Here is a 257,043-nt window from a genome sequence, read left to right as displayed (position 1 = left end):
TTTCCAAAACATAAAATGTTGGTAAATAAAATGAGAGGGATTGGGCTGGGGGAAATGTGTGGAAGTGGGTAAGTAACTGTCTCAGTGATAAGAAACAGAGGGTGGTTAATAATGGTACTTATTCTGATTGGGTGACTGTTACTAGTGGGGTACCACAGGGGTCCGTCTTGGGTCCTGTTCTATTTAATATATTCATTAATGACCTTGCAGAGGGGTTGAATAGTAAAGTAGCAATCTTTGCAGATGATACTAAACTCTGTAAAGCGGTAAACACAATAGAGGACAGTGCACTATTACAAATGTATCTGCATAGGTTGGAGGTTTGGGCTGGGAAGTGGCAGATGAGGTTCAACACTGATAAATTTAAGGTTATGCACATGGGGAAGAAAAATTCAGGCTGGGATTATGTATTAAATGGGAGCACACTTGGGACGACTGATGTGGAAAAGGACTTGGGAGCCTTAGTTAACAGTAAATTTAACTGTAGTGACCAGTGTCGGGCAGCTGCTGCCAAGGCTAATAAAATAATGGGGTGCATTCTATTAGAGTATTTTGAAGGACCTTCCTAGGTCACATGTGTGGTCACATGTCTAGACCATAATTCCCTATAAAGTGAATGACAGATGGTATGGACCAATGAGCTCAAGGCCAGCCCCTGCCCATATAAGGGAGCTGCTAGCCAATCCTCGCTCTCTTGCTCCTGAGCTGCAAAGCAAGCAGCGTTATCTCTTGGGTTCCGAACTAGCAGAGAGAGTAGATCCATGCAACTTACAAAGACAAGACCAGGCCGAAGCCTGATAATACTAAACCGTGAGTTATCAAACAACTCCCTGCTAAAGCTAGCGTGACTGCTGGACCTAAACTCAATCCCCTAAATCCAGCGGAACAGCGCATATAAATCTCCTGAGCTTAAAATTTACAAGGTCCCAACCAACTGTCAGGATCCTCATAGACTCTGATTGTACAAAGACTGTTCCTGTTTAATGTTGCATAAAACCTGCAGTAAAAGTTCCAACAGTTTTCTGAAAACCCTCCGGTTGTGGATATTCATTTATTATACCTCCCTATAGCTCTTGGGAGGGGTGGCATCACGAGTAATAAGGGTTAAACAAGCACCCTTTAGTTACCGCACAGCTACATCCCATATACCCTACACCCCCAAGCTACCACAGACTCATTAGGGTTATAGGTTGAACTTGATGGGCTCTGGTCTTTTTTCAACCTTATGAACTATGTTACTATGTTACGGTTAAGTATTGATACTGAAAGTATAACTGGAAATTGCATAACACATCATTATACTAAGAATTTGTTAAGCTCTCAATATCCCTTTAATATCCTTATAATATTCCATTCCTCTATGCATCATAAATGTATAGTGCTGGCAGCTGCAATGTAATGCCTACTGCAGTGGTGTATCCTCTTCTATAACACTGTGAGGATACAAACACATCAGCAACAGGGCCAAAATCCTTACTCCCTGGGAAGATCTGATATGTAGCAGTTGTGGCAATAGCAAAGGGAGAAAACTCTCTGTCTTACCATCAGATTTTCCTCTGTAGAGTTTTATTGTGGAATTGATTTTAAAAATTAAATTAGGAAAAAAGTGTATAAAAAATGTGCAACTGCACTTAGATAACAACTACAGCATAGAAAAGTCAGCAAAACTGCCGAGTTATTGTGGATTTTGACTTTCCAATTGAAGTGAACGGGGAAAATCTGCAATAATGGGAGAAATAAATTTAAATGAAGTAATAAATATACTTTAATGAAGTAAATGTAAATAAAAGTGCCAGAAGCTCCAGCACTTCTGATTAGTGATCACTGCTAAGTTTTCTATGGATGTTTATGTGGTGAGGGTATGATGAGGGCAGCTGGAATTACCCTAGGGGCAGATGGCATTAACCCCTTCTGTTTGTGATGCCTGAGCGTGGTTTTACCTCTACACCACCCAGAGGTATATCGCTGGATCCTGGGCTAGGCACAGGGGTAAATAATTACTCCGCTGCCAAGTTATGGAACAACGGCAGCTTAACTGAGTCAGACAGGTGTAACAGTCTATACAGCTTGGCTAGGCCCAAGGAGGTGACCAGTGGCTTCAGAGACACAGGGCTTGCTGGGATTTATAGTGGACCTGGACAATTTGATGCAGGACTACGCTGACTTGAGACAGACTTGACTTGGACTGACTTTACTAAGACTGACTATGACTGACTTCACCCCGTTTGTAGCTTACCAGGCTTTGACTTGGACTTGGAGGGTAGTGGACTTGTGGATCCGTGGCTGTGTGGTAGACTTTAGGCCTCTTGAGGACACTAGACACTCTTTACAGACTTTACCTCACTGCAACTCAGCACTAAAGTGAAAGAGATTGAGGAAGCTCCACCCAGGGCTTATATGGGGGAGACTCAGGAGGGGTCCCATAGGTCACCCTGTAGGTCACATGGTCACTGTACAGTCCCTGGTTGCAATCAGATGACAACCACACTTAAAGGTATATAACATTATATGTACATTACACCATATAACATAGGCACTTAGGGGAATACATAAGACACAAGTACATAGTTATAGGAAACAGAGGGTGGTTATTAATGGTACTTATTCTGATTGGGTGACTGTTACTAGTGGGGTACCACAGGGGTCTGTGTTGGGTCCTGTCCTATTTAATATATTCATTAATGAGCCTTGAAGAGGGGTTGAATAGTAAAGTAGCAATCTTTGCAGATGATACTAAACTCTGTAAAGCGGTAAACACAATAGAGGACAGTGAACTGTTACAATTGGATCTGGATAGGTTGGAGGTTTGGGCTGGGAAGTGGCAGATGAGATTCAACACTGATAAATGTAAGGTAATGCACATGGGGAGGAAAAATCCGGGCTGGGATTATGTATTAAATGGGAGAACACTTGGGACGACTGACGTGGAAAAGTACTTGGGAGTCTTGGTTAACAGTAAATTTAGCTGTAGTGACCAGTGTTGGGCAGCTGCTGCCAAGGCAAATAAAATAACGTGGTGCATCAATAGGGGCATAGATGCCCACGACAAGGAAATAATTCTACCACTGTACAAATCACTAGTCAGACCCCACATACTGTGTACAGTTCTGGGCACCAGTGTACAAGAATGATATAGTGGAGCTGGAGAGGGTTCAAAGACGGGCAACCAGAGTAATAAGGGGAATGGGAGGACTACAGTACCCAGAAAGATTATCAGAAATAGGGTTATTTAGTTTATAAAAAAAGGAGGCTTAGGGGAGACCTAATAACTATGTATAAATATATCGGGAGACATTACAGAGATCTCCCCCATGATCTATTAATACTCAGGACTGTATCTATAACAAAGGGGCATCCTCTATGTTTAGAGGAAAGAAGGTTTCTACAACAGCACAGAAGGGGGTTCTTTACTGTAAGAGCAGTGAGACTGTGGAAGTGGTCATGGTGAACTCTGTAATAGAGTTCAAAAAGGGTCTGGATGCATTTTTGGAGAATAATAACATTGCTGGTTATGTATACTAGATTTATAGGGACGGAACCTTGATCCAGGGATTTATTCTGATGCCATATTTGGAGTCGGGAAGGAATTTTTACCTCTAGGTTTTTTTTCCCTTCCTATGGATCAACTCAGTAGGGACTCATTAGGGTAATAGGTTGAACCTGATAGACTCTGGTCTTTTTTCAACCTTATGAACTATGTTACAGGGGGGGAGGCTGGGACCACGGAATGGAGTCTGCTGGACAGGGCATCAAAGGTACAGGGGTGCAACTCCTGTAGTTGGCCATTACAAACTCCCCTTCTTAACAACAGCCATTCTCTGCGCCCAGTCCTGGAGGGCGGACGACATGATGTGGCCATTGAGGGCCACCACATTCATGACTGACTCCTTACTTTATCACTGAATCCATTATATGGTTTTGTTCTCTCTAGTTAAAATTACTCCAGAGGAGCACATGAGAAGACTGGTCTATGGTAAACAGCTTCTCTCTTCATCCCTCAACAAGATGGAGGTGAAGCTCAGACGAGATTTTTCCAAAGGAAATATAAAAAGGAGCTAAGACCACTCATGGAAGAAAGGGAACAGCAAGCAAGAGCAAAGCTAAAGAGAGCGCTGTGCAGAAGAGGATGAAAAAGAGGAAGAAACATAGGCCAGTGAAGAGGGGAGCAAGAAGAAAAAACAGGAAAGAAGAGGCAAGAGAAGGGGGTCAATTGCCATCAAGAAGGCACATGAGGCAGAGGACCATCCAACATCAGATCACCCAGTATAAGATTGAGGAGGACCATGATTTGGACAGTCGTGATAAAAAAAACTCTGCTACATCACAAATTACAATACTGGAAGGTCTTTATAAGCTATAACACTAATATTTGCTAGAATAGTAGTAACATATGAAAGTTTACTACTGTATCCAGGGTTTTTTGCCTGTTCTGGATCAACTGTAGGGCAAAACTGCAGATAATATACTACAAATAAATAATATTTGATAAACTTTAACTTGTGTGTAGTATTTTTCTATAGAGGAAACACACTTACATTTTAACACATTTATATATTCACTTATCCTCTACCTTCAGGGAAATTATTGTTTGAGATCTTAGTTAAATTGTGAGGAGAAGTACTGGCTGCATTGATAATGTGTGCCTCAACAGATCATATACAATAACTCCCATAAGTGATTTCACCCCTTATATTTAAAAAATAATAATTTCATATATTTTTTATGTGACAGAATTGAAAAAAATCACACTCTGCTACAAAAAGTAGTGAGTGTACAGCCTGTATAACAGTGTTTAATGTTGTATCCCCTTAAAATAACTCAACAGCCAATAATGTCTAGACCTTGGCAACAAAAGTGAGTACACTCCTAAGTGGAAATATCCAATTAGCTATTATTCCTTCCCTATGTCATTGACTTTTTAGTAATACAAGGTCTCAAGTGTGAAAGGGGAGTAGGTGTCTTAAATTTGGTGTTATCACACTTACACTCTCTAATATTGGTCAAAAAAATCTGGAAAAAAAATGAATTTTTGCTATACATGAAAATGGCCTAGGCTCTAAGAAGATAGACAAGATCTTGATACTAAGCTGCAGCACAGCAGGACCATACAGCAGTTACACAAGACAGGTTCCAATGAGAAAAGGCCTCACCACAGTTGACTAAAGAAGTTGAATGTACATCCAGAGGTTGTCTTTGGGTAATAGATGTATGAGTGCTGCCAGCATTGCTGCAGAGGTTGAAGGGGTGGGGTCAGCCTGTCAGTGCTCAGACCATACACCGCACACTTCATCAAATTGGTCTGCATGGCTGTTGTCTCATAAGGAAGCCTCTTCTAAAGAGGATGTAAAAGTAAACCTCCAAACAGTTTGCTGAAGACAAGCAGATTAAGGACATGGATTACTGGAACCATGTTTTGTAATCTGATAAATGTAATTGGTTCAAATGGTGTCAAGCGTGTGTGGTGGCAACCACGTGTGGAGTACAAAGATAAGTGTGTCTTGCCTACAGTCAAGCATAGTGGTGGGAGTGTCACAAGGACTGAGCCCTTTTTCACCTTAACCCCTTAAGGACTCAGGTTTTTTTCCGTTTTTGCACTTTCGTTTTTTCCTCCTTACCTTTTAAAAATCATAACCCTCTCAATTTTCCACCTAAAAATCCATATTATGGCTTATTTTTTGCGTCCCCAATTATACTTTGCAGCGACATTAGTCATTTTACCCAAAAATGCACGGCGAAACGGAAAAAAAAATCATTGTGCGACAAAATCGAAAAAAAAAACGCCATTTTGTAACTTTTGGGGGCTTCCGTTTCTACACAGTGCATATTTCGGTAAAAATTACACCTTATCATTATTCTGTAGGTCCATACGGTTAAAATGATACCCTATTTATATAGGTTTGATTTGTCGCACTTCTGGAAAAAATCATAACTACATGCAGGAAAATTTATACGTTTAAAAATGTCATCTTCTGACCCCTATAACTTTTTTACACGTACAGGGCGGTATGAGGACTCATTTTTTGCGCCGTGATCTGAAGTTTTTATCGGTATGATTTTTGTTTTGATCTGACTTTTTGATCACTTTTTATAAATTTTTTAATGGTATAAAAAGTGACCAAAATACGCTTTTTTGGACTTTGGAATTTTTTTGCGCGTACGCCATTGACCGTACGGCTTGATTAATGATATATTTTTATAGTTCGGACATTTACGCACGCGGCGATACCACATATGTTTATTTTTTTTACACTGTTTTATTTTTTTTATGGTAAAATGGGGGTGATTCAAACTTTTATTAAGGAAGGGGTTAAATGACCTTTATTAACACTTTTTTTTTACTTTTTTTTTGCAGTGTTATAGGTCCCATAGGGACCTATAACACTGCACACACTGATCTCTTACAGAGATCACAGGCGTGTATTAACACGCCTGTGATCAGTGTTATCGGCGCTTGACTGCTCCTGCCTGGATCTCGGAGGCACGGAGCAGTCATTCGCCGATCGGACACCGGGGAGGCAGGTAAGGGCCCTCCCGGTGTCCGGTTAGCTGTTCGGGACGCCGCGATTTCACCGCGGCGGTCCCGAACAGCCCGACTGAGCAGCCGAGTCCCTTTCAGTTTCACTTTAGAAGCGGCGGTCAGCTTTGACCGCCGCTTCTAAAGGGTTAATACCGCACATCGCCACGATCGGCGATGTGTGGTATTAGCCACGGGTCCCGGCCGTTGATTAGCGCCGGGACCGACGCGATATGATGCGGGATTGGGGCGCGATCCCGCTTCATATCACGGGAGCCGGCGCAGGACGTAAATATACATCCAGCGTCGTTAAGGGGTTAAGGACTCAGCCCTTTTTTGCAATTCTGACCACTGTCACTTTATGCAGTAATAACTCTGGGATGCTTTTACCGATTATTCTGATTCCAAGATTGTTTTTTCGTGACATCTACTTTATGATAGTGGCAATTTTTAATCGCTATTTGCATCCTTTCTTGGTGAAAAATACACAAATTTTATGAAAATTTTGAAAATGTTGCATTTTGCTAACTTTGAAACTCTCTGCTTGTAAGGAAAATGGATATTGCAAATAAATTATATATTGATTCACATATACAATGTCTGCTTTATATTTGCATCATGAAGTTGACATGTTTTTACTTTTGGAAGACATCAGAGGGCTTCAAAGTTCAGCAGCAATTTTCCAAAAAATTTTCAAAATCAGAATTTTTCAGGGACCAGTTCAGTTTTGAAGTGGATTCGAGGGGTCTTCTTATTGGATATACCCCATAAATGACCCCATTATAAAAACTGCACCCCCCAAAGTATTCAAAATGACATTCAGAAAGTGTGTTAACCCTTTAGGTGTTTCACAGGAATAGCAGCAACGTAAAGGAGAAAATTCTAAATTTTCATTTTTTACACTCGCATGTTCTTGTAGACCCAGTTTTTGAAATTTTACAAGGGGTATGAGGACAAAATTTGTAACCCAATTTCCCTCGAGTAAGGAAATACCTCATATGTGGATGTCAAGTGCTCTGTGGGTGCACTACAAGGCTCAGAAGGGAAGGAGCGACAATGGGATTTTGGAGAGTGAGTTTTTCTGAAATGGTTTTTGGGGGGGCATGTCACATTTAGGACACCCCTATGGTGCCAGAACAGCAGAAAAACCCCCATATGGCATACTATTTTGGAAACTACACCCCCCAAGGAACGTAACAAGGGGTCCCCTGAGCCTTTACACCCCACAGGTGTTTGACAACTTTTCGTTAAAGTCGGATGTGTAAATGAAATTTTTTTTTTCACTAAAATGCTGGTTTCCCCAAAATTTTACATTTTTACAAGGGGTTATAGGAGAAAATGCCCCCCAAAATTTGTAACCCCATCTCTTCTGAGTATGGAAATACCCCATGTGTGGACGTCAAGTGCTCTGCTGGTGCACAACAATGCTCAGAAGAGTCACACTTGGCTTTTGGAAAGCAAATTTTGCTGAAATTGTTTTTGGGGGGCATGTCGCATTTAGGAAGCCCCTATGGTGCCAGAACAGCAAAAAAAAAAAAACACATGGCATACTATTTTGGAAACTACACCCCTCAAGGGACGTAACAATGTGTACAGTGGGCATTAATACCCCACAGGTGTTTGACAAAGTTTCACTAGAATGCTAATGTTACCCCAAATTTTTCATTTTCACAAGGGGTAATTGAAGAAAAAGCCTCCCAAAATTTGTAACACCATTTCTGCTCAGTATGGAAATACTCCATATGTGGATGTAAAGTGCTCTGTGGGCGAACTACAATGCTCAGAAGAGGAGGAGCGCCATTGAGTGTTTGGTGAGAGAATTTGGTTGGAATAGAAGTGGGAGGCCATGTGTGTTTACAAAGCCCCCCCCGTGGTGCCAGAACAGTGGACCCCCACACATGTGACCCCATTTTGGAAACTACACTCCTCACAGAATTTAATAAGGGGTGCAGTGAACAATTACACCCCACTGGCATTTGACAGATCTTTGGAACAGTGGGCTGTGCAAATGAAAAATAAAATTTTTCATTTTCACAGACCACTGTTCCAAAAATCTGTCAGACACCTGTGGAGTGTAAATGCTCACTGCACCCCTTATTACATTACGTGAGCGGTGTAGTTTCCAAAATGGGGTCACATGTGGGGGGGGGGTCCACTGTTCTGGCACTATGGGGGCTTTGTAAACACACATGGTCTTCAATTTCAGATACCTTCTCTTGCCAAAAGCCCAATCACGCTCCTTCTCTTCTGAGCATTGTAGTGCACCCGCAGTGCACTTTACATCCACATATGGGGTATGTTCTTACTCAGAAGAAATGGGGTTACAAATTTTGGGGGGGCTTTTTTCCTATTCTCCCTTGCGAAAATGAAAAATGTAGGGTAACACCAGCATTTTAGTGACATTTTTAAGGCGTTAAGGCTCACTACATCCCCATATCCCATTTCCCGTGTAGTTTCCAAAATGGGGTCACATGTGGGAAAATTTGCCGCATCTCAAACTTGCAGAAGAACTCGCTGTTAACCCGCCCGTGTGAATGTACCCTGTACATTCACATGGGGGGGGGGCAAACCTCCAGCTGTTGCAAAACTACAACTCCAAGCATGCACTGACAGACCATACATGCTGGGAGTTGTAGTTATGCAACAGCTGGAGGCACATTGGTTGCGAAACACTGACAGTTTGTTACTTAACTCAGTGTTTCGCAGCTAGTGTGCCTCCAGCTGTTGCAAAACTTGAACTCCCAGCATGTACAGTCTCTCTGTGCATGCTAGGAGTTGTATTTTTGCAACAACTGGAGGCACACTGATTGCAAAGCACTGAGTTAGGTAACAAACTCTGTTTCACAACCAATGTGTCTCCATCTGTTGCAATACTGCAACAATCAGCATGCATTGACAGCCAAAGGGCATGCTGAGAGTTGTAGTTTTGCAACAGCTGGAGGCACACTGCTACAACTCCCAGCATACCCTTTGCCCTTTGGTAGTCTGTGCATGCTGGGAGTTGTAGTTATGCAACAGCTGGCTGCACACTTTTTCATAGAAAAAAAAGTGCCTCCAGCTGTTGCATAACTACAACCCCCAGCATGCACAGATTAGCAAAGGGCATGCTGGGAGTTGTAGTTGTAACTCCAGCAGTTGCAAAACTACAACTCCCAGCAAGCCCTTTGGCTTTTGCATGCCGAGAGTTGTTGCTAAGCAGCTGCAGGAAGTGAAGAGGCCTTACCTCCTGCTGTATCCTGCCCCGGAATGCCGCCGCTACAGCTACAGACGATTCTGCTACAGCTACAGCCGATCCTGATGCTCCTGTCGACGCCACCGCACCAGAGGGGACCCCCGCCGGACCAGGGCAAGGTAGGAGACCCCCTCCGGCGCCGATCTCCGCTACGATCGCCGTCCCCAGCAGGTCAGTGACTGATCGGTCGTTCCGACCGATCAATCATGTGATCGCAAGGCGCCACCCATGCCACCTCACTCCTGCTGAGTAAGGGTGAATGGGGCTGTCTCGGACAGCCCCATTCACTCTTTTTTTCCGAGTCACCGGGTCACCAAAGACCTGATTGACCCGGAATAACAGCAAATCGCACGTCTGAATTGACGCGCGATTTTCGGCAATCGCCGAGGACCTCCCTGGGCGATATGCCGGGATGCCTGCTGAACGATATCAGCAGGCATCCCGGTCCGGTCCCTGCCCGGTGAGCGGCAGGGACCGGAAGAACGCCAGGCGTATCCATACGCCTTGAGTCCTTAAGGACTCGGAAACGGGGGCGTATGCATACGCCCTGCGTCCTTAAGGGGTTAAGGCAGCCATGAATGCCAACACGTACTGTGACATACTGAAGTAGAGCATGATCCCCTCCCTTTGGAGACTGGGACATAGGGCAGTATTCCAACATAATAACGACCCTAAACACACATCAAAGACGACCACTGCCTTGCTAAACAAGCTCAGGAAAAAGGAGATGGACTTGCCAGGCATGTCTCCAGACCTAAACCCTAATGAGCATCTGTGGGGCATCCTTAACCCCTTAACGACGCAGGACGCATATTTACGTCCTGCGCCGGCTCCTGCGATATGAAGCGGGATCGCGCCGCGATCCCGCATCATATCCCGTGGGTCCCGGCGCTAATCAACGGCCGGGACCCGCGGCTAATACCACACATCGCCGATCGCGGCGATGTACGGTATTAACCCTTTAGAAGCGGCGGTCAAAGCTGACCGCCGCTTCTAAAGTGAAACTGAAAGTATCCCGGCTGCTCAGTCGGGCTGTTCGGGACCGCCGCGGTGAAATCGCGGCGTCTCGAACAGCTGATCGGACACCGGGAGGGCTCTTACCTGCCTCCCTGGTGTCCGATCGACGAATGACTGCTCCGTGCCTGAGATCCAGGCAGGAGCAGTCAAGCGTCGATAATGCTGATCACAGGCGTGTTAATACACGCCTGTGATCAGGATGAAAGATCAGTGTGTGCAGTGTTATAGGTCCCTATGGGACCTATAACACTGCAAAAAAAAAGTAAAAAAAAAGTGTTAATAAAGGTCATTTAACCCCTTCCCTAATAAAAGTTTGAATCACCCCCCTTTTCCCATAAAAAAAATAAAACAGTGTAAAAAAAAATAAAAATAAACATATGTGGTATCACCGCGTGCGTAAATGTCCGAACTATAAAAATATATCATTAATTAAGCCGTACGGTCAATGGCGTACGCGCAAAAAAATACCAAATTCCAAAAAAGCGTATTTTGGTAACTTTTTATAACATTAAAAAATGAATAAAAAGTGATCAAAAAGTCAGATCAAAACAAAAATCATACCAATAAAAACTTCAGATCACGGCGCAAAAAATGAGTCCTCATACCGCCCCGTACGTGGAAAAATAAAAAAGTTATAGGGGTCAGAAGATGACATTTTTAAACGTATAAATTTTCCTGCATGTAGTTATGATTTTTTCCAGAAGTGCGACAAAATCAAACCTATATAAGTAGGGTATCATTTTAACCGTATGGACCTACAGAATAATGATAAGGTGTAATTTTAACCGAAATATGCACTGCGTAGAAACGGAAGCCCCCAAAAGTTACAAAATGGCGTTTTTTTTTCCGTTTCGCCGTGCAAATTGGCGACGCAAAAAATAAGCCATAATATGGATTTTTAGGTGGAAAATTGAAAGGGTTATGATTTTTAAAAGGTAAGGAGGAAAAAACGAAAGTGCAAAAACGGAAAAACCCTGAGTCCTTAAGGGTTAAATAGGTGGGGGAGTGTAAGGAGTCTAACATCCACCATCTCTGTGATGTCAAGTGGAAGAGGACTCCAGTGGCAACCTGTAAAGCACTGGTAAACTCCATGCCCAATAAGCTTTAGGTAGTGCTGGAAAATAATGGTGGTCACAGAAAATATTGACACTTTGGGCCCAATTTGGACATTTTCAGTTAGGGGTGTACTCACTTTTGTTGTCAAGGTGTAGACATTATTGGCTGTGTGTTGAGTTATTTTGAGTGGACACAACATTACACACTGTTAGGCTGGGTCTCCACTGAGTTTTTTGCAGTGGTTTTTTTTTTTGTCCAAAAAAATGCCAGAAAAAACTCCAGAAAAACTGCCCTGCTTTCTTGGCTTTTTTTCTGGCGTTTTTTCTTGTGTTTGAGGCTTTATGTGGAAATAGCTTTTTTTTTGCACTTTGGCGTTTTTTTGGTACCCTTTGTTGGGTACCAAAAAAATAAAATAAAGGATGCTCTAGGGATGTAAAAAAAAGGATGTTTTCAATAATGTGTTTAATAAAGTGTATTTGTGTTTTTTTTTTACTTTTTAACCTTTATTTTTTACATTTTTCAGGTAGTACTACTACTCCCATCATGGAACACACTGTCCCATGATAGGAGTAGTAGTACTTTGACTCACTGTCAGATCGCCCGGCTGTCACATTTGTCAGCCACGGCGATCCTCCTGTATACTGTATAGGCTGGCCGCTCTCCTCTGGTCCCCTGTACTGCCGTATATTTACTAATATTCACATTTCCCGCTGAGATGTGATTGGCCAGAGGGTTCTAGCCAGTCACAAATGTCTGGGAAATATGAATATTAGGACATATACGGCAGGGACCTTAGAAGAGCGGCCGGCCGGCTGCATCTATACTTTATACAGGATGATCACAGCTGATGTCTAGAGTGACATCAGCTGTGATCATTTCTACTACTACTCCCAACATGGAGCACACTGTGCTCCATGATGGGAGTTGTAGTACTTTTACAGATCGCAACAGGTGTCAGAGGTGACGCTTGTTGTGATCTATTAATGCAGGTACTACAGCTCCCATCATGGAGCAGTGTGTGCTCCATGTTGGGGGTAGTAGTAGAAATGATCACAGCTGATGTCACTCTAGACATCAGCTGCGATCATCCTGTTTAAAGTATAGATCCGGCCGGCCGCTCTTCTAAGGTCCCTGCTGTATATGTCCTAATATTCATATTTCCCAGACATTTGTGATTGGCTAGAACCCTCTGGCCAATCACATCTCAGCGGGAAATATGAATATTAGTAAATATACGGCAGTACAGGGGACCAGAGGAGAGCGGCCAGCCTATACAGTATACTGGAGGATCGCCGCAGCTGACAAATGTGACATCCGGGCGATCTGACAGTGAGTCAAAGTACTACTACTCCTATCATGGAACAGTGATAGTACTACCTAAAAATTAATAAAAAAAGACTCACATACACTATATTTTTATAATTGTCCGATACATTTTAGTGCCCTGCCCGCCCACATAAATTGCTTACTGTTTAAAAATTAAATAAAATTTCTTTATAAAAAAATATACATTTCGGTAGATTTTTTTTACACTAATGTATATTTTTTATAATTTTTTTATGTTACCCTATGAAATTTAAATAAAAAAGGTATCTCCCTCACTTTTTTGGAGCGCTAAAGTCCAAAAAAGATTAAAAACCGCCTGCAAAAACACCAAAGTTAAAACCCACATAGCATTTTTATTTGTGTTTTTTCACTCCCACAGACTTCTATGGAGGAAAGAACGCAACGTTTTTGCGAAAAAAAACGCCAGACCCTCAGCAAGCAGAAGTTTTTGAAATCCAGCATTTTAGACCAAAATTACTAAAAAAACGCCAAAAGGATTAAAAAAACGCCAAACTCAAAAACGCCAAGTGGATAAGGGTTTCTGCAGTTTCCTATAGACTTACAGCTAACATCTGGCCGCAGCATTTTTACGGAAAAAAAAATGCCATGCGGCAAAATGGGCGTTTTTAACAGCGTTTTTGCGAAAAATTACTCAGTGGAGACCCGGCCTTATACAGGCTGTGCACTCTCTACTTTACATTGCAGCAGAGGGTCATTTCTCCAGTGATGTCACATGAAAAGATAGAATAAAATATTTACCAAAATGTGAGGGGTGGACTTACCAAGTTTCAAAACCTGTTTTTATAGCACAAACGTTAGTAGGCAGCCATGTCCAGCTATATGGTCAGCAGTTGCATACATTTTCACCATACACCTAGGTTTATATGTGTTAGAAAGAAATAGACTGTATGTCCCATCACACAATATCAATAAAGTAATTATGCTCTTTTGTTCAATCATATAGTGCATTCTGATTTATTATGACTATGAACAGACCTTGAAACTGTGGCTTTTGTGACAGTATGAATAGAGCTGAAGGCTATGATCATACTTGTTAAGTAGACTATGTTCAGGGTATACATCAGCAGAAAGGTATGCCAATATCTTCCCCCATGTACTTAAAGGTATATACACACACATACATAGATTCACTTGCTCATATATATACACACATACATAGATTCACTTGCTCATATATATACACACATACATAGATTCACTTGCTCATATATATATATACACATACACACATACATACACACATACATAGATTCACTTGCTCATATATATACACACACATACATACATACCCACATACATAGATTCACTTGCTCATTTATATATATACACACACACATACATACATACATAGATTCACTTGCTCATATATATATATACACACACACATACATACATACACACATACATAGATTCACTTGCTCATATATACCGGTATATACACACACATACATACATACACACATACACAGATTCACTTGCTCATATATATATATACACACACACATACATACATACACAAACACATACATAGATTCATTTGCTCATATATATACACACACACACATACATACATACATAGATTCACTTGCTCATATATATATACACACACACATACATACATACATACATACACACATACATAGATTCACTTGCTCATATATACCGGTATATACACACACATACATACATACACACATACATAGATTCACTTGCTCATTTATATATACACACACACACACACATACATACATACATAGATTCACTTGCTCATATATATACACACACACACACACATACATACATACATACATACACACATACATAGATTCACTTGCTCATATATACCGGTATATACACACACATACATACATACACACATACATAGATTCACTTGCTCATATATATATATATATATATACACACACATACATACATACATACATATACATAGATTAACTTGCTCACATATATAGGCACATACATAGAGATAGACACACACACAAACACACACACACACACACACACACATATATATATATATATATATATATATATATATATATATATATATTTATATATATATATATACATCATACAGACACACTGACATACAATCACTCATATATACACACTCACAGTCACTTACACTAAGGCCCCAGCCATCCCTCTCTGCACAGGCACATACATAGATATACACACACACACATATATACATACACACACACTGACATACAATCACTCACATATATACACAGTCACTTACACTAAGGCCCCAGCCATCCCTCTCTGCACAGGCACATACATAGAGATACACACACACACACACACACACACACATATATACATACATTCACACACACACATACACACACACACACTGACATACAATCACTCACATATATTTACAGTTACTTACAGTAAGGGCTGCATAGACTGAAGTTTGTGGCTGGGCAGACTGTGGGCGGGGCTTCTCTCTGCCTCCTCTGCTCCTGTCTCCTCCGTGTGGAGAGAAGCAGATAATGACAGGGTAAGTGGCGCCCCCCTGCTGCAGGGACAGCACAGCACCCTCCATTAAACCACATACAAATCTCCCCAGCAATGGATCCTTTTTACTTCACCTGTCACCCTGAGTCTGCAGCTCCTTTTGTGAGGGCACTAGAGGGGCAGGTGAGGAAAAGGGCAGGGGCTCCAGCCCCCTTTCACTCCTATGTGTGCACGTCCCTGGCAGAGGCCTTGTTAAAAATGAAAGAAGCGATCTGGGTGTACTTGTAGATCACAGACTACAGAATAGCATGCAATGTCAGGCTGCTGCTTCCAAAGCCAGCAGGATATTGTCATGTATCAAAAGAGGCATGGACTCAAGGGACAGGGACATAATACTCCCCCTTTATAAAGCATTGGCACGGCCTCACCTGGAATATGCTGTTCAGTTTTGGTCACCAGTCCATAAAAGAGACACTGCAGAGTTGGAAAGGGTGCAGAGACGCGCGACTAAACTAATATGGGGCATGGAACATCTTAGCTATGAGGAGCGATTAAAGGAGTTACAATTGTTTAGTCTTGAGAAGAGACGTTTACGGGGGGATATGATAAACGTATATAAGTATATTAATGGCCCATACAAAAAATATGTAGAAAAACTGTTCCAGGTTAAACCCCCCCAAAGGACGAGGGGGCACTCCCTCCGTCTGGAGAAGAAAAAGTTTAGTCTCAAGGGGCGACACGCCTTCTTTACCATGAGAACTGTGAACTTATTGAACAGTCTACCTCAGGAACTGGTCACAGCAGGGAAAATTAACAGCTTTAAAACAGGATTAGATACATTCCTGGAACAAAATAACATTAATGCTTATGAAGAAATATAAAATCCCATCCCTTCCCCAATATCGCGCCACACCCCTACCCTTCAATTCCCTGGTTGAACTTGATGGACATATGTCTTTTTTCGACCGTACTAACTATGTAACTATGATCTGATTGGTTGCTATGTGCAACTGGGCAACTTTTCCTCGGGACAGGTTTTGATAAATCTCCCCAATGAACCTAAGATAGATTACTAGTGACTAAGTTTAGTCTATTCTAAGGATATACTATAATTTTGTGGACTCCAAAGAAGAGAAGGCTGTACTTTTCAGTCCCTTTTGTATTTTAAGTATGAAAAGACTCTAAAATTATCACTTTTGTTCAAATTCTTCAAATTAGATATTACAATTTTGGAAACAGGCACAGCTCTCCAATTATCAGGCTTATGAGGTTACTGTGATCTTCTGAGTAAATGCTGTTTTTTAAAGAAGCACTCCAGTTATTATAATTTTTTTTTGCCCATATCATGCACATTCACCATCACTAGCACTGCAGAGCCATCTGTTTTATTCCAGCACAGCTGCATCCATGCATGCATTCTTTTGGTTGCATCATAGAAGAGAAAATCCCAGTGTTTAATATGTCAGTGGTCAGTTCTGGGTCAAGTGACTTCCTGTGAACTACAGGAGGAGATCATCATCTACTAGATGCCTTCTGACAGTTCACGGACCCCTCCCCATCCACCTCTTTCTACCCAGCAATATACTGCAGCTATCTCTGTGGGCTGAGGCTGTGTTCACACATTGCACTTTTGCTGCATTTTCCTGTGATTTTCCCCAAATTGTGGTAAAATAAAACTATTTTACCACAACTCATAACCTTTACAGAGAAAACCAGCAAAAAACATGGCCAACATTTGTGTGATTGTAGGTCAAATCACTCAAGCCTTATGGCAATAGTTCTCTATAAAACACTTTGAATAAGAAAATGCATCCAAACTGCACACAATGTGAACTGACCCAAACTCACTTGTAAGTCTCAGCAGCTTTTATCATTGCATAAATTATCACTGACATATCAGCAAAATCTTCTGCATAAAATCTGTAGCATAATATCTACAGCATATCTCTGTGAAAATACCCTAAAAGTCAGTGATTAAAACCTTTTACTTAATAAAAGATGGATAAACTAAAGGCTAGAGTTAAACAGTTACACTTTGATCTTTTTTATTATTATAGCTACTATTATAGTTATTTGTCACAGCCGAAGGGGCAGATTATGTGTTCTACAATATAAATAACACCTTAATATTTGTAGTCCAACATGCTCTAGGGATGTATTGGTCACGTGACAATACATATCATCATGGTGTGCGACTCTTTATACAATGTGACTTGCTGCCTTTCCAGTTCTCTATCAGCAGGCATATTGTCTGAGGAAACTGCTATGACCTAGAAGATCATTGATCACACTATCTCCACTATTAGTATCACTATCCCATGACCCAGCGATTTTTTTTTTAAAGAACTCACTTTATTGTTTTAAATGCAAGGACAAGCGTTTTGTATTGTGATATTGGACCTTATAAAGTAATAAGTTCATGATGCAAAACACCTCCTTAGACCTAATGAAATAAAGTGAGTCTTTTTCTAAGAGGGCTACACGCATATAAAACTTAAATTTAATAGAAAATATGAAAAAGAACCTTACAACAAATAATCAAATGACCAATCAAGACACCTCTAGAAGTGGATACAAAAACAGCTGATATCCATATTGGAGTACAGAAAAGCCAAGAAGGAGCAGCACTCCAAAAATAAAGGGTGACACAGGTGCTATAGTAGTGGGGTCCCGGTCCCAGGACCTCTTGTAGGTACAGAAAGCAAAGAATCACCATAACACGCACAAATGCAGTGATGAGAAGTAGCTTTATTCAAGAGCAGTCAGGCGATGTTTTCGTCACACCATTATGACCTTTTTCAAGCCATATTGGAGTACAGGTATGCAAGTAGGACTAAAAAATCAGATCATATGTTGTAGCACCAGCTCACCTCTGTTGAACAACAATAGCAATACAGAACGAGAGAGTAAAGACAAAAGTGAGGACCAGAAAAGGTTTATTGCAATGTTCTCACAGGTATAACAACCCTAGTAAACCCTAATGGGCAAAGTATGGTGTAACTACCCCTGCTCCCTCAAAAAGGGCGACCTTCTTCCCCAGACTACCCCTTTGTTTCACCATAGAATTCCCTATAATAGTTCACACCTATGATATGGAAAACCTAATGTGTTTCCACCACATACAGTGAGTTCCTCATGGGTTGAATTACAGTAGGCATATGACTACATTGTGAAATCAGGGAAATTAGATGACAAACAACAGATGTAGTGAGATGAACTATACACAGCAGTTCAGGTTGCAAGTATAGCAAGCACTAATAATAAAATAGTGTACCCGCAGGTCCAGTCAGCTGACCAACAATGCCCATTTGTGTACACACAGGTTATAACACAGGACCAGTCAAACCAAAGTAATAAGGCTTAGCCCACAGTGTTGATCAGTGGCATTGCATCTTGATCAAACTATAAAAGCCCATCTGCCACTTCACAGTCACCTAAATGGTGCTGCACTGTATGGGAAACATAGGTCCATCCACCCTAATGATGTTAGACCAAAAGCCCTGGCTCTGGGCCATGCAACCCCACAGACACATATCCACAGCAACAACGGCTGCCACGCAGGGCCAGTGTAAACAGATCGCTAATCTCTCCTTACCATGTGCTTCTTGCCAGAAGACTGGTAGGAGCTAGGTATTAACCTTTATACAGTCTCCTGGCATTTTAGCTAAATGGGTGTAGCACTGGAACCAGGGAAAAATTATTTTGCCCTGGAGCCCACAGGTGGTTGGGGGTCTCAGCGGTCGGGCACCTGCCATAGGTATCCCCTATCCTGCTAAGTTGCAGTTGTGGAAGATCACCTTTAACGTTTATATGCGATCCCAGTCAGCTGAGTGGTGTCAGAGAAAATTTCAAGGGGACTTCAGTGCAATGTCACACAGTTTCTAATTAATATAGGCCCCTTGCATTCCTTCGAGAAAAATCCTATCTCAGGTTGCTAACAAATGTATTCCATTATGGCTGAAAAATAACATCATGGCGTCTTGAACCAACTTTTTTCTCTCACAAATCCCCCCATTAGAAGCTTGGAAAATGGCAGCAGGGTTTATATTGAAGGTAGTTCAGAGGCTCTAGACCGCCGTCTGCCGGTTTTGGATTACATGCTTCGATGCTTCACCAGATTCCCGCCACTGTTCCATTTTCCTTTAGCTTCTGTAATATAAAAGATAAGTGAAAGCATTATTTGAAATACAACGGTAGGCATCTTACTTGATGTTAATCCTACAATAGACCCATATATTAAAATAAAAAATAATATAGTCATGGGACCAAACAGGAAACGGTACACAACTATGGAGTGGGGGCTCAACCTAGTATCTAAAGTGAAATTGGGTGCTACTCAGTGAAAAAAATGCAAACACATTCCATAGAAAAAAAGCTACACTGAAATATAGCAGCACACACACAAAAAAAAGGAAATATTGATAAACAGATAGGCCCACATTTATCATTGTCTTTAGACTGTTTTTTGTGTCTACAAAAGGGGCAAACAAGGCGCAAGCAGCGTTTTTTGCGCCTTTTTTTGCCCCTTTTTGTTTATACATTTCTGCTGACTTTGAGTTGCAATCCACTGATTTTGGCAATAGACATGATATGGAAGGGATTTATTATTGCCCCTTTTTGTAAAAAGGAGCAAAAAAAGGTGCAAAGCCACTGAAAAGTCTCTAAAACTACACCAGCCCAGACATGGTGTAGCTTTTTGGTGTATGTGTAGACAAAAATTTCAGAAAATGTGGACCTGCACAAAATTTATCAAAGCTCTTTTACCTTTTAATAAATTTGGTGCTCCTACACATTATCAGCACACAAAAAAAAGGTGTAAAAAAATGCTTCACTTGCACTGCAATGATAAATGTGGGCCATAATCTTTATTGCACAATTATTGACATGTGGTGTCCCGGTACCGGATTGCATCCGTTACCTTGTGGTGAGGTCCCCAAAGTCAGAGTCCCTAGGTACCAGTGGGATCCTCATCTATAGTTAGCCCCTAGTCACCCCTTTAATAATTAAAATTATTCAAATTCTAATTGTCTATATGTATATAAAGTGTACTTCCCTTGTTGTTAGTGTTGCAGGACCTGCGGGTCACGTGATGCGTTCCAGAACTCTATGGTTTTTACTCAAGGACCTTTGGAGGTGATCACCCACCATGCTTTGTAACGTGACAGCTGACATCGACCAATCCAAAACGGCCCTGCCCCTGCCCATATAAGGGAGCGGCGGCCATTAATCTCTCTCTTTCCTCGTGGGCTGCTGATGAGGACGGATCTGCGCAGCTGTCATCGGCAACCACTAGGCCAAAGCCTTGCGGCAACGGCCATCATTCCAAAACTGTGAGTTACTTCAATTCCCTATTACTCCGCAAGATCACTGGACCTAAACAGACCCCTAAATCCAGCGGATCTCTGCAAAACCTAATTCTACTAATCTCAGGATAACTTATCGGTCCTAAGCAACTGTCAGTCACTGCCATGCTGATAATAGACTCTGTTATTAAGACTGTTACTGTTACTGAATGTACCGCAATTCATCAGTAAAGTTCCTGCAAGTTCAAGTTCAGCACTGCCGTGGACAATCATTTACTTCTGCACGCACCTACCGTTTCTGGGAAGGGTGGCGATAGGCCTAGCAACTACCTCAGCGTATTAACCCTCACCCTGGCGTCACGAGTGACAAGGGTTAAATTAACCCCTCATATTCCAACACAGCAACACCCCAACTATACTATACCCCCCGAGGGCTACCAAACACATACATAAAAAATAACAGACACAGAGGGTGTTTCTAAAAACAATTAAAACTAACCCAAAATAAGCCAAAGCACAACTAAGGAGAGGGGCCATGAACCCCCTCCCCTAAGGATAAGCACCCGTCCCAGAGGTGTAAAATTGTGTAAACCTAGAACATTCCAGTCAAAATGTAGGACTGACCAAGTAATTGAATTGATAGAAGATACAGGAATAACAAATTGTATATACTGCTAATAGAGATAGAATAAAAAGGTACAGTATTCACATCTTAGTAACATGTCTTAGTATATGTCAATACATAAGTATCCCAATACAGCTCAATACATGCATGTATGCAGAATATCAAACAACAGTTCCTATTGGTAAATACAAAGTGAAAGCTATAATACTGAAAAGCAATATATCACAAATGGTCATTGGTCTAATAATAGTATATACTAAACCCTAGACAAGGCATGCCTCCCAGACTGGAGGATTCCATTGTGGTAGTAGGGAAGGGGCCACAGAGGACCCCACGCATTCCATCGCCACCTGGCAACTTCCACAGGGGTGCTTGCGAATCACGGCCTGTGGTTTACCTCCTGCTGCCCAGATCTCTGCTTCCCCGTGCGCACGCCCCGCCTCCTAAGGTGCGCGCAGCGCCTTTTCTAGATTTAAAGGGCCAGCGCACCACTGATTGGTGTCTGGCCCATTCCATATGGTATTTATGCCAGCTCCTCCCTCACTTCCCAGCCTGATCTTCAGTGCTCCTATCCTGAGATTAAGCGTTCCTTTTGCCTGTTTGCCTCTTCCCGTGTATCCAGACATTCCTGCTACATTATTTGACTATTCACCTATCCCGCCTGCCCTGACCTCTTGCTAAGTTTGACTATGGTTCTGCCTCATCCTCTGGTACCTCGTCTTGCCCAGCTACCTGTGTGGTCGACCCGTGTCGGGGTAGCGACCTGGGTGTCACCTACCCCAGCAAGCCCATCCTGCTTTGCGGCGGGCTCTGGTGAAGACCAGTGGCACCTTAGACTCCGCACCTCAATTCGGTCCGAGTCATCACCACACAGGTTAGTAGGATCCACATCCAGCATCGTAACAGCAAGATCTGGCCATGGATCCTGCTGGGGTTCCTCTGCCAGAAAATCCGGATCTCGCTTCTATCGTGTTGCTCCAGTCAAAGCAGGCACAGCAGTTGAGCCAGTTATCCGCCATGATGCAGCAGTTGCTAACTGCTCAACAACAGCTACAACAGCCTCAGACTCTTCCTGCTCCAGTGCTGCCTCCTGCTCCTGCAGTCTCTTCCAGAACGAAACTCCGCTTGTCTCTTCCAGAGAAATATGAGTGGGATCCCAAGTCCTGTCATGGTTTCAGGACTCAGAGCTCCATGCACAAGCGAGTAAAGGTGGCCTTCGTCATCAGTCTCCTTACTGGAAGGGCTTTGGCCTGGGCAACTCCGCTTTGGGACCACAGTGATGCTCTCACAACCAATCTCCAGGCTCTCCTGATGGAATTTCATGGTTTCATGGTCGTTGAAGAACCAGCCCGAGCCTTCTCTGCTGAGATGGCACTTCTCAGTCCTTTGCAGGGCAACTCTTCTGTGGGCGAGTACGTCATTCAATTTCGTACCCTGGCATCAGAATTACCTATGAACAATGAAGCTCTATGTGCCACTTTCAAGAGAGGACTTTTAAGCCATATCAAGGATGTCCTTGCCGCCCGGGAATTGCCCGCTACCCTGAATGAACTCATACAGTTGGCGTCTCGGATAGATATCTGTTTCTCTGAACAATGTGAGGAACTTCGCCAAGAAAGGGTGTCTGCGACCTCTGCGCTTTCCTCGTCTGGCACCAGTCTTCCAGCAACCACCGCAACCTTCTATGATGCCTCCCGCTGTGGAGGCTATGCAGGTGCATCGGCCTCGCCTGACCAGGTGAGAACCTCTGCCTACACTGCGCCAGTGCAGATCATCTCCTCAGAGATTGTCCTCTGCGTCCACAGTCACAGGGAAACACTCGCACCTAGGGTTTGTAGGAGAGGCATCCCTAGGTGTGAAGACCTCCTCTCCACGCTTGTCTCTACCTTCCAAAGAGACTATCTTGATTCTGGCCTTCCTGGACACTGGTTCTGCGGGGAACTTTATCGATGCCTCATTAATGCATAGGTATCGTTTGCCAGTAACCCGCCTTCTGAAGCCTTTGTACATCTCCTTGGTCAACGGAGAAAATCTGGACTGTACTTTCTTATTCCCCACAGTACCCTTGTCTATGCAAATTGGAGTTTTGCATAAGGAAAAATTTTCCTTCTATGTACTTCCACATTGTACATCCACTCTTCTACTAGGCCTTCCCTGGTTACAACTACATGCCCCGCATATTGACTGGAAGACTGGAGAAGTACTTTGTTGGGGAACTTACTGCTATAATAACTATTTCCATACCCTTCCGTCCAAGTTGGTGTCTCCTTCCACCCCTCTGTCCGGTCTGCCGTCTTTCCTTCTGGATGTTGCTGACATCTTCAGCGAGAAACAAGCTGAAGTTTTACCTCCACATCGTCCTAACGATTGTCCTATCAACTTATTGCCTGAAACCACACATCCTCGGGGCAGAATTTACCCCTTGTCTGAGGCCATGTCTAACTATATGCAAGAAAATCTAAAAGAAAGGTTTTATTAGAAAGTCATCCTCTCCTGCTGGAGCCGGATTCTTCTTTGTGGAGAAAAAAAGACGGATTCTTGCGACCTTGCATCGACTACCGCGGCCTGAATAAGATTACTGTAAAAAAAACGCTATCCACTTCCATTGATCTCTGAGTTATTTGATCGTCTACGTGGTGATAGGATCTATACTAGGCTTATAATTTGATTCGCATCCGTGAAGGGGATAAATGGAAGACTGCGTTCAATACTCGTGATTTAAATTTCGAGTATCTTGTCATGCCATTCGGGCTTTGTAATGCTCCAGCAGTCTTCCAGGAGTTTGTCAATTGCTTTTTTCATGACCTTCTTTACTCCTGTGCCGTTGTCTACTTCGACGACGTACTAATCTATTCGCCCAATGTGCAGACTCATCGCCTTCACCTCCACCAAGTATTACAGCGTCTCCGAGAAAACCATCTCTATGCTAAACTTGAGAAGTGTACCTTTGAAAATACCAGCCTTCCATTGCTGGGGTATATTGTCACCAGTCAAGGTCTTCAAATGAACCCCAACAAGTTGTCACAGTGCTGGATTGGCCATGCCCGACTGGTTTTAAAAAACTATTCAGTGCTTTATAGGCTTTGCTAATTACTATCGACAGTTTATTCTTCACTACTCCACCTTGGTTGCTCCGATCGTCTTGCTTACCAAGAAGAATGCTAATCCTAGGGTCAGGAATCCAGAGGCTGAAGAAGCTTTCAAACAGTTAAAGTCCGCCTTCACTTCTGCTCCTGTTTTATCTAGACCTGATCCCAGCAAACCATTTATCTTAGAAGTAGATGCCTCTTCGGTTGGAGCAGGTGCAGTCTTAATGCAAAAATATACTAAAGGAAGGCTCGTTGGTCTCTGTTCTTCTCCAGATTTGATTTCTTTATCCACTTTTGCCCTACTGAGAAGAATCTTCGTGCTGACGCTCTGTCCAGATCCTCAGATGTACAAGACCAGGAGTCCCATCCTCAACATATTATTCCTCCTGATCATCTCATCTCTGCAGCGCCAGCATGTCTTCAGCACTTGCCTCCTGGGAATACTTACGTACCTCCTCCTTTAAGTCTCCGAGACCTGAAATGGGGTCATTCCTCTCTTCTAGCTGGTCATGCTGGAATACGTAAATCCTTACAGCTCATCTCCCGACAGTACTGATGGCCAACTTTAAGGGTGCATTCCAACAGGGCGTATACGCAGCGTATTTCACGCTGCGCAAAATTTACAGCAGCAGCGGGAAGTACGCTGCATATTCCTTGCTCACTATACACACAGTGCTTTCCGGTGGCAGCCCTATGCGTGTAGTGAGTTTTGGAGGGGGAGCCACGCGTCACAGTCACGCCGACACACGGCCCTGCCTCCAAAACTCACTACACACATAGGGCTGCCGCCGAAAGCCCTGTGTGTATAATGAGCAAGGAATACGCAGCGTATTTCCCGCTGCTGCCGTAAATTTTGCACAGCGTGAAATACGCTGCGTATACGCCCTGTGGGAACGCACCCTAAAGCAGGATGTCATTGATTTTGTCCATGCTTGTTCAATTTGAGCCCGGGACAAGACCCCCCATTCCAAGCCTACTGTTCTACTGCAGCCTTTGCCAGTGCCACAGCAGCCTTGGACCAATATTGCTGTGGACTTTATTACAGACCTTCCTTCTTCTGGCGGCAATACGGTCATTTGGGTTTTAGTGGACCGATTCTCTAAAATGGCTAATTTTGTGCCTCTACCAGGTCTCTCGAATTTCAGTCTCTCGATGTGCAAAACTGACATACCCCAAGCGACTTACAGCTGTAAACGCAGCAAAAGGTGGCGCTACAAAGTATCAACTTAAGGGGGCTGAATAATTTTGCATGCCCAATTTTTAAGTTTTTTATTTGTTAAAAAAGTTTGAAATATCCAATACATTTCATTACACTTCATGATTGTGTCCCACTTGTTGTTGATTCTTCACAAAAAATTACAGTTCTATATCTTTATGTTTGAAGCCTGAAATGTGTCAAAAGGTCGAAAAGTTCTAGGGGGCCGAATGCTTTCATTATGCACTGTATCCAGACCTTCCTGCTACGTTATTTGACTATGCACCTTTGCCGTCTGCCCTTACCTCCTGCTAAGTTTGAATGTGCTTCTGCCTCAACCTCTGGTACCTCGTCTTGCCCAGCTACCTGGTGGTCGAGCCGTGTTGGGGGTAGCGACCTGGGTGCCACCTGCCGCAGCAGTTTGGCATCTTTTAACAAATTATGCAATTTAGATAAGTTGTAGATATATGTAGGTAATTCAGTAAAGGAGGGAAGAAATGTGTTAAGAAGTATAAGCAAGCATATCTCATTTTCAAACAAGAAAGTCTAATTTTCCCAATGCAATACATGAACACCTGATATGCACCCTGAGAAGGGAGCAGTAAGATTAAGGGGTATTAGAGTTTCATTATCATTACTGACCAAACACACTTGTCGAGGACCTACCTCAATAAAATGATTTCCCACAGTGATCGCAGTTCTGTAGAACTTACATATGTTACTTTCATTTTGTAACAGACAAGGTTCATATACCTCAGTTCCTTCACCACAAACGTTACCCTTATTAGCATCATTGCACAAGGCAAACTTGTGTGTCTTGTTCTGTCCATCCAAATATTTACCAAGAATTTCAGGATACCAGAATTCTGGAGGATTGTCTACTGTAGTGAGAAGTAGAGGTATGGTAATCAATCAATCAATCTATACATTAAAGTTGTTTTTCCAGGCTTACTTGGTAGGCCTCAAAATGTAATGCACACCACCTATCTTCACATTTGACATTTTTACCATGTGTTTCATGATGTTTATAATTGCATTGCCCCAGTCTTCTTTCTTACAACAGTTTATCAAGTCCATTAGTTGCACAATTATCCTATAACATTACACAGGGTTCTCAATTGTACAGTATTCTTTACTGTATCTATGATTAGGAAATCAGTACAGTCAGACAAGGATATACTTATGTTGATCCACCTCAGGCAGTAAGATGAAGTCCACTTATAGTCTCTAAAACAGGTACGATGGTCATGGGGTGTCAGACAGATACCTTTTATTGTTTTAACCAGGTCCTAACAGATGCAAATAACGGAAGCATGTGCAAACCTTTTCTGCAGTAAACAAACAGGAGAAAATGCGGGCGGCGGCGCCACTGTGGAGATACCTGGATACACACAGCTAGGACTTAACTGCTCACTGACCCAGGTCCTGATGTGGCGTGCGGATGCAAAGAACCGACCTAGAATATACACGTAGAGAAGAAAGATAACGCACTCACCAATCTAGAGAACATGAGCAGCTTTATTCTGGAACATGCACGGAGACAGACATCATGCAGGTAACATTCCAATTCAGCGTAGGGTCAGGGGAGCGGGCTAGTGGAGCACAGGTGTGGGGCATGTGCATTATGGCAAGAAATAGTTTCACATCATAGATGATGCTTCATTCGGCCTCTCTGAGGGGGACGTGCCCTGGGTTTTTATACATGTGCAAACAGTGGGAGAAAACCCTTAGCAACAGCAAAAAACAAATTGTGTATAAAATATGCAAGAAAGCAAGATATAATTTCAATACATAATTAAAAACAGCAAGAGCAGGGATAGTACCAAAATCAGACATGCAATAAAAACATTTTTTTTAATAGGAACTGGGAGAGATCGCTGCGCTCGTTTAGCCCAAGAGCATTAGTGGCATCCAACCGGATGATCCACTTGGCCTCCTGTTGTAGCAAACGAGTGTTGCGATCCATCCCAGCCTTAGAATAAACTCTTTCAAGACCCATAAATTTTAACTCAGCAGGACTACTGCTATGACTTTCCTTAATATAGGAAATGAAACGGGTTGCTCCCTACTCTGTCCTAAGAGAATAAAAATGCTCTCAAATGCGATAAAAAAAAGGGATCTTTTTGTTTATCTCACATAGAATCTGCCACATGAACAATAAATGCAGTAGACTATGTGGGTACTTCTACATCTACAAGTAATGAACTGATTCACTTGGACCTCATATCCTCCTTCTTGAAAAGTCCTTTTGCCTAAGTTATGCTGACAAAAAGAGCAGCTTTTGCAAGGAAAGTTACCCAGAGGGATCGTTTCGTGTAACCAATTCGTACATTTTTAACGGACTATTTTTTCTTCTTCCTTTTAATATAATCTCCTATAGTGCCTGTTCTTTTAACCACTTAGGGACCCACAGGGGACCAGACCAGGGTGCCTGCTGCAATCATTTAGCAGACATCCCGTGACAATGCCCAGGGGCATCCTGAGACCCCCCATGTCTGCGATTCTGGGTCATAAGGGTCTCCGGTGACCCGGAAAATAAGGGGGATCGGGGCTGTCAAAGACACTCACAATCCCTCTGAAGGGATAGGAGTGAGGTAGCAGGGGTGCCACCCCTCCTATCCCTGCTTTTGGTCGGTCAGAAGCGACCGACCAATAGCAGATCGGGGGCGGGAGGCTAAAGTTCGGTTCCCCCATTTTGCCCACCCACAGTAGTCCGGGCAGAACGGGGGAATTGTCCTGTGACTGGCGCCGGAGTCCATTTACCATCGGTGGAGGCAGCGGGCCGGTGAGTTGCCTAGCAACATCTGGAGGGCTACAGTTTGGAGACCACTATACAGTGGTCTCTAAACTGTAGCCCTCCAGATGTTGAAAAACTACAACTCCCAGCATGCCCAGACAGCTGTTTGGGCATGCTGCGATTTGTAGTTTTGCAACAACTGGAGGGCTACAGTTTGGAGATCACTGTGCAGTGGTCTCTAAACTGTGGCCCTCTAGATGTTGCAAAACTACAACTCCCAGCATGCCCACACATCAGTTTGCTGTCTGGGCATGCTGGGATTTGTAGTTTTGCAACATCTGGAGGGCCACGGTTTGGAGATCACTGTGCCGTGGCCCTCTAAATCTTGCAAAACTACAACTCCCAGCATGCACGAGCATCAAACGACTGCCTTGCCATGCTCGGAGTTGTAGTTGCGTACCTCCAGCTGTTGCATAACTACATCTCCCAGCATGCCCTTCGGCGATCAGTACATTCTGGGAGTTGTAGTTTTGCAACAGTTGGAGGCACACTGGTTGGAAAAGTTAGATAACAGAACTTAACTGAAGGTTTTCCAACCAGTGTGCCTCCAGCTGTTACAAAAGTACAATTCCCAGCATGCACAGTCTTTCAGTACATGCTGGGAGTTGTAGTTTTGCAACAGCTGGAGGTTCCCCCCCCCCCCATGTTAATGTATAGGGTACATTCACACGGGCGGCTTTACAGTAGGTTTCCTGCTTCAAGTTTGAGCTGTGGCAAATTTTCTGCTGCAACTCAAACTCCCAGCGGGAAACTCGCCGTAAACCCCCGCCTGTGTGAATGTACTCTAAAAACACTACACTACACTAACACATAATAAAGGGTAAAACACTACATATACACCCCCTTACACTTCCCCCCCCCCCAATAAAAATGAAAAACGTATTATATGGCAGTGTTTCCAAAATGGAGCCTTTAGCTGTGGCAAAACAACAACTCCCAGCATTTCCGGAAAACCAATGACTGTCCAGGCATGCTGGGAGTTTAGCAACAGCTGGAGGCCCCCAGTTTGGGAATCACTGGCGTAGAATACCCCTATGTCCACCCCTATGCAATCCCTAATTTAGTCCTCAAATGCGCATGGCACTCTCTCACTTCGGTGCCCTGTCGTATTTCAAGGAAACAGTTTAGGGCCACATATGGGGTATTTCCGTACTCGGGAGAAATTGTAATACAACTTTTGGGGGGCTTTTTCTCCTTGTACCCCTTATGAAAAGGAAAAGTTGGGGTCTACACCAGCCTGTTAGTGTAAAAAATAAACATTTTTACACTAACATGCTGGTGTTGCCCGATACTTTTATTTTCACAAGAGGTAAAAGAAAAAAAAAGACCCCCAAAATTAGTAACGCAATTTCTCCTGAGAATGAAAATACCTCATATGTAGGCGTAAAATGCTCTGCGGGCGCACAGTAAGGCTCAGGAGTGAGAGCGCACTATGTACATTTGAGGCCTAAATTGGTGATTTGCACAGGGGTGGCTGATTTTACAGCGGTTCTGGCATAACCCCCCCAAAAAAATACCCACATGTGACCCTATTTTGGAAACTACACCCCTCAACGTGGAATGTAACAAGGGGTATAGTGAGCCTTAACACCCCACAGGTGTTTAACAATTTTTTGTTAAAGTTGGATGGGAAAATGAAAAAAAAATTTTTTTTTACCAAAATGCTGGTGTTACGTTACATTTTTCATTTTTCAAGGGAAAATAGAAAAAAAGAAAAATAGAAAAAAAGCCCCCCAAAATTTGTAACCCCATTTCTTCTGAGTAAGATCATACCCCATATGTGGATGTAAAGTGCTATGCGGGTGAACTACAATGCTCAGAAGAGAGGGAGCCCCATTGGGCTTTTGGAGAGAAAATTTGTCCGGAATTGAAGGCAACATGTGTTTACAAAGCCCCATAGTGCAAAAACAATGGACCCCCCCCCCCCCACACACACACATGTGAACCCATTTTGGAGACTACACCCCTCATGGAATGTAATAAGGGGTACGGTGAGCATTTATGACCCACAGGTGTCTGACAGATTTTTGGAACAGTGGTCCATGAAAAATTTAATTTTTCATTTGCTCAGCCCACTGTTCCAAAGATCTGTCATAAGCCAGTGGGGTAAAAATGCTCACTGCACCCCTTATTAAATTCTGTGAGGGGGGTAGTTTCCAAAATGGGGTTACATGTGGGGAGTCCACTGTTCTGGCACCACGGGGGGGGGCTTTGTAAATGCACAAGGCCCCCGATTTCTATTCCAACCAAATTCTCTCTCCATAAGCTCAATGGCGCTCCTCCTCAATGGCACTCCTCCTCCTCCTCTTGGAATTCGCCAGCAGAGCACTTGATGTCCACACATGGGGTATTTCCAAAATCAGAAGAAATGGGGTTACAACTTTTGTTGGGCATTTTCTCCTATTACCCTTTATATATTTATTTTTCCCTTGGCCATCTTCTTCTTCTTCTTCTTTTGTTACTCCTATAATACAATCAGACAATTAAAAGGGTTATTCAGGAAAAAACTTTTTTTTATATATCAACTGGCTCCAGAAAGTTAAACAGATTTGTAAATTACTTCTATTAAAAAATCTTAATCCTTTCAGTACTTATGAGCTGCTGAAGTTGAGTTGTTCTTTTCTGTCTAAGTGCTCTCTGAAGACACCCAGTTTAGAAGCAAATCCCCATAGCAAACCTCTTCTACTCTGAGCAGTTCCCGAGACAAGCAGAGATGTCAGCAGAGTGCACTGTTGCCAGACAGAAAACGACAACTCAACTTCAGCAGCTGATAATTATTGAAAGGATTAAGATTTTTTAATAGAAGTAATTTACAAATCTGTTTAACTTTCTGGAGCCAGTTAATGTAAAAAAAAAAAGTTTTCCCCTGGAATGCCCCTTTAATTGAATCTTCTCATACACTGCATGCACTTTGGCTTCCATCTTGTGCAACTGTGAAAACAAAACTTATTTGAAAATTATTACAATATCATCAAATAGGTCCAATTAATTTCTTTTGTTCTTTCCTAGTTTAAGTCGAACCAGTTTAAGTTTGCAACACAAACAACTTACTCAAACAGCTTCATAAAGAAAATATTTACAGTTCATGTATTCCTTATTCATTAATACCTAATTACATACACAAAATCTAAGTATTAGCCATATATCACACAGCTTTCCCAGAGACCTACCACGCCCTCTGCATTCCATAGTGCTCAACACTCAACAATCATTTTCACTAATTTTTGCCCCACCATTGGGAAAAAAAAAACATTTACCCTCATTTAAACATCTGGAAGTTATCTTCTCAACCCTGAAACAAAGGCTCTCTTCATTTGACTCACACTGTTGTATATCAATACTGTTTATAACACTGCTGTATATGAATACTGTATATAACACTGCTGTATATGAATATTTATGTCCATCACCCATCAGTATATTTCATACTTTCAACTGCCTTAATATCCATAGTCCATTCTTCGCTCACCACATGCTTTTCCATCAAAACCTTGAGTCTCCATTTTCTATTGTCTAGTATTTTAACCACACCATATCAAGCTGCTAACAAAATCTGTTCCTTTTCTACTTGTCTTATCACTTGAATATATCATTATCTTTTGGACCAACTTATCAGCTTTCTCAAAAACACAATACATATAAAACCACTAAGGAGGAGTCATCAGGACAATTGGGCATCATACTCAGCAACTTAGGTTATAACTCCCATCATACCTTCTATTCATCCCTTCACACACGCACACACATCCACATGTATCCATGCCTTGACTTTCTACATTGATTTTTTAAGTGCCCTGGTTTGTTACAATAATGGCACTTAAAGTTATGCCTAGGTTGAGCTCCGGTGCCGGCTCCGGTATTCTGACTAGTAAACAATACTTCCTTTGTGCCATTCTTTATCATTTTTGTATTCTGTTCCAACCCACTTGCTGCACTGAGCAAGTCCATTGGAGAAGCAGATCTCCATTCGGGCTTGCAATCCTGCAGTCTTCCATTTATGGTGGGCTGCAGTCCCTCCACAAAAGCCATTGTGAGCAATGTTTGTATTTGCCCTGGTACAGAAGTCTCTTTCCGTAGTACAGGATAAATTCCCACTCCACAGTTGAGTCAAGAATTCCTCCAGTCTGGTTTCTGTTGGTCACAGACTGCACAGATCTATCCTTGGGGGTGATACTGAACGCTTTGTGCAGAGGAAGTATGTCCTGAGGCTGTCTGAGTCTTGTAAGGAGGAGGCTGTTTACTCCCTTCTTTGGGGACTGCATAGTAACCTACATGCTTCCCCTTTCTGACTTCATATCTTTCTTCCTCTACATCCTTAATTACATCTTCCTATACTATTGACATATCTGTTAAGCCTTTTTCTTTTAACCATCCCCCAACCATCACATCCCACTCTCCTTTCCTTTCCTATACTATCTGGTTGGCTGTCTTCCACTGAACTGGTATCTTTTTGCTGAAGAAGTTACCCATTTTCTTCTGCTTCTATCCTGCTTACTTCACTGTCTCTTGTATTCCTGACTGCACTAGTGCAAATTCCGCCCTGTGAGTCTTAATATTCCTGACTTGACCCAAATTCCCGAGTAAGTCTAATTCCTTTACCAGAGATCAGTTAGGGGGTTCAGGGGTTTAGTTTCCCTATTTCTAGCTCTCTGTGCTATTTTCCAGATATGGTAAACCATAAACAGACAGAACAAACCCAGACAGACACAGCAAGTTACAATGTCTAGCTCATATGACATGGCTCTTTCTCGTTGTGTGTTCTTACAGGCCAGAAGCATATATGTATCAAGAAGGCATGCACACACCTACCCATCTGGACAGAAAGCAAAGGCTACTTCGAGAAACACAGATAACATTGTTAAGATAAGGTCTTAACATGACATGCGCTTGTTCCTTTAGATCTGTGGTTCCGGGGGTCTCCTGCTTTCCGCTCGGTCTGGGGGGATGACATGCGCTTGTTCCTTTGGATCTGTGGTTCCGGGGGTCTCCTGCTTTCCGCTCGGTCTGGGGGGAGCTCTGCTCCTGATGTCATCTTCTGGCCAAACGTTGGGTGCCAGGTTGTCGTTGAAGTCTTCAAGGGGACTTCAATGCGATGTCACAGAGTTTCTAATTAATATACACGAGCACTCGGAGAAATGACTGAACAAAACTCAAGCAGTGTTCATAATCAGTTCTATTGATGGGGAGAAAGACCCCTCCTTATATATGTTACAAGCAGAAAAACAAGTAAGGTGATGTCATACATATGGTACAATACTTAATTCATACAAGATATCTTTCCACACGTGATGAGGCCCTCTTCATACATCCTATTAGGAAAAAAAAAAAAACCTGTGGGGCCCCTTGCATTCCTTTCACAAAAATGCTGTCTCAGGTTTCTAACAAATGTATTCAATTATGGCTGAAAATAAACATCATGGTGTATTGAACCAATATTCTCTCTCAATGATGATAGGTTAAAGGGGTATTCAAGGATTTTTTATTTGACTATGCTACAGGGGCTGTAAAGTTAGTGTAGTTCATAATATAGTGTCTGTACCTGTGTGTGACGGTTTTCTCACAATTCTTCTGTGATTTTCACCCCAATATTTATTTTTATCAGCATACAAAATGACTGTTGTCTCAGATTTTTCCTAGCTTGCAATGCGGCAGAGACCGGACATCACTAGTCAGCTGATGACAGGGAGCCTGTCTGCTTCAATGGGTGGAGCGATCACTTGGTGGGAGAGAGATCAATCTGCAACAGCTGTAGGCACCGTGATTGAAACCCATACTGATTTGAATGGATGCAGCTCATTTATGTTTCAATGGGTGGGTGGCTGATGTGTGGGAGGGAGGAAGATGGAATTGTGAGATTTGTAGTAAAAAAAAGAAAACTCAAACATGAAATACCAGTTCACAAAAAGCTAGCCACAATGTTATGGTAATCTCACAACATAGCCATTTAGCCCCAAGACAAGTGCAGATCCTTCCTAAGCATGTCCATTACTGTCTGCCAGGTACGTACTAAAATCACCTTATGGTGGAGAACCCCTTTAATTTGATCTCCCTATCTCTCTCTATCTCCCCATAAACAAACCTTTTGGCTTGTCTGAATGTTTGTGTGTTCTGAATGGAGAGAAGAGAGATGGAGAGAGGATTATCTCTCCCAGAACAAAAATCAAATATACCCCATCCATCTCTCCCCAGATAGAGTTGGGAGGGCCCATACACATTAGACATTCAATGAGGGTAATTGGCAAAGTCATCCTTTCTACCTTCAACAGCACAGACACCCATCCTGCACACTCCTGCTACATACTCACCATCTTTAGCAGTAGGCAGACGTTGGCAGTGTCTCCTGGGCATCCATAGTCAGCAGCATGCCTTATCCTAGGGCCACATGACATGGAGAGCGCAATGTCACCTGCTGCATCACATCTAATAATTGTCAATAAAAGGAAGAAACCTGTTGGATAAATGGTTGCACACAACTTTTCCAGCAGTGACCTCAATGAGGATCATATGTAACTGCAACATCCTTGCGACCTCTCTATCCATACTGTGCTGTTTTTAATACTCATTAGGAGCTTTGCAGCAGAGACACAGATGCCTAAAGGCTGTCCGGGCATGCTGGGAGTTGTAGTGTTGCAACAGCTGCAGGCACCCTAGTTTTCCCAACACTGGCCTAGACAGTGCACAGGGCTCCGCTGCTGGAGGTGTTCAGTCAGTATCAGGTGGGTAGAGCATCTACTAAATTGTAATGTTAAAGCCTATGTATGATTTTTCATTTATACCTAGAGATATGCTTTAATTCCAAGTATTCAGGCAGAGCTTCACTTTCATTTCATTTCCCCCATCGTCACATATAGTTTTCTGTTCATGTGTTGAGGTCAGTCAGTTCTTGACCCAGAGTTCAGTGTTGCAGTTAGGCATCACTTCACCCGAGGAAAAGATTGAGTTGGCTGCTCCATTTCCGTATCTTAATGACTTGACTAAGGCAGAATAGCTTGTTGGCATCCCCTCTGGCACCTAGAACATGGGGCATATGCCCTTCCAGGCCTATCTAGCTATGACACTGCAGGGCGGACTGGCTGCAGTAATCATAAATGAAACCTTTTATACATGACCTACTAAAAAAGAGAAAATGCCCAAACACAAGTGCCCTAAAGAACAAAACCAGACACACGAGCATGATTCATTACAACTAAAAAGAGGATCAAGGAATAATTGCAAAGAATATTCAGGGATAAGTATAATGATGATAATTGGAAAATGTTACTAGAATACAGAATAAGAGAAACTTCCACATGGGGAAGCAGGAAGGAGAAAAACAAACAACACTATTGTCATCATCACTGAGTATAATGATGAGGTTCTACTTTACTCATCATTTGTTGCCCCCTAGTGGAATGTTCACATACTGCAGCGTAGAAATTAAAATGAACCTTTTTACTGTCATTTTAACAACCCAAACCACCGGCATACCTTCTTTAAGTAACTTGCAGTGTTTTCATACATGCCCTTGTTTGAGCACAAAACAGCGTAAAATGTTACCAAAGAGGAGTCATCTGGACTACTGACTGGTGGTGATGTGCTTGGAAACATTGGGGAAGACTTATTGCAATGCGCAATGTCAATTTTGTCATTGTGACCCAGATTTATCAAAGAATGTCTACGGAAGAGCTATTTTAATACATTTATTTGGGTGGTGGGTTTGACTAGCGTGCATCTTATTTATCAAGAAGGTGCAGCAGGATGATGAATTTTGCGCAGCTCTGCTGTGGTGGGAAAAGCTCTACCACATAGACTTTTTCTAGACGCTTGTGAGGGAGGGAAGTAGACACTTTCCCAGGTCCTGAATTTGGAGAGTTAGGTGTTTTTGCTTACTTTCACAGAGCTGCCGGCACAGTTTTACTTGCATTTTAGACGCAACAATCAAATTTGATTGCGGTGTCTAAGGGGTTAAAGCCGGGCATCACTGGGATCGGTGATGTCTGGCTTTAGAGCTGGGTCCTGGTGGCAGATAGCTGCCAGGACCACCCAGCTTTGACCCGGGCTCAGCTCCTGAGCATGTGTCATAGAAGGGGAGTGAGATGCTGTCATCCACAAGGGGTTAAAGGTTGAATTGTGGAAGGTAGAAATTATTCTCACGCATACTGGTAGGCGGTGAAGCTTTGCACCTAAAAAAAGTACCTTAGCACACAAAATAGCGACTTTTGACAAAAGTCGCAAATGATAAATACCTGACCACTACATGAGCAAAAATAAAGAGTTCTACGGGTAGGTAAAAAGAGTAAAACTGTCTATATCAAAAGGCACATAAAAGTCTCAAAATATGCTGCTTGTGCCTGAACTGCGCCTAAACATAGACCAAAAAAATGCTCTAAGAGCAATGATGAATCTCCCCCTATATCTTTACCATCCCTGGGGGCAAAAACATCCCGGGAAGGTGAGGATAAAGATTTTACAAATGCGTTGTCAAGCGTATTATATATGGTAAAATCTAATGCTTGGTTTCCTTTAACCCCTTGGGGACGGAGCCCATTATGACCCTAAGGACGGGAGCATTTTTTGCAAATCTGACCACTGTCACTTTAAGCATTAATAACTCTGGAATGCTTTTACTTATAAATTTGATTCCGAGATTGTTTTTTCGTGACATATTCTACTTTATGTTAGTGGTAAATTTTCGGCAATACTTGCATCCTTTCTAGGTGAAAAATTCAAAAATTTCATGAAAAATTTGAAAATTTAGCATTTTTCTAACTTTGAAGCTCTCTACTTATAAGGAATATGGATATTCCAAATAAATTATATATTGATTCACATATAAAATATATCTACTTTATGTTTGCATCATAAAATTGATGAGTTTTTACTTTTGGAAGACACCGGAGGGCTTCAAAGTTCAGCAGCAATTTTCCAATTTTTCGCAAAATTTTCAAAATCGAAATTTTTCAGGGACCAGTTCAGGTTTGAAGTGGATTTGAAGGGTCTTCTGGTTAGAAATACCCCATAAATGACCCCATTATAAAAACTGCACCACTCAAAGTATTCAAAATGACATTCAGTAAGTGTGTTAACCCTTTAGGTGTTTCACAGGAATAGCAGCAAAGTGAAGGAGAAAATTCAAAATCTTCATTTTTTACACTGGCATGTTCTTGTAGACCCAGTTTTTGAATTTTTACAAGGGGTAAAAGGAAAAAAATCCTCTCAAAATTTGTAACCCAATTTCTCTTGAGTAAGAAAATACCTCATATGTGTATGTCAAGTGTTCGGCGGGTGCACTAGAGGGCTCAGAAGGGAAGGAGCAACAATGGGATTTAGGAGAGTGAGTTTTTCTGAAATGGTTTTTGGGGTCATGTCCCATTTAGGAAGCCCCTATGGTGCCAGGAGAGCAAAAACCCCCACATCGCGCACTATTATGGAAACGACACCCCTCAAGGAATGTAACAAGGGGTACGGTGAGCCTTAACACCCCACAGGTGTTTGACAACTTTTTGTTAAAGTCGGATGTGTAAATGAAAAAAAAAATTTCCACTAAAATGCAGGTTTTTCCCCAAATTTTACTTTTTTACAAAGGTTAATTGGAGAAAATGCCCCCCAAAATTTGTAACCCCATTTCTTCTGAGTATGGAAATACCCCATATGTGGACGTCAAGTGCACTGCGAACGAACTACAATGCTCAGAAGAGAAGGAGCGCTATTGAGCTTTTATAGAGATAATTTGTTTGGAATGGAAGTCGGGGGCCATGTGCATTTACAAAGCCCCCCGTGGTGCCAGAACAGTGGACCACCCCACATGTGACCCCATTTTGGAAACTACACCCCTCACAGAATGTAATAAGGGGTGCAGTGAGCATTTACACCCCACTGGCGTTTGACAGATCTTTGGAACAGTGGGCTGTGCAAACAAAAAAATTTAATTTTTCATTTTCACGTACCACTGTTCCAAAAATCTGTCAGACCCCTGTGGGTCGTAAATGCTCACTGTACCCCTTCTTACATTCCGTGAGGGGTGTAGTTTCCAAAATGGGGTCACATGTGGGTATTTATTATTTAGCATTTTTGTCAGAACCGCTGTAAAATCAGCCACCATTGTGCAAATCACCAATTTCGGCCTCAAATTTACATAGTGTGCTCTCACTCCTGAGCCTTGTGCGCCCGCAGAGCATTTTACGCCCACATATGGGGTATTTCCGTACTCAGGAGAAATTGCGTTACAAATTTTGAGGGTCTTTTTTTCCTTTTACCTCTTGTGAAAATAAAAAGTAAAGGGCAACACCAGCATGTTAGTGTAAAATTTTTTTTTTTTTGACACTAACAGGCTGGTGTAGCCCCCAACTTTTCTTTTTCATAAGGGGTAAAAGGAGAAAAAGCCCCCCAAAATTTGTAGTGCAATTTCTCCCGAGTACGGAAATACCCCATATGTGGCCCTAAACTGTTTCCTTGAAATACGACAGGGCTCCAAAGTGAGAGAGCACCATGCGCATTTGAGGACTAAATTAGGGATTGCATAGGGGTGGACATAGGGGTATTCTACGCCAGTGATTCCCAAACAGGGTGCCTCCAGCTGTTGCTAAACTCCCAGCATGCCTGGACAGTCAGTGGCCGTCCGGGAATGCTGGGGGGGAGATGTTTTGCAACAGCTGGAGGCTCCGTTTTGGAAACACTGCTGTACAATAAGTTTTTCATTTTTATTGGGGGGGGGGGGGCAGTGTAAGGGGGTGTATATGTAGTGTTTTACTCTTTATTAGGTGTTAGTGTAGTGTAGTGTAGTGTTTTTAGGGTACATTCACACTGGCGGGTTACGGTGAGTTTCCCGCTAGGAATTTGCCGCAGCTCATACTTGAAGCAGGAAACTTGCTGTAAACCCGCCCGTGTGAATGTACCCTGTACGTTCACATGGGGGGGGGGGGGGGGGCAAACCTCCAGCTGCTTCAAAACTACAACCCCCAGCATGCACGGTCTGTCAGTACATGCTGGGAGTTGTAGTTTTGCAACAGCTGGAGGCACACTGGTTGGAAAACCTTCAGTTAGGTTCTGTTACCTAACTCAGTATTTTCCAACCAGTGAGCCTCCAGCTGTTGCAAAACTACAACTCCCAGCATGCACGGTCTGTCAGTACTTGCTGGGAGTTGTAGTTTTGAAACAGCTGGAGGCACACTGGTTGGAAAATACTGAGTTGGGTTCTGTTACCTAACTCAGTATTTTCCAACCAGTGAGCCTCCAGCTGTTGCAAAACTACAACTCCCAGCATGCACGGTCTGTCAGTACATGCTGGGAGTTGTCGTTTTGAAACAGCTGGAGGCACACTGCTTGGAAAATACTGAGTTGGGTTCTGTTACCTAACTCAGTATTTTCCAACCAGTGAGACTCCAGCTGTTGCAAAACTACAACTCCCAGCATGCACGGTCTGTCAGTACATGCTGGGAGTTGTAGTTTTGAAACAGCTGGAGGCACACTGGTTGGAAAATACTGAGTTGGGTTCTGTTACCTAACTCAGTATTTTCCAACCAGTGTGCCACCAGCTGTTGCAAAACTACAATTCCCAGCATGTCTGATCACAGAAGGGCATGCTGGGAGATGTAGTTATGCAACAGCTGGAGGTACGCAACTACAACTCCCAGCATGCCGAGACAGCTGTTTGCTGTGTGGGCATGCTGGAATTTGTAGTTTTGCAACATCTGGAGTGCTACAATTTAGAGACCACTGAACAGTGATCTCCAAACTGTGGACCTCCAGATGTTGCAAAACTACAACTCCCAGCATGCCCAGACAGCAAACAGCTGTGTGGGCATGCTAGGAGTTGTAGTTTTGCAAGATCTAGAGGGCAGTATAGAGATCACTGTGCAGTGGTCTCTAAACTGCAGCCCTCCAGCTGTTGCAAAACTACAAATTCCAGCATGCCCACACAGCAAACAGCTGTCTGGGCATGCTGGGAGTTGTAGTTTTGCAACATCTGGAGGGCTACAGTCTAGAGACCACTATAGTGGTCTCAGACTGTAGCCCTCTAGATGTTGCTATGCAACTACTCACCGGCTTCCGTCGCATCCGGGAGCCGTCCTCTTCTGCCGCACGCCTCCGCAGATCTCCGTCGCCGACCGCCGATCCCCGTCGCTCTGCTGCCTCCGGAGGGGTAAGTGGACTCCGGCGCCGCTCCTCTTCGTTTTCCCCGTTCTGCCCCGCCTATTGTGGGAGGGCAAGACGGGGAAAACGAAAGTAAACCCCTCCGCCCCAGATCTGCTATTGGTGGTCGCGTCTAGACCACCAATAGCAGAGATAGGAGGGGTGGCAACTCTGCCACCTCACTCCTATCGCTTTAGGGGGATCGTGGGTGTCTTAGACACCCGCGATCCCCTTCTTTTCCGGGTCACCGGGTCACCATAGACCCGTAATGACCTGGAATCGTCGCAAATCGCAAGTGTGAATTCACTTGCGATTTGTGCCGATCGCCGACATGGGGGGGTCTAATGACCCGCCTGGGCATTTGCACGATAGATATCAGCAGTCACCCCGGCCCGGTCCCCGCCCTTCGTCCCCAACAGGTTAAAGGGAAACTGTCACCCTGATCACCCACACTAAACCCAAATAGTTAGTTTGTTTATAGTGTGGGTGACCAGGAGTCCAAAGAGGGGTCATTTACTAGAATCAGTGCCGTGGTTCCTGAGATATTGGCCAGCGACGCTCACCTTCGGAATTCAGGTAATTGCGCACAAGAGGCGGGGCTCCGCTGGCTGGCCACCCCTGCTTCTATCCGTCTTCTATTAGCATATTCATATTCTGCGACTTCAGATCCTAGTCGCATGTCACATGAGCACTGCGCAGCGGGCCTGGAACGCCTCCTGCGCGCAACAGCAGCTGATAAGTGCTGGAAGGATTAACATTTTTAAATAGAAGTTATTCACAAAAATGTTTAACTTTCTGGTACCAGTTGATTAAAAAAATAATAATAATAATAATGTTTTCCACTGGAGTACCCCTTTAAGGCAGTGCTGGAAAATAATAGTCGTCACACAAAATATCAACACTTTGGGCCCAATTTGGACATTTCCACTTAGGGGTGTACTCACTTTTGTTGCCAAGGTTTAGACATTGATGTCTGTGTGTTGAGTTATTTTGAGGGGACACAACATTAAACACTGTTATACAGGTTGTGCACTCACTACTTTACATTGTAGCATTTCTTCAGTGTTGTCACATGAAAAGATATAATAAAATATTTCCAAAAATGTGAGGTATGTTCTCTCTTATAAGATATAAGTATGTATGTTCCCCTGCTATGGACATTACTTTTGGACTATGCATGGAATCTATCCCAAGGCCAACAAACATGTTGCTATAGCAGCTCTATACTCTCCTGAGGACTGGAATGTTCTGGGAATCTGCACATTTCCATCCTCAGTCTTATCCGTTATTGCTTTTTCCATTGTGGAAAACAGTGTGTCTTCGATTGTTGCAGAACTACAACTCCCAGCATGCCCAGACAGTCAAAGACTGTCCAGCCATGCTGAATGTTGTAGTTTTGCAACAATCGAAGACACACTGTTTGGAAAACACTGCGTTGCTGCTTTTGAGTGTATATACCTTTAAATTCACCAATTTTTGGGATCTGTTCCTAATGTGCTGACATTTTGGCATGATCTCATTTAATGTATGCTACAACTAAGAACATAGGGGGAAATATATCAAAACCTGTCCAGAGGAAAAGTTGCTGAGTTGCCCATAGCAACCAATCAGATCGCTTCTTTCATTTTTTTTAAAAGGCCTCAGAGAAATGAAAGAAGCGATCTGATTGGTTGCTATGGGCAACTCAGCAACTTTTCCTCTGGTCAGGTTTTGATAAATCTCCCCCATGAAGTTATAAAGTCTCCCCCTCCATCCCACAAGTAGTACTCTGAGCGGGGAGCTTTACTCACCTGGTCCCGTCGCTCTGGCTGTAGTAACACCCCTTGGCGTGATTGCCAACCCGTGTCTTTGCTTACCTTTGCCAACCTTAAAAACACTACACTACATTACACTAACACATAATAAAGGGTAGAACACTACATATACACCCCCCTTACACTGTCCCCCCCCCCCAATAAAAATAAAAAACATTGCACGGCAGTGTTCCCAAAATGGAGCCTCCAGCTGTTGCAAAACAACAACTCCCAGCATTTCTGGACGGCCACTGACTGGCCAGGCATGCTGGGAGTTTAGCAAAAGCTGGAGGCACCCTGTTTGGGAATCACTGGCGTAGAATACCCCTATGTCTACCCCTATGCAATCCCTATTTTAGTCCTCAAATGCGCTTGGCGCTCTCTCACTTCAGAGCCCTGTCGTATTTCAAGGAAACAGTTTAGGGACACATATGGGGTATCTCCATACTCGGGAGAAATTGCACTGCAAATTTTTTATTTTTTTGGGGGGGGGGGGGATTTTTCTCCTTTTACCCTTTATGAAAAGGAAAGGTTGGGGTCTACATCAGCCGGTTAGTGTAAAAATTATTAACATGCTGGTGTTGCCCCATAACATGCTGGTGTTGCCCCATACTTTTTATTTTCACAAGAGGTAAAAGGAAAAAAAGACCCCCAAAATTTGTAACGCAATTTCTCCTGAGTACAGAAACACCCCATGTGTGGGCGTAAAATGCTCTGCGGGCGCACAACAAGGCTCAGGAGTGAGAGCGCACTATGTACATTTGAGGCCTAAATTGGTGATTTGCACAGGGGTGGCTGATTTTACAACGGTTCTGACATAAACGCAAATAAATAAATACCCACATGTGACCCCATTTTGGAAACTACACCCCTCATGGAACGTAACAAGGGGTATAGTGAGCTTTAACACCCCACAGGTGTTTGACAAATTTTCGTAAAATTTTGATGGGAAAATGAAAAAAAAATATTTCTTTACAAAAATGCTGGTGTTACCCAAAATTTTTCATTTTCACAAGGGAAAAAAGGAAAAAATCCCCCCCAAAATGTGTAACTCCATTTCTTCTGAGTATGGAAATACTCCATATGTGGATGTAAAATGCTCTGCGGGCCAACTACAATGCTCAGAAGAGAAGGAGTGCCATTGGGATTTTGAAGAGAAAATTTGTCTGGAATTGAAGGCCACGTGTCTTTACAAATCCCCCATAGTGCCAGAACAATGGACCCCCCCACATGTGACCCCATTTTGGAAACTACACCCCTCACGGAATGTAATAAGGGGTGCAGTGAGCATTTACGTCCCACAGGTGTCTGACAGATTTTTGGAACAGTCATCCGTGAAAATGAAAAATGTAATTTTTCATTTGCACAGCCCACTGTTCCAAAGATTTGTCAAACGCCAGTGGGGTGTAAATACTCACTGCACCCCTTATTAAATTCCGTGAGGGGTGTAGTTTCCAAAATGGGGTCACATGTGGGGGGGTCCACTGTTCTGACACCACGGGGGACTTCTATTCCAACCAAATTCTCTCTCCATAATCTCAATGGCGCTCCTTCTCTTCTGAGCATTGTAGTGAGCCAGCAGAGTACTTGACGTCCACACATGGGGTATTTCCATACTCAGAAAAAATGGGGTTACAATTTTTTGGGGGCATTTTCTCCTATTAACCCTTTTAGAAATGTAAAATTTAGTGAAAAAAAAATTCATTTACACATCCAACTTTAACTAAAAGTCATCAAACACCTGTGGGGTGTTAAGGCTCATTGTACCCCTTGTTACGTTCTTTGAGGGGTGTAGTTTCCAAAATAGTATGCCATGTGTTTTTTTTTTTTTTTTTTTTGCTGTTCTGGCACCATAGGGGCTTCCTAAATGTGACATGCCCCCAAAAACCATTTCAGCAAAATTTGCTTTCCAAAAGCCAAATGTGACTCCTTCTCTTCTGAGCATTGTAATGTGCCCGCAGTGCACTTGACGTCCACACATGGGGTATTTCCATACTCAGAAGGGATGGGGTTAATCATTTTGGGCCATTTTCTCCTATTACTCCTTGTAAAAATGTAAAATTTTGGGGGAAGAAAAGCATTTTAGTGAAAAAAATGTTTTTAATTTACATGTCCAACTTTAACGAAAAGTCGTCAAACACCTGTGGAGTGATAAGGCTCACTGTACCCCTTGTTACATTCCCTGAGGGGTGTAGTTTCCAAAATAGTATTCGGATATTTTCTTGCTGTTCTGGCACCATAGGGGCTTCCTAAATGTGACATGCCCCCCAAAAACCATTTCAGAAAAACTCACTCTCCAAAATCCCATTGTCGCTCCTTCCCTTCTGAGCCCTCTAGTGCACCTGCCGACCACTTCACATACACATATGAGGTAATTCCTTTCTCAAGAGAAATTGGGTTACAAATTTTAGGAAGATTTTTCTCCTGTTACCCCTTGTAAAAATTCTAAAACTGGGTCTACAAGAACATGCGAGTGTAAAAAATGAAGATTTTGAATTTTCTCCTTCACTTTGCTGCTATTCCTGTGAAACACCTAAAGGGTTAACACACTTACTGAATGTCATTTTGAATACTTTGAGGGGTGCAGTTTTTATAATGGGGTCATTTGTGGGGTATTTCTAATATGAAGGTCCCTTAAATCCATTTCAAAACTGAACTGGTCCCTGAAAAATTCAGACTTTGAAAATGTTGTGAAAAATATGAGGGCTAATTTTTTGCGCCGTGATCTGAAATTTTTAGCGGTACCATTTTTGTATTCATTGGACCTATTAATCGCTTTTTATTCATTTTTTCATGATATAAAAAGTGACCAAAAATACACTATTTTGGACTTTTTTATTTTTTGCGCGTACACCATTGACCGTGTGGTTTAATTAATGATATCTTTTTATAATTTGGACATTTCTGCACGCGGCAATATCACATATGTTTATTTACACAGTTTTTTTTTTTAAATGGGAAAAGGGGGGTGATTCAAACTTTTATTAGGGAAGGGGTTAAATGATCTTTTTTTTCCACTTTTTTTTTTTTTTGCAATGTTATAGCTCCCATAGGGGGCTATAACACTGCACACACTGATCTTTTACATTGTTCAATGGTTTCTCATAGGAAACCGCTTTGATTCTGCCGCTTGACTGCTCATGCCTGGATCTCAGGCACTGAGCAGTCATTCGGCGATCGGACACCAGGAGGCAAGGTAAGGGACCCTCCTGCTGTGTCACAGCTGTTCAAGATGCCCCGATTTCGCCGCAGACATCTCAAATAGCCCCCTGAGCTAACCGGCAATGATTTACTTTCACTTTAGATGTGTCGTTCAAAGTTGAATGCCGCATCTAAAGGGTTAATAGCGCACGACACCGTGATCAGTGCCGCGCGCTATTAGCCACGGGTCCTGCCCATTGTTAGAGGCCGAGAACGAGCATTATAGAACGGGAGTGGACTCATGATGTACCGGTACATCATGGGTCCTGTAGGGGTTAATGACCTTGTAGAGGGGTTGAATAGTAAAGTAGCAATCTTTGCCGATGATACTAAACTCTGTAAAGTGGTAAACACAATAGAGGACAGTGCACTATTACAAATGGATCTGGATAGGTTGGAGGTTTGGGCTGGGAAGTGGCAGATGAGGTTCAGCACTGATAAATGTAAGGTTATGCACATGGGAAGAAAAATCCGGGCTGGGGTTATGTATTGAATGGGAAATGCCCTATGAACTTTAAAAACTTAGTATTAGATTCTGTACATACCTGAATATCTTTATACAGGTTCTTTGTTAAAGAACTAAAAACGTTTTGGATGGAAGCAATTTATAACATACATGTATTGTTAGGGTACGTTTACACATGAGTATTTTGCTGCAGATGTTCTGCTGTAGATTTATTAATTCAACTCCAAATTTCACTAACTGATCAGTCGGCATCTGCTGTACAAGAAATGTCTGAGCATAAAATAAACTGTAGTGTGAACCCAACCTTACTCTTTGAGGCTAATAGCAGGGATGGTGTTATAGCAACATCTCCTTCCTATTCATGATATCGTCAAGTGGTTGAGATAAGTAAAAATAGAATAACTGTAACTATAGCATATCCATTTATATGAATGTGTAAGAAATGACAGGGATGAATAAAAAATTTGAATGCCCCTTTTTTCCTGGTTCTGTTGTCTTCTGTAACCACCAAAGAACTAACAGTATATTGTTTGCTCAAGCATTGTTTCATGTGATGAAATGCGCTGCATTGCCTGAGAGTACTGTATTGACCGGTATTGACTGCTGGCCTTGATACATTTCCACACCAGATGCCTTCAGCGGCATACACTACCATTAATCTATTTTACCCAGTACATGCCATTTAGTTCTACAATACTCTATGTCAACATTGCAAAGAAAGAGAATAGGCTTGTCATGTAAATGTATTCTCAACAGCTTCCAAGTTTCAAAGGAACCTGTCAAATGAAAGCATACTCTTACAAATAACATGCTATCCTGGTGCCAGATTTACCAGAAACGATGACCAGATACGGATCGCTTTGCCGACCTAGTCTGCACATTTCTGTTGCTATAGCGTAAGTGCTACTATAAAATGGGGCAGCATACATAATGCAGTGTGTTTGGTACTGTTTTAGAGTAGACTGCCCACATAAGTCCTGGGAATAAAGCTGGGGTCCAAGCTGTGCAGAGTACTGTACAGACTGGGCTATTATATTCTCCTGAGCTGGGCGCAGGACTAGCTTTCTTAAAGGGCTACTCCACCCCTAGACATCTTATCCTGGGGGTCTCGCCATTGAGGACCCCTGCGATCTCCGTGCTGCACCCAGCGTTCATTTAGAGGATCGGGTTCAGCGCCAGAGGCTCGTGACATCACGGCCACACCCCACTCGTAATGTCACGGCCACACCCCCTCAATGCAAGTCTATGGGAGGGGGGGTGACGGCCGTCATGCCCCCTCCCATAGAATTGCATTAAGGGGGCATGGCCATGACGTCACAAGCGGGGAATGACCATGACATCATGAGCCTCCACCCCACATGGCCAGTCATCCGGCACGGAGTGAAGTTCGGTCTGTGCGCCGGATGTCTGCAGTGCCGCAGCCAAGATCGCATGGGTCCCCAGTGGCGGGACCCCCGCGATAAGACATCTTTCCCCTATTCCCCTCTGGTTGTAAACAAGGATGATCCCAATCTCTGAGCTGTTGGCGGTTGCCTGGAGAGACTTCTCTTGGCCCTGTTTTATCTGTGATTAGTGGACAATGGTGCTTAGACTAGTAATAGGAACTGGTGGGTAGATCGTGAAATCTGATGCCTGTCTGGGGTTTAATGCAGCATTGCATATTACTTCTGGGGTCCAGAGAAACTTTGGCTCTGAAGACTGGTCAAGTATTGGATGCTGACTAGTGTACAGTTCATGCCAGCATAAGGGGTGCTGAGTTTGCAAGCATCAGCTCCCTAGGGCCAGCTTGGGGCCAATGGCCACTCTACCACAGGAAGTGTACCCGTTATTTAAAGTGTACCCGTTATTTTAAAACATAAAAAAATAAAACCTTAATGATTACCTCTACAGTGATTTTAATGCTCTCACTGCTGTTATTGAGCTCCCGAGAGTCCCCCTAATGGTGCAAAGCTATTTCTTATTTTCTCCATTTCAGGGGGAGGCACCAGAGCTGAACTGTTTGTCAGTAGTACACACATAGGACTTCCTTTCCCCCGACTTCTCTGGCCAATCAAAGCACCACACATACTTCTCTCTGATATATTATGACATGGCACTGGTTAAAGCCCACTGAACAGGCTGCATTGTGCTGATGGATTATTTCCAGTACACTACCATAGATGGCATGTGGGGAAATAAAAGGTTACAAAGGCACTGGCTTTGCAACATGATATGTGAGCAGGAATTAAAGAAACAGAAGCAGTACAGGTAGAAGGGGAGTACACTAAGCACTGAACTGCTGCTGAAAAGTTGTAGGTAGAGATATTTCACTGCAGCACTGTGAACAAACTGCTATTTACAATAGGAAGAGATGCCCATATTTTTATGGGTTGTAAGAAATAAGACAGAAGCCTTGATTTACCTTTCAGCTCTCAACGTCGATGCTCACGAAACTGTAGGATTGGTCCCATGCAAAGTCATCAAGGACCATTGTGTCCTGTAAATAGGAGGGCACATTTTTCAGGAGCGGGCGAAGTATCCAATCTAGATATTTATATACCTGTTCTGTGGCAGATACCTGTTCCCTTACATCTTTTGACCAACAGGCAGCGGAATTGATGACAAGGCTACATGAAAGGAACTACCCACATACTGAATTACAAAAGGCCTATGAACGTGCGCGATCCCTGAACTGTAATGAGCCGTTGAAAAAGAAAAGTAAAAAAGAATAAGAAAAACAAGAATTCACAACAAAATGCTATTACAAAAATTGGCACATTTCTCTCGCTATCAATCAAGTAACCCCATGGTAAGGACTCTTAACCAATGGGAATAAATGTCCTCCCCAGGACAGAGGAAGACCCCCCCCCCCCTCTGACAGCACTGTGCAATTCCCCCTGCAGATGGCACTATACAATATCACCAACTGCATAAAGAGGGAAACACATCATCATGTAGGCCTCTGGATATGTGAAATTGCTAAATGATGATGTGTTTCCCTCTTTATGCACTGCAGCTGGCACGTTCCCTGAGTTTTTACAGCAAGATGGTGCACCACCACATTATAGGTGTGAGGTCCGAGCATTCCTAGATGAACAGTTTCCCGGAAAGTGGATTGGTCGTCGTGGGCCAGTTAAATGGCCCCCAAGATCTCCAGGTCTGACCCCTTAGACTTTTATCTTTGGGGTCATCTGAAGACAATTGTCTATGCTGTGAAGATACGAGATGTGCAGCACCTGAAACTACGGATACTGGAAGCCTGTGCTAGCATTTCTCCTGCGGTGTTGCCATCAGTGTGTGAAGAGTGGGAGAAGAGGGTTGCATTGACAATCCAACACAATGGGCAGCACATTGAACACATTTTATAAGTGGTGAGAAACTTGTAAATAACTAATGAAAGAATAAAGTTACGTTAAAACCAAGCACATCATTGTTTTTCTTGCGGAATTCCCAATAAGTTTGATGTGTCACATGACCCTCTTCCTATTGAAAAAACAAAAGTTGGATTTAAAATGGCTGACTTCAAAATGGCTGCCATGGTCACCACCCACCTTGAAAAGTTTCCCCCCTCACATATACTAATGTGCCACAAACAGGAAGTTAATATCTCCAACCATTCCCATTGTATTACGGTGTATCCATATAAATGGCCCACCCTGTATTTTAGATAACTTGTCGGAGACAAAATGGAGTCTTACATGTTGGACTTAGCCCAATATGTCTGACAGGCACATACTACATTGGAAAATAATTAGCCCTCTACATTAGATTTTTCGAGTATGCCCGCTTCATTTTTACAGGGAAGGGGTCCCCATGACTTATAAAGCATATGCATGAAATACATAATAGCCACATTGGGGATAAGCCATCAATGGGGTTGGTTCAGTTTAGTGCGGTTCCAAGTGGGGGTGATATTAATACGCTACTCCTAAAAAAAGAAGCTGCTGTGATCATTAGAACCCAGGCATTGGGCCTTAGAGGATTAAAAAAAGGGGATTCAATTTTATTTTATTTTTTAAATCAACTGGTGCCAGAAAGTTAAACAGATTTGTAAATTACTATTAAAAAATCTTAATCCTTTCGGTACTTATTAGCTGCTGAATACTACAGAGGAAATTATTTTCTTTTTGGAACACAGTGCTCTCTGCTGACATCATGACCACAGTGCTCTCTGCTGACATCTCTGTCCATTTTAGGAACTATCCAGAACAGCATATGTTTCCTATGGGGATTTTCTCCTACTCTGGACAGTTCCTAAAATGGACAGAGATGTCAGCAGAGAGCACTGTGCTCGTGATGTCAGCAGAGAGCTCTGTGTTCCAAAAAGAAAATAATTTCCTCTGTAGTATTCCGCAGCTAATAAGTACTGGAAGGATTAAGATTTTTTAATAGAAGTAATTTACAAATCTGTTTAACTTTCTGGCACCAGTTGATTTAAAAAAAAAAAAAAAAAAGTTTTCCACCGGAGTACCCCTTTAAATGTGTTTTTGTAAAGTAGTGCAGTTATGTAAAATTAGGTGCCATATACATATATACAAGAATGATGTTGTTTAAATAATGATTTTAATTGTGTGTTTTATAACGGTTGGATAACACTGGTACGCCTTTGGTTAACTTACCTGAGCAAGTAAATAGAGCACTAATGGTTAACTTGTACGTTTGCTGGTGCTGAATAACGTTAGATGTATTTAGAGGCGTAACCAAAGTTTGTGACATAGAAACCAGTAGAAACAGTAGTGTGCTGCACAACAGACGTTGTCCCGTTCATTCCGCTTCCTCAATGTAAGGTCTGATGTCCTGAGTGCCATTGTCTTTTCCATTTCTACAATTGCTGTATTGATTGGACTTTGTTTTGCTACAACTGAGCACCCGATTTGTGCTGTGCAAGGCAGCGTGTTGTTATGCATGGCTACACCATGGATGATCTCCAACTGGTAGTGCTGACCTTAGTTTCTATATGCTGTGTCTGTATATATTGTACCAGTAATGTGATATCAATCATAGGGATGTCCCGATACCGATATTGGTATCGGAACCGATACTGGACATTTGTATGAGTACTTGTACTCATGCAAATGTCCCCAATACCTAATCCGATACCTGCCAGCGGGCCCCCAGCCGGAAGGAGTCACGGAGGTGACCTGTGCCTAATGCCGAACATCACCGATGCTGATCGGAAACACGTCAGTGAAATTGCAGACGGCCCTTACTGTGCTTTGTGCTGTCCGATCACCGCTCCTATACTGCAGTCAGTAGAAAAGGAGCGCCAATAGCACTGGTCAATGCTCTCCTATGGAGAAGCATTGATCAGTGTATGCAATCTACAGATTACATGTAATAGTCCCCTATCGGGACTAAAAAATAGTGAAAAAACTGAGTTAAAAACAAAACAAAAGAAACAATAATAAATGTAAATTAACGCCTTCCCTAAAAGAAGTTTGAATCACACCTATGGGTTCGTAGATACAGTTTATTTTCTTTGTTCAGGCGGCGCTGAGCGCCGCCCTCTATGGTTCAGGGATCCTCCGATCCCTCTGCTACTCGGGCATTCCGCCCTTACCTTTCCGGCAGCGCCGCTGTCTCGCTCCGGTCCTCTGCTGTGTGCGGAGCCGCGGACCGGAAGTGCGTCATCTGACGACTTCCGGTCCGGCATCTGAGCCTTCTGGCGCAATGAGCGCTAGTTTTAACTATTATTTTTACTTAATATATTAGTTACTTGCCCCTTCCAAGGTAAGGAAGGGGCAAAAATGTTTGCCAGAGCAAAAATGTTTTATTTCAGATCGTTTTTTAGATTTCGATCTGGTTGGTGCTCTGACTTCCTGGAGGGGCGGGGCTTATTTTAAAATTGCCGCCCTCTCCCCTATTTAAGGCAGTACTGGCCTTCATTTGGCCTCTTGCTGCCTTGCTAGCTTGACTACACTTGTGTGGTTCCTGCTATTCTTGGGTTTTGTAAAAGAGCTTGTCTATTTTTCAATAGGCACTCTTTTTCCCTTTGCGCTGCAATGGTAACAGTTCTGGTGTCTTTCTAACCTATTGTTTTAATTCCAGAACTATGTCCACTCCTCCGTCGAGTGATACACATGCTGGTAGTCGCAAGTCTGCTTCAAAGAAGCGCCATCTAACTTGCGCTGACTGTGGTACTCCACTGCCTGATTCCTATGAATATAACAGGTGTCCTGGATGTCGTCCACCCGCTAATCCAGCTGAACCTACAGTCCAGGACATGTTCATCTGGATGAAAGAATTCATGGGAAATTCTATCAACGAGATCAAGAATTCCTTTGCCCCTAAGAGGCCTAGGACCGAGTCTGGTCCTCCATCTGTCGTGGAGGATTCCGTTATGTCCATGGGCGATCAGTCGGAACAGTCAGTAGAGGAAGTGATCTCTCCGCCTCTTTTTCCTGTGGAAAAGACGCAGAGATTGCTTAGATCCATCCGATCAAGGGATCAGGATGTTGATCAAGGGGAAGCCTCTACATCCACCTCTAGAGGACCTCTGGTTTTCAAAGTGGATGATACACTTAGGAAACTGATGAAAGCCGAGTGGAAGCACCCAGACAAGCCTGCTGTTGTTACCCGGAGGTTCAAGCTGATGTTTCCTCTATCAGAAGCTGAGTCGGAATCCTGGATGCCACAGCCAAAAGTGGATATGGCTGTTAACAAGCTGTCCAAGAGGGTTCTAGTTCCTGCAGATGATGGCAGTAACCTCCAGGACCCCCTTGACAGGAAGGTGGACTCCCTTCTAAGACGCAACTATTCGGCGGCCTCAGCATCTGCCTCGGTGGCTGTCGCTTCAAGTGAGGTTGCGGACTTTGTCAAAGAACGCGTACAACGCATTCAGTCTGAGATTGAAAGTAATGTTGCTAGGGAGGATATTCTGGACAGCTTCAAAAGGCTACTCCTTGGGGTAGACTTCTTATGCGAATCATCCCAACAGCACCGCAAACTTGCTGCCAAGTCCATGGCGCTCTCATCCACAAGCAGGCGCCCCCTGTGGTTGCGTCCCTGGGTAGCTGATAATACCTCAAAGTTCAACCTCTGTGGGATGCCCTTTGAGCCTAATTGGCTCTTTGGGTCTGAGTTAGACCGAATCATGGAGGGTTTTGCGGATAAAAAAGGTAAATGCCTACCTGTACAGTCCTTTCGGGGCAAGGGTAGATCCAAGGGGGGGAAGTTCCAGGGCCCTTCCAGATCCCAGAGACGCCAGTCTACTCAAAAGCGTGGTGGAGGACGCGGCCGCGGTAAAGACCGTAAGGCCGAGCTATGACTCTCCTCAAAGGTCCACCAAAGTTTCCCCTCTCCCTTCCCCTCGGGAAGTTCAGGTAGAGAAGCTATCTACCAATCCCCCTCCGGTCGGAGGACGTTTAAGTTTGTTTCTGTCAACCTGGATGCAAGAAATCCAGGATCCTTGGGTTCTGGATGTCATTCAGTCGGGGTACAAAATAGATTTAATTTCCCCTCTTCCAAGGAAATTTGTTTTAACAAAGCTACTTCCTCAGCCAAAACAGGCTATTCTAGAGGACTCTGTTCTACAGTATGTGGGGAAACATGCACTAGAAGAAGTTCCCCCCGACCAAAGAGGGTCAGGGGTGTATTCCCCAATATTTCTGGTGCCGAAACCATCGGGCGACTGGCGTATGATCATAGATCTTCGCTTTTTGAACTGTTTCATAAGGAAAAGGCGGTTCAGGATGGAAACCATTCGCTCAGTAGTCAGTATCCTGGACCCTCAAGATCTCATGGTTACCATCGACTTGAAGGATGCTTACCTGCATGTTCCTATTTTTCCTGCTCACAGGAAATATTTGAGGGTTGCTGTCACCATAAACGGTATGGTAAAGCATTTCCAGTTCGCTGTTCTGCCTTTCGGCATCACTTCAGCCCCCCACACCTTTACAAAGGTGGTGGCTCCAGTGGTCTCTGCTCTAAGACTAAAAGGTCTAGAGATCATTCCTTATCTAGACGACTGGCTTCTAAAAGCCGCTACTCTAGACGTTCTACAGTCTCATCTTCATCTGGCTCTAGATTTTCTCCAGCGCTTGGGCTGGCTTATAAATTGGGAGAAATCAGAAATCAACCCGTCCACCTCAAGGAAGTTTCTGGGGTTTGTCCTGAACTCCTCTCAGATGACTCTATCCCTCACTCCAGAAAGGAAAGATCGAGTCATAAGAGCCGCCGAGTTTTTGATGGTCCCTCGCAAGGTTCCCATCAGAACTCTAATGAAGATGTTGGGTCATATGTCAGCGTGTGCAGAGGCAGTCCCCTGGGCCCTATGGCACCTCCGGCCTCTCCAAGATCAAGTCTTGAAGGTCTGGAATCGCAACCCCAGAGGGTTGGACAAAAAGTGCAACCTGTCGACCGAGGTCCGTGCATCTCTCAGATGGTGGACGAATCTGACAGATGGGAAGTCCTTGATTCAACCTCAGTGGATCACTTTAACCACGGACGCCTCCCTTCTGGGCTGGGGAGCCCATCTGGACGAGAATCCAGTACAGGGTACTTGGAACCCTCAGGAGAGACTTCTCTCCTCCAACATGAGAGAACTGAGAGCAGTTCGTCTAGCTCTTCTCCATTTCGCACCCCTTATTCTAGGGAAAGCGATAAGAGTTCGGTCAGACACCACTGTGGTAACTTACATCAACAGACAGGGTGGCACAAAGTCCCAAGTGCTCCTCAAGGAGACCGGACTAATTCTTTCTTGGGCAGAGCTCAATCTAACCCACCTTTCTGCAGTCCACATCAAGGGGGATCTCAACATAGTGGCAGATCGTCTAAGTCGCGGGCTTCCGGTCCAAGGGGAATGGTCCCTGAACGAAGACATCTTCAAGAAGATAACCCTAAGGTGGGGTATGCCAGAGATAGATCTCATGGCAACTCGTCTGAACGCCAAGGTGAACAAGTTTTGCTCTCTTTACAAAGAGGACAATCCAGTGGTGATAGACGCTCTGTCCATTCCATGGAGGTTCAGGCTGGCCAACATATTCCCTCCACTTTCCATGATACCAAGGGTATTGATGAAAGTCAGGCAAGACCAGACCTCAGTGATTGCCATCATACCATTCTGGCCCAAGAGGTCCTGGTTCACCCAACTCATGAGGATGAGTCAGGGGTGTTATTGGAGGCTTCCCCACGTGCAGAACCTTGTGTCTCACAACACAGGCTCCTGCCTAGATCTGAGGAGACTCAATCTGACAGCCTGGAGATTGACAGGACCCTACTAAGTAGTGGGCTTCCTGCGGAGGTCTTGAGAACTATTGCACACTCTAGAGCAGAGTCTACAAACAAAGTCTATTCTAGGATAAAGAAGATTTTCCTTCGATGGTGTGCTACGAAAGAGGTAGTAACCTCAGATCCTCCTCTTTCTGCAATTTTACGTTTCCTTCAGGATGGCCTTGACAAGGGTCTTAGCCCATCCACTTTGAGGGTTCAAGTTTCAGCGCTCTCTGCCTTTTTAGGCAGATATTTATCACAAGAATCCCTAATCAGAAGATTCCTTAAGGGAGCTGAAAGACTTAAACCCACAGTTCTCAGACCCATTCCCAAATGGGATTTGACTATTGTTCTTAAGGGGTTATGCTCACACCCCTTTGAACCTCTGGAAGAAGTCAACTTTAGGTATTTGTCCCTTAAAGTCACCTTCTTATTGGCCATAACCTCAGCCAAAAGGATTGGCGAGCTTCAGGCCCTTTCGGCTTTCGAGCCTTATACGCTTTTTCTCCAGGATAGAGTCCTGTTGAGATTTTTGCCCACCTTTGTTCCTAAGGTCCTGATGTTCGCCAACATCAATCAAGCTATATCCCTTCCAGTTCTGTGTCCTAATCCATCCTCTCCCGAGGAAGCTGCTGACCATACTCTGGACATTTCAAGAATCCTCAGAATTTACATCTCAAGAACTGGAGAATTTAGAAGATCGGAGCACCTTCTTGTTTCCTTTTCTGGGAAGAACAAAGGTCTTAAAGCCTCTAAACCCTCTCTGAGTAGATGGATTAAAGAGGCAATCCGGGAGGCTTTTGTAGCCCAGGAGTTAGCTCCTCCTGCCTTTGTCACTGCCCATTCCACTAGGGCAGTCTCTACTTCCTTTGCAGAAAGAAAAGCTGTTCCTTTAGAACAAGTCTGCGCTGCTGCCTCCTGGAGCACGCATAATACATTTATTAGTCATTACAGGGTTAATGCCAAACGATCGGAAGAGTTGGCCTTCGGGCCATCAATCCTAAGTGCCACTCTGCCGTAGTCCCTCCCTATTTGTGTTGTTACTTGCTAAGTCCCCACTTGTGCTGCTGGTTAGGACGTAAGGGAAGCGTTAATTTTTAACGTAAATTTGTTTTCCCTTAGTCCTAACAGCAGCACACAAATTTTCCCGCCCAAATTGTTTTGTTTTACTTGTTATTAAGCAATGTGGCCTAAGGGAGGGTCTAATTAAGTCTTTAATTACTTGGGCGGAATTAAAAATTCCACCGTCCTGCCAGCTTCACAGGGGCAGAACACCCCACTTGTGCTGCTGTTAGGACTAAGGGAAAACAAATTTACGTAAAAAATTAACGCTTTGTTTTTATTTAATATAAAAACAGCCCTTCCTCTAATAAAAACTGAAAAACACCTCCCTTTTTCCCATAAAAAAAACCCCCTGTCACATGAGATTTAAAAAAGTATCAATAATTGGTATCGGTGAAAACTTAAAAAAGTATCGGTCTTAAAAACATGGTATCGGGACATCCCTAATTAATCAATTAGATCTGTACTATAACATCCCATAATGCAATGTTTTCCAAACAGTGCGTCTCCAGCTGTTGCAAAACTACAACTCCCAGCATGCCTGGACAGCCGTTGGCTGTCCGGTCATGCTGGGAGTTGTAGTTTTGCAACAGCTGGAGATGCACTGTTTGGAAAACATTGCATTACGGGAGCAAAAAGCACAGCAATGTGATTATACCTGTCCTGCATCATAGACGAGTCTGATAATGTAATACCAAACACACTTGAATTATTGACGTTAAGACACGAAACTCACATTTAGTATTAATAATTTTATTTAAAGTGTTTTTATTTCAGTAAAAGTGCAACATGCATTTCAATAAAACAAAGGTGAGAACCTCAATGAGCCAACACTGCAGTTTCTGTACTGACATACGTTGTAGTGTTATATTCTAAACAAAAACGGCAAAATCAACATTTATTTCAACATTTTACCCAGAGGCGGGGTAAGACTGTGACCGTGTTGAGTTCTCCTACACTATAGATGTGTTTCTACGAGATATAATGGGATGGTAGAACTGTGCCCGGTAACTCAATGCCGGCTAATACAAGGAGACCAATATAGGAGTTTGCATGTACAGTATGGAATGCCAGCCAGTCCAATACTTGTAGTGATGTTTACGATAACCTATTGTACCCACCACGGCTATGAGTATTCTCGATAAATTGTTATCATCATGTGGGTATAATCAATATCTGATATAAATCACCTATATAACATAGCACTCATCATTTGAGCCCATGATTTTAAAGGTAGAACTGCAGCAAAAATGGCGGCTCACCTCAGCCTGGCACCCGCATCCGCTTCCGGACTGACCGGCCGTGCCACCGGTCCAATAGACAGAATCAGGAAAAGGAATGTCCAACGCAGGATGAAGTTAAACAGGAACTTTAATTACGATCACATGGAGCACACAGAAACACCAACGCGTTTCGGTTCAAACTGGACCCTTAATCATGGCATGATTAAGGGTCCAGTTTGACTCGAAATGCGTTGGTATTTCTGTGTGCTCCATGTGATCATAAATAAAGTTCCTTTTTTACTTCATCCTGTGCTGGACATACCTTTTCATGATTTTAAAGGGGTACCCCACTGGAAAACATTATTTTTTTTTTAAATCAACTGGTGCCAGAAAGTTAAACAGATTTGTAAATTACTTCAATTTAAAAATCTTAATCCTTCCAGTACTTATCAGCTGTTGTATACTACAGAGGAAGTTTGTTCCTTTTTTGAATTTCCTTTCTGTCTGACCACAGTGTATAGGGGCAATCCATGTTGGTTTTCACGCCATCTAATTGTTTGTTCACAGGGAGATATATGGCACCCTATATGTATGTTTATGGCCAACTTATCATACTTCATAGGGACAAACTAGTGGACCGGTATTTGTTCATAGAATTGTTCACTTGTAACGTATAAATCCAAGGTGGCCACTGTTCTCCACATGCTCTGCAGCCTTGTCTGGATAAGACATCCATGCCCTACACTGCTTTGTTTTTGTATGGTCTCTAGCCAAAAGTCCAGACACAACTTTTCATTCCATGGTTTTTCTACATTGTATAAATGAATGAACAAGTATGGAGACCCAGTGGACAGCACTGTTGCCCCACAGCACTGGGGTCCATGGTTCAAATGGCAAAAAAGACAACATCTGCAAGGAGTTTGTATTTTCTCCTGAGCTGTCTGCTAGTAGTACACACATAGGGCTTCCTTTCCCTAAATTCTCTGGCCAATCAAAGCACAGCACGTACTTCTCTCTATGTCATGACATAGCGCTAATAAAAACGCACTGAACGTGCTGCATTGTGATGATTTGGAGGAAGAAGGGGTTACTGATGTACTGGCTTTGCATCATGCTATGTGAGCAGGAATAAAATAAACAGTAGCAGTACAGGTAGAAGGGGATTACACTGAGCAGGTAGAAGGGAGTTACACTAAGCACTGAGCTGTTGCTACTGTTGAGAAGCTAAAAGTAAAGGGAGATTTCACTGCAGCACTGTGAACAAACTGCAGTAGGTACACTGCTTTTTACACAAGGAACAGCTGCCCAGGTTTTTATGGGTTGTGAGAAATGAGAAGGAAGCCTTGATTTACCTTTTAGCAGGCTTATCTTTAGCAGGCAGAATGGCTCAACTTGCACGTACAAAGCCCAAGCTTTCTCTATCTTCTGTCTATGCTAAGCCCTAACCTTACTTACTGTATTCTGTCTTATCATACTCCATAGGGACAAACCAGTAGACTGGTATTTGTTCATAGACTTGTTCATTTGAAACATATAAACCAAATTAATGTGGCCATGGTTCTCCACATGCTCTGCAGTCTTATCTGGATAAGACATGCATGTCCTATACTGACACATATCATCCACATTATAACAAGAACCACTCAGTGACAGCCCATCATTACTTTAAAACATCAAAATTGCAAATAAAGTTATCCTCAAGTACAGTCATGAAAACCATCAAATGCTGATATTAGCCGCAAGTACCACAAATTACCAGCACTTATATTAGAGTTAATCAAATTGCTGTAAAGAAACCACTACTAAGCAACAAGAAGAGAATAGCTTGGATCAAGAAACACATGGAATGGACATTAGATCGCTGGATATCAGTGCTTTGGTCTGATCAGTTACAATTTGAGATTTTTAGTTCCAATGCCATGTCTTTGTGAGAAAAGGTGAGGGGGTGATTATTATGTGTATATCCCAGTGTAAAGCATGGAGGGGGAGATGTGATGGTGCAGGGGTGCTTTACTGGTGACACTGCTGGTTGTTTATCCAAAATTTTAGGGAAAATTGATTGCTGGTACACCTGTACTAAACCCAGTACACACAGGTTATAGTGGGGGTGAACCAGATTAAAATCATGTATTATTTCTGGAGATTTACAATGTATTAGCCTCCATTGCTAATATGATAATTGCTGACCTGCTGCAATGGAGATCCCAGTATACCCAGCATCCCTGCCTCCTTCCCCTCTGCTCCCATATTCTTCGCCCCTACATGGGCAAAGGGGGGTCTCATGAATATTTAAGAGGAAGCAGAGAGAAAGAAGGCAGGGATGCTGGGTATATCGGGTCCCACCTCCATAGCATAATATGATGGAGGCTAATACACTGCATATCTCTGTAATTATGACACTGATCCAGGTGAGTAATACTTGATTTTAATCCACTAAATTCACTCAGGAGGAAGCATTTTAGAAGCGAAACGATCGTTGGGGTTGGTAGGTATGGTCTGGCATTATGGATAATTTGCTTGGGCGTTGGGCTATGTTCCTTTTATTTTTACGCACGTCTGTAACAGTCTTATACTGTGGTTTACTTGTATCCTTAGCCCTTATTGCCATATATACATGTGACTATTCCTGTATACTTTTTCTGATGTAACTATATCATATACAGACCTATACCTGCCTTTCTATAGTGATCCAGTGCCTCTCATTTTATGTATTCTGTACTTTTCTATGTATGTTTTAACTTTGTGAGTTTAATAAAGTATATGGATTTTCAATGGGCACTGTCAGATACAAAAACTTTTGATATGTTGTAAAGCATACAAAACAATATGTTTTGCAATTGCTTTCATCATAAAATTTTCAGCCTTTCCCATTCAAAAAGCCAGTCAAAAAACTGGCCACTAGGGGTCCCCCTGCCTTCTAGGACACATACCAGCCTGGCCGTGTCCAGCGATCATTGTGATGTCATGGACCCACTTCTTTGATTGATAGCGCTGTATGCAGGTCCAGCGCTGCTGTGCTCGCTCCCAGCCCCCTCACTCAGGGTAAGTAAATAGCTACACTGCCACACCGGAGCTCCACAACAGCTGACATCAGAGCGCTCCTAAAATCACTGATGCTGTGAGTGCTAGAAGCGCACAGGGGAGAACAGCTTATGTTGGCTGGTGCAGCTCCCGGGATTGTGTCACATCAGCCCTCTCTCCGCTGCTCATATAGCCGCCGGCCACCACTCACATCTCTCCCTCCCATAGCTGCCCGCTCCACCACTCATATGTCCGCCCACCGCGGCTCACAGCTCTGCCCACCCGCAGCTCACATCTCTCCTAGGGTAAGCAATACTACAACTACCAGCATGCCCTGACATTGAGGACATGCTGGGAGTTGTAGTTTTGCTAATGCTAAGGGAGATGTGAGCAGACAGCATACTGAGGGAGGAGGCTGAGGCATGTACGGTGAGGCCACGCCCCCTCCCTTGGAGAGGAATTCAAGCAAGCGATCAACAATAAAAGTGTAATAAAAAATAAATAAAGGTGCTAGACACAAAAATTTGATGTACATGGTCAGGATTAGGTACTGAGTAATATATGCAAAAAATTTTTTTGGTTGGATCTGATAGGTACTCTTTAAGACTTGAGTGTGTTCCCACATTGGCAGCATTATGCAAAACTTTCAATAGAAATAAAATCACATAAAATGGGTCATCAAACATGAGGACAACATTTCCGACTTAAGTTAAAACCATTCAAAAAAACTTGTTTCTCTAATGGAATTTTCTACATAGCCCTTCTACATTCTAATGCTGCAGTTGCAGTACATGGACCAAGTCACGACTGCATGTGGGGGGCATGATTTTTCGTAACTGCAACATTAGAATATATCTTTATCCATGTTCTCTAGCTGTTAGTGACCACCATGTCAACACATGTAGGTAACTTTTATTCATCTGCATTATAGACACGTTTAAGATATTATCACTGCTATACCCAGACCCCTGTGCTTCTACTATAAGGCTGCATTGTGGGCTAAGGAGTACTGCACAGTGCACAGAAATTGGAGAAAAGCATAAAAGCTCAGTCTAGAACACATTAGCCAAGTTTTTGTAGATGTGTGTTTTTACATGTGCCTACAGCCCTAGTAACACACTTATACACTGCTCCAAAAAAAAATAAAGGGAAGACTTAAACAACACAATGTAACTCCAAGTCAATCACACTTCTGTGAAATCACACTGTCCACTCAGGAAGCAACACTGATTGACAATCAATTTCACATGCTGTTGTGCAAATGGAACAGACAACAGGTGGAAATTATAGGCAATTAGCAAGACACCCCCAATAAAGGAGTGGTTCTGCAGGTGATGACCACAGACCACTTCTCAGTTCCTATGCTTCCTGGCTGATGTTTTGGTCACTTTTGAATGCTGGCGGTGCTTTCACTCTAGTGGTAGCATAAGACGGTGTCTACAACCCACACAAGTGGCTCAGGTAGTGCAGCTCATCCAGGAAGGCATATCAATGTGAGCTGTGGCAAGAAGGTTTGCTGTGTCTGTCAGCATAGTGTCCAGAGCATGTAGGGGCTACCAGGAAACAGGCCAGTACATCAGAAGATGTGGAGGAGGCCGTAGGAGTGTAACAACCCAGCAGCAGGACCACTACCTCCGCCTTTGTGCAAGGAGGAGCACTGCCAGAGCCCTGCAAAATGACCTCTAGCAGGCCACAAATATGCATGTGTCCACTCACACGGTCGTAAACAAACTCCAGGAGGGTGGTATGAGGGCCCGAAGTCCACAGGTGGGGGTTTTGCTTACATCCCAACAACGTGCAGGACGTTTGGCATTTGCAAGAGAACACCAAGATTGGCAAATTCGCTACTGGTGCCCTGTGCTGTTCACAGATAAAAGCAGGTTCACACTGAGCACATGTGACAGAGGTCACAGAGTCTGGAGACGCCATGGAGAATGATCTGCTGCCTGCAACATCCTCCAGCATGACCGGTTTGGCGGTGGGTCAGTAATGGACATCCCTCAGGAGACCATCCGCCACCTCATCAGGAGCATGCCCAGGCGTTGTAAGGAAGTCATACAGGCACGTGGAGGCCACACACACTACTGAGTCTCATTTTGACTTGTTTTAAGGATATTACATCAAAGTTGGATCAGCCTGTAGTGTGGTTTTCCACTTTGATTTTGAGTGTGACTCCATATCCAGACCTCCATGGGTTGATAAATTTGATTTCCATTGATGATTTTTGAGTGATTTTCTTGTCAGCACATTCAACTATGTAAAGACGAAAGTATTCCATACTTTCAGATCTAGGATGTGTTATTTTAGTGTTCCATTTATTTTTTTTGAGCAGTGTATATCTGACTATAAGTACTGCACACATGGGGGGCTCAGAGCTTACACAATGTTCTATATACAACCCACCCCAGCCACCAGGTAAATCATCATATACCAAGAATCTTGTGCATAAAACTAGGCAAAAAGTAGAGCAGCTATTCCAGCAAAGGCACATATCTCATCTTCTGGTAGTGATCTATTATGACACTTGTTTTCTGCTTTACTTTTTATACCTCAGTAGTGCCATCCCTATGTAACTTGTAGCATACAGAGCATATAAATATTCTTGATACTAAATTTGTGTGTAGATCAACTTTTAACTTAATATAAATAGATATAAAATAGATCAAAATAAAAACATGCTTTTTTTGTGACAATCTCAAATAAATATAATCATCAGTGCAAAGATCATAAATGTGAGCCGAAACAATGTCATGAAAATGTAACAGCGGCTTTTTATCTTAATATATCCCTGCTGCGGTAGGTTCGGAATAGCTCTCTGAAGTGTTTCCTTGTGACTGAGGTCACACACGTGTAGTAGTCCTCCAGGCCATGCTTTGGTTTATCCTAGTGGTAAAGGGATATACATTAGTATAGAAAATACACAGCATGAAAATGGAACAAGCTGCTGTTATTCTCATTTATGTAGAGCCAGCATCTGCAGCATTGGTTGTCCAATCAGAACATGTTTTGTTTATATAGCAGTGCTTAAAAAATGTATGGACCCTTCAGAAACTACTGTCAAAAGTATGTGAACCTTTGTTTTCAGTATCTGATACGGCCCCCTTGTGAAGCAATACCTGCATCTAAGTGTTTCCTTCCTTTTGGCCAGTTTTTGGAAAACTGCCACTGCAGTTTTTGAGCCAAAGTCAGAAGTGGATCCATAAGGGAGGAGAAGTATAAGTCCTTTCTTTATATGTCCTATTCCTTTTGAATACACTTCTGGCTTTGGCTTAAAAACTGCCAGAAAAAAAAACAAATGGAAGCATAGCCTTTTATTATTCCTGCACATCAGTTTGGAGGGATTTTAGCCTGTTCCTCCAGAAAAAAAAGCAGCCTCATCTGCTTGAATTTTTTTCTATTTGACTATGCTACAGGGGCTGTAAAGTTAATGTAGTTCATAATATAGTGTCTGTACCTGTGTGTGATGGTGGTCATCGCAAATCTCCTGTGCTTTTTTGCCCCAGATATTATTAACAGCATACAAAATGAGTGTCGTCTCAGGTTTTCCCAGGTTGCAGTGTGGCCAAGACATTACATCACTAGTCAGGTGATCAGAGGGAATTTACAACAGCTGGAGCTACCCTGGTCAGAAAACACTGGTCTATTGCATTGGAGGCAGCACAGGTGTGTTTCAATGGGTGGGGTGGCTGATGTGTGGGAGGAAGAAATATGACCTCACACTTACAAATAAGGATTTGTAGTTTGAGAGAACGAACTCCAACAGGAAATAGCCAGTTCACAGAAAGATAGCCACATTGTTATGGTAATATCACAACATAGCCATTTACCCCCAAGACAAGCGCAGATCCATCCTAAGCATGTCCATTGTTATTTTTATTGTTCCCATAGCCTTCTGGCTTGTCATGGTGGTCTTTAGCAAAGTGCAAATGGGCAGCAATATTTTTTTTGGAGAGCAGTGACTTTTTCCTTGTAATATTGCCATATACACCATTGTTGTTAAGACTCCTCCTGATGGTGAACTTATAAACATTAACACTAGCTAATGTGAGAAAGACTTTTAGTTGCTTAGAGAAAACCTTGGGTTCTTTGGTGACTTTGCAGGCTTTTATGCGCCTTGCTTTTGGCATGATCTTTGTTGGTTGTTAATTCCTGGGGAAGGTGATAATGGTCTTGAATTTCCTCCAGTTGCATATAAGATGTCTGACTATGGGTTGGTGGAGTACACACTCTTTAGAGATGGTTTTGTAAACTTTACAACTCTTCTTCTGAGGTCCTGAGAAATCTGCTTTGTTGGTGATATGATACATTTGCAAAAACGTGTTGTGAGAATCAGACTTGTTCTTTAAATATAACAGGCTGCCTACTAACACCTGAGTGTCATCTCATTGACTGAAAACACTTGACCCTATCTGCAATTTCAAATCATCTGCTAATCCTATGGCTGTGTTCATATGTGGCATTTTATTAGCAATACTGCATTGTGGTGAGTTTTTACTGCAAATTTCCAATATTGTGGTAAAAATTGCACAATTCTCACAGCATTTTTGGAAATCAGCAATAAAAATGCGGTGGCACCTCTAATGAAACGCCATACATGAACACATCCTAAAGGTTCACACACTTTTGCAACTCACATGTATGTGAAATTCTGATGTAGTTTAAGGTCATATTTAGAAAAGTCTTAAAAAGTCCCTATCATTTGAATAGATTCTGTCAGAAGGTTAGGACATCCTGCTGATAGATGCTAATAGGGCCCATTACCATGAGCATTATAGTACATTTAACTTGGTGCACCAGTGTGGCATTTATCTATAATATTGTTTTTATTAATATGCAAATAAGGCCATTGAATGCACTGGGGGCACTCCTCTAGGTGTACCAATAAGGTCGCCCGCTCCTCTAACAACGCCCCCTTATAAATAGTGGGCCGTCCCTCTGTAGTGGCCTTGAGTTACCTTACTACAGGTTTATGAGGTGGCATTGTTAAAGGTGCAGGACAGGCGCTGTATTAGTGCACCTAAGGATAAAGTAACACTCCAGGGCACCAAATTACCTAATTTGCATATCAACAAAAAAGATATTACATGTGAATAGTGAACAGGAGCACCATATTGAAGGTACTATAATGCTCATGGTAGTGGCCCCTATTCAAATCTATCAGCAGGCTAGGACGCCCTAACTCATACAGGATGATTTAGAACCAGGGTTGTCTATATGTGGCAGGGACATATAGAAGGGTAGTAGCCAAGCTGGTGGTCACAAATAGAAAGCTTCCATGGAACACATTTTCCTCCCATCTGACTGGATAGTAAATAATAGAAGTTGTATTCTGCATAGTGATCACATCTGAGTGTCAAGAAGAAAGACCAGCAGATAGCATGCAAGTGCACTGGAAAGCGATGACATACTTATCTGTTATTGAGCTGTCTCTTCAGACAGGATTTGAATGTGGTGTATTTCTGGACAGTTTTGTAGCCCTGTGAAGCAGAAGATAGATGTGTGCAGATTATGGAGCAGCCACAGAGTGTGCAAAGCCAATGAAAGGGTGACATTGATTGATACAGTGAGGACAGTGCATACTGTAATGAGTGCACAAAAGTGGTGCTGTCTATGGCTATGGTATGCTGTCATATACAGGGCCGACTAGATTATCGGCAGGTGGGTTGCCCCAGTCTCCCCTCCCGCCATCAGTTTAAACTAATGTAAGCTTATGTAATTCAAAGGATTGCCAACAGACCTGCTCTGGGCAGTGGTTGGCCGACTTGTGTAAGGGCCTTTGTATGGGTTCCAAACTGTAGCTCACCACGGATTGCACTCAGTGCCACAAACAGGACCTGTGCTCAGTCAGTGTCACTGCTTTGCTGCAGATGTGCAGCAGGATGGATAAGTACGGTATGTCCAACAAGACTGGTGCAATGCGCCGGAGCCTCTGTCCTACCCCTCTATTGTATGTGATGATTGATTGTCAAATCTGAATCCTGCTAACTAATATGAAGTGGCGGAAGCTTTACACACTGGAGTCTGTATTATTTCTTGGTTACTAACTGGTCTGGCGTCTGTATTATTTATACAGATCTGTATTTTCTAAAGTGGTCTGGAGGTGCTGTAATATTTCTGTGGATCTGTATTTTTAAGTGGTCTGGGGTCTGTATTTTTCAAGAAGTCTGGTCTGGAGTCTGTATTTTTTAGGGAGTCAGGCCCGGGGTCTGTATTAAAGATCAAAATGTATTTGTATTTCTATAGAGGCTTCTATAGAGAGAATTATTTTCTTAGAACTCTGTATTGTGATGTTTCCAGTTCAGGAACTGCTTTTAGTCCCAGTCCAGTCCTGGTTTTGTATATACAGGTCATATGATAGATAGATAGATAGATACAATAAAAAAACAGCAGCACATTCAAAGGTAGTGGCATATCGATAGGGTGCAGGCAGGTATAATGGTCCAAGATGGTACAAGAATAGTGATAAAAATTGGTAAAAACTGGTTCCCTTAAAAGTGCAAAGGCCTTTACACTTTTTTTACACCAATTTTTTTATCACTGTTGTTGGAGTGCTGCGGTCAACTTTTTGTAAGCAGATGGATAAATTATCACATGTAACTGTAGTTGCTATAGCACATTATTTCATCTTCCTTTTTCCCTGATTTTGAAGGGTAGACTAAATCCCTCTCCCCCATGCTAAGCCCAGATCACACAATTTGTGACTCCTGTACGCTAGATAAAAGGCATTTCAGAACAGTTTATAACCCCCTCTGTTGTATTTCTTTTCTGTTATCTGACACGATTGCACTTCATTTTCTACAATCCTGAACCTTCATGATGCTATATGTGATCCAGAATGACATCACCTATTTCTCTTCCCGGTTGACCATAACCCCAGGTTTTTCCTGCCCCATAAAGACTGTTAGTAGAACAGGAAACAATATTATTATCTGAGTGGCAGAGCACTGTACATATGGGATTATGGATGATAGAATGGAATAATGATCTTGACCCAGTCATTGGGTTAAAGGGGTACTCCGGCCCTAATACATCTTATCCCCTTATGCCCTATGTCATTGCGCACCCACCGTTGCGAGCTCTCCGCAGCGCTGAAGGCTCCAAATGCATAGCGTGACAACCACGGGGCCAGAGTATCGTGATGTCACGACTCCGCCCCTGTGTGACATCACACCCCGCCCCCTTAATGCTAGGAGGGGGCATGGTTGGCTCCGTGGTCATAAGCTACACATTTGGAACCTCCAGCACTGCGGAGAGCTCACAAAGGTGGGACCTCCGCAACCAGACTTTTTATCCCCTATCCTTTGGATAGGGGATAAGATGTATTAGGGCCGGAGTACCCCTTTAAACACAAGCTGACACTGCGAACACTCCTATCTTTAATTGATATTGTACTGATATACAGTGTCTAATTCGAGATGGGCCTGTGCTGATCTCTAACAGCTGAGAGAAGTGTCCAGTGGGCTCCAAAGCCTAATTTGCATATATGTTTAAACTCCAATATCTCAGTGCTGGAGGGATCAATTAAAGGGGTACTACCGTGGAAAACTTTTTTTTTTTTTTTTTAATTAACTGGTGCCAGAAAGTTAATCAGATTTGTAAATCACTTCTATTAAAAAATCTTAATCCTTCCTGTACTTTTTAGGGGCTGTATACTAAAGAGAAATCCAAAAAAGAAATGCATTTCCTTTGATGTCCTGACCACAGTGCTCTCTGCTGACCTCTGCTGTCCATTTTAGGAACTGGAAAAAATCCCCAAAGCAAACATATGCTTCTCTGGACAGTTCCTAAAATGGACAGCAGAGGTCAGCAGAGAGCACTGTGGTCAGGTCATCACAGGAAATGCATTTCTTTTTGGATTTCTCTTTAGTATACAGCCCCTAAAAATTACTGGAAGGATTAAGATTTTTTAATAGAAGTGATTTACAAATCTGTTTAACTTTATGGCACCAGTTGATTAAAAAAAAAAAAAAAAAAAAAGGTTTCCACGGTAGTACCCCTTTAACTAATAATAGGTATGTACTGATTCAGGGTAAAATGCCCTATACAGACATGCCCTAACTTTATACCCTAAAAACATTCTGACGCGCTTTAAAGCTTAAACCAGGGACAAAGCTGGGGCAAGGGACCACAGGATGTTCCAACATGCTACTGTGTCTTGTTCATGACATTTGAATGGTATGGAAAATTGAAATTATTGTCACAAGTGAGGGAAAGTCAAACAGACCTAGCACAAATTGCCTCCTCAACTTGGGGTTCCTTACCACGTTCAGATTTTTTGGATGAGTTTTAGAAGCCAAAGCCAGAGATCTACTACTCTTTACTTTACTGAGAGAGTAGTGGATGCAAGGAATAGCCTTCCAGCAAAAGTGGTAGCTGCACATACAGTGAACAAGTTAAAGCATACATTGGATAGGTATAAGGCTATATATATATATATATATATATATATATATATAGAGGATTGGGTCAGGTATCATTGATAGTATTTAGATTATTGGGCAGACTAGATGGGCCAAATGGTTCATATCTGCCGACACATTCTATGTTTCTATAAATAAGGGGGATGTATAAAGGGAAGATTGAGACTTCTTTTCTTTTTAAATCCATTCTTGGCTTTAGATTCAAAAACGCATCTTAGAACCTGAATATGGAAACACACCCAAATAGTTTGTCTCAGCACAGGTTACTTTAAAAACTATCAATTATAAGGTGCAGTGGCCCGAGATTGGTCAGCAGGTGGCAGCATAATACAACTTAGAATACAATTACAGCTATAGTCATTAATGCTGCATTCACTAATCTGTGGCTCTCCTGCTGCTGCAAAACTACAATTCCAGCCTTTGGTTGCCAGGGCATGATGGGAATTGTTTTGCAACAGCTGGAGAGCCATGGGCTGGGGGACTCTGCAATAGTGAATGTCTTGAGAGGGCAACAGAACCTCATCTGTATGTGTATCCAGTCTATCAGTTTATTTATAATAGTTATTACTGCCTTTGTTAGAATATCTACATCTGTATATATCTACACAGCAGATATATCTACAGCTATATGTATGGTGGGATGGTCCAAACTATTTGGCCGCCAAATTGTGAGCTAAGTACCTCACTTTTTCATTTTTTTCATTATAACTATATAGCATTTCATGTTTCATCTGTATCTTTGTGCTAACAGCGTGCCGCTGTATTCCCCTGTTTATCTATATGTAGATATATAAATTATATATATATATTAATATATAGAATAAAAAAAGATGAAGACTTTATTGCGGTGTTAGATCTTTGTGGCTGTGAAACTGAAGCAGAATGTAAATCTTGCCATCTTACCCTGAACCCTCGGAGTAGCCGGTCTTTCATAATACCAATAAATTCTTTATAACTTAATTGATCGTCTCTGTCAACATCAAAGATCTTGAACACAGTGTTCACTAAATGTGGAGACAACTTCAGGCCTGTAGCTACATATACGGCACGCTTGAACTCATCTGTGGAGAAACAAGACATCAAAAGACTCAAACCAATCATTACGATAAGAGGCAAATCTTCCATCTGGCTTTGACATTCACTGTTCTTCAGCTGGAATTGGTCATGGAGAAACAATATGATGTTCTATCATGAAGCAAACTCCTTCTATTCATCCAGGCTTGTTTATAATGCACAAAGCCTATGATGCAACCTAGAGATGAGATGATTTTTTATCAGAAACTATATATGACTTCACTTTTCACCTCATCAAGTGGCTTTTTGATAACTCCCAATGCCCCCACTAAACCACTGGAATTGTGCTTGGTTTCCTACCCCAAGTCACTAGCTGTGCCTGTCTGCACTGACATCAGTATGGTCTACCGCTACCACCGTATCGCCACTGGAGGGAAGTTGTAGTCTAAAAGTAATGGCAACTATTCAGCCCTGATATTATATCCAAAGTGCATTCAATAGTGCCTGCAGAACACGTAGAGATGGATGCAAGTAGTGTTGTTTCCTATTCCTGTCATAGTAACCTCACGGGGTCAACAAAGCCATTTGTGGCCCATTTTTATAAAAAAAATTCAACTAAAAATGACTATGAAAAACCACTGTGTGAACATAGTCTTAGACTTGGTTGTGTGTTGGATATTGAGGACTTTTTAATGCTATAAGCAGAAATGAGTTCACAATAATACAAAATATTCTACTATAGAGAAAACATGAAGGGGTATTCTCATAGTGATGTAGTATTGCTAGGATAAACCATCCCTTCAGTGCCCCCCACTGATCCTAGTAAGGGGTCGAAGTATTGATATAGCACTAGGGTTGCTTCATAGTCTATTCAAGTGGATAGGTTAGGAAACAGTTCCCTGTGCAGCCTGATGACCTGGAGCGCTGCTGTGTGGGAAAAAACAAGGGTTCAGGGCTGAATCAGTGCTTCTTTCTCATGATTGGTGAAGGTCCTAATGGTCAGACCACCACCAAACATAAATGTCAGTTTTATGAATCAGGGATAATAACTGTAAAGCCACCTATTAAACATAGATTTCTAGATGATAAGGAACTAAAAAGGTTGTAATAAAAGGGTTTTCACATCTTATAATGTCATAGCATATTGCAAGGGTTTGCCAAGTGATAGCATATCATATATATAAGATGTGAAAACCCTTTTATTACAACCTTTTTAGTTCCTTATCATCTAGAAATCTATGCTTAATAGGTGGCTTTACAGTTATTATCCCTGATTCATAAAACTGACAACCACATGAAACAATTACACTAGAGGTCAACAAAAATTATATAAAGTGTCTACATTATCCTAATGATTCCAAGATGGAAAAAGGCACTATACCTTTGACAGTCTCCACTCTTATATAGTATGTATCATTAGAAGAGACAATGTGAACTAGAAGATGAGGAATCATTTTATCAAAGTCAGTAGAGTAAATCCATGTAAGTGTTCTAGTAGGAATCACAGGGCTGATCTAGAGCAATGTAAGAACTCTTATTTATCTCATTAATAGTAACATAGTTTGTAAGGCTGAAAAAAGTCAACCATCCATTCAGTTCAGGCTATGGTCCTGCAGTGTTGACCCAGATGAAGGCAAAAATCTGAGGTAGAATAAATCCCTGGATCAAGGACCCTTCTCCAGAATGTTATCACCCTCCAGAAATGTATCCAGGCCCCTTCTGTACTCTAATTGAGATGACCAGGACCTCTGGCAGAGAGTTCTATAGTCTCACTGCTTTTACAGTAAAGAACCCAGTCTGTGCTGGTGTAGAAACCTTCATTCCTTAGATGAAGAGGACACCCCCTTTGTTATTAGATATAGTCCTGGGAGTCTCTGTATTAATCATATATATATTTACACATAGTTATTAGGTCGTCCCTCAGTTATATTTTTTCTAAACTAAACCCAAACCCTCATTTTGATAATCTTTCAGGGGATCATATCTGAAGCGTATGGATAACAGATGGCCATGACAAACTGCAACTATTACAGGACAAATACCACGTCCCCTGCCACCTGTTTTATACCTCTCCCAATGATACATGTGGTACAGCTCTGCCAGCTAGTAAGACACCACCCAATACACACAATGCCACTTTTAATAGTGTTTCAAAATTGTCAAAAAGTATCTCAGCAGTCTGACAATTATAAGAGACCCTTAGGTTTTATTCACACCTCAGTCCTTGAAGAGATCAGCAAGATTTTGACTCTGCAAACTTCTTTTATGTCAATGAGAGAAAGAAACTCAGTGACTTATTTACTCTGAGTCAGGCCTGCAGACAAGAGACAGCTAAGTGGTCTGCCGTATGACCATAACAAACAGCATCCTAAATCTCAGCTTATAGGGGTACTCTGGGGGAAAACATTTTTTTTTTTAAATCAACTGGTGCCAGAAAGTTATACAGATTTGTAAATTACTTTAATTAAAAAAATCTTAATCCTCTAAGTATTTATCAGCTGCTGTATACTACAGAGGAAGTTCTTTTCTTTTTGAATTTCCTTTCTGTCTGACCACAGTGCTCTCTGCTGACACCTCTGTTCGTGTCAGGAATTGTCCAGAGTAGGAGCAAATCCCCATAGCAAACCTCTCCTGCTCTGGACAGTTTCTGACATGGACAGAGGTGTCAGCAGAGAGCACTGTGGTCAGACAGAAAAGAAATTCAAAAAGAAAATAACTTCCTGTGGAGCATACACCAGCTAACAAGTACTGGAAGGGTTAAGATTTTTTAATAGAAGTAATTTACAAATCTGTTTAACGTTCTGCCACCAGTTGATTTAAAAAAAAATTATTTCCACCGGAGTACCCCTTTAGAGCTCAGGTAATGGGGAATTTTTTTGGCAAATCCACAAGATAGGCAATATATCTATATGATGGGAATAGCCATCTAAAAGCAGTGACTCTAAAGGCACTTTTTTTGGGGGTGGGGTGGGGGAGGGCTTCAACAAAAGATTGAGATAGCAGCCATTCAACACCACATTGTGTTCTACCTGTGCTTTACATAGAGTTTACAGAAAATTTGAGCTGAATACAGGCTCCCCTGATGTCACTTTTTGACCTCTTCTGGTGATCACAATGCATGTCGTATCTGTTTCTCTGACATGCAGGATACATTTTTACCTCTTGCATGGCAGAGAAGCATAGTAACTAGCAAAATAAACTAAACAATGCACAAGGTATGGATTTTTTTATGAGCCTTGGCATTAGGATTACTTACCTTGACCAATTGATCGACTGGCAAAGTTATACATTTGCATTGCAATGGCAAAATCTTCCAAATTGTTCAAAAACTGGAAGAAAGACCTAAATTCATCAAAGGAGATTCCCTGAGAAGCAGAGCAGAAAGGCAGCGTTAGTTCCTCTACGATTTTATCTAGATAAGTAGATGAAAGTATCAGCAGGTGATGAATAAAAGTCATTTAGAAGGTTATAATATGGAACACGATACTTCCTGTACCAGTCTGAACTTTCCAAAGCAAGTGCTGCAGCCGGCACAAAGAGCTTAATGTATCTGAGACATTGTAATATGTAGCATCTGAGAAGAAATAGTGCTGTTACAGCAGTCACATCACACATTAATCGTAAGGAAAGAAAATATTCATAGTCTGCATAATAAACCTTCACATAAGACAAACTTCATTGCAGATCCCTATTCTATCCTTTCATTATGGTGGTTGTCACTCAAAGTTAACCCAAAACCAAGTGCTAAATTAGCCTTTTATGCATATTAGGGCTGATAGATGACATTGAGAGGGTCTTGTACTCAAGACACCCCCCCCCCCCCATCCTAAGCCAGGAAAGCTTGCAGGCTCAGCCCATCCATGCATTATTAGGATGTTCATTCCTTGAAATGTCTGCCATTTAAGGGCACATAATCCCTGGGTGGCCTAGCTAAATATCAGGGATTACATAGGCCAGACCCAGCCCCATCACAGACAACCACGTTATCTTTGAAGTCAACCAGATGACTGGCTGATCATTGTATGGCGGTCCAAGCCTCTATCTGTTAGTGGTTCTATGGTCTCACTCCGAGAAATGGTCCAGAATGGTCGACCTCCCTCTATGATAACAATATTTCTCAATAGGGAATATAAAAAAAGGGGGGTCCACACCTTTTAAGGTTTTCATATTATTATAATAATAGTGAGTGATCTTGAAATGATATCTATGGACCATACGCCTTCACTATGTGAAAACAAAAAATGTTATCCAAGTGTCCAAAAAGGGGGTTAAATTTGCAAGAAAAGGACGGATGTTTAAACAAACAGGTATTTTCGTCATTTACGAGCCAGGGAGAAAGAAGAATAAAACTTGAAAGGAAGCTTCAAAACGGTGTTTACTTACATGAAAGACGCACTGGATAAACATGTAAGCAAACACTGTCCTTACATTCTAGCACTGGTCATTCTAGCACTGGTTAACTAGTCTGACCAAGGAGACGTACACAGAAATAGAAACATTACAACTGTCCAGTTGTAGGGAAAATAGGATATCAGTGTCATTAGTGTCAATAAGAATATCACATATGTGAAGCCACTGAGCAATATGAATGTGTCTAAAAAATGGGTCATGGCTTTAGCACTGGGTCACAAGAACCTTCCTTATGAAAGCATTTGTAATGGTAATCTCAGTTATCAATGGCTACACGTTGGAATCAAACATGTGGCTTTGGTGCACTTTTCAGAGGATTGGATGTATCATTCTGAAGATATTGCTGTCTGAACTACATAGGTATTATGCTATCATCTTCTGGACATTGCTATTATAAAGGAAAACAGTTTCCAGACAGAAACTTAATATGCTAAAGTATGATCTCCGATCAACAAACATACATGTTCTAAGTTATACATTTCCTATAAAAGAACTTATCAAATAAATCAAATATTAGTATGATTTGATGTTTCAGCCTTTCATGGCCTTCTTCAGAACATTTGTCTGGAACTCAAAGGCATGTGCATAGTATTGAGAAGTATCAGTACCTGCTGTGTAGTATATTGCTTACAACAACCATTATGAGGAAGCTGGGGACCCCCGCGATCTTGGCTGCGGCCCCCTAGTCATCCCTTGCACGAAGTGAACTTCTCTCAGTGTCGGATGACTGGCGATGAGGGGTGGAGGCTCGTGATGTCACGGTTACACCCCGATCGTGACGTCACAGCCATGCTCCCCAATGTAAGTTTATGGGAGGTGGCATGATGGCCGTCACGTCCCCTCCCAAAGACTTGCATTGGGGGGCATGGCCATGAGCATCTATGTATTTGTGTGTATAAACTTAGGGGCTTATTATTATACTTTTTGTCCCTGTAGCAATTCTGTTGTTTCCAGTAGTTACAGCAGTAAAGTGTATGAGCTTTGTATGGTCTACTGTTGGAGGATACATCTTGAGGTATACCTAAGCTTATATTTAAGTAATTATATTTGTTGTTTTCTCTGTTGGAATTATTAGCATGTATATTAATTTAGATTATGTCTCTATACATGTAGATTTATATTGTAAGCAGTGGGGGCCATTATGAAACAGGGATGGACAGTGTTGTCATATGTCTTCATATCATCTTGTATCTGATAATGTGTATATATTACTAGTCTATCTGAAGGTAATAAGACTATCCCACTCTATCATCTACTGTATATATGAGACTAGTGTGTGATTTTGTGCTATCTCATCTCTATTGGATTATTTATTATTATTATTATTATTATTATTATTATTATTACTTTTATTATAACCTTTCCCCTTTATCTTTCCATTCTTCTTTTTTCTAGTAAATTTGTGTTATCTGTTGTATGTGCATTAAATGTGCTGCTTGCATTTGCTATGTATTTGTTATACGCTTTGCCTGGTATGCTGTCTCTTTTTTTTCTCATTATAGGAAATAGGACCCTAACTCAAGGACATTAACTGATCGTCAAGACTACTTGGAAACTCCTATTAGGAAAAAAATGTAATTGTGACTGTCCTGTTTAGTATTGCCTATGTCAGCTATGTGCCATTTATGTGCTATCTATGTGTTATTTATGTGCCTTATGCACTGTTTCTTGGTATAGAGTGGAAAAGTGTATACAAAATTAATATCTCCATTATTTCTCTGTTCATAACCCCTGATGAACCGTATCTTTAACTATGTACAGGGAAACGCGTCGGTGGAAACTATGGGTATTGACCCATTAGAGTACTTTGATATTTGGGACTCTTTAATCTGAATGGTTTGTTGATTTTAATATTTAGGTCTTTTTTGTAATTTTGCTATATACTTAATAAAGATACTTTTAGCTATTTTTTTGTGGATACTCCTGTAATACAACACTATAATCTTCACCATTGCTATCAACTTTAGTTACAAGAATCGATGCTGGTCATACATATTAGATAATTGTAGGTCAAACCTACCATTTTTAATGGGGCCAGCTGACTATTAAATGCCCATCCAACTCTCCCCTGATAATATCTGAAAACAGTAGGTTCCAGCATGTTGGATTTCATGATTTTCAGATGTGTCTGTCAGTGGCCTACCTCCTATTTCCATTTAAAGGGAGGGGGTGGGGGTGGGAAAAGGATATATACATTTTTTTTGTGTTGTATTGTATTTTCCCATATTGATGGAAATTTAATAACTGGAAAATAAATAAATAATAAATAAAGCTTTATAAAAAACAAAACAAAAACACATGCATTCTTAGCTAAGCTGAATGTGCATCTATATGGGGTGGATAGGGAGATATAACCTTTTAGCAATAGCCAGCTAGGCATGCCCTTGAATGCCCTACTACAGAAGTCCATTGTACACAGATGACATTTATTTGTCATAGGATTAGAGAGTCAAAACCCAGTGAAATGAGGTCTACAAGCCCTTTGTGGCTCCCAAGCAACTCTGTGGCTTCCTTGATATATTAGGACAAACTTGCTGAGCTTGACTGAAAAATCTCACCCTATATACAATCATGGAGATCGGTCAGTTAAGCCAAGTGGGGTGAAACCAGGGAAGGGAGGCCAGCGGACACTTGGTCCCAAACCCTGTGGCATTTCAGAGTAAAACCAGGATGCCTTCAGGATTTTATGCTACTCATGGTTCCCCTTAAAGTGGTCACTTCATTTTAGATGATATGCTATGATTCCACCAAGACTTAGCTTAGCCATTAATAATGAGACCACCAGACTAACCCAGACCACTGTAAATATCTGTAAAGTAAGCAACATCACAAGATAAACATAATATTAGGTTAGTACATAGTCTGCCAGATACACAAGTGGTCAACTTTCAATCCCCAGTCATTAACATTTCAAACACAACCCTTGTGCTTACATGACAACAATCAGGTAAGACAATGAGGTGTTAAACTGAAGGTGAAAGCCAATAAATGCTATGTTTCACATACTTTCTTAAATTATACAACAATCCTTGTTTTTATATGGTGAGAAGAGATGAGAAACCATTTACACACTACTCAATTATGGGCCATTCAGCTTCTGACCAAGACGTAAGATGAAAGTATCCTTAACAATAGGTCTTGCACTAAGTACACTTTAGGTTTTCTGGTTCCTCAGGCTGCACTGTCAACACTGCCAAAGTGTAGCCATTTCAGGCAAAAGACAGGCTGTTTGCAAGTTTTCCTTAAAAAGGATTAACCTGATCCCACCACAAATACAAACAGAAGAATACATCCAAAAACATCCCACGCCTCAAGGACTACTTGTAACATCAGCTCTATTGGTTTCCACTGAGGCATTTTTATGCCAACATTTCTTTCTATTACCTGGGTACCAGGCGCACAATTCATCTGTTACACACGCAGTGAAGCAGTCGGATACACAAGCTTCTAAGCAATCATTCATTCACTGGGATCCCTTTGAATTTCCCTCTTTGGCAAGAGGTAAGATGAGCGTTCTGATCAATGGGATCAGGCTCACATTATGAAGGGGTGATGGCTGCTGGCTGGATGTCTTTGGATCTTCTTATGGATTCTCATTACAAGAATATATAAAAAAAAACATGCTCTGCCAAGAAATAACACATATTTCTATATAACTGTAGTCTTTCCATTCGTTTAGTCTGCATTCTCCTGAAGTATATGTGTGATCACATATAAAAACATAATTCCCACTTTACTTGGATCTACTCTACACTGCTTTAGACTTCAGTGTTTATTGAACCCCAAAAATGTTCTAATAAAGCATATTTTTGTACTATAAGATGCACGGTTAGCACATTCCATTAAAGGGGTTATCCAGGAAAAAACTTTTATATATATATATACCGTATTTATCGGGGTATACCACGCACCGACCTATAACACGCACCCTCATTTTACCAAGGATATTTGGGTAAAAAAAGTTTTTTACCCAAATATCCATGGTAAAATGAGGGTGCGTGTGTGCGCGTGTATACCCCGATACATCCCCAGGAAAGGCAGGGGGAGAGAGGCCGTCGCTGCCCGCTTCTCTCTACCTGCCTTTCCTGGGGTCTAGAGCGCTGCTGTCAGCCCTTCTCACCCCCTGGCTATCGGCGCCGCTGCCCGTTCTGTCCCCCTGACTATCGGTGTCGGCGCCGCTAGCCAGGGGGAGAGAAGGGGCAGCGGCACCCATTGCCGGCGCCGCTGCCCTGTTGCCTCCCCCCATCCCCGGTGGCATAATTACCTGAGTCGGGTCCGCGCTGCTGCAGGCCTCCGGCGTGCGTCCCCTGCGTCATTGCTATGCACGGCGTGGCGCACTGACGTCATGCGCCGCGCCGTTCAGCGCATAGCAACGACGCCGGGGACGCACGCCGGAGGCCTGCAGCAGCGAGGACCCGACTCAGGTAATTATGCCACCGGGGATGGGGGAGGCAACGGGGCAGCGGCGCCGGCAATGGGTGCTGCTGCCCCTTCTCTCCCCCTGGCTGTTGGCGCCGCTTCTCTCCCCCTGGCTATCGGCGCCGGCACCGATAGTCAGGGGGACAGAACGGGCAGCGGCGCCGATAGCCAGGGGGTGAGAAGGGCCGACAGCAGCGCTCTAGACCCCAGGAAAGGCAGGGGGAGAGAAGCGGGCAGCGACGGCCTCTCTCCCCCTGCCTTTCCTGGGGGTGTACCGGCGTATAACACGCACACAGACTTTAGGCTAAAAATTTTAGCCTAAAAAGTGCGTGTTATACGCCGATAAATACGGTATATATATATATATATATATATATATATATATATAAACTGGCTCCAGAAAGTTAAACAGATTTGTAAATTACTTCTATTAAAACATCTTAATCCTTTCAGTACTTATGAGCTGCTAAAGTTGAGTTGTTCTTTTCTGTCTCTCTGATCTCTGATGACACCTGTCTCGGGAACTGCCCAGAGTAGAAGCAAATCCCCATAGCAAACCTCTTCTACTTTGTGTGCAGTTCCCGAGCAACAGTTGACAACAGAGATGTCAGCAGAGAGCACTGTAGCCAGACAGAAAAGAACAACTCAACTTCAGCAGCTGATAATTATTGGAAGGATTAATATTTTTTATATAAGTATTTTACAAATCTAGTAAATAAAGGTTATTAGTCCTCAGCTCAATATAAAAAAAAGATTAAGTGGTAGATATCTGGTGTCAGAAAGAGCAAAAGACAACAATAACGCTAATAGCTTGTTTAATATAAAGATAAAAATAGAATGAATGTGTGTCCCACAGGGCCCTACGGTAGCGCAATGATAAGAATCACAGTATAAAATACATAAAATGGTTCAGCAATACACTTCAGAATACACTACAGAATAGAGAAGGATAGATAATATCAATCCTCTATGTAAGTGGTATAAATCGCGGTTTAGGCATGAATTGACACACTTCCAAAATGATAGTGTGTCTATATTGTGGAAGAGATTTTGCTATAAAGATAAATTCCACCTGGTAGCTGAACCACCACTGAAGAAGGGGTACTACTAATGCTTCTTTAACCCCGAAACACGTTTGGTGACAGAGATTCAGCCTCTTACACTCAGCTCCAGTTCACACTACAGCTGCGGGTTTACAGCGGTTTTACAGCGATTATTAGACTATCGCAATTGGAGAGACTTTCACATTCAAATATGTATTACTATTACGGATCCATTTTGCTGCTGATCAGCCAAAGCCGGTTTGAAACCCTCCATCTCAAGAACATTGTTGCTAAATATCTGTTGAAGCTATTCCGCAATATCTGCATATCATCACTTACCTGCATCCAACGTTATCCAGCGCTCACCAGCTTCCCGTATCAGGTCAGCTGACCTGCCATCAGCTGACCTCTGACGTCAGACGCCAAGGAGGAGCTCGCCGGTGAAAACGGCCGCACATCGTGCAAACACCACGCCGCCCCGGCTGGAGCGCATCTGAATTCATCCAACTCGGCCTCACGGCGGTGCCAGGTATTATTCCTATTGCAGAGTTATTCAATGTGGAGTGGATGAACCGGCATTTACGATCTAGTATTGCTATTTGTTCTTAACTGAACTGCACACGATCATTCACAATTGTTTCAGGACCATATTTATTTTTTCAGGACATCACCTGCTACAAGTCATTATCTATTCAATCATTTTATTTACAGGACTGTTCACATTTACAGGACATTTCTTGATTTTTTACAGGTGGAATTAATCTTTATAGCAAAATCTCTTCCACAATATAGACACACTATCATTTTGGAAGTGTGTCAATTCATGTCTAAACCGCGATTTATACCACTTATCTATCCTTCTCTATTCTGTAGTGTATTCTGAAGTGTATTGCTGAACCATTTTATGTATCTTATACTGTGATTCTTATCATTGCGCTACCGTAGGGCCCTGTGGGACACACATTCATTCTATTTTTATCTTTATATTAAACAAGCTATTAGCGTTATTGTTGTCTTTTGCTCTTTCTGACACCAGACATCTACCACTTAAGCTTTTTTGATATTGAGCTGAGGACTAATAACCTTTATTTACTTTTCTATTCCATCTCTCTGTGAGGGAGAGCTTTAGTTAACCTCGCTCATTTTTTGTGGGTGAGCTACACACAACTACTCCTATTTTACAAATCTGTTTAACTTTCTGGAGGTAGTTGATAAGAAAAAAAAAGTTTTTTCCTGCAACACCCCTTTAAGCTTAAGCTTCTAAAACAGGACATAGCAAGACACATCACTGGGGTCTAGGGATCAGAGTAAACCACAAGACCACCAGGTGTAAGCCCATTATATTTAATGAAGGTGGCATTACCCTAGAGACCACCAAGGAATCATAATAATCTCCTAATTTATCACTGATAACCAAGAAAGGAGGCATTACCACCAGGAAATCATATTAGTATGATACAATTACCTTAAATTACCAAGGAAGGAGGCAGTACCCTAGACCACCAAGGACTCATATTAACACCTTCTTTTACCCTAAACCAGTAAAGGAGAGAGGTATTACTCTAGACAGCCAAGAAATCATAATCCCTTATTTTAGCATAGATCAGCACTATTCTAGACTGATAGGGACTAGAGGATAGGGATTCCCTATTTTAATAGGGGATATGAATCCCCTATTTTTTGCCCAGACCATTAGGGTAGGGATGATCACAATATTAACACCCCCTTTTAACCAAGGATCATACAGATATTAAATACTAACCTACTTTTTAACTATACACCAACAAGGAAGGGAGCATTGCAATAGAGCACCAGAGAAGCACCAGGGTCTAGTACAATAGGCCACAAGGGAAGAGGTGCTACCTTGGCCTCCCAGGGAAGCAATTGTTTATTCCTGACCCATAAAGTTATAGCAGTTTTACCATTCAGTTCAAGGAAACAGTAATATCTATACAATAGTGATATAAACAACTAGTATGTGAATACTAGGGCTCTAAAGAGATAACAAAACTAAATGTAATGTCTACCTCCAATGAAGATTGTGGTTGTGTTTCCTGACAGAGATTTAAAAGAGAGACGTAGCCAGGAGAGTGGACATCTAATGCTAGAAGTACCTTCATGCTGAAAATGGCACCAGAACCATGCACAATACAATCTAAAAGGAGATTCACACTCAGCAAATCACCTGGTACTCAAGTACACTGATCAACCATAACACTAAACCACTGACTAAAGGGGGACTAAATAGCATTGGCTATCTTGTCACAATGGCGTCTGTCAAGAGGTGGGATACACTAGGCAACAAGTAAACAGCCAGTTCTTGGAGTTAGAGGTGGGAAAATGGACAGCTGGATGGATCTGAGCAAATCTGACAAGGGCTAAATTGTGATGACACTGGGTTAGAGCATAACCAAAACAGCAGATTTTGAGGCTTGTTTCTGCTATGAAGAGGTTAGTACCTATAAGTGATCAAAGCAAGGGTAACTGGGAATCTACAACAGGGTCATAGGTGCCAAAGGCTAACTGATGCCCATAAGGAGCTAATACTAGCCTGTTTGGTCTGATACCACAGAACTACTGTAGCATACATTGCTGAAAAAGTTTGCTAACAGAAAAGTGACAGTGACATAAAGTATCTACTAGCTGAGAACCTGGTGTTGCCCGGTTTTTCCTTCCTAATCCTTGTTGGGGAGGAAAATCAACAAAGGAGGAAACATTTGACTTCATATCCCGTCCTCATATATTGCTGTCATATCCCAACCTCATATCCCGTCCCCATATCCCATCCTCATATCTCAATCTCATATCCCGACCTCATATCCCGTCCTCATATCCCGCCCTCATATATCAACCTCATATCCCGTCCTCATCTCACAACCTCATATTCCGACCTCCTATCCCGTCCTCATATCCCGCCCTCATATCTCGACCTCATATCCCACCCTCATATCTCGACCTCATATCCTGACCTCCTATCCCGACCTCCTATCCCATCCTCTTATCTTGACCTCATATCCCGTCCTCATATCTCAACCTCATATCTCAACCTCATATCCCGACCTCATATCCCGTCCTCATATATCGACCTCATATCCCGTCCTCATATCTCGACCTCATATCCCACCCTCATATCTCGACCTCATATCCTGACCTCCTATCCCGACCTCCTATCCCATCCTCCTATCTTGACCTCATATCCCGTCCTCATATCTCAACCTCATATCTCGACCTCATATCCCGTCCTCATATCTCGACCTCATATCCCACCCTCATATCTCGACCTCATATCCTGACCTCCTATCCCATCCTCCTATCTTGATCTCATATCCCATCCTCATATCTCAAACTCCTATCCCATCCTCCTATCCTGTCCTCATATCTCAACCTCATATTCCGTCCTCATATCTGGACCTCATATCTCGTCCTCATATGCCGACCTCCTATCCCGTCCTCCTATCTTAACCTCATATCCTGTCCTCATATCCTGACCTCATATCTCGACCTCCTATCGCGACCTCCTATCTTGACCTCATATCCCGACCTCATATCCCATCCTCATATCTCGACCTCCTATCCCGACCTCCTTTCTTTGTGAGATGGGGTGTGGCTTGCAAGCCGGATTGACACATTCACCAGGAGATAAAGAGCGGAGCCTGTGGAGTAAGGTATTGGAAGTCCAATATACTCGCATGGGACTTGAAACAAAAATCCATCTTTTATGTAAGGGTGTACAGTGGGGATGAAAAGTTTGGGCACCCAAGGTAAAATTTTTTTATTAATGTGCATAAAGAAGCCAAGGAAAGATGGAAAAATCTCCAAAAGGCATCAAATTACAGATTAGACATTCTTATAATATGTCAACAAAAGTTAGATTTTATTTCCATCATTTAAACTTTCAAAATAACAGAAAACAAAAAAATGGCGTCTGCAAAAGTTTGGGCACCCTGCAGAGTTAATATCTTGTACTTCCCCCTTTGGCAAGTATCACAGCTTGTAAACGCTTTTTGTAGCCAGCCAAGAGTCTTTCAATTCTTGTTTGAGGTATCTTTGCCCATTCTTCCTTACAAAAGTCTTTTTCTTTGAGATTTCTGGGCTGCTGGTCACGCACTGCTCTTTTACGGTCTATCCATAGATTTTAAAATTTTGTTGAGGTCAGGAGATTGTGAAGGCCATGGCAAAACCTTCAGTTTACACCTCTTGATGTAATCCCCTGTGGATTTTGAGGTGTGTTTAGGATCATTATTCCATTGTAGAAGCCATCCTTCAGCTTTTTCACAGATGGCATCAAGTTAGCATCCAAAATTTGCTGACATTTTTTTGAATCAATTTTTCCTTCTACTCGTGAGACGTTCTTTGTGCCACTGGCTGCAATACAACCCCAAAGCATGATTGATCCACCCCCATGCTTAACAGTTGGACAGAGGTTCTTTTCATTAAATTCTCTTCCCCTTCTTCTCCAAACGTACCTTTGCTCATTCCGGCCAAAAAGTTCAATTTTAACCTCATCGGTCCACAGAACTTGTTTCCAAAATGCATCAGGCTTGTCTATATGTTCATTTGCAAAGTTCAAACGCTGATTTTTGTGGTGAGGACGTAGAAGAGGTTTTCTTCTTATGACTCTTCCATGAAGACCATATTTGTACAAGTATCTCTTTATAGTGGAATAGTGTACCACAACTCCAGTGTCTGCCAGATCTTTCTGGAGGGATTTTGCAGTCAAACGTGGGGTTTGAATTGTTTTTCTCACAATCATGCAAGCTGTTCTGTCTGATATTTTTCTTGGTCTTCAGGATCTTGCTTTAACTTCCACTGTTCCTGATGACTGCCATTTCTTAATTACATTCAGAACAGAGGATATTGACATCTGAAAACATTTGCTATCTTCTTATAGCCTTCTCCAGCTTTGTGAGCGTCAACTATTTTCAGTTTCAGATTTCTAGAGAACTGCTTAGAAGAACCCATGGTGCTGATTGTTAGAGCAAGGTCAGATGAGTCTGGGCAATTAAAACCTCTGAGATTGACATCACCTGGTCTTCCCAGATGATGACTGAGAACAATCCATGACACTGGCAGGTCTCAGCTTGGCAAAGGGGGCAGTGCATGCTATAAATTCTGCAGGGTGCCTAAACTTTTGCAGACACCATCTTTCTGTTTTCTGTTATTTTGAAAGTATAAATGATGGAAATAAAATCTAACTTTTGTTGACATATTATAAGAATGTATAATCTGTAATTTGATGCCTTTTGGAGATTTTTCCATCTTTCCTTGGCTTCTTTATGCACATTAATCATTTTTTTTACCTGGGGTGGCCAAACTTTTCATCCCCACTGTAGGTAAGGGTTAATTCACCTATCCTATGTTTGTTGTTGACATACAAGTAACATGTGACTAAGTATTATCAAAATATCTCCAGCCGTTCGTAAGTTATACAGTAACATATATTTCCATTTGTTGTTGACATATAAGGAACGGTGTGCCAAGTTTCATGTTAATATCTTTAGCCGTTTAGATGTGATGCTGGAACATACACACACACACACATACACACATTGGCCCTTATTTATTAAGAGTGGAGTGTAGGTTTCTTTGTGGGTTTTAATTCCCTACAATTTATTTTCCACTGTATTTACAAAGGTTTCCCTACATTTTCCACTTTCCCTACACTTTGCTTTTTTTTACACATGCTCTGAATTGTCTGGTTTTCCTCAGCTGTGGAAACCTCAGTAAATATGTTGGGTTTTTGTGAAAATGTCAGGAACATGCCCCTTTTCGGAGACCACGCCCCCTTTTCCAGGCGGCCACACCACTTTTTCGGGTTTTCTTAGCAAAAAGGAGAGTTAGTCGGGTTTTTCCAATTCTGGAGCAAATTCTGGCGCAGACAGAATTTCTGGCGCAATGCGACAGAATCTGGCGCACACACCCGACAAAACATGTCGGGTTTGCAATAGTAAATGAGGGCCATTGAGTTTTATATATATATATATATATATATATATATATATATATATAGATTACCCAGGATTTTATGCACTGGTCTACAGTAAACCCCTCCTGCACACCTCTTGGTAAATCCAAATGCATGCGAGGCCTTACAAATCTAAGCCAGCCGTAAGCTATCTAATGATAACAAATAAAAAATGTCCCCTATACCAACAGCAAAAAAAAAAAAAAAAACTATTGTATATATACTATATCTGCAGAGCAAAGACCAGCTATAATGTATTCTTTGCTGTGCCTAACAGAAAAGGGGTTGTGATAGTCATGTTAAAAAAGCCAACAAAGACATTTACGAAGATAAGAATTACTTTCCCATCATCAAAAAGTGCCACAACTGTCCGATCATGAAAGAGACTCACCTGATATTCTTTACCTCCGGCAATAAAATAAAATTGGCCTTTTATTTTTTATTTTTTTAGCAAAGTCTCAAGCCTTATTTCCCTTTTCCTCTGTTTTGAGCAAAAAATTTTGAGAACTGAGCCAAAATGTGTGACTATTTTTTAACACCAGTTTTCTTGTAAACATTGAAAAATTGCCCCATTTGATGTTCTAAAGGGAAATATGGATATGTCTGTGACCTTGACACTAGAAACTGTTACGCCGAGCGCTCCGGGTCCCCGCTCCTCCCCGGAGCGCTCGCTACACTCTTCCCGCTGCAGCGCTCCGGTCAGATCCACTGACCCGGGGCGCTGCGATTCCGCTTCCAGCCGGGGTGCGATTCGCGATGCGGGTAGCGCCCGCTCGCGATGCGCACCCCGGCTCCCGTACCTGACTCGCTCTCCCTCGGTCCTGTCCCGGCGCGCGCGGCCCCGCTCCCTAGGGCGCGCGCGCGCCGGGTCTTTGCGATTTAAAGGGCCACTGCGCCGCTGATTGGCGCAGTGATTCCAATTAGTGTCTTCACCTGTGCACTTCCCTATATCACCTCACTTCCCCTTCACTCCCTCGCCGGATCTTGTTGCCATTGTGCCAGTGAAAGCGTTTCCTTGTGTGTTCCTAGCCTGTGTTCCAGACCTCCTGCCGTTGCCCCTGACTACGATCCTTGCTGCCTGCCCCGACCTTCTGCTACGTCCGACCTTGCTTCTGTCTACTCCCTTGTACCGCGCCTATCTTCAGCAGCCAGAGAGGTGAGCCGTTGCTAGTGGATACGACCTGGTCACTACCGCCGCAGCAAGACCATCCCGCTTTGCGGCGGGCTCTGGTGAAAACCAGTAGTGACTTAGAACCGATCCACTAGCACGGTCCACGCCAATCCCTCTCTGGCACAGAGGATCCACTACCTGCCAGCCGGCATCGTGACAGTAGATCCGGCCATGGATCCCGCTGAAGTTCCTCTGCCAGTTGTCGCTGACCTCACCACGGTGGTCGCCCAGCAGTCACAACAGATAGCGCAACAAGGCCAACAGCTGTCTCAACTGACCGTTATGCTACAGCAGTTACTACCACAGCTTCAGCAGTCATCTCCTCCGCCAGCTCCTGCACCTCCTCCGCAGCGAGTGGCCGCTCCTGGTCTACGCCTATCCTTGCCGGATAAATTTGATGGGGACTCTAAGTTTTGCCGTGGCTTTCTTTCCCAATGTTCCCTGCATCTGGAGATGATGTCGGACCTGTTTCCCACTGAAAGGTCTAAGGTGGCTTTCGTAGTCAGCCTTCTCTCTGGAAAAGCCCTGTCTTGGGCCACACCGCTCTGGGACCGCAATGACCCCGTCACTGCCTCTGTACACTCCTTCTTCTCGGAAATCCGAAGTGTCTTTGAGGAACCTGCCCGAGCCTCTTCTGCTGAGACTGCCCTGTTGAACCTGGTCCAGGGTAATTCTTCCGTTGGCGAGTATGCCGTACAATTCCGTACTCTTGCTTCAGAATTATCCTGGAATAATGAGGCCCTCTGCGCGACCTTTAAAAAAGGCCTATCCAGCAACATTAAAGATGTTCTGGCCGCACGAGAAATTCCTGCTAATCTACATGAACTTATTCACCTAGCCACTCGCATTGATATGCGTTTTTCCGAAAGGCGTCAGGAACTCCGCCAAGATATGGACTCTGTTCGCACGAGGCGTTTCTTCTCCTCGGCTCCTCTCTCCTCTGGTCCCCTGCAATCTGTTCCTGTGCCTCCCGCCGTGGAGGCTATGCAGGTCGACCGGTCTCGCCTGACACCTCAAGAGAGGACACGACGCCGCATGGAGAACCTCTGCCTGTACTGTGCTAGTACCGAACACTTCCTGAGGGATTGTCCTATCCGTCCTCCCCGCCTGGAAAGACGTACGCTGACTCCGCACAAAGGTGAGACAGTCCTTGATGTCTACTCTGCTTCTCCACGTCTTACTGTGCCTGTGCGGATGTTTGCCTCTGCCTTCTCCTTCTCTACAGTGGCCTTCCTGGACTCTGGATCTGCAGGAAATTTTATTTTGGCCTCTCTCGTCAACAGGTTCAACATCCCAGTGACAAGTCTCGCCAGACCCCTTTACATCAATTGTGTAAACAATGAAAGATTGGACTGTACCATACGTTTCCGCACGGAGCCCCTTCTTATGAGCATCGGATCTCATCACGAGAGGATTGAACTTTTGGTCCTCCCCAATTGCACCTCGGAAATTCTCCTTGGACTTCCCTGGCTTCAACTTCATTCCCCAACCCTGGATTGGTCCACTGGGGAGATCAAGAGTTGGGGGCCCTCTTGTTCCAAGGACTGTCTAAAACCGGTTCCCAGTAACCCTTGCCGTGACTCTGTGGTTCCTCCAGTAACCGGTCTCCCTAAGGCCTATATGGACTTCGCGGATGTTTTCTGCAAAAAACAAGCTGAGACTCTACCTCCTCACAGGCCTTATGATTGTCCTATCGACCTCCTCCCGGGCACTACTCCACCCCGGGGCAGAATTTATCCCCTCTCTGCCCCAGAGACTCTTGCCATGTCGGAATACGTCCAGGAAAATTTAAAAAAGGGCTTTATCCGTAAATCCTCCTCTCCTGCCGGAGCCAGATTTTTCTTTGTGTCCAAAAAAGATGGCTCCCTACGTCCTTGCATTGACTACCGCGGTCTTAATAAAATCACGGTTAAGAACCGCTACCCCCTACCCCTCATCTCTGAACTCTTTGATCGCCTCCAAGGTGCCCAAATCTTTACTAAATTGGACTTAAGAGGCGCCTATAACCTCATCCGCATCAGAGAGGGGGATGAGTGGAAAACGGCATTTAACACCAGGGATGGACACTTTGAGTATCTGGTCATGCCCTTTGGCCTGTGCAACGCCCCTGCTGTCTTCCAAGACTTTGTTAATGAAATTTTTCGTGATCTGTTATACTCCTGTGTTGTTGTATATCTGGACGATATCCTAATTTTTTCTGCCAATCTAGAAGAACACCGCCAGCATGTCCGTATGGTTCTTCAGAGACTTCGTGACAATCAACTCTATGCCAAAATTGAGAAATGTCTGTTTGAATGCCAATCTCTTCCTTTTCTAGGATATTTGGTCTCTGGCCAGGGACTACAAATGGATCCAGACAAACTCTCTGCCGTCTTAGATTGGCCACGCCCCTCTGGACTCCGTGCTATCCAACGCTTTTTGGGGTTCGCCAATTATTACAGGCAATTTATTCCACATTTTTCTACCGTTGTGGCTCCTATCGTGGCTTTAACCAAAAAAAATGCCGATCCCAAGTCTTGGCCTCCTCAAGCGGAAGACGCCTTTAAACGACTCAAGTCTGCCTTTTCTTCGGCTCCCGTGCTCTCCAGACCTGACCCTTCCAAACCCTTCCTATTGGAGGTTGATGCCTCCTCAGTGGGAGCTGGAGCTGTTCTTCTACAAAAAAATTCTTCCGGGCATGCTGTCACTTGTGGTTTTTTTTCTAGGACCTTCTCTCCGGCGGAGAGGAACTACTCCATCGGGGATCGAGAGCTTCTAGCCATTAAATTAGCACTTGAGGAATGGAGGCATCTGCTGGAGGGATCAAGATTTCCAGTTATTATTTACACCGACCACAAGAACCTCTCCTACCTCCAGTCTGCCCAACGGCTGAATCCTCGCCAGGCCCGGTGGTCTCTGTTCTTTGCCCGATTTAATTTTGAGATTCACTTTCGTCCTGCCGATAAGAACATTAGGGCCGATGCTCTCTCTCGTTCCTCGGATGCCTCAGAAGTTGAACTCTCTCCGCAACACATCATTCCACCTGACTGCCTGATCTCCACTTCTCCTGCCTCCATCAGACAAACTCCTCCAGGAAAGACCTTTGTTTCTCCACGCCAACGCCTCGGAATCCTCAAATGGGGTCACTCCTCCCATCTCGCAGGTCATGTGGGCATCAAGAAATCTGTGCAACTCATCTCCCGCTTCTATTGGTGGCCGACTCTGGAGACGGATGTTGTGGACTTTGTGCGAGCCTGCACTATCTGTGCCCGGGATAAGACTCCTCGCCAGAAGCCCGCTGGTTTTCTTCATCCCCTGCCTGTCCCCGAACAGCCTTGGTCTCTGATTGATATGGATTTTATTACTGATTTACCCCCTTCCCGTGGCAACACTGTTATTTGGGTGGTCGTTGACCGATTCTCCAAAATGGCACATTTCCTCCCTCTTCCTGGTCTTCCTTCAGCGCCTCAGTTGGCTAAACAATTTTTTGTACACATTTTTCGTCTTCACGGGTTGCCTACGCAGATCGTCTCGGATAGAGGCGTCCAATTCGTGTCTAAATTCTGGAGGGCTCTCTGTAAACAACTCAAGATTAAATTAAATTTTTCTTCTGCATATCATCCCCAGTCCAATGGACAAGGAGAAAGAATTAACCAGGTCTTGGGTGATTATTTGCGACATTTTGTTTCCTCCCGCCAGGATGACTGGGCAGATCTCCTTCCATGGGCCGAATTCTCGTACAACTTCAGAGTCTCTGAATCTTCCTCCAAATCCCCATTTTTCGTGGTGTACGGCCGTCACCCTCTTCCCCCCCTCCCTACCCCCTTGCCCTCTGGTCTGCCCGCTGTGGATGAAATTTCTCGTGACCTTTCCATCATATGGAGAGAGACCCAAAATTCTCTCTTACAGGCTTCATCACGCATGAAGAAGTTCGCGGAAAAGAAAAGAAGAGCTCCTCCCGTTTTTTCCCCTGGAGACAAGGTATGGCTCTCCGCTAAATATGTCCGCTTCCGTGTCCCTAGCTACAAGTTGGGACCACGCTATCTTGGTCCTTTCAAAATTTTGTGTCAAATTAATCCTGTCTCTTACAAACTTCTTCTTCCTCCTTCTCTTCGTATCCCTAATGCCTTTCACGTCTCTCTTCTCAAACCACTCATCCTCAACCGTTTTTCTCCCAAATCTGTTCCTCCCACTCCTGTTTCCGGCTCCTCGGACATCTTTTCTGTCAAAGAGATCTTAGCTTCTAAAAAGGTCAGAGGGAAAACTTTTTTTTTAGTGGACTGGGAGGGTTGTGGTCCTGAAGAGAGATCCTGGGAACCTGAGGACAACATCCTAGACAAAAGTCTGCTCCTCAGGTTCTCAGGCTCTAAGAAGAGGGGGAGACCCAAGGGGGGGGGTACTGTTACGCCGAGCGCTCCGGGTCCCCGCTCCTCCCCGGAGCGCTCGCTACACTCTTCCCGCTGCAGCGCTCCGGTCAGATCCACTGACCCGGGGCGCTGCGATTCCGCTTCCAGCCGGGGTGCGATTCGCGATGCGGGTAGCGCCCGCTCGCGATGCGCACCCCGGCTCCCGTACCTGACTCGCTCTCCCTCGGTCCTGTCCCGGCGCGCGCGGCCCCGCTCCCTAGGGCGCGCGCGCGCCGGGTCTTTGCGATTTAAAGGGCCACTGCGCCGCTGATTGGCGCAGTGATTCCAATTAGTGTCTTCACCTGTGCACTTCCCTATATCACCTCACTTCCCCTTCACTCCCTCGCCGGATCTTGTTGCCATTGTGCCAGTGAAAGCGTTTCCTTGTGTGTTCCTAGCCTGTGTTCCAGACCTCCTGCCGTTGCCCCTGACTACGATCCTTGCTGCCTGCCCCGACCTTCTGCTACGTCCGACCTTGCTTCTGTCTACTCCCTTGTACCGCGCCTATCTTCAGCAGCCAGAGAGGTGAGCCGTTGCTAGTGGATACGACCTGGTCACTACCGCCGCAGCAAGACCATCCCGCTTTGCGGCGGGCTCTGGTGAAAACCAGTAGTGACTTAGAACCGATCCACTAGCACGGTCCACGCCAATCCCTCTCTGGCACAGAGGATCCACTACCTGCCAGCCGGCATCGTGACAGAAACATTTACTAGAACAACCAGTAAAAGCATCATATCATGTTGGATTCATTATTACAATTATTATCCCCTTCCTGTTTGGGATAAAACCAAATAGCCATGTAGCTATAAGGCATTTTATATTATGGTGCAAATCATAAAATTGCTCAGGGCTGCTACAATAACCATTGAGTTTACTAGAAGTGGTATTATTGTATTGGTAAGTTTAAAAAAATGAGAAAAGGAAGTGCACAACATGAAGCAAAACTAACTTAGACAAGTTGGAAATCCTGTGGTTACACATAAAACACTGACTTTTTTTCTTGTTCTTAAGAATGGACCTAAATGTTAAAGGGGTATTTTGACTTAAATTAACTTATATCCTATACACAGGTTAGGGAATAATTGTGAGAATGTGGGGGATCAGCCGCTGGACCTCACCTTGATTTTCAAAAAGGAACCCAACCCCTTGTGCTTTGAATGGAGAGGTGAGTCAGAATGTGCATCACCTATCCTGGCAGGTTCATACACAATGTATGGAGCATCAAAGCATGTGCTGACCCACCACACCATTTAAAACAAAAGAAGCAAAGTGCTGTATTTGGGATTGCTCAGTAATCTCACATACAGTAGTTAATTTAAAGGGGTTATCCACCATAAGGTGATTTTAGTACGTACCTGCAGACACTAATGGGCATGCTTAGTAAGGATCGGAACGTGTCTTGAGGCTAAATGGCTATGTTGTGAGATTACCATAACACCATGGCTAGCTTTTTGTGAACTGGTATTTCCTGTTAGAGTTTTTCTTCTTTGCCTACAAATCCCACAATTCCATTTTCCTCTCTCCCACACATCAGCCACCACACACATTGAAACATAAATAAGCTGAGTCCATTCAAAAGACCTGTGGTTTTAAATCAGGGTGCCTACATTATTTGCAGAATGATCTCTCTGTCCCACCAAGCAATCGCTCCACCCATTGAAGCAGACAGGCTCCCTGTCATCAGCTGACTAGTGAGTCACGTCTCGGCAGCATTGCAACCTGGGAAAAATCTGTAATTTTGTATGCTGATAAAAATAAATATGTGGGTGAAAATCACAGAAGAATTGTGAGAAAACCGTCACACGCAGGTACAGACACTATATTATGAACTACACTAACTTTACAGCCTCTCTAGTATAGTCAAATAAAAAAATTCCTGGAATATCCCCTTAAGTCAGAATACCCCTATAAACTAAGTGAGTCTAAACCTTCATTTTCTGTGCATTTGTGACCATGTTTTTCAATAAAATATTTAAAGACTGGTTAGGTGGTGCTGTCTTCTTGACCTGTTACTTTACATTTGGGATATAACAAAATTACCTTTTCCTCTGGAAGCCTTACACGCACGTTCTCCAGGTAGCTGGATGTGTTTTCAACATTTGTGTATCGTAAGAGAATGTGGGCAAAATCCTCTTCGCTTATTGTATTCATGCCTTTAGAATAGGAAAGGAACTCAATTTCAAGTACCTCAGTCTGCAGGTTATCCATAAACCTAGAACAGAAGTAAAAGGGTGCATTTAAATTCTCCATGTTTGATAAGGCATGACAGGGCTGGGTGGGTTAGTCATTTACTATTTCTATACATAATTTAGGTATTGCAGGGAATGTAAAGCATTGGACCTGCAAAGCAAAAGTTAAAACGAAAACCACACCGCACAGTCTTGGTATTAATTCAGTAAATTAACTTTGTCTTATTTTTATTTGTGTGTTGTGTTCCATGTTTTTGTGCATTTATTAATCCAGTTATCCTTCTTTGTTAGTTATGTTCCATGTTTGTTCTATATACTGTATCTGTGCAATATGCATTTGTAAGTTGTGTTTTTTGTATGCTCTGTGTTCCATATTTATGTTATTATATTGTGCCTCTAGTTTTTCAAACAGCAAACCTATATTTAGAACATGTATCATAGGCAGAGGTTACTGTAGAGTAATTACATAGCTATATCATTTATATGCATTTATTATTAGGCATGTGCAAAACTCACCTATAAAATTCTTCAAAGTTAAGTTCAATTTTCCCTTTCTTCCCAAAAAAGTGCACAAGCAGTGTAGTATGTATCATGGAACTGGTAAGCTCATCTGCGCCCTTTATAGAGATACAGATTACACAGTGTTAATGGCCATACACAATGTTACAAAGTCATGCACACTACAAACATTAAAAGGGGCTTCTTTGTTTTATGACTTATGAGTTAACAGATTTGCGTTGATGTTTTCTTTTTATAGTGATAATGCCCTTACTGGCAATTGATATCATATTAAAATAAAGGTTTTAAATTATCAACCGGAAACTTCATGAAGCAAATTGATAAGACCAAAGAGAGATTCCATTAACAATTTATCTGACACTAGAATACATTGGCTAAATTATTTACCAAAATTTGGCTAAATTTACTATGTTTGTAGCGCTCCTCGGGCAAATCAAAGCAAAGACTTGAAAACGGGATTCTTTTAGCTGTTGTTAGGCACATCAGGTGGATGAGTTGTCTCTAGCTCTAGCCACCATGTTTAACAGTATTCACACACCGGGGTAGACTTATTAATACTGAGTTGAACTGTGCCAGATCTATCACAATGATTCATGTTACAGAGTTAATACTTGCTGGCTTTCAGACCGTACACAGAATATTTGCACCAATAAAATGCCATATTCCATTTAGAAATCTAGCACTTATGACTACTGCAAAACACCACACCCTTTTTCAGATTCTTTGAAAAGTGTAAAAGGTGGACTAAAAAGTGACTAACACCCAAGAAATGTGGCACACTCCATGTACTTTTGGTACAGTTTGGACTGAGTGGCTTAGTAAATCTCTCTCATTTGTTGTAAGTATCATTAAATGTAATATTGTTTTTATTCCATGTTTCCTGTACCTTTTTAGCCAAACCAAGATTAAAGAAAAACGGTCATCCTGTTCATCCACATTAAACCCAATACACTGGATTATAGTGTGGGTGAACAGGAGACCGCTACGGGGTCTCTGGCTAAGATACCTACCTTCAGTCTGGCGCAGTGTCCCTCTGAAGGTCCTCTTCTATCTTTGCTGAATTACGCACTGGAGGCTGGCCCGCCGGGTAAATTTGAATATTCATGGTCGCTGGTCACATAAGCGCTTGCGCCTACCGAGTGCTCATGTGAACAGCGACCTTGAATATTCCCCGGAGAGCCCACCTCGAGCACGCAATTCAGCAAAGAAAGAAGCGGACCTTCAGAGGGACACTGCGCCGGACTGAGGGTAGGTATCTTAGTCAGACACCCTGCATCGGTCTCCTGTTCACCCACACTATAACCCGGTGTATTGAGTTTAGTATGGGTGAACAGGATGACCGTTTTCCTTCAAAGAAGAGCATGAAACTTTCCTATACATTTTCCCCTATTTAGGATTTGCTCTCTTACTGTCTTAGTATTTAAATATTTAAAGCATTTTCATCTGGCTCCTGAAAGTCCAGAAATTCTCATATTCTGAAACTTGTTTCTAGCACAAAATGGCAAAATATTCTGGACTCTTATGGAGCAAATGAACAAAATGAAAAACCTCATCCTCATAAAAAACAAAGTGATAAAAAACATTTTATTAACTCACACACAAAGATTAAATAGTTACTATCCTTCCTTTGTTGTTTATCATTGAAGTGTATGTCCATATTCAAACACTGTTTTACATTTTATTCACAGTATACAGTTATATTACCTAAAAAGCTAAGTAATTCTGTAAATACACTGCATTACTTGTGCTCTACTGATCCTGAGTTACAGCTTATATTACCAGAGCTGCATTCACTGCAAGTAGTCACTAGGAAAAGTCAAAAAACCTGTCAAGAGACACAATGGCCCAGATTTACCAATCAGACAGTACAAACTTAGGTGGGAAGACTTTAAATCCGCCAGATGTATGAAGGTGTCTCTGACAGATAGATGAATCTGGCGAATCTGAAGACTGCAAGTGTAAGTTTACAACAAATGTTTTCTGCTTAAATGTGCACCAGAGTGTAAACTAGAAATTTTTGGAGTTTCTCAAACCCCTCCCCTTTCCTGTAAATCCATGCCCCCTTTTACTGAAGACACGCCTCTTCTGGCAGGAGAGACGGAAAATTGGCCAAAAGATGTCTTAAATGCATAATAAATGTGATGAAAGTCCTTTAAGACAGTTTTTGGCATGAGTTTTGCTAAGACTGCACAATAATTCTGGCGATTGTGCTACAGTAAATCCTGGCCAATCTGTGCAGCTTAGTTTAGATTTTATTGAGAGTTCATTGTGACACCTGATTCTTGGCAATATCAGATGTCTAGAGCAGTGTTTTCCAACCAGTGTGCCACCAACTGTTGCAAAACTACAACTTCCAGCATGCCCGGACAGCCTGGGAGTTGCAGTTTTGCAACAACTGGAGGCATACTGGTTGGGAAACACTGGTCTAGGGAAACACACTAAGGGTCTATTCACATGGCAGAATTTCCGCTTGTGGAATTCTGCTTTAAATGAAAGCCCAAAGGCTTCTATGGGATTCCGCACTCCCATTCACAAGTCTATGGGCTTTAATTTGAGACGAAATTCTGAAAGCTGAAATTCTCCTGTGTGAATAAACCCTTCAATAGAATATATAGGGAAAGTGGTATGGAGGTGATGAAAACGTAGTGACTGAGTGCTCTATAACTCAGTAATATACCAGTCTTCAAAAATATACACATACGCTATTATCTAAGCTTCCTTCCTAAGCTTCTAGCTTTTTCTAAGATTCCTCATATTATAAGAATCCAATACATAATAATCACCCAGGTGAGTCAAATAGTCCGCATGATGTCGCAGGGAGACAATACAGGCTTCTTAGGAATCCATCTGCTCCTGCACCAAACTTTCTTTTCCAGCCGTCTCCATTCACTGCCGGCCTAATAGATAGAACGTGAGCACGCATGCAACGTTTCAAGGGTTGACACCCTCTTTCTCAAGCATAGTGAACGTATCCCCTCACCATATTAAGCAGACAAACAAATCTCGCGGGATTTCAGCTCCAGGGTAAAACCAAACAAAAATATATAGCAAAAGAATAAAATTGTCTCCATAAACATAGATCCGGATAGCAGCAGTAAGTAACATTATAGAAAAACATTAAAATTACAAATCTCATTAATCCCATGGGGTTTTAACATGCACCGTTTTTGTATCCAGTGTACCTCACTTTTCAATAATCATTCTTTAATCTGTTCCTTATTTTCACCTTCGATATTCTCCAATACCTGCCATCTAAGTTCATTTACATTATGCCCATAGTCAAAGAAATGTCTTGCAACACTAGTTTCAAATTTTTCTTTCTGTTTCTGACTTTGATCATCATTTTCCTTTTTATATGTACGTATTGTACTTTTATGTTCATTTAATTGTTTTATTGCCCTCATTGTCTGACCTACATAAGCTTTCCTGCAAGGGCACTTTTTTAGGTGGACAACCTGTGTACTATTGCAAGAATGCCATCCTCTGATCGGGGTCTTACTCCCTTTCATTGGATGAACCACTACATCTCCTTTTAATAATAGCATTGCAATTCTGACAGAACAGACATGAAAAGGTGCCTGATCATCTAGCTTTCAAAAATGTTTGTTTTCCTGTTTTTTTCTTCCTTATATCAGCTCTTATAAGATGGTTAGCAATTGACTTGTTTTTCCTATATATAAATCTCGGGCGCTTACGGAACAGATGGACGACTTTCTCGTCTGCACCCAAAAGACCCCAGTACTTATATATAGTTTTCTTAATCATTTTGGAGTGATTAAGAAAAATATATATAAGTACTGGGGTCTTTTGGGTGCAGACGAGAAAGTCGTCCATCTGTTCCGTAATCGCCTGAGATTTATATATAGGAAAAACAAGTCAATCGCTAACCATCTTATAAGAGCTGATATAATGAAGAAAAAAACAGGAAAACAAACATTTTTGAAAGCTAGATGATCAGGTACCTTTTCATGTCTATCCTGTCAGAATTGCAATGCTATTATTAAAAGGAGATGTAGTGGTCCATCCAATGAAAGGGAGTAAGACCCCGATCAGAGGATGGCATTCTTGCAATAGTACACAGGTTGTCCACCTACTAAAGTGCCCTTGCGGGAAAGCTTATGTAGGTCAGACAATGAGGGCAATAAAACAATTAAATGAACATAAAAGTGCAATACGTACATATAAAAAGGAAAATGATGATCAAAGTCAGAAACAGAAAGAAAAATTTGACACTAGTGTTGCGAGACATTTCTTTGCGTATGGACATAATGTAAATGAACTTAGATGGCAGGTATTGGAGAATATCGAAGGTGAAAATAAGGAACAGATTAAAGAATGATTATTGAAAAGTGAGGTACACTAGATACAAAAACGGTGCATGTTAAAACCCCATGGGATTAATGAGATTTGTAATTTTAATGTTTTTCTATAATGTTACTTACTGCTGCTATCCGGATCTATGTTTATGGAGACAATTTTATTCTTTTGTAATATATTTTTGTTTGGTTTTACCCTTGAGCTGAAATCCCACGAGATTTGTTTGTCTGCTTAATATGGTGATGGGATACGTTCACTATGCTTGAGAAAGAGGGTGTCAACCCTTGAAACGTTGCATGCGTGCTTACGTTCTATCTATTAGGCCGGCAGTGAATGGAGACGGCTGGAAAAGAAAGTTTGGTGCAGGAGCAGATGGATTCCTAAGAAGCCTGTATTGTCTCCCTGCGACATCATGCGGACTATTTGACTCACCTGGGTGATTATTATGTATTGGATTCTTGTATTATGATGAGTCTTATATAAAGAATCAAGAGTATTTGCATTTGAAATAGCATATGTGTATATTTTTTAAGTATAAATAAACCCTTAACAATAGGCAGTAACAAGATCAGTATTTCTGAACTAGGTTACCCAGGAACCTTGAGTTTTCCAAAGCTCTGATCTGGGGTTCCCCTGTACAAAGCATCAATATCTGCCACTTATTTCAGTTTTATAAATATCTGTCACAATGCAGTAAACATATTCCAACCAAATTGTAAGACTGGATAAGAAATATAGAACAATTCACCGCCCTTATGCAAAGGTTCTTTGAGGTATGAATGGAATTTGGGTTCTCTAGGAAAAACATTTTTTGGTATCCTTTTGCAGTTATATGGTTGGGAATCACTGAAGTAGAAGGAAGATGTTTTTAAAGTGGAAATAGTGGGTGATTTCCGCTCTGAAGCTGTTAACATTCTAAATGCAGCTTTAAACTACAAAATAAGATGTAACCAAGGAACAGTGTGTGAGAAGTAAAGCAAATGTAGCATGACTTCTCTACATAAACTGTAAAACAGTGAAGGTGGACTTACAATTTAAGAATATGTATATGGGAATCCACACACATTCTGTGAAAGTATAAAAGCGAACAATGGAATATAAATTGTAATATGATTTTGTTGTTATACAAGTTGGAGGGCACATTATATCTCCTGTTGCATTATCAGAAGATCTCTTTTAGCCTTTCCCCAAATATAATTATTGGACATTCAAACTCACATAAAAATAACTTACACATATAAATAACTAACATTTAAACCATAACTAATATGAATACATAACATATATATATATAAAAAGTTAATAATATGGATACATAACATATACACAAAACAGTATATACCGTATATACTCGAGTATAAGCCGAGTTTTTCAGCATGATTTTTCGTGCTGAAAACGCCCCCCTCGGCTTATACTCGAGTGAACAAAAAAAACGTTTCTGTCTTAGCTGTGAGAGGATGGTCCAGGACGTCCATCTCTGCCTGTCAATCCCTGCCTGTCAATGGCTGTCCGGCCATGCTGGGTGTTGTAGTTTTGCAACATCTGGAGGTCCGCAGGTTGAAAACCACTGAGAAGGGATTGACAGGCGGTGATGATGAAGGGGGGGGGGGGGATGATGACGAGGGTGATAATGAAAGGGTGAGGATGACGGGGTGATGATGACAGGGTGAGGATGACGGGGTGTTAATGACAGGGGTCTGGATGATGACATGAGGGGATGATGTATTTCCCACCCTAGGCTTATAGTCGAGTCAATAACTTTTCCTAGGTTTTTGGGGTGAAATTAGGGGCCTCGGCTTATATTCGGAACGGCTAATACTCGAGCATATACGGTAATATAGATACATTACATTTATACAAAGCAGTAAATAATATGGAAACATTACATATACACAAAACAGTAAATAATATGGATACATTACATATACACAAGCTGTAAAGAAAAAGCAATAGAAGAAGCCAACAGTCCCATGCATAAGAAGTATTCCAACATGCAGGTTAATGCAATCTTAATTGGACCAGAGGTTAATTTGTACCTCTGCAAGGTCCGAAAAGAGGGCTTGGCTTGTGCCACGTCTCACAGTATCCCAATAGCTTCTAGAGATATCTTGTGCATCTGTTTTAAGTGCCTGCAGAAGTTGTAAGAAGCATAAATACTAGGAAATACAGACATACTTATTTAACAGAAACATGGTACAAGGTTCAAGGATTAGAAATATAAAAAAAGGGATTATCCTTATAATCTATAACAAGTTATCACACATGTATATTATGTTGCAGCATTTTATATTTCAGTACTCTTGTTAATACTTTCTATAAACAATCTCTAAACTACTGTCCTTCATGGGCCATCCAAGAAACAACAAAGCCAGAGTCCAATGGTTTAAGATAGATGGAAGGACTTCAAAAGGGTTGTGTGGTGAATGACAATCCCTTTAAACTAAGACCTGTCGGAATGATCAGATCCCGGGTAGACAGATGGCTTTACCTGTGGAAGATAGATCTGGCTATGGATTACCCCTGCAGGGGCCACTACATAGGAAAAGTAACATTACATGGTATTCACATTGACTTCACTCAAGCTCATGGGGGGAATGAGGTGCTATACTGTCCATACACTCTAACAGGGCTGTCCCTAAACGACTTATCTAGTTCCCTGTTTACATTGTTTCTGTTGAGTTTCTATATTACTTTTTTTCTTTAGTTTTGTTTCGTAAGATTGAATACAGCACTGCACATGGACAGTAGGAAGAATCACATATGTTTATACTGTAATGTAAATGTATCCCATTATACTGCTCTGACTAGCGCAAATAACAGCAGTCACATCTACGGCCCCTATCGATGGATCTGTATGTAAAAACGTAATGATGGATGGATAGTCATATGAAATAGCCTTTTGTTTGATCAGTTATTTCCACAGGTATCTCAAACATGAGAAGCTCTATGAAAATGTATGAAAAGTCGGCATTGTACTATATTCCCTCCCATACCAAAGAGAGAGAGAAGCATGCATGTTATTTAAAAAGATTAGTAGAGCCTGGGAAAAAAGAATGTGGGAAAATGGCAAACGTTCTGGTGGAATTACTGTGTTAGAGGTATCAGCTGCAGCAATTGGTAAGTCAGGTTTAATATTGTAAAAATAAGATCAAAAGAAAATGAAAAACAAAAACAAAACAAAGTTATCAGAAATAAATTCACGACTGATGGCCTAGCCTTAGGATAGGTTATTGATAGTTAGTGGGGTCTGACTCTCAGCACCCGGGATGATCAGCTCTTTGGAGGAAGCTGTGACCCTGTATGTTGAGGCTTCTATATGGTTTACACTGGATATCACTACACAACGCTATACTTTTAGTTGTAGCTGAGCCGTTTAAACAGCGCTGCCTCTTCTAAACAGCTGATCAGTGCAGGGTAAATGGATAACCCATTTAACACTTCTGTAAGTGGTCTTTTATGAGTGCAGTCTGATCAGACAGAATCTGTGTACAGTATAGGGAGGTGGCATTTAGGTTGGTTCAATCTCATACTCTATGGGTAGTTGGATTATGCACATTGGAAATCAATGAAGGGCCTGGAAGGGTGGCAGCTGATGGTAGTATAATAAGCACAAGAACAATGGTCTTATTTTTATTATGTACTCTGTTCACAACAGGTTAAAGCCTGTTAGAAGTATTTTTGGCATACACCTATGATGAAAGGGTCCAACATAAAGCACTGTATAATGGTATGATGATGTTTACCAACCAGTGGTTGTCAAAAAGACACTCTTTTGGTCCTATAGATGTTTGTCCTATAGAGTTATTTTCACCATATTTACCAAACATGGGGAAGAAATGTGATGTGAACAGAGCTGTGTGTATCAGCCAGTGCCACCAGTATGTTGTGCTAGGAGTACCCAATGAAGCTCTTGGAAACTTGTAGCAAGACTGGCTAAAACTATTTTATGTCTCCAATGACAATAAAGGAAACAGAATACGGTACTCTCACTTGATATGGTGCTCAATTAGGATCCCAATCCTTAATAGCTCATACAACTAGAAGACTTGGCACTCAAACAGGTTGATAATAATGTAGAATTTTTATTTTATGCAATCCACAATGTAAATCAATACTGACATTTCGATCCTTGTAGGACCTTCCTCAGAGTACCGGATTGTAGCGGAGGCTAGAGTAGAAGATGATGAGACCGGCCTAAAGAAGGGAGAGATGAGCAGTGAATAGCGACCAGCGTCGCTGAAGCGACGCTGGTCGCTATTCACTGCTCATCTCTCCCGGCTTTAGGCCGGTCTCATCATCTCCTACTCTAGCCTCCGCTACAATCCGGTGCTCCAATGAAAATAAGACATATGTTTTTATGTATTCAGTAGACTAAGGAGACATTTAAGTTGTAGAAATCGAAGCCTCTGTCTAGTATTACAATGTAGTATAGTGAGCAGGGATAGAGCCTTGGCTCGGAAGAAGTTATATGACATCAGTAAATCGAAGCCAGAAGTGAGCAGTATGGAAACAAAAGACATTCACATTACTGCTCTGGCTTTCTGACAACTACATGATACGGTGGCACTGAACACCACTTTGTAGCTACTTACAAGCACTGGGAAAGTTGAAGTGTGCAATGTATCTATGATCACAAAGAAGCCTATTGACTTGCTAATATAAAGGATTCCTTATTGTGGAAGCAGGTTCATGTTTTCCTCTGTTTGTAGCAAAACTAATGTGTCTCTTACTGTAATATTCTACTGTTTCTGGATATTAGTAATAACTGTCCAAGCAGGTTAAGGGTTTCTCAAGCAAAGGAAAGGAAGGAAGTGTTGTTATAGGGACACAGGCAGTCAAGAGCTACTCACAGGGAGCTTATAGCCTTGATAGCTGATAAAAGACATTACAACACACTACTGGGCTTTAATAAAGAGCAACTGCTGGCCCTCTTTATGCAACTATTATTAAAGTGTACATGTCCCCTACTGTATAATTGTAACCTATGTTTCTAAAATAATCAGGTGGATTGAGCAGCATAATAGCTGCTACCTATCTGGTGTTCACCAAATTTCTCAAGTATGTAATGGGTATAACTAAAATCTCTATTACCTTTACTTACTAGTGAAGGGTACAGTATAGGATTACCTATTATTAGTATTAAAAGGGTACTCCAGTGGAAAAAATTTTTTTTCCAAATCAACTGGTGCCAGAAAGTTAAACAGATTTGTAAATTACTTCTATTTAAAAATCTTAATCCTTCCAGTCCTTATCAGCTGCGGTATGCTCCACAGGAAGTTCTTTTTTTTAAATTTCTTTTCTGTTTGACAACAGTGCTCTCTGCTGACACCTCTGTACATGTCCGGAACTGTCTAGAGCAGGAGCAAATCCCCATAGCAAACATATCCTGCCTTGGACAGTTCCTGACATGGACTGAGGTGTCAGCAGAGAGTACTTTGGTCAGACAGAAAAGAAAGTTCAAAACAAATAAACATCCTGGGGAGCATACAGCAGCTGTTAAGTACTGAAAAGATTAAGATCTTGTTTGACTTTCTGGCACCAGTTGATTTAAAAATAAATAAATAAATAAAATAAGAGTACCCCTTTAACATTTGGCTATATAGCGCCCCAATGGTACTTGAACGCTATTTGCATAATGTTTCGTTATGCGCTCTGGCTGCACAAGCTGGACGTGAGCGCATGGTCCCGTTACATGCTGCTGCCAGCGGGGCTGGGACTCGCATCGCGGGACGTGCCCGCATGGGAGCCCCAGGCCGTCACTCCCTGGTGCTTCTCCTGCCCCAGCCTCTGCCTCTCTGCTCCGGCGCACATGTCCCCGTCCCCTAGCGAGTGCCAGAGCTTTAAGATTTAAAGGGCCAGTGCGCTCATTAGTGTAATTCACCTGTGGCTCATTGATAAATTCCTCTACCCTACTCACTTCCCTGCCAGATCTTTGTTGCCTTGTGCCTGAGAGAAAGCATTCCTGAGCGTTGCCTTATCGTGTATCTGATCCTAGGCTCTGTGACTTGACCTTGTTCAACTGCCGCCTGCATACTGACCTTCTGCTACGTCCTGACTACGCTACTGTGGCGCCTGCCTTGACCTTCTTCTATCCTGACTACGAGCTGCCTTATCCCTCCTGTGCCTCGCATCTCCTTAGCCGTCTGTGTGGTTGAGCCGTGCCAGGGTTAGCGACCTGGGTGCCGCCTGCTGCAGCAAGCCCATCCAGCTTTGCAGTGGGCTCTGGTGAAAACCAGCGGCACCTTAGACTCAGCTCCCTGGTACGGTCTGAGTCATCTGCCACACAGGTCCAGCGGTTCAACATCCACCGGAGTTGCTGTCTTTTGAAACGTGAGTGTTACACATAACAGTAAAAAGGCTTATATCTTGGCGCTGTAGAGGACAATGGAGACATTTTTTTCCCCCCAGAATCCTGATGACTAGTTCTCTCTAGCCATCTCCTTATTTATTTATTACGCATGTTTTTTTGCAGGTAGAGATGTTACAGTGATTCAATTTGTCACGAACTTCTCGGCTCGGCAGTTGCTGACTTTAGCCTGCATAAATTAGTTCAGCTTTCAGGTCCTCCGGTGGGCTGGAATGGGTGGATACAGTCCTAGGAGTGTATCCACCTTTTCAAGCCCCCCAGAGCACCTGAAAGCTGAACTAATTTATGCAGGTTAAAGTCAGCAAATGCTGAGCCGAGAAGTTTGTGACGAATTGAATCACTAACTTGGCTCATCTCTACTGACAGGTCTGCTTTAAGATAACATACGTTACTAAGCATGAAAGTTTGTAGATGTGTATCATATATAATTTTAATTTCACCTTACCAAGATGAGTCTCAGTTAAAGGGTTATTCTCATTTCAGTAAATAAAGTTTATCTATTGTTATACAACTTTCTCATATGCCTTGTGCATCAGATTCTCACAGTTCTCAAAATCTCTGCTTGCTGAAATTCAATGGTCAAGTGATGAACACATGGGTGTACAGCTCCAGGACCAGGAAAGAATTTCAGTCTCTAAAAGTGAACAAGTAAACCATGAACTATGGTAAGTAGAGATCTTGAAAATGTGGAGAATAATAGAAAGTTGTTTCCTGACTCAAAGAAAAAATCATGCTTCTTCTAAGTCTGGAGAAACCAGCAGAGATGTATGGAAATAAAGCTATGTGGCAACTTCCTGGGGTATAGTGGTGGAAATACATGGTGGCAGCTGTTAGGATACTTGGAAACAGTTCTTGTACTATCTGGTGGCAATTGTGTAAATGGCTGAATGCAGCTGTGGATACCAGGTAGTGGCTATAGTAACACCTGCTGGCAGCTACAGTATGGAAATTCTTGTTGGCAGGTGTGGTTATACCTGGTAGTAGCTGTGGCAGTCCCCAGTGGCAACAGTTAAAATCACTGGGGACAGATGTAAAATAATATGTGTAGAATCTTACCATAGCTCTCGACTCAGCGGGTTAACGGACCCCAGGTACAGTATAGAGTATGGAATATAGAGGCCCATGGTACTCCAGGCCCTGACTAAAACTTATACTACAGTTTTGGTTAGAAAAATTGTATGTATATAGTTTAAATTGGGGGGGGGGGGGGGGGGGGGTCACAGAAGTGTAAGAAAAATACATTAAAAACTTGTATAACGTTTCATCATACCAATAAGCTTTATTTGCTAATGTAATCTTTTTACGGAACGCTGGTAGTTTTTTTTTTTATCCAATTTGATAAGTCAGTATGCATTTTATTACTCTACTTGGCCTCTCTAGTGGTTATGGTGACACTTGAGAGGATCATGTTGAATGTCTGTATATTTTTAGTGTCCATATAAGTCTACTGTTTTTGTTCGCAATGGCCCAGTATAACGTAGTGGCTCAGCAGAAATGCTGGTACTGTACCATAATCATAACATTAATAAAGGTCCCTATAAGAAAAGCAGTAAGACAGACACATCCTATTCTACTTGTGTCATTCTGTATGAAGGAGAGCAAAAATAACAAGTAATTAGCAACAGTAAAAATATTGACATATCTTCATTAAATACCGATCCCCAAAACACTTAAAAGTGGACTGTAAGGAACGCTCCAGTGACTAGAGAAAAAGGAAAGAAAACAACACTAAATTTTGACATCTGAGAAACGTGCAGCAGCAGGCAACAGGCATTTACAGACGTTCTCAGGTGGAATTGTCACTACCGAGTACTAAGGGAATAAATGGAGTATGACTTGGATAGTAACATAAGAAAGTGAACCTAACTAAGAAGGCAGGTCATACTTGGAGCAAAAGCAATAAATAATCTGAACTGTTTTCTGGGTGTAGCTTAAAATCCAGCAGTGAAGAAAAATCTCTAACAAAAAACTGCTTCGCCGATCATGACAAAATTACCGTAGCCAAAATAAGGTGCTGTGTTGTTTACGGAATGTTTACACATTTGTTGAAAAAAATTTAAGCATCCAACATTTTTTTTTACTTCATTGGTTACATATTAAAGGGAATCGGTCAACAGTTTTACTTGCATTAACCCATACGTACAGGCTTATAGTGTGGGTGACACTGCCGGTTTTCTTTATATGCTAAACCCCCAGGCCTCAAGTGCAGTTGATGTCAAGCCCACTTCCTCCTCCAGCATATTCATAACCCTCCTTCTGTCTTCTGATGTTGACTACTGCGCATTCGTCACTTTTGGGTGTACCCTGATGACAGATTCCCTGGATCATGTACTTCTAAATATTATGTGCGAAGATTACACTGTTGTAGCTGCTGTGATATGATACCTTCACATAACAAATCTGCATGGGGTTTCTAAATGTATAGTTTGCTGGTGTTTAGCGACTGGAATAAGAGTATACTAAAAGGGAATTTGTCAGCAGTATTTTTTGTTAAGAGCTACATAAACTTTTCTAAAGCTGTTAGGGTGAATCAGTCAAGGAGGTGCTGGGAGGTAAAAGCTAGAGCAGGGGTGTGCCAGGGTGTGGCACTTGAGTACCCTGGCTCTGCGTCCTTGACACTAGTTTAAAGGGGTATTCCAGGAAAAAACTTTTTTTTATATATTAACTGGCTCCAGAAAGTTAAACAGATTTGTAAATTACTTCTATTAAAAAATCTTAATCCTTCCAATAATTATCAGCTGCTGAAGTTGATTTGTTCTTTTCTGTCTGGCAACAGTACTCTCTGCTGACATCTCTGTCTGTCTCGGGAACTGCACAGAGTAGAAGAGGTTTGCTATGGGGATTTGCTTCTACTCTGGACATTTCCCGAGACATGTGTCATCAGAGAGCACTTAGACAGAAAAGAACAGCTCAACTTCAGCAGCTCATAAGTACTGAAAGGATTAAGATTTTTTAATAGAAGTAATTTACAAATCTGTTTAACTTTCTGGAGCCAGTTGATATATATAAAAAAGTTTTTTCCTGGATAACCCCTTTAAGGAATAAAAAGGAGATTTTATAAGTTTGCCAACCACCATCAGCCAATTAAAAGGTGCAGTTCTCCTTTATACCCTAACAGCTATACAACTGTGTCAGATGAACGATGAGGGTCCTAGAGGTCTGACCCCTATCAATCATAGAGTGATATCATAATCTAGTGAGACAATACCCCCTTAAATTGTCATCGATTTCCTTATCTGAGACCTAACACAAAGCTTCTACTTCCTTAATAAGATATATACTGTCTCTCAGGTTTAGTTATACATAATAATTACTACTGCTGCTGCCAGGAGGGGACCAGCCGTCATCACCCGGCTACCCAGGTTATTCATCTCGCATCAAGGACTGTACCATTGGGTCAGAGTTAGTGGTCCTTATCGGACCGTACATCTTTTACTAGCTGGCAGTTACTATTACCAGCTGCATCGCTGTGTATTTATTTTATTCCTACATCTGTATCCCCTGATGAACCCTGCATTGCTTCACATTATCCCTGTTGCAGGGGGGAGAAACGTGTCGGGAATATTAACACTTATTTTGTGTGTATTGGCACAGATGGTGTCTTGTAGGATATTTGGTTTTTGTGATAGGTGATGGTTTGGAGCCCAATATCACTTGTCTGTGCTCTAATTTCCATCCTACCTATACCTGATTTATTTTCTATTGTTTTTTGAGGACTACTTATCTTATCATCAATACTAATAAAGGTTAAGTTTTAACGAGCTAACTATTCTGCTTCTGTGAACACTTATACATAATAATTACCCATGGACTTAGGTAAAATATAGGTCTACTATCTACCGGTATTAGTTTTAGAAAAAATGTAAAAATGCATGCAAGTGATTAAATCTATCCAACACTATGAGTTAACCTAAAACATGAACAGATCCATGACATGTAACACTGATAGAAAAATATGAGTTTGTCTTAACAGAAGCAGTTGTTCTAGTAAGCAGTGACAGTTCTCACAAGCAAGACTTGCACATTGCGTGTTTAAGTACATACACCGTTAGTTGTTGCAAGGTATCCATAAAGTTGTAGACGCTTACATACACCAACAAGGCCCAAGTGAAGTGTCACATTTCAGAGTCAAGTCGTGAACAGCAAGATAAAAGGGAAGAAGACAAACAGAATAGGTTAAGGCATGCACATCTCTCAATATTTACAGACGATAGAAAACAGACAGATGGAGCACAATTTACAATGTAACACAGATCAAGTAAGTTTATAGTCTGAGTGGTATAGATAAAAACAGGACATGTAACTTACCTTTTATTAAATAACTTCAATAACATCAGAATTATACATATATCAATGGTTCCACATGATAATAATGGACACTTACCACATAGGTGTTCTATAGAGAGTACAATGAAAAGTCTATTTTATTTTTGATACATACGTGTCACCAGAGCTCACTAGTTACATTGAGGGTGTTATACATCAAACAGACCATTATTTTGGCCTGTGCGACCACAGTCCTCTTCATAATACAGTCAGCAGTTTATAGAAGCCAGACTGTTCCCCGAAATGTTGACTGTCTTGAAGAATGAACATCTCTCTAAAGATGGCCACACATATTGTATAAAATGTGCATGGAAGGTCTCATGATTGTCCCCTGATGGGGAGATGTATTGAGCATGTTATCGGAGGATGGTCTAGTAGAACCTTATTCTCTCTCCACCAACAGTTATCTAATATGTATATCTATTTTCAAATAAATCCTATGTAGCATCATTTTTCAACCACAGATATGGGAGTATGACCGTAGGATCAGATGACTCTAGATTTGGTTGTAGTCTATAACCATGGAACACATTAACCTGCATCAGAGCTGTAGACAGAAAATGTTACAATGGGCCTCATTTACTAAGAGTGTCATTTACTAAGTTTTTACTAGTGGGAAATGTTTCAGACTTGCATGAATCCTCTTTATTTACTATAGGGAAAAGTCGGAAAAATTTTCTGACCAGCTTTTTCTAGGTGGAAATTTCCAGCTATTTATCCACATGATTTTCTGTGAATTCAATAGTAAATAGGTTGTGAAACCACACCCTTTTTTGGGTCTACCACGCCCCCTCTGCGACAGACCACGCCCACTTTAGGCTTTTCACAGTGCAATGTCGGGTTTGTCGGATTTTCCTGACGCACACTGTCGCAGACATGTCTCAGACACTCAGCGCCCAAAAAAATCTGACAAAAACTGGTTGGTTTCAGATTAGTAAATGAGGCCCAATATCTTTATTGCATTAAAGTCCCTAAACCTACATTATTCACTTCAACATTAACTGCTCTGCCAAGGCCATACTAGTTTTGAAATAAAAATATCAAATATAAATTTTATATCTTAAAAAAAAAAAAAAAATATATATATATATATATATATATATATATATATATATATATATCCAGAATATCTTTTTTTTTTTTTTTTACCATTTTCAGACATAGGAAACTCAACATAAAGTTGATACTGAATGTTAAAAAAGACATAAAAATTCCCAAATACTGCCCTATCTTTTACAATGATACCCTGCTAGAAACGTGGTTTGTTCTTTGAGGTGAGAAAAAGGAAGCAGGTTTCCCACATAGTAGTCCCTGTCCCTTACAGTAAATGACAGCAGTCACATTTCTCATTCTTATGGCAAAGTTGATCTTTCCCTGTGGTGTTTGTTATATCCCATGGATACAGGTCTTCCACCATTATTAAGGACCAGCTAACTGCTGTAAAGCTCAGCTGGTTCACACATGCTGGGTGGTCCCAAACAGAAACCGCAGCTGAAACCCCCTGGGCAACTGCACTTGAACTGGTTTTTCATGCATCTCTTTTCTATGTCTATGTAAACTTGTTAGGGATTCGTACTCCCATTAGTGAATATGTATATATATATATATATATATATATATATATATATATATATATATATTGACATGGTACATTTAAATGCTCATCAGTGAATCCATCTTTAAAACAAGCTGTTTTGTCTTTTGCATACACAGAAGGGGACCATTTTGCTACCAGCTCAATACAAGAGGACTTTATATAAAGTTTAGCCACAGTTTATGCCCTAAATGCCTGATAGGTGCCAGTCTAAGTCTGGTTCTTTCATCTATATGTCCCATATTCACCATTTTGAGGTGGCTACCAATGGCAGTTTTTTCCTATTGCAACCAGATGCGTAAATTAACGTTTCCAAATAAATGACCCGAACCTATCCTGCATTCATGGCATATCCTGCAAATTCTGTCTTTCTGTGAATCTACTGATAATACTTTCCTTGTGGTGCAGGTGTTCCTAAATTTTGTGGTTAAAGGGGTACTCTGCCCCTAGACATCTTATCCCCTGTGTAAAGAATAGGGGATAAGATGTCTGATCGCGTTACGTCCCGCTCGTGACATCATGCCCCCTCAATGCAAGTCTATGGGAGGGGGCGTGATAGCGGTCACGCCCCCTCTCATAGACTTGCATTGACGGGGCATGGCCGTGACATCACGAGCGGGGAGTGACCGTGATGTCAAAAGCCTCCACCCCGCATCACCAGTCATCCGGCACAGAGCAAAGTCCGCTCGGTGCACAGGATGTCTGGGGTCCAGTAGACGAGATAGCGGGGGTCCCGCCGCTCCTTTGGATAGGGGATAAGAGGGTCTAGGGGCAGAGTACCCCTTAAAATTCGACTGTGTTACAAATCTTCAGAATAAAGGGGAATTCACATGCAGCAGATTTGTTGCAGAAATTTATTTTATTCATCCTCAACCATATAATAGATAATGATTTTCAGCTGCAGAAATGTCTGCAACAAATCTGCAATGTGTAAATTCCCCTTACTTTTGTTTAACCTTCTAATGACATCTAAATGTGTTATTTATAAACTTTACAAAGAGAAGAATGGGTTGTTTGGTGCATGAACAAAATAATCTATAACCATTTCTTCCAGTTAAATGTACATTCAGTGTTTGCTCCCTCAAAAGTATTTCTTTGGCTTTTCCTACTGTACAAAATAACTAGAGCATTAATGCTAATCCCATCTGAGATAACACATCTGTCCTATTGTGCCTTAAGCAAACAAAGTTTTTGGAAAACAATGTGCAACAAAAGGAACGAGCTCATTTAATGATCGCAGGTTTCCACATAATGATCGTAATGATGACGTACAGTGCTGAGAATATGACAACCACTTATGCAATATAAATGTCCCTGTTGTCCTACTTTTACATTAATCATATGGTAGTAATTATAATTTTACCAAATAAAAACCAGATGAGCACACATAAAATATCTAAAAAATTTTATGCAATTCATGTGACCGATGGATCTGGACGTTGAGTTGGAATTAAACAAGAAACTGGTGTGAATAGAAAGCCTTCCTTACCCTACTAGACATTGCCTCAGATCGCAAATGCCAATAGATCAGAATTTTAGCACAATCTGCGGCAAACAACTTGACCTATACCATATTTATACCATGATACCTCAAGCTACAATGGCCTCAGATTACAATATTTTCAACTTGAAACCATACTCAACATACAATGCCAGAAACTGTCCAGATCCATAGCTCATGTGAATGGCTGGAAGACCAATCAGAGTGGGCATTTCACTGGTAAAACCCCTATATTATTGAAATGCATGAACTGATTTGCTGTCTAGTAGTGCAACCCTACAGTATAGAGAGGTCCTGTACTGCTCTTAACCTGTTACTGGACTAGCTGCTCCAGGTGAGGCTAACTCCAAATTCTATGTCTGAAACATGGTGTGTACTATAGAGGGTCCTGAAAAAGCGTATTTTCTCTCTATATAATGTGATTTTCACAACACTGGGACCCCCTGCGATATCCCGTACGGGGACCTGGCATTACCGAGGCTTTTTACGGCTAATGCGTGTGTCGTCGACCTCACTGAGGTCGACGACACAACCCCTCTATACAGCTCTATGGGAAAAGCAGGGATGTGTGTTGGCCGTGGTGTCATGCTGCAGCCGACACCCCTCCTGTACAGAAGATCGCAGGGGGTCTCCCTGCGATCAGACACTTATCCCCTATCCAGCAGATGGGGATAAGTGTCTATGGCTGCAGGTATATATATATATCATTCTATAAAGGCTACCTATTGAGTATTATAAGCATTATTAAACATGTTACCAGTTGTGCACACTTTTCCTCTTCTCCTTTCCGTTCTTTCTTTTCATTTTTCCTTCGGAATATTTCCTGCAGCTGAAAAAATAAATAAGACAAAAAAACAAACAAGTTGTAGAACTGTATAATAGTGATAAAGACATTTTTTTTTTTATTGTAATTTATTGAGCCCAATGGACCAAATACTGCAGATTTTGGAATCTCTCCGCCACAGGGAGGGGTTTTGGCTGGGTTCCCAGTTCCTAAAAAGTTGCAGTGTATTTTATTTTACATGCACAATCTTGTTTGTAATCAGTAAAAAAAAGGTTGCATTGAAAATATTCATGTAAAAATAAATGTGATGAAAATATTTACACTGTTTGAATTGGACTTTAGCAACAACAATGGGAACCAGTTTATGATTAGGCTGGACCATCATCTTATATAAACACAAAATATATTAACCCCTTAACGACGCAGGACATAAATGTACGTCCTGGTGAGGTGGTACTTAATGCCGGAGCGATGCTCGGGTCATGCGCGGCAGGTCCCAGCTACTGATAGCAGCCAGGGACCCGCCGGTAATTAACCCCTCAGATGCCGTGATAAATACAGATCACGGCATCTGCAGCGCTGCGGACACATCTCCTCACCTGCCTCCGCTGCCTTCCACGGGTCTTCTGCTCTGGTCTGAGATCTAGCAGACCAGAGCAGAAGATGAACGATAACACTGATCAGTGCTATGCCCTATATGAACAGTATTAGCAACCAAATGATTGCTATAAATAGTCCCCTATGGGGACTATTAAAGTGTAAAAATAAAAGTAAAAAAAGTTTTTTAAAAAGTTTAAAAAAATTTGAAAAATCCCCTCCCCCAATAAAAATGTAAAATGTCCCATTTTCCCCATTTCAGCCCTAAAAAGTGTAGAATTAATTTTTTATAAACATATTTGGTATCGCTGCGTGTGTAAATATCCAAACTATTAAATTATAATGTTAATGATACCGTACAGTGAGCGGCGTGAACGCAAAAAAAAAAAAGTCCAAAATTGCTGCTTTTTTATAACATTTTATTCCCCAAAAATTGATTTAAAAAAATGTATTAAAAGTTTTATATATGCAAATATGGTATCAATAAAAAGAACAGATCACGGCACAAAAAATGAGCCCTCATACCGCCGCTTATATGGAAAAATGAAAAAGTTATAGGTCTTCAAAATAGAGGGATTTTAAACGTACTAATTTGGTTAAAAAGTTTGCAATTTTTTTTAAAGCGCAACAGCAATAGAAAAGTATGTTATCATGGGTATCATTTTAATCATATTGACCCAAAGAATAAAGAACACATGTCATTTTTACCGTAAATTGTACGGCGTGAAAACGAAACCTTCCAAAATTTGCTAAATTGGGGTTTTCTTTTTAATTTCCCCACACAAAAAGTATTTTTTTAGTTGCACCATACATTTAATGGTAAAGTGAGTGATGGCATTACAAAGGACAACTGGTCGCGCAAAAAACAAGTCCTCATACTAGTCTGTGGATGAAAATATACAAGAGCTTTAATTTTTGGGAGGCGAGGAGGAAAAAAACGAAAACGTAAAAATAAAATTGTCTGAGTCCTTAAAGGGGTATTCCAGGATTTTTTTTATTTGACTATGCTACAGGGGCTGTAAAGTTAGTGTAGTTCATAATATAGTGTCTGTACCTGTGTGTGACGATTTTCTCACAATTCTTCTGTGATTTTCACTCCAATATTTATTTTTACCAGCATACAAAATGACTGTTGTCCCAGGTTGCAATGCGGCCGAGACCTGACTCACTAGTCAGCTGATGACAGGGAGCCTGTCTGCTTCAATGGGTGGAGGGATGCAACTAATACAACAGCTGGAGGCACCCTGATTGAAAACCACACTGATTTGAACGGATGCAGCTCATTCATGTTTCAATGGGTGGGGTGGCTGATGTGTGGGAGGGAGGAAGATGGAATTGTGGGATTTGTAGTCAAAAAAAGAAAGGTCAAACAGGAAATACTGGTTCACAAACAGCTATCCACAGTGTTATGGTAATCTCACAACATAGCCATTTAGCCCCAAGACAAGCTCAGATCCTTCCTAAGCATGTCCATTACTGTCTGCCAGGTACATACTAAAATCCCCTTATGGTGGAGAACCCCTTTAAGGCCAAAATAGACTGAGTCCTTAAGGGGTTAAAAGATATATAGCCCAAATTTTTGTTATACCAAAAAAAAAATAATATCTTCATGCAGTCATGCTGTAGGATGATGTACAATGTAATAAAGAAGAGATTTGAACTACAACAAAAATAAGGAATTGTACTACTTCATAAAATCGTATACTGATCATTCTGCTTCCATGAAGCCCTTTTGTAACATTAAATCCATACACAATATCTATATAGATGTTTTCATATAGGTGTGACTTGTTTTTAACTACTTATAGCAGAGACTCTGCAGTTGGTCGGAATTAGTATTTTGTAGGAAGCAGTGTTAATCTGGGGGGATACTCTGCTGAGAACCAGCAACTCAAATATCATCTCTCCACACCGAGTCATTTGTCTGCATAGTAGGCACCAAGCATACCTGCAGATCTTTTTTCATACTGTCAGCACAATTCAATTAAATGATTAGGATTTTTGTATGTTGGTAAGATTCCTTTGTGGTGCTGTACACATCATTACTTAATCAATGAGCAACTTTTTCAGGGGGCTTTAATAGAAAAAAAAAACTTACAAGAAACAACCATAACACCGTGTAGTATCAGAAATCAGATAACCCAGAATAAAAAAGAACAAAACAGAAATGTCATTTTGACTCCTATTCAAAACAATTCACAAGGTTTTAACTGCGGCAAGCTAAATGGATGCAATATGAAGCACGGATGTGATCTTTTGACTCCATGTTGGTGACTTTTTTTGTTTTTTATGGTAATTTTTCAGGGCTCTGTAAAGCTCCGTAAAAGAGCTCTGCAACCTGTTAGTTCTGCCCATTGCACATTTATTTTTGGTTCACGTCACAAAGTTTACAAGTTTGTCCGATAAAGTCAGTCTGAACACTCCACCCAGGCAGATCAAAACTTTTGGCATGTCCCTGGGATGTGTAAAAAGTTTTTTTTTCTATTACATGTACTGGTTTCACAAATAATGTTAAAATAATGGAAAACTATTGCTGTCATTTTTGATTAAAACGGAATATGACTTCTCCTTATACATATCCTGCTCGCTTTGATAAAAAAAATAATAATAATCTGCATTAGAAACTGCAGTGGTGATGTGTCATCCTAAGACCTGTTTTCCATACAGATTTTTGTGGCATTTTTTTTTTTGCAACACCATTTACTTTACATTTGCTGTGTAATCCTTGCCTTAAAGGGGTACTTTGCCCCTAGAAGGTGATCACCAGTCAGTGTGGTTTAATATAAAAACAGTGAAGGAGTCACACCACACAAAAACAAAAGTTTTAGATTTTAGAAAAACAGACTTGAATGAGATTCGTCATAAATTAGTCCCTTTCAGACTGGAACGGATTACATGGAGTCCAGGAGAAATGGGACTACTTAAAAGACGCATTATTGAAGGCAACAGAAAACTGCATTAGACTTGTCAGTAAAAGCAGAAAAAGGTAGAGATCACTGTGGTACTTAGCAGAAGTGGCCAAAATCATAAAAAACAAAAGGCCAGCATTTAGTAATTATAAAACAACCCAGAGCAAGGAAGATATGGAAATCTAGAAGACTAGGCAGGAAGAGTTATAAGAACTTCTAAAGCACAGGCAGAAGAAAAACTAGCTCAGTCTGTAAAAAAAGGGGATAAGACATTCTTCAGATATATAAATGAAAAAAGGAAATTAAAACTGGGTATAACTAAATTGAAAACAAATGAAGGAAGGTATGTAGAAGAGAATAAGGGGCTAGCCGACTGCCTTAATGAATACTTCTGTTCAGTTTTTACAGAAGAAAAAGAAGGAAAAGGACCTCCATTAGGGAGGAAGACTATTGAATTGTTTGGTGCATGTGTCTTTACAGAGGAAGAGGTTCTATGTTTGATATCTAAAGTGAAGAAAAATAAGTCAAAGGGGCCTGATGGGATACACACAAAATTATTAAAAGAGCTTAGTGGTGAGATAGAAAAACCATTAAAATATTTATTTAACTAATCACTGGTAGCAGGAGTCATCCCAGAAGATTGGAAATTAGCAAATGTTGTGCCCATTCACAAGAAAGGTAGTAGGGAGGAATCAAGCAACTATAGGCGAGTAAGTCTGACATCAATAGTGGGGAAATTAATGGAAACCCTAACCCTATAGGATTGTGGAACATCTAAAATCCCATGGATTGCAAGATGCAAAACAACATGGGTCTACTTCAGGGAGATCATGTCAAACAAATCTTACTGAATTTTTTGACTTGGTGACTAAAATAATAGATGGCGGAGGGGTAGTAAACATCTCATATCTAGATTTTAGTAAGGCTTTTGACACTGTCCCATATAGGAGACTTATCAATAAACTACAGTCATTGAGCTTGGACTCCCATATTGTTGAGTGGATTAGAAAGTGGCTGAATGACAGACAACAGAGGGTTGTAGTCAATGGAGTATATTCAGAGCAAGGTCTTGTTACCAGTGGGGTACCTCAGGGATCTGTACTGGGACCAATATTGTTTAATATCTTCATTAGTGATATCGCAAAAGGTCTCAATGGTAGGGATCGACCGATATCGTTTTTTTAGGGCCGATACCGATAATTGGTGCATGTTAGGGCCGATAGCCGATAACTTATACCGATATTCCGGTATAAGTTATCGGCTATTTAACCCCCTGCGACACCGCTGCAGATCATTGATTTAAAGCAGGTGCTTTAAATCAATGATCTGCAGTGGCTTTTGCGGGGCCATAGGCCGCCGCCGCCACCACCCGCTTCTCTCCCCTACCTGTCAGAGTGGTCCGGGCCATCCATCCTTCCTGCCTGTAGTGTCCGGGGGCCTTCCGGGTGGAGGGTGGTCCGGTCCGGGCTGTCCTTCTCCGGCGGTCATCTTCTCCACTCCGGGCAGGCTTCGGCCTAGTACGCTGCATAGACGCCGCTGCTCAGTGACGCCCGTGCGCAGTGACGCCCGTGCGCAGCGACGCACCTGACGTCACGGCGTAGCGGCGTCTATGCAGCGTACTAGGCCGGAGCCTGCCGGAGTGGAGAAGACCGTGGGAGAAGAAGGACAGCCCGGACCGGTTCACTCTTCACCCGGAACGCCCCCGGACACTACAGGCAGGAAGGATGGATGGCCCGGACCACCCCCATTAAGGGTAAGTTTAATTTTTTTATTGACTCGGAGGGTGGGGGAGGGGCCCGACCGGTATAGCGGTATGGGCAAAAATCCATACCGGTATACCGCCTAGCATCACGGTGGGGGGTGCGACGCGTTGCGGTGGGTCGGGGGTGCGGTGCGGCGGGTCGAGGGGGTGGCGGTCGCGGTGCAGTGGGGGCGGTGCGGGGCATTATCGGCTTATCGGCAAGATAATTGCCGATACCGATAATGCCCAAAATCGTGATTATCGGCCGATAATATCGGGCATACCGATAATCGGTCGATCCCTACTCAATGGTAAGGTGTGTCTTTTTTCTGATGACACAAAGATATGTAACAGGGTTGATGTACATAATGAATGCCAAATGGAAAATTATTTAGGAAAACTAGAAGAATGGTCAGAACTCTGGCAACTGAAATTTAATGTGTACATGTGTAAGATAATGCATCTGGGGCGTAAAAACCCTCGGGCAGAATATAGAATATTTGACAAAGTGCTGACCTCAGTATTTGAGGAGAGGGATTAAGGAGTAATTATTTCAGAAGACTTAAAGGTAGGAAGACAATGTAATAGAGCAGCAGGAAACGCTAACAGAATGCTTGGATGTATAGGGAGAGGTAAAAGCAGTAGAAAGAGAGAAGTGCTCATGCTGCTGTACAGAACACTGGTGAGACCTCACTTTGAGTATTGTGCGCAGTACTGGAGGCCGTATCTCCAAAAGGATATAGATACTCTAGAGAGAGTTCAGAGAAGATCTACTAAACTAGTACATGGATTGCAGGATAAAACTTACTAGGAAAGGTTAAAGGACCTTAACATGTATAGCTTGGAAGAAAGAAGAGACAGAAGGGATATGATAGAGACTTTTAAATACATAAAGGGAATCAACACGGTAAAGGAGGAGAGCATATTTAAAGAAGAAAAACTACCACAAGAGGACATAGTTTTAAATTAGAGGGGTAAAGGTAATATCAGGAAGTATTACTTTACTGAGAGAGTAGTGGATGCATGGAATAGCCTTCCTGCAGAAGTGGTCGCTGCAAATACAGTGAAGGAGTTTAAGCATGCATGGGATAAGCATAAGGCTATCCTTAATATAAGATAGGGCCAGGGACTATTGATAGGATTCAGATTGTTGGGCAGAATATATGGGCCAAATGGTTCTTATCTGCCGACACATTCTATGTTTCTATTATTGCTGTCTAAGGTGTAAGTTTAATAAAAAAATGGATAAATTAACTGATGCTTAAAAACAAATGCCACACAGCATAATCTGTTTCCAATTAACTTATATTATAAATAAAAAAATTACTATAATGGATCAGTTTTTTTTTTGTGTGCATACAAAATAGCGTGGTCAAATACGTTTTTACATGCAGCAAAATTAAACGGACCATTTTAATTGTAAAAAAGGAGACAAAACATTGCGTGAACTTAGTCTTAACAGAAATATTTTCTGAGATTGAAGTCCTTGGATTCCTCGTGTAGTTTTCATTTGGCAACACAGCTTATAAAGTGGCGCATTTAGCCGTAACCTGTGAATAATGTTTATGGTGCTAGAACAGCCATTAAAAGGTGCACTTGCATAAGGTTACATCTTTTCTACACTAATGTAAAATTGTGATGGTGCTGTCATCTGGAATGAGCTGACGAGAGCTGCTGTTGGTTTAGCAAGTTTTTCTTATCTCTCCATTTCTTCTTATACATACAGCACACTTCTGGAATCCGATCACCTCATGCTCAGCTTGTAAAGTGATGGTTTTTAGGAACCTCTCTCCAAATTGCCATCTTCCATGAAAGCTCCAAGAATGTTTCTTTTTCACATTCCTCACAACCGTCATTATCCGTCAGTCCCAAACAAATGATCCTTTTATTTTTCTTTTGCAGAGTTCATTTACTGCCACAGAACATTTTTGGATTTGTCAGCTTCCATGTCTGCTTCTTTGCTGTGAGTCATTCAGATCCTGATAGCTGTCTTTCTCTTAGCTCTTTAAGCGTCTTGTATTACACACATCATGGACAGAATTCGGTCACTGTCGGGTGACTTAGATGTAGCTAATTTAGTTTCATTCAGACGTGGCCATTGTTGTTTTTTTCCATACAACCCTTTCTTGTATTATGTCTTTCTAACTCAGGTTGATAGTTCAACATCCATATCAGAGTGAACTGGAGAGCCAAAGGTTGCCAACTCTGGCCTAGAGATTATTCATAAAGATGGCCACACACAGGTTGATCCTGTTTAGATTGCTAGGGAAACTCTTCATGTCAGCCATGTAGAACAGACCTGAACATCTAACCAGCTCTTCATTTTACCTTCCTTTTTTTCGACTGGCTGAAGACAGATATCTGCTGTGGGCCAAACAATTTTTTCATGCCAATAATTGTAATGTCCATTTATTGTTTTTTTGTATTTTTCTGTTTAAGTGTGTATTCACACACTAGGATGTTCTGAGCAGTTTGCTATTCTCCCTGGATAGGGAATAGTTAATGCTCTGAACCAATGAGAACTCGGGTGGGTTATTTTAACCAGAGTTCTCCTTCATTCTGTGCCGGTTATTTGTGCAATACACTTCCATGACTGAGTTTTAGCCATGGTTAAATAGTCTTGTTTATTGTGGATTTTAGTCTGTGTTACATATGTCGGTTTTTAGGATAATGTATGTCCGTTCTGCTTAGTCTGTGTTCACACTGTGTTAGTCTTGCTTGTTACCTGTGCTCTGTATGTTATAATTCCTGTTTGGTATCCTGGAATCTATTCAGACTCATCCGGTTCTGTCTAGTGTTTCCTGGAGTCTATCCAGACTCATCCGGTTCTGGTCTAGTGTTCTATGTATTATATTTCTGTTTCCTAATAGCTTAGCATCCTGATCACACGGTTGTGTGTGCCCGCTGGCTAGTAGTCTATTTGGCTTTATTATGCTGTCTACTCCTTTATTGAAGTGGGTGTTCAGTTTGCTTCTGTTCTGTGTCCTAGTGTGAACAGTGTTCTATGTTCCTGATTAGTTTGGTGTTTTTGCATTCAGTTCTTCCGTTTATCCCGTGCATCTCTTGGATTCTGCTGCATACTTGGTGCATGCCTAGTCTAGTTCATTTTATCATATCTGCTGTTTATCTGGATTCCGGTTTATGAACTGTTTGTTAATACACAATATTCTGCCCTGTTTGTATATTTAGATTCTGTCTGGTATATCTGGTTGTCTGCTTTTTTCCCTGTTCTGTTTCTGGCCTGTGACTGACTATGTTTATTATTTGTTTTTACGCCACTGCACTTTAGGGCAGGGAGGGACCGACTCCAAGTTGTCGATCCACCTTTTAGGGGGGATGGGCAAGCAGGCAGGGAGAGTGTATATAGGGACAGCTTAGGGGACACTCTCCCTGTCCTTCCAGTCGGTCATGACAATAATCCAATAAAGCAGGTGATATTTAACATGCTTCCATTGCAACACTCTATCTGCAGTGTTTTACAGTGAGTAGACCCATGCTGAATTAGCCTAACTTGACTTGGATGAAATCTCCAATTACACTCTGTTTTGTATGGTATGTGTCCCATGGTTAACTACAAGAAATGTCTCCTAGTTCAAGTGCCCTATTGAAAACTATCCCCATGCTGTATCCGACAATGATAGAAAGTGAAAACAATGGTACAAATAACTGTATCCTTTTTTAAATTAAATCTATTGAGGATCCTGAATCGGCGTAGAACTATACATACATAATAAACAATAGAGAACAACTAGGAGAATATCCATAGTTCATTGGGTTTTTATTTCTTTGTGCTTTATAATACATCATAATACTAAAACTGCTTCATTGTATTTGTAACTGCCTTCAGAATGAGGAAAGATTAAAAGCAACATAGTTACATTAGTATCACTAAAACAAAGTTCCCATTTGTCTGGGATTGTAGAACACTTCTGGGTATCACCAAGGTCTTTAGTGTGGAAATGGTAGTAATGAAGTTTCAGCAGCTGTTTAATTGTATCTGTTAGACAAAAGGAACCACGGACTGGATGTTTATGGATGGAGCAAACCTTACACTGAGTAATGTTATTCAATCAATATGTGATAATAAGAGGAGGGGATGACCTTGGGGGACTAGTTAACCAACAATGTTCTCACTTCGGTGCTAAGAGAATTGGAGAATTTTGGTTTGGTATTTAATCGTAATAGAAAATGATGACATTGCGTATAAAAAAATTAGCAGCCTAAAGTATGTTATATATGATACAAGAAAATCCTCCTCCTATTCAAACTGTGTCTTGGTAGGCTGAGTAGTTTTAACTGTAGAGGGGTTATCTTACGGAGTGTATGGATACTGCTGAATGATAGGGCCTTGTTCAGAGGAATATAGGGGAAGGGGTGTATTCAGATTAGGGAAAGTGACAGACCTGCCTAAAAAAAAAATGTGCCTTTATTGTAGAGTCACCCATGCCGTACTTTGCTGCGTATTTTCCTACCCATTGAAGTCAATGGGTAGTAAAATCAGCTGCATATTTTGCTACTCATAGACTTCGATGGGAAGGAAAATACACAGCAGCATATACACAGCAAAACACGGCATGTGTGACCCTGCCCTACCCTAAAGGTATGCTTAAAACTGCATATTGTTCAGGTTAGGGCATTCCAGAGAACTGATGCAGCACAGGAAATGTAGTGGAGACATTAGAGGGAGGTTTGGATTATGAGGGATGTTCCTCTTAGATTACTGTCAAAACACAGATATCAGGGTGGAAAAACCAAGATGAGGAAGCAGATGTAAAGAGTTACAACACTGTGGAGAGCTTTGTGGGTAAGGGTAGGTTCACATCTATACCACACAACGATTTGTGGTATGCCACAAATGGATGTACCAAAAAAAGACCAATTTGGCTCAATGTTGCATACGTTTTTGTGGTAAACATTTTTGTTTGTGGTATACGTTTGTATACATTTGTATCCGTTTTAAACAGATACTTTTTTTGTTAATATCTTAAACTATGTAACAACTGTAAAGAAAAAAAAACTGAAAACAAAAAACAACAAACCATATAACACACCATACCACACAATACGTCACTAATTCAATAATATACTTCTATGGAAAAAAAATCATATACCACAGCATAGATTTTTTTTTTCCATTTATGGGTATACCTTATCATACCTTTAAGTACTGTTTAAATATATCTTGTGGCATACTGCTGTGGTACAAATGTGAACCAGCCCTTACAGTGATGAGTTTAGATTTTAAAGTGGATGGGCAAGCAGGGAAGTGACTGGCACAGGGGGGAGGCAATGGTGTAAAAGCTGTCAGAAAGTAGAGTAGTTAAGAGTTACAGTAATCAAGACAAGAATGTATGTGTGCAAAAATGTGAACTTTAGCTTTTTCCATAGTGAGAAAAGAGAAGATTCTGCTGATGTTTATGAGGTGCAGGGCCAACGAGTAAGCAAGTGATTGATAATAGGGAATGAAGGACAGAGTCAAACATGACGACAAGACAACGGGCATGCTTCCTATGAGAAATGGGGGTACCACACACTGAATCGAAATATCAGATTTATGTAGTAGATGGTAGTAAATCTAAATACCATCTGGGGCTGTAAAGTGTTGTATGTACAATTACCCTGAAAACCCATATACAGAATTTCACAAGTACACTGGAACCACTCTATTGTTTATTACTGGATGAGAATGAAAGCTTTCCTAGTTTTTGTAAGTCAACATATTTTAGTGTGGGAGAGGTGCCAACACTAAGCTGTCAGCTGTTCAGGAATTTCCACATGTTCTTGGGATGTCAATTACACCAAGTTGAACACCAGTATAACTTAACCTGCCTTGACTCTATATAGGGGCCACAGCAACCAAGGCCACCAGTTTAGTTCAAGAAAGATTACACTTAAATCCCACTATCACGCTCATGTTAATATTAAAGGGGTAGTCCAGGAAACATTGTCTTTTATGATTCTGGTAGGGCAGGTGCTAAGACATAAAAAAACAAAAACAAAACTGTACTTACTTTCCTTGCCTACCATGCTGCTGCTATTTTCACTGAACCCTTCTAGGACTGAGGTCAGCACAAGCAACTGCATGCTCAATCAGTGCCTGGGACCCCGGGGCTCCATTAGAAAAGTGCCAGAGGAGGAAGGAAGTAGTAGTGTATTTTTAATGTCTTAGAACTTACATGAACAACTATTGTCAAAACAAAATGTTCACCCAAATACCTCTTTAACTTGCAGAGGTCCAAGATTCTAAGATATAATAATATCACAAACTGTACCAACTTGTAATAATGTGGACAGTAATAAGTGTTAAGGGGATAAGTGATAAATATATGATTGTTGAGGGAAGCAAAGTTCCCAGTGTTAACGAAACAGTATATGATCGCCAATAGGACTGACATAGACAGCCAAGTACAGGACTCGACTGTCACTGTCAGTCCCATACACAGTAAAGTTAGTGGTGGTCACGCAGGTGGGCAAATACTACAGTCACATGGCACTTGAGGACCACTGTTCTCTTGATTAGTGGAGGTCCCAGCTGTTGGATCATTAATTATCTTAAAGCGTAAGTCTAAAGTTATGCTGTGGATAGCTAATGTAGGCTGTTTGTCGAACAACCAATTTAATGTTTAAATGATGTACCATTTGGTGCCATCCAAGCCATAAGAATGGACTTTTTCAAATGAAAGTAATTAGCAAAATAATGCTGATGTTTAATTATGATCTTAAAAGTAAGTAAAACATATTTAGTATTTATTCTCTCTAGTGCCTCAATTTCTGCTTCTTTGTGGTGTTCCAGGGCAACTGCATATTTTGTAGGTATTTCAAAGTAGTATGAGGCCTCCACTAAGGCTTGAAGATCTGGCCCTTTCTCTTCCTACATTTTTATTATTTACTTGGATTGCTCCTGCTTGTGAAGGGAATGATTCCAGTAATAGGTATCCATTAGGGAAGGGCTTCTTAAAAAATTCTTATGCTACACGGTAAAATATACAATAGTATAGGTCTACTCAAAACTGTGTTCTCCCAAGTAAGGGATAACATGTTAACGTCTTCAAGGTGAAGTTCCTACATAATACCCGGTAATTATCAGGCAAACAAAGAATTTATTTTCATAGCTAGAGACATGTTCAATCTAAATAGACGTCACAACATTATATATCTTCACATAACCTTATATTTACTAAAAATAGAGAATTCTCTGATCTTGTTCGCAAAGCTAAAGCTGCATTTCTTTTGATGTTGGGGTAAGGCAAGACCTACACTTTGATTACAGACAATCCTGTTTGAAATACAGTTAAAAAAGAAATTATCCATTGGAAAAAGGAAGCTGATAAAGAATGGCTGGTTTCCAGGTATGGCAAGTAAACATTAATCTGTCCAGCCCCACTGGAACAAGTACGAAAACAAAGTGAAGAATGACGATCCTGCCGCAGCTGGACGCCCTTTAATGTTCAGTCACTTACCTGTAATTAGCACTTTCTACATCTGGACATCTTAATCTGCCTTAGTTACTGACTTAAAACATATTTTATTTTCTTTTGATATAGAAGAACTTGAAAAAAAGTCTTGTGATGTGGTTACGTTTAAAGTAGGGAAGAACTTTGATAGTGAACAAGCTGTTGAAATGCTGAAGCAAGTGTTGGCATCAGTGGGGCAGGTGTAGTCTTCTAATGTGGATTTAGGTGACAAGATGCTGCCGTGTCTATATAAATATTTCTACCTGCTGCATGAAATGGCGTTCAGAATCCATGATCTGGTATAAAAGTATAAAGCTTACCACCAAGAACTCCTCTCTGTCCACCATTTGATTCCCATCGGTGTCAAACATGTTGAAGGCAATCTTGAATCCGGCATGAGGTTCTAGAGAGTGTTTTAAAGAGGATTGTAAAAATGTAGTACATGAAACATTTTTCCATGTTATGTATATACTGCTTGAACGTTATGATATGTTTTAACATTCAGAGTTGATTTATATATAAATAGGAGAAGATCTCAGAACTTGGTAGAATGCTTGAAAACTTTTATTAAATAGAAGACCATAAAGGCACAGGTATACAACTTATGGAAAAGAATGAATGGTCTACGCGTTTCTGGCTGTTAACCCTTAGTCATGATGTATAGAATACTGAGGGTGCTAGGATCCTTTTCTATTTATCTGGACATTGGAGTCTTGCTTTGCCATACACAGTGGACATGTAAGCTATTTACCCCTCTATACTTGGTTGATTTATACATATACCATAAGGCTCAGTTTACATCATGTTTTCACCCTCCATAAGAGGTATATGTGGAGGAAATTTCCAGATGGAAGCCTCCAACAAATGTAGTTGTCAGCCCTAGGCTCTCATGTTTAAAATACCTATATCATGCCATATACATTATTGCAGGAAGCCTCTGCATGGAAAAAGATGCTATATCAATGTATACCAGTCTGATAGCTGTTTAAAGGTCACTCTTTGGGCATCCACTGCATGAATAGGGACCTGTGAATACATTTGCATATATGTCAGGAACTTTCCCAGCATGTATGCCAGAAAGATAATGCAATTAGTTTATACATAGCCTTAAAGGAGTACTCTAGTATTAAAAAATATTGATCTCCAAAAAAGGGCCACAAATCTCCCTGTTGCTGTATCTCAGGCACTCCCATAGGCAATGCATGCAGCAGTTTTTTTTTTTTTTACCCTAGAGTACTCCTTAAATCCCATTTTCAAGACCAGCAATTCAGTGATCTTAGTCACCAGCCATCATTCATTTGAAGGTAAGTCCAGGGTCATAATACATACTGCAAACTTCTTAAGCCGGTCATACACATGTTATAATGGTAGGTGGAAATAGTTGATTTTGGCAATTTGTAAATGACTGATTTGCGATGGCAATGGCAAACAAATGTCTGGCAAAAATGTGATTGGCTAATTCAGATTATTCTAAGCCTAGGTCGGCTGAAAAAAATTAGTGCATGGCATGAACATTTGCCACATTGCCCAAGCTCACTGTGATATTTTTTTTTTTTTAAATACCATAGTGATCTGGTCGTTTAGTCTAGCATGTTGCTGATGGAAACTTCCTTTAAACTTTTTTTATAAAGCTTTTTTTTGTATATATTTTTTTGAAATCTCAAATATTTTAAAAGCATTTAGAATGTATGTGAAGTACAAAGGCTCCCAATTCAGTTGTCTTTGCTGTGGGCTTTAAGGCAAAAGTTGCAGTTAATGAGGTGGATTATCTGACTCTTCAGTAGATGGTAAATCTGCTATTGCTTTATGGAGCGCTATTTGTACTTAGAGCTTTTCAATTAGCCATACAAGATTAACTCGTCACAAGTTAACAAGGTCTGAAGAGGCTTCTGCACTGTACCAGCCTCAAATTTGGAATACAAAGAAGCCTGCCTCAAAATCTTTTTTTTTTGCCTTTATTTGCCTCCAACCTTTTTTTGTTTTTCCATGACATTTTAAAGGGGGTTGTTCATAAAGACACCCCTTGTGCATTTGTAATATTAGAGCATATGAACATCATAGAGGGAGGATCCCCTGCTCAGGACCATTGACAATTCTGGCAGACTCAAGCTGCCTTTCTATTTTGAGGATGGACATTCATCTAATGTAATAGTACTTTTCCAGGGCAAAGGATTATCCTAGCTAAATTATTGTTCCCACTTTTGGCACCCACGGTAACACGGTAAACAGCTTACTGGAGGATTTTAAAGCCTGTCAACCCATCACTAAAATCTCAAAATGAACTTCGCTATAATAAAATGACTTTGACCATTGCCCTCCTTACTAGAAAACCTTCCTTAGGCCTTTAGCTATTAAAGTTGCTTGGAAATGAAGTATCTCTATAATCAGTGTCAAAGTCAATAATCTTTCCATTGAAGAATGCTTAAGAGAGGAAGTTCCACTTCCCGGAGAAAGGACATTCTCCTGGGACAAAGGAGTTGCAATGTGTCATTATTTATTCTTAACTTTTTTTTGCTTTTGATAAAGAAGACTACTGAACACTTCATTGTCTAAATTGGCTATAGACTTGGCTACTCTTCCAAAAGCTATCCTCTTGAAACCCTCCACTAATTGATTCCAATTTAATTAATTAATGAACAAACTAGGGAAACATCAACATATTCTACTCCTATTCTAGCTGAAGTTTTTCCGGTATGGTCCAATGTAGTAAATATGGCTGCATGGCTGAGACGCAGTCATAAAATGCATGGAAACACTGTTTAGTGGGGTTTTCTCATTGACTGTTAATGGCCATGTGGTTTTGCGAGTAAACCTGCTGTTTACTTGAAAGATTGTGTGGCCATTGATGAATAGACCTTATGGCTGCATAATTTTGTAGGTAAACTGCTCTTATGAACAATAAAATAATTCACTAGACAGAATGTCCACCAGGTTTCTGGCTTTGTCTCAGTTACCTGTCTTGTGCAAGTGAGACCATTAAACTAGGCCTAAGTGTACTGTAATATAAAATTAGAAGATTAGTCATAGGGGACAACACAGAGGACAATATTTTCAATAAAAAGTTTCAGCTGTGTAGCGTAATGTAAAGAAAGGACATTGCTAGAGGCAGATTAAAATAGACATTATACAAGCAACAGATACTTTATGGACTAATATCTTATAATCAGAGGATGTAATAAAATGCGGGGTTTGGGATCTAATCTAAAATAGGTCAAAGCAATGGTACAAGAATTTTAAGGGATTTCCCTAATGACTTTTAACAGAGACAGAGCTGAGGTTTCATTGTCGAGGAAATATTCTAGCTGCTAGACAAAATAGTTAAATGTACAGACAGCTTAGCTTTATCAATTCTGAAAGTAAAGGCCCATTTACATGAGCTTATAGTTTTATTAGCGATCACTGACAGAAACAGTTACCTAATAGTGAGCATTTACACACTGTTAAAGTCTAAATAGCTGTATTAAACTTATTGTAATAATTCACTTATTGTTATAGGGGTTCTCTGATCAATTTCATACACATTATAGGGTATAAATTCTGAGTCAATAGAGGGGAATTCCTCTGTTTAGGGTCTACATCTCTTTGCTGGAGGGGAGAGCAGCTACAAGAGTATCTCTTGCTCTGGAGGCCCGATCCTGTCATGTATTAACACAGACAACCTACTGATGCTACTGTAATGCTTTATTCCCCAGCTGCAGGGAAACAAAACATTTAGAGCAGTAGTTCCTGATGGGTTACAGCTTATGGCTAAGGTTCCAAGCAGTATGGGACAATTGTGTCAATTCCATTCCAATTTCTTCCAAAGAAATAGACATTGTCTGAAGCCACTATTTAATAATTATAAACAAATGTTCAAGAGACACTCTGGAACCTTTAGTTCTTCACTGCTGACTGCTGGTGTTTAGCCTGCTTGTTTCTGAAACATTCCAGCAGACTGCTGAGTCTTGTAGTCCTAGTTTAGTGTCCCGTGTCCTGCTAATATCTTTGAGCAAACAGGCTTTCTAGTGATCATTATGGGGGAGATTTATCAAAACCTGTGCGCAGGAAAAGTTGACCAGTTGCCCATATCAACCAATCGGATTGCTTCGTTTATTTTTCAGAGGCCTTTTTCAAAATGAAAGAAGCAAGCTTATTGGTTTCTATGGGCAACTGGTCAACTTTTCCTCTACACAGGTTTTAATAAATGTCCACCTATGTCTGCACAATTTAAAGGGGTACTACGGCGCTAAGACATCTTATCCCTTATCCAAAGGATAGGGGATAAGATGCCTGATCGCAGGGGTCCAGACGCTGGGGACCCCCATGATCTTGCACGCAGCACCCTCTTAGAATCAGTCCTCGGAGCACGTTCGTTCCGGGTCTGATTACTGGCGATCACGGGGGCAGGAGCATTGTGAGGTCACGGCCCCGCCCCCGTATGATGTCACGCTCCGTCCCCTTAATGCAAGCCTATGGGAGGGGGCGTGACAGCTGTCTAATACTCCAGCACTGCTATATGAAAACTATATTTAGCTCAGTGTTTTACTTGGTAGATGTAATAGTAACAGTATACTTATTCATTTTGGGGGGACATGTACCGTATTCCACTATTTAGTTTTTTTTTCCTAACATTTTTTTTGCTTATGTGTGACTTATTTATCAACTGGTTTCAGCCTGTCGATACATTTCTTTCACCTAAATGTTTTTTTTTTGCTTTGGTGGTGGCTTTTTCTGCGCCATGTCTGAGCTGGAGTAAATTTAGCAGTTTTTTTCATGTGATGCAACTTTTTTGCAACTTTAGGACTTGATAAATCTCTGACCATTGCAAGTCAAAAATCACTTTTTGCTTTGGTAAGCAAGTTTCTTTTTTTGCTTAGGGCACTGTATAATCAAAAAGTCGCACAAAAAATATAGTCGCACATGTGATTTTTTTGCAACAATTTTAAGCAAAAAAAAACCCTACTAAATGCTTTGATAAATTACTGTTTAAGATTTTAGACCATGTAGCACACTCCCTTGAGTACTGCGTCTGAATAATTTTCTGTCTTTAATCTTCCCCCCCAGTTACACATCTCCAGACTAGGAGGTTACATTGAAAGCAAATATTTTCCTGTAAGGATGAATGTATTGCAAAATTCAAGAGCCGTGAGGAAATCCTCTGAAGAATTCTGTCAAAACATGCTGCCCATTGACTTCAATGCTATTCCGCTGTCCCATTGACACAACAGAATTTCCGTGGAGACAATTCAGCTGCAGAAATTCTGCATTCCGCAAAATTTAAAGACCTGTTTTTAATTTTGTGGAATTCTGTGGCGGAATCTTATTGAAGTCAATGGGGGCTTTGAATTTCAGCAGAATTCTGTGTTTTGAGAACAGAACTCTGCTGGAATTCAGCAAAGATTGTGCAGAATTGCAGAATTCCGCCGGGTCAACATAGCCATACTATGCTAAAACCACTGTGAGAAGGTGAAAGGCATGGTGGGTGATGGGCGATATGTGTCACTAAGGCTTCTGGCCTTGCTGAAGTAAGAGCCAGTATTTATTCAGTGTCTGTGCTGCGATGCAGACTAAGGCTGGGTTCACACTACGTTTTGTCCCATACGGGAGCGCATACGGCAGGAGGGAGCTAAAACCTCGCGCTCCCTTATGTGACCGTATGCGCTCCCGTATGTCATTCACTTCAATGAGCCGACCGGAGTGAAACGTTCGGTCCGGTCGGCTCATTTTTGCGCCGTATGCGCTTTTACAACCGGACCTAAAACCGTGGTCAACCACGGTTTTAGGTCCGGTTGTGAAAGCGCATACGGCGCAAAAATGAGCCGACCGGACCGAACGTTTCACTCCGGTCGGCTCATTGAAGTGAATGACATACGGGAGCGCATACGGTCACATACGGGAGCGCGAGGTTTTAGCTCCCTCCTGCCGTATGCGCTCCCGTATGGGACAAAACGTAGTGTGAACCCAGCCTAACACTGTGGCCGTAGTATGGCTCAAAGGCCAATCTGGGATGGCTCTTACTGGGAATGGTCAAGTGTAGGGTGGAGGCCATTCCCCACAATCCAGGCCTACTTTAGCTGGCCTTAAAGCTAGGCTGCCTCACCAGCTGAGAGGGATTTGCTAGTTGCAGCTCACACTGCCAGAGAGAGCTGAATGTGGAACTCTTCCCTGAGAGATTGGAAGCTGCTCTGCAGACTGCGTGGAGGCTTGGAAAAGACTTGCTTGATGCGCGCATGGCATGGACTCAGGTATGAACAAACACCTAAGGAACACAAGTGGACTTATGTTACGTTTTCCTTTGTTCTGCATTTAAAGACTGTTTGCTGCTTGCCAAGTGTGAATAAAACACTGAACTTTGATTTGAAAACTACTGTTTCCTTGCCTCTATACTGCAACCACACCTATCTGCAAAAGCGAGTCATCACATTTGGTGGAGGATGTGGGCAAAGCAGTGAGATCAGCGATTGAGTTGCAGCACGCTGTTGCTAAGAACTGAGTCTGGGATAACCTGTTGGAGTGGTTGCTAGGGGCAACGATCCTGTTGACAAGTGACCGACAGTACAGCGGTTGTGTTTTCTCCAAAGAGTCAAGGCAAATGTCGCCAAAATAGAGTCGTTATGGAGGCCAACTTGCAACAGAGGGAGACCAACAAGCTCCAGCAGGAGTCCACCAAGCAACAGCAGGAGACCAACCAGCTGCTGTTACAGCCCATAATGGCGCTACAAGCTGCAGCGGCGACCCGGACAAACCCGGATGCCCAGAAGGCTGTTAGGATGGCGATCCCCAAGATGACCCACTCGGATGATGTCGAGATCTACCTGGCGGTCTTCGAGAAGGTGGCCACGAGGGAGAGGTTACCCCGAGACCAGTAGGCTGAGGTCATTTCCCCGTTCCTGACATTGGGGTCCCAACAGGCGTACTTTTACTTGCCCGATGACCAGGCTACTGATTATGACATCGATAAGGATGAGATCCAGGCAAGACTGAGGGTAAATGTGTGGGTCTGGGCCCAGCGGGTACGACAGTGGGAATATAAGCCGGCTGGGCCTGCCATGCCGCAATATTATGACCTATTGCAACGCCTGCAGAAATGGCTACTGCCAGAGGTATTGAGTCCCACTTCCATGCTGGACCGTCTCCTGGCTGATATGTTCTGGAGGGCCCTGCCTTACTCCCGCCAGAACTGGATTGGCCAGGCTAGCAACGCGCTGGGGATGGTTGACCTGGTAGAAAGATTTGAGGCCACTGTAAAACTGCGGGAGGGGGCAGTTAAACCCACGAGGTCCCCACCCTTGCCCAGGCAGCTGGAAAGCCCCAAAGGTCCCCGGGAGGTGTTCCCCAAAGGCCCTGCCCCGTTGCTGTGTTGGAGGTGTAAGGAACCGAGACATGTTAGGGATAATTGTCCCCAGCGGGAAGAACCTATGGACACCAACTATGCATTCCGCCCATCCCTGTATACCCAGAGACTGTGTGCCACTGGTGTCCCCAGGGCAGGGGACTCTGGTCACCTCTGCCAGGTAAAGGTGGGAGATAGTGTCCTGGTGGCACTAATAGACTCAGGTAGCATGGTGACTTTGGTGAGGTCACACCTGGTGCCGCCTACTGAGTATACGGGCCAACAAGCGGGAGTCTTGTGCATACACAGGGACTTAAGAGACTATCCCACTGCCCTGGTGACTTTGTCAACGACTTTGCCGCTGGACTCATGAGGTGGCCGTTGCCACGAAGTTACCCTTTGAACTCATAATTGGGAGAGACTTTCCAGGGTTCGTATCTTTGTTGCCCCAGACAAGAGTTCCCCAGACCTATGAGGTAGGGGTATCCCCAATAGACTGGCCCTATTCAGGGGTGACCCCAGAACCCTGGGAACCTGAGTCAGAAGCAACAGCAGTTGGGGTGACCACCACTACGGTGGAAGAGAAGGAGTCATCTCCACTAAATATAATGATGGGAGATGTGGAGGAGCTGCCGTCAGGTCCAGAGTTGGCAGACTCCAATGTCTCGGGAGAAAATTTCGGTACAGCACAGCACCAGGACCTGACCCTATCTCAGGCCTGGGAAAATGTCTTAATTGTAGACGGTGCACCACAACAACCGGGGGCTGAGACTGTATATCCACGCTTTGTGGTCCACCAGGGGATGCTGTACCGGGTAAATCAGGTACGGGGTGAGAGTGTGGAACAATTGATGGTGCCTAAAGCATATCGGAGGCTTGTGTTAGAGTTAGCCCATGAACATGTTCTAGGGGGGCACCTGGGCCAGCAGAAGACGCAGGAACAAATTTTGCAGCGTTTTTACTGGCCCAGCGTGTATAAGGAGGTTGAATGGTATTGTGAATCTTGCCCAACATGCCAAATAATTAGCCCCCAGCCACATTAACGTAGTCCCCTGGTCCCCCCTCCCGATTATCGAGGTCCCTTTGAACGGATCGTTATGGATCTTGTAGGCCCGTTGCCGAAATCCGCTATGGGGCACCAACACATCCTGGTAGTCCTGGACTATGCGACTCGGTATCCCGAGGCGCTACCTCTGCAACATACCTCGGCCAAACTCATAGCTAAGGAGCTAATGGAGATGTTTTCCTGAGTGGGCTTACATAAAGAGGTATTGACTGACCAGGGCACCCTGTTTATGTCAAAGGTAATGAAAGAGCCACTGATTTTCCCTGTGTTTTGGTGTTTTTTCTGGCGTTTTTGCCTTTGAGTGAAAATTGCATTTTTGGCCCCTTTGACGTCTTTTTCTAAATTTGTTGGGTACCAAAAGAAAAAAAAAATTATGAATGAGTGATGTGAATTCCATTCACATCACTGGCAGGCTGGAGTATAGTGCAGAGATGCGAGCGCTGTATAGAGCCGCTTCGCATCTCTGCAATAAATAGGACAATCACATCCGGTGTCAGGAGTGACACCCGCTGTGACACCCGCTGTTAACTGCAGGTACGACTACTCCCAACATAGAGCACACTCTGCTCCATGCTAGGAGCTGTAGTACCTGCATTAATAGACAGATCGCAGTGAGTGTCACTTCTGACACCTGTTGCGATCTGTCTATTAATGCAGGTACTACAGCTCCCAGCATGGAGCAGAGTGTACTCCATGTTGGGAGCAGTAGTACCTGCAGTTACGGAAAGATAATTCCTGTATAATGTATAGATGCGGGCGGCCGGACGCTCTTCTTTGGTCCCCTGCACTGACGTATATATACACCTATTCATATTTCCCACAGAGAGTTGTAATCGGCTGGATCCATCCAGCCAATCACAGCTCTGTGGCAAATATGAATAGGTGTATATATACGTCAGTGCAGGGGACCATAGAAGTGCGGCCGCCCGCATCTATACATAATACAGGAGGATTGCAACAGGTGTCAGAAGTGACACCCGGGGCGATCTGTCAATTAGTACACATACTACTACTACTCCCATCATGGAACAGTGTGTTCCATGCTGGGAGTAGTAGTAATACCTAAAAAATTTAAAAAATAAAGAAAAAAAAGTGACAAAAGTTAAAAACACACACACATACTTTATTCAACACATTATTAAAATACATTATTAATAAAAAGTTTAACAAAATTAATTATAACAAATATATTATTTTTTCATTTAAATGGCCCCTTTCTAAATTTTTATTATTGTCGGCTACATTTTTAGTTCCCTGCCCGACCACATAAATTGATCTCTGTTTAAAAATTAATAAAAATTTTAAATACAATTTTTTTCATCACTACTGTGGCTTTTTTATTTTTTTAATGGTACCCTACGAAATTTTATTAAAAAGGTATCTCCATCACTTTTTTGGATTGCTAAAGTCCAAAAAAAGAATAAAAACTGCCTGCAAAAACACCAAAGTTAAAACCCACATGGAGTTTTTCTTGGTGTTTTTTTTACTCCCTTAGACTTCTATGGATAAATTTTAAGTACCGTATTTATCAGCGTATAACACGCATTTTTTAGGCTAAAATTTTTAGCCTAAAGTCTACCTTCGTGTTATATTGCAATAAGCCGCTGCAGTTCAATGATTTAAAGCGGGCGCTTTAAATCAATGAACTGCAGCGGCTTTTTCAGGTGCAGAGACCGCCACCGCTGTCGGCTTCTCTGCCCCTGCCTGTCCTGGGGTCCCTGCTGCCGCTGCTTCTCTCCCCCTGCTATCGGCGCCGCTGCCCCTTCTCTCCCCCTGTTTATCGTGCCGCTGCAAATTCTCTCCCCCTGGCTATCGGTGCCGCTGCCCCATTGCCGGCGCTGATAGCCACGGGGGAAAGAAGCGGCGCCGGCAATGGGGCAGCGGCGCCGACAGACAGGGGGAGAGAAGGGGCAGAGGCACCCATTGCCGACGCCGCTGCCCCGTTGTCTCCCCCATCCCCGATTGTATAATTACCTGTTGCCGGGGTCGGGTCCGCGCTGCTTAAGGCCTCCGGTGTGCGTCTCCTGCGTCGTTGCTATGCGCTGCATGGCGCGGTGCAATGATGAGTGACGTCACTCGTCATTGCGTCTCGCAGCGCATAGTAACGATGCAGGGGACGCCACACCGGAGGCCTGAAGCAGCGCGGACCCGACCCCGGCAACAGGTAATTATGCAACCGGGGATGGGGGGAGGCAACGGGGCCGGCAATGGGTGCCGCTGCCCCTTCTCTCCCCCTGTCTGTCGGCGCCGGCAATGGGGCAGCGACACCGATAGACAGGGGGAGAGAAGGGGCAGCAGCGCCGATTGCCAGGGGTGGCAGCAGGGCTCTAGACCCCAGGAAAGGCAGGGGGAAAGAAGCGGGCAGCGATGGCCTCTCTCCCCCTGCCTTTCCTGGGGGCTTCTGCGGGGTAAGAAACAGTGTATCGGGGTATACACACGCACCCTCATTTTACCAAGGATATTTGGGTAAAAAAAATGTTTTACCCAAATATCCTTGGTAAAATAAGGGTGCGTGTTATAGGCCGGTATGTGGTATACCCCGATAAATACGTTAAGTCAAACTAGACTTCGACTAAGATTTTCCCGAAAAAATACTCAAAGTCTAAACAAGAGGTTGTTTTGGAAAAACTGCCAAGGAGCCAAAAAGAACTGAAAAACGCCCAAAGGATAAAAAAAAAAACAAAACACCAAACTGAAAAACGACAAGTGGATCCGGCATTTTGCAGTTCACTATTGACTTTAAGCTAACATCTGGCCACAGTGTTTTTTCACTGAAAAAACGCAGTGCGGCAAAACGGCGTGTTTTTATCAGCGTTTTTGCATGAAAAACCTCAGTGGAATTCTAGCCTTAGGAATTGAAGAGGAATTCACGAGGAATAATTGTTGCCTTCTGTCTTTTTATCCATTATGCGGAATACTTGCGGAATTTTCATGCGGAAATGAAGAGAAATGAAGGAGGAGGCTATTCAATTCTACTTTTCTGGATTCCGCTTGAATTCTGCTTGTAATGGATTTCATCAGGAAAAAAAAATCCCATTGACTTCAATCTTTTATCTTCAGGCGGAACAGAATACAGTGTCAGAATTCTGGTAGCAGAAATTCTTCAGTGTGAACAGAGCAGCGGAAAGTCCATTAAAGTAAATGGAACTTTCTTTGTTATGATTTGGAGCAGAATAAGCGAGCAGAATTACTCGAGTAAATTCCTCTCCAATTCCTCAGTGTGAACACACCCTTAGTCTATGTGTACTTTTCCTACATCTGCTAAATATTAAACCTACCTATCTATTCATCTCTGTTTACTGACACCAAGAAGTGACACACTTACTTGTTAATATGCAGAGCAAGAAGAGATACTCTGTGTAGGATATCATGCCTAAAGAGAAGGGAAAAAAAATACACCTTAAAATGAGGTTCTTAAATAAAGACAACTCACTTTATGCATTCTTCCTTTTATGTAACAGAAATAATTATTTTTTATATTTAACATACATAGATAATAATTCAGATCTGTAGGAAAATGCAAGTGAAGGTTATTCTATTCTCCGTCACCATCATATCAGGTTTGCTATTATTAGTAGAGGATGAGTACCATACATAGGATAAAATCCTGTCATATGGATTGGACCATCTGATGACTGAAGAACTGGAGTTTATTCTGTACAAAGCACTACAGGTATTGAGTACATTATTATTCAAGTGCAACACTAGGGCAGTATTTTCCAAACACCATGGGTCCAGATTTATCAAACTGTGTGAGAGAAAAAAATTGAGTGAATTTCCCACAGCAACCAATCACAGCTCAGGTAACGAGCTCTGGTAAAGTGAAAGCTGAACTGTGATTGGCTGCTGAGGGAAAATCACCCTATTTTTTTTCTCTCACACAGTTTGATAAATCTTGACCTATGTCTCCAGCTGTTGCAAAACTACAACTTTCAGCCTGCGCAGACAGCTGGAGACACACTGGGGGACATATTCAAAAACTACTGTAATTTCCATTACAACAATATCAATCACACTTTTTTTATCCTCACATGTTCAAAGGTCCCTTGTGCCGATTAAAAAATATGTGAGAGTTAATTTTCACGCTACAATTTTTTACTTTTTGCACCTAAATTGCAGAGTTTGGCATCAAAATTGGGCACAAGATTGTAAATACTAGAAAATTTCGGAAGAAGCATCTCATTTAATATTTCATGATTACTAGTGCCCACATAATAACTGGAAAAACAGTGACTGTGAAAAATAAATAAATAAATAATAATAATAAAAAAATAATATATATACCGTATTTATCGGGGTATACCACGCACCGGCCTATAACACGCACCCTCATTTTACCAAGGATATTTGGGTAAAAAAAGTTTTTTACCCAAATATCCATGGTAAAATGAGGGTGCGTGTGTGCGCGTGTATACCCCGATATACCCCCAGGAAAGGCAGGGGGAGAGAGGCCGTCGCTGCCCGCTTCTCTCCCCCTGCCTTTCCTGGGGTCTAGAGCGCTGCTGTCGGCCCTTTTCACCCCCTGGTTAGCCAGGGGGAGAGAAGCGGCGCCGACAGCCAGGGGGAGAGAAGGGGCAGCGGCACCCAATGCCGGCGCCGCTGCCCCGTTGCCTCCCCCCATCCCCGGTGGCATAATTACCTGAGTCGGGTCCGCGCTGCTGCAGGCCTCCGTCGTGCGTCCCCAGCGTAGTTGCTATGCACGGCGCGGCGCACTGACGTCATGCGCCGCGCCGTTCAGCGCATAGCAACGACGCCGGGGACGCACGCCGGAGGCCTGCAGCAGCGCGGACCCGACGCAGGTAATTATGCCACCGGGGATGGGGGAGGCAACGGGCCAGCGGCGCCGGCAATGGGTGCCGCTGCCCCTTCTCTCCCCCTGGCTGTCGGCGCCGCTTCTCTCCCCCTGGCTATCGGCGCCGGCACCGATAGTCAGGGGGACAGAACGGGCAGCGGCGCCGATAACCAGGGGGTGAGAAGGGCCAACAGCAGCGCTCTAGACCCCAGGAAAGGCAGGGGGAGAGAAGCGGGAAGCGAGGCCTCTCTCCCCCTGCCTTTCCTGGGGGTGTATCGGCGTATAACACGCACACAGACTTTAGGCTAAAAATTTTAGCCTAAAAAGTGCGTGTTATACGCCGATAAATACGGTATATATATATTTTTTTTATTATTATTATCATATGCAAATAATGAATTATATATATATATATATATATATATATATATATATACATACATACATATATATATATATATATATATATATATATATACATAGATGCAAATTATAAAATGTTGCAGTATCTTGTAATACCTTTTTTATTGGACTAACAGCATTTTGTAGAGACAAGCTTTCGGGATTTCGGGAGGAATCCCGAAAGCTTGTCTCTACAAAATGCTGTTAGTCCAATAAAAAAGGTATTACAAGATACTGCAACATTTTATGATTTGCATCTGCATCACTGGACTAATACGGCTACTCAAATGTACTATATATATATATATATATATATATATATATATATATATATGCAACACTTTTTTGACCAAAAAAAACTAAAGTAAAAAAACAAAAGCAAAATTTTTTATGTTAAATGGATTTATGTGAAATTTTTTATGTAAAATGGATTCTCACCCTTTGAAAACATCATGTAAAACATGAAATTTACATCACCATGCCCACTTAAAAAAAACTGGCGTGACTAGTGTGAACCTTGGATCATTCTCATGTAAAACACTTTGAATATCTGATATCTGCAAAATGCAACATTTTTGAGGCAACGAGTTTTGAATATGCCCCCCGCTGTTTGGAAAACACTGAGCTAGGGCTACATTGTGTGGGTTTCATCACATATGGATGCATTGGCCCTGATTTATCAATCCGTCTGAGACAGAAACTGGAGTGATTTTCCCAAGCAACCAATCACAGCTTATGTTTTATATCTTAAGGAGCTCTGGTAAAATGAAAGCTGAGCTGTGACTGGTTGCTTCGGAAAATAACTCCACTTTCTGTCTCAGACAGATTGATAAATCAGGGCCCTTGCGTCCCGCAATGGTTTTTAAATATATATATATATATATATATATATATATATATATTGGGGGAGATTTATCAAAACCTGTCCAGAGGAAAAGTTGCTGAGTTTCCCATAGCAACCAATCAGATCGCTTCTTTCATTTTGCAGAGGACTTGTTAAAAATGAAAGAAGTGATCTGATTGGTTGCTATGGGCAACTCAGCAACTTTCCCTCTGGACAGGTTTTGATAAATCTCCCCCATTATCTACACTAACAAAAAAAACTCAGGTTTAGGTGCCCAGGGTGTCTGCCCTCTTGGCCCTCTGTAAACCAGCCTGCGGGGCGTGCTCTTAGACTGCTTTGTTCTTTAGCGTCATTTGCCCAATGTTTCAGGATTTCAGAGAGGATCATGTTGTCAGCCAATAATGCTACAATTGCCACACTAAGCACACTGATCCTACAGAGGCTTTACACCTTAAATGGAAGCATTGTTTTCTAACAAACACAAACACACCACCTCCTCTGTGTAGCCTCACGTTTGTGTATCACCTTGCAGCAACAGGGAATTAGCCACATAATGAACCTGATAAATACTTAGAGACCAAATGGGAAAAGAAACTTGTGAGGCCAAATCTCCTTTGGATATCAGATACAGGAGCGTTTTGATAGAGTGGAGTTGTGCCTATGTTAAAGCCATTCGTTTTATAGCTCAATCCCTTTGTTTGATGCCACTCTCTTTGTTGTGAAACAAAGACAAGCTGAGCAACTGTCAGGCGGCATGTCAGGCGAAGTGACGGCCACTATCTAAGAGGTCCTGAAAGCATTCCCTCCTTTTGTTTGTGGCCTTCAAAAAAGAGATAGTTCTGCTTGACTGACCAGAGTGTTATGGGAGAAAGACCCTGGAATGGTTAAGGCTCAGTAGGCAAGTCTTCTACAAGGATGGGATTGAGGTCATAAAAGAGGGACTCCTAAATAATGTAATATACAACATACCTATGAGAATTCATGATGTCTTCAATAAAAAATAGGTCTTATAACAAATACTGGTGGCAGCCATGTGGCATTGACATAGGTGTTTCCTTGTAGTACTATGGCCCTGGGTTTGACATTATCCAAGGCAACATCATCAGCAAGTTTGTATGTTCTTCCTACCATGCTACAAATATATACTGTTCACATGGAGGGGGAATTTATCATTGGTTTTAACCTGGTTTTGTGGTGTACATTTGTCTCACAGTTTGTCTCAGATGCTGTTTTGAGACTTTTCATTGCAACTTTTGCTTTAGAAGGTTTTTCTAAAGGAACATACCAAGTTATGATTTCAGTTATGGTTAGGTATTCATGAAATGCGACTTTTCAGGATCTCGCATCTTTTGTCGCAACTGTGCTCAGTTAGGCGCAAATCTCCACCAACCCTGACTTGGCTTACAAAACTGTCTGTTGACAGCATTATAAAAAAAAAAGTCACACATTTTATTGCAGAGGAATCACCATACAAAGTGGAGTACCGAAGTAAGAAATGTGATCAGCACCAGATTTATCACATGCCCTGCACTGTGTAGTACATTTGGTGCAGGTACACTGTTACCTCCACATGAATTAATGGGGTAAAAAGATGTTCACCTACACCACTCTTGATGAATAACCCCATTAGGTTTCTTTTTAGTGTATAAGCATAGGCTGTGAAGGTTGCTGTCACCCATAGCCTATATACACATCACAGGCTTTTCAAGATGTATACATTAAATAGACACCATTGTAGCCTAAGGATGATGGGTGTCAATGTTTGATATCCATTTAACTCATCCATCACCCATAGTTTACCATATAAAAAAAAGTTTAAATGGACACTGTCATTTGTAAAAACTTTTGACATGTCCTGGCGAGTGTTCAGATCTCCATTGATCAGGAGAACGAGCGAGGAGAAGGTCATGCTCAGCACGTTCTCTCCTGCTCCATGTCATGTTATCATGTTATCGAGACAAACTCACCTTGAAAGTCTATGGAGCGAGTCTCGATCATGTGACACAGAGGCAGGGAGAGAAGTGCACTGTAGTGCAGACTTCTTCCAGCTTGTTCTCCTGATCAGCGAAGGTCTGAACACTCAGACCCCACCACTGTTCAAAAATGTTGACATGTTGCTAGGACAGATACACTTTAACATACTTTTCTGAGAAGACTCTGTAGGATGGAATAGCATAGCCTACAACACTAATCCATACCTCTTTTTGTGAAATACTAACATATATTTGAAAAATAGAAGCCAAAAAAACATAATTTTGCTTCTAAATAGTAACAAAAAGCTGTAGACACATCTAGTGTGTAAATGTACTAAATGTCAACAAAAAGCAAGATGTGAACCGGACATAAGTTCATTGGAAACAGATAAAAGTTCATTGGTAACAGATGAAAGTATGTGATTGGAAATGAGGTTGTGAGGGACAGAGGCTCACATTTATCAATATATTCGTGACATTTCTTTTTACATAAACTGTGCCAAAAATTGTACAGCAATTTCCCTTAAAAAGCTACAATTGTTGAAAGTTGAATATAACATTGAAAGGTGGGCATGGACACTAATGTTTATTAAGTAAAAAGATAGAAATGTGCACATTTTTTGGCACATATCTATTTTATGATTCACTAGCAGTATTAAATGTGCCAAACATAATAAGAATTGTATATCCTGTAATAAATTTAGAGCAAAGCACTCCAATTATCTCTCTTTATGATTGATTTGTGAAACACCACTGTTACGGTAATAAATGTGTATTTACAATGTTGAGGATTATGATACTATATGAGCAATGGGGGAGATTTATCAAAGTTGTCTATGTCCCACATCAATATAGTCCAAACTACAGAGGGTTAGGCTGGTCTAATGTGAGCCTAATTTATCAAAAGGCGCACAAGTCTTGATAAATTCTGCGCACGGACTTCGGGATCTATGCTTTAGACTGTATTTAAAAATGGTCTGACACTTCGGCGTACTTTCAGCCGATGCGACTTGTCGCTGAAAAGTCACTTTTGATAAATTCAGCACCAATGCATTTTTCTGTCTAAAATAGACTAGAATGCATCATGTTCTAAAAATCCTCTAAAGCAAAAGTCGAGGGAAAGACTACCACTTTCTGTGCGACAAATTTAGACAGGAAAAACCAGTCTAAATCCTTTGATAAATCTCCCCCAATGTGACTAAGACTTCAAAGTCTTCAGTTCTGAACTATTGGTCTTGCTAATACCTTGCTAAAGCCATAACCACGTCATCTTCAGCCTATTTTTTACAGTTGAGGCCCTAAAAATGGTGGCTTGCCAAATTACTGGAAGTCTATTGCTACCATAACTGTTTATTTGTCTGCATGCATCACAGAGAGTAAGTATGTGAGGGAATGCCAAATCCTAAAAGAAGGGCTACACTCAAGTGCAAGGTGGCAAACATCAAACTGTCCTGTATAGACACACAATATCTATAGCCCCTGATCCCCATATTAACATAATGGAAACTTTCCATAAGAGACCGGAAGACCAATGTGTGTGACTGCTCTTAGCTCTGCACTGTAGAAAGTCAGCAGCTGACTTACAGAAAAACTGTGTGTGGGGGGGGGGGGGGGGGGGGCAATCTAAAATTCACCCAACATTAAACTAGTGATTCCTTGCGGGAAACATGTATGACATAGATCCACGGCTGACATGTTTGACATCAGCCTTCACTGCTTCTCTGGAAAGAAGAGCTAGTGCATATAACCACAGGATATGCTTGTTACTGCGTACATGCTTGTTACTGCGTACATACTGCAGCATGCTGGGAAACCAATGGGGGCAATCCTTCCATTAATGACAGAATAGATAAAGAAAATAATAATTGTATCTACACTCCTTGGGCAAGGATTGTCGCTGAGGCTTTGCATGTCCAAAAACTGACAAATGTCTCACTACCATTAACAGTAAAGGTGGCAATTCACATCTGATAGAAGTCGGATAGTGGTTGAACAACCTTCAAACAAATGATCGTCTTATAAATAATCATTTTACTAACAGTCATATGAATTTTGGTCTATATTGATCACTACAGTAGTTCTGATTGGCTATACATGTATGTATGACTGCCCCCATTTGCCCTGTTCAGGCTCTTTATGAGCTGTTTTAAAAATGTTACAGTCATGGCCATAAATGTTGGCACCCCTAAAATTTTTCAAGGAAATGAAGTATTTCTCACAGAAAAGGATTGCAGTAACACATGTTTTGCTATACACATGTTTGTTCCCTTTATGTGTATTGGAACTAAACCAAAAAAGGGAGGAAAAAAAGCAAATTGGACATAATGTCACACCAAACTCCAAAAATGGGCTGGACAAAATCATTGGCACCCTTAACTTAACATTTGGTTGCACACCCTTTGGAAAAAAATAACTAAAATCAGTCGCTTCCTGTAACCATCAATAAGCTTCTTACACCTCTCAGCCGGAATGTTGGACCACTCTTCCTTTGCAAACTGCTCCAGGTCTCTTATTGGAAGGCGCCTTTTCCCAACAGCAATTTTAAAATCTCTCCACAGGTGTTCAATGGGATTTAGATCTGGACTCATTGCTGGCCACTTCAGAACTCTCCAGCGCTTTGTTGCCATCCATTTCTGGGTGCTTTTTGACATATGTTTGGGGTCATTGTCCTGCTGGAAGACCCATGATCTCGGACGTAAACTCAGCTTTCTGACACTGGGCTGTACAGTGCGACCCAAAATCCGTTGGTAATCCTCAAATTTCATGATGCCTTGCACACATTCAAGGCACCCAGTGCCAGAGGCAGCAAAACAACCCCAAAACATAATTGAACCTCCACCATATTTCACTGTAGGTACTGTGTTCTTTTCTTTGTATGCCTCATTCCATTTTCGGTAAACAGTAGAATGATGTGCTTTACCAAAAAGCTCTATCTTGGTGTCATCTATTCACAAGATGTTTTCCCCGAAGGATTTTGGCTTACTCAAGTCTTGCTTTTTATGTCTCTGTGTCAGCAGTGGGGTCCTCCTGGGCCATAGCATTTCATTTAATTTAAATGTCGACGGATAGTTCTCGCTAACACTAATGCTCTCTGAGCCTGAAGGACAGCTTGATTATCTTTGGAACTTGTTTGGGGCTGCTAATTCACCATCCAGACTATCCTGCGTTGACACCTTTCATAAAATGTTCTCTTCCATCCATGCCCTGGGAGATTAGCTACAGTGCCATGGGTTGCAAACTTCTTGATAATGTTGCACACTGTGGACCAAGGCAAATCTAGATCTCTGGAGATGGACTTGTAACCTTGAAATTGTTGATATTTTTCCACAATCTTGGTTCTCAAGTCTCAGACAGTTCTCTTCTTTTTCTGTTGTCCATGCTTAGTGTGGCACGAACAGACACACAATGCAAAGGCTAAGTGAACTTCTCTCCTTTTTATCTGCTTTCAGGTGTGATTTTTTATATTGGCCACACCTGTCACTTGCCCCAGGTGAGTTTAACCCCTTAAGGACGCAGGACGTATATTTACGTCCTGCGCCGGCTCCCGCGATATGAAGCGGGATCGCGCCGGGACCCGCGGCTAATACCACACATCGCCGATCGCGGCGATGTGCGGTATTAACCCTTTAGAAGAGGCGGTCAAAGCTGACCGCCGCTTCTAAAGTGAAACTGAAAGTATCCCGGCTGCTCAGTCGGGCTGTTCGGGACCGCCGCGGTGAAATCGCGGCGTCCCGAACAGCTGATCGGACACCGGGAGGGCTCTTACCTGCCTCCCTGGTGTCCGATCGACGAATGACTGCTCCGTGCCTGAGATCCAGGCAGGAGCAGTCAAGCGTCGATAATGCTGATCACAGGCGTGTTAATACACGCCTGTGATCAGGATGAAAGATCAGTGTGTGCAGTGTTATAGGTCCCTATGGGACCTATAACACTGCAAAAAAAAAGTAAAAAAAAAGTGTTAATAAAGGTCATTTAACCCCTTCCCTAATAAAAGTTTGAATCACCCCCCTTTTCCCATAAGAAAAATAAAACAGTGTAAAAAAAAATAAAAATAAACATATGTGGTATCGCCGCGTGCGTAAATGTCCGAACTATAAAAATATATCATTAATTAAGCCGTACGGTCAATGGCGTACGCGCAAAAAAATTCCAAAGTCCAAAAAAGCGTATTTTGGTAACTTTTTATAACATTAAAAAATGAATAAAAAGTGATCAAAAAGTCAGATCAAAACAAAAATCATACCAATAAAAACTTCAGATCACGGCGCAAAAAATGAGTCCTCATACCGCCCCGTACGTGGAAAAATAAAAAAGTTATAGGGGTCAGAAGATGACATTTTTAAACGTATACATTTTCCTGCATGTAGTTATGATTTTTTCCAGAAGTGGGACAAAATCAAACCTATATAAGTAGGGTATCATTTTAACCGTATGGACCTACAGAATAATGATAAGGTGTAATTTTTACCGAAATATGCACTGCGTAGAAACGGAAGCCCCCAAAAGTAACAAAATGGCGGTTTTTTTTTCGATTTTGTCGCACAATGATTTTTTTTTCCGTTTCGCCGTGCATTTTTGGGTAAAATGACTAATGTCACTGCAAAGTAGAATTGGCGACGCAAAAAATAAGCCATAATATGGATTTTTAGGTGGAAAATTGAAAGGGTTATGATTTTTTAAAGGTAAGGAGGAAAAAACGAAAGTGCAAAAACGGAAAAACCCTGAGGCCTTAAGGGGTTAAAGGAGCATCACATGCTTGAAACAATCTTATTTATCCAAAATTTTGAAAGGGTGCGAATAATTCTGTCCAGACCATTTTTGGAGTTTGGTGTGACATTATGTCCAATTTGCTTTTTTTCCTCCCTTTTTTGGTTTAGTTCCAATACACACAAAGGGAATAAACATGTGTATAGCAAAACTTGTGTTACTGCAATCCTTTTCTGTGAGAAATACTTAAATTTCAGGGGTGCCAACATTTACGGCCATGACTGTATCTGTGTGTCTTCTATTTTTTGGATTAAATACATTTTTTATATATTGGGTGTGCACTTATTATTAGTGTCTCTTTTTGTGCAGTAAAATATATGTGGAACGACACCATAATCAGAATGAAACCTTTCACTGGGAAACATTTTTTCACAAAAAGATTTATTCGTGTAGTGACTGCACTATACTACATCATTTGAAAATTTTGAATACATTCTTTGTTAAAAAGGCACTATCGCTTCAACAATCTTAGATGATTGGTACACGTGAATATGACAAAAACATAATAATGTACCTATAAAGGAAAAATGGCTTTTACTTATAAGGCTTCTTTCCTGCTCCCCCTTAAAGGGGTACTCCGGTGAAAACCTTTTTTCTTTTAAATCAACTGGTGGCAGAAAGTTAAACATATTTGTAAATTACTTCTATAAAAAAATCTTAATCCTTCCTGTACTTGTTAGCTGCTGAATACTACAGAGGAAATTCTTTTCTTTTTGGAATGCTCTCTGATGACATCACGACCACAGTTCTCTCTGCTGACATTATTATAATAATAACACTTTATTTATTGTTGTTCTTAGTGGGATTTGAACCCAAGTCCCCAGCACTGCAAGGCAGCAGTGCTAACCACTGAGCCACCATGCTGCCCTTAGAATATATCTGCTATGCATGGTTGCTAAAATGGACAGAGATGTCAGCAGAGAGCACTGTGTTCGTGATGTCATCAGTGTTCCAAAAAGAAAGGAATTTCCTCTGCAGCATTCAGCAGCTAATAAGTACTGGAAGGATTACGATTTTTTTATAGAAGTAATTTACAAATATGTTTAACTTTCTGCCACCAGTTGATTTAAAAGAAAAAAGGTTTTCACCGGAGTACCCCTTTAAATTCATCATTCACACAAAAACAGCGCAAGTCTGCTTGAGAGACATGATCAACTATCAGTTCACTGACACATCATTTACATGCTGTCTATACAAGTCTATGGTGAGGGAAGGGGAGAGGGAGAAACGGGTAAGTGGTTGAGGAAAGCAAGAAGCTGACAGAGAGACTGCAGAAAGACTGCAGGAGCTAATAGTTAGAATAAGTTTGTGCCCCAGTGTTTTATTACAGTTTACGCTGCTCTGTATTGCCCTTTAATGTCCTTCATACTGATGTTTCTGAGGGTGTAAAAAAAAGACATAGAAGGACAGGATCCCCACTTTTGTCTGTTTGCATAGTATGGAAAAATTGGAACTGAAAATTGGAAATGGATCCTGTATAGGGGAAAATGTCATATACAAGTTATATTATTGGCCAGAGAAAGGGCTACCGTTCAAATACACACATCCACTTATCCTTTAAAATACCTAAAATGACAGGTATGCTTAAAATGTACCCCAACAAAAAACTGTCTTGGTTAAAATAAAAATAATTTAATAAAATTTCAAATTGACCCCCTTTCCAATCTTTCGAATAAAAATAACATAAACAGAGAAATCGATAAATACATTTGGAATTGCAGCATGAGGATATGTTCGAACTATTTAAATATAATGTTAATGAAACCGCACAGTGAATGGGGTGGTGAATTGGCTTCACTGTAAATTTTATGGTAAAATTTGTAATGTCATTAATAAGTACAATTGGCCAGTCAGTGAATGTGGTGACTCATTGCTGCCACCCATCACTGGCTGAGCCAACATGTCCTGTGTGTTGAGATGGGATCAGAAAGCACTGACCAGTGGGGACTGAGCACTGTTGCAACAGCAGAAAAGGTGGATTGAGCAAGTGAGTATTTCCTTTTTTTATTTTATTTTTTTAAAGTAAGCCAAAATCCTTTAAAAATTTTTTATACCACTTGCCAACCTTTATAATCCAATGTGTAGTCATATCTTAAGACAGATAACCTAATCATTACAAAACTATAAGCCCCCCCCCCCCAAATACAACAAAGATAAGCATGCAACATAACATATATAATCATATAAATATCTTTTCAGGATATGTCCATGTGTGACATATTGTTCTTTAGTGTGCTCTTTTCGGTTGAGCCATCACTGACAAAGTCAACACTTTCAAGAGTTGGCAGAAAATATATCAATGCAAATCAATAAGATATAAGGTTATACGCCAAAGGAGAAGGAAAGTACTGCTTTTCATGTCAGCCTGGAGATAGTGACACCGATATTGAAGATGTCTACACAGAATTCATAAATCAACCCTTAACACAACACGGTCTATAGGAAATGACCACCCACACTCTTACCTCCCTCTCTGCTCCTTTCACATACACCATGTTCATTGTTCCTTCAGATACAATTGTTTATAAAGGAATATAATAGGTGAAAGTTAATAAACATTTCTAGAGCTACAATAAATTGAGCAGTAAGAAAAAGTAAAGGCTATTCCCTGCAACATTTACAAAAATGTCACCTGGTACTTACAGCACAATGGTCCACTTTACTTCTGCCCAAAATCATTATAAAATGAGATTGTGTCTACATATGATACAGAGAAGTAAAGAGCTTCAAGAGGATGCTGCACCTCATCTGGGCAAGTATAAGTAGTATTCTGAATAAATCATCTGCACAGCAGGTCGTAATTGTCTCCCAAAATTATTCAACCCCATTTGTGGACATTTTTCAAGTGCTAAGTATTAAAAACCATTACCATGAAAGATCACACCTTAAAGGGAATCTACCAGCAGGTTATGGCATCTAATATAGGCTTATAGAGGATAGGCTAATATTCTTTTTACAAATAAGAAAATTAGGCAATTCCAGGCACTGGGGGTACTCCGCTGCTCAGTGTTTGGAACAAATTGTTCCGAACGCTGGAGCCGGCGCCTGAAGCTTGCAATGTCATAGCCCCGCCCCCTCATGACATCACACCTCACCCCCTTAATGCAAGTCTATGGGAGGGGGCGTGACGGCTGTCACGCCCCCTCCTATAGACTTGCATTGAGGGGGTGGGGTGTGACTTCAAGAGGGGCGGGCTATGCCGTCAAAAGCTCCCGGCGCCGGCTCCAGCGTTCGGAACAGTTTGTTTCAAACGCTGAGCAGTGGAGTACCCCCTTTAAACCCTAGGTGCATTGATACGATCTACTGCCTGCTCTTCTAACAATGCTTCATCTTGAATACTGAGCTGCCTCTCTGCAGTGGCCTTGAGCTACATCACTGCAGAGGAGCAGCTCAGTTTTGATTAGGAGTCCTTGCTCGAGGAGCGTTTGGTGGTCATATAGGTACACCTAGGGGTAAAAAAACGCCTTGAGTAAACAGCCTAATTTGCATATAAATAAAATGGATATTACAAAGAAACAATCCACTGGTGGGCTATATTAAAGGTAACAAAATCCTCAGTGTTATGTCCCCTATTAGCCCCTATCAGAAGGTTAGCATGCTCAAAACTGCTGAAATTACCTTTAAAGGTATCCACTGTTGTCTTATAAGCAATGTCCCTGAGGCTGAGTCTTCTTCAAAGAAGTATGTTGCCAACATCAGTTATAGTTAATAGTCTTTTTATTTACATATGAGAAATAATAAAGACATCTACTAGTGTTTGGCAAAAGATGGCTGTATATGGCCAGCATGAAGAATTGTTCAGGTGTATCTAGTAAAACAAAACCCTTGTATAATAAAACATTATGTAGTGTACGTACTGATATGCAGTACTTTGCATTTTAATATCTTATCATTATCAAGATCAGTGAATGCTATGCAACATTTCAGTACTATACAATAGCTGAGGAAGAGACATAGGCTGTCTTGAAAGCACCTCCCACACTTCCCTGCCGGATCTTCAGTGCCCCTAGCCAAAGATTAAGCAAACCTTATAGCCTGTTAGCCTTGCCCGTGTATCCAGACCTTCCGCTACATTATTAGACTCCGCACCTTTGCCGCCTGCCTTGACCTTCTGCTACGTTTGACTTCGCTACTGCCTTATCCTTCGGTACCTCGCCTAGCCCAGCTACCTGTGTGGTTGAGCCGTGTCTGGGGTAGCGACCTGGGTGTCGCCTGCCGCAGCAAGCCCATCCTGCTTTGCGGCGGGTTATGGTGAAGACCAGCGTCACCTTAGACTCCACTCCCCGATTCATCAGCCACACAGGTTAGAGGATCCACATCCAGCTCCGTTACACAAACTTGTTGGTCAGCTGATTTAAATTTCCGTTATCGGCCGTACATTACCCTTAGTTGATTAAAAAGGCAGTATGAAGGATCCAGTGATCAAGTGTGCCATGTGCAAGCTCGGCAAAGGAGTGCCGATCACTGAGATTGTTGTCTGTCTCCCATCAGTCTGTGAAAAAGGGTCCTGAGTAAAGGTGGTCGAACACATTAGGCTCAGTTCAAATCTCTGTTCTCATTTCCAGTTTTTTGTTATGTATTGGAAGCGAAAACTAAAAATAAAGGAAGTCTCCATTCAATTCAAAATGAACCGCAACTGTGCCCAACAAAGCCCACAGACTTATTATGGTTACATTTTGGTGGCCTTTGTTTTATGTGCTGTGCTGTTTTTCCATCGAATATAACCTGGAACCTGCAACAGAGGCTCTGAATAGAGATAACAATTTCAATGTGCATTAGATGCCTTAGAAGAACTTCAACTGAGGGAGCTGATTTTAACCAGACCAGCAAACCATGTAATGTGTATGGGAATTTCTATGACTCTCTAGACTAGAAGGCAGATGCTGTTAAAAAGGGGGAGAGAAGACTTAGGTATATTGGAGATCAGACCCCGTGCGACATATATGGCAGCAGCATATTTGCTTTTTCCTATTAATGGTGTTATCTAACATAAGGTATCTTTGCTATTTAAATGTCATACAGTAATGGGCATGTTTACCAAGGATCTGTGCTTGTGTTGGTGACAAATGGCCATGTCCTGTGTCCCCCATCATGCTGCTTTCTTGTTTTTAAGAACTGGCTACTTTGGGTTTCCATGGCTACCCTTAGACTACAATCCCCAGGATCCTTTGTTTCATGGTGGAAAGTGACTTATTTCCATCTCACACATCAGTCGCCCCACCCATTGCAGCACAGCCATGCTCCCTTTGATGACTTGCACGACATCAACTGACACACAAGCTGTGGATCTGCACGATGATGAATGCATACAGGTAATGTCATTAGGGAGCTGGCTTTACACACAATAGATGTGTCTTAAATCCAAAAACGAATAATCCTGGAATACCCCTTTAAGTATATTTCACCGTATAACGTTGAGCAAAAAGTATTCATAATAAACATATATTCAATTTGTTAACATATACATAAATGTGGGGCCACAATCCAATGCATTTTACATTACCTATTGGGAGATATGACTCCTAATGCTACTACTGTGTTCCTATTCCCAGCAGTGGTACTACTTCTTGGTGTGTGGGCAATTCTTAAAAAATGAAGAGAAAGCACAAAGACCTTTTTCACGGATCAAAGGTACAACACCACCAAGAAGTGTGCTAAGCCCAAAGCTCCCTAGCAGACCATAACAAGGCTAGTATGTCTGCAATGCACATAATGCTCGTGCTTCAAGAGTTTTCCCTGTCAAGTGACTGACAAGAGCATTTATGTATTAAAATGTTGTGAAAACATCCAGCCAGTTTGCTTATCCCAAAGTGTGATTAGTATCTCTAAGTATGACACAAAGCTTGCACTTACTTTAATATAATGGTATTGCTTTCTTTAGTGGTTCAAGACCATGCACTGAATTGGATAGCTTTACGCTTTGATGAGTGTGGTTAAGGCTTAAAAATCCAGAGCAAGAAAATGTTTTAAGGACAAAAAAAAAAAGTTTTGTTTCAAGAAATGAAACACAATGCCTCTCTTTGACTTAAATCTGTCCGTGATAATCAAGGGAATCACATACAACTGTCTATCTGTGTCCAAGAGGCTAAGGAGAATGTCAACATTTTTTCATACCTTTCTAAAGGCGCTTTGTTTTGGGGGAGCCTCCTCTGCTATTCTGTGGAGACTTGCTCTGGTTTGAAACTCAACACCAGGATTAACAGGTTTCATCCCAGCATAGGTATTTGGCCAGAGTACAGAAAGCTCCCTACCGCCTAAATACGCACAGCACATGGGTTCTGCATCTTCAAAGATCTGAAATGAGAGGAATCTGGATACACCAAATAAAGTAAAACGTGTTAATCACCTGGGTTGCGTAGCGAGCAAATTCCTTCTTTGAACTTGGTCCACATCCAGCTTTATGGATAAATATGTAAGGGTTTTATTTTTTTGCATAATGCAACAAACTAGGGCATAACAATATGACAGAAAATAAAATTGAATCACAATTCGCCTTCTGTATTCACAGTCTCTGAATTAAAGAAGTGAAATGGTTTACAAAACCCATTTTCAAATACCCTCATCCAAAATGGAAGGAAGCTACAAACAGGAGCTGCAACTAGCATGGACCCAATATCTCCATCCATTACATGGAAACATGGGACACCCTGATTTTAATGGGAATTGTGTAATGCTTTAGTCCACCTGTGGTGGCACTGCAGGGTAATCAAACGCTGACTGCTGGATCCCACAGGTTAGGTTGTCAATGGGTTCTAGCAATAAGGAAACCTGTGGGTAACATATCTTTAAGAGACTTTTTAATAAAAAGGGATTTCCAACATTGATAGCCATAAAAAAAACAATAGGAAAAATGCAGGAAAGTCTCCTAGACAGAGCACATTCTGTTTCCTATTTTGAAATTTGCACTTTGCAAGCAAAATACACTATAGGCCAATGGTCCTCAACTCAGCCCTCAAGGCCCACTAACATTCTGGGGTTTTTCAGTTACTCTATTGGAACAGAGAAAAAAAATCAGACATCAAGTTCAACCAAGGAGTTGAAGGGAAGGGGTATGGTTGGATGAAGGGATGTGATTTTATATTTCTACATAAGCATTAATGTATTATTGTTCTAGGAATGTATTTAACCCTGTTTTGAAGCTTTCAACTTTTCCTGCTCTGACCAGTTCCTGAGGTAGACTGTTCCATAAATTCACAGTTCTTACAGTAAAGAATGCGTGCCGCCCCTTGAGACTAAACCTTTTTTTCTCCAGATGGAGGGAGTTCCTTCTTGTCTTTTAAGGGGGTTTAACTTGGAACAGATTTTCCCCATATTTTTTGTATGGGCCATTTATATACTTATATATGTTGATCATATCCCTCTTAAACATCTCTTCTCAAAACTAAATAAATGAAATTATATTATTCTTTCCTCATAGCTAAGATGTTCCACGCCCCTTATTAGTTCAGTTGCACATATCTGCACCCTTTCCAGCTCCACAACGTCCTCCTCTGCTATGGCAGGTCTATTATATAATCTCTTTAAAAAGAATAATACATTCTTATGAAACATATTTTATTATTTGTTTAACTTTTAGTACTCACATTGCATGGCGAACATCTATTTCAAGGTGTCCCTATACCCCTGTATTCTTTTGACTGCTGAAGAGCAATGTAACTAAAGGGGGTGCAGAGAGTGCAACTGCAACTGGGTCCAGGAGCCTAAGGAGAGGCATTAGGGCTCTTTTAATGAAAAGCATTATAGCTGGGGGCTCTGTTACAGATTTTGAATTGGGACCCAACATCTTCAAGTTATGTCACTGTCTCCTTCATTTTGTGTTTCTCTTCTCCAATCCTCTGTTTTATAAACCAGTACAAAATCATATATCAGTACAAGATGAATTGTAGAAGTATTTACAACGTTACTTAATTTTTTTTCTGTAGCTTTACTGTATAATATTTCAAACTTTTATACCAAAGTGTTTTCTTGGGAAAAGGGAAGGCGTGCATGTATTGACAAGCTGTCTATTAGCGCCTCTCTACAGTACAATACAGTACTACATGGTCTGTACTGCTCTTTACCTGTATCAGAGCTGCACTTTTGAACAACAGGTGAGGGTGACCCTATTATTTTTGTATACAGTGTCTACTGAACAGGACCCTGAAGAAGCTTATGTTCTCAATATAAAAAATGATTTATAGCTTCCCGTTGCTTTTTCTAACTTTTATATGCAAGGACTTGTCATATCTTTATGCTATCATTTTCTAATTTTGAGATGATATTTATGGACTGGAGAACCAATTTTGAAGTTTCTCTGGAGTATGATCTCAAGTTATAATATATTCAACTAACAATGGTTGAATGAATCTTATAACTGGAGAGACTACTGCATATTGTGGTTATTGTGGTTATGCATTTATAATATCCATGCTATATTGAATTGTGGCACTTTGGGCATTCTGGAGGAATATTATTATTATCACTAATAATCATTCTATACATTAATAACATTCTAAAATTTATGATGGGGTATTTATTCACTATGTACTAATTATCTCACAGTCATCTCCAGATGGGGTTATCTTACCTTTGGAGTACCTTATTGTGTCAGATCCTGCTCTGGTGGTTTTGTCCTAACCTTACCAACCATTATATCAATATCTCCTAAAAAATGTTCACTGCAGAGGCACAGGCTGTCATAACCAGGAAAAAACAAGCGAAAAACCTTCCCAAGATGTCCAACTTCTTATTATTAAAATTTTTTTTTCCATTGAACAGCAGCGGTACTACAGCGAAATCAGCCTTCAGGTAGTATTACATTTACTCACCAAGATGCTTAGCTGGCAGGTACAAAAAAACATGACTTTACATAAGTAAAGAGGAAATAAACAGGCGGAAAACAGAAGAAGCTTTATTAATGCTGAGTAAATGTTATCCCATAATAACAATGATTATTCTTATTATTAGCTTAACTGTTTAGCAAAAGACAAACTATTATATGGCCTGAAGTGTTCTCTTACATGAAAATAAGAATAAAAACTATTCCCCCCCCTGACAGTACCATAGAGATGTCTGATGACTTCACAAGTTTCAACATGCACTGGCACAGGTGAGGTGTCATTTCTCATGATATGATAATTCCTTACATTGCGTGGAAACATGTAAGAATTTCTTAATTTTTCACAAATGCAAAATTACAGAGGTGCACAGTGGACATGAGTTACAGTATGCCTAGGTAAGGGGGGCAATTGCAAAGAGTGGAAGCCGCTGTTACGATGACATCCCTAAGAAGCAATTCCGTGAAGGGATTTCAGCTGAATCACTGGTTTCAGCTTAAAGGGGTACTCCGGTAAAAAATATTTTTTTTTTTAAATCAACAGGTGCCAGAAAGTTAAACAGATTTGTAAATTACTTCTATTTAAAAAGCTTAATCCTTCCAGTACTTATGAGCTGCTGTATGCTCCAGAGGAAATTATTTTCTTTTTACATTTCTTTTCTATCTGACCACAGTGCTCTCTGCTGACACCTCTGTCTGTCTCAGGAACTGTCAAGAGCAGGAGCAAATCCCCATAGCAAACCTATCCTGCTCTGGACAGTTCCTGAGACAGACAGAGGTGTAAGCAGAGAGCACTGTGGTAAGACAGAAAATTAATTCTAAAAGAAAAGAACTTCCTCTGGAGAATTCAGCAGCTGATAAGTACTGGAAGGATTAAGATTTTTAAATAGAAGTCATTTACAAATCTGTTTACCTTTCTGGCACCAGTTGATTAACAAAAAATAGTTTTTTTTACCGGAGTACCCCTTTAAACTCATATCTGTAAGATTATCTACACAGGACCCCTGCACATTTGAGAATCATAATGTCAGAAACCCTAGCATCCTCCAAAAACTTACACTAAAAACCTAAGTAACTTTGCTCACCAAAAAGAGAAGACGTATAAGAAACAGAAGACTACGCTGAAGACAAACTGAGGAGCCAAAGTTTTAGGTCTTCTGGTATTCTCTAAACCGAGAACTGTACAGGCCCAAATTTATTAATATCAACCCCTTAAGGACTGAGGGCGTATCCATATGCCCCCGTTTTAGAGTCCTTAAAGTGAACCAATCAATAGTTTTACCCTATACAATCAGTGGCAACACATAATAGAGGTTAATATCACGTGTTCTGCCATGTCTGGATGTCCGCTGGTACATCTATAAATGTGAAGTAAACAACTTTTATAAATGGTCACATGCTGTATGTAAATGAGGCTCAGTCAGGCGTGCGGCTGCTAAAGTAGTCATGGCTACTGGAGCAGTAATCATGCCTATTAAGGCTCAAATAACACTAGGTATGAATGAGCAGCTCACTCAGGGTCTCATGTCATTTCTCAGAGGTAGGCTGTCAATGATGTCTAAATAGGAGTGATTAGAGCCTGAATGAGCGTGAGTACAGCGTGGGGAGCAATGACTTCTTCAGCAGGCCGCATGCCTGGTGACTACTTGAGCATGCCTGGTGACTACTTAAGTCTCATTTACATTCTGCATGTGACAGTTATTAAAGTTGTTTTTGCCACATTTACACTGAAAAAGATGTATAGAGGAGGGTTCAACCTATTCATAAGAATCCTATGGGTGCTGCTAGTCAGTAATTGAAAAACACAATCCGAGCCACCACTAGTAACCACTGCAAAAAAGCGCACACCAATTATGAAAAATGTGTATACTTTATTAAATTATGTCATAACATGAAAAAAGAGCAAGGCTAAAATCATTTAAAAACTCTATAAACTAGAGTGCACAACATGGGAGAGGGGCCATGAACCCCCCCTCCACACAATCCCGTCTAACAAGGTACAAGTAATATATAAACAGAACTGACTGTGGAAATAAATTAGCATGAAGCAATCACTAAATAAATGACCAGTGACCCTCCTTAAGCACAATGCACATTATATATAAAAAGATTGACAATGATATACAAGGCATGAGCCACAACAAACCACAGGCAGAAAATCCCTATACTCGTACCAGACGGGATGCCAGAGCCCCACACGTTCCGTCACACTGTGACTTCCTCAGGGAGGAAGTCACAGTGTGACGGAATGCGTGGGGCTCTGGCATCCCGTCTGGTACTAGTATAGGGATTTTCTGCCTGTGGTTTGTTGTGGCTCAGCAGGCATCCCGGCACATCGCCGAGGGGGGTCTTGAGACCCCACATGTCGGCGATCGCCGGAAATCGCAGGTCAATTCAGACCGACGATTTTCAGCGATTCAGGTTCCCACCGAACGCCGGGCAGGGATCGGAGCTGGATGCCTGCTGAAATCATTCAGCAAGCATCCGGCAAAGTGCCGAGGGGGATCCTGAGGAAATACTAACCGGCGATCTGCGGTGATTCCAGGTCCTCTTGGTCATGTGTGACCCGATGACCCAGATAAGGATGATGATCGGTGGTGTAATATACCACCAATCATCATCCGTACAGTACTGGGAGGTGGCAGTGTTGCCACCCCCCAGTACAGCTGTGATTGGTCGGCTGTAGTGACCGCATCAATCATGACAATATGGGGAGGTGGGTGAAGGAGCACGTTGCTCCGCTCTGTACACCATTATTATGAGATCTGGTGTGCTGCCATCTCCCCCCTCATAGTTAAAAAAGTGCCCCGTTCCTGTGGCCCCTTGGCACAGAAAGCAGTCATGGGCAGTTTAGATTAGGTAGGGACAGTTAGGAGTAAATTTTTTTTTTGGCGTACCGTCTGTAGGTGTCGGTGGGTCCGTAGCACCTTTAGCTGCGTGACCCCGGCCCTGCAGGGTCGCTGCAGTCTGCCCCCAGCGTTCTTTTTTGGCGCAAACCTTTTTTTTTTCAGTGTACCATCTGTAGGTGGTCGCAGCACCTTTAGCTGCGTGACACCAGCCCTACAGGGTCGCTGCGGTCTGCCCCCAGTGTTTTTTGGAGGGGCACAGATCTTTTTTTTTTTTTGCTAAACGTGTGGCCGCGCCCTCTTTGCTACAAAAGAGCGGTCCCCCACCGTTAGCTAAAGCCCACCCGCTGCGGATCAGTCCCGTAGTACTGATCAGCGTTTTTTTGTGGTGAAGGCGCTTTTTCTGGGATTTTTTTAGTTTATTTTTTGCACCTATAGGCAGGCCGTGCCACCAGTAGCACCAGAGTCAAAGAGGCCTTTTGCCACATCCCCTACATGTTCCTATCCCAGGGGGTGAGTCCTGTGCCTTTTCCCATGAAACCTGTTGCTGGTCAGGTATAAAGACAAGAGGGATGTCCTTATGCTCAGCAGCACCCCTGTCCCTGTGCGAGGTACTGAGGGATCGATCCTCAAGCCCGATTGTATTCTGGACTACAATCGGTATATGGGGGGAGTTGATCTTTCTGATCAAGTCCTCAAGCCACATGCAGAAAACACGGGTATGGTACAAAAAAGTTACGATCTACATGGTACAGGTTGCCATGTATAACTCTTTTGTACTGTCCCAGTATGCTGGCAACACAGGGACATGCCTGCAGTTTCAAGAAGAACTTCTAAAGGCCCTCATCTTTGGGTCAGAGCACCTCTGGAACTGTGGGCCCCCGGATCGTCCCCGGCCAACACTTTCCAGGTGAGGTCCCCCACACTGGAAAGAAGGGACGATCCCAGAAAAAATGCAGAGTGTGTCACAGTAGGGGGATTCGGAAGGACACCCCCACTCAGTGTGACACTTGCCCCGATCATCCGGGCCTCTGCATTAAAAACTGCTTCAGGGAGTATCACACCTCCATGGAGCACAAAATTTTAATCCTTTTCCCTCATTTGAATTCCCCAGAATTATACTCCAATGTACCAGTCCAGAGTACATTGTCTTCCAAATTTTAGAACCAAAACACCCCCCCCCCCAATAAATAAAAACAAAAACAAAAAAACCTCTTTCCCAATACCCCTATTAATGTCTTTCCCCCCCCCCAAAAAAAAAATGGGTCATGGGACACAGAATCAACAGCATTGGGGGTTTGCAGTTGCCTCAAATACGCAGCGCTCTCTCCCCACCTGAGCAGGATGCGCATTTGAGGTAACAGATTAGGGACGGCCACACACATCACATTCCCAGAATGATGATTCAGAGCATAGGGTTTGGGGCGGGAATCTTTTTACTTTTGGCTATACTCTGGGTCATCATTCTGAGAATTGGGAATCAGTATTAAAATTGCAGTTTTCATCCCCCCCCCCCATAGAACACTTCATCCATTCCTGGAAAATAAATTTAGGGAACACCCGTCTGTTCCAAATCCCCACTTCCCCTCTATACACCTTCCCTAGGGGGTGTACTGTTTCTAATAGGCATACACGTGGGTGTTCCTCTCTTGTTTTTTCCTCTGAATGTATGTAACTATTAGGTCCGTAAGAAACATCGGCTTCAAATGCGAATAGTTCTCGCTCATGAGCTCTGTCGTATTTCCAGGCAACAATTCAGAGTCACATGTTAGTTGTTCACAGAATGATGAAGCAGAGCATAGGTTGAAAATGTTAATTTTCAAAAGCCCACAGAGCCCACAGAGCACTTTATGTCAACATATGAGGTATTTCCATACTCGGGAGAAATTGGGTTTCAAATTTTGGGGGGCTTTTAAAAATGAAAAAAATGGGGCTATAAGAACATGTTAGTGTAAAAAATGCAGATTTAGATTTTTCTCCTCCACTTTGGTGCTATTCTTGTGAAACACCTAAAGGGTTAACAAACTTTCTGAATATCATTTTGAATACTTTGAGGGGTGTAGTTTCTATAATGGGATTATTTATGGAGTATTTCTCACAGAAAGGTCCCTCAAATCCACTTCAAACTTAACTGGTCCCTGAAAAATTTATATTTAGAAATTCTTGTGAAAATTTTGAAAATTGCTGCTATAATTTGAAGCCCTCTGATGTCTTCAAAAAGTAAAAACATGTCAACTTTCTGATACCAACATAAAGTAGATATATTGTACTTGTGAATCAATATAAAACATTTTTGGAATATCCATTTTTCCTTACAAGTGGAGAGTTTCAAAGTTAGAAAAATGAAATTTTAGGATTTTTCACAAAAGAAAGGATACAGTAACGACAAAATGTTACCACTATGTCAAAGTAGAATATGTCACGAAAAAACTCTCGGAATCAGAATAAACGGTAAAAACATTGGCGTATTTGTGGGATTGTCATTGACGTATTGTGGGATTGTCACGCTGTGGGCGCCCCTGAGAGAGGAACTTTTCATATGTGCCTGGACTACCTGCAGTGCTGGCTGGTTGGCCTACAAGGAACTTTCATCCCCCCGACAAAATGGATGCTAACATAGCAGCATCCACTTTCTGTCTGTCTTTGCTTCCGCCGAGTTCGGGAGCCGTCCTTTCTATTCTCTTCTGTTTGTTTGTCTTGTTTTGTTTTTTGTTCTTTGTTTTTGCTTATTTCCAGGTGCAGTCTGTGCTATGCAACGGTGTGACTCCTACGCTTCGGATACTACGTCAGGACACTGTGTCAGCTGCGTTCGCAATGTGGACTTTAGATGGGTCTGAAGGTTCTTTCTATAAATTGTAATGGTCTTAATTTCCCTCAAAAGAGGGCTTTCCTTTGGTCTACAGCTAAAAAGACGGGGTGCGATATCCTATGCGCACAAGAATCGCATATTATGCAAAAAGACACATTTCGGATTCGCAGCCCGTCTTATCCTATTATATATCAATCCCATTATCTGGGGAAATCACGTGGGGTCCTACTGGCCATTAATAGTTCTATAGCGTTTCAACAGATCTCTGCCACGGCAGATACTAAGGGCCGATATGTCTTGGTGTGTTCTTGTAACAATGTGATCTATACTGTCGTCTCTGTGTATGCACCTAACTCAGGTCAAATTAGATTTTTTAATAAGCTATTTAGACTGATTGCCAAGGTTAAACAGGGACATGTGCTGTTATGTGAGGATTTCAACGCGGTCTTGGACCCGATGCTGGATATGTCCTCCACTAGTAGACACCTGCCTGTGTCTCTCTCCGACATATTCCATAGGGAGGAGATTTTTGCTGCTTGACGGATTATGCACGCGTCTGAACGCGACTATACGTCTTACTCTCCAACGCATAACACATACTCGCGCTTAGACCTTTTTGTAGTAGACCGCACACTCCTTTCTAGATTAAAAGCCACTTCTATTCTAGACCGTACTTGGTAAGACCATTCCCCAATCCTTTTGGAGTTACATGAAAAAGATTCTACCCTACCTACCTACCATTGGAGATGTAACACGTTTTTGATGCATCATTCTCAATATGGCGATGAGTTGGAGAGAGACCTGATTTCCTATTTTGACCTCAATGTCACCCCAGAGGTTACCTCAACCACAATCTGGAATGCTCATAAAGCATTTATTCATGGGTCATTTATTAAAGTAGGCCATGTATTTAAAAAGAAACAGACTAAACACCTGACCGAGTTATTACATAGACAGCAGGACCTAGAGACACAAAATAAACTTAATCCGTCTTCCCAACTGGCAGCGGAATTAAAGAATGTACGCAATGACATTGGGGAAGCCCTGCTGACTGACTATACCAAGAAGTTGGTGAAAACCAAATCACGTTATTATGCTTCTGACAACAGATCTGGGAAACTTTTGGCCACTAGACTAAAGGACAGACATGTTAAATCCCGTATTCCATACCTCAAGGGAGACTCCAGTTCTACCAAAATATACCACCCCAAGGAAATAGCAGATAGATTTATGACCTATTATAAATCTTTATATAACCTAGCTGATGATCACACCATCCCACAACCATCCTCGCCTATCATAGAGAGGTTCTTGGCTAATCTTAACCTTCCATGCTTATCGGAATCTCACCTGTCTACACTCAATACACCCGTATCAGTAGAGAAAGTACGAAAGCTTATTCTAACTTTACCGACGGGTAAGGCACCCGGGCCTGATGGCCTGACGACTGCCTATTACAAGAGGTTTTCAAAAATATTGGTACCTCATCTGCATGCCTTTCTGGCGGATGTTTTGAGCTCTGAGACCCTTCCGTAAGAGAATCAGGCGGCCTTAATTATAACTTTGCCCAAACATGGTAAAACCGCGGATGTTCCCAGCAATTTTAGGCCGATATCGCTTCTCAACGTGGATTTGAAAATCTACGCTAAATTGATAGCCTCCAGATTGGCCCCTATTCTTCCCCACCTGGTCGGGGTGGTCCAGGTGGGCTTTGTTCAAAAAAGACAAGCCTATGAATATACTAGGAGGGTACTTAATCTCCTGCATGTGGTTGAACATAGCGGTCTTCCTACCCTGTTCCTCTCATTCGACGCCGAGAAGGCGTTTGACCGCATCAACTGGTCGTTCGCCTTCTTGGTGCTAGGTAAAATGGGTTTCCGGGGCCCCATATTAGCAGCTATTAGGACTCTTTATACCTCCCCTAATGCTAGGGTCTTCACTAATGGAACTCTGTCGGAATCATTTGATATCTCAAATGGGACCCGGCAGGGGTGCCCCCTATCCCCTCTTATATTCGATCTATGTTTGGAACCATTAGCCCAGGCATTAAGACAGGATGAGCGGGTACCGGGTATAGTGGTGGGGGAACACTCCCATTTGATTTCACTGTATGCGGATGTTATTATCATCACACTGTCAGACCCCATAAATTCTCTACCGAGAACCTTGGAGTTGTTGGATGAGTTTGGGAGGATGTCCTATTATAAACTAAATATGCAAAAGTCCCAAGTCCTCCCCATACATGTCTCCACTGAGGAGTATACGCAACTGTCGAGCAGGTATGGGCTAGACTGGCAAACAGAGGAGATATCTTATTTGGGTATTAAACTCACTAGGTCATTTTCCCTATTATATAAACATAACTATTTTCCATTCCTACAAAACCTCCAAGAGGAACTGACTAAATTAGGTAGATTTGAGGTATCCTGGCTGGGGAGGATCGCGGCTTTTAAAATGCTGGTGCTACCTAAGCTTTTATATTTATATCGCACGTTGCCTATTGATCTGCCAAACTCCTTTAAAAAGGCCCACTCAATACTTCTTAAATACACATGGGGATCGAAGAGACCTAGGGTTTCCTCCAGCTTAATGATGAGGGATAAGAAGAGTGGCAGTCTGGACTTCCCTGATCTCAAGAGATATCATGCAGCTACTTTGATAGCGGAATTGAAATAATTCTGGGGAGAGCAGCCGAGTATGCCATGGACACAAATTGAATGCCACTTAAGCGCGGTCTCACACCCTAAGACCTTATTATTTCTTTCACTATGGAATGCTGAATTCAATGCGGGAATACCAAGGCAGGCCTTACTTGCTGGACTAGACTTCATGGGAGGGATACACATATGCAACTCAGCTTTCCTAGAGACACACCACTGGGGATCGTAACAATGAAGATACCTGACATTCATATCAATTCATGGATAGCTAAAGGAATTACTAAGATCTCACATTTATTCATAGATGGATGCATGCACTCATTCTCAACTTTGTGTACTAAATATGACCTGCCCTCCTCTGATTTCTATAGATATCTCCAAATTCGACATTTTGTTTATTCGATGGAGGGTACTAGGTGGTGCTTCTCTGAGGCACTGCTTAAACTATTTTCCTTATGCACTAGGGGCCTTAAACCAATATACCAATTATTAGAGATAGAAAATGAACCCTTTAGGGCTAATCCTTTTGCCAGGTGGACAAGAGAACTGGCAGCGGACATAACTCCAGAAGAGTGGAGGCATGCATCCAGTTGGATATTTAAAACCTTACGTTCTATCGCACAGGTAGAAGCAGCGATTAAGACTAGAATGTGCTGGTACTATCCCCCTACTCGGTTACATGCTATGTTCCCATCTGCTTCACCCTTGCGTTGGAGGAGCTGTGGACATAGGGGTACGATCTCCCACATTCTATGGTTTTGCCCAAGCTTGACGCAATATTGGCTAGCAGTGAATTGTATACTGTGACATTTGTGTCCAGCATGGCAGGGTTTAACCCCTAAATTAGCACTATTGCTTATAGGCGTACAGGAACTTCCAGTGGACGTCAGGCATCTTATATGTAAAATACTTGTAATCTCTAAATTAGTAATTACGAGACACTGGAAATCCCCCTCTCCCCGATATAGGAGAAGTGATCTCGTCTATGAACTTAGCATTGCCCGTACTGAAGGTTTCTCTTTATCTAATGTCTCTACTATATGGAGGGGTTGGACTATGTCTCCTTACTATCAAGATTAGACGGGAGAAGGTAATCTATAGCCGCTATGGGTATTGGAAAAGTATTCTGATGTGTGATAGTCATTACCTTTGATTCTAGATATTGCCTTGAAACTGTTAATTGCACAATCTGTAAACTGCATACCTGGATTGTTGTTCTTATGTTTGAGAGCTTGCTTGCAATTTTCTGTTTAGGTGATAAAACTTTAATAAAAAGATTGAACAGAAATATGTCAAACAGTTGCATGATGGTCTGTGATGGTTGAAAGTCCCAAAGAAAATGAATGGATCATTGGCAGAACAAGCACAGTGCACTATTCTGGGAACATTTCTCTTGATGGGTGGGGGTCTCGGTAGTCAGACCCCCACCTATCAGCCTGTTATCCTCTACCATGTGGATAGGGGATTACTTTTTGAAAGGGGAATACTCTTAAAGGGGTTCTCCACTCCTAGACATGTTATCCCCTATCCAAGCCTGGGACTTCTGTGATCTTGACGTCACACCACGCCCCCTTCATTCATGTCTGTGGTAGAGGGTGTGACGGTCAGTACACAGCAGTCACGCCTCCTACCATAGACATGAATGGAGGGGGCGTGGTGGCTGTAATCGCCAGTCATCCAGCATGGAGTGAAGTTCGCTCCGTGCACCATGGTACTGGGGTGCCGTGGAGAAGATCGCGGGGGTCCGCAGCATGTATAGCAGTGGAGTACCCCTTCAAAGGAGTACTCTGGGTTATCAAAAAACTTACCCCCTATCCTAAGGATAGTGGATAAGTTTCAGACCGCAGAGGGTCCGACCACTGGGACCCCCCACAATCTCCCATACGGGGCCCCAGCTCTCTGTCCAAATGGCACCTGTCGACCACCGCACGAAGCAGCACCCGACACATCCCCCCAATGCAGCTCTATGCGAGAGACAGAGATTGACAAGATTGACAAGGGGGAGAGTCTGGGCCTGTACGGGAGATCTCAGGGGTCCCAGCGGTTGGAGCCCCCCATGATCTGACACTTATCCCCTATCTTTAGGAAAGGGGATACATTTTTTTTTATGCCGGAGATCTCCTAATAAAAAGATGGAATATTGCTAGGATATTTCATAATTTTTCATCGGGATGGGGTCAACCTCTTGGACCCCACCAATCCTTTGCACTGCAAGGACATTTCAACTGCCCACATTCACTTGAAAGGAGCTGTGCATCAGTTCCTCAGCATACATAACATTCATTCCAGATGACTATTCTGAGGAAGGTTAAAGAAGATAAAAATATCAGTATTAATGTGGTCTGAGGTACTTAATGGCATAATACAGATAAATACAATAGAAAAAGTAATGAAATATCGCTTCCATCACTTTTGATAATAATCCATCAACTTAAAAATGTATAGAATTTTTATAAAATATTCCTTCAATATGCCCAAAGTGCCCCAATCCAAAACTGCAGATGGTGTAACTCCATCCATCCATCATATTGACAGCATACAGAGGTCCCTGAAGTTAAAATTTTACTTTTTTCCTGTTTCTCAATATATTTCTTGTAAAGCGGCACCCTGGCCTCTTGTGCACAGATCTTCATTGTCTTGTTCAGACGCGGCCTAGGGGTTGCATCCCCACCGATCATAAAGTGATGGTACATTCAGTGGTCTGCATTTGGCTTACCCATTACTTTGTGCCTGAGCTGTTGTTCCTAGATGTTCATTTCTTCACCAAAAAGATTTAGAATGACAGTAACATGTTTTCTATGCAGGTGAGAAATCTCTCGATTATGAACTATTCTACTGCTACATTTGTCGATGAACATTGTTGACTGCTTGATAAGAAGGGTCATTTATGTACATTTGGCTATATTGGGGGAGATTTTTCAAAACCTGTCCACAGGAAAAGTTGCCCAGTTGCCCACAGCAACCAATCAGATTGCTTTTTTCATTTTGCAGAGGCCTTTTAAAAATGAAAGCAGCAAGCTGATTGGTTGCTATGGGCAACTTTTCCTCTGTACAGGTTTTGATAAATCTCCCCCTATATAGTGTATATAAATAACACAAACTGCAAGTTAATTGTATTGCTGAAACATTTCACTGATATTTGATATACTCAATACTAAGACACTGTTCCCTGTTATGTACAAGCCTTTAAAGGCATTGCTTCTCCTGAACTTTCCAATACAAGCATGAGGAGAGCGTTCTATATACACAGGCACCTCCTCATCTATCTGTCATTAGGATTATATATGTCCAAAGGGTGAGTTTCCTTTACAAGTGCAGAGACAACGCACACTTAAATAGTTCTCTGTCTTATGACAGGACATGGCTGATGAAAACCATAGAAATACTTGAGGTACACACAGAGTGTGATGAGCTTTTACCATTATGTATAACACAATGCAGACTCATAGAGTAACATCTAAGTGATACCACATTATGGCTGCAGTTCCAAGGTCGACATCAACTCCATTATATAGACTACAGGGGGCCCTACTAATGAGACTTACTATTAAAATATTTGGAACCTGTTTTAAGGTATCCCAGCACATACCGTATTTATGAGAGGTAATAGAGTAAGCTTTATTTTATCTGTCTATAAAACATTTTAATGGAACTTCACAACCTGTACCTTACAGTTTACCCCACAGGTGGTTTCCAGAATTCGATGCAAAACATGAAAAAAAAAGCACAATTATGCCATTTCTTCTTGTGCCAGGGGAGATGCACACAGTATTTTATGCATGTTCTTCTGAGTATGGCAATACCCACACGTAGCCATAATTATTTGCCTGTGCACACAACAAGGCTCCCATGGGAAGGACCAACATTTTGCGTTTGGATTTTGCAGATGGTTTTCGGGTGTCATGCCACATATGCAGAGGGCCTGGTACAGTGAGAACCCCCAGAAAGTGACCCCATTTTGGAAATTTCTTAATGGGTGTAGATGGTAGTTTGAGCCTACATTTTTGTTTAAGAAATTATGCACTGGTGTAAAAATTAAATTCAGATTTTTTTTTCCCCTCACAAATGTGTAATTCATAGGACATTTTTCTTTGTATTCAGTACAAAGAATTTTGGATATATACCCCAATTGTTAACTTGCTGTTTATTTGTTCAAAATGTAGTCAGTTATTTAATCTTTCTAATCCCCTGTTCTTCCTCCGGTCAGCATTTCGGTGTTACTTCAGCAGCAGATGTAAAACGGCCACAACAGCCAATCGCCATCAGCAGTAACGCTCCGTACTCCTAGCTTTACTGCTCAGTAATGGGAGCCATGATGCCAGGAGTACGGAGTGTAACCGTTGAGACTGCTTATTGTATGATTTATAGAAGGATAATACCTTTAAAAAGAAAACGCCAGCGAAGTACACTTATCTCCTATCCACAGGATAGGGGATAAGATTAGATTTAAGTAGTTAATCTGTTTTTCCTTAGTCTTGTCAGCAGCCTGATAATGGGTTAACTTGGTCCCGTGTGTACTTACAGGACTGTGGAATTTTTTTTATTACAATTAGTATTTACACCCCTCCTTGATAAAAACCCTCTATCACCCCCGGTCACTGAGTTATTTATAAAGTAACAGAGAGGGAAGCTTGTGCTGCTGACAAGACTAAGGGAAAACAGATTAACTACTTAAATCTAATGTTCCCTATTGTCTTTCAGCAGCACATTAATGGAATTTTTATAGTAATCCAATGGAGGGTAATTATTTTTTAACTGAATTTAATACAGATTTAGCAAAATCCATTCTTTCAGAAAATAAAGATTCAATTTTATAATGCTTGCAAAACTTCAATGGAGTGGATCATTGTTACGCCTAGCGCTCCGGGTCCCCGCTCCTCCCCGGAGCGCTTACGGCGTCTCTCTCTCCGCATCGCCCCGGTCGGTCCCGCTGACCGGGAGCGCTGCACTGTCATGGCCGTCGGGGATGCGATTCGCACAGCGGGACGCGCCCGCTCGCGAATCGCATCCCAGGTCACTTACCCGTCCCGGTCCCCTGCTGTCATGTGCTGGCGCGCGCGGCTCCGCTCTCTAGGGCGCGCGCGCGCCAGCTCCCTGAGACTTAAAGGGCCAGTGCACCAATGATTGGTGCCTGGCCCAATTAGCTTAATTGGCTTCCACCTGCTCCCAGACTATATCTGATCACTGCCCCTGCACTCCCCTGCCGGATCTTGTTGCCTTAGAGCCTAGTGAAAGCGTTACTGTGTTTGTCCATACTGTGTACTTGACCTCCTGCTATTGCCTTATTGACTACGATTCTTGCTGCCTGCCCCGACCTTCTGCTTCGTCCGACCTTGCTTCTGTCTACCCCCTTGTACCGCGCCTATCTTCAGCAGTCAGAGAGGTTGAGCCGTTGCTAGTGGATACGACCTGGTCACTACCGCCGCAGCAAGACCATCCCGCTTTGCGGCGGGCTCTGGTGAACACCAGTAGTGACTTAGAACCGGTCCACTAGCACGGTCCACGCCAATCCCTCTTTGGCACAGAGGATCCACCTCCTGCCAGCCGGCATCGTGACAGTAGATCCGGCCATGGATCCCGCTGAAGTTCCTCTGCCTGTTGTCGCCGACCTCACTACACTGGTCGCCCAGCAAGCCCGACAGATCGCCCAACAAGATCACCAGCTGTCGTACTTGACCACCATGACACAGCAACTCCAGTCGCAGCTACAGCAGCTTCAGTCACAGCTACAGCAATTTCAGTCTCAGCTACAGCAGCAACAACCATCTCCTCCGCCAGCTCCTGCACCTCTTCCGCAGCGAGTGGCCACTCCTAGCCTCCGCTTGTCCCTGCCGGACAAATTTGATGGGGACTCTAAGTTTTGCCGTGGCTTTCTTTCACAATGTTCCCTGCACTTGGAGATGATGTCGGACCAGTTTCCTACTGAAAGGTCTAAGGTGGCTTTCGTAGTCAGCCTTCTGTCTGGGAAAGCTCTGTCTTGGGCCACACCGCTCTGGGACCGCAATGACCCCGTCACTGCCTCTGTACACTCCTTCTTCTCGGAAATTCGAAGTGTCTTTGAGGAACCTGCCCGAGCCTCTTCTGCTGAGACTGCCCTGCTGAACCTGGTCCAGGGTAATTCTTCCGTTGGCGAGTACGCCATACAATTCCGTACTCTTGCTTCTGAACTATCCTGGAATAATGAGGCCCTCTGCGCGACCTTTAAAAAAGGCCTATCCAGCAACATTAAAGATGTTCTGGCCGCACGAGAAACTCCTGCTAACCTGCATGAACTCATTCATCTAGCCACTCGCATTGACATGCGTTTTTCTGAGAGGCATCAAGAGCTCCGCCAGGAAAAAGACTTAGATCTCTGGACACCTCTCCCACAGTCTCCATTGCAATCTACGCCTAGGCCTCCCGCCGAGGAGGCCATGCAAGTGGATCGGTCTCGCCTGACCCAGGAAGAGAGGAATCGCCGTAGGGAAGAGAATCTTTGTCTGTACTGTGCCAGTACCGAACATTTCTTGGTGGATTGCCCTATCCGTCCTCCACGTCTGGGAAACGCACGCTCGCACCCAGCTCTCGTGGGTGTGGCGTCTCTTGATGCTAAGTCGGCTTCTCCATGTCTCACGGTGCCCGTACGGATTTCTCCTTCAGCCAACTCTTCCCTCTCAGCCGTGGCCTGCTTGGACTCCGGTGCCTCTGGGAATTTTATTCTGGATTCCTTGGTGAATAAATTCCGCATCCCGGTGACCCGTCTCGTCAAGCCACTCTACATTTCCGCGGTCAACGGAGTCAGGTTGGATTGCACCGTGCGTTACCGCACGGAGCCCCTCCTAATGTGCATCGGACCTCATCACGAAAAAATTGAGTTTTTGGTCCTCTCCAATTGCACTTCCGAAATTCTCCTTGGACTACCCTGGCTTCAACACCATTCCCCAACCCTGGATTGGTCCACAGGGGAGATCAAGAGCTGGGGTACCTCTTGTTTCAAGGACTGCCTTAAACCGGTTCCCAGTACTCCCTGCCGTGACCCTGTGGTTCCCCCTGTAACCGGTCTCCCTAAGGTCTTTATGGACTCTGCCGGCCATAAGAAGTGCCTCTCCCCCCCTCCCAGTCCAGTCAGGCAAGCCTCGGTGCCTCCTCATGGCCCCCGTCCTGGTGTCACACTGCCCCGTGCCAGGCCTCGCCCTCTGCCCTCCCTCCCCATTCCCACTCCTGCTGTACTGCCTGCCGTTGAGGAAACCCTCCATTCTTTCCCGGTGTCCTCATCCCAGGGGAGGCAGTTACCGGACAAAGAGAAGGGGAGACCTAAGGGGGGGGGGTACTGTTACGCCTAGTGCTCCGGGTCCCCGCTCCTCCCCGGAGCGCTTACGGCGTCTCTCTCTCCGCAGCGCCCCGGTCGGTCCCGCTGACCGGGAGCGCTGCACTGTCATGGCCGTCGGGGATGCGATTCGCACAGCGGGACGCGCCCGCTCGCGAATCGCATCCCAGGTCACTTACCCGTCCCGGTCCCCTGCTGTCATGTGCTGGCGCGCGCGGCTCCGCTCTCTAGGGCGCGCGCGCGCCAGCTCCCTGAGACTTAAAGGGCCAGTGCACCAATGATTGGTGCCTGGCCCAATTAGCTTAATTGGCTTCCACCTGCTCCCAGACTATATCTGATCACTGCCCCTGCACTCCCCTGCCGGATCTTGTTGCCTTAGAGCCTAGTGAAAGCGTTACTGTGTTTGTCCATACTGTGTACTTGACCTCCTGCTATTGCTTTATTGACTACGATTCTTGCTGCCTGCCCCGACCTTCTGCTTCGTCCGACCTTGCTTCTGTCTACCCCCTTGTACCGCGCCTATCTTCAGCAGTCAGAGAGGTTGAGCCGTTGCTAGTGGATACGGCCTGGTCACTACCGCCGCAGCAAGACCATCCCGCTTTGCGGCGGGCTCTGGTGAACACCAGTAGTGACTTAGAACCGGTCCACTAGCACGGTCCACGCCAATCCCTCTCTGGCACAGAGGATCCACCTCCTGCCAGCCGGCATCGTGACAATCATGAAGCACTCTGACATATATGGTCCAAAGGGACTAAACCTTTTTCAGCCCAAGATGTGGCAGCAGGTAGAATGAGCCCTAATAAATTCTGGGGGCTAGGAGTCCTGGGCTTCGTTAACTGTCTTAATACAATCAATTATCCACCGAGAGATTGTAGGTTTAGAAACAGTTTTGCCTCTACAGCTCCCTTGATAAGAGACCAAGAGGTTCCTATCCTTGCGTAAGGGCTTAGTATGTTTGATGTAAAGTTCTAGACACCTTCCCATGTCAAGACCATTATAATCCACTTCTCCATCAGAGGTGGGAGTATACCTCGGGAGGCAAATTACTTGATTAGTGTTTGAAAAGGTGGGACACTTAGGAAGAAAAGATGGTAAAAATCTTAGCAGTACTTTGTCAGGATGAAAAGATATATATGGCTCTTTTGCAGCTAGGGCCTGTAATTCTCCTACTCTTTTGGCAGTAATAATTGCCAACAGGAAGGCTATCTTCATGGACACATATTTTAGGGGAACCTCTTCTAGAGGTTCAAATGGATGCTCACATAATTGATTAAGAACCAGGCTAAGTCCCAAGGGGTTACAGGTTGAACCACTCTTGGTCTTAATCTATCTAAGGCTTTAAAAAAGTCCTGCACTTGTAATACTTGAAGTAACTTAGTCTCAAAACAGGCTGACAAAGCAGAGACTTGAACTCATATAGTATTAGGAGAAAAAACCCTTATCAAAACCATCTAGTAAAAATTCAAGTATTTGTGGAGAAGTGGGATCTACATTCTTTTTAGAGCACCAAGAATCAAAAATGTTCTTGATTCTAGCATATGTTTTATGTGTAGAGACACTCCTAGAGTGTGCTAATGTATTTAACACCCGGTCAGAAAACCCCTTGGATCTTAATATGGGCCTACCAACTTCCAGGCTGTTAGGTGGAAGGTTTTCAGGCTGTGGCAAAATTGGGTTCCCTGAGAGACAAGATCTGGCCGCAGGGGCAGCTCCCAATAGATTCCCTGAGACATTGTCATCAGTAGAGAAAACCATGACCTCTTTGGCCAAAACGGAATGATCGCTATAACCATAGTCTGATCTTGCTTGATCTTGGCTAAGACTCTCGGAATCATCAAGGTTGGTGGGAACACATAGGCCAGCCTGAATGTCCAAGGAATGGACATTGCTTCTTTGAAAAATGGGTGGTCTGGTAAAGAGAGCAACATTTGTTTAGTTTTGTGTTTAGTCTGGTTGCCATCAGATCCACGATCTGCTGAAACACCTCCTGGGATAGAGACCACTCCCCCAGAATAGACATATTCCGAATGAGGCGGTCTGCAAGGATGTTCAAGGATCCTCTGATGTGAATAGCTGACAACCTGGTTGTCTTCTGCTTGGCCCAAGACAATATTCTCCCTACTTCAGCAAGTAGGATTGAGGACCTTGTGCCCCCTTGTTTGATTATATAAAACAAGGAGGCCATGTTGTCTGTCTTGATTCTGACTGCTTTACCTACTAGGAAGGGTTGAAAGTATTTTAGGGCATAATAAACGTCTCTTAACTCCTTCACATTTGAAGATAGCTGCCTTACCTCTATCTTCCAGAATCTTGAGGCGGTCTGGAGCGCCAGATGAGTGCCCCACCCTGATCCTGAGGCATTTGTCATGAGTGTCGTCCAGATAGGTTCTTCCAAGGATACACCGTCTTTGAGGTCTGTCCACCACTGAAGGGATTTTCTGGTTGCGAGAGAAAGTCTGTGGACTGTATCCAGATCCGAGGAAGTTCTGTTCCATTTTCTGAGAACTTCTGTTGGTAGAGGCCTTAAGGCCAAGGCCAAGACACAGCGTCCGTCGAGGAGAGAAGACCTAGATACCGCATTAGCGTTCTTAAAGTCACCTCACGAGTAGATTTCAGAAAACGACCTCCCAACTGGATGCGAGCTTTCCTCTGAGCAGATAGGTAAATGTTCAGGAACTGTTTGGTTGTGGCTGGAACTAGGTCTGATTTTTCTTGATTGACAATCCAGCCTAGATCTTTTAGTAGGAAAAAATATCCTGAAGATGCTCCTGGAGCATCGCTTGTGTACTGGCTATAATCAGCCAGTCATCTAAATAAAGGATGATTTTTATCACTTGTAACCTGAGGACAGACACCAGCGCAGATACCACTTTGGTAAAAACAAACGGGGCTGTGGTTATTCCAAAGGGGAGCACTTTGAATTGAAAATGCTGAAGAACCCCCTGAATATGGACCGCAATACTCAAGTATTTTCTGTGCATGGTTAGGATGGGAATATGGAAATAAGCATCCTTCAGGTCTAAGGAAGCCATGTAGTCTCCTTGAGACAGGAGAGACTTGACGGATTTTATTGTTTCCATGTGAAATGTCTTTTTCACTATATACCGGTTTAAATATCTCAAGTGTATTATTAGACAAGATTTTCCTGAGGGCTTTGGCACTAGAAATATTGGGGAATATACTCCCGTTTTTCTTGCGAAGGTGGCACTGGTTCTATGGTGGTCAGCGACAGAAGGTCTAGTATAGATTTTTCCTGTAGGACTTTCTTTGTAGCTTGAAGGTTTGAAGATATTGTAAACCTGTCTGGGGGAGGAAATAGAAAAGAGAGAGCATACCCATTTTTTATAAGTTTGAGGACCCATGGGTCTTTTATTTTTTGCTCCCACATCTGAAAAAACAAAGAAAGGCATCCGCCTGCAGGAATATCTTGACCGTCAAAATTCAAGCTTCTTATTTGACTTGGGATTCTTCGGTGCTCCACCACCCCTAGAGGTACCACCACCGCGACCCCTAGCAAAACTTCTAGAGGGTCCAGGTCTTTGAGGTGACCTAGACTTGTAATTGGTGAACTTGCGGTTGGCTCTAGGAGCCTGGGTCAATGATTTCCCTTTCTTGTCAGACAAATCTAACATAAGATTATCTAATTCTGCACCAAACAATATACCTGGTGAAAATTTCAAATTACACAAGTGGTACTAAGAAGGATTGTCCCCAGACCAGGGGCGCAACCAGAGGGCCCTGCGTCCCACAGTTGGCAACGCCATAGTTTTTGCAGCAAATCCTATTAGTCGCAGAGGTAATCAACCGCCTGATTAGCATATTTAAAAGCGGCAAGAATATCATCTCTCTGGCCCTTGCCGTCTACGTCCTCTTGGATTTTATTTAGCCATTTCCGAAGGGAACGGACTACTTCAAAGGAAGCGATAGAGACTGCGTTCTGGCTAGCCGCAGCAGTATAAGTCCTTTTAAAAGCAACTTCTATTCTACAGTCCATTGGGTCCTTGAGACTTGAACCGTCCTCCGCGGGAACAAGAGTCCTTTTGTACATTGCTTGGCTCTTGCTACATCAACCTTGGGAGGGGTCATTCAGTCTTTGGACTGTGATTTCTCCAAAGGCGTACTTCGGTGGAAAACTTTTTTTTTTTTAATCAACTGGTGCCAGAAAGTTAAACAAATTTGTCCTTCCAGTACTTATTAGCTGCTGAATACTGCAGAGAAAATTATTTTCTTTTTGGAACACAAAGCTCCCTGCTGAATCACTAGCACAGTGCTCTCTGCTGACATCTCTGTCCATTTTAAGAACTGTCCAGAGTAGGAGAAAATCCCCATAGAAAACATATGCTGCTCTGGACAGTTGCTATAATGGACGGAGATGTCAGCAGAGAGAACTGTGCTCATGATGTCAGCAGAGAGCACTGTGTTCCAAAAAGAAAATAATTTTCTCTGTAGTATTCAGCAGCTAATAAGTACTGGAAGGATTAAGATTTTTTTTATAGAAGTAATTTACAAATCTGTTTAACTTTCTGGCACCAGTTTATTTAAAAAAAAAGTTTTCCACCTGAGTACCCTTTTAATTTGAACCTTTTAGAAACCACAGGAGCTGTCTCTGGTTTCACCCATTCTGTCAGGATAAGTAAATTAACCAAGCTGTCCACCTTAAAGGCCTTTGGCCCTCTAGATGATGAAGAAGCTTCTCCTTCATATAAAGGCTAGACCTTGATCTGCAATAATTTAATAACTTTTTGTGTCTTATCAGCGGGAAAATAAATTTCATCTGATAGGCTCTGAGAAGCTGAAGTATTATTTTTGTCTTTCATAATAGTAACGTCCTCGTCCATAGGGGAGATTGGTGGTCTAGCACCATATCTAGTTTTCTTCTTGGGCTGTGAAGCCAAAGCATCCATTAAACTATGAATGGATCCCTCCACGAAATCCTTTACCCGGATTACAACGTCTCTTATAGTGGGTTCTTCAGACTCCGGGAAAAGGGGACGGAAAGATTGACAGTAAAGTATTGACAGTCATCAGGGAGAGGGATGTGACACTCTACATGCAAGGTGTTTGTGTTTTTGAGTGGACTTAGTAGCAGAATCTCTACCTCCTGAGTCCCTAGATAACATCTAAAAATGTATAATCAGTATATTGTAAAAAATAGAGGGGAGGGGTGGCGGGAAGAAAACACAAATACCTTTAAGCAGGAGTAAATTTGAATACTCACAATCACATAAAATGCAGCAACCAGAAAATTGGAGCAGGCTCAAAGAGACCTGTCTGTAGGCTGCAGGAGGTTTAAATAACCCCACTAAAGATAGCCACACCACCTGAGACATCCCCCTCAGTAATAACATAGATATTAGAAACACATGGCTAGGCTGGACATACTCCCAGCTAGTCTACTAATAAAGAAGATATCATAGAGATGAGCCCTGCCTCCTTCCTGAGTGTCACGACGTCCCACGTGACTTCCTGGGGGGCTCCCATAAACATCGCATAGCAGCACACTCACGCTAAGAAGCTGGCACTGACAAGCAGAAAGATCGTAGATGCAGGTCCGGACTCACAGGACAGCTGTATAGCATACCCGCTCCGGAGTTAAAGGGGTACTACGGCGCTTAGACATCTTATCCCCTATCCAAAGGATAGGGGATAAGATGCCTGATCGCGGGGGTCCCGCCACTGGGGACCCCCTTGATCTTGCACGCAGCACCCCAGTTAAAATCAGTCCCCAGAGCATGTTCGCTCCGGGTCTAATTACCGGCGACCACGGGGCAGGCGGCGTGTGACGTCACTCTCCGCCCCTCAATGCAAGCCTATGGGAGGGGGCGTGACAGCTGGGGTGCTGCGTGTAAGATCACGGGGGGATAAGGGGATAAGATGTCTAAGCGCCGGAGTACCCCTTTAACGCCGGCATCTCACTCAGAGTAAACACACACATCATATAGAAGGTGTACCTCTTTCCTGCACACAGGCTGAAAAAAACTCAGTGACCAGTGGGTGATAGAGGGTTTATATACTATCAAGGAGGGGTGTAAATACTAAATACTAATTGTAATTAAAAATTCCACAGTCCTGCAAATACACAGGGGACCAAGTTAACCCATTATTGTGCTGCTGAAAGATGCTAGGGAAGTGTCTGATCGTGGGGGGTCCCGAACAGGGCCCCCGCATTGCCGCACAGTGGCAGCTCTATAGGTGGGGAGGCATCTCCCATAGAGATACATAGGGGAGGCGCGTCGACCGCGGCGTCAAGCTGCGGCCGGCACACCTCCTGCACGTGGCCCCATGTAGAAGATGGCGGGGTGTCCCAGCGTTCAGACCCACCGCGATCAGACACATCTCCTATCCTGTGGATAGGGAATATGTTTAATTTACTGCAGATTTCCTTTAAATTAAACTCTTAGAGAAAAACATCAATATTGCTGAAATATACAAGATAAGTCTAATCCATTTCCAAGCAGGCCAGTGTGGACAAGCCTTTCATAGCACCATAATACTGTATGCCTCCTAAAGAAAAGCAAAAACTAACAAGCTCCATTTCTGATCCCAAATGCGCAGCAAGTTTTACAGCCCAATCAATAGAAACATCCTAAAATAACAAAGGAAGCAATAACATGTTTTTTGGCATGAATATAAAGAAGGATCTTCTCAGGTGTTTGACTGGGAGTCAATGTAAGGTTCTTACCAGAGAGCCAGTAAGTGACAGATTAGAAACAGCAGTGATTGTTCGCACATCTGGAGTTCATGATGAAGGGATGGCTATCAGAGTCCATTCATGTCAGAGCTGCCATATTCTGGGTGTGTACAGGGATAAAATGACACAATACTGTATCCTATAATAACAGGTATTCTACCTGCTCCTCTAATGTCGATAAGTCACTGTTATGAAAACAATAAAGCCCTTTAACCCCTTAACAACCCAGGAAATGTTAATTTCATTTAACTCCTCTCCTTACAAGACCCATAACTCTTTCATTTTTTTATCTACAGAGTCATATGAGGTCTTTTTTTTTTTTTTTTTGTAGGAGCAATTGAACATTGGAACAATAAAATATACAAAAAAATAAATAAAATAAAATTGTTTATGAGGTGAAATTAAAAAATTATGTCATATTTTGAAAAATTATGTAATTTACTGTACAGCTAAATTGACATGTTATCTGTATTCATCCGGTTGGTACGAGGACAACAATACCATCAGCACGCAGCAAAAGTTGCTTTCTCCCTCCAGCCCATTAAAGAGTTGAACTGCCAACGGTAGTATCAGGGTCTCCGCTGTATATTACAGCTGGGATCTGGCTGCTCAAGCAAGCAGAACAGCACTGACGGTGACAGGGCTCCCTTTGTCATATCCTTTACTTGGTGTGGTCTCTTTTGACCAGGAAAAAGACTCCTCTCCATTCCTGGCACTTAATGCACGGTCCCAGTTATGTAGCACAGCCATGTTCCTCCTGCTTGATCACAGGGGCCCAGTGACAGTGTTATGGTACTGTTATTAGGGCTGGGCGGTATACCGGTTCATACCGAATACCAAAATTTTTGTGCTGTACGATATGAATTTTAACCCATACCGCAATACCGGTTTGGCCCCTCCCCTTCGGGAATGAATGAATTATCAGCCACAGCGGGCTAACCCCACATCGGGGAACTAATCATATGTGACCCGCGAGCGCTGTTCTGCCCCCCCCCCTCAATTAATTAGTAGCCCAGCGCTGTGCTGTCCTCATTGGGGTACTACTCACATATGTCACCCGCAAGCACTGCCCTCCTCGTTCTCCTGTTTGTCGCTGACACTCTATACCAGTGGTCTTTAACCTCCAGATGGTGCAAAACTACGACTCCCAGCATGCCCGGACAGCCGTTGGCTGTCCGGGCATGCTGGGAGTTGTAGTTTTGCAACATCTGGAGGTCCGCAGGTTGAAGACCACTGCTCTATACTGTATCCCTATGCGCGGGCTGCAAAAGGTAAACAAAATAAACTTTAACTCACCTTCCCCGTCGGTCCGGACTTGCTTCCTAGGGAATGGAGTGTTGGAGAGCCATCAGCCTATCACCGGCCGCAGCGATGTTCCGCCTCTGCCGGTAATAGGTTGAGCCCACTGTCATGTAAGAATCCGGCTTCTTACATGACAGTGGGCTCAGCCTATCACCGGCCGAGGCGGGACATCGCTGCGGCCGGTGATAGGCTGACAGCTGTCTGACGTTCATGCCCCCAGCGTAAGGCCGACGTCGGAACTTAGTTTATTTTTGTTTTGTTTGCAGCCCGGGCATAGGGATACAGTATAGAGTGTCAGCGCTGGCAGCCGCAACAAACAGGAGGACGAAGAGGCAGCGCTTGTGGGTGACGTGAGTAGTACCCCGATGGGGACAGCGCAGCGCTGGGCTAATAATTTATTAATAATTATTTTTTTGGGAGGGGGGGTGGGAGAGGGAGGAATACCCTTATATACCGAGGAACCTCCATAAGTTACAAAAATACCGCAATACACATATTTGGCCATACCGCCCAGCCCTCATGGCCTTGGCCATCAGCCCATGCTGAGTTTGGGCAAAACTGTCATGGGGTTAAGTCTCTAGGTACTCCCTTGTTTATTATAGTTACAATGTTAATGCAGGAAGGGAGCCCCTCTAAGGTTCACAGTGCCCATGAGAAATGGGTTGTGTATCAGAACAAAATTCTCCTTTGTAATGCAAGATTTGTTTTTTGCATATGGTTACTTATAGATACTAATAATTTCACTATATGTAATTACCTTTTTTTAACACCTTAAGGACCCAGAGATTTAGAATTTTCGTGTTTCTTACCTTTTAATAGCTATACCTCTTTTTTCTGTTTACAGACCCATATGAGGGCTTGTTTTATAAGACTAAGGAAACTTTGTATTGACACCTTTCATTTTATCAGTAAGTATACTGCAAAACAGACAAAAATATTTGTGACATCGTTCACTATGCAGTATAATTGGCATGTTATCTGTATTCCTAAAATGGGTAGGATTACAATGACAACCAATAAGTATGGTGTCCATGACTTTCTACTGCTTGCTTGAAAAAAATATTCCTTTTTAGAAAAAAAGAAAATTATATAAATTGCCATTTTATGACCATATAGTTTTTTTTACTCTTCTGTCTACAAAAAATGAATGGGGGGGTGGGGATATTTTTTTGTGCCAATATCTGTAGTTTTTATCGATGTCATTTTGGTATTGGTTAGACTTTTTGATTGCTTTTTATTCCATTTCTTATGGGATGTGATGTGACCAAAAAACTACAATTCTGGCCATTGGAATGTTTTTTTGTAACATTTACACCATTCACTGTGCAGTTTCATTACCAGTATATTTTAATAGTTCGGACATTTCTGCACACAGCGATATAAAATCAGTTTTTTTTTTTTTTTGTTTACACCTTTTTATTTAAATAATGGGGAAAGGGGGGGGGGTGATTCAAATTTTTATTGTGGAAGGGCTTAAATCAGCAGTTTCGTTTTTTTTGCTGGTTCTGGTGCCTGACACGCCAAAGTGTAGCTCAGCTAATTGTTGGGCGCATCAGTGTTCCATCTCGGCCAGTGAGTGGCAATGTGACATATTGGGTGCGGTCCCGGTATCTTTTCTATGCTTTCTTCTTCCAAGACAAGCTGCTGGTTGCAGGACCTTTCAGCTCAGCCAATCACTGGCGAGACAGGACACTGCTGTGGCTAGTGATTTGCTGTGAGGGAAGGAACTGAAGCCAGGTGCCTGTTTTAAACAAATGAGTCACAGAGAAGACATGGGGGACTGCATGGAGGAGAACAGGAAACTGGGAAAGGTAATCATCAGTTTCCCTCCCCCACTGTGCCCCAGCACCGTACTGTACACACACAGGGATTGGGTTGGAGGAAGAGGATGCTGGAAACACACAGGAGTGGGGTGGGAGGTAGCAGACAGCCAGACACATGCTGGAGTCGGGTCTGGGGCAGGCCACTGAAATTCAACTTCGAGGTTATGTTTGCAGGATTACTGCGGCACATATAGCTAATATCGCAATTTGGTTGTTTTTGTGATTAATCGTGCAGCCCTAATGAGAGGTAGCACTATTTCTGGCCATCATATAATTTAGATATGGCATTTTTCACCAGTTTTTCCATTTACAGTTCATCTGTAGTTTTCAGTTTACTCTTAGCTGGTGGGTAAAGTCTAGCTGCAATGATGTTTCCCATACATTACATACACACAGAAGAGTGGATCCAGTTCTAACCTTTAAGGCAGCAGCACTGGGTGAAATATAATATTCACTAAAAGCAGTAGCCCTTCCTTTCTTTCAATCTGTTTGGAGACGCTGATCCGCATTACTTGAGGAAATGGCTGCCTCCACTTTGGTTGTACACTCCACCTATCTGTCTAATGCTGGTTTTATATAGAGCAGAGCTCACCTGTCATAGTACATTTTAGAGGCATAAGCCTAAGAGAGGTGGGTCTGTTTAATGTAACCAAAGTAGTTATCCAGATATAGGGCTCATCAACTAAGAGGGTCTAGAGCTTGGGTTAGTGTCTAAAGGTAAAGTCAGTGACAACTGAAAGGGAAACCAATGCAAGTGTTGTTTTGAAACCTCATTGTTGTCTGTTGTGTTTCTGCTGTGTGCATTATTCCTGAACTGTAAGATATTTATTTCCAGCTGTGATGTCGCTGTGTACATTATTGTTGAACTGTGTGGATAATCCCTGTACAAACACATTACAGTGTTTAATATTTCTGAGCATTATCCCTATTACTGTAACATCACCATGTGTAATCCCTGAACTGTAACACCACTGAGCATATTAGTCCACCCAGGTGATGTACTATGACATCACTGCACACATTTCACTACTGTGAGATGTGTTAATTCCCTGTTCTGTTATATCACTACATATTTTTCACTACTGTAATGTCACTGTGCATAATCTCTGTACTATGACGTCACTGTACACATCATTCCACTACTGTTATGTCACTGTGCACATCACTAGATCATCATATAATCTAAATGCTGTGACATCACTGTGCACATTATTCCACTACTGTTATATGATTTTGTCTATAATTCCTGTACTGTGACATCACTGTGCACATTATTCCACTACTGTTATATCATTTTGTCTATGATTCCTGTACTGTGACATCACTGAGCACATTATTCCACTACTGTTATATCATTGTGTCTATAATTCCTGTACTGTGACATCACTGTGCACATTATTCCACTACTGTTATATGATTTTGTCTATAATTCCTGTACTGTGACATCACTGTGCACATTATTCCACTACTGTTATATCATTGTGTCTATAATCCCTGTACTGTGACATCACTGTGCACATTATTCCACTACTGTTATATCATTTTGTCTATAATTCCTGTACTGTGACATCACTGTGCACATTATTCCACTACTGTTATATCATTTTGTCTATAATTCCTGTACTGTGACATCACTGTGCACATTATTCCACTACTGTTATATCATTTTGTCTATAATTCCTGTACTGTGACATCACTGTGCACATTATTCCACTACTGTTATATGATTTTGTCTATAATCCCTGTACTGTGACATCACTGTGCACATTATTCCACTACTGTTATATCATTTTGTCTATAATTCCTGTACTGTGACATCACTGAGCACATTATTCCACTACTGTTATATCATTTTGTCTATAATTCCTGTACTGTGGCATCACTGAGCACATTATTTCACTACTGTTATATCATTTTGTCTATAATTCCTGTACTGTGACATCACTGTGCACATTATTCCACTACTGTTATATGATTTTGTCTATAATTCCTGTACTGTGACATCACTGAGCACATTATTCCACTACTGTTATATCATTTTGTCTATGATTCCTGTACTGTGACATCACTAAGCACATTATTCCACTACTGTTATATCATTGCGTCTATAATTCCTGTACTGTGACATCACTGTGCACATTATTCCACTACTGTTATATGATTTTGTCTATAATTCCTGTACTGTGACATCACTGTGCACATTATTCCACTACTATTATATCATTGTGTCTATAATCCCTGTACTGTGACATCACTGTGCACATTATTCCACTACTGTTATATCATTGTGTCTATAATTCCTGTACTGTGACATCACTGTGCACATTATTCCACTACTGTTATATCATTGTGTCTATAATTCCTGTACTGTGACATCACTGTGCACATTATTCCACTACTGTTATATGATTTTGTCTATAATCCCTGTACTGTGACATCACTGAGCACATTATTCCACTACTGTTATATCATTTCGTCTATAATTCCTGTACTGTGACATCACTGTGCACATTATTCCACTACTGTTATATCATTTTGTCTATAATTCCTGTACTGTGACATCACTGTGCACATTATTCCACTACTGTTATATCATTTTGTCTATAATTCCTGTACTGTGACATCACTGTGCACATTATTCCACTACTGTTATATCATTTTGTCTATAATTCCTGTACTGTGACATCACTGTGCACATTATTCCACTACTGTTATATGATTTTGTCTATAATCCCTGTACTGTGACATCACTGTGCACATTATTCCACTACTGTTATATCATTTTGTCTATAATTCCTGTACTGTGACATCACTGAGCACATTATTCCACTACTGTTATATCATTTTGTCTATAATTCCTGTACTGTGACATCACTGAGCACATTATTTCACTACTGTTATATCATTTTGTCTATAATTCCTGTACTGTGACATCACTGTGCACATTATTCCACTACTGTTATATGATTTTGTCTATAATTCCTGTACTGTGACATCACTGAGCACATTATTCCACTACTGTTATATCATTTTGTCTACGATTCCTGTACTGTGACATCACTGAGCACATTATTCCACTACTGTTATATCATTGTGTCTATAATTCCTGTACTGTGACATCACATTATTCCACTACTGTTATATGATTTTGTCTATAATTCCTGTACTGTGACATCACTGTGCACATTATTCCACTACTGTTATATCATTGTGTCTATAATCCCTGTACTGTGACATAACTGTGCACATTATTCCACTACTGTTATATCATTGTGTCTATAATTCCTGTACTGTGACATCACTGTGCACATTATTCCACTACTGTTATATCATTGTGTCTATAATTCCTGTACTGTGACATCACTGTGCACATTATTCCACTACTGTTATATCATTGTGTCTATAATCCCTGTACTGTGACATCACTGTGCACATTATTCCACTACAGTTGTAGCGGGAAGACAATGAGACCATCAGAGTGCCATTGTAGGATTGGTGATGTCACCTAAAGTCTGCAGACCTTATGACAGCTTTATCCACTTAGCTCTAAAAAAAACTTAAAATTACAGTCTTAGGCTGGGTTGACACATATTATTTTAATCAGTATTTTTTACTTTTTCTGTGTTTGGGCCCACTGCTGATTTTTGCTAAAAACACTGACCAAAATACTATGTGTGAGTATACCAAATAAAAGGAAAACGAAAACAGAATGGGGAGAGAAGACAAAAAAATAAGCATATTGGGGATTTCCAAAGCTAATGTCACACAATATAGTAACATCACATATGTGAACTTACCTTTATCTTCAAGAGTTCTAAAAAATCTGGATGAGCCTTTCCATACTGGAGGGGTGTCTATCAGCAACTGATTCAGATCCTGGAATACAGAAATATCTAATATTGCACATTGTTCAGGCCAGAATGATCACAAATAAGTCTGCATTACATCTCTGGCCAGATTCGAAGGTCAGCACCCTCAAGTAGGACTTATATATTTTTTATTATTCATTTTTTATTTCTGCTCTAGAAGCAGACTGGGTTACCACATAGGGGGTATTTATTAGGGCACCTTGCGCAGATCGGTAAAAAGTTGCAAATTTTTGCGCAAACCCAGGTTTTCAAAAACAGTTCAAGGGGTTATCCAGGAAAAAACTTTTTTTTTTTTATATATATATATATATATATAATATATATATTAACTGACTCCAGAAAGTTAAACAGATTTGTAAATTACTTATATTAAAAAATCTTAATCCTTTCAGTACTTATGAGCTGCTGAAGTTGAGTTTTTCTTTTCTGTCTAAGTGCTCTCTGATGACACCTGTCTCGGGAACTGTCCAGAGTAGAAGCAAATCCCCATAGCAAACCTCTCCTACTCTGTGCAGTTTACGAGACAGACAGAGGTGTCAGCAGAGAGCACTGTTGCCAGACAGAAAAGAACAACTCAACTTCAGCTGCTGATCATTTTTGGAAGGATTAAGATTTTTTAATAGAAGTAATTTACAAATCTGTTTAATTTTCAGGAGCCAGTTGATATCAAATTATTATTTTTTTTTCCTGAAATACCCTTTTAAGCAGCTTTTTGCCAATCTGTGCTGTGCAGGACAATTGGGTGGGGTTTGGTGCAGAAGTTGGCATGGCTTTGGGCAAAGGAGGTGTGGCCACCCCCTAAGTGCCAAATTTACTACAATTTATACTTGTTAGCAGGAGTACATTGTAATGGAAGTTTATGCTAGCTGGTGTAGATTTCTGTGGTTGCCTCACAAGGCAGCAATAGATGCCATCTGAACATTGCTATGTGATGCCTGCTTATCTGCATTTATTGCTCAATTAAAGGGAATTTGCAGGATGGTTTCAGACATTGCAATTAATCACAGTGCCAAGTAGGGGGTTAAACGCCCCTTTACAGATATACATTTATCTGTGAACCTCTGCTTTTAAAGGGGCACTCAGCTGTTCCGAAGCTGGAGCTGGCGCCGGGAGCTTGTGACGTCATAGCCCCACCCCCTCAATGCAAGTCTATGGGAGGGGGCATGACAGCCATCACGCCCCCTCCCATAGGCTGGCATTGAGGGGGTGGAATGTGACATCATGAGGGGGTGGGGCTTTGATGTCACGAGCTACCGGTGCCGACTCCAGCGTTCGGAACAGTTTGTTCCAAACACTGAGCCTATGCTCAGCATTTCCATTCTATACAGCACATAAGCCATCGATGAAATACAGGGGAAGGAGGCAGGCAAGCAGCGATGACAATGCTGGGCACTTGCGGCAATTGGCCTCACCCTGTGTACACATTAAAGTTCATTTACATATCTGAGAAAATGCTAATTACTTGGCTCACAAGCAGATGGTCCCAAATCTAAAGGTACATCTGTGAAAGTGCTATTAACCACCTGACAGATTCCCCTTAGATGGGTATTCACATATTATAAAGTGATGGACAAATCGCTAGGATATGCCATTACTTTATGATCGGTGCAGGTTTGTTTTAGTTTTTTTTGCAAAAAACGCTGCAGCCCAAATCTGACAGCCAACAGTGAAATAAACAACACAAACAATGCTTTTTGTTTCTGCCTTTTTTCAAAACTTTTGGTTTGGTTTTGAGCATTTTTTTCGTTGCCAAAAAAGCTTCATGGTCTAGATATGCCGTCTGTGACTGGCTGTTCTATTGGAAAAATGGCTGTTAAAAATTGTCAGAATAAGAAAAACACCAGCCAAAAAAAGGCTTATAAAAAATAATGCCTCAAAATCTCAGTGTCGTCCGGGACATTGCGAGATCCAGCATCCCTGGTTCTATCCTGCTGAACAAATAAGCAGATGTGGCCTTCAGTACAGTGTAGGAAAACCAGACAAATCCTCTGGGAATTGACATTCAACATTTTCCCAGAGACATATATAACTAAGAAGATCTGAACAGAATCTTTCCCTATTAGACAGAAGAGGATGTACACATACTAATACGTTTTTAAAGCAGAATACAAACTTTCTTTTGAAAAGTTGGTGGTTCCTGCAGTATTGCTCTGGTCTGGTGACACGACAGAATTGGTTTCCTATTGACTGGAAATCTAATAAATAAGTACAGTCTGGAAAAAAAACTAAGACTAACTTCTGTACATGTCTTTCTTCTCATATGCCGCTGAGAACACTCTTCTTATTGATTTACAGAGCCGAGGACAGATGCGCTGTAGATAGAGGCCTCGGATCCCATCATCACCTCTTTCCAATTTGTCAGTCTATTCACCTAGCAGTGATTTCCACTGTGACATTCATGGATATTTTAGTATTATCAGATAGATATTCATTATTCATTAGAACCAATGCTCTGAACATAAATGAAAATGTATCGGGCTGAATTATTCACCAATTCCCTTTTCGGTGTTTGAAGAAATTAAATCGGGATTATAGAGTTTTATTTCTAACATTTCCTTTTAGAAATGTGCCACTTCCATTAAAATACATTACGCCTCTGGAAAAAAAATAATGAAACTGAAAGTTAAACCTACTTGTCGTGATATCGATCTCCACTTCTTAGAGTCTATAAAAGAAATCAATAAAGCAACATATTAGAGGAACATAGTAAAACTAGAAGTGTAAGACATGGCTATACGGTGGATTGGCAATCTGGCTTCACTGGATGGCAAAGCTATAGACTTTTCTGTCTGACAACACATGGTTAAGGTCAGACATACACTGATCAACCACCTGCCATTCTTTGTGTAGGCTCCTCTTGGGACACAAGAGCAGTTCTGACCCATTGAGGAAGTTGTCCACAAGACCTTTGAATGTGGTATCTTGGCCCTAGACATTAGCAGCGGATCCTTTGTGAGGTAGGACCTGCATGGTATTGTATAATATTGTTGATATGAATGGTTCTACTTGACCTACAATGTTTAGGGTCAAAGTAACATTCATGTAAATGCCAAGATTTTCTAGCAGAACATTGTCCAGGTTATTAAAGGAGATCGGCAGCCATAGACACTTCTCCCCACCCCTATCCGCAGGATGCATTTCTATGAGGGAGACGGAGATGTAGCACATTAGCTGCGCAGAGCCGCAGTAATAACGGGTCCACGTATAGGGGATAAGTGTCTATGGCTGCAGTACTCCTTTAAACTGCATATCAGCTTGTCTTCTTGTCACAGTGCATCCTTTTCCATCTCTTGTCCAGGTAAGATACATTCATACACACAGCCATCCATATGATGGATCCCACCAGGCCAGCTTCTTAATCTACTCTATGGTCCAGTTCTAATGCCTATAAGCTCATTGTGGATACTTTCCGTAGTACGTAGGGGTTAGCTTAGGCCCTTTGAACAGTCTGTGGTTATGCAGTGCCATATGCAGAAAACTGTGATGTATTACATGTCCTGACACCTTTCTTAGCCAACACTAAATGTATGAGCAGTTTGTCCTACAACAGCTCTTCTTTGGGATTTGATCAGACAAACCAGCTTTCTCCTCCCGTGCGCATTATAATGTGTTGTGGGCGCTCATGACTTTGTTGCAAATTCACGAGTTGCCCATCCTTGAACTACTTTTGGTAGGTATTAACAACTGTATATTTAAAACACTCCACAAGATCTGCAGCTTTACATACCGTATGCTCTGTCCCAGTCATCTGGCCATCAATATTTGTCAGTCACTCAGACTACGCTTGCCCATTTTTCCTGCTTCTCACACAACTTCAAGAACTGTTCTCTTGCTGTCTGATATATCCCACCCTTTGCCAGGGGTCACAAGATAATCAATGCGATTCACTTCATATGTCGGCTGTCACGCCCCCTCCCATAGACTTGCAATTAGGGGGTGGGGTGTGACATCGTGAGGGGGCGGGGCTATGCCATCATGAGCTCCCTGCTCCGACTCCAGCGTTCGGAACAGTTTGTTCCCTACGCTGAGCAGTGGAGTACCCCTTTCATCGAATTAAATAATATAAAGAACAGATGCTACTTCTGCTTTTTTTCAATCCATTTCTGTTGTCAAGTGAATTTAATAAAGAAAAAGAAAAAAAAGAGTAAAAGTAGCATCTATTCTCTATATTATTTAATTCATTATGATCCACACTTGGTTTTGACTTTACAAAACCTGAACGTATTATGGCACCCTTAATGTGTCCCTTTCACTTACTAAACCTTTTAACATGTCCTAAAGACATTACAAAGTTTTAAACTGGTCATGGTCCAATTGTTCAGACTCCAACCAATCATTAGAACGAGAGGGGAGAAGGATGAGTTCAAGCGATTCACTCCCCAGCTCATAGTGATCTCTGTACAGTTGCACTAGACTGACTCAATAGACATAGGAGCTTGTCTCCTACAACTGGATGGACATTGTGGCGAGCTAGGGAGTAAAGCATTTAAGCTCACACTTCTCACTGCTTGTTCTAATGATTGGTCAGGGTCTGAATAATTAGACTATGACCCAAAAAAACTTTTCACATGTCTCTAGGACATGTCAAAAGGTTTAATAAATGACAGGGACACTTTAAGGGCGCTTTTACATGTTCAGGTTTTGTGATACAGTTTTGAAGTCCAAGTATCAGGGGCATTAATGGGGTGAAAGTAAACAGCATCTCTGCCCACCGTCATACTGTGCAGCTCCATTCCCATGTTAATCACCTGCTCCAGTTCCGAAATACTGCCTTGTGACCACCCACTTTACACCGGGGTTTGTGTATGAAGCGGACATCATTTCTACATGTAAGTCTATAAGACGCTCATAGATTTACATAGAGAAAGTGACTTCTGCTCCGGTGTGAAGTGGTCAGAAGGCAGCGCACCCGGAGCGGAGCCTGGTGATTATCATGGGAACAAAGCAGGGCAGCTGTTTAGCCTCACCCTGTTAACGCCCCTGATAAAATAATATTTTTGTCCGGAAATTCCCTTTAAATAATACAAAGAACAGTTGCTACTTCTCTTTTTTTCTTTTTTGAATTCACTTGACAACAGAAAACTATAAAGTAGCATCTGTTATTTATATTAAATTATTTCATTTATTATGATCCACACAAAATGTTTGCTTTAAAAGTGCATAACAATACCTGATCAAAACTGCATCACAAAACCTGAAAAATCACTGATCAAAGCCTGAAAACCTAGACTTGCTGTTTTAAAGGGGCACTGTCCTGCCCCAGGCCCGGAACATTTTGTTCCGAACGCTGGGTGCAGGCTACAGGGGTTGTGACATTACGACCATGCCCCCTAGTGACGTCACATCACGCCACCTCAATGCAAGTCTATGGGAGGGGGTGTGGCAGCTGCTACACCCCCTCCCATAGACTTGCATTGAGGGGGCGTGTCGTGACGTCGTTAGAGGGCGTGGCCATAACATCATGACCCTTGTAGTCCGCACCCAGCATTCGGAACCAAATGTTCCGGACGCTGGGGCAGTGGAGTACCCCTTTAAGCAGTCACAACTCCAGGTGCTGCCTGTAGTTATTGGTAAATCACCAGCGATAGTGACTAACCTCTAGTGTTTTTTTTTTATAATTCTGGGTTACACCTGGAGTTGCCACTGCTTAAAACAACAATGTCAGGTGCAGCTGTAGTTAAGGATCACACACGGCAACTACGACCAGAAGTGCTGCTTGTAAGAGCACCCACACCGCTCAGCCATTAGATAAAAACCACTTACATAGAAAGTGAATCACATTGATTATCTTGGGACGGTAGTACCTGTCAAAGGAGAAATATATATCCATATATATATATATAATATATATATATATATATATATATATATATAATATATATATATATATATATATATATAATATATATATATATAATATATATATAATATATATAATATATATATAATATATATATATATATATATATATATATAAATATCCCAGGAGAGCAGCACAACCAGATAGTACTTCAGGTAGCTGGTGCACGCTGTGTAGGAGCCTTGGTTCGGGATCCCAATAGATAAATCCAAAGAAGCAGCAGCACACAAGGTATACGGTGCAAAAAAAGTATGTGGTTTTATTGCATCAGTGCATACAGAGCAACGTTTCTGCGACCTCCTCGTCGCCTTTCTCAAGCTCCTTGAGCTTGAGAAAGGCGACGAGGAGGTCGCAGAAACGTTGCTCTGTATGCACTGATGCAATAAAACCACATACTTTTTTTGCACCGTATACCTTGTGTGCTGCTGCTTCTTTGGATTTATATATATATATATATATATATATATATATAGCAGCCAGAGAACAGTTCTTGACATGTGTAAGGGTGCATTCAAACTACAGAATTTCCAAGCGGAATTTAGTTTTAAAATTCCACCGCTGCAACTCCTCTGCTGAAAGAATGAACTTGTTAAATCTTTCATCGGAATACAAGGAGAAGTATGCACTTAAATACTTCCCTCCCCGAATCGCCACCATGCCCATTCAGATGCGGGAGACAGCCTCCTATGTCTATTAAGCCAAATGGACGGAGATGCTTCTTCCTGCTTATTCTAATGATTGGTCAAAACTTTTGACGTCTTAAGGACATGTCAAAAGTTTTGGTAAATGACAGGGACACGCATACTTTTGCGTTTGTATTATTAGTACAAGTTCTAGCCAGACTATTTTGGATCACCCTAACTGACAGCTGTATGTTTAGGTCATCAGAAACAGGGTCAGGCTAGAACTTGTGTCCATATCATGCATGGAAAACACTTGTGAGATATCAGCCTAATGCAGATAGGTTTTATCTGTTTATCTGAATTTCGAAAAAAAATATTTTTTTTTTTAGGCTGCATATTTCTGAGATCTGTGCACTTTCTTACAACCAGTACTAGATGAATAATGTATTGGATTAAGGCAGTGATAAGTAATACTTACTCCTCGGTTCATCTGTAGTGACAGAGTCTAAGAAATCCCTTGGCGTCATGTAAAGTTGCCCTTCAAATTCTAAAGATGCAAATACACGAAACCTCTGCTCTCGGGAGCTGGCAAACATGTCCAAATCCTCATAGTCTGGGTTCTCTGCTGAGCTCTGTACGGAGAGAAAGTGATTTCTGTAAGATTAAATGTGAACAGTTTGAATATCCTTCCCTATTCCCCTTTGTAATATCGGTTCTTGGGAAACCTTGGGCTGGCACAAAACCTTACATATGATATGATGTCACACAACTTTCCCCAATAAGGATAAGTTCACATGTAGGGGATTTGCTATGGATTTTTCAATCAGATTTGCAGGTGTCCGCAATGTAGATGTGATTTTAAGAAATCCTCTACAAATTCTGTAGAAAACTTGTGGTGTGAATATTTGGATCTACAGCATGTCATTTGTGAAGTAAATTTTGGAATAAGGCCCCTTTCACACTGCAAAATGACAAAATGACTCGGTTTTAAAGATCCGTTCGAAGTTCCGTCTGAAAATCGGCTGTAAAACGGCAGTTACAAAATCCTATACGGCCGTTAGAAAATCCCATTATACAGTAGTCCATGGGATTTTTCGAATAGCCGTTTTAACCCGTTATCGCCCGTTATTAATAACGGCCGTTATTTTGTGACGGGCGAATGAACGGGAGAAATAGTGCATGCACTAATCCTCCCGTTACTATCGCCCGTCACAAAATAACGGCCATTATTAATGACGGGCAATAAAAGGTTAAAACGGCTATTAGAAAAATCCCATAGACTATAATGGGATTTTGTAATGGCCGTTTAACTGCCGATTTCCTAACGGGCGTTCATAACGGAAGTGTTTTTATAGTGTGAAAGGGGCCTAGTGTTAAAAACTTTTGTGGTGTTTTTGTGGTGTCTCACTATGAGCCATGTGATTCTTTCATCAACTGATTCAAGAGCCCCCCAAAAAATGCTCAGTGATCCCCAGTGCAATAATGAATAACACCTGCAGCATGTCATGTTGTTTATCTGCTACAGATTTATATCAGAGTTTCCCCATGTACTTCAATGGGAAGGCAGAAAATCTGCAGACATGTTTCTGCAGAAATGTTGTAGATTCAGAGCAAAATCCCCAATTGCAAAATATATATACCGTATTTTTCGCCCTATGGGACGCACCGGCGTATAAGACGCACCCAATTTATAGGTGCAAAATCTAAAAAAATAAAGATTTTGAACCCAATAGTGGTCTTCAACCTGCAGACCTCCAGATGTTGCAAAACTATAACTCCCAGCATGCCCGGACAGCCGTTGGCTGTCCGAGCATGCTGGGAGTTGTAGTTTTGCAACATCTGGAGGTCCGCAGATTGAAGACCACTGCATAGGAGGTAATACTCACGTGTCCCCGCCGCTCCGGACCTGTCACCGCTCGTCACCGCTGCCCTGGATGACGCTCTGGAACGTCTCTGCTGCCAGTCGGGTATCCTAGCTCTCCGTTGCCGCCATCACGTCGTTACGCACGCCGAAGCACGTACGCGACGACGTGATGACAAGGAAGGAGAGCGCCGGACATACAGGGGATCCCCGAATGGAGAAGACACCGAGGAGGCAGGTAAGGTCCCTCCCGGTGTCCTGTAAGCACTAACCCGGCTATTCAGTCGGGCTGTTCGGGATCGCCGCGGTGAAATCGCGGCGGTCCCGAACAGCCCGACTGAACAGCCGGGTTAGTGTCACTTTCCCTTCAGACGCGGCGGTCAGCTTTGATCGCCGCGTCTGAAGAGTTAATACAGGGCATCACAGCGATCGGTTATGTCCTGTATTAGCCGCGGGTCCCGGCCGTTGATGGCCACAGGGACCGCCGCGATAGGGGTGTATCCGCAGTATAAGACGCACGACTTTTCCCCCCCAGTTTTGGGGAAGAAAAAGTGCATCTTACATGGCGAAAAATACGGTACATCCTTTCTTTTTTGTGTTTATATTTTCTATGCAAAATCTGCATATAAATCCAAAACCTGTGGATTTTCATGTGGTGGGAAATCTAGCATTTCCATCTTGTGTGAAAGCACCATGAAAGAATATAATTTCTTCTCGGCAGACCAAGTGGATGAACTCTTGGTAGCCCTCGGAGTGGCTGTCATCCCGGCTCTAGTCACCTCACAAACAGATCACTTAGTTTGTTTTGGAACCTAATTGATTTCGAAGCTATTGAATGAAAGGAACAATTAGAGGATCTTTGAAGCGGCGTCCATGCTTCTTTATAAGCCAAGCGCAAAGTACCGCACACAAGAAAGGAACCCAGACACGTAGAACAATGGGAACAAGCCTAAAAGATGTTTGCAGTCAGTGTCCAGCGGCAGATCACTATCTCATCAAAGCCTCCATTCACACACTCACTAGGGAAAAAAACCTGCTCTGGATAATGGCCGCTATAAGGTCAGTGGTAATAGGGTAGTTTGTTGCTGTTTTTTTAAGCTAAAGCCAGCAAGAAAAATATAAGGCTAAGTTTCCACTTGGCTTTTTTCTTGGCAGTTTTTGGAGATCTGCCACTGCAGTTTTTGAGCCAAAGCCAGAAATGTATTCAAAAGGAATAGAACATATATAGGAGGGACTTACACTTCTCCTCCCTTATGGATCCACTTCTGACTTTGGCTCAAATACTGCAGTGGCACTTTTCCAAAAACTGACAGAAAAAAAATAAGTGTAAACTTAGCCTGAAGGAAAGATAGATATGTGCCATCTTTAGGGTGAGATTCCAAAAAAGCCAAACTTGCTCTATGGCTTTTTTCTGGGCCAAAAATGCTGCAGCGAAATGTTAACTAGGAGTTAATAGGATAGTATGAAACACCAGAATGTCCCACAGCTAATGTGGCAGGCATAGGATAGGCTCTATTGTGGATGTAAATTAATCACTTAAGTGGTTTTTTTGTGCTGCCTACATTTCCCATTAATCCTCTGGCTGATGGTGTGGTGTTTGATCACTCCACTTGATCATCTACCGTGTTTCCCCAAAAATACACCCTACCCCAAAAATAAGCCCTAGCTGGATTATCGGGGTGAGCTGCAATATAAGCCCTACAACGAAATTAAGACCTAGGCAATGCCCGGGCTGCAAATACGGTATTGAAAAACAAACTTTAACTTACCTTCGTCCTCCGTTCCCCCGTTGCTAAGGAACCGGCCTCATGGTCCTCACAAGACATCGCTGCAGTCGGTGATAAGCTGAAGGCTCTGTGACGTTCCCATCCCCAGGAAGCTGCAAGAACAGCGGAGGGACCATGAGGCCGGTTCCTTAGCAACAGGGGAACGGAGGACGAAGGTAAGTTAAAGTTTGGTTTTTAATATTTGCAGCCCGGGCACAGGAATACAAAGTACATCGCAGCAGCTGATAATTATTTGGCAGGGGGGGGGGGGAGAGAAGCAGCGCTCGTGGGTGAAATACGGTACGATTAGTCCCCCGATGTGGGGTGCAGTGCTGGGCAATGTATGTTGTTGGGGGCAATGTATGTTGGGGGGGGGCAATGTATGTTGTTCAATGTACATACCGTAAATAAATAAGCTCTACCTTGAAAATAAGCCCTAGTGTGTTTTTTGTGACTAAAATTAATATAAGACCCGGTCTTATTTTCGGAGAAACACGGTAATGATGCGTCTATTGCTGGTTTTCAGCCAAATAGGGTGGAAAGGGATGCGATCAGCACAAGCTGACTGAGCGACAGATGGCGACGGCAATATTATGGTAACACCGCTTCTTCCAGGCTGGTTACAGGAGAGTGCTGCTGGTTTTTCTTATTTTTTTCTTATTTTTTTTATCTCAGCAAGAAATGCAATTTGTGAACACTGCCTTAGGGTTAGTGTATACATGCTATATCCTGATCCTGCAGAGATATCAGCAGCATCAGTGGTATACAGAGCTGGGTGGGGAGGGTTGTGTGAGCTGCTAAGAGAGGATCCTGTAGGTATTAATGTCCAGGGTTGTGGAAATAAAAAACAAAAAACTATTTGTCCAAGGGACTAAAACTTGTCCCTCATGACGATCCACTTGTCCTGGTACATAAAATTTTTTCAACCGAAATAATATGTAAATAAGGTCTTTATTAGTACAAAGACCTAAAAATACTTAAACCCCTCAAGGACTGGGCCAATTTTAGTTTTTGCACTTTCTTTTTTTTTTCTCCTCGCCCCATAATAGCCATAACTCTTATTTTTGCAATCTACAGAACCATATGGGGGCTTGTTTTTTTGCAGGATCAATTGTACTTGTAATGACACCTTTCATTTTACCATAACATATGCTCTGAAAAAAAAATTTGATGAAATTGATAAAAAAAAATAGCAATTTTACTAATTTGTTATTTTTTCACGCCATTCACTTGTGGTCAAGCTAGAGACTGAAATAAAAAAAGCACAAACGGATGCACTCCGTAGTGTAACACCAAAGGTGAGTTGGTAACGCTAAGTGTGAATTGCGCTTACCACATGAAGTTGTATTCCAACCAAGTACAAGTACAACAATGGAACAGGGCGTATCATCAAAGGGTCTCTGCAGCTTCGTCCCGCTGAAATAGAATCACGATAAAAACAAGCAATGTCCAGTTAGCAGAGCGGGATCAATGGAAGCGCTGAGACCAGATAAGAAGTTAAAAGGATTTATTTCCCATAATGCAACGCGTTTCACGGTCACCCGCTTCCTCAGGCATATGCCTGAGGAAGCGGGTGACCGTGAAACGCATTGCATTATGGGAAATAAATCCTTTTAACTTCTTATCTGGTCTCAGCGCTTCCATTGATCCCGCTCTGCAGATTGCTTGTTTTTATCGTGAAGCTAGAGACTGACATAAATGCATGGACACTCTAAAAGTTGCATCTTATTTCTTTTAGTCCCATGAGATCAAACAGTTACTTTACACCTTTCTCAATGGCCTTTCGGAAAGTAGTTTACAAGGGAATTCTCCACAAACATAATGAGACAGATCAATCTAGATACCTCTAGGTGCTCACTGGTTATGTTACTTCATTATCCTATAGGTAAGAAGAGAAAAGGTTCACCGCCAAGGCATTGTCTCACATTACGTCAGGTCAGTAATTCAAAAGTTTCACTCAGCGGGCAAAATATTTGGTTATCCCATACAGACAAGATTAAATGCCAGATAAGGGATTCACTGGCTGACAGAGGATACTGATGCCTACACACAGTAATATACTAAACAGGTAAACTGAAACAATTATATCAGTTATCTAGGCCCTAAACAATAGCCCATCTTTCATCATCCCAGCGATACCTGCAAGAGATCATTTTAGGATGATGGGAAAGCTTGAGATGGCAGTCTATATGATGGAACTGTACTACCCGTAATTGTTTGGCTGGTAAGTGATTCTCCTCACTATGTGATGGCATGGTGAACCTAACCTGTAACTGGCACCCAAGGGAGGAGGATGTGCCCATCTCAGCGGGAAAGGTAAAATATAACCTATAATTCAGAACACACTATACTTATATAAACTACTCAACAAAAGCCCTTTGTCATTAGGTTAGGGCTACATGGAGATTGTGGGTGCGACTGGGGCCAAGTGACCAATAATAATGCATTGCACTTAAGGTCATTGAATGGGGTTGTGTTGACCCTCGGGAAGCTGTAACCACGACCTTACATTTATAAGAATCCATCTCAGATTATTTTTTTATTTAGTTTCATAGCTCATAAGGTTTAAAAAAAATAAAAAAATAAAATTAAAAAAATAAAATAAAAAAATAAAAAAAAATATATATATATATAAACCCCTACTGTGTTGATCCAGAGGGAGGCATGAAACCCTTATGAGGCTGATGCCATTTGCCCCACACACCAGAGGGTGGGGAAGGGGGTGCAGGGTGGGCGGGGAGATATGGCAATCAGAATAAATCCCTGGATGAATGTTCTGTCCCTATAAATCAAATATACATAAACTGTAATGTTATCACTCTCCAGAAATGTATCCAGGTCCCTTCTGAACTCTTTTATTGAGATTACCATGACCTCTGGCCGAGAGTTCCATAGTCTTACAGTAAAGAAAAAAAACTAAAAAAAAAACCTTCACCAAGTACTACTGGGCTCTTCTTCCACTACTGGTGTCATAAGCTCTTGTTTAAGGGCAGTAATGGGTCGGGACACAAGCAGGGAATACCCACTACATGTATTTGGGTGATTACATTACTCTTGCCTTTATCTAACTCCAATAGGATAAAGTGGTGTGCACAAAGAGTACATTACATAAAAGCATACAACACCAGTATCATGTATAGAAAACACACACCTATCAGAACCAATATGTCAAGGATATATATTTATTCAATATGGCAAGAGCTTGTACTTCACTAGTTACGTTATTGAATAATATATCATTTACATTAACTATATTTATGTCTTCAATGTTGATAGCAAACCTGTCAGCAGCTAAACAGAGGTAAAAACAATCCCATGGCTACATAGGGCGTCTCATCAGGATTCTGGGCATACCTTGTTTTATCTCCATAGCCATTTCAAATGCTGACATATTGGCCGACATATAAGTTAATATGTAAATAAAGCTCAAGCACCCAGGGGGTGATCCCCAGTATGGCAAGAGCCCAGGATTATCCAGGCCTCTTATTCATTGCCTCTGGTACTGTGCTGGACTAATGGTTTACACATAAAGCTACTTGTGGTAGGAGAAGAGATTACTCATAAACTGGCTGTTCATTTTGCTGTGTAAGCAGAAAAGAAAGAAATAGCAGCACAGCAAGGAAAAGCTTACACTAAGCACTAAATGCCTGCTGAAGACAAGGGGATACATTGGCTTTGCAGTGTGCTGTGTGAGTAGAAAGGATGAAACAACAGCACAGCAAGGAAGAGGTTACACTATGTACTGAACTGCTGCTGAAGACAAGGTGGCAAACTAAAGGGAGGTGGGAGGAAGAAATAAGATAACAACAGTACTAATAAGTGAACCGGGCAGAATCTAACTTCAGACAAGTCTGGACAACATGTAAAAAGTTTTTTTTTTTATGTAGAATATTCTCTGGTCTTTTTACCAGGGTAAAAATAAAATAAAAAACAAAAAAAACAAAAACAAAAAACTCTATTCACCCTGAACACTGTGCATATAAAGCTGCATCAGGAAGAGACCTCTGAGGCTAGTGATTGGCTGCAGCATTACATGCTCATGTACATGGATGTCTTTGTGGATGATCCTTAGAGGGAAGCTACAGCAGTGGCAGCACAGATTTTTTTTTTTCACTCTGATATCTCCCTATAAGCAGTTTGTTAAAACCTCTTGGAGGCAGGGTTAAATTATACGGCCGATGGAGGTAAGCAGCGATGCTGCGCAGCGCTGTTTACTATATGGTCGATGGAGGTAAGCAGTGATGCTATGCAGTGGTGTATACTATATGGTTGATGGAGGTAAGTAGTGATGCTATGCAGCAGTGTATACTATATGGCCGATCGAGATAAGCAGTGATACTATGCAGCGGTGTATTTTATACGGCTGATGGAGGAAAGTAGTGATGCTATGCAGCGGTGTATACTATATGGCCGATGGAGGAAAGTAGTGATGCTATGCAGCGGTGTATACTATATGGCCGATGGAGGTAAGTAGTGATGCTATGCAGCGGTGTATACTATATGGCCGATGGAGGTAAGTAGTGATGCTATGCAGCGGTGTATACTATATGGCCGATGGAGGTAAGTAGTGATGCTATGCAGCAGTGTATACTATATGGCCGATGGAGGTAAGCAGTGATACTATGCAGCGCTGTATACAATACGAACGATGGAGGTAAGTAGTGATGCTATGCAGCAGTGTATACTACAGGGTGGGCCATTTATATGGGTACACATTAATAAAATGGGAATGGTTGGTGATATTAACTTCCTGTTTGTGGCACATTAGTATATGTGAGGGGGAAACTTTTCAAGATGGGTGGTGACCATGGCGGCCATTTTGAAGTCGGCCATTTTGAATCCAACTTTTGTTTTTTCAATAGGAAGAGGGTCATGTGACACATCAAACTTATTGGGAATTTCACAAGAAAAACTATGATGTGCTTTGTTTTAATGTAACTTTATTCTTTCATGAGTTATTTACAAGTTTCTGACCACTTATAAAATGTGTTCAATGTGCTACCCATTGTGTTGGATTGTCAATACAACCCTCTTCTCCCACTCTTCACACACTAATAGCAACACCGCAGGAGAAAAGCTAGCACAGGCTTCCAGTATCCGTAGTTTCAGGTGCTGCAGAATGGGCAAAACAAAAATTGGAACAGGACCCTCAGTTCACGCAGAAGATTTTGTTCAGTGATGAGGCAAACTTTTATGTGAATGGTGAAGTTAACAAACAAAACCACCGCTATTGGTCTGACACTAATCCACATTGGATAGATCCCTCCAAGACTGTTAGAACACAAAAACTGATGGTATGGTGTGGTATATGGGGTACAAAGATAGTGGGGCCATTCTTCATCAATGGAACCCACAAGGCCACTGGATATGCTAAATTGCTACATGATGATGTGTTTCCCTCTTTATGCACTGTAGCTGGCACGTTCCCTGAGTTTTTCCAGCAAGATGGTGCACCACCACATTATGGGTGTCAGGTCCGGAAAGTGGATTGGTCATAGTGGGCCAGTTGAATGGCCCCCAAGGTTTCCCGATCTGACCCCCTTAGACTTTTATCTTTGGGGTCATCTGAAGGCAATTGTCTATGCTGTGAAGATACGAGATGTGCAGCACCAGAAACTACGGATACTGGAAGCCTGTGCTAGCATTTCTCCTGCGGTGTTGCTATCAGTGTGTGAAGAGTGGGAGAAGAGGGTTGCATTGACAATCCAACACAATGGGCAGCACATTGAACACATTTCATAAGTGGTCAGAAACTTGTAAATAACTCCTGAAAGAATAAAGTTACGTTAAAACCAAGCACATCATTGTTTTTCTTGTGAAATTCCCAATAATTTTCATGTGTTACATGAACCTCTTCCTATTGAAAAAACTAAAGTTGGATTCAAAATGGCCGACTTCAAAATGGCCGCCATGGTCACCACCCATCTTGAAAAGTTTCCCCCCTCACATATACTAATGTGCCACAAACAGGAAGTTAATATCACCAACCATTCCCATTTTATTAAGGTGTATCCATATAAATGGCCCACCCTGTATATGGCCGATGGAGGAAAGTAGTGATGCTATGCAGTGGTGTATACTATATGGCCGATGCAGGTAAATAGTGATGCTATGCAGTGGTGTATACTATACAGCCTATGGAGGTAAGTAGTGATACTATGCAGCGCTGTATACTTTACGATCGATGGCTGTAAGTAGTGATGCTATGCAACGGTGTATATTATACGGCGGACAGAGGTAAGTAGTGATGCTATGCAGCGGTGTATACTATACAGCCAATGAAGGTAAGTAGGGATGCTATGCCGCTATGTATACTATACCGCGGATGGAGGTAAGTAGTGATGCTATGCAGCTATGTATACTATACAGCGGATGGAGGTAAGTAGTGATGCGATGCAGCTATGTATAATATATGGCGGATGGAGGTAAGTAGTGATACTATGCAGCTATGTATACTATACGGCGGATGGAGGTAAGTAGTAATGCTATGCAGCTATGTATACTATACGGCGGATGGAGGTAAGTAGTGATACTATGCAGCTATGTATACTATACGGCAGATGGAGGTAAGTAGTGATGCTATACAGCTATGTATACTATACGGCGGATGGAGGTAAGTAGTGATACTATGCAGCTATGTATACTATATGGCGGATGGAGGTAAGTAGTGATGCTATGCAGCTATGTATACTATATGGCGAATGGAGGTAAGTAGTGATGCTATGCAGCTATGTATACTATACGGCGGATGGAGGTAAGAAGTGATGCTATGCAGCTATGTATACTATACGGCGGATGGAGGTAAGTAGTGATGCTATGCAGCTATGTATACTATACGGCGGATGGAGGTAAGTAGTGATGCTATGCAGCTATGTATACTGTACGGCGGATGGAGGTAAGAAGTGATGCTATGCAGCTATGTTTACTATACGGCGCATGGAGGTAAGAAGTGATGCTATGCAGCTATGTATACTATACGGCGGATGGAGGTAAGAAGTGATGCTATGCAGCTATGTATACTATACGGCGGATGGAGGTAAGTAGTGATGCTATGCAGCTATGTATACTATACGGCGCATGGAGGTAAGAAGTGATGCTATGCAGCTATGAATGCTATACGGCGGATGGAGGCAAGTAGTGATGCTATGCAGCTATGTATGCTATATGGCGGATGGAGGTAAGAAGTGATGCTATGCAGCTATGTATACTATACGGCGGATGGAGGTAAGAAGTGATGCTATGCAGCTATGAATGCTATACAGCGGATGGAGGCAAGTAGTGATGCTATGCAGCGCAGTATACGGTACAGCCAGCAGCAGTAACTAGTAGTAATGCTTACCTCCTTACACTCCATGGGCCAGACGCCCTGCATCCAACCCAAAGAGTGAAGTGTGGTACCCCGAAGGCAGTAAGAGACTACTGCAGGTTTAAAAAAAATGTAATTTCCCACAAAAATGAAAAAACGCCAGAAAAAACGCAAAAACATGGCAATAAGTAGTGTTCGCTTTTTCTGGTCATTTTTCTGTCATTTTTTTCACGGGGAAACAATGTTAAAAAAAAGTTGTTAAATTGTTAGGGTAGGGTTACACGTGCCGTATTTTTTGGCGTATTTGCCTACCCTCTGAAGCAAAATCAGCTGCAGAAAATACACAGCAAAATAAGACACATGTGACCATACTCTAAAGCGGTAAAAAAAAGTTCCCGACCCCACATGGCAATCTAACTAGATGACCTTTAGAAAGTATGTTTTTTGCTCCATTTTACCTTCCTCTAAATCAGTATTTCCCAACGAGCGTGCCTCCAGCTGTTGCAAAACTACAACTTCCAGCATGCCCAGACAGCCTTTGGCTGTCTGGGCATCCTGGGAGTTGTAGTTTTGCAACAGCTGGAGGCACGCTGGTTGGGTAACCCTGATCTAGATCAACTGGAGGAAACTAGAATTTCTTTTGTTATGACTTCATAAGAAACAATTGTCACTACGAAATATAAAGACAATGGAGAGTATTTTTTCTGAGGATACATACTTTTTGGGAAAAAAGTATGTATCCTCGGAAATACATTAAAGGGGTACTCCGGTGGAAACCTTTTTTTTTTTATCAACCAGTGGCAGAAAGTTAAACAGATTTGTAAATTACTTCGATTAAAAAAATCTTAATTCTTCCAGTACTTATTAGCTACTGAATACTACAGAGGAAATTATTTTCTTTTTGGAACACAGAGCTCTCTGCTGAATCACAAGCACAGTGCTCTCTGCTGACATCTCTGTCCATTTTAAGAACTGTCTAGAGTAGGAGAAAATCCCCATAGCAAACATATGCTGCTCTGGACAGCTCCTAAAATGGACAGAGATGTCAGCAGAGAGCACTGAGGTCATCAGCAGAAAGCTTTGTGTTCCAAAAAGAAAAGAATTTCCTCTATAGTATTCTGCAGCTAATAAGTACTGGAAGGATTAATATTTTTTATAGAAGTAATTTACAAATCTTTTTAACTTTCTGGCACCAGTTAATTAAAAAAAAAATAATAGTTTTCCACCAGAGTACCCCTTTAAGATAGTGGCACATGCAGTTATAGGATTAGTAAATACAATCGCTTCCTACTTTGCACTGAGTGACTCCTCTAGAATTAGGGTAAAGTTACTGTCCGGTATCCTGAACACTGGCTGCTTTCTTCTGTAGCTAAAGCCAGGGTCACCCATGCGTTAGGGCACAGATTGCTTTCCCAAGCCCCTAACATTGAAGATTCAGGGTAGATCAGTAAATTCAATACCAGCAAATACTAGTAAATAGTAATACCCGGCTACAGCTCACCGCTCACTTATTTTTACCAATAAGTCAGATTATAGAGAATGTTGTATGTTTAAAGGAGTATTCCAGGAAAAAAACTTTTTTTTTAATATATATCAACTGGCTCCAGAAAGTTAAACCGATTTCTAAATTACTTCTATGAAAAAATCTTAATCCTTCCAATAGTTATTAGCTTCTGAAGTTTTATGTCTAACTGCTCAATGATGATGTCACGTCCCGGGAGCTGTGCAGTTCCTATGGGGATATTCTCCCATCATGCACAGCTCCCGGGACGTGACATCATCATTGAGCAGTTAGACAGAAAACTTCAGAAGCTAATAACTATTGGAAGGATTAAGATTTTTTCATAGAAGTAATTTACAAATCTAGGAAATGTATATATATATATATATATACCAGTCCTCAAGAACACTGGGGATGTGTAGATATAAGTAGGAGAAGAGAGAGATAGTGAATCTATTACAATATAATTTATTAATGTTAGTATAAAGATGAGTGGCCAATCACTCTGCAGGGCCCTTGACGAGATAAATTGGTAAAAAATTACAGATAAAAATCTGATAAAACAAAACAAATAAAAATGCACCAATAATTGTCAAGTAATGTTGATTATCTGTATTTTTACCAATTTATCTCTGCAAGGGCCCTGCAGAGTGATTGGCCACTCATCTTTATACTAACATTAATAAATGATATTGTAATAGATTCACTATCTCTCTCTTCTCCTACTTATAGCTACACCTCCCCAGTGTTCTTGAGGACTGGTATATATATATATATATATATATATATATATATATATATATACATACATACATTTCCTAGATTTGATTAGGCCTGATTGGGTGAAGGCATCACCTTTAACCTCGAACACTTACTTCTCTCCTATCTCTAAGTGAGCTACACATCCTACCATTTAATTTACAAATCTGTTTAACTTTCCGGAGCCAGTTGATATATATAAAAAAAGGTTTTGCCTGGAATACCCCTTTAATCCTTTCAATAATTATCAGCTGCTGAAGTTGAGTTGTTGTTTTTTGTCTGGCAACAGTGCTCTCTGCTGACATCTCTGCTTGTCTCGGGAACTGCACAGAGTAGAAGAGGTTTGCTATGGGGATTTGCTTCTAAACTGGGCAGTTCCCGAGACACGTGTCATCAGAGAGCACTTAGACAGAAAAGAACAACTCAACTTCAGCGGCTCATAAGTACTGAAAGGGTTAAGATTTTTTAATAGAAATAATTTACAAATCTGTTTAACTTTCTGGAGGCAGTTGATATATATATAAAAAAAGTTTTTTCTTGGAATACCCCTTTAATAAATAAAAATGATGAATATGTGTCTCTATATATTATTCTCATTCACATGTAAGATTGCAGGTTGAGTTTGCTATAAATTTAATTGTCCAGCAGTTCACACATGGAAACTTTCTTAAGCAGTTTTTAGGGGGGGGGGGGGGGGATACCAGAAAAATATTATTCTCACTTTTTTTTCTGCACTTTTAAGGGTGCGTTCACACGGCCGTCTGTCCCGTTTTTTTTTTATCCCCGTTCCGGTTCCGTTCTTGCAGGCTGTAAACGGATTAAGAACGTTTTTTTAAAAATCCCATTCATGTCAATGGGATTTTTTTTACAATCCGTTTACATCCGTTTGTACCCGTCTGCACTCCTTTCCCTTTTTTTTGAGGGCAGAAAAAAGGCACATGCAGTATTTTTTCTTCCGTCAAAAAAACTGAAGAAAAAACAGACACAGTAAATTTAACATTAAAGTCTATGGAAAACAGATAAGCCTTTAATGTCATCCGTTTGCATCTGTTTTTTCAATCCTTTTTTGATCCATTTTTTTCTTCTGAGCATGCTCCTAACAAATTTTTATTTTTATTTTTTGGGTTTATTAACTGAGCAATGATGGATCCAAACTGATGACATCCGTTTGCATCCGTTATTGTCCGTTTTTTTGTCTATTTTTGACAGGAGAAGAACAAGACGGTCTAGATGGCCGTGTGAACGCAGCCTAAGATACAGTTTCTGTAATGTTTCAAAAAAAAAAGAAAGAAAAATGGTGTGTATTAGTATGGGCGTTTTCCTTTTGTGTTTTATTCCGAGTTCATTTTCATACTTTTGTCGCGTGACTCAAGGATTTCTATTGAAGAATTAAGGGGAAAATGCTAGTAAAACAGCCAATACCTATACACCCTGTGTTTGTTCTGGCTTTTTTTTCCCACCAATAGATGTCTATGGGAGAAAAAACACTGCAATGTATGGGAAAAATAAACACCTTAAGAGTGCGTTCCCACCTGACAGCAGCAGTGGGAAATACGCTGCGTATTCTTTGCTTACTATACACACAGGGCTTTCTGGCGGCAGCCCTATGTGTGCAGTGAGTTTTAGAGGCGGGGCCGTGTGACAACATGACTGTGACGCGCGGCTCCGTCTCCAAAACTCACTGCACACATAGGGCTGCCGCCGAAAGCCCTGTGTGTATAGTGAGCGAGGAATACGCAGCGTATTTCCCACTGCTGCCACAAATTTTGCACAGCGTGAAATACACTGCGTATACGCCAGGAGGGAACGCACCCTTAAGTTGTTTATTCTTCCCAGACATTGCAGTGTTTTTCCTCCCATATTCACAAGTACAGTATTTAGTGTTTGAGCATATTCCTCTGCAGAGTTGTTGCAGTAATTTTTGCATCTAAAATTTGCTTCAGCTAAAGGGGTTGCTTTTGGTGGCAAGGATTCCTGCAAACCCTTTTTAAAAAATTTTAGCAAAAAAACTGCTGTGTGTAAATGTAGCTTTTATCAACTTTTTTCCGATTAAAAATCTGCAATATGGGATAAATCCATCACTTCTTTGGCATGGAATCCATCAAGAGTACAGCCAAATCTGTGACACTGAAGGGGGAAATCCAAGGGAGGAAGCCCTGGGAAAATCTACTGTGTGAATAGATTCTTGGAAATGTTTTGCTTTGATTTTACTTAAAGGGGTATTCCAGGCCCAAACTTTTTTTTTTTATACATCAACTGGCTCCGGAAAGTTAAACAGATTTGTAAATTACTTCTATTAAAAAATCTTAATCCTTCCAATAGTTATTAGCTTCTGAAGTTGAGTTGTTGTTTTCTGTCTAACTGCTTTCTGATGACTCACGTCCCAGGAGCTGTGCAGTTCCTATGGGGATATTCTCCCATCATGCACAGCTCCCGGGACGTGACATCATCATTGAGCAGTTAGACAGAAAACTTCAGAAGCTAATAACTATTGGAAGGATTAAGATTTTTTAATAGAAGTAATTTACAAATCTGTTTAACTTTCCGGAGCCAGTTGATATATATAAAAAAAGGTTTTGCCTGGAATACCCCTTTAAGATTAGCCACCATTTAGTGTTTACAGAATAATAGGATATCTGGAAGGGGCCATAGTTTTTTTCGGGGCACTATAGGTGCAGTAAGGTCCAGTGCATTGCTTGCTTGTTCATTGCTTACATCTATGTGAATAGGTACAATTTAACATTTAGTGCACAATTGCCCAGAAAAATGCGCTAATACAGATCTTTAGTGGATTCTCACAAAAACAGTGTACGTAAAGATGGATTCCGACACTATACTGTCACAGTTCAAGTACTCATTCATTTTATCTACTGTGTATCAATGCTTCCAGTGCTTAACTATTGAACATCTGTGAAACACATCACAAGGTACTGATACCTTAATGGGGTTATCCAGGAAAAAACTTTTATATATATATATATATATATATATATATATATATATCAACTGGCTCCAGAAAGTTAAACAGATTTGTAAATTACTTCTATTAAAAAAAATCTTAATCCTTTCAGTACTTATGAGCTTCTGAAGTTAAGGTTGTTCTTTTCTGTCTAAATCCTCTCTGATGACACCTGTCTCGGGAAACACCCAGTTTAGAAGCAAATCCCCATAGCAAACCTATTCTAAACTGGGCGTTTGCTGAGACAGGTGTCATCAGAGAGGGTTTAGACAGAAAAGAACAACCTTAACTTCAGAAGCACATAAGTACTGAAAGGATTAAGATTTTTTTAATAGAAGTAATTTACAAATCTGTTTAACTTTCTGGAGCCAGTTGATATATATAAAAAAGCTTTTTCCTGGAATACCCCTTTAATGTGTAGTTTACCTTCTTCAGTGCTGGAATGAGAGATCTAGGATCCTATCTATAAAGGTGAACATACCGGACACTTCTCAGTCAAATTCTTCTGATATCCACAGAAGGCGAATTAAAGGGCATTAAAGTTTTATGGCTTTTATGTCAAAGTTTATAATATCACATGTAACGATATCAAATGTAACAATATAGTGAACAAATAAAAATAATCACTTCCGGGGACATCAACCATACAAAAAAGCTCAGCCATACAATGTATGTGATCTACCTTCCTGCAACCTAAAGCCTGTGGAATGCTATCAAATGCTGTATTATGACTAGAAAAACTATTATGAAAAAAGTGACTCCATACAACGCCAGCCGTTTCACACGGTGATCCGTGCTTCTTCCGGCCTCTAGGCCGGAAGAAGCACGGATCACCGTGTGAAACGGCTGGCATTGCCTCCGAGTGCTTCGGTGCCATCCATGGACATCCACCGGACCCTGAGCCTCCAGGACTGAACAAGCGAACTATGCAGTGAGTGCACGCTATCGTTTCTATGTTGCATTAGGCTCAGTTTTCTTCATACTGGATACGTTGCACCACGCAGGTGTTTGAAATCATTGGCTGAACGGAGGATCGCGGCTTGATATACACTCATAGTAGTGAATACGTCCTATGTGGTTTCCATGTATTGGTATGCCTCCCCCTTTCTTCTTTATCAGTCACATTGTACAAGCAATATCACATTGAGTTGTTTTCTGGAAAGAGAGTAAGCCAATACTATACCACAAGACATGCTTACAGCGGCTTCATTTGCCTTTTGTTTACCCCATACACATTAGCGTTCAGCTTGGTCAAGCGTTCAGTAGTTCTTGCGTCGGGACACCTTTGGTGGTGGATTATATTCCTGAAAACAAATAGTTCAGGCAGTTGATATCCAACATACCCAATCCTTCACCAGCACAACATCTTCTGTATGGGGAGAGTCAGGATTGGTGAGAAAATCCCTCCAAAATAGGTGGGTTGGGCTGACTTTTCACTAATGTGTATGGTGGCCTTTACCTTACTTGGGAATACGTTTTCCTTGCCTGCATGCACTATTTCTCCCGTTACTATCTTCCGTCACAAAATAACGTCCGTTATTAATAATGGGCTATAACGGGTCAAAACAGCTATTAGAAAAATCTCATAGACTATAATGGGATTTTCTAACGGCCGTATAGGATTTTGTAACTGCGGTTTTCAGCTGATTTTCAGACAGAACTTTGCACGGATCTTTAAAACAGAGTCATTTTGTAGTGTGAAACAAGCCTTAAAGAGGTACTCCGGTAAAAAAAACTTTATATATTTTTTTTAAATCAACTGGTGCCAGAAGATTAAACAGATTTGTAAATTACCTCTATTAAAAAATCTTAATCCATCCTGTACTTATTAGCTGCTGAATACTACAGCGGAAATTCTTTTCTTAGCTCTCTGCTAACATCATGACCACAGTGCTCTCTGCTGACATCTCTGTCCATTTTAGGAACTGTCCAGAGCAGCATATGTTTGCTATGGGGATTTCCTTTTACTCTGGACAGTTCCTAAAATGTACAGAGATGTCAGCAGAGAGCACCGTGCTCATGATGTCAGCAGACAGCTCTGTGTTTCAAACGGAAAATAATTTCCACTGTAGTATTCAGCAGCTAATAAGTACAGGAAGGATTAAGATTTTTTAATAGAAGTCATTTACAAATCTGTTTAACTTTCTGGTACCAGTTTATTTATAAAAAAAAATAGTTTTTCACAGGAGTACCCCTTTAATTGAATTGCATTTTACTGTCAAACAGACAAGTCAGAGGACAACTTGAGTTTATAATTACTATTTATATTTACTTGTTTTTGTTTTGTTATTTTAGAATTTTAAAAATATATATTTTTTTTAAACTAAGCAAAACAGTAAATCTCTATTTTACAGATCTTGTGAATTGTGACACTTCTAGCGCAGCTTTGTGTTCTCACTGGTTTGTCAGCCCCTCCTGTTCTGGGCCATTAGAAATAAGAGCCATTGCAACAATTTGCACCACAGATTGCTACAAAAGAGCTCATGTTGTTTTACAAACTGCTGGGGGCTATACACCCTGACAACCAGTAGCTGAGTTTTCTCACCTCATGTGAGGTTCGGAGCCCCCAGCTGTCTGCCTTTCCTGGGGGTCAATATACAACCTGGAAACAATGTGCCCGTCTGGCTGCAGTCATCCCTTTTCAGCAGTTCACTTACTGTAGGTGCATGCCAAAGAAAAAGAAGCCCATTCTAAAACACATTAATGGTAATGTCCGGCGGCGGCAGATGAAAGCATCTTCATTGCAGGATAATTCAATTAACCCATCGTTGAATATTCAGAACCTGAGATTAAACATCTAAATGAAGAATAAATGTGAGATGTGCTGAAAGGTCACCTAGAAGCCATCACTGCAGACCTGACAAAACTTGTAAGGTTTTACATTAGGAATAAGGCCGTCTTAACACTGTGCTAGAAGTGTCCATCAGACGTATACGTCACTGAGAGTTCCCATCATATACGTCCAATGTATACCTGTAGTATATGGCACAGATCAATCATAGATCATCAGCAGGATCCAGTGGAAAAAAAAAGTTAAAGGGGTATTCCGCTGCTCAGCGTTTGGAACAAACTGTTCCAAATGCTGTAGCCGGGGCTGGGAGCTCGTGACATCATAGCCCCGCCCCATCATGATGTCACACCCCGCCCCCTCAATGCAAGTCCATGGGAGGGGGCGTGACGGCTGTCAAGCACTCTCCCATAGACTTGCATTGAGGGGGCGGGCGTGATGTAATGAGGGTGCGTGATTATGACGTCACCAGCTCCCGACGCCAACTCCAGTGTTCGAAACAGTTTGTTCCAAACGTTGTGCCCCTTTAACTTTTTTTTCACTGGATCCTGCTCAAAGGAGTAGCATGTAAGTCAGTGCTATTGCATCCAACAGACCACCAATAGGTACAGCCTTAAAGTAGGACAAAATTACATGTGGGTCTATGGATCCATTTAACACATATGCAGAGACCTATCCCAGCACTTATGTTAAACAGACACAGCTGAAGACTGTTTAACATAGTATAAAACCTGTCTAAGATTTTTGTATTTTTCGCAACTTCCAACTATTTAAAGACCACCTGTCAGTAGTTTAGAGCTATCAAAACGGCTTACAGGCCCATAAACAGGTAGGTTATCTGTCATAAATAAGGAGAGGGGCAGGGGACACTGACAATGCAGAGAGCTCTGGGCACCTTACAAGAAGATCATGCCGCCTGGGAATATGCAGTAGCACCATGACTTTAAACAATGTTTATCTCGGTCATGCAAGCTGCATGACCAAGACTTCAGGTAAGTATGAATTCCCCTTCCCAACCTCTTTAGAGGCCTGTCAACAGTTTTAAGAGAACCTAATGCTTCTGTTTTCAAGGAAGATAAGTTGTCACTAGAGGCATCTAGCATTAGTTTAATCCTCTAGCATTTTGGCTGAAAAGGGTGTGCATGTGTACAGGGAGGATAGGAGGCATAGCTATCAGCTGAATACATAAACGGTATATGGAGGTACAGTAGAGGGGTCAGACACTTATGTGGAAGTACTATAATAGTTTCCTACAAAACTGAGCTGAAATACCTCCAGAAATGAGTCCTTACTGTAAATGCCACTTCTTTTACTAAGTTTGGAAATAACTTTACTCTACAAAAAGAGGATGCTATTATATATTATCAGTTCCTAAAATTAATAAGCACCATAGGGAAGCAGCTGTGGGAGTGCACCTATAGGGAAGCAGACATCGAAGAGACATTGAAAGAGAAACCATACGACAGCAGCCATTGGGAAAACAACCATGGGAGAGCAGCCATCACAAGCGCACCTACTGGGAGAGTAGACATGGGAAAGCTTCTATTGGGAGAGCAACCAGTGGGAAAGCAGTAATGAGAAAGCAGCCAAGGGAAAGCAGACATTTAAAAGAGAAACCATGGGAGAGAAGCCATTGGGAGAGAAACCATAGAAGAGCAGCCATTGGGAAAGAAGCTAATGGGAGAGAAGTCATAGGAGAGCAGCCATGAGGGGAGCAGCTATTGGGAGGGAAGCCAAAGGAGAGCAGCCATGGGGGAGCAGCTATTGGGAGAGAAGCCATAGGAGAGCAGCCATTGGGAGAGAAACCATAGGAGAGCAGTCATTGGGAAAGCAGCTATTGGGAGAGAAACCATAGGAGAGCAGTCATTGGGAAAGCAGCTATTGGGAGAGAAACCATAGGAGATCAGCCATTGGGAAAGCAGCTATTGGGAGAGAAGCCATAGGAGAGCAGCCATGGGGGGGCAGCTATTGGGAGAGAAGCCAAAGGAGAGCAGCCATGGGGGAGCAGCTATTGGGAGAGAAGCCAAAGGAGAGCAGCCATGGGGGGAGCAGCTATTGGGAGAGAAGCCATAGGAGAGCAGCCATTGGGAGAGAAACCATAGGAGAGCAGTCCTTGGGAAAGCAGCTATTGGGAGAGAAACCATAGGAGAGCAGTCATTGGGAAAGCAGCTATTGGGAGAGAAACCATAGGAGAGCAGCCATTGGGAAAGCAGCTATTGGGAGAGAAGCCATAGGAGAGCAGCCATGGGGGAGCAGCTATTGGGAGAGCAGCCATGGGGGAGCAGTCATGGCAGGAAGCATAGAAGAGCAGTCATGGGGGAGCAGCTATTGGGAGAGAAGCCAAAGGAGAGCAGCCATGGCGGTAGCAGCTATTGGGAGAGAAGCCATAGGAGAGAAGCCATTGGGAGAGAAACCATAGGAGAGCAGTCCTTGGGAAAGCAGCTATTGGGAGAGAAACCATAGGAGAGCAGTCATTGGGAAAGCAGCTATTGGGAGAGAAGCCATAGGAGAGCAGCCATTGGGAAAGTAGCTATTGGGAGAGAAGCCATAGGAGAGCAGCCATGGGGGAGTAGCTATTGGGAGAGCAGCCATGGGGGAGCAGTCATGGCAGGAAGCATAGAAGAGCAGTCATGGGGGAGTAATCATAAGAGAGGAGCCATGGGGAGCAGCTATTGCGTGAGCAGTCATAGGAGAGAAGCCATAAAGAAGCAGTCATAGGGAAGCAATCATAAGAAAGCAATCGTATGAGAGAAGCCACAGGAAAGCAGCTATGTGGGATTAGTGCCACAGGAAAGTAACTATGGGAGAGCAGATTTCTGCTGAGACAGCAGATCATAGCTTCTGGACTGTGGTATAGAAAGCAAAACAGCTGGCAAAATCTCCAGATTCAGTGCCATGTTCCTACTGAAAACATGGAGAAAGCAGTTGCATAATTTTAAGGCAGTTGTAAATCTTAATGTGTTAAAGAGGCCTTTCTGCCTATGTATGAATAGCTACAGGTAGCTCAACCAATGCAGAATATCGTGAGATTATTTTATTTTAACATGATAGGATATTTGTAGGTAATATGACATTTTTCTGATACAGATAATTGTAGTTTAGATAACCACAATAGTATCATAAATGAGAACAGGAAGGGAGCTAAGAAATGACACGCAGAAGGTCAGCATCACCATGAATGTACCTGGTACATAGAGTAGGTGTCTGAGCTGACAGTACGGCTGTAACAAGAATACAATCACACAATATGCACATGAAGAACAAACAAAGACAAGTAGTGGTGCACACGACTTCAGGGGTCAGACTAGATGGATGTGTATTGGGTCACTCATTGGCACTTGGTTGGGCATGGGAGCTTGTTGATTAGATTTCCATATGTAATGAGGCGACTACCACAAGCTACTGGTTAGGAGAGATGTCCACTGAATAGTGTGACAACACTTGTAGATTAACACCTTTAGCTGCTCTTTCAATGGAAATTCTCAGTTTATGACGAATTGGTTGCAAATCTGACATTTGCTGCAGATTAGACTGCAAGATAAGAGAACAAGTGATCTGCACCTGTAGAGTGCTGCAGGTGGAGGAAACACCAAAATGAGTTGTTAGTGGCGTTCACAGTGACATTTTTCACAGTTTTTATTTATTTTTTAATCCAAAATGTTGTAGCCAATGTTACAAATGTATAGCCACTTTTTAAAAAGCCTACATAGAAAACAATAATTTTTTTTTATTTGTTCTATTTTTAAGGCAGCATGCTGTGGTTATGGCTTTTTTCCATAGGATTCTCTATTGGACTTAAAAAATACACACACAAAAATAAAGAAAAAAAGAAATCATCACAAATGCTATAAAAACTCAACAGAAAATGCTTAAAATGAATGGCATTTAAATAATAAAAATAAAACATTGGGTATATTTGTATGAGGAATTTTTCCATATGAAAAGTGCACAGCGAAATCTGTGTCAGAAATCCAAAGAACATTCTCAGATTTCTGCAGTGTATTTCACTCTGTTGCCGCAGATTTTGCTGTGGTTTTAGATGTGGATAAGAAAATCCACATCCTGGCCACCCAACCTGTTTTTTATGGAATCAGTGACTTGTTCCTTGTTTATTTTTTGTGACTTGTATTTCAAATCCATAGTGGAAAATGTTCATTGCAGTTCACAATGTCAACTATGATGTGTATCCCAATGGGACGTGCACTATAGACATATGTATTCCAAAGCAGAATATGTATGAGAAATATGCAATGTTGTCTTAAAGAGAATCTGTCAGCTCTATGTGCTGCAGACACCACTGAATAGCTGTTAGGGTATACAAGTAAACTTTACCTTTCCTGGAGATGATTGTGGTTACCAAACTCATAAACTCCCTTCTTAGTTCTTCTTATTTCTCAGCCAAGTGTCAAGGAGGTTGAGCGGAGCTGCTCAAGTGCCAAACCTGGCACACCTCCTCTTCCATATCTCCTAGCCCCTCTTTGACTGATGCACAAGGCTATGACTCTTTCACAATTGGTTGAGAATTAAAAAGGTGACTTTATAAATTTGGCAACCACCATTAGCTCCTGGAAAGGTACAGTCTGTTTTTAAACCCTAACAGCTCATTCACACTACAAAATCTCCCCCAAGAAATACTGCAAGTCATCTGAAGCCGGGTCGCCAAAACAAGGCAGCGCTAGGACCCCTTAGAAATGTGTTGTCCCAATAGACAGCAATACATTTCAAAGCGGATTCCGCCAAAATAATAAACAATTTCATTCTTTCGGCAGAGTCTAGGTCCGGAATTTCCGCCGTGGAAATTCTGTAGTGTGAATGGTGAAGCAGAATCCCATTGAGAACAATGGGAGGCTGCTGCACTGTACTTTCCAATCAGGATTTCTGCTCTGGAAAATACGTAGTGTGAATGGGCCCTACCAGCTACTCAATGGTGTCTGCAGTTAGAGTGACAGAAAAGGCATTCTAGGTCCTTAACAGAACACCACAGATACTACTGCTTAAAGTGACAGACTGGTTGAGCAGTCATTCTACATTAGAGGAGCGGCAGCATTGAAGTGGCAGTAAACTGGTGAGTGAGTATAGAATATTATCGTTTTTCATCTGCTCCCTGCCTGCAGGTCATTTTTTTTTCTTTTAAATACCAAAAATCCCTTTTAAAGGGGTACTCCCACCCTAGACATCTTATCCCCTATCCTTTGGATAGGGGATAAGATGTCTGACCGCGGGGGTCCCGCCTCTGAGGACCCAAGCAATGTTGCATGCGGCACCCACCTGTTTCTTGTCCGGAAGCGCTGGAGGGTCTCGGTTGCGACCACTGGAACGGAAGTCCGTGACATCAGGACTCCGCCCCCGTGTAATGTCACGCCCCGTCCCCTCAATGCAAGTCTATGGGAGGTGGGTGCCACATGCAACATTGCGGGGGTCCCCAGCGGCGGGACCACCGCGGTCAGACATCTTATCCCCTATCCTTTGGATAGGGGATAAGATGTCTAGGGTGGGAGTACCCCTTTAAACCCTGCCAATGATATTTTTTTTTAAAGCAAATAAAATACATAAAGTCATCAATAATTTGCTACTGAATAAACTTGTCAGAAATGTAAACTTCAGCTGCCCATCTCGGAAATATAAGAATTATTTATAGTGTGCTACATGATCTTTCCAGGGATTCTACTTGAGGTTCCCTTTCAGGTGCAAAATTTCATGCCAACTATCTTCTTACAAAGACTGGTGTAATACAGACCCGTGACCTCTGCGTACGGGGAATCTTAAAGTGAACTAATAAATAATAAGGTCTGTTTGTAGAACACAAGGACTACCCCGAGACCGTCATTGTATGCCAGACTTGGCTGCTATACCAAAATACTTCCTGTACATTAGAGATAAACCTGCCGGACCCTGATATATAACCCCTCCGTAGTAATGTTCACATAGGCTGCCACATTACTATGGCCTCCGGAAAGTGTAGCCGCTGTAAACAGGAGTACAGCTGGGATTAAGCTTTAACTGAGTCACATATCACAGTGTCAGCAGCACACATGGACTTTTACAGCAGTGAAACCTGTGCTACAGCTGGCTGCATGAGTCCATATAGGGCAAAGACCTTTATGATCAATGTGATGGATTAAAGGGGTACTCCCGTGGAAAACTTTTTTTTTTATTTTATTTTTTTATAATCAACTGGTGCCAGAAAGTTAAATAGATTTGTAAATTACTTCTATTTAAAAATCTTAATCCTTCCAGTACTTTTTCGGGGCTGTATACTACAGAGGAAATGCTTTTCTTTTTGGATTTTTGCCGACACCTCTGTCCATTTTAGGAACTCTCAAAAGCAGGAGAAAATCCCCATAGCAAACATATGCTGCTCTGGATAGTTCCTAAAATGGACAGCAGAGGTCAGCAGAGAGCACTGTGGTCGTGGCTGAAGAGAAATCCAAAAAGAAAAGCATTTCCTCTGTAGTATACAGCCCCTAAAAATAAGAGTTTTCTAATATAAGTAATTTACAAATCTGTTTAACTTTCTGGTACCAGTTGATTAAAAAAAAAAGTCTTCCACAGGAGTACCCCTTTAAACACTGGGATATAACAGATTCCTCTATAATCTTTTCTGACACTCGGTGGCTATTAATACCCACAGCCATCAACATAACAGAGTCATAGTGAAATATCACTATGTCACATTATTTATTAAAAGGTTTGTCCAGTCTTCTTAATATAAAACTTAAAGAAGACCTGCATCCTCTACTGATCTACCTGTCTGAGTAAATCCTTGTAATTCCAAAGAACTATTTGTGCACTCCACTATTTTGGAATGGGTGCTGTTAATGGTTTGTGAGACCAAATTCATAAAAAAGTAACAACAATTGCCAACCATGCATATTTATGCTGAATTTCTTTTAATATTTTATTATTTTTCTAAGAGGGTTTAGTTAGATCCATGCGGCTTATATCAACTGGCTCCAGGAAGTTAAACAGATTTGTAAATTACTTCTATTAAAACATCTTAATCTTTTCAATAATTATAAGCTGCTGAAGTTAAATTGTTGTTTTCTGTCTGGCAACAGTGCTCTCTGCTGACATCTCTGCTTGTCTCGGGAACTGCACAGAGTAGAAAAGGTTTGCTATGGGGATTTGCTTCTAAACTAGGCGGTTCCCGAGACACGTGTCATCAGAGAGCACTTAGACAGAAAAGAACAACTCAACATCAGCAGCTCATAAGTACTGAAAGGATTAAGATTTTTTTTTATATAAGTAATTAAAAAATCTGTTTAACTTTCTGGAGCCATTTGAGATATATATATATATATATATATATATATATATATATATATATATATATTAAAAAAAAAAAGAAGGTTTTTCCTGGAATACCCCTTTAACCTCATGGATCTAATTGAACCCTCTTAGAAAAAGAATAAAATATTAAAATAAATTCAGCATAAATATGCATGGTTTGCAATGGGTTACTTTTAAGTAAATCCTTATATTCCTCAAAAAAATTATTTTCTTATGGCGCTGCCTTATTCTATTTCTCTGTTCTTCTTATTAGAAATGTATGACTAATGAGCCAACTGGGTGTTACCACTTGGGGGAGTGTCTGCACTGTCAGTTTTGATTGGGTAGTCACAGACAACTTCAGCAGCTGATAAATCTTGGTAGGGTTAAGATTTTTTAATAGAAGTAATTTACAAATCTAGAAAAGAACTCAGTCCGGCACCAAAATATGGGGTAAAAGGCTTGTTTTTATTTATTCCACAGCAGGATACATACAGATCAAGATGTCTGATGCGTTTCGCCCTTTACAGGGCTTAATCGTAAACGATTAAGCCCTGTAAAGGGCGAAGCAAATAAATGGATCCCTCCAAGGAACAGCCCAGGATAGAGGCAGCGCACAAGACTTCAAAGGTAAAATGGTTTATTTACCCGGCATGCAACGCGTTTCGCTGGATAACCAGCTTCATCAGGCATTTCATGCCTGATGAAGCTGGTTATCCAGCGAAACGCGTTGCATGCCGGGTAAATAAACCATTTTACCTTTGAAGTCTTGTGCGCTGCCTCTATCCTGGGCTGTTCCTTGGAGGGATCCGTTTATTTGCTTCGCCTGTGTGTCCAGGAGCAGCTGCCGTTCTTCGCCCGTTGCAGGGTCACTTCACGCCTTCACCATAGTTGTACTTGGTCGCAGTACAACTATACTTGGTGAGCAAGTTTTCTTGTTTGTTCATATTCTCTTTGCACTACGGTATCACACTAGGAGTGCTCTCCTTGTTTGTACATTGCTGTAAAGGGCGAAACGCATCAGGCATCTTGATCTGTATGTATCCTGCTGTGGAATAAATAAAGACAAGCCTTTTACCCCATATTTTGGTGCCGGACAGAGTTCTTTTCTAGTATAAGGAGTTGCCGGAGGCAGTGACGGCAGTCCGCTGCACAGGTGTGCGAGGTTTCCAGCGCTGGTGAGAGCGGTATCCATATCCTTTTAATTTACAAATCTGTTAAACTTTCTGGATCCAGTTAACATGAAAAAATATGTTTTTAACCGGAATACCCCTTTAATAGAGGAACGACACAGCACAGAGCTATAAAAAATATGTTCTAGGATTGTTATTTCATGGAGAATGCAAGGATTTACTAAACCAGGCAGGTCAGGATTTTAAGGGTACGTTCACACTGTGGAATTTCACGAAGATATTCTGTAACTGAGACTTTGTCTCAACGGCCGCCACAGAAAACCTTTGGCACTAGAACCGCACAGACCTGACCCATTCACACCAATGCTAGATTAGGGAATCTCCAAGCAGAATTCCTGATCTGAATTTCCCGCAGAGATTCCATAGTCTGGACATACCCTTATACACATGGTCTACCTTAGCCTAAGTCCCATTCACTTCAATACGATTAAGCTTCAGTCCCAGTACAGGTAGGGGTGTCAGGAGTCGAACCCTCACTGATCTGATATTGAGAAGAGGTCATGAATAAGTTTGCATCATTCTAATATTTTATAGGGGATTTATTATCTCCCATATGGCATTTTCCTAACATACAAAACTCTCATTTTTTTTTATTCAAGCTTCATTTGAACAAAAATAAATTTTTGCAAATTTTGGTCTTATTGCATCTTTTTGCCACTTTTCTTTTTTAAAGTGGTGGTAGTGGGGGTATTAAATAGGAGGGGGCATGACTAGAGCCTAACACAGTTACTATAATTTATGCAAGAAAAGTGGTGTAAATTATGGCTGCCCATAGCCGGCATAGATTTCAGAGTGTGGTGCACCACAAAAGATGTGCCTTATTTTAAATAAATCTTACCCCAGCACATCTTTGTATGAGACCAACATATGAAATATCGGTCTTAATAAATCCCCAATATTGATGTTTTAATTCTTTGCTTGCTGCCAATGATGGGGGGGGGGGGGTGTCAGAAAGTATTCAGCCTGTATTAATAATAGAGACATATCTGCAGTTGTGAGGGGGAGTAAGGTCCTCAAGACCCCGTCTAATTTGTAGAATAAAGGGGTGCACTCAGCCACCAACTAAACATCTTTTTACATATTAAATCTTAACACTCAGCCGGTAATTTACCGACACAGCCGGTACTTCAGCCGTGCTATCGGTAATTTCTTATCACAAATACCGGCCATGCAAATGGTCGGTATTTACATTCAGGAGCAATTTCCTCCTGGCGGCTGCAGCGGCTAAGTGGCCATGGCCCGCTATTCCCTCTGCAGGCAGCGCGCGCCGCGGCCACTTTAAATTAGTGAGCAGCACCTGCGGCAGTGACGAGTGACGTCCTCTTGCGTCGAGGAGCCGGGCAGGAGGACATCACACGTCACTGAAGGAGCCACCAACACAGATTGCTGGAAGAAGCTGCCTGCGGGGCTGCATTGAGGAGGAACAGGCAGTGAATGTCGCTTAATGGCATCTTTATTATTGGTGGGGACTGGGGACCGGACGGTGAGGCCGAGGATGGTGTTATGGTGGGGTTTAATTAACTAAAATTGCACAGAGGGATCAGTGGGGTTTAAATTGAACCCCCCTGATCCCCCTGGGCCATTTTAATTGATCCCCCTGTACCATTTTAATTGCCCCCCCCCCTTAATCAGGGGGGGGGGTCCATTAAAATGGCTCAGGGGGATCAGGGGGTCAATTAAAATGGCACAGGGGGATCAGGGGTCAATTAAAATGGCATGGGGGGTTAATTGAAATGACAGAAGGGGGATGGGGGTGTCAATTAAAATGGCAGAAGGGGGATGGGGGTGTCAATTAAAATGGCACGGGAGGATCAGGGGGATGGTGCCCTGTGTCATTTCAATTCCCCCTTCTGATCCTCCCTTGCCATTTTAATTGACACCCCCCATCCCCCTTCTGCCATTTTAGTTGACCCTCCCCAATGCCCCTGCCATTTCAATTGCCTCATCTGATCCCCCTGTGCCATTTCAATCCCCAACTGACGTCCCTGTGCCATTTCAATACCCCCCCACCCCCTGATCCCCCTTGGCCATTACTGCCAGACTCCAGAAGCAGAGGGGTTGATTTGCCGTTGCTGGGCTGGTACGTGATGGGACATTGGCTGAGCTTCCTGTGATGTCACGCATACATAATTATGCAAATTAGCATGGCCGGTATTTTTTTTGCAAGAAAGGTGACAACCCTGGCAACAGTGAAGCTTTCTGTTTACAGCATGTATGCTTGATGTCTAGAGACACATAATAAATCAGTCATGAGCCCCGTTACGACAGAATCTGGGCCCATCGAAACCCGCTGGACTGGTGCCAAGTCTTAATATTACATTATTGGTGTATTTTCTGCACAACGCTGCCTGTTAAAAAGTTGGTCTATGACATAAAAAACATTTCCTCAGCAAGACAATACAGAGCCAACATTACACAATGTCCTGCTTGTCACAAACAACAAATAGCAGCTATTATACCACCGCTCATAGCTGTATGTCCTAGCTACAAAACCACCATATGGCTGTCCGAACATGCTGGGAGTTGTAGTTTTGCAACAGCTGGAGGCACCCTGGTTGGAAAACACTGACATAAAGGGAAGAGGCAGAATGAAAAGACTCTGTTCGGATTGCTGAGTGTTCCACTTTCTGTTAAAAGTTGGTAAGTATGTATTAGGGCACTGTTTCCCAACCAGGGTGCCTCCAGCTGTTGCAAAACTACAACTCCTAGCATGCCTGGACAGCCTTTGGCTGTCCAGGCATTCTGGGAGTTGTAGTTTTGCAAAAGCTGGAGGCACTCTGGTTGGGAAGCACTGTATTAGGGTATATAAAGTTGATAGAGGGGGTAACTGTGGAGACCCCCTATATAGTACAATGTGTATGTAATGCTTTAATGCTCCTATATCACTGCTGAGGAAATGATCAACATGTAGAGGTTATCCAGGGAAAGGTTTAAAGGGGTACTCCAGTGGAAATTTTTATTTTTTAATTTTTTTTATCAACAGATTTGTAAATTACTTCTATTAAAAAATCTTTATCCTTCCAGTACTTATTAGCGGCTGTATATTACAGAGAAAGTTCTTTCGTTTTGTTTTTTCTGTCCACAGTGCTCTCGGTTGACACCTCTGTCTGTATCAGGAACTGTCCAGGGAAGCATAGATTTGCTATAGGGATTTGCTCCTGTTCTGTACAGTTCCTGATAAGGACAGAGGTGTCAGCAGAGAGCACCGTGGACAGAAAAAAAAAAAAGAAATCCAAACAGAAAAGAACTTTCTCTGTAGTATTCAGCAGCTAATAAATACTGGAAAGATTAAGATTTTTTTATAGAAATAATTTAGAAATCTGTTTAACTTTCTGGCACCAGTTGATTAAAAAAAATGTTCTCCACCAGAGTACCCCTTTAATGTTACTATGTTAGTATGTATAAAGCTGGCAGAAGACAGCAAACTCCAGCGCTCGGATGTTTCTCCATAGAACTGAACAGAGCAGCAGGAAATACTCACCATGGCCATGACTCCATTCCAACTCCATGTCACTGTATAGTGCTGTACGGAGGAATGGGGGGCTCAGGACCACCTCAGCCATCATATACTTATTACCTAATAATAATAATAAAAAAAATATATATTTTTCAAGGGATAAGCCCTTTAATTCAAAACTATAATGTCTATATTTTTATAATATGTTTCTTTATTGTTCTTATTTATTTTTTATTTATATTTGTACTCATTTGGGGAGATTTATCAAAACCTGTGCAGAGGAAAAGTTGCCCAGTTGCCCATAGCAACCAATCAGATCGCTTCTTTCATTTTTAACAAGGCCTCTGCAAAATGAAAGAAGCGATCTGATTGGTTGCTATGGGCAACTGGGCAACTTTTCCTTTGCACAAGTTTTGATAAACCTCCCCCATTGGGTGGAGATTTATCAAAACCTGTGCAGAGGAAAAGTTGACCAGTTGCCCATAGCAACCAATCAGATCGCTTCTATCATTTTTGAAAGGGCCTCTGAGAAATGAAAGAAGCGATGAAATCCCCTGTGAACTTCCTCTAAAGTGGTGTTCCTTAACCTGTGACTCTCCAGCTGTTGCAAAACTACAACTCCCATTATGGAGCGCCACAGGTTAAGGAACGTTACCCTGAGGCTATGTTCACACGGTGGAATTTCCGTGCAGAATTCCATAGAAGAATTCTGCATGGACATTTCACAGCAGCAGAGTCCCATTGAGTTCAATGGGATTCTGCTGCACTGTGCACACGGTGGAATTTCCGTGTCAGACGTTTCCGCCACGGAAATCCCAATTCCAGAGTCCGCAGAAAGAACAGACATGTCTATTCTTTCTGCAGAGTCCGCACAGAAATGCATTGCCATCACATTTCCGGGTGGTCGTAGCGCTGGCAGGCTCTTCCGGCGATCTGCTGTCGGTGGAATGTCCGCACGGAAACTTTCCATGTGGACATTCCACTGTCTGATCATAGCCTAAAGGCTTTCAAACCAATAAAATATCACATTTCAGCATCCAATAAATCATAAAACACAAAATAATTTTTTCAGGGGGCAAACACATGAAAAACTGCATAAGTGTGACACCCTGTGAGCATGCGCCCTTTCTCACAAAATGCGTTGCATCTATGCGTTTTTTATATATTTGTTGTTTAGTTCATGTTTAATGAATTATTGGATGTTCAAATCTTATCTTTTTTTTTGGGCTTAAAAACGTTACCACATGCTCAGCGTTTATTCCCCGCAAACATTAAAGTTGGAGAGGTTACTCTATCTTTGTGCATACAGCAGTCAGAGCCATACATGCTTGTTTGGACTCTTAGACTAGGTTCACACTACGAAATGTCTGCCTGCCATTCCGCTTTGAAATTGCAGGCAGAAATTCTGCTTGCTAAAATGTACAAGCTAGTGAATGGGTTTTCACACTTCGGAATTTATGAAGCGGAATTTGTGAACGGAAAATCCGCTTTAAAATATCCGCCTGAAGAATGGTGTTGCTCATTCTTCAGGTGGATATCCTCGCGGAACACATTGCAGTCTATTGGGGGATTGCAATGTCCACGCAGTCCTAGCGCCAAATGATTCATTCGGCGCTGGCCGCACTCGGAATCTCTGGGCGGAAATTTTCCGTCTGGAGATTCCGCGGTGTCAACCTAGCCTTAGGGCTTGTTCACACTGGCAAAATCCACATTGAAAGCCAATTTCATTTCCATCACTGGTTATACTAGGTATGAGGTTGGCTACTAGGGTGTAAAGAACTGCATTGCAAGGAAGCGCTCCTTGGTTTAAGAACAATGCCTGTTACACAGTCACTACCTGAAACTGTAGGTATATATCAAAAACTAAGGGAAAAATAGGGCTGGGAATACCGAATTTTTTAGTCTGCACGATATTAATTTTCCCCCATCGGGAATGTATTATCAGCCCAGCGCAGCGCTGTCCCCACATCGGGGAACTAATCCTATGTTACCCGCCAGTGCTGTTCTGCCCCCCCCCAATTAATGATCAGCCCAGCGGGGTACTACTCACAGATGTCAAGCACTGCCCTCCTCCTTCTTGTTTGGGGCCGCCAGGCAGTGATACTCTATACTGTACGCCAGTGGTCTCCAACCTGCAGACCTCCAGATGTTGCAAAACTACAACTCCCAGCATACCCGGACAGCCATTGGCTGTCCGGGCATGCTGGGAGTTGTAGTTTTGCAACAGCTGGAGGTCCGCAGGTTTGAGACCACTGCTGTACGCTGTATCCCTATGCCCGGGCTGCAAAAGATAAAGAAAATAAACTATAACTTACCTACATCGGCCTCACGCAGGGGACGGGAACGTCGGAAAGCCGTCAGCCTATCACCGGCCGTAGCGATGTCCCGCCCCGGCCAGTGATAGGCTGAGCCCACTGTCATGTAAGGAGCTCTGGCCGGCTTCTTACATGACAGTGCGCTCAGCCTATCACTGGCCGGGGCGGGACATCGCTGCGGCCGGTGATAGGCTGACGGCTGTCCGATGTTCCAGTCCCAAGGAACAGCGTGTGGCCGACGTAGGTAAGTTAAAGTTTATTTTCTGTATCTTTTGCAGCCCGGGCATAGGGATACAGCGTACAGCAGTGGTCTCCAACCTGCGGACCTCCAGCTGTTGCAAAACTACAACTCCCAGCATGCCCGGACAGCCATTGGCTGTCCAGGCATGCTGGGAGTTGTAGTTTTGCAACAACTGGAGGTCCGCAGGTTGGAGACCACTGGCGTACAGTGAGTTCCATCACCGGCAGCCTCCAACAAAGAGGAGGAGGGTAGTGCTTCAAGGTGACATCTGTGAGTAGTACCCCGCTGGGCTGATCATTAATTGGGGGGAGCAGAACAGTGCTGGAGGGTCACATGATTTGCCAACGAGCTCCGGTATACTCCGGTTACAGGTGTTTGGTCCCCGGGCTGTATTCTTCTTACTTCTTGTTAGCCCAGCACTTCACACGTAGCTTCAGCCTATCACTGGCCGCAGCGATGTCCCGCCTCGGCCAGTGATAGGCTGAAGCTCCGTGTGACGTGCCGGGCTAACAGGAAGTAAGAAGAATACAGCCCGGGGACCGAACACCTGTACCGGAGCTCCGGGGGCTCGTTGGCAGGTAAGAGACAGTGTGTTTTCTTTTATTTTGCAGCCCAGACGGGATAAAAGGAAAAAAGTGCGCGCCGGAGTACTCCTTTAAAACCATACAAAGCTATTCATGGGTCCAGAAAGGCACATCTATAATAAGGTACTGGCAAATAATTTAAGGGCTACTCCGCTGTAAACATCTTATCCCCTATCCAAAGGATAGGGGATAAGATGTCAGATCGTGGGGTCCCGCACCCCTGTCATTTGGTGCACGGAGCAAACTCCACTGTGTGTGTGTTCCTTACGCCGTCGCTGCCGGCCTGGAGATCACTGGGGTCCCCCGCGGCAGGACTCTGGCGATCAAACATCTTATCCCCAATCCTTTGGAAAGGGGAAAATATGTTTACAGCAGAGTACCCCTTAAAGTGAATTATGATAATACTCTGACCATGCACAGATATTTTATTTTGCACATTTTTGAAAACGGTGAAAATTTTGATAATATTTAAGCATGGAGTGGAATATTACACTGGAAACAACGGGAGATGGTTCTTAAAGGAAATCTGTCACCAGTGTCACCCGCACTAACCTGTCAGTACCGACATATAGTGCAGGTGACAATGATGACAACGGTACTCACCTCGTCCCGTTCCGTGGCAGGGATCTTTGGTAATCTCCTCCGTTAGCTCCGCTCCGGGCATCTAGCTTGGGGCATGGGCGGAGCTTAGTGACGTCACCGCTGCTGCTCCCTGCTGGGTCCTGCTGTGGGAGAACAGCTGCAGTGACGTCACTAAGCTCCACCTGTGCCCCAAGCCGGGTGCCTGGAGCGGAGAGGTTAGTGCAGGTGACACTGGTGACAGATTTCCTTTAAGGCCTAATCACACATATTTTGATGTAGAAGTCGGCATAGATTCTGCACCTCCACACTACAGAAGCCATAAACGTACTCCTTGTGGAAAATACCTCCACTGTAGATTTTTCTAAAAATCTTAATTTGCCTCTGTACCATAGGACCTGCAGGTGATTCCGTAATGTGAACTTAGCCTTGGGGCCCGTTCACACTACAGAATATTCTGTGTGCTGCCAAAATCAATCAGTGCTAGGACCATGTTTACATGCCCTGTCCCCACTGACGGCAATGTAGTCAGCGCCGAATTCCACTGAACGAGTCCGGAATTTCCACCACAGAAATTCTATGGTATGAACGGTGCAGCAAAATCCCAATGAAAACAATGACATTTCTCAGCGCCAAAATGTTATAGATTCTGTGGTCCCTTACAGTGAATAATATACAAGTCTATGTAGTCTATGTATTCACTGTAAGGGACCACAGAAACTATAACATTTTGGCGCTGAGAAATGTCATTGTTTTCATTGGGATTTTGCTGCACCGTTCATACCATAGAATTTCTGTGGGGGAAATTCTAATTCCGGACAGCTGTCCGCAGCTGATTTTTAGCAGCGGAATCACCGCTACGGAATACCTACCGCAGACCCCTTTGAAGTCAATGGGCTCTGTGGCAGATATTCCGCAGCAAAGATTTCAGGAAACCTGCCGCGAATTTGAAACTAAATCTGCTTGTGTGAATGAGCCCTTAAAGTATATTCACCACCCAGAATAGTTGCAGAACGTTCTGCAATCCAGAATCAGTTTTTCATCCATTTGAATGAGGTTGTTTTAGCACCAAGCACTTGGATTTCTGCAAACCTCATTCAGATGAACGGGACGGTCAGAGAAATTTCCGCTATAAATCTGCAGCGTGTGGGACTATGGCTATTCCGTAATATACTGTCGGAGTTGCTGGTTTAGGTTGTATGGGTTTATAGCAATGGATTTTGCATAGGAGAGAGAAGTAATAAACCTGTAAAGACGGTAATGGCTGAAACATTATATGTCACCTGGGTGTTTCCCAGAGCAGATCCCACTAATATACATATAGGATGGATAGATAGCAAATAAGTGAATAGATAGATATGAGATGAATAGATAGATATGAGATAGATAGATATGGGATAGATAGATATGAGATAAATAGATAGATAGATAGATAGATAGATAGAGAGATATGAGATAGATAGATATGAGAAAGATAGATAGATATGAGATGAATAGATAGATATGAGATAGATAGATAGATATGAGATAGATATGGGATAGATAGATATGAGATAGATAGATATGGGATAGATAGATATGAGATAGATAGATATGGGATAGATAGATATGAGATGAATAGATATGGGATAGATAGATATGAGATAGATAGATAGATAGATATGAGATAGATATGGGATAGATAGATATGAGATAGATAGATATGGGATAGATAGATATGAGATGAATAGATAGATATGAGATAGATAGATAGATAGATAGATAGATAGATATGGGATAGATAGATATGAGATAGATAGATAGATAGATATGAGATAGATAGATAGATAGATATGGGATAGATAGATATGAGATAGATAGATAGATAGATATGAGATAGATAGATAGATAGATATGGGATAGATAGATATGAGATAGATAGATAGATATGAGATAGATAGCTAGATAGATATGAGATAGATAGATAGATAGATAGATAGATAGATAGATAGATATGAGATAGATAGATATGGGATAGATAGATATGGGATAGATAGATAGATAGATAGATATGGGATAGATAGATAGATAGATATGGGATAGATAGATATGAGATAAATAGATAGATATATAGATAGATAGATATGGGATAGATAGATATGAGATAAATAGATAGATATATAGATAGATAGATATGGGATAGATAGATAGAACGATAAATAGATAGATAGATATGAGAGAGAGAGATATGAGATAAATAGATAGGTTGATATGGGATAGATAGATATATAGATAGATAGATAGATAGATAGATATGGGATAGATAGATTGATAAATAGAGAAATAGATAGATAGATAGATAGATATGAGATAGATAGATGAGATAAATAGATAGATATGAGATAGATAGATAGATAGATAGATCGATAGATAGATATGGGATGGATAGATAGATAGAATGATAAATAGATAGATATGGGATGGATAGATAGATAGAATGATAAATAGATAGATATGGGATGGATAGATAGATAGAATGATAAATAGATAGATATGAGAGATATAGATATTAGATAAATAGATAGATATAAGATAGATAGATATGGGATAGATAGATATAAGATAGATAGATATGAGATAGATAGATAGATAGATAGATAGATAGATATGGGATAGATAGAATGATAAATAGAGAAATAGATAGATATGAGACAGGTGTGTGTGTATATACCAGTATGTATAGCGGTAAGCAGCCTAGCACTCAGGGGACAAGCAATGACAGGTGCAGCAGGTGCAGTATACAGGGATATCCCTGGGGTATATACTTAGCAATGCCATAAATCAGTGTATTGATGAGCTGTATGCAGCAGGACCTCCCTTCCCCCCTTGCCCCTGTATAACACTACACAGCAGGACCTGGCACAGCCCACGTATTACACCATAGAGGTGGCAGTGCCCAGGAAGCAGGAGACACAGCAGCTGGCACCTCCCTGCCCTATACATGGTCACTGTGTACCCTTCTCCTCTTACCGTCTCCTTGGCAGCACTGACGGGCACCAGGATGCCAGCTCCTTTCCAACCTGTCATCCCTTCGCCTGGCTTCAGGCCCATTTCGCGATATAGTCGCTCTCCCCAGTTCTGAACTCGGCCGTCACGATATATGGCATAACAAGTCAATGCCAGCCCTGCCCCGGCTGCCCCGGAGACCAGCAACAGCACGGAGGAGCGGGTAGAGGAGGGAGAGCCCCCCGAGATGAGCCTGCTGTATGCTGGGGGGCATGGTTGATGGTGATGGGCACGGAGGGCACGGAGCAGCCTGCGAAGAGCAGCCATCTGCAGGAGTGACAGCTGGGGAGGGGGCAGGAAACATCGCGAGAGGAGCTGACACTGCACTGAGGCGCTGTCCTCATCCTAACACTGCTGTATATACTGAGTGTACGTCACCACATATACAGTATATACTCCATGTATATGTGTCCTCATCCTAACACTGCTGTATATACTGAGTGTACGTCACCACATATACAGTATATACTCCATGTATATCTGTCCTCATCCTAACACTGCTGTATATACTGAGTGTACGTCACCACATATACAGTATATACTCCATGTATATCTGTCCTCATCCTAACACTGCTGTATATACTGAGTGTACGTCACCACATATACAGTATATACTCCATGTATATGTGTCCTCATCCTAACACTGCTGTATATACTGAGTGTACGTCACCACATATACAGTATATACTCCATGTATATGTGTCCTCATCCTAACACTGCTGTATATACTGAGTGTACATGTCACCACATATACAGTATATACTCCATGTATATGTGTCCTCATCCTAACACTGCTGTATATACTGAGTGTATACGTCACCTCATATACAGTATATACTCCATGTATATGTGTCCTCATCCTAACACTGCTGTATATACTGAGTGTATACGTCACCACATATACAGTATATACTCCATGTATATGTGTCCTCATCCTAACACTGCTGTATATACTGAGTGTACATGTCACCACATATACAGTATATACTCCATGTATATGTGTCCTCATCCTAACACTGCTGTATATACTGAGTGTACACGTCACCACATATACAGTATATACTCCATGTATATGTGTCCTCATCCTAACACTGCTGTATATACTGAGTGTACATGTCACCACATATACAGTATATACTCCATGTATATGTGTCCTCATCCTAACACTGCTGTATATACTGAGTGTACACGTCACCACATATACAGTATATACTCCATGTATGTGTCCTCATCCTAACACTGCTGTATATACTGAGTGTACACGTCACCACATATACAGTATATACTCCATGTATATCTGTCCTCATCCTAACACTGCTGTATATACTGAGTGTACATGTCACCACATATACAGTATATACTCTATGTATATCTGTCCTCATCCTAACACTGCTGTATATACTGAGTGTACGTCACCACATATACAGTATATACTCCATGTATATGTGTCCTCATCCTAACACTGCTGTATATACTGAGTGTACACGTCACCACATATACAGTATATACTCCATGTATATGTGTCCTCATCCTAACACTGCTGTATATACTGAGTGTACACGTCACCACATATACAGTATATACTCCATGTATATGTGTCCTCATCCTAACACTGCTGTATATACTGAGTGTACGTCACCACATATACAGTATATACTCCATGTATATGTGTCCTCATCCTAACACTGCTGTATATACTGAGTGTACACGTCACCACATATACAGTATATACTCCATGTATATGTGTCCTCATCCTAACACTGCTGTATATACTGAGTGTACACGTCACCACATATACAGTATATACTCTATGTATATCTGTCCTCATCCTAACACTGCTGTATATACTGAGTGTACGTCACCACATATACAGTATATACTCCATGTATATGTGTCCTCATCCTAACACTGCTGTATATACTGAGTGTACGTCACCACATATACAGTATATACTCCATGTATATGTGTCCTCATCCTAACACTGCTGTATATACTGAGTGTACACGTCACCACATATACAGTATATACTCCATGTATATGTGTCCTCATCCTAACACTGCTGTATATACTGAGTGTACACGTCACCACATATACAGTATATACTCTATGTATATCTGTCCTCATCCTAACACTGCTGTATATACTGAGTGTACGTCACCACATATACAGTATATACTCCATGTATATGTGTCCTCATCCTAACACTGCTGTATATACTGAGTGTACGTCACCACATATACAGTATATACTCCATGTATATGTGTCCTCATCCTAACACTGCTGTATATACTCCATGTATATGTGTCCTCATCCTAACACTGCTGTATATACTGAGTGTACACGTCACCACATATACAGTATGTACTCCATGTATATGTGTCCTCATCCTAACACTGCTGTATATACTGAGTGTACACGTCACCACATATACAGTATATACTCCATGTATATGTGTCCTCATCCTAACACTGCTGTATATACTGAGTGTACACGTCACCACATATACAGTATATACTCTATGTATATGTGTCCTCATCCTAACACTGCTGTATATACTGAGTGTACACGTCACCACATATACAGTATATACTCCATGTATATGTGTCCTCATCCTAACACTGCTGTATATACTGAGTGTACACGTCACCACATATACAGTATATACTCCATGTACATGTGTCCTCATCCTAACACTGCTGTATATACTGAGTGTACACGTCACCATATATACAGTATATACTCTATGTATATCTGTCCTCATCCTAACACTGCTGTATATACTGAGTGTACACGTCACCATATATACAGTATATACTCTATGTATATGTGTCCTCATCCTAACACTGCTGTATATACTGAGTGTACACATCACCACATATACAGTATATACTCCATGTATATGTGTCCTCATCCTAACACTGCTGTATATACTGAGTGTACATGTCACCACATATACAGTATATACTCTATGTATATCTGTCCTCATCCTAACACTGCTGTATATACTGAGTGTACGTCACCACATATACAGTATATACTCCATGTATATGTGTCCTCATCCTAACACTGCTGTATATACTGAGTGTACACGTCACCACATATACAGTATATACTCTATGTATATGTGTCCTCATCCTAACACTGCTGTATATACTGAGTGTACACGTCACCACATATACAGTATATACTCCATGTATATGTGTCCTCATCCTAACACTGCTGTATATACTGAGTGTACACGTCACCACATATACAGTATATACTCCATGTATATGTGTCCTCATCCTAACACTGCTGTATATACTGAGTGTACGTCACCACATATACAGTATATACTCCATGTATATGTGTCCTCATCCTAACACTGCTGTATATACTGAGTGTACACGTCACCACATATACAGTATATACTCCATGTATATGTGTCCTCATCCTAACACTGCTGTATATACTGAGTGTACACGTCACCACATATACAGTATACACTCCATGTATATGTGTCCTCATCCTAACACTGCTGTATATACTGAGTGTACACGTCAACACATATACAGTATACACTCCATGTATATGTGTCCTCATCCTAACACTGCTGTATATACTGAGTGTACACGTCACCACATATACAGTATATACTCTATGTATATTTGTCCTCATCCTAACACTGCTGTATATACTGAGTGTACGTCACCACATATACAGTATATACTCTATGTATATGTGTCCTCATTCTAACACTGCTGTATATACTGAGTGTACATGTCACCACATATACAGTATATACTCTATGTATATCTGTCCTCATCCTAACACTGCTGTATATACTGAGTGTACACGTCACCACATATACAGTATATACTCCATGTATATGTGTCCTCATCCTAACACTGCTGTATATACTGAGTGTACATGTCACCACATATACAGTATATACTCCATGTATATGTGTCCTCATCCTAACACTGCTGTATATACTGAGTGTACACGTCACCACATATACAGTATATACTCCATGTATATGTGTCCTCATCCTAACACTGCTGTATATACTGAGTGTACATGTCACCACATATACAGTATACACTCTATGTATATCTGTCCTCATCCTAACACTGCTGTATATACTGAGTGTACACGTCACCACATATACAGTATATACTCCATGTAAATGTGTCCTCATCCTAACACTGCTGTATATACTGAGTGTACGTCACCACATATACAGTATATACTCCATGTATATGTGTCCTCATCCTAACACTGCTGTATATACTGAGTGTACGTCACCACATATACAGTATATACTCCATGTATATGTGTCCTCATCCTAACACTGCTGTATATACTGAGTGTACACGTCACCACATATACAGTATATACTCCATGTATATGTGTCCTCATCCTAACACTGCTGTATATATTGAGTGTACATGTCACCACATATACAGTATATACTCTATGTATATGTGTCCTCATCCTAACACTGGTGTATATACCGGTTCTGAGTGTACACGTCACCACATATACAGTATATACTCCATGTATATGTGTCCTCATCCTAACACTGCTGTATATACTGAGTGTACGTCACCACATATACAGTATATACTCCATGTATATGTGTCCTCATCCTAACACTGCTTTATATATTGAGTCTACATGTCACCACATATACAGTATACACTCTATTTATATCTGTCCTCATCCTAACACTGCTGAATGTGTATATACTGAGTGTACACGTCACCACATATACAGTATATACTCCATGTATATGTGTCCTCATCCTAACACTGCTGTATATATTGAGTGTACATGTCACCACATATACAGTATATACTCTATGTATATGTGTCCTCATCCTAACACTGGTGTATATACCGGTTCTGAGTGTACACGTCACCACATATACAGTATATACTCCATGTATATGTGTCCTCATCCTAACACTGCTGTATATACTGAGTGTACGTCACCACATATACAGTATATACTCCATGTATGTGTCCTCATCCTAACACTGCTTTATATATTGAGTCTACATGTCACCACATATACAGTATACACTCTATTTATATCTGTCCTCATCCTAACACTGCTGAATGTGTATATACTGAGTGTACACGTCACCACATATACAGTATATGCTCTATGTATATGTGTCCTCATCCTAACACTGCTGTACAGTATATACTGAGTGTACACGTCACCACATATACAGTATACACTCTATATATATCTGTCCTCATCCTAACACTGGTGTATATACTGAGTGTACATGTCACCACATATACAGTATACACTCCATGTATATCTGTCCTCATCCTAACACTGCTGAATGTGTATATACTGAGTGTATACGTCACCATATATACAGTATATACTCTATGTATATCTGTCCTCATCCTAACACTGCTGAATGTGTATATACTGAGTGTACATGTCACCACATATACAGTATATACTCTATGTATATGTGTCCTCATCCTAACACTGCTGTATATACTGAGTGCACATGTCACCACATATACAGTATACACTCCATGTATATCTGTCCTCATCCTAACACTGCTGTATATACTGAGTGTACATGTCACCACATATACAGTATACACTCTATGTATATCTGTCCTCATCCTAACACTGCTGAATGTGTATATACTGAGTGTACACGTCACCACATATACAGTATATGCTCTATGTATATGTGTCCTCATCCTAACACTGCTGTACAGTATATACTGAGTGTACACGTCACCACATATACAGTATACACTCTATATATATATCTGTCCTCATCCTAACACTGCTGTATATACTGAGTGTACATGTCACCACATATACAGTATACACTCTATGTATATCTGTCCTCATCCTAACACTGCTGAATGTGTATATACTGAGTGTATACCTCACCACATATACAGTATATACTCTATGTATATCTGTCCTCATCCTAACACTGCTGTATATACTGAGTGTACATGTCACCACATATACAGTATACACTCCATGTATATCTGTCCTCATCCTAACACTGCTGTATATACTGAGTGTACATGTCACCACATATACAGTATACACTCTATGTATATCTGTCCTCATCCTAACACTGCTGAATGTGTATATACTGAGTGTATACGTCACCATATATACAGTATACACTCTATGTATATCTGTCCTCATCCTAACACTGCTGAATGTGTATATACTGAGTGTATACCTCACCACATATACAGTATATACTCTATGTATATCTGTCCTCATCCTAACACTGCTGTATATACTGAGTGTACATGTCACCACATATACAGTATACACTCCATGTATATCTGTCCTCATCCTAACACTGCTGTATATACTGAGTGTACATGTCACCACATATACAGTATACACTCTATGTATATCTGTCCTCATCCTAACACTGCTGAATGTGTATATACTTAGTGTATACATCACCACATATACAGTATATACTCTATGCATATATGTCCTCATCCTAACACTGCTGAATGTGTATATACTGAGTGTATACGTCACCACATGTACAGTATATACTCTATGTATATGTGTCCTCATCCTAACTGCTGAATGGGTATATGCTGAGTGTATACATCACCACATATACAGTATATACTCTATGTATATGTGTCCTTATCCTAACACTGCTGAATGGGTATATACTGAGTGTATACATCACCACATATACAGTATATACTCTATGTATATGTGTCCTTATCCTAACACTGCTGAATGGGTATATACTGAGTGTATACATCACCACATATACAGTATATACTCTATGTATATCTGTCCTCATCCTAACACTGCTGAATGTGTATTTAGTGAGTGTATACGCCACCACATATACAGTATATACTCTATGTATATCTGTCCTCATCCTAACACTGCTGAATGTGTATATACTGAGTGTACACGTCACCACATATACAGTATATACTCTATGTATATTTTTCCTCATCCTAACACTGCTGAATGTTTATATAGTCAGTGTATACGTCACCACATATACAGTATATACTCTTTGTATGTGTCCTCATCCTAACACTGCTGAATGTGTATATATTGAGTGTATACGTCACCACATATACAGTATATACTCTATGTATATCTGTCCTCATCCTAACACTGCTGAATGTGTATATACTGAGTGTATACTTCACCATATATACAGTATATACTCTATGTATATATGTCCTCATCCTAACACTGCTGAATGTGTATGTAGTGAGTGTATACATCACCACATATACAGTATATACTCTATGGGGGGAGATTCATCAAAACCAGTGTAGAGAAAGAGTTGTGCAGTTGCCCATAGCAACCAATCAGATCGCTTCTTTCATTTTGCAGAGGCCTTTTCAAAAATGAAAGAAGCGATCTGATTGGTTGCTATGGGCAACTTAGCAACTTTTCCTCTGAACAGGTTTTGATAAATCTCCCCCAAACTGTATATACTCTATAGAGGAGATTTATCAAAATCTCCCATAGAAACCAATCAGATCACTTCATTCAGTTTTAACAAAGCCTCTGCATAATGAAAGAAGCGATCTGATTGGTTGCTATGGGCAACTCAGAAACTCTTCCTCTGGACAAGTTTTAATAAATCTCTTCCTATGTATATGTGTCCTCATCCTAACACTGCTGAATATGTATATACTGAGTGTATATGTAACCACATATACAGTATATACTCTATGTACTGTATCTGTCCTCATCCTAACACTGCTGAATGTGTATATACTGAGTGTATACGTCACCACATGTACAGTATATACTCTATGTACTGTGTGTCCTCATCCTAACACTGCTGAATGTGTATATACTAAGTATATACATCACCACACATACAGTATATACTCTATGTATATCTGTCCTCATCCTAACACTGCTGAATGTGTATATACTGAGTTTATACGTCACCATATATACAGTATACACTCTATGTATATCTGTCCTCATCCTAACACTGCTGAATGTGTATATACTGAGTGTATACGTCACCACATATACAGTATACACTCTATCTATATATGTCCTCATCCTAACACTGCTGAATGTGTATATACTGAGTGCATACGTCACCATATATACAGTATATACTCTATGTATATCTGTCCTCATCCTAACACTGCTGAATGGGTATATGCTGAGCGTATACGTCACCATATATACAGTATATACTATATGTATATCTGTCCTCATCCTAACAATGCTGAATGTGTATATACTGAGTGTATACGTCACCACATATACAGTATATATATATACTCTATGTATATATGTCCTCATCCTAACACTGCTGAATGTGTATGTAGTGAGTGTATACGTCACCACATATACAGTATATACTCTATGTACTGTATGTGTCCTCATCCCTCCATTACTGCATGTGTATATACTGATTGCATACGTCATCACATGATAGGCTTAGCGAACTCTGACTGCAGAGACAGTGGGAGGTTAATCAGAGCAGCAAAGGGTTAAGAGACAGACCACTGGGAATGTTGAGGCATTACTTCATGGGAGTGGAGCAGAGTCTGGTGGTTATAAGCCCCTCTCTTCACTGCTCTGTCCCAGGGTGCAGGCTGCTGAAGGGTCCTGCCCCAGCTCCTCATCTTTGTAGGTGGGTCTGTGGCTGCGGTCCCATCAGGCAGCCATGTCCCCCAGATCTTCTGAGCCCCAGCTCCCCTTCCCTGATATCCAGTAGGCAGAAGGGCCGCACTGCTGGGAGCTCTTTTCTGAAGGGGAATGAAGTGCAGACATATGCTGCTACACAGTCAGTGTTGGCTGTAGCCATCCCCCTCTCCTACTCTATTAACCCTCGCTGCTCAGGTCTCCCAGCCCTGCAGTTCTTTGGGTAATAATGTGTCTGCTTCTTCCCCTGCATCCTCCTCTGCTGAGGAGGTGCCTCCAGCTGTTGCATCCAGCAACACTCCCCAAAGGGAAGTCAGGGAACACAAAATGACAATATCACTTTGATAGGGCACAAAGACCCAGGGGACAAGATCCCCTTACATCAACTTCCCCAAAAAGCATTTGACAGGGTGGAGTGGGGCTTCCTCTTCAAGATAGTAGAACATATGAACCTGGGAGAATATTTTCTGCAAGGGCTAAAGACCCTATATAAGGCCCCCAGTGCAAGGATTAATATACATAACACAGTTGGGGAGATTTATCAAAACCTTTCCAGAGGAGAAGTTGCTGAGTTGCCCATAGCAATTAATCAGATCGCTCCTTTCAGTTTTCAGAGGCCTTTCCAAAAATGAAAGCAGAGATCTGATTGGTTGCCATGGGCAACTCAGGACCTTTTCCTCTGGACAGGTTTTGATAAATCTCCCCCAGTGTCCCCGGAGGTAGTCTGGTTACAAAGAGGAACAAGGCAGGGCTGCCCCCTCTCACCGCTCCTCTTCTCCCTCTTCATCGAGCCACTGGTGCAGCTAATTAGGGGCTGTTCGGGGGGTTCGATGTCGAGGGAGAGGAGGAGAAAATATTGTTATATGCGGATGACGTGGTATTGTTTGTAATAGATCCTAAAAGAAACTTATCAAGGATTATTAAGTTGATTAGTGATTTTGGTAGTTACTCCGGCTTCCGGATTAACTGGAAGAAATCGGGGTTATTATTACTATCAAATGAGAATCATAATTTCCAGGAAGAGATACATGTTCTGCGGGACAATGAGGCCCTGAAATACTTGGGAATCAAAATATTCAGAAATTTAGAGGATTTTGTTCAGTTAAATCTTGTAGCATTGAGACAGAAAGTAAGAAACAAAATCCAAATATGGAAAAAATTGCGCTTAACCCCTTAAGGACCAGGCCATTTTACACCTTAGGACCGGAGCGTTTTTTGAACATCTGACCACTGTCACTTTAAACATTAATAACTCTGGAATGCTTTTACCTATCATTCTGATTCCGAGATTGTTTTTTCGTGACATATTCTACTTTATGTTATTGGTAAAATGTTGTCGATACTTGCATCGTTTCTTAGTGAAAAATTCCAAAATTTGATGAAAAAATTGAAAATTTTGCATTTTTCTAACTTTGAAGCTCTCTGCTTGTAAGGAAAATGGATATTCCAAATAAAAAAAATTTTTATTCACAAATACAATATGTCTACTTTATGTGTGCATCATAAAATTGACGTGATTTTACTTTTGGAAGACACCAGAGGGCTTCAAAGTTCAGCAGCAATTTTCCAATTTTTCACAAAATTTTCAAACTCACTATTTTTCAGGGACCAGTTCAGGTTTGAAGTGGATTTGAAGGGTCTTCATATTAGAAATACCCCACAAATGACCCCATTATAAAAACTGCACCCCCCAAAGTATTCAAAATGACATTCAGTCAGCGTTTTAACCCTTTAGGTGTTTCACAGCAATAGCAGCAAAGTGAAGGAGAAAATTCACCATCTTCATTTTTTACACTCGCATGTTCTTGTAGACCCAATTTTTTAAATTTTTACAAGGGTTAGAAGGAGAAAATGTATACTTATATTTGTAGCCCAATTTCTCTTGAGTAAGTACATACCTCATATGTCCATGAAAAGTGTTCGGCGGGCGCAGTAGAGGGCTCAGAAGCGAAGGAGCGACAAGGGGATTTTGGAGAGTACGTTTTTCTGAAATGGTTTTTGGGGGGCATGTTGCATTTAGGAATCCCCTATGGTACCAGAACAGCAAAAAATCCCCACATGGCATACCATTTTAGAAACTAGACCCCTTGGGGAACGCAACAAGTGTTAAAGTGAACCTTAATACCCCACAGGGGTTTCACGACTTTTGCATATGTAAAAAAATATATATATTTTTTCACTAAAATGTGTGTTTCCCCCCAAATTTCACATTTTTGCAAGGGTTAATAGCAGAAAATACCCCCCAAAATTTGTAACCCCATCTCTTCTGAGTATGAAGGTACTCCATAAGTGGACCTGAAGTGCACTACGGGCGAACTACAATGCTCAGAAGAGAAGGAGTCATATTTGGCTTTTGGAGAGCAAATTTTGCTCGGGGGGCATGTTGCATTTAGGAAGCCCCTATGGTGCCAGGACAGCAAAATAACCATTTTGGCATACCATTTTGGAAACTAGACCCCTTGAGGAACGTAACAAGGGGTACAGTGAGCATTTACCACTCGTGTCTGTCAGAACTTTGGAACAGTGGGCTGTGCAAAATGTTTAATTTGCACAGCCCACTGTTCCAAAGATCTGTCAGACACCAGTGGAGTGTAAATTCTCACTGCACCCTTCATTACATTCTGTGAGGGGTGCAGTTCCCAAAATGGGGTCACATGTGGGTTTTTTTTTTTTGCGTTTGTCAAAACCGCTGTAACAATCAGCCACCCTTGTGCAAATCACCTCAAATGTACATGGTGCACTCTCCCTTCTGGGCCTTGTTGTGCGCCCCCAGAGCACTTTGCGCCCACTTATGGGGTATCTCCGTAGTCGGGAAAAGTTGCATTACAAATTTTGGGGGGCTTTTTTCCCTTTTACCTCTTGTCAAAATGAACAATATAGGGCAACACCAGTGTGTTAGTGTAAAAAATGTATTTTTTTACACTAACATGCTGTTGTAGACCCCAACTTCACCTTTTCATAAGGGGTTAAAGGAGAAAAAGCCCCCCAAAATTTGTTAGGCAATTTCTCCCGAGTACGGCGATACCCCATATGTGACCCTAAACTGTTGCCTTGAAATACGACAGGGCTCCAAAGTGAGAGAGCGCCATGCGCATTTGAGGCCTGAATTAGGGATTTGCATAGCGGTGGACATAGGGGTATTCAAAACTCCCAGCATGCTTGGACAGTCAACGGCTGTCCGGCAATACTGGAAGTTGTTGTTTTGCAACAGCTGGAGGCTCCATTTTGGAAACAGTGGCATACCAGACGTTTTTCATTTTTATTGGGAGGGGAGGGGGGCTGTGTAGGGGTATGTGTATATGTAGTGTTTTTTACTTTTTATTTTATTTTGTGTTAGTGTAGTGTAGTGTTTTTAGGGTACAGTCACATGGGCGGGGGATTACAGCGAGTTTCCCGCTGCGAGTTTGAGCTGCCGCGCAAAATTTGCTGCATCGCAAACTTGCAGCCTGATACTCACTGTAAGCCCCCTGCCCATGTGAATGTACCCTGTACATTCACAGAGGGGGGGGGGGGACCTCCAGCTGTTGCAAAACTACAACTCCCAGCATGCACAGTTTATCAGTGCATGCTGGTAGTTATAGTTTTGCAACAGCTGGAGGAACACGGGTTGGGAAACACGGAGTTAGGAAACAGACAATGTTTCCCAACCAGTGTGCCTCCAGTTGTTGGAAAACCACAACTCCCAGCATTCTCAGGCATGCTGGGAGTAGTAGTTCGGCAACATCTTTAGAGCCAGATGTTGCCGAACTACAACTCCCAGCATGCTGGGAGTTGTAGTTTTGCAACATCTGGAGGACTACAGTTTGCAGACCACTAATACAGTGGTTCCCAATCTGTGCCCTTCCAGATGTTGCAAAACTACAACTCCCAGTGCTGGGAGTTGTAGTTCTGCAACATCTGAAGGGCCAGATGTTACAGAACTATAACTCCCAGCATGCCTGGACAGTAAGGGCGTGCTGAGGATGTGTAGTTTTGCAACATCTGGAAGGGCACAGTGGTCTCCAAACTGTGGACCTCCAGATGTTGCAAAACTGCAACTACCCAGCATGCTCAGACGCCAAGGGCTTTCTGGGCATGCTGGGAGTTGTAGTTTACAGGGTCTCATTACAGCAATGCATGTCGTTTTACGGCGTCGTGCATTGCTGTAAAGGGCCCGACCGCGGCTGAAGATCTACTCACCTGTCGCCGCTGCCGCCGTCTCCGTCGCCGGGATCCGGGTCTTCAGGGATGAGGTAAGTACCGGGGCCGGTCCCCAGCACTCCTCTGTCCCCCGCCGCGTCCTCCGGTCTTCCTCCCGTCCTCTCTGGACTTCAAGGGGCCGGGCAGGACGGGAGGAAGTAACCGCCCCCCCCTTGCGATTGGTCGGTTAGTTAACCGACGGATCGCAGGGGATCGGAGGAGGTGGCAGGCTTGCCACCTCGCTCCTAGGCTCCAGCATGGTCCTGGCTGTCTGTGACAGCCGGGATCATGCGAAATTTCCGGGCGGTCAGGTCCTAGAGACCCGATCAGCCCGGTATCGCCGCAGATCGCAAGGGCGATTTCCCTACATGGCCCCCCTCTGCGTTTGCCCTGGATGCCTGCTGAAGGATTTCAGCAGGCATCCGCTTCCGATCTCTGCCTGGCGCGCGGCAGAGATCGGAAACACAACAGGACGTTCTCTAACGTCCTTGGGCATTAAAGCCCAGGTAGTGGGGACGTTAGAGAACGTCCTATGTCCTTAAGAGGTTAAATATGGCCTGCAATTGTATTACGTAGTTGCACAAATTGAATATATGATTAAGGAAGATGATATGCTAAAAAGTTTTTTTTCTAAATTAGGTAGTAGGGGAGGTAGTACACTAGAATTAATTGAAGGTGGTAGATGTATATGCACTGAATTGGGAAAAATTTCCATTTGCAATATGCTGAACAAGGTTTGGAGATTTACAAGACGGTTATTAGGGATTAAGGGTAGTATGCACTATTCACTACTGTGGGGTAATGGGTATTTCCCAGAAATGTTGAAATTGAAAGAATATGTCGACTGGGAAAAAAATGGGGTAGTTACAGTTAACGATTTAGTGGAAAAAAACACACTGAAAGAGTGGAGAACAATTAAGAGGGAATTTAACATAGAACAGAATAAATATTTCTCATATGTACAAATTAAAAGCGCATTTGAGAAGGAGAAGAATAATGTCAGATGGACAATAAATAGACACAAATTAATGGATTACATATTTGGGTTACGATCTGTTTCTACAAAAGTACTGGGTACAGTATACAAGGGCCTGGTTAGATCTTCTTTGGAAAGGAACCCCAAAAAAAGCAGGGTCAAATGGATGCAAGATGTAGGTCAGATAGAGGGAGGAGAATGGGGAGAGGTGTTCCCTAATATAGTACATTTGTCTCTAAATATGAACCATAAAATCTCAATGATAAAATTGATACATAGGATACCATATACACCTGGGTTCCTGCACAGAATAGGAAAAAGAGTGGACTCAAAATGTCCAAAATGCGATATGGAAGAAGCAGAGTTGGTCCACATGGTGTGGGCATGCCCAAAATTACATTCTTTTTGGAAAGAAGTTTACAAAACACTAGAGGCGAAACTGAGAGTAAAAATAACATTTGATATTAAAACTGCGGTTTTGGGGATGGGACTAAGGGAGCAGGAGAAGAACAGTGTTATTATTAAAGTCTTTGGTTTAGCCAGAATATTTATTCTTAGGAGATGGTTTGCACACGATGGTCCAAACTGTGCTGAATGGCAGAGAGAAGTAGAACAAATGAGAAGATTTGAGGATATCTATTATAGAGGGAGAAAGCTGGGCCCGAAAATAGAAAAGGAATGGAAGAATTGGGATGAGGTAGCTTAGCTGGTAGCGGGTGGGGGAAGGGAGGGGTAGAAAAACAAAGATTTCGGCCAAACGGCATGGCGGATCCGGGCATGGTAGGGATCAAACTGATCAGCGTCGCCTGTACTACCAGCCAGTACCACTGGTTAGTGTGGGAGGGAGCAAGCTGACAATTTTTCTTTAATATGTTACTCAGTACATAATCCTGAACATGTATATATAATTGTTTTGTCTAGAACATTTTTTTTTTTTATTACACTTTTATTGTTGCTCACTGTACATGCCTCAGCCTCCTCGTCTGCTGTCAGCTCTCTTTGCATTAGCAAAACTACAACTCCCAGCATGTTCTCACTCTCAGGGCATGCTGGGAGTTGTAGTTTTGATAACCCTAGGGGAGAAGTCAGCGGCGGCCAGACAGTGAAATAAGCGACGGGCAGGAGAAGTCAGCCGGGGGGTGCAGAGAAGTGAGCGGCAGCGGGCGACTGTGTTAGCAGCGGAGCGGGGCTGATGTGATATGTGCTTCGCAATCTCAGGAGCTCCGCAGCAGACGACATAAGCTGTTTTCACTGTGCGCTCCTAGCACTTACAGCATCAGTGATGCTAGGAGTGCACCGGAGAACAGCTAATGGCTGTTGCAGAGCTCTGGTGTACTAAATAAACTTACTTACTGTGTGCTCGCTCCCGGCTGCTGTGCGCTCCTGCAGGATAAGTGACAGAGCCGTGTCCAGGGTCCACGCATCATCAAGACGCCGCCTCTGGACTCGTTGGTGCCTCAGCAGGTATGGGGACCCCTAGTGGCCAGTATTTTAAGCCATGATTTCTATAAAAAAAATGTATAAAATTTTCTTATGAAGCATATTAGAAACATTTATGTTTTGCCAAGATGTACAACATATAAAAAGTTTTTGTGTCTGACAGTGCCCATTTAAATTTACACCCCCCCCCCCTCCAACAACACTGTTCTCAGGAGGACAATGAGGCAAACCCCTACTTAATGGGGACCTACCTACTAACCTACACACGGAAAGCCAGATAACACGGAGGAAGATATAAAAGCTGAGCTGTGATTGGTTGCTATGGGCAACAAAGACCAATTTGATTTTATGCAGATGGATACATCTGGGCCTCTGTATGTCCCTGTATCGTATATAAAACAGCCTCTAAACATAGAATAGTATAGCATTTATTCCTGCACTGGACAGTATGTCTACCTGTCCACAATATATACCGATTAGCCTTGACAATAAGACTGACAGGTTAAATATTATAACCTGCCGACAATTATTTCTATGACAGACTGAGATATATTGGGCAGTAACCAGTCAGTTCTTGATGCAGATTTGTTGGAGGCTAAAGAAAAATGTAAGGACATGAGCAACTTTGACAAGGGCCAAATTGTGATATCTACATGACAAGGTCAGAGCTAGTGTTGCTCACGAATATTCGCAATTTAAATATTATTCGCGAATATCGCACATTCGCGAATTCGCGAATTTCGCGAATATAGCGCTATATATTCGTAATTACGAATATTCGTATTTTTTTTATTTTTTTTTTCACAGTACACATCACAGTGATCACCCCTTTCTGCTTCCAGCTTGTGTGGTGTAAAGAAGGCTGTAAAACTACTGTGTGAGACTGGCGTGCGCAAATTCGCATATGCGAAAATTAGCATACGCAAATATTCGCATATGCGAATTTGCGCGTATGTAAATTTTGTATATGCTAATATTCACATATGTTAATTTTCGCATACGCGCATTTTCGCATTTGCGAAAATAAAACGAGAATATAACGAATATGCGAATATTCGCGAATATATGACGAATATTCGTCCATATATTCGCGAATATTCGCGAATTCGAATATGGCCTATGCCGCTCGACACTAGTCAGAGCCTCTCCAAAAATCAGCTTTTGTGGGGTTTTCTTGGTACGTAGTGATTGGTACCTACTAAAAGTGGTCCAAGGAAGGACAACTGGCGAACCTGCAACAGTATCATGAGTGCCCAAGAGTCACTGAAGCATTTAAGAAGCGAAGACTAACACTGCTGGTGTAATGCCTCAGAATATTCAGGAACATTAGAGTACATTGGAATAATAGATTGCATTTTTTTCCTAGTCAAAGCGCTCATGCTAAATCCTGTCCACCTCTAAAAACACCTACCATGGAAATATAAGCATTAGAACTGGATCATAGAGCGAAGACAAAAAGTGGCCAGGTGAATGTACTGTATGTCACTTGCTTGGAGAAGAGATAGCACCAGGATGGACTATGGGAAGAATACTAGGTGGGAAGGCAGTGTAATGCTCTGGACATGTTCTGTGATGTTCTGGTGGGAAACTTTGGGTCCTGCAATTCTTGTGGATGTTACTTTGACATGTACGATATACACAAACATTAGGTCAGACCAAGAATACTCCGGCATATCAGTGGGATTGCCTAAGGAAAGTGACCTCTTTCAGCAGGGTAATGCTCCGGCCACACTGCAAAAATTGTACAGGAATGGTTTGAGGAACAGAAGAGTTCAAGGTGAGGACATGGCCTACATCTGTAGAAGATGTGTGGGAAATCAAGCCAGGCCCTTCATCCCATACATGATACCTGCCTTCCCATACATTGTGCAGGCCTACCTGTGCACATGCGATTTGCTACAATCAATTGGGTGGGGGGAGGGGGTTCCTTCGTTCTCATGGTTGGTGGGATCTTAGAGGTTGGACCCCACCAATTTGCTTGTTATCTCCTTTTATGTGGATAATGGGTAACTTTGATATGGGAATACTCCTTTAACCCCTTAAAGGGGTATTCCGCCCCTAGACATCTTATCCCCTATCCAAAGGATAGGGGATAAGATGTCAGATCGCCGGGGTCCCGCTGCTGCAGCACCCCGCCATCATTACTGCGAACTCGCTCTGTGCAGTAATGATGGCGGGGTGCCGCAGCGGCGATCCCCGGGGTCCCCAGCAGTGGAACCGCGGAGATCTAACATCTTATCCCCTATCCTTTGGTACCCCTTTAAGGACACAGCCCATTTTGATCTTAAGGACCAGGCCAATTTTATTTTTGTGTTTTAAAATCCATAACTCTTTTATATTTCCATTCCCAGACCCATATGAGGGCTTGTTTTTTTTGCGTGGCCAGTTGTACTTTGTAATGACATCACTCATTTTACCCTAAAATGTATGATAAACCCCAAAAATAGTTTTTGGTGTAAGGAAATTTAAATGAATATCATAATTTAGTAAATTTGGGGGTTTCGTTTTCACGCGGTACACTTTACGGTATAAATTGCATGTTTTCTTTATTCTCTGGATCAATACGATAAAAATGACACCCATGGTTACATACATGTCTATCAACAGGTGAAAATATTCCCATAAGATCCCATCTTAGTTGTGCCAGTAACTATGTGGTTTATGTGTTGGAGTCCGTGCGGGACGCAGTATGTGGGCCGCACTTCCCAAACACTCAGAAAACGCATAAACTCACATAGGTTTAACATAAAACATAAATATCCAAAACACAGTGTTTCCCTGCATTTTGCCTTGTGCCATAATGCAGATCCTGGGTTGCTTCGGGTGATTCCTGTAAAGCAAATAGCAGAGGGTTTACATAGGTTTTCTACCCTATGCAGCAGAGAAAGTTTTTACATTTTTAAAGGGGTACTCCGGCGCTAAGACATCTCATCCCCTATCCAAAGGATAGGGGATAAGATGCCTGATCACAGGGGTCCCGCCACTGTCACGCCCCCTCCCATAGGCTTGCATTGAGGGGGCCTAGCGTGATGTCACACGGGGGCGTGATGTCACAATGCTCCGGCCCCCGTGATCGCCAGTAATCAGACCTGGAGCGAACGTGCTAAGGGGACTGATTGTAACGGGGTGCTGCGTGCAAGATCACGGCGGTCCCCAGCGGCGGGACCCTTGCGATCAGGCATCTTATCCCCTATCCTGTGGATAGGGGATAAGATGTCTTAGCGCCGGAGTACCCCTTTAAGCTTAACACACGGTTTTAATGAGAGTATTGAGCATCCCTGAAAATTGTTATTATTGGAAAAAATAGCAGGTTTTAGGAATTTGTTCAATTGGAATGTGCTTCCGGGTGAAAAGAAGATGAAAATGAGGTATATAAGATGGCTACAGTCTCAGAATAATGTATTCCTGAGGAAGGGGAATAATCCCCGCAATGCGTCGGATCTCTATGTACTAGTACTTTTATTGGATGTTTTATTATTATTAATAAATTGCTTACCTTGTATATGAAAAAGAAGTGTGTGGATTCCGGCTGCTTCCGAAGTGGGAGGGAAAAGTGATGCGTGCTTGCCCAGTTAAGCGTGGTGAGAAAAGGAGTCCAGAGTGGTTATTTGAAGGCTTACAGGATTGAGGGGGGTTTAGGACACACAGACCCCTCTCAGTGAAGTAAGTGTGAAGAAGTATGCTTACTGACACTGTATGCACTTTAAAGTAGATCTTTTCCGCTCTCCAATCTTTGTTTTTTCTATTTTCCCATTCAGGGTGGTCTGGAGCGGACCAAAATGGATTGTAGCGGATAAGGATCCACACGAGGCGTTTCTAGTGTGTGAGTGGTTTGTAAAAGAACCACTCACCAAGTGTAAGTTTGTTCCTTTATTTTTACAGTCAGAGGTGCGTGTGTGGTGAAAATTTCTTGGGACCACTCCCAAAGGATTTTTTCTGTATTTTCATACTATATGTGGATAATAAGTAACTTTGATATGGGGATACTCCTTTATCCCCTTAAGGACACAGCCAATAAAATGTTTGTGTTTTTGTTTTTTCCTCTTCGCCTTCTAAAATCCATAACTCTTTTATATTTCCATTCCCAGACCCATATGAGGGCTTGTTTTTTGCGTGATCAGTTGTACTTTGTAATGACATCACTCATTTTACCCTAAAATGTATGGTAAACCCAAAAAATAGTTTTTTGTGTAAGGAAATTTAAATGAAAATCATAATTTTGTAAATTTGGGGGTTTCGTTTTCACGCTGTATACTTTATGGTAAATATTACATGTGTTCTTTATTTCCAGGGTCAATACAATTAAAATGATAACCATGGTTACATACATTTCTATTATTGTACTGCTTTTAAAAAATCTCAAACTTTTTTTTTTTTTACAAAATCAGTCTGTTTAAAACTGCCCTATTTTGACCACCTCTAACTTTCTTATTTTTCTGTATTCAGGGATGTATGAGGGCTCATTTTTGTGCCATGATCTGTAGTTTGTTTTAGTACCACTTTTGCGTATATGTGTATAATTTTTTTGCAGTTTGATGTGACAAAAAAGCTGAAATTTTGGACTTTATTTTTTACGCTTACGCTGTTCGCGTAGTGGATCATTAACATTATATTTTTAATAGTTTGGACATTTATGTTTATTATTTATAGTTTTTTACGCTTTTTGTATTAATATGGGGAAAAGGGGTGATTTAAAACTTTACTGGGGGGAGGGTCTTTTTCAAAAAAAAATTCACTTTTTAAAAAACTTTTTTAACATTTATTTTACACTTTTTTAGTCCCCATAGGGGACTATTTATAGCAATCATTAGATTGCTAATACTGTTCAGTGCTATGCATAGGGCATAGCACTGATCAGTATTATCGGCAATCTTCTGCTCTAGTCTGCTGGAAGGCAGATCAGTACATAAGACCCTGGGAGAGCGGCGGAGGCAGGTGAGGGGACCTCCGCCCGCCATCTTTGCTGATCTGATCCCGGGGGCAATGCTGCGGGTGATCAGATCAGCCGCACTGCCGCAGATGCCGTGATCTGTATTGATCACGGCATCTGAGGGGTTGATGGCAGACATCAGCACAATTGCTGATGTCCGCCATTACCGGCGGGTCCGTGGCTGCTGACAGCCGCTGGGACCCGCCAAGAATGAAGCGAGCGCAGCTCCTGTGCTCGCTTCACAGCCATGCTGTAAATGTATGGCACGGTATGCAAAGTGGCGCTATGCAGCGCCGTACATTTACTGTGCATGTCCTTAACCCCTTAAGGACGCAGGGTTTTTCCGTTTTTGCATTTTCATTTTTTCCTCATCACCTTCTAAAAATCATAACGCTTTCAATTTTGCACATAAAATTCCATATGATGGCTTATTTTTTGCGCCACCAATTCTACTTTGCAGTGACATTAATCATTTTACCAAAAAAATCCATGGCAAAATGGAAAAAAATTAATTGTGCGACAAAATTGAAGAAAAAATGTCATTTTGTAACTTTTGGGGGCTTCCGTTTCTACGCAGTGTATTTTTCGGTAAAAATGACACCATATCTTTATTCTGTAGGTCCATGGGGTTAAAATGATACCCTACTTATATAGGTTGGATTTTGTTGTACTTCGGAAAAAAATCATAACTACATGCAGGAAAATTTATATGTAAAAAATTATCATCTTCTAACCCCTATAACTTTTTTATTTTTCCATGAAGGGGCTGTATGTGCCGTGTTCTGAAGTTTGTATCGGTACCATTTTTGTATTGATCAGACTTTTTGATCGCTTTTTATTCATTTTTTCATGATATAAAAAGTGACCAAAAATATGCTTTGTTGGACTTTGGAATGTTTTTGTGCATGCGCAATTGATCGTGCGGTTTAATTAATGATATATTTTTATAATTCGGACATTTTCGCACGCGGCGAGACCACATATGTTTATTTTTATTTACACTGTTTTTTTATGGGAAAAGGGGGGTGATCAAACTTTTATTAGGGAAGGGGTTAAATGACCTTTGTTAACTTTTATTTTTCACTTTTTTTTCTCAGTGTTATAGCTCCCATAGGGGGCTATAACACTGCACACACTGATCTTTTACTCTGATCCCTGCAGAGCCATAGCTTTGCATGGATCAGCGAGATAGGGGCTCGATTGCACAAGCCTGTAGCTCAGGCTTGGAGCAATCAAGCGCTGCACGGACGCGACGGAGCAAGGTAAGGGGGTCTCCGCTCGCGTCCTAGCTGATTGGGACATCGCGATGTTTTATCGCGATGTCCCGATCAGCCCGACTGAGCTTCCGGGAAGCGTTTACTTTCACTTTCAGACGCGGCAGTCAACTTTGATCGCCGCGTCTGAAGGGTTAATAGCGTGCGGCACAACGATCGGTGCCGCACGCTATTAGCCCAGGGTCCCGGCTATCATTGGCAGCCGGGACCGACCCGGTGTGATACGGGGTCAAGGTGTTAAACAGATTTGTAAATTACATCTATTAAAAAAAATCTTACTCCTTCTAGTACTTATCAGCTGCTGTATACTACAGAGGAAGTTCTTTTCTTTTAGAATTTCCTTTCTGTCTGACCACATTGCTCTTTGGTGACACCTCTGTCCATTTTAGGAACTGTCCATAGTAGGAGCAAATCCCCATAGCAAACCTCTCCTGCTTTTGAAAGTTCCTAAAATGGACAGAGGTGTCAGCAGAGAGCACTGTGGTCAGACAGAAAAGAAGTTCAAAAAGAAAATAACTTCCTCTGTAGTATACAGCAGCTGATAAGTACTGGATGCTTTAAGATTTTTAAATAGAAGTCATTTACAAATCTGTTTGACTTTCTGGCACCAGTTGATTAAAAAAATGTTTTCCAGTGGAGAACCCCTTTAAGGAGGAACTGTGGTCAGTATCAGGGTCCTTGAATTTAAGTTTGTTCTTAATTTTATTTTGTGCAAAAATAGAACTTGCACATTTTGTTTGCAATTTTGATACTCTGCACTGGAGCAGAGAATAATAACCCCCTCAAGTGTGTCTGGCCATAAAATAAGAAGGTGAGAAACTAGCTCTGCCTTCTGTCATGTGGGCAGGTTACTATTGTGTTCCATTTATGGTTTTGTCAGGAAGAAAGGCAGACTCAACACATTTGTATGAGCCACACTATTGAATGCCCACCAACCTGCTGTCAGCTGAAGGGGTCAAAGAGGCAAATGGCTGATAACTGGTGACACACTTCCCAGTTGTATCCTAGAAAATGTGCAGCACCAAAGTGGCATTCAACTCTGATCACCCATGGTCACCTTAAGTGATGGTGCAATTGCTCAGTTACGTGACCACTATAGCATTGCCTGATGTTCAGGGTTCCCAACTTGATTTTCTATTTTATTTAACACTGATTGTTCACACTTAGCTACACAATAGAATGGTCACACCTGGTTCATACAACACTTACAGTTCACACCTGAATTATACAGTTCACACTTACTGTACCTTTAATCAGACTTCATATAGAATCATATTCACTCATTGTTTTATCATAGCTCTTCACACCTACCTTTGGACACCTACTATATTATCATTTAAAACAACCACACCCTTTTTGTACATTTCTGGGTGTTCCATCTAGAATCACCACCCAAAATAATTTAAATAACCTTGAATACCTAAATGCAAATATAAAATCTGTAACATGGTCAGAAGACTTACTGGCATTGCTGGCACATTTCTAAAATATACAGTGTAGCATCCATGTTTGGTAACAAATGCATTACACTAAACAAAGCAAAAACTGTGTACAGCAAAAAAAATATATTTAAATACAAAATATAAACAAAATAGTGTCATCTTTATTAATTCACACAATTTAGCCATCTAAACCTAAAATTACTTTAGTCATATCCAATAGGAGAGTAAAAAGAATGGAGCACTCACCCGGTCACTTCATATCGTTCCAATACATGCAGGAGAGTGGACGGATGTAGGGGAGGGGGAGTGGGTTGGGCGACGGTCTGTATCGCGGCGCTGGTGGCAGACAATGGAAGTGAGCGCTTTCTCTTTGGCAGAAAGAAGAGGAGAACGGGCACTGTATATCATAAAGGTGCACATAATATGTAAAGCAGTGGTTCTTAACCTTGTTGGAGGTACTGAACCCCACCAGTTTCATATGCGCATTCACCAAAACCCTCTTAATTGGAAAAATAAAATATGATTTTTTCAAATTCAAAACATAGGAGGTGTATATTTAAGTATATATTTATACATAGGTGCACAAAATGAACAAAACCATTAAGAACAAAGAACAAAACCATGAAAACATGATTTTCACACAAAAACATAATGAATATTTACTGCAAATCACTGTGACTTCTGCTCTTGTCTTTCAGAGACCAGTTCAGAAATGCGCGGCTTTACCTTGGCAAGTTCCACTTTCATGTCATTTTCGCAACAATGGCAGTGTCCCCCCACATTAGGCAGGCAGTGTTCCCCCACATTAGGCAGGCAGTGTTCCCCCACATTAGGCAGGCAGTGTTCCCCCACATAAGGCAGGCAGTGTTCCCCGACACTAGGCAGGCAGTGTTCCCCCACATTAGGCAGGCAGTGTTCCCCGACACTAGGCAGGCAGTGTTCCCCCACATTAGGCAGGCAGTGTTCCCCCACATAATGCAGGCAGTGTTCCCCCACATTAGGCAGGCAGTGTTCCCCCACATAAGGCAGGCAGTGTTCCCCCACATAAGGCAGGGAGTGTTCCCCCACATAAGGCAGGCAGTGTTCCCCCACATTAGGCAGGCAGTGTTCCCCCACATTAGGCAGGCAGTGTTCCCCCACATTAGGCAGGCAGTGTTCCCCCACATTAGGCAGGCAGGGTTCCCCCACATAAGGCAGCCAGTGTTCCCCCACATTAGGCAGGCCAGTGGTCTTCAACCTGCGGACCTCCAGATGTTGCAAAACTACAACTCCCAGCATGCCCGGACAGCCAATGGCTGTCCGGGCATGCTGGGAGTTGTAGTTTTGCAACATCTGGAGGTCCGCAGGTTGAAGACCACTGATGTAGGCAGTGCTCCCCCGCAGACATACAGCCTCCAGCCACATACAGTGTATGGATGGAGGCTGTATGCCTGTGTACTGCCCACTTCAGTGCTCCGACCACCGCTATACTGCTGTAGCAGTAGGTCTCGGAACCGGTGGTTGGAGCACCGAAGATGACGTGCCGCTGGTCACTTACCAAGCTGGCCAGTGTGTGTCTTCCTCCTTCTCTATCCTCCGGTCCTCGGCGCCTTCGTTTCCATGGGGGCATGCACGGGACATCAGTGACGTCTCGGCGGTCCCTGCCTTTTTAAACTTAATGTTGGGCCGCAGGGAGTTAATAGTTTTTGGGGGAATTGCCCCATCGCTACAGGACGGGCAAACACCGGCTCTGCTCGGGGCCCCGGGCCAGCTTGGGGCCCCAAGCAATTGCTTGGTTTGCCTGTCCTGTTGTGATTTCCCCCGCCGAACCCCCGGGACTGACTCACCGAACCCCTGGGGTTCAATCAAACCCAGGTTAAGAACCACTGATGTAAAGGCTCAGTGGAGTCACAGCCCGCAGATCATGAACATCTGGGTGCTTGCACTGGGGACCTGTGTGTCAATCACACAGCTGTCCCAGCGCTCACTTACAGGGGATAGGCGTAGCAGAGGTGGGGAATTGCGAACCCCGGCCTGGCTGATAAAGTGTTATAAAGAGCAGCCAAAGGTATAGCTGCATTACAGGTTTTATCATCTATACTGTCATGGTATTAGTCTGGGCGGTATCCATGACAGTTGCGCTTTAAGGTCTGCTGTTTCCTTGATCCCGTCCTCAGTTTGCAAAGACTAGGGAAACATCTGCAGACAGAAGTAGCTGTGGTTGAAAGTCATAGTTTTCCTGCTTAGTCAAATTGTAGCCAAATTACACAATCCAACTGCCCTCAATTTACTGCAAGTTTATTGCAAGTTTACGGGCATCAGTATCTGAAAATTGCCAGGCTTGCCCTACACAAAGATGATGTTAATGGCAGAGCTATCTTAGCAAAAGCTTTGTTGACATCACAAAACATCAAACAGCGTGTTCAGTGGTGCAAAGACAGCAAAACATGAACACTGGAGGCATAGTGAGACCATTTTCACTGTTCTTCCCACATCCAGTCATGTGTATGTCACTGGATGAAGCCTATATAGTTGACTGCTTTAACCCCTTAGGGACACAACCAATTTATTTTTGCATTTGCCTTCTAAAAATCCATAACTCTTTTATATTTCCATCCACAGACCCATATGAGGGCTTGTTTTTCCACAATCAATTGTCTTTTGACATCACTAATTCTTGCAAATTTTGGAAGGTTTAATTTTCACGCTGTAGACTTTATGGTAAAAATGACATGTTTTCTTTATTCTTTGGGTCAGTAGGATTAAAAGGATACCCATTGTTACATTTTCAATTATTGTACTGTTAAAAAAAAAACTTAAACCTTTTTTTTAACAAAATGAGTATGATTAAAATCATTCTATTTTGACTATCAATTACTTTCTTATTTTTTTTCTATACGGGCTGTTTGAGGACTCATTTTCTGCGCCTTGATCTGTAGTTTCCATCTGCACCACTTTTGCGTATATGTAACTTTTAAATCACATTTATTAATCTTTTTTGGAATGTAATGTGACAAAAAAAATCAGCAATTTTGAACTTTTTTTTTTCTTTTACATTTATGCCGTTCACCATATGGAGCATTAGCGTTATATTTTGATAGTTTAGACATTTACGCACCAAATATGTTTATAATTTCAATTTTTTAATGCTTTTTTGGGATAAAATGGGAAAAAGGCCATTTAAATTTTTATTGAGGGAGGGGCTTTTTCAAATTTTTTTAAAACTTACACTTTTTTATGTCCCCAATGGGAACTATTTATAGCACTGCTTAGATCGCAGATACTGAACAGTGCTATGCATAGGCATAGCACTTATCAGTATTATCAGTGATCTTTTCTGGTTTGCTCAATGTCAGGCCCCAGGATGACAGCTGGAGCAGGCAAGGGGACCTCTGGCCGTCATGTTGGATGATCGGATCCTTCAGCCGTGCAGTGGGCGTTCCAATCATCCATTCAAATTCCCGCATTGCTGAAGATGGGTGTAACTGATTCCCACTAGTTTCTGGAGGTTCTGCACTGATGGCACTACTGGGCATCTTCCTATTTAGAAGGGAAATACTTATGATGCTTCTTTGATCTGCCGCACTAAGTTTTCTTGGCCTATCACTGTGATCCTCAATGATGCCTGTTTCTTTGTGCTTCTTAAAAAGTGTTTGAACAGCACATCTCAAAACTCAGTCTGCTTTAAAAGATTTGTGTGGAAGACACCTTGCTGATGCAGTATAACTACATTGTGTCTTGTTGCTGGTGATGATATGGCCTCCACAGAGCCCTGATCTCAACATCATCTAGTTTGTGTGGGATTACTTGAAGACACAGAAGGATATAAACTAGTCTACATCGACAGAAGATCTGTGGTTAGTTCTCCAGGATGTTTAGAACAGAGTTCCTTAAAAAATTGTGTGCAAGTGTACCTAGAAAAATTAATGCTGTTTGAGGATGCGTTCACACACTATTACTAGCAGCGGGTTTCACTCTGCGTGAAACCTGCTGCGAGTTACACTACCATTGATTTGAATGGGTCCACAGACAGTCTGCAATAATGTCAGATTTGCGGACTGTCCGCGGACCCATTTAAATCAATGGCAGCGTAACTCGCAGCGGGTTTCCCACTGCTAGCTACTAGCGTGTGAACGCATCCTTAAAGCCAAAGGATAGTGACACCAAATATTTATTTGATTTAGAGTTATCTTCTGTTCATTAATTTTGTATTTTGTAAATTTTCCAGCAATGAGAGATATCAAGCTGGAAAATGTATCCGCTATCCAAAGAATAGGGGAAAAGTTTTAGATTGCGGGGAGTCTGACCGTTGGGATGCCTACAATCTCCTGCACAGGACGCCGGGAGTACAAATCCCTGCACGAAGTGGCAGCCGGCATGCCCCTCCTTATATCTGTATGGGAGAGCCATTTGGCTATCTTCAGCTCTCCCACAAAGATACATAAAGGGGCGTGTTGACTGCCGCTTCGTGCCTGGGTCGTCATGCTTCACTTCTAGGGAGAGCCAGGCCCTGTGCAGTCCCATGGCCATGACTAAGACCTGGATGGTTCGAAATGCTTCAACGTTCATTCTCAGCTTTTAATATTTGGTACTTCTATTTTTAATCATGTTGGAATAAACTTTGGACTTTTAAGTATATTTTTCTAGGGAGCTGGATTTTTTTCTTTTTTTTTTTTTCTATGAACCAGGAAACACAAACGAACTACAGATGTATCTATGTGCATCTATATTGTATATACTGTAGTTTATATAACACTGTTCTAAATGTATATAAATATATCATTGTACAACTCTGTAAACTTGACTTGGAAAAACTTACAATAGTTATTCATGCCTTTTCTCCGTTGCATCCTTCCAGTTCCTCATATAACACCTTCCTCAATCTTGACCTTGTCTCTGGAAATATTGGACCATGCCAATTCCTTCTCATTG

General features: G+C 42.0%; 1 protein-coding gene across 5 annotated transcripts; it reads right to left on the bottom strand.

The window, feature by feature from the left end:
• Nucleotides 1-62,041: 62,041 nt before the first annotated feature.
• On the bottom strand, nt 62,042-229,539 carry MICU3 (mitochondrial calcium uptake family member 3). 5 transcript variants are annotated; one of them, XM_056558751.1, is made up of 15 exons: nt 229,198-229,538; nt 192,089-192,242; nt 187,761-187,792; nt 185,056-185,134; nt 137,554-137,601; nt 126,171-126,253; nt 113,123-113,194; nt 108,989-109,027; nt 100,614-100,706; nt 94,258-94,358; nt 93,593-93,764; nt 73,416-73,524; nt 70,049-70,206; nt 66,134-66,202; nt 62,042-63,608 (listed from the first exon to the last, which is right to left on the bottom strand). In XM_056558751.1, exons 1-14 carry the CDS (start codon nt 229,498-229,500, stop codon nt 66,134-66,136), a joined length of 1,512 nt encoding a protein of 503 aa, XP_056414726.1. In that variant the 5' UTR covers nt 229,501-229,538; the 3' UTR covers nt 62,042-63,608. The 5 variants fall into 5 exon arrangements, with proteins under 5 accessions (XP_056414726.1, XP_056414735.1, XP_056414716.1 ...); XM_056558760.1 differs by lacking the exon at nt 108,989-109,027; XM_056558741.1 differs by lacking the exons at nt 66,134-66,202; nt 108,989-109,027 and having other exon boundaries at nt 229,198-229,539.
• Nucleotides 229,540-257,043: the final 27,504 nt, after the last annotated feature.

This window comes from Hyla sarda, chromosome 1 (assembly GCF_029499605.1).
Source record: "Hyla sarda isolate aHylSar1 chromosome 1, aHylSar1.hap1, whole genome shotgun sequence".
Lineage (NCBI taxonomy): Eukaryota > Metazoa > Chordata > Amphibia > Anura > Hylidae > Hyla > Hyla sarda.
The sequence above is the reverse complement of the archived record's forward strand: the minus strand, read 5'-3'. Positions and strand labels throughout refer to the sequence as shown.

Bases quoted from the DNA above. Each gene is read 5' to 3' on its own strand.
- MICU3 (XM_056558741.1), bottom strand. From the start codon at position 229,500: ATGGCTGCTCTTCGCAGGCTGCTCCGTGCCCTCCGTGCCCATCACCAT. The intron at 137,602-185,055 runs GTAAGTTCACAT...CCTTCTCTTTAG, and splicing joins TAGAACTCTTGAAGATAAAG to GCATGATATCCTACACAGAG. The intron at 94,359-100,613 runs GTACAAATTAAC...ATCTCTATAAAG, and splicing joins TCTTTTCGGACCTTGCAGAG to GGCGCAGATGAGCTTACCAG.